This window comes from Apteryx mantelli, chromosome 2 (genome assembly GCF_036417845.1).
Source record: "Apteryx mantelli isolate bAptMan1 chromosome 2, bAptMan1.hap1, whole genome shotgun sequence".
NCBI classification, from domain to species: domain Eukaryota; kingdom Metazoa; phylum Chordata; class Aves; order Apterygiformes; family Apterygidae; genus Apteryx; species Apteryx mantelli.
The window spans coordinates 146,775,182-147,027,234 of NC_089979.1; the positions used below are offsets into that span (position 1 = coordinate 146,775,182).

A 252,053-nucleotide genomic window follows, 5' to 3' on the forward strand; every position below is an offset into this window, starting at 1 on the left:
GAGAAGTCATGGATATAGATGTAGTGCATCTACTTAAACATGGTAAAGCTTTGGTTGGAGCTCACGCCTTAGAAAGGACACTTGGCTTTGTTAGTGCTTCTGCTCAGATGGTGGCTTGTTTCTAAGTTGACCCACTAAGCCCATTAGTAGGATAATTTTACATTTAGATGAGTGGAGGACCTCTAGTTAACTTGACATCTGAGGTTAATCAATTCTTTCTTATTACTATAGGCATAATAGTATGATGCCTCTAATAACTATCATATGCTTAGACCTCTGGTCTTTCCAAAGTACAGTGATAATACTAGTTTTCATTCCTTTGTCACTTGGAAAGCACTTTACAAATGTAAACCCAAGAAGATAGACTGTGGTGGATGTGTCACCATTTCCCCCGCAGAGAGGGGAAAATGCATTAGGGCACACTTCCCTATAGCATATTTTTAGCAGAAGCAATATTTCTTAGTCCCTGAGAACAGTGCAGAATCTGGAAGGTGCTGTGCTCAGGGCAGTTGATCAGCTCTATACCCCAGGGCCTGAGAGCTCTGGCTCTCCCCAGTCAGCAGCAGTTTGCAGCATGGAGAAGCTGCAGTGCCATAGAGCCTGAAAGCTTGGCCCCCCTAGGAGCTGACCAAGAAGGACTTCAGAGCACTCTGAAGTTCAACAAATGCTCCTCAAAACAAAAGATACTGTTGCAAAACATCTCTGATCCAATGAATCAGTAGTTTGTATCTTTCAAGGTCTTTTTCTGAATTTTCCAATCAGCTTTAGCTGCAAAATTAGTCACAAAATTGGGCCCAGATTCTGAGCACTTTTAACTGAACTATTCACCATGCTCTTGAAGCCATAACCTTGCTGCTTATAATGTGTTTATCTGTACAACATCTTTGATAGGAGTTAAACTTCTGTCATTCCCCAGATGTGGAAGCTTAGAGCAATTAATGGCTGAACCAATAAAATGACCTAAGGCCAGGCTACACATTCAGAATTACAGCCTTGAGTTTTGCATTTATGCTCCATATGCATTGCATGGTGTTAATACAAGCCTAAAGTAATATCCACAGAAACCAAGGTGATGAATGGGAAGTTGCCTAAACCAGCAAATGAGAAATACTACTAGAAGTGTAACTTAGCTTTTGCTTTTTTAGGAATGTAAGGATTTTGTTCTGGGCTGCAGTAGCATGTTTATCTCTGAATGGCATTCACTACCTTGTAGAGTCCTCTCCTGAAGTTAGGGACCACTTTCAGCTCTTTCTTACAAAACACAGCTGGAAGAACTTCTATTTATCCGGATTGCTCAGCAGTACAAGCATTCACCCAAATGTATAAGCCAATGATATACAGTTCCTTTTTATCTGCAGGGACATGAATCTGCATCACCTTCCGATCTAAGAAAGTGCCCTGGTTGCCACCAGCCAATTGTCGTCTGCCCGGAGTGCTTGGTTATTGTCTGAGTTGTAATCCCAAACACCTCACTGCCAGCATATCTACTAGTCTTGTTTCATTAAGAATGATCACAGGCTTCATTCGGTAGCAAGGAAGGGCTTAGCCAGATTAATTGTCTGTAATTATTCCAACAAGCATATAAAGCACACGTGCCTGTGAAAAGACACTGCCACAGAAATGTGTCTCCAGGGCTAATACAAAGCTTGCATGGCTTCTCATTGCCCTATTTATGCAGTGATCAAAACAAGCGCATATTAGATTGCACATGATCTGGATGTCCACATTCTACCTCTATCATAGGCACTTAATCACTCCCTGCTTAATGAACATACTCCCGTTACTTGCTTTTGACAGGACTACATTTTTTTTACCATCTACCTAATCTTATTATCATATTCTTGTGTAAACAGTTCATCTATCAATCACACCTTCTACTTTGGTTAATGCTTTAGCAAACATTTCATATGAGTAAACACACTAATCAATACACTAGTGAGGCCTGTATTGGATTTGGCAAAGAGAATTCGTCAGTCTTTCCTTTGAAAGCTGTTCAGCTCCTCATGAAGCACTAAATATCAATTGGATGAGAATGAGCAGGAAAGTAAGTATGCATGACTCACTATCCAAGTGTCAGGTCATTCACTGATCTTGAAAACTTAATTTTCAATTGTTCCATTAGCATTTGTACTTGTGAAGACAAATTTCCTACAGAGGGCCTCTGGCATTGCATTAATACTCTCTCCCCTATTTATCCCCTACCACATTTTCCCAGTACCTCCAGTTCTCTCTTAACCCCTTTAACCCCAACTATTGTGAGCTCCCTTTTTTACCCCCCTAGCTACATGCTGCATGTTCTGACAGGCTGGTAAGTCCGTGTTTGCTGACTGGCCGGCTGGAGACATAACCAAATACATGGCTGTTGAGTTCACAGTAAAGCCTTTTCTAGAATGCTGCTTATTTAGGTCTCTACTATCCAGCTACTATTTTTTTGTTTATGAAACAACTAGAAAATATCTTATAAGACTGCCAGTTTTGTTCCCAATTTGATACTGGGTTTAGTATAGCAAATGTCTGAATTCTTTGGAGAAAAAGATGCACATAGACAGACTTGCCTTCTGCTCTTAGGAAACCAGGTTAAAATAAGTGGACATCACACAGGGAATTGAATGCAAGTTTGCAGAGACCAAGCTTGTCACTGCTGTGTCACTACGCCCGAGCAGCTCTATCATTTTGATGCCTGCTTCACTCACACTTTTTAGCTTCTCTTTGTGCTTAGTGACAGTGCATGGTTCTTTGACCCCTAGGTGCCATCTACCCACTTTGCAGTTCCATCTGCCAGTGAGGGCACAGCTCTAGGTGGAGGCGCCATTTAGCAGATCATACATTTCTATTTGCAACATAATGCCTTTCAGCTGCCTAACTTACTGCTCTAATTAAATCCTTATCTTTCTCCCTCCCACGGCAGTGAGATCTTCCATGAACTCAATGAACGTGTGAGGTTGATGTATACTCAGGATAGTATGATAGACCTGCCACTGCCGACATGGTGTTAAGAGGAGAGAAAAGTGACTCTCAGCACTCGTTCCTCACAGCCTGCTCCAGTCTCCACTGTGAGGAAAGGTGGAGGCAGCTAGGACTGAGATTTGCCTTCCGCTGCTCTTCCTTTCCTCCCGGTCTCCTCCAGCCACTGATGGTCACAGTGTGGGGGAACAGCAAGGGAAAGAGAATCTTACAGGCTGCCCTGGCTGTGGCTGTGCTATGTAGTTCTTCTAACCAGGGAAATGTGGTTTTACATTATTACTCTGTTTTTACCTTTTTCCCTCCAAGAAAAGCTGTCATAACAATCAACTTAAATGCAGAGTTAACATATGATCAAAATGATACAATAGCTACAGGTACCTACAAAGCCAGGGGTACACATCTTGGCACTGCTGCTAAAAATTTACCCATCATAAATTACAGCAATTAATTGTGATACCTGTTACACAATTATCTATTTCACCGATCTTTGCCTTATAGAAACAGACTTCTACTAGAATATGGCCTCTACTTTATTACCAAACATTTTAAACATTTATTTGTAAGTAATCCTTTATTATTATTGTTGTTGTTGTTATTATGAAGAGTAGTCAGTGCTATTCATTTTCATTAAACTTCATTTTAATCAGGACTGCAGAATAATTCTGTGGTTTTCGATTAGCAGCTGACATAATTACACTAAATACTTAATTCTGGTGCCTAGGACACTTATCTTAAGTAATTGTGGGAAGCTCAGACACCCCCTCCTTTGCTTTATGAACCTGCTGATAACTGTTTTTCAGCCAAATTTGCTCGTAAATTTAACTAACATTGGCTAATGTTTTGGATTGACCAGCAGCACAGTTTTTAGCAAATTGACCATATATCTTCTCCCTCTTTCAGTTCAAGTAACTATAGGCATAACAATCCCATTCTTCTATTATTTCTCATTTACTATACTTTCTTATAAAGTATAGCCCTACCACACAGGAAAGGCTTTTCAAAAATAATGTTGTAGACCTTTTAGTGCTTATTTTTCAAATCCCAGTCTTTGAGGTGCTTACTATTTGTATGTAATTGTCTCCTAAACTAGATAAAAATAAAGAATAAAAATCTATATATGTAGGAACATGCAGAAAAAGATTTGCACATAAAGGTGCAGGCCCTGGAAAGTGAAAAAACATGCATATTCATTATCTGTGCTTTGTCATTTACAGTGGAGATGTTTGTAGTCATGCAGATAATATAATGCAGACGTGCGGTATTCAGAACTACCACATTATCTATAAAATAGTAACGTGCACAGGCATAAAAACAAAAGTATTCAAGGTGGTGTTGCAATATAAAATCATAAATCTTATTAAACAGATTTTGTCTTCTTAATTGTATTGTACACTACAAATAACACATAGCAGTTTCTTAAAATATATTTTTTTAATTATCTATTTGTTTAATTGTTCCTGTTTGATATTGCTGCACAGTCATTTTAAAGCAAGTTAAAAGGTGTTTTAAATCACACCTTACCTTCCAAGACAGAAACATGGCTCAGTAACAGCTCCCTCCTTTAAGGACGTCCCCTTTAATAGTTCTGCAGTGGTATTTCTGTTGTGGTTCCTTACATAAAATGTTAGAGTACAGCAGTGGGTTACTTTGTTCCTGTTTTTTAAAGAATGGGTTTGATAATTTACTCTAATTTTAGACTTTGACTATTTTTGGCAAGAGTCAGTTGGATTAGATCAATTGAACCTTGTATCAGCAGCTTCATTCAACAGTCTTCATGAGCATAAATCCTCTGCTGGGTTTTCGTTTTTTCTAAAGAAACTCATTAACTCACTTAAAATTTGTATTGTATTGTATTTGTACCATTTACCAGAGTATTTGTAACATTTAAAGGTACACCAACCGCTAGTTAGTGTTGGATTTTTTTAATTTAATATTATACATTTCCATTCATCTTACAGTGTTCTTTAGTCTTTTTCTGCAGAAGTTCAATGATTTTGTAAAATTTGTTTGACATTATCGTAGAAGGCCATACTAAGACCAAGTACATTGTCCCAAAGTACAGTCCAGGAGTTTATCTGTATCAGAAAAATGTCAGAAAACATTTAATCTGTTCCAGTGTGAAACATGATTTTTCTCTCAGTGAAATCAACCTTTCTGACATACAGATTTCAACAAACTAGTGAGTTTAACAGCAGATTCCCTATACAGCTTAAGACTAAAGGTCAAATTACTGAAACTTGCCTCCTGTACATCACAGGTCACCCGATCATACCTAAATACTATTCACAAAGTCAGCAGGTAGGCCATCCTGGGGTAGGCCAATATATTGGTCTTCAGGAAACTATGTGTCAATAAGCTGTGTCACTGGTATCAGTCTCAATCAAAAAGCCACTAATGAACTTCATCCATTAAAACCACATACACATTTCTATTAAGTATATTTGTCAATTTTACTCCTGGCAAGGGTAAGGTTTAACCTGTCCTAGAGGATTCATTATCCCTAAGGACATGACGTAGTTCTAACAAGGCATAATTCTTCCCTCAAAAGGTGTGATCAGTGTTCAATATGATTTTATTTTTAAAGTGTGATTGCTCTTTTTGTTGTAATTTGGAGGGATAGATATTGTAGAACATTTTCTTAGGTGTGTCTTTTAATTATTTTGTTTGTTTCAGGTAAATTAAATGAAGTCTTGCAGATATAAAAAAGTCACATGCAGGACATGCCCAAATCACTGTTACTGATTACACTCAGCTAGACTGCACTCAGCAGGACTATCTGACTGCTCCCAGAGAGAGCATTTTGCTTTTACAGCCAGTTAGACAAAATGTGAGACAGCCTAACAAATACAGCTCTGTTATAGCTTTGTACCTGGAATGGACCACAGCAGCATCCCAGATAAGAAGCCAGAGAGCAGTAAAGTGAGACAGCCAAACAGAAGACAAAATCTCGAGACAAAAAACCCAGGAAGCAGGCTGAGCTAAGGGCCAGCTAAAGAGACTTTTCTGTTAGAAACATTCTACCACAGGAAGCCAACTGGGCTTAAACAAGGCATGTAGACTACTGTACGAGGCAGAGATGTGGCAGTCACAATGAAATTGGGAATGTTATGCTGTTATGAAAACACTTATGGAGCTGAGGCTGGGTGTGTTCAATCTAAAAATGCAGAAGTGTTATAAGAGTATCCATATTACACCTTTGTTTTTTAAAGACTCCCCATAGTGATGTTACTAAGATAGTATAGTGCTTACTAATGTTCAGAAAACAGGAGATGGGTGTCCCCATATCTCCTTAGTATCCAAGCAGTAAGTTAGAAGCATTCTCCTTTCTAACTAAGCGAATGTCTATGTTCTTAGAAAATGTTATTCAAATTAAGTAGACCATTCCCAATTTCACCATCTGTAGTGTTATGTTTGGATATTATATTAGACCTAGTTATGAAATTAGTAAAATGACTATACCTTTAATATTTCTTAAAATCTGACAGATGATAGGGTTTTCCCAGTGAACTTTAAGAAAGCTACAAAAGAGGAAATCAGTCTAAAACCAGGAATGTCCTAAGTAAGATGCAAGGCAGAAAAGCTCATCAAAAGACCTTAAAGTGTGATCTTATCCTCTGACATTTTGTGCAGTATTCTATTGCCTCTTCATAGGAAAACAGAAGGTAAGCAAATCTACGACCATCTGACTTAAAATGGTATAGGCAAAAAGTAGTAGCTTTTGTTTTGTCCCCTTCACTACCACCATCAACAAGAGAAATAAAAATAGGAGGCAAGAGCCACCCTAATCCTTTTTGGAAGCAAAAGGAACTTCATGTTAAGCTAATATAGCAAGATTTCAGTTTGAACTAAGAGGAGGCAAGTAGCAAGCTAGTTAAGCTGAAGCAGCCAACAAGAATCTCCATCGGTGCATTAGTTTTATTTGTTCTTTGCTTTATTCTGTTACTGGTAGTCTATTTTAAATACCCATGTTATTTTATATTTAAACCTTTTTTAATGATAAAACTGATTCTGGATGATCTGACACATAAGACTCTCCAGCTGCGTGAATGTGACAATCCTTAACATTGGGGCACTGGAACTCTTGAACATGCACCTAGATCTCAAATGAAATTGCTTCACTATCCACAAATGACCAGTGTGCCTCTACAAAGACTTCATGGGCCAATTTGAGAATATGAGATTAAAGGATGTGTCTGTGCAGGTAAATAGAAGTGGGATCTGCTAGTAGCAGCTCCAACCAGCTCTCCCCAAGACAAGTCCTAGGCAAAGCAAGCCCTAAGCAATGTGGATGTGAATCAGTTTGTGCACTTGACCTTGGACCCTGGCCTTCTTTTATGTAGCCGTGTAGACATAGTCGAAGGGATTAGGAGACAAGTGTCTTACAGGGATCCAACCAAGCAGGTGAGCTCTAGTGTATTAAACAGCATGATGGGAAATATGCTTTGCATTGTCTTACATTTTGCTATACAGTATATTTTGTAGCTATATCTCCAGGCAGTTCAGATCACTTGGTTCTCTGTACTGCTTGTTGTCTCCTGTATGGGGTTTTGAATAAACTTTATGAACTAGGATTGTATCATTCCTTGATTGTTAATATGGAAGCAGTTTGGCTTGGGCTCTTGAGCAAAAGTTTTCTCGGTCCACTGATCTGAAAACGTTTAATTTGACTATATGCTCTTTTATATCTTCCCTTATTAGAAATAGTAATTTTCTATTCTGCCAGCAGCTCAGTAGGGCATAAATGTCACCCAATTTGCTCCACATACAGATATTTCTCCTTTTTCCATGTTACGCTTTTCTTTCTCGATACTTGGAAGATTCTAAAATGCCATCTTACACCGAATTGTATTGGGTGGTGGTAGTTCACAGATTTCTCTCTTTCTTACCTATTACCAGATCATTTTGAGTTGTGTTTTATATCTTGCCATCTACTTCCTTTTTTGTTTGTTTTCTACATTTTCTTTTAATCAGGATGGGTTCTCAAACACTATAAGCTTTTTTTAAGTTTGTGGAATGATGGCTTTTTCAGCATCCGCTGAGGAATCTTCAGACAACTCCTAGATTTTGTTAAAACTGCCATTAACACTTTAATGTTGTCATTTATAATCAATTGTTGCAACAGTAACCTTAAGTAATTAACTTTGTTTTGAGTGACTCTTCCATAATACTTACGAAGTTAGAATTCTGATGAGGCCCATAGAAAATAGTAGTAGGTGAACAATACATTTCCCCTTACAGATCTGTCAGTGTTTCTCTGCTGTGATGTAAATTCCGCTTGCCTCTCCATTCCAGGTAATTCTCAGGAAATGAATCTGTCATTTTTTCTGGGCTGTGACAAAAATTGTTTCATGCTAGGAATCAGCATCATCCACACATCCCATGAACAACATTTTTTACATATGATATGAGAAACCACTGTAGTCAGAGCGACACTGAAGTTTGGGGAAGGAGCAAACTAATTCTAGTCAAAAGTCAATTAATATTTTTATGTCTTGTCTTATATGGAAGTTATATCTGTTTTACAAATGCTTAGGAAGTTGCCCATAAGTTGTCTAGGAAGGTGAAATATTTACTAAAAGTCTCATTAATTTTCATATAAATTCAATTTTAAAATAGATTTGAAGCCTGAAGATATTAAAACTCAATAAATACAATCACAGATGTGAACAAAGGACTCTGATCCTGTCATTGCTTCTAGATGTAGTTAAGTTTTAGTACCATGCTTGAGTACTTTATTCACTCAGGTTCTTATTCACAACATGCATTATTACAGAAAGTTCTTTAAAAAAGTTATCTATGTAAGTGGCTGTAGGACAGGGCAATTTTTTATCTATGTCTGCTTTTATTTTAATTTACCTGATACTTTCAAAGTTGCCTTGGGACAAAAATACATAACTCCCTAGAACTAATTAATAACAACTTTGTATCTTAACTCCTCTTATCAACTTCATATTGAATATTTTGTGTTTAAGTTTTATCTTAGCTAATTAACTTTTTATAATATTAAATGTAAAACTTTTTTTGCACATTTCTATAAAGCATTTGAATTTATATAGAAGAAAATTAAAAAAGCATTATGTTTCAAATATTAACAAAAGCAGTTTCACTGTACTGTGAAACACAGTTTCGCAGTAGATAATAGTTTATTTTCAGTACAACAGGAAATCATGTTTGTTTGCCAGAACTCTAAATTCATAAGAACTGTATTCACAGTAATTTTTTAAAGGCCTTACTTTAGGTGTATGATCATAATCAGATTTCAAAGTGTTATTTAATGATCTAAAGTCTCTTCAGTGTAGCAAGGAACAGGAATGTATTTCTCATAAACAGTGTTCTAGCTTGTCCAACTTAACTGGAATCCTGATGGTAAAGTCACATACTCAGCGTGGAATTTTATATAGACTTGATGAGATGTAGCAGTAAAAGGTGCAATGTTTGTATCCTAAAATTAAAGACAAAAAAAATGTGTAAAACCTTTTAGAACACCAAGATCCTTTGGAAAAGCCAATCATAGCACAAAAACTAAGGCATGGATAGGATCATACTTTGGAAGGGACCTCAGGTCTGTGCTAGATACTGCTGGTGCCTTTCTTCCATAAGGTGTTACAAATACATGAATCACAAATGAAGCAACTAAATTCAGAGAAAAAAGCTTGCTGATGCCACCCACTAGATGTCACTGTAAGGTCTGCATTGAAAGGTTTCTAAGGTGGCACAGAAGCATTATGCCTTCACCTCTACTTATCTGTATGGAATTTGTGCCAGAATTGGGGAAACAATCTTAAATATGATACAATAAAGGTTCATCTTAACTACAGAGACACATACAGTAGAGAATACATACCATCCCACAGTATGGTCCGGTGGGCGGATAGCTGGCATCTGGCCCATTGTAAAGGATCAGATAGTTGCTACTGCAATCCCCTGGGTCATCGATTCTGATGAAATCAAAGTTCACTGTAACAATCCGTCCCTTGGGTACAATAATGGTCCACACACAATCAGTGTTGTTCTGGTACGTTGCAGGGTAGCTGGGACTTGCAAATGAGCCAGTACTGCCATACAGTGTTCCTCCACATCCTAGAAATGAACACTGTTAATTAGCTCAAAAGCTCAAAACGTTCACAAGGTACTACACAATGTAGTATATCAGTACAGTATAAGTATTTGCCCTGAAAAACACTGAGTGACACTGCGAGCTGGAACAATGAAGGTGGATATACAAGCATTATTCCAAAAGGAGACAAAACTGAGGCTCCAGCTTTAATGCTCCAAGAGGAATAGACAAAGTACATTAGACCATCATTGACTATTAAAAAACCAAAATCCTGAAACTCCTTGGAGCAGGAACCAAAGTTTTAAGTCTGCCCTTTGCTCAGATGAGTGCCCAGCTAATCAGCTAGAGACAAATTCTCTTTGGCTGTTCTTTGGAATGAAGAGTAGTGAAGAATCATCATCTAATAGAAAAGAGCAGAGAACAGCTCAGACAAAATAACCACACTAAGTCAAAAGACAGGCCATCTATACGAAAATTAAATCTCCAACAGTGGGCAGAAGTAGATGCCCTGACAGAAAGGTAAGTATATAGCGTAAGAGTAAGCATGTGGAGATCATTGCCCAGATTACTCTTAGTCTCCAGCAATTTCCAGCTTCCAGAGATGACAGCTTTGTATTTAACAGTTTTTATCAAATTTGCCTTTCATGAATTTGTTCAGTTACCCCTTTAGTCTATGTAAATTTGTAGCATCCTATGGACAGGAGTTCCACAGCTTAACTGCATATTGTGTTAAGAACTGTTTCTTTCTGTTTGTTTTGAACTTGTCACCCCTTGGCTTTATCTGAAGACCTCTAGTTCTTCTATGGGAAAAGTCAATGAACAGTTGATCACTATTGACCATCCAAATAACACTCATAATTTTACAGAACTCAGTAGTTTCTTAACCAGATTAAAAAGTCTCAGCCTACATAGACATCCTTATATAGAAGCCATCACTCTTGCCTGAAAGTTTTCCAGTTATATTGGATTCTTTGTAAGAACAGCAGACCAGAACTGTGCACAGTATTCAATGTGTGGGTGAATCATGGATTTATACAGTGGCTATCTATTTTATTCTCTTTTGCTTTCCTAATAATTTCTAGCATCATATTTGCCTTTTGGACCGTTACTGAGCACTAAACTCCTGTTTTCATAGAACTGTCTATTTTATCCCCAAGATCTTGTTCCTGAGGGCTAATAATCAACTCAGAGCCCACATTTCTTTAGGTAGAGTCAGGATTGTCTTTTTTTCCCCTCCATGTTCTTCATTAACCCTTTTATCACCAAGCAACTCAATACTGTAAGGTTTTTCTGCAGTGCTTTTCAGCTGGCCATTAGCTTTCCTGTCTTCAATAACCTATTGTCACCAGCAAACTGTGTTACCCAACTATTCACTCTCATTTCATTGGCCATTTATGAATGTGTCTATTACATAGACACCACACAGCATTATAGTTAGGTTATTCTCCTGGGGCAAATTTCAGTCTTCCTTAGGCTTAGCAGTGCCTAGATCCCAGGGCCTATCTTGACTGGACTACTAAGGAAGTAGACTGAGTCACCACCATCACCACCACTCTGTCCATAGAAGCATAATAAGCAGATGGGAACCCAAGACAGATGTGCCAGATATTTTCTGTAGTCTAAATAGAAGAGGTAGATGCCCAGCTTAAGTGGCCTGAATGCCTTGATGATGCCTAAACTCAGCATTGGAGAGAGGGAGTTGGTTACATCAGGTAAATTGGATCTCACCCCACTAGTCTTCAGGGACAACTGCCCCTCTCCAGTGACTGAATATGGTGGACTAGGGTGCTTGAGAAGATTTTGAGTGTTCATGAGGCAGAGCCCAAACTGAGCAGACTGAATTCCACTTTTCAGTGTAATTCCTCTGTATACAATTGCTGGGTGGAATTACTTTGTTACAACCTTACCACTTGATGATGAGGTCCAGGTAATTTCATATCCATCATGAGCCACTGAAGTATCACTCTTGAAATGCAGGTAGACAATATGATTTTTAGGGAAGATGGGACTGGGCACAGTGTTTCCACAGAACCTGCCAAGTAGTGGTGATTGCCCATCACTCCCGTTTCTGACCTTCAAGGGATACAAGAAACACTGTCAACATTAAATACCTGTGCAAATTATACACCAGTACAATTATGCAGTGATACAAGCACAGCAAGAAGTGTGTATGGACTTGTGTGCATACTATGATTGTCATCTTAATACTTTTATTTTTCCTACTAGATACTGCCATGTAGAAGGAAAAAGAGATTTAACTAGTCTGAGCTTTGCAAGCAGTTGCACAGAACAAGCATCATCATGGTAGCTAAATTTACAGTGTACGTCTCCTGACTAATAAAAATTATTTGGTTACTTAGTGGCTAAGATGTGCTTTTGAATGTAAGTCCATGTTTTACTTCTCATAAGAAATGTTAATATTCCAGATGAGAAAATTAATACTTTACCCTATAGACTGCTCCTTTCCCTGGTCACATTAAGAGACAGATCATATTACATTAGCTCAGATTTAATCTGAATTTTTTCTGAGCTGTAATAATGATGATGTTCAGACCCATTTCCTGAGAGGGTAAGGAGGATAAGAAAGGAGAACAAAGTAATTATTCTGCCACAGCCATCTGATTTTTGTCATCTCACCAATGAATAGGGAAATCCTCAACAACCATGCAAAGAAGCAGTAAGAGTTGTACAGGAGTGTACACTTTTCCTTGACACCAAGTGGCTTGGCAGGTATCATGCACTTGTTACTGCAGCTTATTTATCTGCTCCTTTTTTAAGAAGAAAAATCAAGTAGATAGACTCTATTGCTGGAATGAAAGTACTGAAATTTATGGCTTACTGTTCATCCACAGATGTTAACATCAAATTAAAAGTATGCCAGCTTGCTCTGTAACTGCATCAACAAGAGCTAAGTGAAGATGAGTTAACTGATAATAAAACTACATATTCATTTGTTTTAGAATTGTGTATTCTTTAACCTCTTACTATAATATCTGAGCAGTTTCACTATAAAACCATAGCAATAAATTAGTTCCTAATGTCAATTCAACTTAACCTTGATCCAATCCTATTAATGTTCTTTGACTTCATCAGACTTTGACTCAGGCTCAGAAAGTATATATACTTGCTTGATACCTCTAAGAAGTCACGTGAACATTGGATGCTGTCCTGCAGACTGAAAGCATGGAAAAAGAGAGAAATTGTGTGATTCAGTGGAGCTCGTAGAACAATAGAACAATCTATATTGTTGGGGTGATGACCAGGCCAGCCAGGGCTCTTCAGATAACCAAATGACTGGTTATACTCTCTGCTGCAACCTTGAAAAAAAACAGAAACACATAAGCATTTCAGATCTCTGTATTGCTTTTTACTATACGGAGTCAGTAAAGGAAATGGTTGACGGATGTTTTAGACATTTCTTCAAGCTTACCTGTAGCTTGATAGGTAAATCTAACTCCATTGTTAATCATATATTCATCTGATTTGAAAGTCACAATGGCAGTGCGGTCATAAGAATAAAATTCAGGGACAGAAAAGGTTTCGGTGCCACAGAATCTATGGGCTGATCCTTGGCTGTGCTGGAATTCAATACATACCACAAGTTACTTTCATTTAGTGATCTAACATGGTTTTCTACTTATTAACTTCAGGTGAATAGATCTTTCAGAACTTTCTATACCAGTTATGCAGTCGCATTCTAAAGTTCTCATGGAAATCACTTATTAATGTCTCAACATCTTACATTCAATATGATGAGATGCAAGCCAAATGTAACAGTATTTTCATGCCAAAATAAGAAACAATGAAAGAAGGTTTAGAATAACATAATACAATGGACACAGACTTTTTTTTTTCCTGATGCCTTCTACAAACACTCTTCTTGGCATGAATATTCATTTTTATCATGGTTCTTGGATGGAAGCAAGTACAATCAGTTTATGAGAACCTGCTGTTGGGCCGTATTTTCTGAGTGTTTAAGTTTGGCAGCTCTATTACTTGGTGCAATGGTGAAAAATTGTGTAATACTCAGCAGGTCAAATTCAATGTATATAATGTGCTTCCATGAAGTCAATGTACCAGTTACACTCCTTAAGTGGGGCATAGTGCATAAAGCTTTGGATGTACCCCTTCATCCAGAATAATCAATGAATCTATTGCTAAGCAGTAGCCTTCTCCTCTCTTTGCAAAGTGTGAGGGGAGCTGGATGTGGGTAGCTGTGAATAAAGCATAGTAGCAACTGTAAATTTCCTACCATTGGTGAATCTTGGAGCTCTAGGTAATTCTGAGAGCAGTCTTGGTTAGAGTGGAGGTGGAAGGCCTCTACCACCAACCTGACTTGCTGCTGTGGAGGGGCATCAATGATCCACATACAGTGGGTAAATGGCGGATATTCATTTGGAAAGTTAGGTGATGTTGCAGTCAGGAAGGTGGAAGTTGCATTGTATGTTCCTCCGCATAGTCCTGTTTAAAATAGTAATAAATGCATCACAGAAGGAAAACCTTTCCAACTGGGGAAAAGGGCTTACCTATTAAACAAAGTTACACTGGACAGTATACTTTTGTATCTACCTGTAATTCTCTAGAGAAAAAAAAAAAAGTAGAAAACATTCTAATGCTATGTCTATGTATGTCATGAAATGCAGATTTGTTTGTTCTCTGTAACATCAGGATACATGTTAGCAGTCTATGATAGCATGTTCCTGTTTTGCACTCTGGTCTGATAACCCCCCTGCAGCCAGAGGAGACCAAAGAGAATCCCACCGGAGTCCAACAGTGCTGCTTTGAGCTTGCTTATATTGAGATGCTCTGTAGAGCTATGCTGAGGACTCTCTTCTCCCTTTCCTGGACCCTGTATCTATAATGAGTTTTGATGATTTAGTGTTTAGGTGTATATTTCTCCATAAGAGTCACAACAATGTGTTACATACGTATAATACATAAACATAAATCTATATATACTTACGATCCACTGTGGTGTAGGTAGCATTGAAACCCTCCCTTTCCACAGAATTATCTGTGATAAATTTCACAGTCAAGAAATTACTGGTAGATAGAAAAGGAGCTGGCACCATAGATCCACAGTACGTGCCAACTAAACTGGCATTTTCGTTATCTCCATCATATAGCTGAAGAGAGAAAAGCATATAACCCGCTAATATTTTTGGCACAAGAAACAAATAAATAGAAATCAAGTTCTCTGCCCCCCCCCCCCGACATTACAATTTCTCTTACTTGAAAGCACAGAAGGTGCTTTTGTGCTTTAACAGGATGTCGTTGATGACTACAATTCTTCACCGTCAAATTAACTAATTCTGGTGGATGGTGTAAATCTCATTATGGAACGTTCTGGTCTCATTTCAGCAAATCAATCAAAAATTTATTCTATTTTAATTTGGGGGTTCTGTTTTCTTTTATTTTTTATATGGAAGCTCAAACACTTTTCAATGGGAAAGGTTGTATTCATCAAAATGTAGAATTCATTGCTCTTTGCATTGAGCATCTCTAATGCTCAACTGGCTCTACTGGCTCTATAGCCATCTTCTGGATGGTTAAGATCTTTGTGGATCTTGTTTGGGAGCATTGTACTATATATCCTAGGTTTTATGTGCTCATCACCAGCAGAATAGCTTTCAGAGGTGAGCATTTAGCATCAAGATTTATTTATTCAAAATTTTAAAAATAAAAGTATTTTCAAGCAATTTGGTATGATAATGAAATCTTCAACTTTACTTCCTGAGTGCTTGACTTTTGTTTTTTGTCTATTCTGTGGATTAAATACTCATTTATATAGGCAGTCTGCGGACAAAAGCTTGTCCCCATAACAGTCAATGTCAAAATTCTGATTGGCTTCCAAAAAGGCAGGATTTCATCTGCAGTAGTAATCTAACCCACTGGACAATTATAATTATTTTCAGTAATTGAATTTCTTCATAAAGCCATTTTCTATTAATTAAGTTTTAACCTCATGGTTATGTTCTCATGGACATGTTGTTAAAATACATAGCTATCTTACTTTGACATAATCATATCGGCAAGTTCGAGCAGACTGTGCTTCAAGGGCAAATGAAGTGAAGGTGAGGTTGATCAGTTTGTTTTCAGGTGCAGTTATGATCCATATGCATTCCAGATTTTTCTCATATCTTCTGTTCATGTTGGAGACTGGAGAGCCAAAGCTATAAGCTGAATTTGTCAAGTAACCACCACAGCCATGCTGAGGTCCTGTTAAAGAAGCAGCTTTTTAAAAGCAATTCCTGGCATTTATGTAATCTTCAAATCTTTAATGTCAAGATAGCAGCTTTTTCTGCATTATAGAATATTACTACCCCATCTCACAAGGACTACTTGAATAATTAAAATGCTCACAACACAAACAGCTTTAGGTAGATAGGGATTACAATTAGATCTGATAGAATTAAGAAAGGCAAGAGCCAGAAAATACAGGATGAATGACTTACTCCACAAATCTCTGGCCTACTTTATTACCAGCTTTGAAGCTAAAACTCTTAGGACTGAAATGAATCCTGGGAAACAAAAATTGTGAAGGGTTAAGAGTGCATTTTTGATTGCTACTTCCTTAAAGAAACTTGATTAGTGGAGACTGGATGAGCAAGAAATTCTAGCCACCAGGCTCATGTTTTTTGTTGAATATGAAATCTGCATCTACTTCGAAAATGTAGCTGCAGATGTTTTTAAAAAAGAATGTAAGAAGACAGAGGACAGAAATTAAGTAGCAGAATAATGGTTAGAAAGTGTTTTAACATAATTCTTACCTACCACTAACAATACTTGGACAGTAGGGGGCACTGAGTTGTTAACTTTCAAAATCTGGTTAAAAATCGAGTGGCTTATTTTGGCAATACAACCTTGTTCCAGTGGCACTGAATTTGGCAGCCTCTATCTGGGATCCAGACTCATATTCACTGTTTCTGGCGGTGTTGAATTTTGTGGGAACTTACAAGTGAACAACCCGTCTGAAAAGCAGGCTACTTTTCATTTGGATTTCACGTATAGAGCTAAGTCCTTAGCTGTAGTTACTCATTGTGAAAATTTGAATCCTATAATGTTTTCAGTCACACTGAAATCAATGACTTTTGGACAAAACCAATTACTCAGAAGATCAGAACCCTCCTATTACATCTAATCACAAACAAGCAAAAAATACAAACTACCTGAAGGGATATTCTTTTCTTTTCTTTTTCTTTCTTTCTTTCTTTCTTTTTTTTCTTTTTCTTTTTTTTTTTTTTTGTAGTTTGATTTCCAGAAGTTGGACTGGGTTAGTAAAACTGACCACTTTTCAACTTTAGGCTCTTCCAGTCTCTATGGGGTTTCTTGACCAGTTATTTAACTCAGGAATTCAAATAAAGTATGGTTCATACTCTTGCTGTTGGCTGAATCTGATAAAGAGTGCTTGTAAACTGCACAGAGTGACGCAGTAACTGCAAGCAGGCTGTTGTCTCCCCAGTGAGTGCTTTTAGAAGAATTAGATAAGCAAAAGATGCTTCAGCTGTGGATAAGCAATAGGAACATAGTTTCAGAAGTTCATTTGCGTGTGTAAGACATGCCTTTCTGGCCAACATAAAATGACTTCACCTTGACACACTGGTGTATTTCCAGTCACAGAAAACTGGGCACTACTTAAGCTACAATATTACGAAAGATCACTCTGGAGTAATATCAGCATCCAAGTATCAGGATTGCATCAGTAACCATGGGTTGGAGACAGCCCAGTCCTGCAAGACTGTAATGGTTAAACCAGAGTGACTAAGAATAAGTATCATCCTGCTCTACTAACCAAAGCCAGAAAAACTCCACCCTAAAATGAAGTTTGTTTAAAACCAAAATCTTAATAACGTGGGATTTAAGCCTTTGCTATAGCTAGAAATGAGCAGAAGAAACTTATTACAGGAACAAAGTGAAAAAGTGAAGATTGTAGTCCAGTTTTGTGGGCTGTTCTAGTAATGAAATCAGAAACTTGGAGAAGTGTTAGTGTAATTCCAATGCTACTGCAGAAGCTGAAAACAACAGTGAGGGAAATGTAACCAATAAATTATGTTTTACAAATATCCTAGGAAGAAGGAAAATACCAGACAATTGCACTAAGAGGGCAATTTTGTTTTATTTTTCTCTAGGTTGACCCTTCTGCATGATTTATTCCAACCTCTTAAAGCAAGCTTCTTGGAGCTATTTCCTGCTCAGCATTTTGGACCTCATCCACACAACATACAGTTAAGTATAGAATTATTAAGCATAGATCATAGTCTCACCCTCCAGTCCTGCAATATTGAATCTCTAGCGATATATAGGTCAGACCATCTTACAAAGCTCCCTTTCCCCTTTTCATAGTTAGAGTTGCAAACACGCCAGTCAGAACATTGCAACAGGAATTGGAGCACTGCCACAAGCAATGCAACAGGAGAGGTTTCAGTGCTGGTTGGCTTGTCCTTTTTTTGGATAGCAAATGTCTGGGCCTTTGCAATAGTGCATTTCATTGCTAGCTGTGCAGCCATGAAGACAGCTCAGATAACAAAAAAATATAGATGTGGGCAAGCCGTGTGTGTAGAGCACATAATATGGACCTGACAGAGAGAGAAACAGGCCAAACCCTCATTATAAGAAAAATAATTCTGGCAAATATAGCCAATAATAGCATTTAAGGGGAGATAAATAAATAAAGGTATAATTTACAGTTAATAGATATGTGGTTTCATCATTAGCTTTCACAATGCTTAGCCTGCTCAGCCAGAGTTGAGTCAAATGGTTACAAGAGAGTACATAATAAATAACGGCTAGACTGGAAGCCAACCAAGATATCAAGTAGCCCTGCATCAAGCCAAATAAAGAGCAGCCCCTGCTGAAAAATCTATTCTTCTACCTTTGTATTTTTCAGTACTAATCACCATTACATCTGACTGCAGCCACTAAAAGTTACAGAACAGCAAACCCTGCAAGTCTACGGAAACTCCCACAAGTGAAGGAAGAACCAACTACTTAACAGAGGAGAACTCACTGTAATGGAGAAATATTATTGAGCTGCATTTCAGCCAGGATGCAATTCATTGTTTTAAAAATCATCACCATTCCTGAATAGAAGGCCATATAGTAGCTGTCCAGACTGCCATCATTGATATTCATTGTTGGATAACACAGCCAAAAAGATCATAGCTAAAATTTAGGCAGAATCTGGGACTGAGAATTCTGTTAGTTTGTAGAACAGCCTCATAAAAAAGATCATCATTTTAGATATTAAAAGCTAAGCTTGATAAAAATAATGAGAAATGTACTTTATAGAACAATCTTTGTGTGGGCAGGTGGATGGATTACATGGCTGACTGTTGTTTCTCTCTCTGGTTTCTTATTTGAAATAAAAATCGTAAGGTCATCATAAATCAGATTGTAATCGTGTCCTCCTGATAAACAGCTTGCCAGAGAGCACAAATTATCGGAAGAACTAGGGCACACACTGTCATCATTAATTGCTTTTGGTGAAAAGTATTAGCGAAACTAGAAGGCTGAAGGACCATTCAAAAGGGAAGGAATTGAAGGTTCCCTACAGCAAATAAAAATAATTACAGCAGAGAGCAAGCACATGTTTCTCTGCTAGAGTTACATCCTCTAGATATGAAACCAAGATGAAGATGAATCTTTGAAGCTGCTGCCTTTGAAGCACAGCCAGAGGTAAGGATCATTTATACAGGTATAGATGCAATGAAAGGGAGCCTACCAAATAGTTCTAAATCAATTGGAAACTGCTAAACTGATGGCATTTCAAAACACAACAAACTAATTTTGCTGTCGTTCTCTTCTTACTAAGTACAGCAAGCACTATAAATGTCTACCAAAAGACAGCACAGTTCAAAGAACTGTTCTAGCTCTGCTTAAACAGAGCCAAAAATCCTCTCCCATATTTCTGAACTACATTTGATTTCACCTAAAAGCATCCCTGGGAACTCTAGGTTTATGTCTGATCTGAATTAAAAATCAGAGAAAGCCAGGATTAACTCTGCCAAGATCAATGCCTCTTTCCTTAAAGGTCTTTAGAAATTCCAGTGCAGAGAAGTGGCTGGACCATGCTGTAATAATCTCATAGTTCTTTCAGATTGTGGCTTCACACAGTACAACTCAGAACTGTGTAGAGCTGGAGGGGAAATCATACTGTCATAATTTGTCTCACAGCCAATCCTGAAGGTTGGTTAACCTTCATAAGCTGAGATTTCGAGGTCAGTTCCAATGTTTGGTAGCCGCTGTATACACATCGTCACTCTGCACAGGCAGGACCCTGACCGCAATGCCAGTCCTGACAGCAGCGCCTGCAACATTTCATGGGAAGACTTCAAAAAGCACAGGGGTCTTTTCAGTCTTCAGCCTGGCCTTTAAGCAGAAAGGTATTTTGCCTGATCTGATGGCATGGCAATGGTGCTAGCAGGGACATGTAAGACTGCAAAGTGAAAATCTCCTGTGTCAGAAGGATATCACAAATGCAGCCAGAGGAAGTTCATACTCATAGGTTTTCTGGCTATTGGCTCATCCCAAATGCGACAGCCAAGACTGTCTCTCAGCCAAGCTCTCTGCCAAGCTTGTCCTATTTCTGCTAACTGTAATAGATGTTTCATCCTATTTATCTCCTTGATACTTGTCTAGGAGACAAAAGGCAGACGTGCAGTCTGGCCTCATTCTAATACTTTCCTCAGAAAAATTGTTAACTGCATTAACATATTTGTTGGCATTGTAGTTACCCAGGCCTTAGCAGATCTCTTTTCCAATGGCGAATAAGAAATGTCTGCATTGCAGTACAGATTTTCAACTGAGGAAGTTATTGACTTCAGTGAAGCTAAGGCAATTTATGCCAGCAGAGATTTTTACCCACAGTTGTGTGAAGTGCCTTTATTCTGAATATCTCAGCATCTTTTAACCATTTAATCACTATAAAGTTATGGTTAATCACTGTGTCTAAAAATAATTTTTCAGCTCCTCATTTTTCCAGATCAGTCAGAAATTTCATATTTAAAATGTCTACCTCTTTTCTTGTCTGTCCAAATCGAGTATGCTGAACATCTATTTATTTTACTTTAGGAGAAGAAATGTCATAGACATTAAATAACTGACATTTCTGAGAGGCATATGTACACTGTCCCTTAGTTCAACAGATGTATTTTTTCAGAAATATTGAAGAGATGTATTTTAACACTACAAATGCCTTCTAAATTTAATCAGATTCCAAGCTGATGCATGCTGGTATATATTTTTTAACCTATTAAAGTCACAAGACATTTACAAACAGTCTAGAAACTGTGAATATTTTATGAACAGATATTGCGAGTTTGTTAAGGATGCTGATATTTTTATAGACTATAATAAGATCAAGAAAAGCTATTATTAGCCATGATTGATTCATTGTTTTAATAGATTAAGCGAATCATGGTTAAGCCACAACAATGTAGTGAATCTGAAATGTGTAAAATATTTGGTAGAAAATAAAGTGGATCAAAAGCCTAAAGAAAGTTATGCAAGAACATATCTGAGTTTGAAGAAGTTTGCTTCCCAGCTTGACCCTCTCTGCAGAACCATGCTCCAAGCCCAGGCTGGATATCTTGATCTAACCTCTGGAAACTGATCCTAATGGGCTGTCAAATCTCTGCCAGGCACTGCTGCTCTTCTGAAGGCATGGAAAGACGCACTGAATTCAGCAAAAGTGCTCACATGCCATAGTTAAGGACACATGCTTCTAAGATTTTTTTGTTGGAGGAAGAAAAATTTCCAATAAATCTGAGTCGGCTGCACTAGAGTCTCTGTGTCCTTTTCCAACTGACAGGACATAACTGCTGTTGTCAGTACAGGTCACTGGTGCCACTGACAGCAGGCACTAAAATTACTGAAATTGTTTACATTAATCAGTGCAATGAAATACTGCTGGTGGTGTGAGAATTTAGTAATGACTCACAAAAGGAGACCTTACCCCTACCTATACAATAGAATGATCAAACTGATATTTTACAGCTTACACTGCCTGCCCTTTTGAATCTTGGGTTTTCAGTGATTCTGAACAATTCAAACAAAATCAGCAGAAACTGTGCATGCTGGTCACTGCTGAAAATCTGCATCTCAAAATCAAATCCAGTGAGCTAGGCTTTCGGTTCATAGTGCAGAACTGGACTTAGAACTATATTAGCCAAAATTTTGTCTTGACAAAATAAAATAGCATAAAAGTGCCATCAAAATTCTACTGGATCAATTTTTTAAGAGCACATTTTAATTTCATTAGGGGAGAGCATAACAGTAAACCTATTAGCGATAGACACTTAGTGTATTGTATTCCAAACAGGAAACAAGTAATTTAATACACATTTAATAGACTAAAAGAAGACAGATGCCTCTGGGTAATTTATCAGGTAAGTTACAGATCATTTTGTTAGGAAGGAAAGCACATAGATTATCATCTTTTTCTATAATATGCATACAGGATTATTTATATAAGTTTATTATTATTATTATATATTAATATACCTATTAATGTATTTTTAGTGTATCACATAAGACAACTCCTTTTCCAACTATTTTTCTTCTAAAGTCTATCCACTTGAGATTTTTTTCCTATGCAAAATGATTAATATTCAGAAATGCTCATTTGAATAAAAAGGACTGAGGGATCCTTGAGGGAAAAACTGGGCAAAATGAGAACAATGAGACTGAGAGCAGGCTCCCTGTCTCTCTCACAGAGGATGGGGTGTTTAAGGACTTTGCATTCCAGCAGCCTGACGGTTGCCCAGGCTTTTGGAGGCATTTCTTCTGCCTTAGAGCCTACAACGCTATTTTTTCTCGTTGTTGCTGCCCTGTTCTTCTTGCCTGTCTCTATCCATCTGTTTTCCCTTGTCTTGTGTTTAAATCATAAGCTCTTTTTGACAGCAGATTGTTGCTTCATTCTGTGTCTGTGTTGTGCCTAGCAAAGTGGAATTATGGCCCATGAGTTCCTGGGCCCCACAATAATGCAAAGAAAGTGATGATATTGGTATTAATACAGTGCACTGTACTGCTCTTTCACAAAGTATCAGTGTGAACTTTTGCACACTCACCAGGAGATAGTGCAAGAAAGGAGAGGGGAAAGAGCAGACTACAGTTTGAAGCCAAGCAGGATTTAGGACTGCAGAAAAAAAGCAGACAATCTTCCTGACCTTCTCCATCCCACCTCCCCTGCCAGGCCCTGCCAGGCCCAAATCTAGGTTTCAGCTTTGCCCATGTAGTGTGAGAAAAGCTCAGGAAGAGCTTCCTGACACAACCCATTTGTGTAACACTTTGCTTCTTGCAAATTCATGTGGCTTCCTAAAGCAGCCTTGATGAGCAGACCTGCCTTTCATAAAATCCTTAGACCCTTTCTCTGATCATTTAGAATGGGATATATTTTTCATAACTGAAACAACAGGGCTATGCACATGAGCACAGAGAGCTGCCAAGCAGAAATGATGTGCTGTTAGTAAGGTCACAGCTACATCTCCTAACAGGGGTTGCTGACTCTTTAAAAACAAACAAATAAACAAACAAACTCTTACACATCTTCTCAGCCTTGGTATCATGATCCCCAGAGGGCTCACAAATTGGGGTGAGAGGGCCACCCTACTGCTAGATGGGAACAGGCAAAAGCTCCATTTATCACTGAAGCACAAAGTCCCTGTTATCACAGCAGGGACAACAGAGGTAAATGCAGGTTGCATCCCTGCCAGCCAGGGTCAGCTGAAAATCTCAGGTCTCCTCTTGTTGCTGAGGAGCAGGAGAGCTTTGGCCAAGTCACAAGTTCAGACCTGCAGACCTCACTCTTCGGGGAGAGATCTTAGCTCTTCTTTCTTCACAGAGACATCTAATGTAATGAAATCTCTTAAGCTTCTATCGATTTATCTCTTCCCATCCTTTTATTGATTGCCTAGAGGAGCACACACTCGCTACGGTAAGGAGGTATAATTCTCATTTTACAGACTGAAAACGGAGGCAGAAAAAAGGTCAGCGGTAACTAAGGCAAGAGGAGGAGTCTTTCTTTCCATAAATCTAATGCTTGCAGCAGGCTGGGATCCCCCAGTCAGCTCAGTTCACCAGCTGAGCCTGAGAGCCTGTCCAGTGATTCCAAATATGAGGCCGATAAGTGTCCAAACTTAGCACCAGGGTTACTGCTCTGTTAGAAGCAGAGGTGGTCAGTGAATTTATAAGCCCTCAGAACTACACCAACAAGGGCCATATATTCCCCTGCATCAAATGCTCCATATCATAAATCAGTCATGACAAAGAATGTTGCTTGTGATACATGCATTCAGCAATATATTGCACAGCATATAGAGCAGCATGGTAAACAACATACTTCTAAGGAAATGCATTTCACAAAAAAGATGAAATATTGCTATACTGTCAAATTAATGTTTTTTGTACTTTCTGTTAGTTTGCCTTTTCTGTCTAGTGGGGGGAATCAATATTCTAGTAGGTACAGGATGAGTGCTGCTGAATTGCTTTAATTAAAACAGAGCATGTTTCTCTACACAAATTTCAGTGTTTTACTCTTAGACTGCCTGGTTACTGTAGATCTTGCTAGGCTTCTGTGAGTTTCCTACTCCATCTACTCTCTTCCCTCTCACCACACTCATCAGATTGACTCCCTGTTAATAATATTAAAAAGAGATGAACAACAGATAACCCTGGCTTTTGGCAGTATCCCTGAGAGAAGCCTAATCAGGAAAGAAATTGGAAGAGCTTGTGAAGAAAGGAAATAGTTTAGTTTAGTTTGCTACAAAAGAGTTTACTTTTTCTATTTGCTTCTTTCCAATACATAATCAGGGTCACTCACAACATTAAACAGAGTGCAATAATTACGTTATCCAGTTGTGCTTCCCCAGGGTAACTACAGAATAATGTACTCTTTGTCATCCAACAGAGAATGAGGTTTTTTGTTGCTCTACAGATCCATATTCCTTATCCAAGACATTTATCATTATTAATTGTCATCTGATTGTACTTGTACTCTTACAAAACCACATTGGTTTTATCTTTTGACAGACACGAGGGAGTTACTTTAAAGCACCATTTAGAACAACAAGCTTTTCGATCTTTGTGGTTTTATTCTCTTTCACTTGAAGAAGAATCTCAGACCTCATATTACAAAGATGTGTCACAAATTTTCCTGGCTGTATTGCTCAGAGAAGTCAAACTGCAGGACTGTGACTCATTTTTTCCTTTTATAATACACTTTTTTACTTTTTGGCCATTCTGCAGTAGCATGAGGCTGTCAGGATGCCTAAAGGCTGTGTGGTTTAGTCCCTGTGGCTTGCTTCCCACAGAGGAGAAAGACGACCTACCATTAAGCGTCTCACCACTGTGGACTCTTTGTCACACCCCACACCTCCAGCAGGGCCATCTTTTCCATCCTGCAACACCACTGCCCCTAAATAAGTCCTGCAACACCACAACCTCCCTCTCCTTAAGAGCCTGTGTCCCTCCAAAAATTAGCCTAAAAGATATTAAAGTTTATTTATAAAAGGCTTATCCTCACTCTGGGAAATAATCAGGCTTGGTACTGACTCGGAAGGCTTGGCTTGTTTTCTCTTGTGTGTTTAAGCAGGCTCTCTGGCAAGCTGTATAAGTAAAAATGAAGTCAGTGGCTAAAAAAGTTGACTATACGCCAACAGGAAGAGCAAGAGCTTGAGGAGTTCTTGATGATCTCACCCTGGAAACATGGATCCATGGCTGTGGGGGATCTCTGACAACTGATAGCTAACTGTTCAAAAACAGTGACAAATGAAGCAACATTACATTACTTGAAAGAACAGTCCACAAGAACGAACTTAAAGTTTGTTGTAGCAATTACTTAGAATGAAGCAAAAAAAGAGTTAATAATAGTAATGACCATGAGGTTCTGTGGGAATATTTTTCTTGGCAAAGACTACAGAACCAGTTATTTTCCTTATCTGTAAATACTTTCTCAAACTGTATCAAATGAGAAAGTCGCTGGCTAGGGGTGGGGAGGAGATTCAGTGACTCAGCAGAAGACTATGTTTGTCCTGCCACAAAGGCCTTTCATTCTGAACTATCTGAGTGCCAGCTTTGTAAACTGGACAATTACTTCTTTCTAGATCACAAAAACATTGAGTTAATTACACAAGAAACTAGTAGTGATGACATGAAATCAATGTACATGTAATAATTATTTGTTGCTTATCATTCCATAACAATTCAGATGTTATAAGAAGGTAAAAAAGTACCTTTCAACATAGATCTTAAAAACAGACTATTGGTTTAAACCTTTTTAGGGCAATAATGAAGCTTTGCCCCTGACTTCTGTGTTCATCAAAACAGATCTTACGGCCAACGCCTTCTCAGTGTGATCCCATTTATGTGGGGGCCAACTATCCAGACTGATCCCAGAAATCAGCAGAGACCAGCACAATGGTACCTGGGGGCAACCCCAATCTTAACTGATTTTAACAGTTTAGTTTTTAAAAAGGTGTGAGTGGACTGCACAGAAATGGAAATGGAGGATGGATGGGAGGGAAGCATCTACAGGACATCACCAACCCGTCACTACAGAAGGATGAGAGTTCTCAAGTTTTGCCAGATTTCCTCCAAAAGAGAGGACTTTGGGTGCTGCTAAGCCCTCAGTCACCCAAGAAACATCTGTGCCTTTGGAGAAACAGGAAAAGGTTAAGCAAAAAATAAAAGGGCCAGGGCTGGAATCCAGGGATCCCCTAATCCTAGTCTTTTGCTTAGTCCATTCAACAAACTAAGAAACCTTTTGCTTCCAGCACCACTGGTGAGTGAAGCTGTAACAGCCACTCACCAAAGGAAATTACTTCTCAACAGACACTTGGGGTTACCAATCTCATAATATTCTTACCTAAGGTCTCCCTGAAAGATGCTTTCCATCCCCTGGCTGCTCCAGAGAAGTCAGTCTTAAACACCAGGAACAAGTTATTGCTGGAGCTCTTGATATTCGGGGGCAGTTCTGACCCACAGAATTTCCCGAGGAGAGGAGCGTGGGTGCCTGAGCCATCGTATACAGCCACATAATCTTTGTAGCAGGAGGGAGACATTTCAAGCCAGAAGCTGTTGAATCTGTAGAATACACTTGCAGCATTAGAGTACAACATTTCCATTTTTATTCCAAAATTATGTATGTTTTTAATGCTTGAGGAAAGGTACAAGTAATAGCAATGGCCAAAGCCATACATAGACAGATACCGCAGACATTCCTGTTCAGGAAGACAAGCAAGCAGAGCTATAAATTGCATGACAAAACAACACAACCAACCAACCTTGAAGAAACTGGCCTCTCACAAGACAAGAGCTGTCAGCCCACCTCAGCTTTCTGTGAAGAAGCAGACCTCCCCTGTGCAAACATACCCTCCCTCACTTCTGCAAACTGCTAAGTCTGCAATTTCCTTGGGCATGTGATAGGCATACGAAATTCAGACTCAGACTGCAGACCAACTGTGTCTTCCATTTAGTTGGGGAATATTGCCTTTGTTCACAATCAGCGTATATCTGACAGAAGAATATATATATTTTTTAATTTCTCAGTGGCAACATTTTGTGGCAGCCAGATCTCTTTTTTAGGTAGGACAGCACACACACACAAGTATACATCTTCTGGGTGGATATTATTACCTGGGCTGTAAAGCGAGTACCAGCTTTCTAACAGAATTTCAGTTTTTCTTATATCAATTCACAAGAGCCTCATAACTCCTCAAAGGCTGACAGAATTTAACTAAGAGCAGAGTTGTATTTTTACAATTTCTTACTCCTCCTTCTAATTCAAGTGGGAAGCTACGATTATGGTGATGTTTTGCACATTACAAGTAACTGAGAGTAAGACATAAAGCAACCTCAGGTTGATGTGAATGGCTTCAGTGGCAATTTCTCATTTTATTTCAGCTTTCCCCTTGGAAAAGGAAAGTCAGAGAAAATTATTATTATTTTTGATTGGAATCAGAGACCTCCCTGTCCCCTTGGTGACAAGCTGAACTTAGATTACATACTTGAGGGCCATGACTTTGCCATTTCCAACTGTGAGGTGGTACGAGCAGTTCATGTTGTTGTGATAATCTACAACTGAATGGGCCGGACTGCTGATAATGCCAACAGAGCCATTGAAAATGCCACCGCATGCTGCAAGGGAAGCAGAAGGAAGAGTTATTAGTGTCTGAATGCCAGCTTTGTCCTATCTCTCATATTTCTTGCAGGAGATTGTTAGTCCTCTTTTAACCATGAGCAAAGGAAAACCCTTGATAAATTAGGAGCAATCTTCACAGCCATGCCTAGAAAGTTAATTGCAGAGATCTCTATGAAGCTGTGCTGTGCAAGGGAAGACTGGATGTCAGCATTGAAGTAACAGGTTGTCTGGTCCATACTAAACAGCACTGACTGTGTTTGTGCAGTAAAAGAGCCTGATTTTTTAATCAGCTGCAATAGGACCCTTGGGGAGCAGTGGAGTGAGGAGGGTGCCCCACACAGCAGGGTGAGTCAGAGGTACCCAGAGGAACTCTGTACCTGCTCTAGCTCACAGAGAGAAACCTGGCTGACAAGTGGGCAAAGAAATTCCCTCACTCAAACCCTTGCTCCATGATGTGTATGAAGATTTGTCACTGACACGAAAGCAGCCACACTTGCCCATGTAGCTCTACCCCTAACTTTTCTGACACAACTCTACACAGAGCCTCATCCTCCCTCTATGTCCTGGCAGAGCCGGGGCATTGCTGTTGGAGTAGTAACCTCCTGTTTGTTCTATGCAGCAGGGAAGGGGGAATCCCCAGGTGTCATTCACTCCAGGGACTATTCCCCCCTTGCCTCGTGCTGGGCCTCGCCAGAGCGGAGGGTGGCTGAGATGGAGGACAGCATACTTGCTCGCTGGCTGAGGAGCAATTTAAACCCTGCAGCTGGGAGCTAAGGGCACTGCTTGGCTTCTCAGGGTTGCACACCATGGGTGCTGATGAGGCCAGGATGTGGAATAATGTTTGTTCCCAGCTCCAGTGGCTGAGGGAACAGAAACTATTATAAAACCAACTCTAATCTCCATTGTTAACTTCAGTCCTTATTTTATAATCTTAACTTGGCAAAATGCTTCCCTGCATCCTGTTGATAAACAGCTGAAAGCCACACACAGCTCTTCATGTTTTAAAGGACATGCCATTGCCCAGGCCACCACCTTAACAAAGGCAGTCCCATATGGGGTGCTGCTGGGTGCAGAGCCCCTGGCTCCTCAGCCACAGGTCAGTCTGGCAGCCCGGATCACTGGCAGAGAAGGGACAGGAGCTGGGAGGATAAAGAAGCAGCATTATTCTACACTAGGAGCGGGAAGGCTTTTTCCTTTTTTTTCAAGCAAACAATACAACTACAGGGAAGAGGAATGTTAATTGCTAGAATCTGCTTTGATACAAACTAATAAGGCTGCAGTCATACTTCCCAAATGTCAGAAGTCACAAGTCTGATAGCAGCAACCAACTTGAGTGAGTTATGGAGGTCTTTTTCGTGAGTAACTGCACATTGTCATCTTTCAGTGCCATTCTCTGTCTTATCTGTATCAGGCCATTCATTTTACTTAAAGTATTTAACTTATGCTGTTTTGCTGTGGCTTTAAACATGAGGAATGTATTAAAGGAAAGCATAAAGTTAAGAACTCTGCAGGTAGAAAATGAAATAGCATTCAAAAATCAAAATACTGCCCCTACAAATTAAACCTAGAAAACATTACCATTTCATCTCTTGGGATTTTTATCTCCGTGCAGATGTAAATCTTAAACTCAGCCAGAAACTTCTTTTTCTAATACACATTTCCTCTTCAAAAAAAAAAAAAAAAAGGAAATCTCATGTAAATGACAAAATGTTTTGGTGAAAATTTTTCTTCAAAATGAAAAATATATCTAGATCCCAGTCTTTATTTATTTTAGAACCTACTGCATTAATACTTGGCACTGCAAAGGGATCATCAAACGGAGGTATATAGCTGAGGCCATTTAAAGGTTCATTTCTGGTTCCAGTGTTGTGTAATGTAGCTTTAGTATAACTGAGAAATAGGCCAGCCTCCTGCATATGATAAAATCTTTTAAATGAACTCAGTTAAATAAACTGGAGATGTTGCTCCGAAAAAGAGATTAAAAAAAAAAATGCCAAAAGGGGTTGCATTCCTTTGCTCCAACAAAGGGATGGAAAATGTTTCAGATTCTGAGTTGGTCCCATGGTCTTGACGCGAGGACAGTGAGATAACACACCAGTCAGTGACAGCACACACCGAACAGTCCCATGTCCTGGGTCTGAGCACTCTTTTGGGCAAGTGCAGAGGGAATATGAACCATCTACATCTATCTAAGGGATTCCCAAAGTAAGGTCCAACACTTCCTATGCTAAACTCCAGCCTGAGTATTGCCCACCACCTAAAGCACAGGATCTGGCTACTCACCAATTGCTCTGTATCTGGCCTGGAATCCAAAGCCTGCAATGTGGGAGTCGGTGTAGAAGTAGAGCAGCATTGGCCCAAAGACACTGACTGGGGCAGGGAGCTCATTGCCACAAAGTGTGATGACAGGGTGCGGGGTAACTCTGGTCCCACTGAAAATGCTTATTCCGTCATAAAGACAAATTCTGCTTAAGAGTGCCGGGGCTGTGTGGACATACAATGCAGAAATGTTAGCAGCATATTTTCAATGATGTGATTTATTGAGGTTCAAGCTTACGTAGACCTCATACAAAATAAGAATTAAATTTCATATTACTTTCCATTTCAGGGTCTCAGGGTTCCTCTTTTTTTACCTCTCACATATGTTGAGGAAGTAAATGTAGTTTTTAATATGTAGAAAAACTGAGACAGGAAAAGACAAAGAGTCGCTGTGTATAAGACATCAGATCATTCAACTCCTCCTGTGAGCTGGAAAAGGCTCCAGGCCTCCAGTGTTCTCCGGTATTTATAGCTGAGTGAGAATCATCTACGAGGACATGCGCAGACCTCCCAAAAGTATGGATTTCCACTGTAGATCAAAGCAACTGCACTTTTTGTACAGGCAACCAATGCCATGGGTGCTTTACTTTCCCATGATGTAGAAGTCAGTACTCAGTGTAGCGGATTTCATACGATTTAAGAGTGAGAATTTGGGAAAGTGAAAAAATAGTCCATATACTAATATGTATTGGAGCTCTCTTCTTTCTCTCTAAACTCCCTCAAATTTTCGAGCACCCAAACCCAGATTCCTCAGCTTGACTCACAAGACAAAAATTGTAAATTTAATCTGGCAGTTTGCCAGGGAAATACTGACACTGTGGCAGTCAGGGGAGATCTACTGGAGACGACAGAGCAATAGGTAAAGAAACTGATTTTCAGGAGCAATCTACTTTAGGGAACAAATCAGTACAGATAGAAGTGTGAGTGAAAAGCTGCCTATTCAGAAGCACCAAGAAACCTGGAAATGGAGAATGTAGCATCATGCTCCTTTTCTTTCCTCCATTAGTTTTTAGTTTCTCATGTGCAGTCAGCTTTCCGGAGGAGTGAGCCATCCTCTCTCTCTCTCTCTGCCTTACCATACTATCCTTCTAGCCGCCTCACCATTTTCAGCCAGATTTGACTGAGAGGAGAAGGTTCAAATGTATTAAGCTCCTATAAGTTTCATGAGAGGCCATGGCTGAGCTGGAGTCTCAGAAAAACGTCCCACTTGAAGGCCACACGGTACTTTCAGTACAAGGGTTCTACATTTGGGTAGGCAGGCGGCCAGCCCACAGACCTGCCGAGCTGCAGGCTGGGGATCACAGCACCCTGCGCAACCAGGTCCATGGGCAGTGCTGGTGGGACCCAGGGTGGTCTGAAGGATGTGTGGTGGGAGCTCGGAGCTCAGGTGTTACATGGGGCACAGGAGAGGCCAGGTGGGCCATGCAAGTAAGCTGGGTCAGTGCTCTCAGTGAGAAACACAGCACACACATCTACGGAAAAACAAGCCTCATTAGTTGTAATGTTTATAGAACAACCTGGTGAGGGTTTTTTCACCATTTACAAGCATAAATGAAGTGTCACATGTTTACAAGGTTAAGTTGTCTTGTTAGTGATCTATTAGCAGCAATGGGGTAGTTGCTTAAACTGCAAAGGATTAATCAGGAATTATCTAAGTTTAACAGGAGATGCTGGGCTGAATTTTGCAGAGGAGTGATTCCTGCAGATTGTCCAATCAAAACAAACTATTTCCTAGTGTTGTAGAAAACAGGATAACTCGCATCGAACAGGATGGCAAATAGGAATGGAGTGATAATTCTGTTTCACAGGAAGGACAGAGTGACCCCAGCAGCCAGATACATTTTTGATCATTTCTGGAGTTTCAATTTAAAAATTCTCTCTGCTCTCAATGAAGACAATGTATTCTAATGTGCTTTACAAATATGCTAAGAGTGGAATAGGGTACTAGTATGACTCTGATATGAGTTACTAAGATGAATGCAACCAGCCTCATCAGATAACTGATTAAATTGTTAATTATAAAATAGTTAATTAAAAATATTCTATATGTCCTACTCTAGTATGAGAATACTTGATAATGTGATAAAATTAAAAAACATGATCAGTGTTAAAACACATAGAACTGAAAAAAATGAAATGGAGACAAGTGCAGTTTAAAAATGGGAAAGATTTGAGAAAGCAACTTAGATCTCATTCTGAAAACACTTTGGAGAAAGGCATGAAGTGAAATGGATTTCTCAGCAAAGCAAAGGTCCACAACACCCATCACAAATTGTTGTTTTGCTTTGCAGCAGTGGAATGAATAAAATGGTTGATATAGGACTGTGACCAAAGGTTTCATCTCTGGCTTTGAACACTCCATAGTTTGGACCAATGTCACTTATGAATCCCTATGAATCCTGGCAGGACTGATCATTGTTTGACCTCTATTTTATTAACTTGTTCTCTCACTTACACCTTTTCTTAATTTCTTGCCATACTGAAATGCCTTATTCTCCACTCTCCCCTAGGTAATCCCCAGCCTCAGGTTCCTCTTCCCCATCTCCTCATGTCATACTTTCAGCCTCTAAACATGCTCAGCACATCATCAGCAATTCTTCTCAGTGATTCATTTCCCCTAATTCTATCTTAGATCCTTTCTAGCCCAATTTCTGCCCTTTGCACTGCAATGAAACAGCTTTCATGAGTCTCCAGAAGATCTTTTCTTAGCCAGATGTCAGACCCACATCATCTTGGAGCTACCAGGCACTTTCCACATAGCCAGCCCTGTTCTTCATAAAATCTTGTCTACTGAGAGCTTCCTTCTGGTATTAATGTATTCTCTCCTTCAATACATCTGTGAGGATTCAATGAAACACCTCCTCTCTTGTCTCTTTTTATCTCCCCATTTGCTCTGTATAATCTCATTTGCAAACACAGACTCAGCTGGCATTTCTACGCTGATGGCCAATGGACCTATTTCCCTCCCCTGGCCTCTTTCTCTTCAAACTAAAATCTTATTTCTATCTCCAAACAAAACCATTCAATAGGTGAGCTTCTCCCCTTCCCTGTCCCCAAGTCTTCCCTTGCATCTCCTTTCCTGACAAGCTCATGATTTTGCCTGCCCTCACTAGGTCCATGTGTATGATTTAGATCTCTCCAGGACTTCACATGCACCTAGATGTAAAAATTGTGAACTGTTTCTAATTATTATCTTTAAGATACAATCTTTCTTATTCTTCCACATAGCTATGACTCTCATCCAAGAAATACTAATTTTCCAACAGAGGTATTGTACCATTCGTACCTCTTGCCTTGACAATATTTAATTCCAAATACTGTTGCAGAGATCATTTTCTTGGCCTGACATTCTGAATGTGTCACCCTTCTTGGAACTGCTGCTTGTCTTTGCTTTCAAGGCCTTCTTTTATCTAGCTGCACTCTATTTATCATTTCTTGGTACCTCTCAGCATTGATACATTCACTCCTGCCTCCAAAGATCACATGATGAGAGCTTCAGTTGTCCTTATGTTATGTTTTTGAAACATGCCTTTTTTTTCTCTCCTTTCCATTGAGCAGGAATTTCTCAGTAACACCTTAAAACCAATTTCATTAATTTCCATAAAATCATTTCCTTGATGTGGTGCCTGCAAAAAACCTTGACTATATTTAGATCATTAATTGTCTGATTATTAATAACAGTGTATTCTTCCCAATTTTCTGCCTATAGCCATAGATTGTCCTTCATTTTTTTAGGGGGTAGAACCTGCCTTTTAGTTCTGTGTTCACAGAACTTAAAAGAACGAGGTTTTCGTTCACAACTGTAGCTTCTGGCCTTTACGGTAATACAAATAGTAATTACTAATGTAGGAGAAGTATTATGCAGTTATGTACTCCTGTACTATATATTAACAAATTCCATAGCAGAGGGGTCTATTTTGAAAGTCAGGAATTACAAGTCTTTTCTATTTATCCTCTTTCAAAATAGTCTATTGCAAAATGTGTCTTTTTTCTGAATTGCCTAGTAACCACTCAGAAAGCAGATACGGGAGACTCAAAAATGAGGCTGTGACCCTATCTCATATTGCAGAATTACAGTTGCATGTTCTAGAAAAAAAAGGAGAAATAAACAAGTTATTAAAACAAGGTTGACATGGTATCGATACAATGTGGTTGTTTTGTATGGAAAGGGTATAAATGCTACAGAAATATGAAAGTAGATATTGCAGGAGGCCCCCACCCATTTCCCCTTATTTTCCATGATTTGGAACTCAGAATTTATTGGATGTTACACTCCTATCTGGAGAGTATTACAGCCATGTAATGATATGCTACCATAGCTGTCCTATGGGTGTACTTGGAGGGAAGTTCATCTGAATAAAGATTGTGAACAAAAACCAGATGTGATTACCTATTTATTGGATACTAAGTCTGCTAAACATAGATAAGGTTTTTGGACTAATTCTAATATTTTAGCTTTGCCTAGACCTTTGATCCCCAGAGTAAGGAGAGATGTAGGACTATGTTTATCACTGCCACAGAAAGACTAAGAAAACAAATTCACCCCATTTGTTCAGTCCTTTATAAAATAACCAAACACAATATAGAAGTTACAGAAGCAAACTGCAACCTATGTAGTTTTACAAAACTATCTTTTTCACTTTAGTATAGGAGAAGATAAATCTGGATGATAAATCTAAACTAGATGTCTATTTTCAGATGGTCAAAGTCAGCCAAAAATGTCATTCCTACCTACCAGGAAACAGCCGATTTAGATTAAATTTTGATCATAAAAACAACAAATGCAGTTTCCTCCAGCTGTCTCTTGCTCTGCATTGTTACTTGCTACGTTTAATGCTTAATACATATTTAATATTTACTACATACATGTCATATTCATTTGATTCCAGATACTGGCATTATTTCATTGCTCTGGGTGAACTGCATCATTTGGAGGCATCCTTTACAATCAGAACAGCTGTCTCATCATGACTGAAAACATACTACTTGATAGCAGAAATCTGTGACTAACCAATCAAATCATTTTATTTTGTAGCAATGTGTCACTGCACCACAGCCAATTGCCTTGTGTCTTCTAATTTTCTGGAAAACGTATCCCAACCAGTTAAAAGTCAATGAGATATGTATGCCTTACAGGCATTATTTTAGATACTTCATTTTGTTACTAAACAACCATGAAAAAAGCAAATGGATTTCTTTTGAGAGAAAATAGGTAGTGAATTATGCTAACTGGACATGCATCTAAACTATAAATACCCAATCCAGAACATCTGTACCGGTATGTTTAAGAATTTAAAACGCCACACTCGGCAACAACCTAAGCAGGTGCAATGCTTCCTTGCCCATGGAATAGCTGGAAATGGCTCTAACAGATGCTGCCAAACACTGTCCTGCTTTTGCAAAAGAGCTATTGGACTTCATGATGAAAACCCTTAGGCACATGTGCTAAACAGATTCAGTGGGACTGCTGAACACATTTTCACATCTGCATGATAGTTTGCAAGATGTGTGGTTTCAGTCTTCTTTCCCATTTAAACACAGGTAATTTCTCTTTGCTACTGGGTTATATTTTAAGACTTTGTGAAGAATACATTAATAATCAGCTATGGGAGACTGTCATACTTCCTCTTTTATAACCAGATGTCCTTTAGCTCACATCCTAATTTCTTTTCTTTCATGTGACTAAGGACTTTGGTTTCTGTAGCCTGAGGAAGCCTGTAACAATAAAGGAGCAAACTGTCCTGCAAGAAACAGATCTACAAAAATATTAAAGGCATTCTATGTTTATTATGTCTGTATCACTTACCTCTTTGCTTTAATCTTTTGATAATAAAAACTTGAATCCATTTATAAAGTAACTGAATGCACAAACAGAATACAGAACAGTAATGTATGTATACATACAGATGTCAAAATAGGCCTAATTTGATTCAGCCTAATGTTTTGGTGCGTCTACTGATCCTGCAGAATAATAGTGTCTTCTATGTGAAGAAATCATGTAATTTCTGTGGTTTATATATATATATATATATATATATATATATTTTTTATTCTCAAAATAGTAGTTTGTACTAGGGGGGTGAACAAAAGTTTTCAGACAAAATCATAATCAAATCAAATTTTTGTCTCAGACCTAAATTAAGTTTGGAGCAGAATATTTTTGAAATCCAAAACAGTTTGAAAACTTAAAAAGACAAGAAGCCCAACTACTGACTTCGTGATTTGGTCTGAAAAAAAAAATCAAATTACCCAAACAGTTTGTACATACTGATTCCTCTGTGTTATCATGACACAGATCCATCCATAAAAATTTGATCTTATCAAAGTCAGGAAAGTTTGACCATTCACACCAATGAGACCAGGATATTATATTCAGTCTTTCCCGGCTAAATACTAGCAAACTTGAAAATCTTAAGAGGGACTTTTTTATTCATGGGTAAGGACAGGTAAACAACTTTTGTAGTTTTTCAGCTACTGTAGTCTTTCACCTAATTTCACAAAGCAGTTTCACAAATATTTTTTAGATGTTCTTACATCCTTGTATAACACCTAAGTATATTTATACTTTTATTTTATCAGTTAGGGAAATGGAAACACTGAAAAGCAAAACAGCTGGCCTGAGATCACAACATGAGTCAGTGACCAAAAAAAGAAAAAAAAGGCAGGAACAAACACCCAAATTGGTTGCGGTCAATCTTATACTCCAACCACCTGGCAGACTCCCCACTTAATCGCTGCAAGATACTCATCAACAGATGAGCTTTATCTTCTGCTCTTCTGGAACACTTCACTGACACAAAACTCAACTCCTGCAAATTAATGCTGTAAGAGTTTGTCTGTCAGAATGGACCAGCAAATTAAAGTATCAGTCATTTTCCATGCTATGAGACTTCTGTGTTTCCACATAAAAAGTTACACCTCATAGCACATACTGGAATTATGAAGAAGCAGTTACCTTCCAAGTGGAAAGTCTCAAACTCTAGGAGCACCAGTGACTGTGGTCCCTGATCGATGATGTAACTGCAGTTCAAGTTGTTGTCATACTGACTAGGGTAGTTAGGAGATACAATGAGACCTGTGGGGTCAGTGAAATTTACTCCACATCCTGCAAATGGAAATAAATAACACATGGTTATACTTCAAGTGGCAACATTATTCTGGTTTTGCAGTGACAAAGCCACTAATGTACACAAGCACCTCATCCCTCCTTAAGAGGTTGGTCAAATAGGTAAGGAGAGTAATACATAGCCTGAAAACAAAAGTGGGTCTTATACAAGCACACAGTAGTCCTTTTGGGAAACACAGGGCCTTCCTGCCTCAAGTCTCACACAGGATCTCGATGGGTCATGGCTAAGGCCGGGCTGTAGCCCCCAGCCCCACTGACTAGAAGGACACAGTACTACTATTCTTATGGTTTTGGAGCCTGCGCATTTCAAAGGCACTTAAGACGTACAAATGTAGCTCATTTGAAAATCCCCATGTTCGCCCAAGTGGTGGCATTCATGCTTCCTGCCTGACAGGCAGACGGAAACAGCCTGCAGCCAGACCATCTGCCTGCTACTTTGCCATATGCAGAGGGGCAGGGGAGGGTAGTCACCCCGCGTTTCTAAAGCAAACAGAATTGTTCATTTTCATGGAGCTCATTCTGATCCAAACAACTGGCATGTCTCTTGGGGTTTCTTTTTATTTTAAGCTATGGGCTTAAAATAAAAGAGAGCTGTACATAGTAATATGCTAGTATAAGATTAGGAACAGGCATATATAGCCTGTGGTTGCCTCCACTAAGAGGTTTACACTTCACTGTTAGTTGGTACTGGTAACAGTGCAGGCATCATAAATCAAAAGCAGCTTCAGTTCAGAATTCATTGTACTTCAGTAGTGTCTTATTTTAAGCATTTAATTTCCTGCTGTTTTAATCTGAGCCCAGAGAAGGGAAAGTGGTTTGCTTTGGCAGCATCCTACAAAAAGACCCCCAAAAATGACTGAAACTGAGCACCGTCTCCCACACTTCCAGTGGGTTTGACCCTCACAAAGCACATGTCATCATGAAGGAAATGGAGAGGTCATCCCAAGAAATGCCACTTGAGCCTCATAAAATGCAAATACAACAACAAAGCTAAGCAAAGGCCAGACCAGATGTTGAGGAGTCATTTCTCCTCCTGAGAGCAGTTTATGTGAAGGACTTGGGCTATCCCATACACAGGAGCAACTGCCACAGTTTCAGCATGTACTTTGAAAAAAGAATAGAGTTAAAAATTGCCAGACAAGGAACAGATCCTTTTTCCTTTGTCAAAAAGATTATAGCTTTAGCTTCCAAACAATTTAACTGAAGAAAAACAAACTCCTAAAATTTAAAGCCTGTTCATTTCTTTTCAGCACACTAAAAAGGCATTGGTGGCTAAGAATAGCTACAAAGTTATAGTTGCAAGGGGGTTTGGGCAAGTCCCAATGGTGGGGCACACAGCAGCTCCATTGCATTCAGTAAGGGAACTCTTGTGTTCGAAAGCCGGGCAGAGGCTTCAAGTGTCTTGCTGGATTGAAGTATGAATTGCTACACAGACAAATAAAGCTAATCTAAAAGGGACTACTAAAGCAGCCAACTGGCTTTAACATCACTTACTGCTTATGAAAGATGCAGAGAATCCTTGCCCAGGAGCATCCTGAGACTGAAATACTGCAGTTATCACATTGTTTGGAGCAACAACAGGGTCAGGAGCTGAACTTCCACATCCTCTGGTTAACAAAGCTGCTTCTTCATCCCCATTTCCTCTCCACACCTGACAGGCACAGATTAGAAATGGTTTAGTGCTTTCAAAGCCTACACAATTTGTGGCAACACATTATCAGGAATTATACATGCAATTAATTGTTCTTCCCATAGACTTAGGGTGGGATTCATCTCGCACTGAAACTTAGACATCTACATTGGAACTAATCAATCTTTGTTCACTTTAGAGTCAGTGGAGATAAAAAGACTTCTCCAAGGAGTGAGTCGCAGAATTACTTAGGTGGCCAGGGGCCTCTGAAGGGCACCTGGAGGTCATCTTGTCCAACTCTGCTGCAAGCAGGGCCAGTGTAAATCAGAACCAGGGAACTGGAGAGAAACATTTTGTGTGCATTATTGCCTACCTCCATTTTGTCTCTGCTAATTTATCTCCCTACACTCTATCCATATGAATACCTATGTATACAGTGAAATATTAAATGCAATCCTTATACTATTCATAAGTCCATAAAAACCCAAGCTATTATGCAAGGGTAATACAGAGCTCCATATTGGAAGGTCTAGATTCTTAATATCTAGTTTTGCTAATCAAAAATTATTCCTGTTATTATGTTGCATTCACTTGTTTAGCAGCAAGTATCAAATGATATAGGGAGTTAAAAAAATAGTTTTTCACAAAAAATTATAATAAGGAATATGGTATTTTTTATACTACTTCAACCGTATCAATAGCCAATTTGCAGTCAAGCAAACCACACATTCACAAAGCACATTCAGGTTTAACTTTAAGCAGGTATTTAGGTGAAAACCCATTCAAGTAATTACTTGAGCATGTACTTCAGGCTCACACTTTAAGCACTGAATTTCAGCACACATAAAATGAAACATATGAATGAGTGTTTGATGTTCCTCCATGCGTAAATCATTTCCAGAATAGGGATGTTTATTGCCAAGGACTTAAAACTTCTACTTTAGGAAAAAGTAAAAAAAGGACTTACTGTAATAATACATTTATTTTGCATCAGTGTGTTTAAACAGATTTTTTTACTGGTCTCTTATACCAAAAATACATAAGAAACAAAAAATATTTGTTTTTAAAAATAATATATTTAAAAGAAATCTGAGTGGAACTGGAACAACAATAGAAAACTGTGATTGCTCCAAGCAACCATCCTAAACAAAGGTTAGCCAAAGGTTAGTCTGTAAGTATAGGCATATGAATATGCTCATTCATCTGGCCAGGTGTTTGGGGCAGTGGATGCTCAAAGGATTAATATAAATAATCCATGGCCTGGCCAAGATTTTGCAAAGTCACTATTGATTTTGGATTCCTCTCTTTTTGGCTGCTCAGCTTGGAATACATGGGAGAAACTTACACCTGCTCAGCAGTTTCTCATATCCAGTGACCTTCACACATTTCACACTGGACACTCAGAAATGGAGGTGGACATCATCAATAACTTCAGATTTTTCTCTAAGGACTGAATCTCCAATTGACACAGTTTTGTCCATTTAAAACCAGCTGTGCACACAACATTTGGGACAGTTTAGAAATTTGAATTTAAAATACCTTTATTGGGTGGCAGTAAGATTTGTTATCTATTAGTGAAACTTTATTGCAACATATTACAGCAATTAATCAGAGGAGCAGCCTTTGAAAATACAAATTTGATAATTATTTTTTTCATAGCCTTTAAACACGAGCGCTCTTGAGGTTTGTAAGCTACTAGGTATAGATCAGTTGTACAGCTGCTCAAGTCTTCCTACATGTTGTTAATTATGTTTGCCCTTTATTGCAAGTGGGAGTTGTACTACTATGGAGAAAATGAACACAAAACCACTGAACATATGCCAAATGCCTGAGAAAAAAATTACACTGAAAAATTCAAAGCATGTCCACTCTGTTCTATTGCCTTGAAAACAAGTGGCTCTTGACAACCTATGAAGGATAAGAATGCTATCTTTGTTCTTTGAGATAAAAGAAGGATTAGTACAATTTGGACAGCTTATACACATTTATAAAGAAGTTTTGTAGAATTATAGTGTCACATTCATGGTTTTTTACTCATTGGAATAATTGAAAAGGCCTTTTCATTACAGTATATTTTCTCATTGTTTCCTGGTTCTGAACATATATGTACTTTTTTCATATTGTTCATTTTTGAGACATCATATAGGGTGAGGGGACCCTGCTCAACAGGTGGAGCCTCAAGTGCTGGCAAAATTTAAAAATATATACAAGCCAATTCTTGAAGCCTATAAAAAATGGACTGTAGTATACAAAGACTTTAGTTTATATTTCCTGGATTTTGTGTCTTAACAGTCCTAACAATGACATGATTGCAAAACAGGATTCTAGAATCATGACTACTTTAAGCTCTGCTCTGCTGATCTCAAACTAACATTTATTTTACCTTCACATAACTGCTCTGGCAGCTTCCATTGCTATCTGGGATCTGGAAGTTACTGTGAAAGTTCATCTCCAAATGTTTGCTCTCATGTGTAATGATGGTCCACGTGCATCTTGTGTTCATGGGAAAGTTTTGAGGCCAATGAGGAGATTTGATCGCACCATTATCTGAATGAATGATTCCACCACATCCTAGAGAGAGTAGCAACAGGTGAGAGATGCTCAAAATATTTCCTGCTGGTGCTCCCACAGTACTCAGCTTTGAATGGTCACTTGCCTCTGTGGCTGCAAGAGCGAGAGCACCCTAGCACCTGTTCAGCCTTCATTTACCCCTCTATTGCTTATTTTTCATTCTCACACCCCTGCAGCAAAGAGGTAGTTACACTTCAGAGGAGGTCTCTCTTTGTGCTTTGCTTTCTCTTCCTCACAAATTCCTTCTGCCTGCCAGTTTTGCTCTGGTCCATCTGTACGTTCCTGACAGTTAGGAGTGACCCTGCTCACATAGAGAAGGAAGGTCAGAAACACACCGATGAGGAGCTTCTCCCAAGACTGTGCGAGTTCCCTCCTACACACCACTGCAGGCACATCATGACTGACAGCCATTCAGAGAAATGCCCTGGGGACAAAACCTCATTCTATTGCCGTATCCCAGTTTTTCTCACTTTACAACATGAGAATATTGCAGTTCCACATGTGAATCTACTCAAGCTACATCTGTTGACCCAGGGCAAAATGATGACTTCCCCTCCAGCCCAGGCAGCCCTGTGAATGGCAGTATGGAGATGGCTAAATACATGCCTTTAAAAAATTGTTAACAGATTAAATTATAAAGGAGCATAGCTAGTCATGGCTCTATGTCAGCTCATGTTCCTATACATAGTTCAGATAAGTTGAAACATACTTGCAAATACACTGCCAACAATAACTTACTAGAGCTAGGCGTACAGCACTAACAATCTGGTATTACTTCAGAGATGATGTAGTAAGAGGATGAGTAAAGAAGAAAAAAAGCTATATAACATTCTACTTTTTTCCTCTTCAATGAAAAACATATATATCAGCTTTAAAAGGAAGATTTTATTTTTTTGTTCTTCCATGTAAGATAATAGCAATTCTGTTTAGAAGGATGTAAGACCAAATTTTGCTTGCACGTACAGAGTGTAAAGCCAGAGATTCTCAGTGGACAAATGTTTATGTAAGAAAGCAAGGGAAAGGAAACCAAGTGTTTAAAGAGAGAAATGTCCTTTCACAAAAAGGATATCGACTACACACATTGCATGTGTATGCTAATGCCTACCACACAAATGAAGGATTTTATGCACGAAATCCCAGTGACAACAGGAAAAAGTGTCAAAACCTGCTTAGATGACATAGATACTCCAGTATATATTCACACAAGCCTGAACTATTGATATACTCACACAAGCCTGAACTATTGATATACTATTTTATAAGGACACTCTGAAAGGGAAGTTACCACCCTTCAACTGAAGCATGACTGACCGTGTGAAAACCACTAGGTTTTTAACTAATGGAAATTCAATCTCCATCAGCCAGAAGGATTGCAGCTGTCAGTTACCTTATTTTTTTCATCTGAAGAGATGATACTTTCAACAGAGGGGAGGTAGCTCCTTAAAATTCACCAGTTCAATCATGTAAGTGTACTGCCTTCAAAAGTGTAACATCATCTCCATTGAAGTGGAAGGGTTTTAAGGCTGGTGAGTCAAACATGTTCTTTGAAAAGTTCTACCTGCCCCTCTGTTTTGAACCTGACTTCTTTCTGGTTTTAAATGTTTAAACAAATCAAATTGTGAAACAAACATTATTTGAGAAATGAAATGTCTCATAGCCTCTGACACTAGATACCGCTGCTGGGAGCATAATGAGCATGGTATCATTTTACAGACATCGAGAATCTGCCAGTAGGAGGCTTAAGAAGTAAATATCAGCCTAAATTTGTTTTCATTGTGTGAGATCAGAGGACACTGGTTTAATACTTGACTATTTCAGCCCTGGCTTCTCTGAGGAATGCTGAAGATGTTAACAGGTATTTCTTTTGTTCTGTAATGCAAACTTACCTAAAGAGAGGGAGCCCTGTTTCACATTGTGTCTGAAAAGTGCTAAATAGGCATGATGTACTGCTATGTTAGACCAAAGAAAAAACAAATATTTTTCTCTTACCTAGAGATTCTGCTGCCCATGTTGCATAAAAGCCACCTCCTTGCACTGAATGGTCAGAGTTAAAGATCACAACTAACTTGCTAGAACCAGACCGAATGGTCCCAGGCGATGTATTTCCACAATACTGTCCTATGACAGGAGACCCAGGAGAGCCACCATTCAGGATAGTAACAGAGTCCCACTTACAGAGTGCGTGACTTTCAAGGTGGAAGGCTATAAAAGTAAGCTGTAACACACAAAAGCAACATTCAGGACTTAACACTACTGGCAGAGGGGTTAGAGCAAGTCCAGCCAGATCCCACAGCCGTCCCACCACAAAGATTTCTGAACGTGCTCAGCTGTCTGACCTTCACTTCACCTTCACACTTTCCTGCAAATGCTGCTTGAAATCTCACTGTTATAAGTAACAGCAGCTACTTAGCATGAAGAGAGAAATGAAAGATAAACACACAGGTTCAAAAATGGTATTAATGGGAATTAACGGTATGTTTGAAGTTAAGTATGTGCTTCAGAAATGTCTCGGATGTGTGTTGGTGTTGAACCACTTTCCTGATCTTAAGGTTTCTGGTCTTGAAATCTTAAGTTGCACATTCGAATATGAACAGCTACTTAAGCAGAAAGCCTGGGATTTTTTTCTGCTATCATTTTGAATCAGAACATTTAATAGTTGCTGAAAATAATGCTGGTTTCCCTTCAACCTGAGAGAAACAGTTGCATGGCTGGTTCCTGCAGGCCTGGATACATCACATAAATAGACTGGGCTGGGCAGGCAGCTACTGCCACTCTCTCCCTCCCACACTGAACCTTTTTGTCCTTGGACTGATGCACACTGGTGGGATTTCCAGTTCAAAGGTTTAGATCTGCTGATCAAGTAGACTTCTGGATTTGCTGATGTTGCAGTATCGATGTACACTAATGACTGCCCGGCCCTCTTTCAATAAGGTATTATTGCTAGTTTCCAGAACTGGGATCTTTGTGGAAAAGTTTAGCAAATACTTCTCCCTGTAACTTTTGCATGTATTCATCTCCAAAAGAGCTCTGCCTGAGACAAAGAGCAAATACAGACAGATTTAGCTGAAATGGTTCAAGTCTGGAACTTTACCAGCAACCGAAACTGGCAGCTTATAATGGAAAAGGTTAGTCTGCCTTCACTGAGGGTACTACTGCTCAGTCTTCTTAGAAAAAAACTTTACTTACATATGATTAAGATTAGTTCTGGTATAAATAAATCTGTGGAATAAATAGAGATTTTGTGTTGTACTAAGATTTTCCTGTATTCCCTGAAAATGAGCAAGAACCTAGGTAGTGATCAAAATATCATGCAGTAGAATAGTTAGGACTGTGGGTTTGCGTTTATAAGAAGTATCTTTGTAGTTGTAAATGAGAAAAATATGATATGGAAATTAATGAAAAACACTAAATATGAAATTCTGCAGTGTGTTTTACAAAATTGCTTTTCATGTGTTTTTCCTGATCTAGACCTCAAATGTCACTGACTGGGCCTGTTCTCCAAAGGATCAGTCAGAGAATTCAACGAGTGAAGTTTATCACTGCTTGGTCATAAAGGTGCTTAAACTGGCCCCTTGGCATTTTGGCTAACATGAGTTATTTTAATTCCCTACACATAAAAAGTCATTGTTTTAAAGGAAAAATCAGTCTTAGAGTCTTAGGGAAAAGTTATGTCTTAGGGTCAAGTTTCATTAGAATCTTTCTGTCTTTTAAAAAAGCACAGTCTAGGTTGGTTGTATTATCTTTATATTTCCTCCTGTTCCTTACATAAGGGTGATGGTGAGATTTTTCATTTCTTCATATTTCCCATTTTCCAAATTGTTTAAAACCTTTCCCTCCAGACTCAAGGGATGTTATTCACAGCCAGCTGTATTCACAGGGCTCTACAGCATTGTGTTACTCACAGTGATGGTTTCACCTTCAGGGGCTTCCAACAGCCAGGAGCAGCGATTCAGGTTGCTGTAAGGCTCTGGGTAGTTAGGACTTGAGATAACTCCACTTTCACCTGACTGTATACCACCACAGACTGAAGAAAAAAAGATAACAGTTCCTTACATTTTAAAACTGAACACTCTAAGCAATTGACTGGAATATTATTGAGCTTGAAATAGTACTAAAACATATTTAAGTAGGACTGATACAGGTAAGGCTAATCAATTCACTTGGGAAAATCCAAAATTTAAAATGTTTTTCATTGATTAGTAAGTAAATAGATTCAGTGGCCTTGAAGTTTGTATTTATTCTGTCACTTAATACAGCTTTGCAAAACCTTTGCCAGCTGACACTTAGAGCTGCCTCTTCTACCTTATCTTCCATTTACTTACCTCAGATTCCTAACCAAACTGAAGCCATTCCTAGACCAACACAATCAAGTCAAAAAGTTGCTGATGTGTCTAGATAAGCACCAAGGCTAAATTCAGCTGTGACAGGAAGAACAGTTGTGCTGGCCCGTAAATGGCAAAGTGGTGTAATTTGCACTGATATGGCTCCAAGTGTGTTTCAAAATGAGTTCCAAGGTTCAAGCAGCAGAATGTGTCTCAGCCGTGCTAGCATTCTGGAGGCCTATTTGAAGTAACTCAGACTTGGCTTGTGTTACCTGTTATGTTCCTATTCCCAAGAGCAACCAGCTGTTCTGACTGTTGCACTGCATTGCAAAACTCAAATGCTGTTCAGAGAACGGGAACAGTGAGGCAGAAAATAAATCTGAAATTTCAATTGCTAGCATATGTTTGCCTGAAATGGATATAAATAGTGGTGGGCCCTGTGTAATTTTTGAGGACCTCTTTGAGAGCTGATCCCATAGTGTGAATTCCCAGTATCACCAGATAAATGGCAACATTCCCCAAAACTGCCTCAGCCACTGAGTCAATCAATCATGTCATTTACCTTCAAACATGTAATGGGCTGAGAATCCTTTATCTTCTGTGTTTTCATCACTTACAAAGTGTACCCAGATCCAGGGGGCAGCTATTACTAGTGGCACAGATGGCACAGCCTGGCCACAGAGTCTGGCTATTAGTTCTCCATCAGCATCCCCTGAGTAAAAAAAGAAAAAAAATAGATTTTTTGAATCCTAAAATAACTGCAGTAACTGAAAGGAATACATACAATATATGCAAATATAGTGAATAAACAAGGAACCATGCATTTAATTTTGTTTTGATTATAAAACAGGAAAGTATATATCGTACTTAATAACTGATTGTTTTATATATGTAGAATGCTGCAGTTCATTGGTGGGATCTAAGTCTCTAGAATCAAGGAGTTCTCAACAAAGCTGAATTAATGATCCTTTTAAAATCTTGGGCTCTTTATGCAATCCCACACACCTTTGTTTGGTATGACCCATCAGATGTGAAAATGTAGAGATTTATTTATAGAAGTTTGGAGGCAGAACAGTAGGAAGGGATGGCCCAAGGACCTGATCACATGGAAGTCTATTGAGCCTTCTGTTCATGACATCCTCATTAAAGTCAACAGGGATTTTGAGTTTTCTAACATGTAGGAATGTGCTTCATCCATGAACAAGCTTAGTCACTGCTGTATTAATAGTGGGCATCTCTCTTCCAGTGAGCTGAACATACAGTTGTGTATGACTAAAAAATGTCAACATGTGCTTGAATCCTTGAAACCTAAAAGGAGAGCATGACACAGGCAGTCACATGCCTATGACTTTGAACATTTGCTCATGTCAGCACAAGCTTTTACCTAGTCGTGTTGGTAAAAGTAATCATTTTCAGTTTTGTCTACTCAGGAGGAGAAGGAAAGCAAATGTAATGGTGTTCCTCAAAACATCCAGGCAACATCATTCTTAAATGTGCTTCTCTAATAACAACAGGATGCTGGTCTTAAATTTACGTTTCCTTTCAAAAGCAACTCCTAGCTTCAAGCAGAGGGGCAGGCTGTTCCCTCAAAGAAGGCAGCAGAGCAGGAGGGAGAAGCTTCGGGCTCTGGTCAAAGCCCTGTCACAGGTTACTCCAAGTAACATGGCTGAGTAGTTTCATCTTTCTGTCATATACAATGACACAGCCATCTTTTAAAATGCTTTGCGGTAGAGGGATAATAAAATTCTGTTAATGTAAATTACACAGAAAAATGGTGCAACCTGTCTTGCTGCTACATGTTAATAAGCACTAATGAAGATACTGATCTGTACTAGCAGAAGACATTCATGATAAATTACAGTTTAGGAAAAAATAGTAGTAATTAATTACTTTGATTATTAAAGTGTGAAGTATACTTTTCCTTTTTTGCAATTCCTATGGGGTGCCTGACTATATGACAGGAGTGACCAAGGTTACACAGTCTCTTTCTCCCAACAGTGTGAAAAAAGTCTAGACACCTATCACTGCTTTCATGGATGTCCAGTTGGCCATAGATGTAGACTATTGATAAGCAGAAGTGTTCTTACAATAAAGGGCCAATTCTTCTGTGAGATTTGGTTCAAACTGAAGGGAATGGTCTGAAAAAACAAAATCAAATATCCACAAAAGCCAAAGAACGGTCTCCTGAACCCAAGAGTAAGGCGCATATTTAACTGTAGTAATATGTACAGCTATACTAGCATGTACAAATTACATATATGTGGCTGATAATATAATAATTTAATGTTAAGCTTTACCCTATTAAACTTTAAATATTTGTTTTGTCTTTGTGGATTAAATATTCCTCAGTGAATACACAAAGTCTTTTCTGCCTTTTTATTTAATTTAACACTAGTATGTTGTATGGGCGACTCAAAAAAATTTTATACATCTCATCTTCGTTCGGGATCTCCTAGGTCACTACTACTGAACTGGACCTTTCCCCAAATTCACATCTGCTGTGTTGAAAGTCTCAAGCAGCATCTACTGGTGTTTAGTGACCTTCTGCACCATTTGCATCTCAGTGCTCACTAAACGCTACTTGTGAGCATATGCAGCAGAATTAGGGCATTCTGCTTTTGACATGAGACTGTTCTTGTGAAACTAAAGATCCATTAATATGGCCAAAATCAACATTACTATTTAGACAGCTCAACTATGTAGAGCAAAACAAGTACGTTTTTTCCCCTTTTCTCTGACTGTGGATTTCCTGGAGGCCTGAGGTTTACAGTGAAGTGAGCGTAGTGGGAATTGATGGGTAACTGACAAGATATATATTATTATTTCTTTTTCTCTGCTCTCTTTCTATTATTTCCCAGCTTCAGTGCCTACATGGGAAGGAATTCTTAGGCTATACAGCAACACGTGCTTTTGCTCTGGACAGAAAAAAACAATGCTATGTGACTAAGAGTTCTCATTTAAATGAATGCAAATAAGGATGTAACAGATTCCTGCCCTCAATCCCCCCACCTTTCAGAAACAATTTCCTAGTAAATTAGAGTCTGCTCTCTCTGGGACTCACAGATATAGCCTCTCAATGAAGAAGACAGCTGGAGCTTTCATACTACACTTGGCATTAGCTGAGCGATTTTCATATGACATTTCCAGTTGCTTGTTCTTGCAGATAGCTAAAGATTTTCAAATATACAGAAATATTACTGGTGCATTAGTGCTGTGATTGTTTTCCTCTTCAATGCTTTAGTCTATATTTTGTGATGCACTATCATGGGAAATACAGATTTTTTTTTGGAGAATCACCTTATACTATACAAAAGTGGTGGTATAAAGCTCAGAGCCTGTGAATAATTAAAGCATTCTTTATTTCACTCCAGCTGTCCCTGGAGGCATCTCAGGAGCAGGGAGAGAATGGGCTGTGGACCAAATGAATTGTTCTGATGGCTCCAACCTCTCCCTAACTACCATCTTTCAAGGAAGAGGAGGTAAAAATTCATGTCCGTTGTAAAGAGAGGGTCAGATATGCGTTGCAGCCACCAAAACAATTTATTCCCCACAGCTACCTCTCCATTCTTTCTTTCCCCCCACCAAAAGAAAAGTTGACTAGATTCATACATCCATTGCTACGGCAGTGGAATCTCACTCCTGGTCTAGGAAGCATCATGGAGGGTGAATGCTCTTTCAAATGTGCATGTCCTACAGTCAATGTTCATATACAGGAATAAGATTGGGCACCAACACAGTGACACAGCCAGAATATTGATAGGCGTAATCCATACCCCTGCTGAGCATACAAACCTATTCGTAACTCTAGGTAGTCATACTGGCAGTCCTGGTGATGTTCCAAGTGGAAATCCTCAAAGGAGATAAATATGGATGAATTGTAGTGGGAGGGGTTTTCAATGGTCCATTCACAGTTGAGGTTACTTGTGTAGTTCTTAACACCATCATAACCAGGAGAAGAGAAATTCCCACCTGCATATCCAATAAGGGTTCCACCACAAACTGCAGAAACAAAACATAATTTATTTTAAAATAGGAATAATTTTTGTATGAACAAAAATCCAGCCTCCATTTATTCTCATATGCTCAAGTCAGTGGATGTATGTAGGGATTAGATCAAAACTTGTTCCCTCTTCTTCCTTTTTTATAGTCTACTGCTGTATACAAAAGAATTTTTGTTTAGTGTCCTGAAAGTTATTGGGAGGTCTTTAAAAACACATGTGTAAAAAGCAGGAACAACAATTATTCCCAACATCAAATAAGATATTTCAGCAGCACCATCAATACGACAAGCATTATTTAGCTTTTTGATAAAATTGCACTGTACATCCTATTCAGCATTGCTCAGCCCTACCCATTACCTAATCCTAAACTCAAGGGAGGACGATTTCTCTGGCAACATACCCTCAAAAGCAATACACTGATACTACAGAGGATGTATGCGTGGGGGAAAATCAAGTTTGAAAGACACAAGGCTCTAATAATAAGGCTCTGCCAGCTGTCTCCTCTCTGGAGGCTGGGCTTGCAAAATAGGTTAGCTGCACTTTGACAAGCTTCAGTAAATTACTTACTGCCCTGAGTAATAAGGAAGCACTTGAATTATTCAAATTGTCTACGTCACTATGTCTTTTGGATCTCTTCATGAAATAAGCCCACTTCAGTACATCTTTCACTCAATACTAAGTAAGTAAAGACAATAAATCAGCAGTGGGAGTAAGGAGTATGATCCATAACAGAGGTTGTTTTTCCGTCCATTTGAAGTTCGATATAATAGGCACATGAAGTCTGTAACTCCCAGACACTCCACATTTTTTCAAGTCCTTTCAGCTAATTAAAGATATATCATCTGGTCCCATTCAAACACATATAACAGAAGAAAAGGCATCAGAGATTTGTTATTTGACTAGGTCATTTTTTGACATGCATCAGTATTTTAGTTATGAAACGACTCACCAAAGATCAATCATTTGAGGTTAATTCAAAAACAAATGGTACCTGCATCTTCACTAGATGTGTATGAGACACTGAAGCCTCTGGCTGTACCAGACATATCTGTCACCAAAACAACTTTCATTGTGTTTCCAGAGGATTTCACCTGAGTACCTGGATTTCTCTCACCACACAGCTTGGCCAGCCGGGGGGAATTCTGTCTGAGGCCATTGTAAATCTGTTGGGTCAAAATACACTCTTAGGAGATCAAAATACAATATTACAAGCATCTCCTGTATCATTGAAAAATGCTTCACATCTTTAATATGCTGTTCATTGCTGTCCCTTACAGACGATTAGTTCCCAAATCTATTCAAAACCTTGGGGAAAACTTCCATTGACTTGAATGGATGAGGCTCTAAAGTAAAACATCAAAAATACATTGTGCATTTTGGCAAAACATAAACATATTTCCTCTCTTTTTTTTTAAACAAAAATTGAAACATTCTTTTGGGGAAACTATACAGTATTTTATCCCAATATGTAAAGCTTGAATCACTCACTAATGCCTGATACCAATCATTTTCATTCCATTTCAGATGATCATCTTCATATACTTGTTAAGGCAAATATCAGCTTTATCAAAAAATGTATTGCAAAATATTCAGTGCCAATGGGCATTTTTTGATTAATTCAAACATTTCACTTTTTGATAATCCGAATGGATTTTGAGCAGCTTTTTTCATACAGCCGTTAGCCTAGGAGTTAATTCCCTTCCTTCTACTACTATCTTAGCAGCACAGGCAAAGCAGTAAAGGCATTTTCCACTGAGATTTGGAACAAGTAAGAGCACTGATGACACAAAAGCTAGCAGGACAGCTCTTTCTTTCAGCAGTCATTACTTCACTAATTGATAAAAATTCAGCTCCCATGGTCTGTCTAAAGCATCTGTGAAGGAAAATAGGTGAAGATCATCTAGCTACATATCACAAGGGAGAGCTACTTCTCTCACTTTCACATGTGTGCATGAGCTAACTTCTGATTATGTTAAAGCTAACTCATATGTTTGCACCACTAATCTCAGCAAATGGAAAACTAAATTAGGTCTGCTGGTAAGACTCAGGGTACAGATAATAGTGAACTCTGCCTAACTGGAAGAGAAAGAGGAGATGGATCCCTTGCTCCCACTTGTTTCAGCCTTTGCCTTAGTCTTCAGAACATCACACTTCACAGCATCATCTCCCATTTCTGCTGCTTTCATAAAGGAACCATATTTCTGAGGCTTTTGTGCGTCTGACCAGTTCCAGCTCTGTGTTTTGGGTTTGGGTTTGTTTTTTTTTTCCCCATTGGGGCCAAATTAACAACCTATCTGTTTAGAGGTGAAGGTGATGAAGAGATAGAAATTCCTGAATTTTCCCATCTTCCTTGCAGAATCTGTGAGGTACAACCCAGTACTAGCCATTTGTTGCAACTTCTGATAGTCTTCTTTTTTTAAATTATAACAGAATTAACAACCTCCAAAGTCAAGAGAGACTTGAAATTTGACTGATGGACTTTGTGTCCACAGGGAAGGGGTATCTAAAGCTTTCAAAGACCACAAAGCTTTTTTTCCACAATTGATAAAGAGCCAATTCAAATGACTTCTATAAGACACATATACAGGGAAATAAGCGATAAGGTTCTTTCTTTCATACACTCTGTGGGAATAGAAGGACAAAAAGGATTCAGGAAACCTGGAGGCTAAAGGCTGACAGAGAAGGACCTAACAATGTTAGAGCTGTATTTTGAGAACTCTGCAGCTCCTGTGCCAGAAATACCTGGATGCCCAAGAGAGACTGGGGGAGGTGGAGGTGCCCCTGCCCACAGTTAAATTTATGAAGTTGAAGTCTGATCCTTCAAATCCTACCCTGTGCCTGGCCCATGAATTCCAGAATGTCCATACTCTAAAACAAGCACATGAATTTAGGCAACCTAGAGAGCTAACTTTCTCTCATTATATCTGTTTTCTTTGGATGAAATTATGATTTGTCTTAAAACCAGATATAGACATATAAATGACATTTCAGCTGTATTATTTCTACCAATGCCACATAAAAGGATCAGGAACAGCATTTTCTGCCTTCACACCTGATACTCACAGCCACATAATCCGATGAGCACCTCCAGCGCTCCTCAGTTTTCATATCATTAATGGTTAGGGTGACACGTCGGCCTTCTTCCACTGTGATCCTCCATTCACATACTCGATTATGTGGGTATAGGTTGGGATAGTTGGGTGAAGTAAATGTTCCAACAGGAGCAGTCAAATCTCCACCACACTCTGAAATACCCAAATATTGCGACACCTCTGAGTATAGTATTGCTTATAGAGTTATAGCAAGAATACATTAACTATGCAAGAAAAAAAGAGAGCCCACGTAGTTGATTTGATATGCCTGTCTTGTCCATGTTTGTCTAAACAGCTGAGTTCCCACCAATCTTTGCCACTCAGCCACAGAAGTAGTTGTTACATTTGAATGTTAATTGACCATAGAAGCTCATTTTTGTCCAATTATTAATATTCTCTTCTCTGAGGGGCTCATGCCTTCATATGTCTTATACTTGGTTTCCTCTTAAAATACAGACATATAATTTAATGGAGTGCAGTGGGAGAGTTAGTCCTTTTCCTCACCTTCACAGACACCCGCAGAATGGTCTAATCTGTGTATCAACCTGTGTTAAATTTTTACTGATACAGCTTCTTTCCTGTAGTTGCGTAAGAGGGTCTTGGGTGTGGAATAACATGCCTTTGGAGTTTGTTTCCTCCTCCTCCTCTGTTATTTTATTGCAGAAGCACAGATGAAGGATAAGGAAGCTTCCAGCTGAGATTTTAAATGAGATGGAAGGAGTTCCACAGGGCTGGCAGGAGGTTCTTTGAAATCACTACTGAGAATTTCTTTCTTAAAAAGTAGCCAGATTTTGGTGGGAAACATGTTGCATGGGTACTCAGAAACATAAGAGAGAAGTGAGAAGCAGAACAAGGGCTATGTCCTTAGTCCTGATCAGGACAGAGCTCTTAAACTCATTGTGTTTGTCCTGTCTTCATCACTAATGCTAAACCTGGAAAGACCTTGTACTTGGAAAGGTAAAATCTCTGAGGAAAATAATCTGGTCTGCTAAACTGACTCTCTTATGTAAGTGTGCACTGTCTTGCAAGTCTACAGGTGGCTGGTGGAGATTCCTTTTTAGGTAAGGGAATTGCCCAAAGGAGGTGAGTAAACTCTGAGTTTTTACATCATCAGCTCCCTTTCCCCCACTTTTCTGCAAATCTTTTTGAGCAGGAGGTGCAGGGGAGAAGAATTCACTCCAAAATATTGGTTTTAGGCACTAGAGATTTAAGAATACCATCCACCACAGAGGTACAGAATAACATAATGAAAAATCACAGCATTTCTCTAAACCTTTCACCCTGACAAGAGGAATATGGGAGGGGTATTGCAGGGCATCCCTGGACTGACTGCTGGAAAGAAAAGATGTGGAAGAGTGGCTTCACTGTCTGAGACCTACTGTTGAGGGCAACATCCATTATAGCAGAAGACTGCTTGCCTCTCAAGCCTTCAGCTAACTAGTGGTCAGAGAGCTCTATCCATATTTAACCCAGACACAGATTTGAAGAGCAAATACACACCACTCCAAGAATAAGTGATCTATAATGTGTGCTGAACTTTAACAATTATGGTGTACAGTATGTGTTGCCTCCCTGATAGAAACTTATAATCTTATAAATCCAACCTTCAGCACTGGAATCAAAGTGCAGTCTGAATCCTTGGGCATTGACTGATCCATCAGTGACAAACTTGACATAAGCAAAACTGTCAGAGGTGTCCACAGCATCAGGGAGAGTATTACCACAGTACCTGCCCAATAAATTTCCTGCACAAGTCAAATACAGAAAGACAATTTTATATCAAAGATATTATTTGCATTTATATTGAAGGATCACTTTTCAATTTAACTAGGTAGACAGGAGTAAACAAGTAAAATCAAGTCATCACTGGGAAATGGAAGGGTTTTGTTTACATTGCTTTGCTTCAGCAAGCAAGGCAGACAGGAGCATTGTTCATTCAAAAGGCTCGCTTTATACACAATGGGGAACGCTTTCTGGAACCTCTTCAGAGGTTTCTTTAGCAGTGTGAAGGAAGGGAAGACAAACATTGAAACAGTTTTCTGACCAGAGGCATTGTATTCTCGGATCTCCACAAAATCGCTTGCACACTCAGAGGAGTTTTGAATATCTAGGCCTTCTACTCTGATGGTAAGATAGTGGCCCCTGGGTCCCTGCAGAAACCATTCACACAGCAGGTTATCTTCATAACGAAGGTTAGGATACCCCACACTTTCAATGGTGCCAGTTTGTCCCGTCAGTGTCCCACCACAGGGAGCTGCAAATGCAAGGACATTGCTTACTCTAAGGAAGGACCTCAGAGAGATGATCTTTCTTCTAAACAGGACGTTAAGCTATGACACAACTGACTTGTTTAGTAACTGAGGTAATACAGTGGGAAATTGCCTTCAGATTCCACATTCTCCCCCTAATTCAACCAGTCCTAGTTTGTTTTTTACCACACATACCCTTCCACTGTAAGCATCCCTTCCTCTCTGACCTGTCTGTCACTAATTTGAATAAATTCACAGATTTCAAGGCCTATATATAATTTCTACTAACATCCATATTTACCGGAAAATCCAGCTCTTCTTAAAAAGATATCAAACATGTCACAGTCAGTGTATGGAATTCTCTATTGGACAACTACAAAGAAATTTGGTCTGCTAAATACTGATCTAAATTTTTATGACTGACCAAATTTGACTGCTGGTTTGGGCCTGCAGCAATGGTTCAGATTCCTCTTCTCTTTCCTGCATTCCCTTCCTACTACCATACCACTCCTCATGATGCCTCAGTAAGAGACCACATCACAGTTCATTTATTTTCATTTCTTGCCCTCTGAAAATTCATTTCTTTGTGGTACCTACCAAACATAACTTCATAATACTAAGGCTTAGAGCAAATAATATTCCCTGGTGGAATACATTGGATTTCACAGGGTATTCTGTGTGTCTGCTAGCCATAATCTTTTCATGGCAATGATGACAGGTACATGCTTGCCTCGTACAGTTGTGTTCATACTGCCTACTCTAAGCAACTGGTGCTTTGTTCCAAGCTGACGGGCGTACAGTTGAGACAGTGAAAATCTTTTACAGATAAACGTAAACTGTGGCTCAGCATACGAACAATATTTTCTTGCAAGTGGCTTCCAATTTTCACCTTCAGAGATATAATAGCACAATATATTTGCTTATGTGTTTGAGGTCTAACACAGTCAACAAAATCCTGTGTTAAACAATATAGTTTAGTTCTTTGCCTTTGAAAAATTATCAGTCCTAGACTCTCTTATATGTGAGACACTAACATAATAGATGCTGTTCTTTTAAAATTATGAACATTATAAAAAGGTGAAGAGTACCATATTTCTTAATTTGATCAAAGACTATTTTTAATTTCATTTTAAATCTTTGCTAATCTTTTCCTGTTTTTTCAGCTTGAAAGCAAATAATTTTAAAGTATTTCTTTTCCCAGCTGACAGATAATGATTCTCACCCCTCATTCCTTTTCTGCTCCATTGTTGTGCTTCTCCTGTTTGTCTAGCAGCATTGTTAATATTGATTTACATTTACATAGAGAAGCTCTTAATTTATTCTTTTCTGCCAACTTTTGGCTTATCTTTGCATTCTCCTTCAGCTTTCTGCTCATGAAAGTGAGCCTAATTTTGCATACTGAAAACCAAATCATATTACCTGTCTTTGTCCACCTCAGCCTTTTTGCTAGTGTCCCTTTGTCCCTTGTCTTTGACAAGGGCTTACCCAGTCTTTGTTCCCACTACTGCAGATCTATTAGTATTTTCCTGTTCTGCTAAAATTTGCACCTCTTGCTAGGTGGAGTACATGCTGATGTTAACCCCTATGATGATTCCGATGCCTTAGCTCTAACAGTAATTGAAAGAGGCAAGTATCTGTCAGACCACCTCTTACAAATGATTTAAGACCCATTACAAAAGCCTGGGACTTGAGACCTAAATCTTTTCTAAAATTAGAGAAATTGATAAATGCAAGTGTTACCGATGGAGTATTTAGCATTGAATCCCACATGCATGGCACTGCTGTCCGACCTGAACCTCATATACATGACAGCTCCTGAGGATCTCTGCGAGCCTGGCATTGAACCTCCACACAGCTTGGCAAGGACAGGGGCGCTGGAGTCGGCACCATTGCGTAGCTCTAGGTAACTGAACGTACAGCTAGAAGAGGAGAGTTTTCTATTCAGTGTACAGCAGTAATGGCTTTAAAACATCTCAGCAATTATACAAACTCAGGAAGCTACAGTGAATTAGATCAGTTTCCATACAACGTGATGAGGACAGAATCAAGAAGTTCATAATCAGTGATAGTTTGTGATAGATATGTAAGTTTTGAATCAAAAGAGGTGCTATAAACATAGAGAAAGACTCATCCCAAACCCAGTCTATGGTCTGATCATACCTGCAACCAGACCTGGGGGTGTGAACAGTACTAATAAAGTAGTTGTAACAGTCTTTAACATGCACATCTCTGCTAGTGTTCAGATTCAGAAGATATTCCCTATTAAGCCTCTTTGCTGACTGCTGAATTAAGGAACAGCTATAAGACAGCTGAAGGGAATCAATATTCAAAACTGGGGGCCTACTTTGGTAGGCACAGAAAGGCCCAAAACATCTTAACCGGCAGCTCTGCCTACAGAATGATGAGCAGCCCCCAGAAGATCTCCAAGGAAGCCAGAGAGGAAGGACACCTTTGGGATCCTTCCTCCTACAGTGTTTTTTCTGTTTATAGCCTTGCAGGTGAGGGTTTGGCATGTACTGGTTCTACCCCAAATCGATGAAATTACCTCAACTGGAAACCAGGCCTTGTATTTATGCTTCAGGCAGGATGTGCAAAATAGGTAGACCCATTGCAAACCAGCAGGCAGGCAATGGAAGAGGAAGACAAATATTTTGTGGAGGTGACCCATTGGACTAAAGCCAGTTCAGAGCCACAATGGCTGAAAATCTAAATATGAAAGGACTACATGGCACGGATTTTACAGAAAGTACCTTCCTACCTCGGCTTTTCCTTCTCTGCCTGTTATATTGATCTCTGTCATACAATAAGAAGTCCTGTGAATATATACAAATGACTTGATAGCATCAGTAACCTCTCTCAAAAATTTCTTAGTCACTCTTGACTGTAAATCTGGAAGGGCACTCTGGGAGGAATTAGAGAAAGTAATAGGGAAAGAAGAATCAAAACAGAGTCTCTCAGGAAACACAGGCAAAATAATGTAGATGTATACTTCGGTGAAGGTTCAATGTAAAACTGATCTTCAAATTGCAGCTCTACCGCACGTCCATTAGGAGCAGTTATGGTCCAAACACAGTCAACACGTGGGGGATAATTGCTCGGATAGTTGGGGGAAGATGTATATCCACTGGGGTTGAAATCATTGATATAAATATTCCCTCCACAAGCTGGGAAAGAGAAGATTACCAATAAAAAACAACATGTTAAGGAAATGGGTGAGGTGTCAAAAATATGAGTCATCACTATATTCTAACACAGTTTCCTTTTGGTGTCATATAGTCATGTCAAAAACAAATGCTTTTTGTATTCTTACTATGGGAAAACATTTTAATGCAGTGTAGAAAGCTGAGCTTCTGTGCTCCTGTCTATTCAGTTCTCCTTCATTTCCACATGTTCAGATCCCTCAGTTAAACCACTATTAGTTCTTCCTTGGACTGCTTTTAAGCCCAGCAGGAAACATGCTTCTTGCCCCAGTCCCAAGGGCTAGAAAGCCAACAGGTCAGATCCATCAGTTCTTCTGTGAATCATTCCCTACTTCTGCTTTCCAAAAACTGAAATGTCTCTTTGAGACAATAATGAATCTGTGAGAAATGCCAGTCAGAGCAAACACAAGGATTTGTTCAGGTCCTTTATCCTACAAAAATATCTTTACTTTTGGCTAAAAGCTTTCAGAAAAAAAAAAGTAAAAAAGTTCTAACAATGCTGGTAAATACAGGGTTTTAGTCAGGCAGACTTTCTAAGCTGAAGTGGTAGAGATATTACTGTACAGCTTCACCCATTCCCTTCATGCATCCACTAGAGTAATGCTAACAATGATTCTTTGCAGCAACGGGGAAAAGCAGGCAGAAAACAAGCACTTACAAACTGAGTTGCACTGACAGGTTGCCTTTGCCATGTTTAGTTCACGTTTAGTCACTGTTTGAAGGAGGGCTCCCCGTGTCCCAAGTGGCATGTGTCATAAATACAGTAGAACAACTGCAAGTGCCAAGTTCCTGATTTATCCTGGAACCTGAGTCCCCACCTTTCAAAAATGTTAGCTCTGACAGGGAATGTTATTTTCTCAGTTGAGAGCACAGCTTGTGAGAAATGTTATCACTTTTCTAGATACGCTAGCCTGAATCATTCCTGATATAACTTAGCATTTGCACTGTGTATTGCATATTGAAAATCATGTTCTTGTTTTCAGCTTCTTTTCCTTTCCTGTATGAATTATGAATATCTCTTTCTAATGTCAGATCCTACCTCCCTCATAAAGCGCTCCCAATCAGATATTTTTTTACTTTAATACCTCCATTTTCCATGAGCTGGAGCTGTCTCTCTTTAAAGAGAAGAAAATGGAGAGTAGGATCAGAAGTCACACATTGAAATGGAAAACAAGACATTTTTCCAGACATTTGCTTTTACCAGGTTAGAGTCTCTCTGAGTTGGGATTTATAACAAGAAACAAACCACTCATTTAAGAGAACAAATTCAAAGTTATTTCTATTGAGTTGCAGATCTTGTGTTTATTACCTAGACTTACCTAGACTCTTAGCCTCATATTTCAGTTTGAATCCTTGACCCTCATTGCTGCTGTCAGAAATGAAGTGGACAAACAGCTGATTGTCTGAGGTATACATGGTAGAGATGGGGCTGCTTCCACAAAACCGTCCGTTCCCCAAAGGTGGGGCAGCAGCATCTAATCCATTCTTCAGCTGAAAGAAGAAAAATTGCTAAGGTCACTCAAGCACACAGCCCTGGAGTACGCACCTTGAGCATACGCTATCCCAGTGCTTCCAGCCCTGGGGGAAAACAATAACCTAGTGATTAATTAACACACAGTAATAAATAAGAGAGAGGCAGAGAAAGAATCTCTTTGGTGTTTCTTTTTGGTATTTCTCTTTGGTATTTCCACCTCCTGAGAAGCTGGGTTGTCTTACACTGAAATCTGTAAGATTCAGTAGCTTTAATAGCTTTGAGGATTTGGGGCCATACCCAATAACCTCACCTCTACATAATCCCCATGGTTGCAGGAAGCATCCTCTGTCTTCACCTGGAAAGGCTGTTCAAAATGGACAGCAATAATAAATCCAGAGGTTACCAGTACGTGCCAGGAACAATTCAGATTAGGAGAGTAGTCTTGAGGGTAGTTGGGGGATGTGATCACACCCCTGCCTGTATGCAAATAGCCTCCACAGCCTGAGAAAAAGGAGTTGAAGCCAAGAAGAAAACATTAGCATTAACTACTCAAATATTCATTCAAAAAAAAACCCTCTCCTAAAAGGAAGATGTGACAGATAAAAGTAAACATTGAAGCAAGTGTTTGAAGAGTTGAGGGACATGCAGCAATGCACACAATGAATGATCTGCCAAATACAAGGCAGCAGGTTGCAAAATGACACACACCAAACATCTTCACACTGAGACCTGGTTCTCAGACTTCAAAAAAAAAGTAAGCAGGCAGCTATGCCAAGGATCTCAATGGCATGAGCATATCTTTACAATATCTGAGTTCTTTGCTTCTAGCTATGGACCAAACCACCATCACCACCACAAGCTGCAAGTTGGAACAATCTCCTCTGGCTGCCCACTGTTTTCATTACACCTTCCTTGGTGCCTCCAGCCCATTCAGGAATATGTCACCTTCCCTGCGTACATGTGTGAGGAGTGCCATTGCAAACTGCTAACATCCCGGTTGAAACTTACAGAGTTCTCAGCATCCCTCTGTGTCTGGTTTGTGTCTGTGCTTCGAATCATTCATTTCCCTCTCTTAGCTGGGCATTCTTTCTCTTTCATCCCTCAGCTGAGCTGTTATAACCTTCTTTAGTACACACTATTCTTATTTACGGAAAGTGACTGGCCTAGTTGAATCATGCTTCATTGTGTTATATCTCTGGGCAAATGGCAAATTTTACCTTCACAGAGTCAGAGATTTATGAATGTGTATTTGTGAGATGTGAATAATTCATTCATGTGGTTAATTGGATAGATTGCAGGCAGCCATTAAAAATGCCATCAAGAGTCATTTCTTTCCTTACCCAGTAGTAAGCAGCAAGATAGACACTTACTGCAGGGAGAAGGGAAACCAGTCTTACTTTTGTAATAGGAGGCATTAAACCCAGCTCCAGTGACACTTGCATCTGACATGAAGTGGATGAACATCGTCTCTCCAGTTGATCTTATTGGCCCAGGAGGTTCTCGTCCACATATAGTAGCCAACACTGGAGAAAGACTAGTGTCTCCTGGGGTCAAAAGAAGAAATGTTAGTGTTAAAACCAAATAAATTCAAACCTGCCTGTCAGTCACTGTAGGTCTCACACTTTCAGGCAAGTGTTTTTCAAGATCTTTAAACCCTCCCAGACCAAGAAACATTTTCATAGACCATCAAATATTTCGCTAGACTTTAAGTGAACCAGCAGAAATTTTCAGAATATAAACAGAAAACTGCTTTAGAGCATGTTCCTTTTGCTCTTTAGATTACTTAAGCTCAATGGACAAGAGAATTTTAGATACTGGGACCTTGGCTATCTATTTCATGTTGTCAGAGCAGAGCAAGATTGACTTCTCACCATCTCGAATAATAAGTTGGTCATAGTTGCATGAGCTGTGAGATTCGATGTCTAAGGCCAGGATACTGAACTCTACAGTGGATCCAGGAGCTCTGATAAGCCATACACAGTCAGCAAAATTTCTGTAATTCATGGGCCAGCCCGGTGAGAAGAGGAATGAAGGTGTTTCTTCAGTTGTTACAGTCCCTCCGCATGCACCTGCCACGTAGAGGGAGACAAAATGAAAGCATCCACTTTTTAAACTGAACATTGCCCCATACATAATGTAAGCTGACAGTCCTATCATTAAGCACAATGGGCACATGATGATGTATATAGTCACAGGAATGCATTTCTTCAGGCATTGCTTGTATTTGAACTGAGAGTACAAAGTCTGAAACACCAGACCTACAAGGACTATAGTCCTTTGCTACCTGGTGTAGTAATGATGTGACCTATTTTACTGTGAGGAATATCTAGGATAGGCTCTAACAGGATCTAACACAGTTTAACAAAGGCAACAGAAAGGAAGGCTGCATACGTAACCATACAAAACAGGTACTGATCAGCTGATTAGCCGAGTTAAACAATCTAGATTCTCTTCAAACTGAAGTGCTTTCCTTTCTCCATTAGGATGTCACAGCTATCTGTTTAGGACCAGATGGAGTCCTTGACGGGTTATCTAGTGCTCTAATGCTCTCCCAGCACATAAACCCATAAAATACTGCTGCTATCCTGCAGAACCCCAGGGATCCTTAGTCCCTCTATCCCCACAAATCTGCCTTCAGATTTAGAAACAAGACATTTCACTATGTCCTATTTAGTCTTAACTTTCTCTTGCTTAACTTGCTCAGACAAAATCAATGATATAATAAGCACTTTCCCTTTCCTTTCAGGAGCTATTTCTCAAAGAGATATATGGTCATACTGAACATATTCTCTCTATTTATGGTGCAGTTTCATGAAAAATTTCAAACCACAAGGGCCAGTGATTTAAGAATGGTATTTCAAGAAAGATACTTTTTTCATTAAAGTTTATAAAAGGTTTAGCTTTCATGAAACACCAGTATAAAGAAAAATACCCTTCCATCGGACATAAAGTCTCATTTTCAAAACAGTGTAAAATAGTATATGTGAGTGTCCATAGAAATTGTTTAATACAACTATTAAAATGTTTAATTAAAATATCAGTGTCTCAATTAATAACTAGAGGTTCTTCTTGTGGGGGGATTGGTTTGCAGTTTTCTTAGGCGAAGCTCAGTACATCCCTCGGCATATCACTTTAAGCTGTGCACCCCACTAGAGACCAACCTCTAGCAATGGTGCGTGTAGCAGGAGAACCGTCCACGGCATGCCACTCCAAAAGAAAGCCCTTTCCGCTCACAGATGAATCTGACTGGAACTGGACTGTCAGAGAGCTGCCAGAGGCTGCGAAGGAAGCAGGGGCTGTGCCACAGTATGTTGCAATAGGACGCGAATGAATGCTGGGCCCGTCATAAACCTGCAAAGAGGAGGAGAGAGAAGCTGCCATTCCTCGCAGAGGAATCCTTCCTGTACCCAACAACATTTTGAGCAGAACAGTGTCCTCTTTAAAATGAGTGAGAAGGACATGGATCTTTCAGCAAATCCCAGTTAGAGACCAATCGCTCTTACAAAACACAGAGTAAAATTTCCATTGTATACTGTTAATTGTGAAGCTCTCTCAGAAGGATCTGGACAGAAGCCATCAAACTCAGCTCATTCCCTGTCACAGGGCTGCTCTTTGGGAACATTGACTGGCTTCTTGTGTGAAAAAAAGCCATTAATACAATCTTGTGCTTTGCTGAGGAGAAAACAATAAAATCTGTGGGAAAAGGGGATTAATTTTCTTGAAATTTTTCTTTTCCTTTTTTTTCCTGATGAACACACATATTTTATTATATTTATATTTTTATATATATATAAATATATATATAAATATTTATATATTATATTTATTATATATATCTAAATATATTAAATATATATATCTATTAAATAAATATGTAAGAAAATATTTTCATTTTATTTATTCACAAGCTAAATTCTTGGTTAGTTAAAAGGTGTTTCTCTTTTGCTGCCTTTCAAACCTATTTGTGTTCTTGTTCTCTTCCCCTGAAGAAAAGCATGTCCAGTAGAGAAAGCTAGGAAACAGAAAATGAACATTACGTTGAAGGTCTGGCCTCTGAGACAGGTTAAAGGACCTAGGCTGATTTACGCCCACTGAATATCTAGCTGATTTTAAAAACTGATCTTCCTCTCAGAGGGCTGGACAAAGAAAGCCAGACCGAGCTGAAAGAAAGAAGATGCTGTTAAATCTGACATGAGAGGAAAGAAGTTACATTTCCCTTTTGAACTAATATTTGGGTATTAGTGAATTAATGATGAATTACATTCAAATATATTGATCTAGTATTAAATTCTTGTTACCAAAGAAGATGAAACAAAAAGTTAATTATTGGATCAGCTGGTAGAAAACAAAGGAGAAGAGATTTACCTTATTTACCTAAGTAGTTATTTATATAAGGCTTACCTGTATCGCTCCATTTTGCTTAGCACCATGTTTATTATATTTTTAGCCTGAAAGAGGCTAGACTGAATCACGGGGGGGGGAGGGGATCAGCGCACAGTGGGGGTTTTGAAGCACATGTAGGCTTTTAAAATGGCCTTATTTCTAGAGGCATTGGGCTGATATTATCACTATTGTCCTCAACTGAACCAGTGCTGAGCAAAGTTCAATCTTTTATTTTGGTATCTGACTTGAAATTCTTGGATTTCAAAAATCATGATTGTACCATTGTGGATTTCTTTTCAATAAGTTTCAAACTTCCAGCTTGGAAATATCTGTTAGGGAGCCAAAGAGCATGTGACTCTTCCTCTAGCTAATAATTACAGAAAAGATAACATAGCAAAACCAATGACCCCCAACCCGATCTGTGGAAATTTTTCCTGCTCATCTTTTAAGTTGCTCCATTCATTATTTTTATCAAAGTTAATTAAAATAAAAGAACTTCTCACAATGAAATCACCTTTAATTTGTCATAATGGCATCTGTAATGATTTTCGATATCCATCTGCAGTATACGACCATGGATAACTTGTGAAGCATTTACACTTATCCGCCACTGGTAATTGGAATTGTGAGGGTAACTTCTGGGCCACTGTGGTGAAGCTATTTGTCCTCTATTTCCCACAATGTCATTTCCATACACTGAAAAACAAGAAAGAGACAATTTGCATAGATTAAATGAAGTATTGTGGCCCAGGCCTGGAATATAGCTCTCATTTCAGCCCATATGACTTAATTTACTCAGGGCACTTTCAGGCATAGACTTGTGTCTCAGGTAGTCCTAGGATGCACACCTAATTACTTCTTTGTGGTGGGGAATGAAGTGTATCCTCATCTGAAGGAAATTACACCTTCCAGCCATGTGGCTCTGCTTGTAGGAGAGATGCGAAGATCGCATGCATGGTTCAATTCCCCCCTCCCTCCACCTGCTTCATGCTCACTTGCTCCTGGGAAGCATTAAGTAAGAAAATGATTTTCTATGTTCTGAGGAAAAATGGTTTCGATGTGACTGAGCTATGACCTATCTAAAATTTCTTTTGAAAATGAGTAGCAAAAGTCACAAAGTAAGCAAAACGGTTGGAAGTTTAGCTGGCTTAATCAGAACTGCTGTGGATGTCTAGCCATGTCGTCAGCAGCCTGCTTCGTGCGGAAAGTCAGACTGAGTGTTTGCAATGGTCCCTGGCAGCTTTGGATCTAAGAACTGGCAGCATTTCCTTTCTTCTAATTCTGCTCCCTGATTAACGTCATCTAGATCCAAAACAGAATATGGACATAGTCCTACTTTAAAAGCAAAATGCAAATCTGAAAAATAAATGATTTATTCTTAATTTGTCAATTGCCTAATAAATTGCAACATAAACATTGAATATGATTGTATACTCACAAGTAGCACTAGCATCTGGTCAGATATTTCTAACTCTAAGGCTACTGGTAACCTTGAGTTACCATAGAAGTTTTTAGCATGTAGCTCTTATTTGTGTCTTCTTAGCTTAACGTTGCTAAAGGAGGAATCTGAAAACTAGGTGATCAACTGAGAAATGCATTTAGAAAACAGTCAGTGAAATAGAGAACACATTATATTTTGCCTAATCAATGGAATTTGTTTGCTTCTAGAAGGATAATGTGATTCATTTTGAATAAATGGTCTGTTATAATAATTAAAAAAGATAAAAGTTCATGTCTAATTCTTCTGATTACATTATACTTAATAGACTTATGTGCACATGACTTCTGTTCTGATATGTTTTAGAAAGAGTATCCCTTTAAAGTTTAGGCAGGTATTTTAGAAAATATTTTCAAGTGAAATCACAGCCTTGCTGATCTCAACAAGAATTTTCTAATACACTTTACAGGGCCTGATGTTCACTTTTTTGAATCCTTTTGCAAGTGTTACAGAAGAACAATAGTTTTCAATTAAATAGCATTTACTTACAGTGAGAGAATGTGACCCTGAAGCCACCACCAGTGCCCGAGCTATCTGAGACAAATTTAACCCACAGGACATGTCCAACAGTAGATGTATAATTTAAAGGCAAGGAGTCGCCACAGAATCGTCCTGCCAGCATGCCTGTTTCATTCCCTTCCCGAATCTCCAGGTAGTCCTTGGTGCAGCCGTTACTCTGTTCCACCTGAAATGCTCTGTTCAAAAGCAGTAGGAGAGCATCAGCAGACATGTGACCGAAGCGTACTTCAGTTTGCCCTGCCATGCCCCAAATGCCCCTGTGGCTGGTGTTAGGAAGATGGCAGCAACAAAGCCCCCCAGAACCCAGAAATCACTACTCCTTCGCTGGCAGTGCCGCCGATGCACAGCTCATTCCTTTCTGGCCCCTTACCTCGTGACAGAGCTTCAGTTTGAAAAGTTATGGTTTTTGAAGAGTTCTTAAACCCTTTTAAAGATGTGTTGGTTCTCCAACAACATCATTGAAACTTAAAAAGTTTCTGACATATAAAACAGATTTTTAATATAAGGCCAGGTTAGACTTTAGCATCTCTTGGGTGCAGAGAAAACTTTTAGCCTTACAAATCAGTCTGCAGCCCCCAACATGGGTGTATTATTTCATTACACTCTCTGATCAGAAAACAATTTCCAGGGGCCTAGATTCATTTGTAGCTAACACCTCAGAGCTCAAAAGCCCCTAAACAATTTCTCCAGAACTATGAAATATTACTGCTCCTTTGGCCTCTTCATATCTCATGTAACTGATTCCAAAAAATAATAGGAATTGCTATAAATTCTTCTAAACCAATGTTTACCTTAGAAAAGGAGTGGAATTTGGCAATCAGATAATAAGTTTTCAATTATTGCACTGACCTGAATGCTAAATAGATTACAAAAATCACTATCTTGTGATTTCTAAGTCAAGTTATTCTATGATGTGAAGTGTTTTGATTCAATCCAATATACTTTTCAGAAGTTGGCCATGAATATATAGTAAAAATTCCAGAAAGTGCCTCTAGTGCACTAATGCCTCAAATATTTGTGCTTTCTGATTTTCTGGTAACAACTCCTCCCCTTCCTTCAGTCCTGAACATAGCCATATATCTCCAGCATACAGACTGCCTTTGAAATAGTTCCAGCCACTCATCTGGACATACTTTAGAGTAATTTAAAGCTAACCCTCAATTTGCAAGACAGGCATTTTTGTTCAGACCGAGCTGAAGAAAATGAATATCTCATGCCAACAAAACTTTATAAAACCCCAATGTTAAACTAAATAAAATAAATACCTCTTTCTAACACAATGACTCCAGGTTTTCCAGTGTTTTTCAGCTTGCCTTTCAAGTATGTGTAACTGAAGAAAAAGAGCCTACATCAACTCGGTATCACTTTATATATCTGAATGTATGTTCTGTTGATAGTTTGTTTCATACTAGATCTCTGTTTTTGTTCTGAAAAGCTGTTATTCATTATTTTGTAGCAAATATTTTGGAAAATGTTTTCAGGCTGTAGTACTTAAGCTCTGTTTCAGTGAGTAAAGGAGGACTATAATGTCCTTTTTATTGTGTTAGTGAGTCAGTATGGGCTTAACAAATTGCACCTTATGCAGCTGGCATATTACTGGACGAATTTTCCTTTTATCCTGATTAACTGTAAAAGCAAGCTTCAGAATTACGTTGCTTTTCCTGCTGATCTCTGATCAGCTTTGCAAGGGGACAGTGCTCTCTTCCTTGGCACCAGCTACTGTTTGATGCTGGGAAACAGAGAAGCTCAGAAATCCACATCATGGTTAAACAACAACCTAACTACCCTGCTAAAGGACTTTGCATTGTTCTGTGGATCACTCATAACTTTCCTGTCTGAAGTCTTCAAAGGAAATTTTATTTGCTGTAGAGAAAACAAAATTCCTTGACGCACTCCCTTAGTCCCTGTTGTACCTCCACCACTATACCCGTTCTTGTCGTTGGAGTAACTCTGAAGACTTTGATATCAATTCTATAGCTACAGTCCATGGAGTATTTGGGCCCTTTATATTACTCAGCTGTATAATAAATAGTATGATGAACTTGACAGTAGGGAAATAATAGGAATTTCCTTTGAAAAAAAAAAAAAAGAAGTGAGGTAATGCTAAGTTTCTTCTTGTTTATAAGTGAGTGAGATCTGGCTTCTTCAGCATCCCATGTTGCTCGAACAAGAAACCACCTATTTATATAATGCTGTATGTGCCTTAACATAAGCAATGACTAAGAGAGAACACTGATTGCAAGCTGCCACCAGCCATTGCTGTGTTTTCCTTCAAAGTTATTCTAAGAGCATGTTTCAGCTTTATCATCTGGTAATTGCATTTCCTAATAATCACAGAGCATCCTTCCTTCGGCTCCGTTAAAGGGCTGAATAATAACCCCTGGCAATGCATTTACATGAAGGACAGCTGAAGCCGGTTGCCAGGGGAGCTGAGAATCTTCCAGACGCACTCGGTGTTGAGAGGGTACGGCTGGGGATAGCCAGGGCTGCTGAAAGCTCCTCTCTCCATGTGGAAAGTACCCCCGCAGGCTGCAATGAGAAGGAGACAGCAGAGGCTAGAGAAAGATAACAGAAAAAATATCTTGAGAGGGCCAGAGAATTTGCTAATCGGGGAAGCATTTCTCCTTATTCTTTAACTTAGTGATTGCCTTGCTGAGGTCTTGGCCAAAAGGAGAGGTAGGGCAATAGGGGAGTTTAAATGTGGCAATGTCAGAGAGCCAAAGAGATACAGCATCTGTTCCTTTTCTTAAAAATCAGAGGCATAGGCTAGCAACACCTGCTGTATGGACTTACATGATGATGACGCAGCATAGGTGGCATGGAAGCCCTTGGCGGTAATGTCGTTGTTGGAGAAGAAGTTCACCACCAAGGCATTACCAAAAGAAGTGACAGGATGTGGCATAGTAGTGCCACAGTAACGGCCTGAAAGAGAACAAGCCAGAGGGAAAAATGAAGCATTCAGCATATAATTACTATAGCTAACCTAACATTTGGGATTAGCTCCTGACAGCAGTCAGGAATAACATTTGTTGCTTTCAATTACAATTGTAAATTAAATATACATAAATATGAAATAGCCATTCCATTAGAGAACTCAGTTCTGGTGGCAATATATTTTTTTATCAGAGGAAGGATTTGAACCTGGACCTCCTGCACTGCAGGCACCCTAATTCCTGGCTATTCTGATGATGAAATCTTTTGCCTTCACTCTGTCCAGAAAATACAGCCTAATTAGAAAAAAAAATCCCAACAAATATATCTGCTAATACTTCTTGCTTCACTTCATTGGTTTCTAACAAAAAAAAAAAAAGTGACAAATAACAGACCAGTTCTCCTGCAATAGACTATAACATGGGGGTTAAGCATATTAAACATACTGCAGCAGAAAGGCATCCAACAGCAGAGAAAAAGATAGGTGCTAGTGCCCTGGTCCTCTTGCCTGGCATGAGAAACAGAGTGAAGGCCCAGGGCAGGAGACAAAGAACTGAAGTCTGCTCTCAGTTACAACCCATTTAAATAGGGTGTAACCCCACTCCTGTCAAGGGAGTATATAGGAATCCAGTGTAAGGGAGAGCAGAATCAGGCACAGATGTTCTCAATTTCCCAGGAGTGAATTCGAGGCAATGCTGGGGGTGTGAGGGGAGTCAGGATCAGCCTGTGGCCAGGGCTGCCTCGTGGTTTGCTGGCAGTTTAAACAATACTAAATTTTGCTGCTCTTTACACAAGGAGGTGATGGCTCTGGACAAAGAAGTGAGGAGAAAGCCATAGAAAAATCAGAAACAAGCAGAAAGTCAAGCTTTCAGGGGTTTGAGGAAAATTCATTTTCTGCTCCCAGAAACCTGCAGCTTTCTTCACCTGTGTATGGCGCTGACTCTGCTTATGGGTGAGGGTTACGATCTGTCCTCGTACAGTTACCCTGAAGAATGCCATTTAAACTGAATTGCTGTGACAGAGCCTTCTCCTTCCTCTCTCCTTCCCCCCATTTCCCACAGGGCCCTGCTGAGGAGGAGGGAAACAGGCCACAGGATCAGCTCCACACCGCAGGTCAGGAGGGATGTGCTCGGCGCCTTTGAGGACCACACTGTTCACACTGAGGATTTTTCCTCCGGCTGGGGTCTCCCTGGGCCAGCGCCGCCATGGGTACTCACAATGTCAGGGCAAGTCCATCAGGCAGGAGGACGCTCACGAAAAATGTTATTCTCCTGCTTACATTGTGTGTAGTCCTATGTAGCAAATAAACAGGGGAAGGCGCAATACCTCGAAGAGGAGCCTCGTAGTTATTCCCATCCAAAAGCTCTACAAAATCCGTCGTACAGTTTTGCCTGTTGTTTTCAATATCAAAGTCAGTGAATGAGAGTGTAACGTGGTTAACTGGTAAGAGAAAAGAGTGAAAGCTTGAAGGGAAGGATGGCATTTCACACATACATAATGACATGTAAACACACACTGGATTTCTTTTTTCCATATGCATTCTAGGATAGCAGAAGTACCATCTTTTCTTCTCTCCCCTGAAGTCAATCAGTTAAATAAATTAGTGTCTGTTATTGGATCATAAAGCATAAAATCTGAAATAATTTAATTTTTGATATGTGAAGTGAATTTGGTGGAAGTCCATTAATCCTTACTGTAAAAGTGCTGATAAATATCTTCATATTTCAGTACTTTATAGTTTAGGAGTGTAGGATTTAATGCATACACATGAACCTAAATTTCCAACATCTGAACAGCTTCATGTAAAATGTGTAAATGCAGTGTAAATGTGACCAAATACAGCATGGAAAATTTGCACACATTATAACTGAAAAACAAAACTTACTTCTATGCACCCATGACCTCCTGTCCCTTTGTGATCTAGACCACAGATCTGGACAAAATGTGAACTGACGCTGCCCTGCTCCAGGCTCAGAAAGAGCTGCATCTTTATTGTGTGGTAATGTTCCACATACATTAGTCGGACTGGTTAAAGGATCATTAACTACCCTCAGCTATATTCGTATGGAATTGGATTTTCCACGCCCTCAGACTGTAGCCTACAAGCCAAAAAAGAGGATTTCTGACTCAGGGTATTTTTGATTCTCATATTGCTTTAGCCTGTTCAATATGAACACCGCTGAATTCATGAATGGAAGAACAGAGGTTTTCTCAACACCAGTTCATGGTAATAGTTAGGCCCAGCTTTAGCGTGCCTACATGGCCCCACTAAGTTTTCTCTCACATTGACCAAGTCTGAATTTGACACAAACATTTTGTTTCTCCCTTGGCTATGATTAATTAGCTAGAACAAGCTGAAATCATGAACACGGGCCAGGCGCTGCGTTCAGCAGGGTGCCACTGACTGCCATTCAACCCTATAGCCTGCGGGTTCAGCCCTCTTTTGTGCACCAGGCCAGTCAATCACTTGCAGCTATCAGTGCAGGTCCTTGAGATATAAAATGAAAAGTAAAAACACAGTGGGTGGTGAGAGCAGAAGACTTGTTGGCCGTCTCAGTAAAAGTTGAACAAGAACTCTCTGCTGTGGTTTGCAATGACTACATCTACTTTATACGGCTATGTCCTGTTACGCTGTGTGGCTGGCACAAAAAAGCCATGTGTACCTGTAATACATGTAGTATGTAGTGGTCCTTGTGATATATGGAGGAAGCCTCTACTACTTCTTATCCAGGATTTTTTTGTTCTCTCACACTGATATAAATCAGGAGACAAGAGCTATGTATGAACTTTCAACCTAGATCCAGGAAGAGACTGTCCTTAAAAAAATTGTTGTATAGGTCAGGAACAGCTTTGATGATGTATTTTTCATCTATTTGTATAAGAACCTATGCTTAAAAATTGCTTATCTCCTAATTTTTGTTTTAGTGTTTTCCTTGGTATATTGTTTTTCATTTTATAACTTAGCAAAATAAACTTCTAAATGTGGTTGGAACATTCTATGATTTTAATAGCAATGGATAGATATCAGGCAAACAATAATTGGTCATTAGTCACTGGTAAAAATAAACATTTACTTTAAATGATGTTACCAGGATACTGTAACTCTTCCCAGTTGTACATATATTTTAGGAAATCTTATACACTGTAAAAGTAATACTGGATATCCAATGGAAGATGTTGGTGTTTTAACATCAATCATAAATCTGTCTAAAATTAGAGAGAAACATCTGAGGGTATAGCTATGTACATGAGACTAGTGTATTTATGTTCTTTTTAAATTCTATTTTAAATCAAAATATCTCCCTACCTTTTGTCACTACTTAATTGCAATTTTATTTATTTATGTTAACAGCGTACATCTGATACACCACAACTCTAGCCTGAAAAATCCAGGCCAAAATAAGCTCAGATGTATATATAGGTGTGTGTGTATATGCAAATGCATATATAATATTATATTAGATATTATGCATTATGTATTATATGTTATGCCTTATGTATCTATAAGATTTTCTGACAGATGATTCCAGCTTCACATACTATTCAACACCTAGTTTATAATTCCAACACTCAGGTCCCAGTAAATCAGCTAAGATGACAAAGTTGTAAACTTTGTTTTCCTCACTATGTCCTAAATCTTTCTACAGTAAAATTTGACTTAGGACAGATTAGGAGATTCATACTCTCTCGAGCTACCAGGATGCAGAACTTCCTAGAGAAATAAAGCAGGAATTTTGTATTGTTATTACAGAAAAAAAGGATGAGGATATTAGTCATCCAGCTAACTATAAAAGATGTTTTTACTTACATGGTTCCTGAGCCTGAATAATCCAGCTGCAGTTCTGATTGTTTGGGTATTTGGCAGGATACAGAGGAGAGGAAATTGCTGCCCCAACTGAATCTGACTCGATGAAACTTCCACATGCTTTAGAATGAAACACATATACACACACACACACACACACACACAAACACACATTTATATAAATAAAACACCTATCTTATATTCTGTAGTGAAAAGGAATGTATAAAACACAACACCCTGCAGCAATGTAAAATGAGGGTAAAATACATGACAAGAATTTGAGGGAAGTCAGAAAGACTTGGGAACAAACCTTGCCTCATACATAGCTTAAGAGAGCAATCTTGGGGCCAAAATAACTTGAGCTCAGGGTAGCCCAATCATACATCTGTTTCTCTGATCTTTTGCCTTTGTTGGCACTTAGGAAGGAAAGAACAGTGAGAAACCCTCCAGAACCTGCCTGTGCCCAAGGACTGTAGCACATGGCATTGGCATGATCCTCTTGGGAGCTGGATCAGCAAAACTGCAACTGTATGAAATGTTGCACATACTCAAAAGCTTAATCCACTGTGTAACTCTGGCTAACAGTGCTGAGCGCTTCAATGCTTAATTTCTAAGCATGCTGACTTTTCATAAACATCCAGCCACTTTATACGTAAGAGTGGGGAGTTAGGAACCAAAGTCTGGGATCCACGCATCATGCTGTGCTGCCATCCAGCAGGAAATGGGAATTACAGGGTCTTTCTCAGGGAGACAGAATCTGAGCTGCCTCCATCCCAGGCAGACTCGCCAGCTGCTTTTTGTGCACGGCCTGATCTGGTAGATGTGCTCTGAGAATATTTAGCAGGTTAGGCTGTCGTGTTTGGTATTCAGAAATGCCTAATTAGGCATCTAGCTAGGACCCCAGTAATTGGGGTTGTCAAGATTTGGGGTACTTTGGAAATTTTACTGACGAAAATTCCTTCTTTACAATTTTTCACAAAATTTTCAAAGAAAAAAAAGCTTTTGCTGGGAAAAGTGCTAACATCTAGTGAAAAGAATCCTAATAAAACAATGAGAGAAAGATTTTCTCCACAAAAACTAAACAGTTATATCTTGGGGGGGAAATGCTTTCAAAATTATTGTGAAAAAAAGAAAGAAAATCAACAATAATATGAAATTTCTTGAAAAATTCTGCCCAGCTGGAGCCATTTTTCATTAAAAAAGAAACCATGGAAAATATCAATCCACAAATTAGATTATTCATGTTTGGTGGGATTTGCTGGACTGAATCCATGTACTTCATAGATAAAGATATAAAATGCTAGGAGGAATAAGAGGCAGCTGACATGTCTGCTAGATGGCTTGCCATAGAGGGCATTTTTTTTTCCAGTCTAAAAATCTAAGATGATCCTGTGTTTTTAAATTCTTTAATCTATAATTTTACAAAATTCAGTCCTGCTAAAGATATACACTGATATGCTGCATGTATAGAAACAACACTTTCCATTATAAGCTGTGTTAAAAAATTGTACCTGATATAGACTAACTGGTGATTAGACAAACGTGTCTGTGTGAATGAAGAAACTACCTTCAGTAAAGCGAGCGCTGAAACCCCTGTGCTGGATGGTTGTATCAGAGCGCAGTCGGACATACATCACGTTCCTGGAGGTTCTGATCGGAGGAGGCTGTTGTGTCCCACAATGTTTTCCAAGAAGTGGTGCTTCACTACTGGGGCCATCATATACCTGCCACAAATGAGTGGAATGAACTACTGTATTTCAATAGAAGTATTAAGAAGACTTTTATTTCATTCCGTCTCCTGTTTTATACGCTTTGATCCTGATACAATCCTGGTATTAGCAGCGCAAACAAATTATGCATTGCCTGTTTTAATTCTGTGGCTATTTCCAAAGAATGCAGCCATTTGGGGCTGAAGCTACTGTGACCTTTATAGCAAAAAAGCATAATGTAACCCTTTTACTCTGTACATGTCTGGGATGGAAGCAACTCTACTTTAACAACTCAGATATCCCCATACATTTTGTTATTGTTTCCTGTTAATGGCTAAATATGAGTTCTTGGTAATTTTTATTCAGTTAGACTCTTAATCTTGCCTCAGTAAAGACTTCTATATCGGCTCTAACATGCCACTAGTGTATCAGTGGGACTATGACTGTGTATAAAAAGAGAAGACACTTGAGTCAGTGTTTTTACATGTATCTATCTAGTATTAAGCATCAGGGTCCATGTATCTATGCTTTATAATAGTTTTAGGGGGCTGAACTAGACACATATCTGAAGTGTCATTTATGCAGAGGGGAAAGAAGAGGGGAAAGAAATGTTCAGTATCATACAACACCAATTGTATGGCGCCTGCAGCAAGATACAGTTATGTATATGCATATGAATGCCTATATATTGCTAACTGTAGCTGAATACATGTAGCTGAATGTGAGTGAGTGTGCGTGTGTGTGTGTGCATTTTTTAGATATATACACACGCACACACAGACATATAGTTAAGTCTACCTAAATATACGCACACAATATAATTAGCTGAACAACCCAGAAGGGCTGCTTAAGAAACAATTTAATGGCATTTAACATTATCCTAAGTTGCAAAGCATAATGCACAAAAAGTCACTGAGCACAGTAAACAGATGGTTTTATAAGAACTTCACTTTAATCTTACCACAAATGCTTTTCTTCTCTTTTTCCTTCACAGCTGATAATTTTGTTTCCTTTCTTTTAGTTTCATAATCAGGAAGATAAGGCTAGCAAAGTTAAAATCAATGACTTTCTAGCCGAAGTGACATCAAAATTATAAAAAGAGAAACCTCAGAGGAGGGAAAATGGCATGGGCTCAGAGCGTCCCACCAAACTTTCCTAGCACTCAAGCAGACGTGATTTGCTGCTGCTGTGTTTGCAGCCATGGGCCACTCTCACGAGCCTTGTGCCTGGTTTCAGTGATTTGCACTGGAGCCATCGGCACAGTCATGTGACCCAGGGAGGAAGAGCCTTGGACTACTGGGCAGCAATGTGGAAGACCTGAATTCAGTTCCTGTCTCAGCATCAGCATCCTACATGACCATAGGCATGTCATTTAATATAACCTGTGACTCAGCTTCCTATTGTAAAATGGAGAAAAATAAGGGATAGTAAGAGGACTGGAAGATACTCAGGTGCTAGGAGGTAAAAAGCTAAATAAAACTGCACTTAGAACAAAATAATGCCATTGGGTTAAAGCAGATCTACTACTTAAGATTTTCTTCTTCTACTTTAAATGCCTCAGATTCTAGCAAGCCTGTGCAATGCAGTACTGATCAGTTAAAAATGTCTAACTAAACTGTGTAACACAATGCAATGTTTCTGCCTCTGCTATTCAAAGGCCTTTGAGTGCATTAGTGAGAAAAATATAACAGTAGCTGAAAAAGGGTGACCTGTCTCAAATAAACCTCCAAGCTGAGCAATAAAGCACAAAACTCCTGTTTAATCCACTGACATACTCTGCTTAGCCAATGCTGTTTTCATGAATTAAACATTTGTCCTTGGGCATATAACACTGGCTAGCTGTGTGGGACGTTGTGATGGAGTATTAAGTGTACTGCAATGTCTGGACAAATGAGCACCTGGTAAAGAGAACCATGATACCCATCCATTCAATCTTTTCTTCTGTCTTGGCATTCTGCCACGGTCAGCACTTTAATACAAACTGTGCAATGTTTATTTTTCCCCTGCACAAATATTCTGTACATTAATCAAGCTGCCTAGAGTTAAAAACCACAAACCGTGGCGTATGAAAAAAATAATGACTAACAAAATAACCCTTAGGAGTTAAGGCACTGACAGTCCCTAGACAGCAGTGAGAGGATTTTATCTGTGTGCTAGAACAGAGAATAAGCATTGTGTTGAGAGAGAGCGGAGAGAGCCTGACAGCAGTTAATGTAAACTGCTGGTTTTGATGGATTGGTGCCACTCAGCACAGCTGAGGATCTGACCGTTGACATGTGGATTGTTATGAACCTGTAGTAACTGAGCTGTCTCACTAGGGAAAACATTAAGGATGACTAACATGAGAGACTAAGTAGACATTTCATCCCAAGAGCTTTTTGGAATACAGAAGTCTTTCTGTGTTAATGCTGGGAGAAGAGCAGAGAGTCAGAAGAATGTTTTCTAAATCAAATATATTTACTGCTTCTAGGAGGCTCGTTTGAAGAAAAGTGGTGTCTCCTCTTTCAGAAAACTAGGAATGACTCTTAGCCTTTTTACTTGCTAAAAATCTGATTCATACACCAGCTCAGCATAAGTGTTACTGAGATGTTGTGGCATTTTAGGAGTTACGGCAGCTACAAGTTAAGCAGGCACAGTAGCACATAGGTATTTTCTGGCTACATCATTGTTACTCACCTGCTATTTATTAACTTAAATTATTTTGTAGGGAGGATTTCAGTCTTGAGTCTAGATAAGAAACCAAAATATTCCCTCACTAGTTCAGGGAATAGTTGTATCTCTTCATAGTGCCTTAAAGTGAATTTGAAAACATCTGAAAAATGCATTCCTGCATCTGTAATAAGTAAAGATGTATCTGCTCACAAGAATTTTTTTAAAAGCCAGATTTTCTTTTGCATTGTACATAGCAGCAATTTGCTCTTCCCCTCTCTTTACACAATGAACATAACTGAATGATTCATCTCCTTCTTGTTGAAATGAGAGGAGTACCTCAATTTGCAAAAGCACATGACAGAAAGAAGATAATTTTTGCTTTCTGAACATAAAAATCCCACATCCTAGCTGTCCTCTCTGGGAAGATTCTCTCTGCCAGCACCTGGAATAAAGTAAGTCATATCTCCACTCTAGCTCCCAGAGGTTTACATTTTCTGCATTCCTGTGTACTGCTTGTTATACTGCAGCAGGGAAGAAAAATAACATTTACTTAATCAAAGCCACTGAAGAGAATGAACTATTTCTCCCTCTCCTTTTCAGTGCCTTGTTCTACAAATGCTGCTCGCTGAGTCATGCCTTCATAGGCTCTCCAAACACTTGAAAGTCTTGCTGACCTTCACTCCTAATGTAACTTCAGATATAGTTCATTGGTTAAACACATGGGCAAAAAATACAGGAATTAGTGCACCTTCCATTTCTTTTCCTCTATTTTCCTTCAAAGAGACAAACTTGTTTGCTGTCAGACACACCCTCCAGATAGAAATAGTCTGGTACAAAAAAAGAAATTAAGTATTTATTGTTTATGTATGGTGACAGTGATACCAAAAAGTCTTCTTAAGATCTTATGCTTTCTGTAGACCAGAGAAAGTAAAGGCTGTAAATTCTCATTTAGCAGATGAAGAACTGAGGCACCATCTAAATTTAGGCACTCAACTGGGACATCCATCATCCGTGGAGAATGTGCTTTTTGGTTGCCTGGACTGCTCTTTGGAGGCCTTTCTTGCCTGCGCTGTGTCCATTGACTCTAGAGGGAACTCAGAGCAGTTACACCGTGGGTTACAGTTACATGCTTAAAATTAATTTGGCTGAACCTAGATCTGTGCTCAGGTTCACACAGGAAATCATTGAGCAGAACTGAAAAAGGCACTGGGCTTTTTGGAGGAGCAGTATAGCCAAGAAGTACCAGACCTGAGTGTTTTCCCTTCCTCCATTTTGTTCACAACTGTGGAATGGAAGACATTGCAGGAAAAAGTACATTTTCATGTGTTCCCAATGGAAAAGAATTTGCAGCAGAAATATTAAACAAAAACAAAAAACAAACTAAAACAGAAACCGGAGGAAGAAGCTCAACAAAGAACTGGCAAGTGATACTACAGCTACATGTGCCATCTCAAGTCATATCACAGGGAAAAATGAGTTGGTCTAGAAGGGGAAGGATGAAGGAAAAGGCCTTTGGTACACTCAGTGGTGGAGGGGAGCCCCAAGAGAATTCACAAAGCAAATAAAACCCATAAAGATAAGTAAAAAAATACAGAAACAAAAAAGGGTGGAACCATTGTATTACTCATACATAGTAGTTGTTCCTATATTAGAGAGAAAATAACAACCCACTAGCTTCCTTATCTACCCATATTTTCCATTTATGTTCCTCTGGATTGCAATTCCTAAGCCATTCCCAGTCATGCATATCCTTATAGATCCTCAGGCACTTTCTGTCCCCTCACTCTGTTCTTGTGCAAGGCATTTAGCAAGCCATGGAATGAGAGGAACACAAATCACATCCAGGTGTTGGAAACAAGTGGTTTTCAGCTTATTGACATACTAGGAAGAGAAAGAAACACCATCCAACCTTTTTGTTTTGTTGATCCCCCCACATTAGCACTGAAGAGCTATCCTCTACCTCACATACCACTCAGAGACCTTTGTTATCTCTTGGCTTCAAAACAGCATTCTCCCTCATCCGTTTTCAAATCACCCTGAAGGCAGGCAATGACTGATGCCCGCATTAAACTTAAATCTCCCTCCCGGTTCATATTGCTGCTTCAGTCATGTTTGCACAACTGGGGCTAATTGGCAACCTCTTCCTCCATCATCCTCCAAAAACCAAAAAAGCAGAAGCAAACAACAGATACTTGTATGGGAATAGAGGAAAAGAGGTGTCACTGTGCTGTGATGGTCCGCTAACTCCACCTTATGCAAAGAGCTCTGCCATAGCCATCTCCTCTGCCAGGTGAAGCACTGATCCCCTTTAATGAATAAAAACCTAGTGCCTGTATCTGGCCTATAAAAGTAATGGGAGTTGTGCCTATAGCTGCAGGGAGCTTATGGAGCTGAGTACTCCACAAAGCATTTAGACAGGTTTCACTGGCATCAGGTTTAAAATTGAAGCTTGGATTTCAGGTCTTTTCAGAATTTAGCCCCTAATTTGGGGACTTTTTTGCCCAGTACTGCTGTTTCAGATGGCCCATGCTTCTGCCAGGCAATCTGATGTTCTATTCCTGTATGATATCACAGAATACTCTCTTATTTTCCAGTAGATTTTCCATTTCAATAATTCCCCTAAGTGGATTTAAAAAAAATTAAACAAAAAACATAACCATGTTTCCCTGTGCTTCAGAACCAGAAAAAATGTTCACATCCACTGGACAAAGATGCTTTGTAGCCAAATGAAATCTTCAGTTCTGCTCAGCAAAATGAGGACATGTTTCCTTTTTACTGATTCAGTACAAAAAAGCTTTACGAGGTAATGCTGTTAAAAGTGATGCTGTTTTCAAAAGAGTCTCTGTTCCTGCCAACAAGAGTTCTCTGTGAATGACGATTTATCAAGGAGAGGAGGGCTGGATTTTGGGCTAGAGCCACTGTGCTTTATCCACCTTGTACCAATCACACATGCCTTTGTACTGAGTGAAGTGCAATCTGACATCAAAGGTCAGGATTTCATGTTCCTGCTACTACAGGGCCAAGTGTGGGACATGGAGAGCTCTTCGTTGTCGTACGCTGATTGAGCAGCAATCTGAATTTCCGTGAGATCAACAAAAGCTCACAAACTGATAGCAATGTGAAGCTTTTAAGAGGGCAGACTCTCTAATGAAGCAATTAAACAGCCAGCTGAGGAGCACCTGAGTACACAGTGCACACAGAATGAAAGCCAGCAAACCCAAACTCCTTCTGGGCATGGACCTCCCTCTCTCCTGAGTTTTGTAACCGAGTGTGGGCAACCCATTACAGATGTGGGCAGTCTGTCTTATGGGTTGGAACAAGCTGTGGTAACCTGCACCGTAGTTCAGATGAAAAAGGGTGTCATAATAACAGCCATCGATATACAGGGCTGTCCCTTCAGTACTACTGATAACTCACACCACCAAAAAGAAAAACACACTGACAGGATGCCGCATGCTCCACTCTCAACAAAAGATCCTTACACATATAAATGTACACATATAAGGATCATGGTAGAATGGACAAATGCATTTGTGAAGCCTGCTCCAGTGGTGGAGCAAAGGGAGCTAGATCATAATTCTTTAGCTTTAAATTTAAGCCTTAGATTGTCAATGAATAAATACAGAACATGACTATGCAACAAACAGCCTGAAGCCAGCTGCAGCCTAGGTTGCACAGTGAACTTCCTCTTTTGCAAGCATTTTGCCAGACTCATTAAGGAAACTTTTGAAATTTCTATTTTTACTTACTGCAACACTGTCATAGTTACACGAGTTGTGATCTTCAATGTCAAAATCCGTGAAGTTCAGTAGGACTCTGTGACTGTAGTCAACTTGGATAACCCAAGAACAGTCTGTGTTGTTATTATAAGGCTCAGGATAGTTTGGAGAATGGATTTCACCACTGGTAGCTTGGAAAATACCACCACAGCCTGAAAAGGATATGATCAGTTTTAACCATAATAGCTCATTTATCCTTAGCAAGATTCTATCTTTACTTTTAAACTGAAGGAACATCACCTCCATCTTTGTATTGTCTACATTAAACCTGTGTAAAATGAGCACTCCATCTGTTTAAGTGTCTTTTCTACAGCCAAAATCACTGTAAAATGACTACCACGAAAGTATAACATTATCATATTTGCTGAATATGCAACAACAATGCTTGTGAGTTTCTTTCTAGCCCCAGGTTGGTAGGAAATGACCTACAGGCTGAAGTATTAGGACTGGTATTTCTCTATCCTACATACTATAAAAACAATTAAAAATATAATTCATATGAATGCCACAGACCTTTTATACTTAGGTGACTGGCTAACCTAGTACACTGAGAAAGCAATGATTAGGCCCAGCTGAGCGTAGGGGTGAGAAAAAGATTTTGGAAAATATGAGGACAGCTGGGAGCTCCATTTTCTCATGAGCAATACAGCGATTACAAGCCTCAAGATTTTACTTCTCTTTCTATATAGTTGAGGGCTTCCTGACGACTCCAGTTCACCCCCAGCTATTTCTGACCAGAACAGCTCCAGCGCTCATGAACATCTGAATAGCCCAGAATGATGGATCCTGTGCGGGTAACACCAGGACTTTCAATGGGACTAACACAAACAAACGGACTTTTATGTGATGCAAAGAGATGAAGTGGGGTGAGAGAAAGACACAGGGACTGCTGGAGATGGAGACAGCCTGCTGGAAGGATAAAAACTACACTGCTATTAGGCTCCGGTGAGAGGGTATTTTAGAGGCGAGAGGGGGAGTTGAAGTACAACAGGCAAGATAAAGGGATGAGAAAGCTTCAGGGGGGCTAAGTAGTTTGGAAAAAATAAGCCAGCAAATCTTGGAAGGGGATTAATTCAAAGGACTATTGTAAACTGTCTTTTTATTCAAAGAAATCTTGTGCCTTTCTCATAAAACTTGTGAGAATGGAGAAGTTTGAACCCTGACAGACCAATGAATCAGTGTATTTAATCAAGTGAAACTGCAAGAATTAAAGTCTGCCTCTTCTCACTTTTCATTGCAATTATGTACTGGTAATTAGACTTTTCATAAGAACTCCCATGTAGAAACATGTGGTGGGGTGCTTTAAACATTTCTCTTCTTTCACTGATTACCAGTAAGACTTTGAACAAATAATCACATGGGGGACGGATGAACCTTGTGTAGTTCAAGGATTTACTAATCACTCCAAATATTTTTGCAGTTCACTGAGTTCTCCAAGCTAAGCCACGTTCTCAGTATTTTTCACTTTATAATTTAAAACCAGAAGCATCATTCAGTTAATTAAAGGCTGTATGTGTGCGTGTGCGTGAGAAATCACTGGCATACACTCCAGTTCTCCCCCAGCTATTTCTGACCAGAACAGCTCCATGTCTTAATTCATTACGTATAGAAGAAACAGGTAGACTGTAACAATACATATAAATAGACTTAAATATACGCCAGTTAGATGATTTCTTTCTCACTGTTTTCCTCTGTGTGTTTTTCAGCATTTCTCTTAGTGGAACCAAATCCAGTAACATCCTAATTCTCCTTAGCTTTCAATCTTATACTGCTTGACTACTTTACATGTTTGCATGGCTGATCCTCAATTCTTCTCAGACTTCCTGAATTTCTCATGGCATTAATCGGCACACTCACCACCTGGTTTTTCATGCCAGGAGGCATTGAAACCTTTCCCAGTCACTGCTGCATCTGTCTTGAAATGGACAACAACTGCATTGCCTGTGGTGGAGACTCGCAGTGGGTTCTGCGCTGATCTTGAAATACACAGCTGGGCTAGTCTAGGAGAAAGAAAATCAGGTCCACCATAGACCTAGAAATAGAAGAACACTGTCAGTCAGAGGTTTTCAAAGACACCATCTGCTATAGTAGAATACATCAGAACTGCTTCGACAGGAGAAAAAAAATCTCATGTAAATATTGAAAGTGATTCCACATTTTTAAGCGTAAGGTAGCTAGTAAAGTTATCTTCTCTGAAGGTTTGCTTGGTGTCTGAAACACCTGGAACAAGTATGCAATTCTAGATGATTTCAAAACAGCTTTGCATTAAACAAGAATTTTCTGCTTTGGAGACTTTGCCACGTTCTTCCTCGATCCCTCCTGGGTTAGCATCTTCTTTCTGTGAGGATATAAAAGTACATCTTTTGTGTGCTTGTGCAAACAAACTATCTCTTTGCTGGAACTTATGCTGCTGTTTTGTGCCTTTATGTTTAAAAGCACAGTTAAGATTGATCTTTTTTTAATTGGAACCAGATTTGATCATTCTCTCTGATAAAATAAAACACTTTGCAATTCCCGTAACTTCAATGGCAGAATCAGGATCCAAACTATGGGATTTGGGCCAAGGAAGTAAACGATATTCTAACACCCTACAGAAACAAGGATATGTATCAGACTATGCCACAGAAAATAAGTTTCAGCTTTTCAGAGTTAGTATTTCTTTTCAGAAGAGTGTTCCTCAGATAGCTACAAGCCAGAAAAACACCAGTCTCTTAAGCATCATCGACAATGTTGTGTACTTTAAAACGCAGTATTAAACCCATTCAAGTGAATTAGATTGTTTGGCTGGAGCCTTGTAATTCTGTTTCTTGTTTTCCGAATGGGATGTGGGATAATAGTTTGCACCCATTTGTAACTGGTGGACCTGGCTCATCTTCATTAGTCTGGCCTTTTACAGTCAACGGAGACACACATGCTTAGAACAGTTTTCAAAACCAGGAATGATTTTGGTGCCTGGTTCCTCAGTGATCAAATTTTCTTGGCTTCTTGTGTGTTAATGAAATGCTGCCCGATGTTTTGGTCTCCTGCCTCCCATTGGGATCTCTCTGGTGAGACAGCAGCTCCAAAAGTCAGCTTGACAGTAAGCTCAAATGGGAATACTGTTGATGGAGGCACTGAATGAAGAGTGTGCTACTGCCCTTCTAGCAATAGTTAGAACAGTAACAGCCATTCTCACCTGTATCAGCACACATTGTATATACATCCTGAAGCTAAACTAGAGGATGACAAGTTCTAACAACAAAACCAGGGACTAGAAAGATGGGGCAACAATTCCTATCAAGATTTTTCACCAACAGCATCCCAGATTTGTTCCAATATTTTTCTAGTCTGGTAAACATCAAAAAGGTCAGAAAAAGCAATCTGTACATCTTTCTCAGAAAGTGGCAGCACCACAAGAACCAGTCTGCTCTATGGCCCTTTTACCTCTGATCATGTGAGACAAGGGCAAACAAAATATTTTAATAAGCTCTACCTGACACTTGCTAACTTCAGAAGAAGTTTGAGTTCAGTCCAAGCTAAATATCTGAGCAAGTCTTATAAATAGCTGAACTAGTTCCACCACCTCCAGAGACAAGCGTAGTGCATTGCTACATAATCTGATTGACTGTGTGCTCACTTAATGTTCACAGTGCCTGACCCTGCTCTGCCAATAGAGGTACAGGCAAAAGAACTTTTTTTTTTAAAACAGAAAAAATATTCAGTGATTCCAGAGGAATGTGGCACCTCAGAAGCTGAAGATCCTGTCCCCAGAAGCAACAAGAAATGAATTGTTCTATAAACATGATGCTCTGTAAGATGTTCAGAGGATTCCCTTTTATTTTAGTGGCTGATTTGGCACGCTTAATTATTTTATTTAATTTTGACTGAGACCAGCACTATTATGCTTTCTACAGGGAGGCTGCATGAATTGAATGCATAATGGCTCCTCTGCCAAATCAGTCATCTCAAGGCATTCAGGAGAAGTCAGAAGGGATGAAATTGCAGCTCAAATTCTGACTTCATTCTGTAATGAAGCAGCCACAGTGCTGGGAAGAAGTATGTTTGTCCGCTGGAAGCTCAGCGTCTTCAGCAAATGCTTGGCTGCTTGCGAGGCCCAACAACAGCTGCATTTGTCAGAAGTCTGTTCAAAATGTGAATTTTAAAATGTGTTTGTGGTATATCTCCCTGAGTCAGAGCCACAGCGTGGGACCCAGTGGGAACACATGCTCTTAATCATCTAAACCTGCCCAATGAAGCTATGTGGCAAAGGAAACAGCAGGAGTATTCAGCTCTGATATGCATCATGGACTGGCCTCTCACATCATCCCCAGTGCTCCCCGGGGCCATCTGCACACCATGGGCAAGGGGAGGCAGCCCAGCTCTAACATAAGGCCTGCTGATTTCTGTACTATTACCTCAGGAATTAAATTGGTCCAAGCTGAACACATACAGTTAGAGCTGGACTGTCAAAAGAAAATTAAGGATGGGAAAGAAATATTGATGGGAAGCTGAGTTTTGTGGGTTTCCTTTACATTGTTAGCTGTTTGGCAATGGCCTTTTGCACAGTTTCAAAACCAAAAGCACTAGTCAAAGCCATGCTCTTTACAGTTAGGAGTGTATTTTCTTTTCTCCTTTAGGTCAGTTCAGCTAATCAGATGCTTTCACAAGGGCTGGAACAAAACAGGCCAGAGCGTTTCCATGACAAAAAACAATAAAAATGTTACTTTTGGCTCCAAAGCGGAAAACCAATAGTTACCACATGAAAAAAGGAGAGGGAAAAGAGAATGGATGGAAAGAATGAATTCCAGGGAGTGGTTCACAAAGAGTCACAGGATGTCCGAGCTGCAGAGAGATAAAAATACAAATAAAAACATTTAGTCTGATCTGAGCACCTGATCCAGAGATGAAATAATGTTGGATGGAATAGCGGGGATGGAGGACACTGCCATAAAGTCCATGGTTTTAATCTGTTCTTACCATTTGCTTCTGCTCCGTTAGCTCCATTTATTGTTACCAGTCAGCATTCCAGAGTTATGAGCAACAGAAAGTTGTTTTCATGTGGTTGGTCCACCCTCATGACACAGATTTCTGGGAATAAAACTGATCCCTGTTCAGATATAACTGCCAGCAAAGAGAGAGCCTGACTTTGACAGAGAAACAAGAATTACGGTAATATTTGACGTCTCTTTATATTTAAACAAGAAGACCAAAGCATCTGATAAAGGTTTGGAAGTGCAACAGATTGACAGGGTTTCTTTCTTTTCAGCTCACAGCTACATCTTGCTGTGGCAACACATATCTACAGTTTACTAAAATCTGGTCACTGTTAAAGAAGAGAAATCATAATTTAACAAAGCTGGCATGGTCATTTTTCTCTATGCATGTATTTTCAGAGAAGCCATTTTTTAAATATATTTAACTCTTTCATTATGTCCAAAATGATGGCCTCTATTTCCATAAAACATTTATAGAAAACATCTTTAAAAACAACTTTAAAAAATTGCTTCTGGATGTTTGTAAAAGGTGTGGAATCTGATGGGGAAGAGAGAAAGACTGCAACGGCATCATAATAGACACAAGAGGGGGGATAAAAGGGGAACCTATCAAACACTTGAGCATGCAGAAGCCATGGGGAGAACCTGAAGATTCCATGCACAACATTTTTGCTTAACTATTATTGGAAAGTCTTAGTGAAACATATGGCAGGTCCACGATATCAACATGAAAATGATAGTTTGTTTGAGAGGCATTGTCAAAGGAAAGGGAAGGGAGGTGCTTGCGTTTTATAAGAATGAATACGCTTCAGAAAGATATGCAAGAGAGAAATATTCAAGAAACTGGTAAAGATAAAAAGGAAGACAGCAACAAAGTTGGTGTGATGGGAAAGATCTGTTAGAAATTTCCTACAACTCTCTGCAAGGTGGAAGAAAGGTGTTTCTAAGCAAAAAGTAAAAGCAACCAGGTGAGCAAACTTGGTGATTACTAAGAAATTTTTATTATAAGATAACATATTTTGGAAGAACAATAGGAAAGGACACAGAAATTCGTTGCAATGTTCTGAAAAAGGTTTCTTGTTTCAGAGAGTGAAGAGAGTTAACTAGACAGGGAGTCTGGACAAACAGCAGGGTGCAGAGCTACTTTAGTTCTGATTTTGACTTCTTATTAAAACTGGAAAGTTATTTGGCTTGAAAGAAAACAGGAAGTGGTAGAACTCACTATTCTAAGATAAGGAAAAAGTGAAATCAGAGGAATAACTATGAGAAAAAGAAGACTTCAATAACCCAAGGAATTGGTAGACAGGATAGTCTTGGGGAGGTAACACGAGGGTGAAAGGAGTTTGGGAAATCCAGCAATCATTGAAACTGACTATGTCAAAGGCACACCAGGAACCTCTTTTTTTCCTAGCAATTTATCAAATGTGTGTGTGTGTGTGTGTGTGTGTGCATGGTTTTCAGGTTGGACTATGTAGACAAGTACAGCAAATAAGACCGCAAGGTACAGCAGCTCCTGAAAATAGTTAACCACATTCTATTTTCCCCCCGAAATCTGAATCATCTTTTGTTCTGTGCAGACTATATCAATGATGCTGCGAATGCGTAATTTCTAACAAAAACAAGGAAATATATATGTGGCAAATTACAAAAAGCTCTACCAAATGCTTGCAGTTTGGCAGGGAGAGTTGTGCACTGCCAGACAGAACCTTTGATCTTGCACTAAGACATGAACTGATCTTCCCCAATAGCTTGATTTGTATTAGTTTATCTATCAGCAGATCAGAGACAGGTGCTGGAAGCTGGGTGAGCCAAGATTGGGTGATGAGTAACCAAGAGGCATAGCAATCTTGAGGAAAAGGAAGAGCAGTGGTCAATAGCCACACTGAGGGCAGGAAGGCAGGGAAGTTCAAACTGCAAGGTGGGCATCTGCGCTGATGAATGAGCACGGATGGAAAGAAGTAAAGCAGCAACTGGTTAGAAGGGGTAAAGAAAGAAAACTGGAAACCTAAGGCAAATACCTTACTGAGGGACACAGAACAGCAAGCTGTAGGATCCTCTTAAGCAACTTCTTTAAGCAATTTCTGACAGGCAGCCCATTCATTAGGCTTTTAGGTTGCTCCCCCCCACACTAATCAAAAAGTTGTTAAGCAAATGTTTGCCAGCCATCTGTATTGCTACTGAATCCTGATAGCTCCTGGGTGACCAGGTGTAGGCATCATCCTTGCACTATTCAACCACAGCTGAATTGGACTTTGTAGCTGTTTAATTGATTTTTCTGGGCAACAGAGGCATGACTGAAGCTTACAGGCAGATAAGCTTCAGTGCAGCCATTTAGGCATAAACAGCAATGAAGCTGCAACACAGCTGACTTCATCAATATCCAGACCAGCCAACGCGGGTGACTTATGCACAGGCATAGGTGTCAGCAGTGACACACGGGCACACTTGCCACTGCTACTGAAGGAGAGTTTATGGAGCAACTTCCTTACATCCAGATCCCACAGAAGCCTCAAAGCTAGTAGGATACTCGTGTTCACCTGATCAAGACTTCAGTTTCATTGCTCAGCTAGGAAAACCTGTTTTAAAGCCAAAAGGCTGGAGTTAAGTCATACATCTCTTCTACTTGTACAAATGCTTCACAATCATTGGTCTGGCCACTGGATACTTAAGAGTTGCTTTGGGATGCAGGGTAAGTCTCCCATCAGGAACATTGCTGTTGAGCGTGCACTAAGAACCCTAGGCTGGAGAAATCAAGGCTACTAAGGTAAGAAAGGAAGCAAAGAGGATGAGCACATGCTGGATGGATAGCTGTCTGGCTGTATGCCAGCCATACTTCCTATTCCTTGGGAGAACAGAAGGCCCCAGCACAGTGGTACAATCTCTCTTAATGAATCTTTTATTTTTAGTCCATTATGAGAACATTAAAAATTCACACAGGTAATAACAACAAAAGACCCAACAACTCTAACTCCATTAGTGATCTAGTATGTCTCTGGTGAGAGCCATCTAGAAAATCTATCCTTCCAAATAATTTCTTTCTGAAACTACTTTCTAGTGCTTTTTCCTGCACTGGAAGTCTATTCAAATCTGTTAGCTGGGAATTGGTCACCTGGCTGATTCCCAACATGAGCACCAAGATGGCTTATATAAGAGGACCAGGCACTCTTCCAGGCCTCTTAAAGGTCAATAAACCCTTAGAGAGGTTGCTTTTCTCCTTGTCCAACCACCCTAATCTACTTAGGACACTGCAACACTGCCTCTTCTTTTATTCTTTTTTCCAAGAACAAAGGTTCTTCACAGTTTTTAGGATCCAGGGTTATAAACCTCCCCACTTCCTTGGAAGGTCCTACACAAGGTCCCATTTTAGCTGTCCTCCCAGCGATCACAATTTTCCTTTAGCTTTGGGAAATTTTATCTCCATGGTACAGTACCCTACACTCGGTTCTTTGGAAAGGGTGGGCTTTTTAAGACTTCAAGTTCTTCGGAATAGCTTTGTCTCATGTTATGGAGTGTGTAGTGCCTAGCTTCATTATTGATTAAGGTGTACAAATACCAAAGCCATAAACACAAAAATTAATGAGTGCTGTGGTTTCTGCAACAACATCTGTGAAATGTAACTTTAACCATAGCAGAAATGGGTAATTGCAGTAGACTGTTTGTTCTGCTCCTGCAGTTCTTGGGATAATCTGCTTCAGACAAAAATGCAGATAACTCGTACATCTTTGAGGGCTATATCTACCTCCAAAGGCCTAAATCTTACCTCCAAAACATCGTAGTTGCAGTTTGGGTGATACTCAATGTCGAATTCCTGGATGGTGAGTTGAATGCTGCTACCGGGTGCTGTGCGAATGTACCAGATGCATTCCCTATTGCTCGGGTACCTGTTGGGGTAGCCAGGGCTGTTAAATGATCCAGAAGGGCCAGAGAGTTCTCCTCCACAACCTGACAACACAGGAAAGCAGCCTGTCAGCAAGAGGCTCTGGAAAACCTCCCCGACAACCATAGAACACAGACAGGCATCAGCACCTACATTGTGCACAAATGCGTACACTGTGTACAATGGGTTTGAGGGTCCTCTCTGTCAGAGGGAACGAAGGTCTTGCAGGGAGGAGAGACCCAGAAACTGCAGGCTGGAGCTGCTGGCACTGCCCATGCAATAAGCACTTCACCCCCTGCTTTGTCAGGCTTCTCACTGAACCTCAGAATCTGCTTTGACAGCTGAAGAAACTGAGGCACAGAGTGAATAGTTGACATTTTCACATGGGCCTCTAACTTGGTTTGACTGGTTCTAGAAAACTGAATCAGATCCATCCTCAGCTGCTCCTGACCTCAGCTAATACAAAATTAAGCTGTGATGGGGAGGGTTTCCTATTGTTGTAAAAATGCCATTTTCCATTGCTTTACAAATCATAAAATTAAAAAGACAATACAATTTCCCTCAGCCCACTGAACATGACTACAGGCTGCCAAGTCACAGTGGACGAACTGGCCTTCTGACATTTCATGGGTTTAATATTATTACATGACAGCTCTGTTTCAGCTGTGGCTTTGGGGAGTACAAGTCTCTGGGGCTGAAGCTGTTCTACCCCTCACCTCTGCACCATTTAATTCATCAGCTTTGGCTGCAGCTCTCTCTTCCAAAACAAAAGTGTACCATCTTGATTATAAGTGCTACAGAGCCATAGCTAGGAGCAGAAAAAAGATGGGCTCAGGCTGCAGTTTCACCATTGCTTTATGCAGGTATAAGTGGCAACTGCTGCCCTCGCTTCCTTTGGTTGGGTTCCCAGCGAGATCCTCTCCCTGGTCCATCCTCTGGGTGCTGGTGTCAGCGGGAACTGTGCACCAGTGAGGGTGCTCCTCCAGCCCTTCCTGGTGTCAGGGTAGACTCAGGTCGGCTACGTTCATCGTGAAACCACACCTTTAGAGAAGTAAGTGGGGTGGCTGTTTACCTGTCACGTGCAGAAAGCAAGGGAATTATCTGTCTGATCTGATTTTATGTGTGTGTCTCCCTGTCTTGCAGCAGCAGCATTTTCTCTCTCTGAGCATTACAAGCCCTCAAGTGCTTCATTCAGGCTCTAGCTAATCTTTTGCTAACGTAGCTTTTGTGGGGTCACTCAGGTCACCCTTATAATGAAAGCCCACACTCCATCAAGCTCTTTGGATTAATCTCCAAAAGGAAGATTATGTCACATAGCAAAAAAGCCTCAAAATATTTAATTAAGCCACCTAATCAAGCTCTTTGGATTCATCTCCAAAGGGAAGATTTTGCCACATCACAAAAAAGCCTCAAAATAGTTATAATAATAATAAAGCCACCTAACAACCAACAAGCTATGTATTTCCAGAAGCAAATATTGCAATATGTCAGAAAAGCGATAGCATCTTTACCAAAACTGTTATTTATAGGAAATATTTTATAACATTAAAAAAACCTACCCCTCTGACCTGCTCAACCAATCCACACAGATGTGTGAAACCCTCCTAAACTGTACTAAATCTATGCATAATTTGCAACTGGAATCAGGTATCTTAGGCCATTGCTCTCCTTAATGCATTTCTTTCTTCATCAATTTGTAAATTAAGATCTTCAATTAAATGTAAATACTTTCCTCAATGCCTTCTCTGAAAAAATCATGGTGGCTAAAAGGCAGCTGCTAAACACCAACAGCATTTGCCGTCATCTCTACCATGGGGTCTTTCAGCTCCCCACTGAAAACTTGAATTGTGCTCTCCCACCGTTGGCTCTGATGCCTTACAGGGCTGTGAAATACAAATCTGTGAAAGGAAATAGTAGCAGGTCTGAAAGGGAGCAAGGCAATAAGAAGCTGTTCTAAACTAAAAAAGAGTCATCTAAAAGCAGACATGAGGAAGATGTCTCCAGCCATGCCAGCTCTGTGACATGCATCTCTGACTCCATCACCCTGTACTCATGGGAAAACTGCCACAAAAACATGAAAATTCCCACAGTTGGACAATAGTTAGCTATAACCCTAGAAATCCTTTCCATGGCTGAGCTTGACCTCACAGGTGAACTGCCACAGTCTCAGTCCTGTTCTCCCCTTTCCCCAGGGATCACCTCCACCTTGCAGCGCATGATGCTCCATAACCATAAGGTTTGCCTGGCAGACACAGGGTATGTTATCAAGTTACAGACGTCTCAGTCGGTAGTAAAAGCAGCCTTTAAGTGTATTTGAAGCCAATCCTGCCTTCAATCCCTCCAGAGAGATAAGCACAATGGAAAAAGGTGCTGCACTTGCTTCCTCAGCGCCTGCCAGCACCGGTGGATACCTGTTAACCCGCGTAACGTTTGCTATCCAGGAACCTTTCAGCAGAGACACAGAGAAAAAGAAGGTTTCAGTGTAACCCACCACCACATTTTTTTCCCTGTACTCCCACCAGAAGATGGTCAAATTTTTCTTAAAAGAAAACAGGTTGTTGGGTTTTTTTTCAATTGGAAAAAAAAAAGGGGGGAGGGGGAGACCTACAGCTGAGTTTGCAGTGTGAGTTATTCTATTTCTTTTTCCTCTGCAGCAGGAATGACATGGCCACTGAGGGCAGATTTCGGGAGGGGAAAGATTTCTCAACAAACAGACTTACATGGCCCGGCTCCTGAGGGGGTGGGATGGGGAGGCAGGGGAGTTTCGGCAGTCGAGAACAAAGCCAACTGCTATTTATCTCAGCCTGAAGAAAGCTGGGAACATTTTAAAACTAAACAGGCAGTTATGACTCAGCTTCTCCTACCAAGAGTTTCCTGATAGCCACAAAGACATGTTTTTTATTTAAACCCAAAATGGCTCAGAGGAGTGGAAAGCTTGTGTGCTGCTCTTTGAGACACAGACCTTTCTCTCTCTGCAGCCCTTGCAGGTAGTATTCAAACTACTCATGCTTTCTCTCAAGAGTGGTTTATATTTTCTCTGAGCTCAACTGATATTTCCTGGATGAGGTATGTGAAGCACATAAATATCAAACTATTGTTAATGCGCCATTTATTTTCTTCCAACTGCAAAATGTTCCCAGAAACACAGTATTTTTAAAAGAAGCAATTCTTTTCAAGTGCTCCAGTAAAACGGAGGTAAAGTTTAGAATGTAATTTCCAAAAATAGTAGCTTGCCTAATTTATTAAGATACTGAAATCGGAAAAGCTTAAATGATGAAGTAATCAGCTCAGCTAATTAAACTTCTTCCATCTCTGGCTTTACCCAAACCTTCTCACAATGTTTACAATTGTCTGCAAACATCAGATTAGATTTTGCTTCTATTCAAATATTCTTTTTTTGCTGTCTTTTGCAACACAGGGAAAAAAATTTGTTCTTTAGGGGCAACTAAAAATGAGGAAGCAGATCATACAAATTGCTGCATGACGTCAGGTCCCACTGAAACAACAGTGAATCTGAGACGGCTCTGTACCTAGTGAAACACCTTTAGAAGTTTTCCACAGCGCAGAAGTACGTGGTCTTGCTGTATCGGGGCAGCTTCCCAGACAGCTGCAGTGTGGAAAAGTTTCCCGTGGCTGAACTGCGTATGGCGTATGCTCAGTTTGAGCAGACCTCCTTGAAGTTGTTTTAGAAACTTCAACTTTACAGCTAAACTGAGAAAAAAGGGGCGGGCAGGGATATTGCTTCAGTAGTGTAAAGGTCTTGGAGTTCCCTTGAAAAGTGCTTAAAAAAACTACCTAATGTAGTGTTAGTTGCTAGGAAATCAGGCAACAAATAGAAAGCTCAGGAAACATATTTGGTGGCTTTGCTTTCCTCTGGTTAAAATCTTAGTAGTCACTGAAGATTGTACAAGGGATGATTTATAGACGTCTTTCCGTATTACTGCCTGTCTGGCTAGCAGATGGTGTTCATTAACTGAAGAAGAATCTCTACTCTCATAAATAATTACAGATGAACACTGAAGTAGTAATCTGTGGAAACCTCAGGATTTTTGCAAGGTTTTCAGATTTATTCAGGGGTATGTTTTATCCACACACTAGAAACTACCTTCCATACAGCTTAAAGTGAATTGGCACTGTTCATGTAAAATCAGAGTTAGGGAAATGAAAGGATTCACGGTTGTTCCATTTGTTGTGCTCGTACTGAAACATTTTGGTCAACGTTAACTGACTGTAGCTGTAAGGAGCATGTTGCAAGAACATTTGCCTTTACACCACTAATAGTGCATGAAGCATAACTTGGATTTGATTCTGAAATTTTTTGTTCTCTGGTGTAGATTTAGTTCAGAGAATAAGCTCCCCCAAAGCAGTGGGGTAATTTTTGTGATGAGGGGTTACACAGGAGAGTAAAAATTAAAGTGAGAAACGTTTTTCCCCCTTCTGACTTTGTTAACCCCTTCTACAGCTTTGATTATTATTGTTTCATCAGCCTCTTGAATTCTGGTCATTTTCCTCAGTGGATTCCAGTCAGATACCAGTAAGATGGATATTAAATGAAAAAAAGACTACTGGGACCCAGACACCTAAACCCAAATGCAGGTATTCAAGCAGGAGTTGAATCCTCTGAGAACTTGACTGGTCACAGCTCCCTTATCAGCTGCAGAGGTTCAGTGTTTGAAAAAAAAAGATCAGGACATTTTTTAGCTCTCAGACACTGATCAAACTGTTCAGCCGCAAGCACTTTAAGAAAATTTTGGCCTTTATTCTTAGATATTAGCTTATAGTTTTTTTCAGCTTGCTGAGGAAACAGAAATTAGTTCACCTTCACCTCTCGTAGAGAAAATGTCCATGTTTTTCAATAGTCAGACTGCAATTCAAAAAGCCAACTCTGAAGACACGCTACACCCCCAACTCCTAACAACTGCTCAGGACTTCAAAAGTTCCAGCCCTGTGCACTTCAGATGTAATGTGACAAAAAGACAGTGAAAACAAACGGTCATTTTTGAAAACTGAATTCATGGTGACTTGTCCAAGGCTGCACAAGAAATCAGCAGCAGAGTGAGGCTTCAGGCTTAGGAAATCCTTTGTCCCAGCTCCCTGAATGACCTGCGGTGCTATATTCTCTCCAGCAATCCTAATGGATGCCTAGCATTTATCAGCAATGAATGATTTCTCCATCTTAAAGTAATATCCACTTCCATTATGCACCTCTGAAGGACTAAGAAACTTTTTTCACTTTTTTTCTGGCATACATGCTTAAAAAAACAGTCTTTGGTAATTGTACAGCTTGTAACATTTTTCATCTTCTGAAAATATGGACCCAGAATAATGAAAACCTCTCTGCTCGTGAACCAAGTGTGCTTTCTGCACTCCCTGCCCATCAATCATGGCTCCCCAGGGAAATCCAACAGAAAGAAGATGATGGTGAAGGAGAACAGCAATGCTTTGGGGCAACATTATTCTTTTCGCAGCAGTGTGCTTTGCTTCTTTTTTAAAGGGGAAATTAATATGTGTCACAGAATACCAGGCACAATTCTGACTATGCTGAGAGGAGCAAACTGAATTTGTAAGCTGTATTCCCAATCATGCAGCCTAACGACTAAGCTTCCATTGAAATGCAGAGATGTATATTTAAAACTGCCAACTCCTGCATGCACATTGCTTAATAAGGTAAGTGACAGGTCTAGGAAATATGTGTCTTCTCAGATAGTGACAGTTGTCACTAGTGTAATTTTGCACTGAGAGACCTTTGGCCTTTTGGTCTCCTGATATTTTTTTTCTTTTTTTTAAGAAGCACTTCAATTGGCATGCCATCTTTGCAACATCCAGGCTGTTACCAAGAGTTTGTTCTTTCTTAAAGGGCCACTATATTATCAAAAATATCTTTGTCTGTAGTAAACTTCCTAATAAACAATAGAAGTGCAATGAGCACCTTGCAGGCTCAAGCTTTCCTCTGGTAAATAAGACTTTTGAGGCCCTGGCTGCAGAAGAAAACATTAGTGATTTAACCAAATCAAATTTAAATCTAGACTAATCAATGAAAGCCCCTTAGGTGGACACTGTTATTGCAGAACCAAAACCACTTTTAAATTGTATTCTTTGCACTATTGCTTTCTATCCAAGTTAAAATGATATAAGACACTTTTAAGCAGAAATAACAGCATTCTCCCAAGATGAGTTATCAAAACTTTTTCTGGGAAAGCCTGAAGACTGGGTTTTCACTGGGAAATTTATACACAGCTCAGCAACAGAGCAGATCAGGTGCAAATGTTTCGATTCAAAACACTTCAGATTGTGCCCTGTGTGGCAGCCGGGGCTCCACGTGTCAGTTATCAATGAGGTGAGCTTTTGGCTGCTTCTGGTCGTCTCGTAACTTCTAGCAAAGCTTCCACAAAGAATGTCTGAAGTGAATTGTATCAGATACATGGTGGCAAATCTAAGCACAGCTCTCTTTTTATCACCAAAGTGAATGTCCTTGACAAATATCTCAAAGATGCTCCACAACTGCCAGTTAAGGTGAAGATGTATAGCCTGAGAAATAGTTCACAGGAGTTTGAACTCTAGAGTGCACACAGTTGTCAGTTGAGCAGAAGTAAAATCACTTCTCTCAGCAATATATATAGCTTGTTATTTTCGTGTCAGGTGAGATGTTAACAGACCCAGGCTTGGATTCCCTTAGAGATCTGCTCAGGGAAGAGGGGACTTGAATGCTTCACTCAGAAATACCCAGCTCAAAGCCTGCATCTCCTGCTGAGTTCCCCTATACTAGGGGAATTCCTCAGCTGAGCTCTTTTTGTGCATTTAAAAGACTTTCAGAAGGGCAAAGCGAATATGGGACACCAACCACAGCAACAGGTCTAATTTTATCCAGCCTAGGGCAACGGTATATACCCACAAAATGTAACCACCACGAGTAGGAGGGACACCCATATTTGTGCGTGACAAATCGAGAAAAAAAAGGAAGTGCTTGCAAAATACAGAAGAAAGACGGCTGTGGTCAGCTGGGGAGGAATTTGCACTCATGTTACAGGCAGGCAGGAGCTGCAGCTGTGAGGCGCAGAGCCAGCAGTGACATTCCCCAGGAGCCAGCCTTATCTGCACCCACAGACCCTGCTCTGCCGCTCGGACACAGCCCCACATTAGCAATACAGACGCCATGGGGTGTTAGGCTGAAGTCTAGTGTCCAGGAGCTAACAGAGGGGCAGCGCTGACTGACAGAGAAGCACATGCGTCAGTGCTGAAAGGAGTGCAGGGGTGGGAGAGAGTCAGAGAGTCCAGGAAATGTTGGGGGCGGGGGGGAAAGGGGAGGGAAGGTGCAAGAGTGCTTGCCAAGCAGGCAGATTTCGGAAATCTTTCAGAGCTTTAGAAAAGCAAGTTAACCCAGAACCGTGGCTACTGTATGGAGCTGATGTCATCTGGCTCCATGCATAAAAGCCTCCACTTTTTCTTCTTTTATGCAGCCCCGGGATGACATCACCTCGAAGCACAAAAACCTACCTTTGTGCTGTAGCACTTCCCCTGCTGGCTCCTGCCACACATCTCACTCTTCCCGCATATGCCCCTCTTTTGCCCAGAAATGCTCCCTGACCTCCGCTGAATGCAAAACACCACTGTGTATTTGGAGAGAGCCCTTTGGGAACCCGTGAACGCCGGCAGTTTGCGGCGGTGCGGAGGAGCTCCTATTCAAACAGTGTGTAGCAAGCTGTACACCTCAGCAACCCACAGTAGGGCCTCCGCAGCCGATTTCAGCTGCTTCACAATGCTGTCAAAGCTGAATGGTGTGAACTGATTACACAGACATGGCAACTGTGGCTATTTAATTATTTTCAAGGTCGGATCCTCTTTGACAGGATGTACAATGGCATACTATTTAATCTTGTTACAGTGCAATATTGCCATTAATAAGCAGAGTGAAAAAGTTGCATTTGTAGCCTTAATTCAGAAGGAACTGCAGGCATAGTTCTCAGTTGTACAGTCATTAACAGATCTGTTTATAGCTGGCATGCATGCTTGCCTATTTAATGAGGCCTGTGACAGTCTTCGTGACATGCAAGCACAAGAGAAAAAACACCCGAAGCACATCTTGGCCAATGTTATTTCACACAGAGAAAGGAGGGAGAGAGGAGGGGGGTTGGAAGTGAATACACTGCCCAAGAAAGCAAGGACCACAAAAACAACTAGAGAAAAGTTTGCACAGAAAACAGAGGTCTACAGGAATTGTGGGCAAAATGAGGGTTGAGTGTCTCCCTTTAGAAAGCCCAAGGCACCCACGGTTCCCCTGTAACTGAGTACATCTCCTTTTCAGCACAGAAATTCTGCAGATGCCCCTCATCACTGTGCCAAAGGAAACTACTCCTGCAGGTGAAAGGATATTTTGTGAACAGTGCTCAGCTAGCCTGTGAACTTTTTAGGTGTGTGTGTGCGTGGACATATCCACTGGAAAAGTCTTTGAGGAATTATGAGGAAATGTGATGTACTCAGAGCTATAATGAGTTATTTCTATTTAGCTCTAGCTGCGACATAACCTGGGACTCCACTATAAGTTCAGAGAAGAAGGAAACATACTTTCCCAGAGAAAATCTGGTTAGCTTACCATTAACATGCCACAGCATCTGGAACCCACTTCTAGCATTCAGTCCATCAGAGTGAAACACCACATGGAGGCTGGTTCCCGTGGTGTTCCCTGCCAGGGGAAGAGACTGTCCACAGAAGGTGCCTATCAAGTTGGACTGTGCATCAGGCCCATCATAGAGCTGAAAAGAAACAAAAAATATCCCAGTGAATAAAAAGCAGGTCCCTGATTCTGAAGGTTTTGTAAAGGATGTCAAAGAAAAAGTTGTAAGACTTCTCACACTGGCCACCTTTCCACAGCAAAATGAGCTATGGGAAGCATGGTGAGATTTGGAGGAAATGATGACCAAATGTAACTGCAATATGTCTTTAAACCTGGCTGCACATTGTGTACAGAAGGAAGGTTTTACTGTTTCTGTTTTGGTGTGTATTGGGAGTTGCTGGGGAAGAAGATAAAAGGCAAACAGCAATGAACTGAAATAGAAAGAAAAAGAGGATGTCATGGGTCCAATTTGACCATGCATCTAACACATGATAATTGCCTCCAAACCCCTTGGTGATAACTCAGATTGCATCTTCATTTCTTTAGGACCACACTTAGGTGATTTCGGACTGACCAAACTTGTGTTAGAGAAAACAAAGCAGTCAGCATCATGAGAGGCTCCCAAAGTTGTGAGAACAAACTGAAAACAAAGCAAAGTGAATCCTCAAAAACTATAAGGCAAACTTCTCATGTTTTTATTTATTGGCCTATCTTATGACAGTGTCCTGATTTGGAGGAGTGGCCTGTATCATGATTTCTGAATTTTTGTACTTAGAATTGATCTCATATTTTGTGCGACAGTATTTGGACAGTCAAGGTGTTGACAGATGTAGCCAGCCTGAAAATCTTTCTATTCCCTAACACGGATGAGAAAGCTACCATCCCACTCTTAAAGCATCACCACTCTAAAAAAAGGAACAAATAAAATGATAAGGAAATATTGCTGGATTATAAATCTTGAAGTCCGAAGTTAGTCATATATTCATATTTAAATGAGAACACTAAATACATATTTTGACTGGGTAATAGTGGATGCTCAGAGCTTTTGAATCTCCTTACATTAGTTGTCTCTGAACAGGTTTAAAGGGTGTTTCAAATCCTAGTTTTGTGACTTGTTTCAAATGCAGTAAATCACACTGAATATGCATCTATGCTCTTCATAAAATATCCCAATACTCAGTATCTTTTTTTTTTTTTTTTGGGGGGGGGGAGAGATGTATGATTTTTGCGTACCTGGTAAAAATCAGACATTTTAGCTAAACTGCATTTGACTTACAATATCAGATTGCCGGATATTGTAGGTTTGCTTTATTATTTCTACTTTTGTTACTATGATTCTCAAAGTTTAGAAAAACAGCAACCCTCATGCTTTTTTATCACTTTGCCCCAGGTCATCTGATCTGCTGCCTCACAGAGCGTATCTTTCTAACACAATCCAGCAAACTTCTGGCACAGAAACCCTGTCTGAACATTGTGAATTTTTGGCATGTTCACTTTCAGAATCTCAACAGAAACTTTTCTCTGTTCTAAAGCCATCACCAAAAATTCTCTCCATGCAAAGAATCAAATCTATGATCTCTAGAAAACAGCCAAGGTTTATTTATCTTTGCTCTCCATTCAAAGCTCTTTTCCAAATACCTCTGATTCCACTAAGAATTCTCCTACACTAAACACCCATAGTATGGAAGTATGATATTACAGAAAATATTGATTAACCATCCTAGCTACAAATTTTTGCATGTGTTTTCTAGCAGACTCATACACGGTAATGAATGAATAATTAAGCCCTCAGCTTTTCTATTCAAGCGGTTGGTCCTGCAGAACTTTCAGAAAACCTGTTGTTGATTTAAGATGTAGTTGGGGGCAAGAAAGCTACTCAAGTGGTTTCAAATCCTCAAGTAGTCAGTCCAGTTTGTACATCTTAAAAGAAGAAAAAAATCTGATGTAGTTCAAACAGAAGTTATGGGCCAGTTGCAGGAATAATTCTATGGCAATATTTTATGGCCTATTTTGCGGCTGGTGACTCTGAATCTCTGAAGTTTTAAATCCTCTAATTCCATGAAATGCCCAGAGCATAAGGAGTGTATTGGAACAGGAGGACGATCACTCCATTTGTATAATTTCCCTAGGTGAAATCAGAAAAGCTTGAAAGTTTCCAATTCCATACCCATCACTGGTTGCTCTAGAAAAGCCTTGACTTGACGTGCGATAATAAACATGAAGTTATGGTGAGGGTTAGATGTTAAGCAGGTTGACATCCCTCTGTAATCTTTCCAAAAGTACAGCCTGAAGTACTGCCCCGTGGGCAGATGAGGTGTCCCCTGCTCAGCATCACAGCTGTGACCTTCCCAGCCAGCCTGAAAGCTTTACACATTTGCTCATGGCTTACATTCAGCAAAATGAAATAAAGTCAGCTCCAATTAGATTTGTTAATAGTACTACTTCCTGCAACAGCTTTGTGGTATATACTACTCCTATTTCTGTGGCTTCAAGCCATGGAAATCTTACACCAGAAAAATGTGAATGGGGAAGAGTGAATCAATGTGGAGACCATGAATCCGTGCTCTGCATGAAGTGCAAACTGTATGTTAAGACATATTCAACCATTAACTGTTAGGTTTAGTGATTACAGATCAAAAAAACTGAGGAACCTTGGACTAAATCATACCCAGAAACTTTCAAATCAAAACAAAAAAATAAGCTTCATGAATCTTCTGTAATTTTGATTCATCAGGGAAGAGTTATTTTTATCTAAGACAGCGAACGTCACATTTCTATGTAATTTCCCCTGAAAGCAGTCCGTCAGTTTTTCAAGATACAAATAACAGTTACTATAGCAATCACTTCATGCAGTATTGCCCTGTTGCTCTGGGTTCAGACTGGAGTTTCACAGGAAATTCAAGAGCTTGGCCAGCTGTAACTCATTGAGAGAGGCAGGCCTACAGCAGCTAGAATTACAATTTTTTTCAAGCTGTCTTTCACTTAGAAATGAAGGGAACAGCTGTGTGTCTTCACAGAGCATTTTGAACTTCTAAAAACACATTTCGCTCTCATGTAAATATGGGCAAGTGAAACTGAAGCTGAATGCAGACCTCATGAACCACAGTTTCTCTTCTGATCTCTGGGATACGTTTCTCATTTAAGGGCTTGCTTTGTCAGCTGGGTTATCCTAAACTGCTGAAAATTGAGGGAAAGTTTTTCCCAAAGCAACATCAGGCAAGGTATTCCCTTTGCCTGCACAAGACAATTGAATTTTGGGGTAGTTTATTAGCCACTCCAGGGCCATACTGACTCTAAGAAGTGGGAATTTTTTTATTCTGTTCTGTTCTTTCCAGGACTCTTTCCCAGCTCTTCTTTGAGCAGAATGTGCTTGCTCCCTTTCTGTGTAGATATTCATTTTGTAATTTATTCATTTGTTCAGAACTTTTAGTATCCATCAGAAATTCTAAGGGCTTCATAATGATTTTGGCAGGTAATGCTATGGGCAAAAAATGCTAACAGCTACGGTACATTTTAAGATCCTTAGCATGGCAAAAAACAAACAAAAAACCCTCCACCCTCTTTAACTGAAACAGCTTCATATGAGGGGAGGCCCCTTCCCTATGGTGGATATTGACAATTCCTATTTTATTATCATTAATTCTATTATCAGTTACCATTATTTCATTATACAGTTATCAGTAATTACACCAATTACTATCTCAATTTGAATTTTGATACAAATATTTGTAGTCTGAAAAGCCTTATTATAGAGAACTGCAGCAAAAGCCCCCGCCTGTAAATGAGGTGCTCAGGAACAGAGGTTCTGCCCGGGCTCAGATTAGGGTGCCCGCAAGTGTCCCACCCAGCACTGGAGGGCTCTAGGGACTTCCTCCAGCAGATACTCTGACATGTAACAGCATCCCTTTCCTAGCAGCAGTGGGAAACCTGACACAGGTTTGTTTTCACTGATCTAAACACTAGAGCCAGTGATTACAGGTTTCTGAGCAGCTCTTCCTGAACGAGTACTTTTCTGAAAAGAAAGTATTGAGAGCACCACAGCAAATCCGTTACCAGAAATCATGCAAAACCCAGGCAACATACAGGCATACCTTGTTCTATTGCGCTTCACTTTATTGCGCTTCGCAGATACTGCATTTTTTACAAACTGAAGGTTTGTGGCAACCCTGAGTCAAGCAAGTCTATCAGTGCCATTTTTCCAACAGCATGTTCTCACTTTGTGTCTCTGTGTCACATTTTGGTAATTCTCGCAATATTTCAAACTTTTTCATTATTATTATATCTGTTATGGCAATTTGTGATCAGTGAGCTTTGATGTTACTATTGTAATTGTTTTGGGGCGCCACGAACCGTGCCCATATAAGATGGGCAAACTTAATCGATAAATGTAGTGTGTGTTGTGACTGCTCCACCAACTGGCTGTTCCCCCGTTTCTTTCCCTCTCCTCGGGCCTCCCTATTCCCTGAGACACAACAATGTTGAAATTAAGCCAGTTAATAACCCTACAATGGCCTCTAAGTGTTCAAGTGAAAGGAAGAGTCACACGTCTCTAAATCATTATGGAAGAGCAAAGAAAGTGGTTTCTTAAGATGGAATCTACTCCTGGTGAAGATGCTGTGAACATCGTTGAAACAACAACAAAGGATTTAGAATATGACATAAACTTAGTTGATAAAGCAGCGGCAGGGTTTGAGAGGATTGACTCCAATTCTGAAAGAAGTCCTATTGTGGGTAAAATGCTATCAAACAGCATTGCATGCTACAGAGAAATTCTTCGTGAAAGGAAAAGTCAATCAATGCAGCAAACTTCATTGCTGTCTTATTTTAAGAACTTGCCACGGCCACCCCAACCTTCAGCAACCACCCTGATCAGTCAGCAGCCATCAACATCGAGGCAAGACCCTCCATCAGCAAAAAGATTACAACTCACTGAAGGCTCAGATGATGGTTAGCATTTTTTAGCAATAAAGTAATTTTTAATTAATGTATGTCCATTGTTTTTTTAGGCATAATGTTATTGCACACTTAATAGACTACAATATAGTGTAAACATAAATTTTATATGCACTGGGAAACCAAAAAATTTGTGCGACTCGCTTTATTGCGATATTTGCTTTATTGCAGTGGTCTGGCACCAAACCTGCAATATCTCCGAGGTATGCCTGTAATCATCATCCAAATAACGGAATGAACTCCAGAGTGAAATCAACATTATTTGTTACATCAGGAATTAACTCAGATAAAAATAATCCATTTCCAAGCAACACATTTCCTTCTAGAAGAAATAGGGTGTAATCTTAAGAACCTGCAGGTCTCTCAGCAAGAAAAAAAATAATAATAATAATGCTCCAGGATGTGGCACTTTGCGCCAGCTTAGCACCACAGCAACACAGTTTTCACAGAAACAAAGGCAGCTTAACAGTTTTGGTGATACACTGTGTATAAGCCTTGTTATTTCTGCACAAACAGGAGAGCAAAGGAGGTTATGTCTGTACTCGCATGATAGGAAGGGTTTGCAGTCACTCATAGAAAAAAGCCTGCCTGACAACTCTTTCTAAATGAGGTTTTAATATGATTATTTAAATATTTTTATGACCTAGAAGACCCCTTGCTCTGACCACCACCAGGTTTTCCAGTGAAACAAGGTAAATTTCAGGATCTACATTTAGGAGCTAATCCAAAGGTGCCACAGCCAGAGGTGCCTGAAGACCGGGCTGCGGTGCTGTGGCTTGAGCACAGATGGACCTTCTGTATTGTTGCTACTTCTCTGCACACAGCTACCACCTCACAGCCGCGTTCACAAACTTCCTCCTCTTTACCAAGGACATGAAGGTAATATCCCTCAGTAGTTTGGTCTCCCCCTCCCGTTTTCCCCTCCTACCTTCTCCTTCCTTTTCTTTAATGTATCCATGCATTCCCCTACCTTGCAGTCTGCCCCTTGGAGCTTCTGCCAAAAGGGGAGCGACCCTCTTTCCCAACAGCCATGCATGCGGATGTGCGCCCACACCTGTCTGTGTGGGTGTGTGCCCACACCTGTACGTGGCCCACCTGGGAGCCCGGTGCAGGCAGCACCTGGCGAGGAGGCAGAGAGTGGCAGTAACATTCCCATTAGCCAGCTGAGCATTACAGAAACAGCAGAGCAGGGCACAGAACAGGCACGACAGTGGGTGACTTCACCATTTCTTTCTGTGCATTGGAAAACCAGAACTGTGGGCTGCCTTCTTGTCTCCACACAATGACACATTTCTTTTGCTAATTTAACCATTTTCTTCTATAGTACAGTAGAAGTTGAAATCATGCGTCGCTAGACATATATCATACCAGATAATCTCTCTGGGATTTATCTAACATATGGAAATGTATACATGTCTAGTTTTTAATAAGAAGAATTGTATCTGAGTCTATGTTTTGTCTTGTAACCTGAGCCTGAAATACTCAGAGCCCTTTGAAAGTGTGAAGCGAAATTAAATTGCACATTGGACCTCAGTGACATATTTTTAAAAGAAATTTTTCTCTCTTACATTACTTAGTTTATTACCTTCTCAAAGAAAAGAACAAGAATTTCTAACAGATTTCTAGCAAATCTGCTCATCCTTATTTTTCTAGGAAAGGTACATTTCTGTAACGACATGAAAATAATCTTTCTTTAGCAAGGCTATGAATTTATTATACATCTAGGAAATACAGGTTGTATCTTTGAATAAAACTTTAAAATTGTTTAAGATGCAGCAGTAGGAAACAACTGCTGTGTAAGAAAGGAGTGCCTAGGAGGCATTTACCTTATCAATCAAGTCCAAGCCTGCAATCACAATCGTATTTGTTCAGCACAATATTTTAAATCCTCAGGCCTGTATTAGGCAGTCCAGCGGGGGAATGGAGGGGCCGCGTCAGCACTGAAAAGCCCGGGCCAGCTGTGTGCCGTGACTTGTGTGCATGGCTCAGTGCTGCTCCCCATGGCTTCGCCAGCCAGGACCCATTGGGCCACCGGCACCAGCAACACCCACATGGCACTGTCAGAGGCCACCAAGGGCAGGATCCGCTTTGCAGATGCCCCCACTCGAGCAAGTCTGCATCCTGGAGAGCTATGGCCACTGGGGAGGGGCGCAGCTTGGTCTTGGCAAATGAAGATGGGAAAAAAAGGAAATGTTCCTGCCTATTAAGCTTTCAAGAAAACAAAACTGCCTGCCCATGGGAACAGCAGAGATGGGAGGGACAAGACCTCCATCAGAGTCTGGTGTGGTGGTCTCCAACTCTTTTGAAGGCCTCCCTTTGAGGAGGGAAAGCTTTGCCTGGTTCGGCTGGGATTTCTCCACCTCTCCGTGTCGTGGTGCTTGTGCTGAGTGGGATAAGTCCCTTCATTGCACAGATAGCTCCACATATGCTGGCCAAGCTTTCCAGCACAATTTTGCAAGACAGAGGATGAACAGAGGAGAGAAGAATCCCAGTTGCAACCAGATGATTCCCAAATTCCCTTTCCCTAGCGAGGGGCATGCACACTACCATCCACTTCATACACTCGTGTTTCACAGTCACATCATTGTACAGTGCTTTTTCCTGAAGGTACAGGCAAAGTCACATTGCTCTGAGCTGGCAGACTGAGGCAAACGCGGACTGCCTGGTGCTCTGACTCATTTGTGTGTCCGAGAGCAGAGCCTCTGCTGCTTGCCTGAGTCAGTTGTGCTACTTGTCATCTGAGGTTTCTGCAGGGATCGTGCAACCCTTTCACCATCGACAAATTTAATGCTATCTTGCGGGTTATTTCCTGTGCTTCTAAGCACACGAAAAGAAGCAAAATCTGCTTCTAAGAACCTTTCAGATAGCAAAACCAAAGTGCACTTCGATTCTGGCAATGCAGGCAAATGGGAAAACAGAAAATCTTTCTGAGCCCTGAGTCAGTCTTCCCTAGGGTGGCATCTCCTTGGTCTGACACTTTCCTCTTCCAAAGCATCCAGTTCACTCACTGAAAATCTGTGCAAGAGCTATGATTTCCCTGTGTACCACTGGTGAGGCCTGCCACAGAAACCCAAGGAGAATTATCACTTTTATCCTTACAGTCCTACTCTGAAGAACTTCTTGTGGAGGCCTGTAAACCCCTAAAGGAATTCAAGGATGGGCTGGCATGCTGCCAGATTGCATGGTAATGCATTAATGGATACCACTGCCGTCTGGCCAACAGCCTGTAATTTGATGTCTGTGTGCAGAACCTGGATGGGTATATTTAATATATCATCTGCTTCCCCAGGGTGATGTACTAGCGGTGACATTTTGCAAATCAATGCATGGCCATAAGCAAAGTCATTCTCTGTGCTTGGAGAATTCCTGCAGCACTTTAAAAAAGCACAGACATATATAGAATGTAATAATGTTAATCTCCTAATATAGTTTAATCACATTTACTAGTTACAAGCACAGAAGACAGCAAAACTAGAAACAGGGAAAGCTTTTTTTTTCTATGATAAGCTAATAAAAAAGAGGATCACCAGCCGAGGGTAAGCAACAATTTGCTAATGCATTATTCCCAGAGGGAGAAAAAGGATATTATGGCACATCCCTGGAATGCTACTGTGGTTAAAAAAAAAAAAAAAAGCACATATCCTGTTACCACCAGAAGGAAATGAAACAATACTCAAGAGCAGATGCCATATGAATTATTGTACTCATTTGATAACATCCATATATAAGAGTGCAATGATATTTTAACCACCATGAACCTAATTGCTGAAAGACTCTGGACTACTTAAGTATATTGGTAGTAAGCAAGCAAGGAAGTGATTTATTCCAAAGAGTAATTCTGCCCTGCGCTGGAGCAGAAAGAAAGCCACTGTGGTTGCTGACTGCAGATCAGGCCATCAGTTGCGTCCATAAAATGTGCTTCCGCATTATCCGCATATATTAGAATGTCATTTCTTACAACTGTATTTCCATCCTTGCCACTAGACATTAGTCATACACACTCCACAGGCCAAAGGGTGCGAGACTCAGACAGAGAGTTCTGAAGCTTGTCTTGCTGCACAGCAACATCTTACTGTCTGCTTACCAGGCCAGTGGCATCTTGCAAAGGAGTAGGCAAGGTCTTCCCTGTGCATGTGAAAAGCAAACGCTAAACACACTGGATTTCAAGGGAAGATTATGCTTTGTGAGTAGAATAACATAGAGGGAGCTTTTTGCTGAAGGACAGAAAGATTAGTTGTTTTCAAATAATATTTTTCTTGGATAAAAAAGGAGTAAATTTCAATCCTACTGCAAGATTCTAATCATAAGGGCAATAACATGATGTTCTCTTTACTTATAAAATAGCTTTGCCTCTGCAGAGACTATGCTCTGTCACACTAAATAAGAAGACAATTCATCACTAAAGATGGGAAGTTAAATATATGCTTATTCAGCTAACAACTTGGTGACCTTAGAGGAAGAAATAACATTTCTACGTCTCTGTCTGCAGTATCTCACTGACTACAGTCTGATGATTCCTCTAGAAAGACTAATGGTATGTTATGAAGCCAAGCCACAGCACACAATATAATCTAAAGACCATCCAATCTATTACAGTTAGTGCAGCATCACTTGGAAACAGTCTGCTATTCGATATGCCTCGTATCATATCGTTACAACTTCTGCATATGTCTTTATCACAAGCAATCAATCTCATATTCTTGAAACTGCTGAAACTGCAAAATGTCAGGCATCCTGTGAGTGTTACTAGCAATGAGCCAACATCCTCTGACAGACCATGAAACCCTACACACTGCTCATTTGTTGAGAAAGTGCTCACATGAGATTCATGCTAGAGACTGCCTTGATAAAAATCTGCAGTTTTGCCTCCCTCCCGCATTGCCCCTGCTCCGTTATTGGCACCTATGCACAATGGCATAAAATTGCCACCAAGTCAGAAGAGTAGGGCTTTCTCCTTCCTACTTGGCCCAGGTATAAACAGCTGCATGCGCTGCAAAACGATGGAGATGCAGGGCCTGCCCAGGTCAGACTAAGTCGGAGTCACTCAGGGCTCCCGGCCGGGGAAAAATGCTGCGCACCCCGAGTACACCAGCCAGACGCTGCAAAGGGCAGACTGGCTCGTAAGAAGCATCCCGTGATCAAAGGAGAAAAAGAAATAGGTAAGGCAACATATGGCTGACTTCTCATTATACAGTTGTGATTGCATTTCGATCTGGGACAGCCACACATTGCACTTGCCCTGAGTACTCTTTGGGCATCTGAATATCTTGTTCAAAATCCTGTATTTGAAACAGGCTATTTGCTCTAAGTGACGATAGTATCACTGGTAACTGACAACCACTAGGAATACCTGTTTGTAGGAATTTCTGGTTTTGTCATTATTCTACATGTTTAAATTCTGACTCATATGTGAACTAAGCCAGGGAGCAAATAGCAAAGCTGAATATTTTCTGTATGTATCAGACTGAATTAGTCATAAGGCAAAGTACACTTCTCATATACTGAATGTGGGTTTGAGTTGGAAGCAGAAGTCATAATTAAACACAAAAGTCAAGAACAGGCCCTTTTCCAGTGTGGAGATTGGGCACAAACCCGCAATGCCTGGGCCAGGTCCAGCAGTACATACGAATGCAGCTTGCCCACTTTCGTTCTCCCCACCCTACCACAGACACCACGCTTTTCCCTTCAGAATTCAGAAAGGTTTCCAGAAAATCAGAGTTCTAGTTTGAGGCATTTATAATGTTGTAAAAATATTTCCACGTGCATCAAATCTCTCTCTCCGCTCACTTTCAAAAGCAGCCCTCTTCTTCATTTTGTTCTGCAACTATGTCATTTCTTGATTGTACTCCGGGCTCAGCTAGGTCAGGTCTCTGCCGTAACACCTCCGTAGCATTTCAAATGACACCTTGTCTTTCTCTACCACATACCTCTTTCCCTTACTCCCTCTCTTACCTCCACTGTGATCATCAGCTAATCCCACCTAACCGCTAACCCTTTTCCTTCCCATCCCCAGCAAGCAGCAGCAAACATTGCCACCAAACCTACCTGTCCTGGTCGCCCTGGAGCGCCAGGGCAGGGAGAGAGCAAGAGGGGCAGGGGTGGGAGAGCACCGAACCCCGAGGGGATGGGAAGAGCGGGGACCTGAAAGCCCCAGTGGACGAGAGTGCCTGCTCCACCCTGCCTGTGACAGCAGCACCAGCGGCTGCCCAGTGCCACGGAGCCACATGGAAACGGCCTGAGCAGCAACTTCCCATTTCCTCCAAGAAAACGGTGAAGGGCTCTGGCACATGGCCCCTGCACCACCCACTCGGACTACAGTGAACATGACTATACCTCTGTTTTCTCAGTATTATACTCAGCCAGGGCATCAGAGCTTTCCCTTCTTAGGCCTCTTTGCCATAAAAGAATCTCAAAATTAGCATGTGGCAAAAAAGTAATTTTATCTCAGCTGAACAGCTGTGCCTTTTTTTTTATTATCAACTTTTTTCCCATTTTGCAGTGGAGTCAGATTCCACATGGATTTCAGACAGAAAAGTCCCAAATATCTTCAGTCTGCTTAGAAAGTGAACTGCAGACTTGTTCCAGATGATTCCCCCTCTCCCCTACACCACTGGGCACTCCACACCCTTGCCAAGATGTTCTCCTTTCGCAAGACACAGGGTGGAAGCAGACACTATTCAGTTCCCTGGCTGGTTCAACCTTGTTCTCTTTTTTTACACTATGGCACATATTTGTGCAGCATGCAACAACAAAACGAGGACATCTTTTCCAAGTGGTATTTCTTAATGGCATTTGGAGAAAGACTTTCAAGTAATGTGACATGAATCGCAAATTAAAGCCGCCTTAACACACTTCCATGACTCTGTTTTTCCTTGCATTTTCCTCTTTATACCTCTTTCAGTCTGTATTTTCTTTGTTTGGAAGCAAGGAGAAACTGTTAAAACAAAGAGTGCAAGTACTTTGCTGCTCCCCCTCTCCTCCCTCCCTCCCTCCCTGTGATATGTTTTATTTCTGTTCTTCTAAGTGCTTTGGACCAGGTCCTTGCCTCTGGCATTATTCCTCCATCCTTGACTTAGATCTAGAATAAAGTCTTCTGGCAAGTCCCTTGCTCCTTACTGGCTGGCTACTGGGTGCAAGGCCCCTGCCCTTCAAGGATCAAGGGCTTAGGAGTCTTGGGACTAGCACTGGCCTCTCCATTTGGCTCCAATGTTTCCTTTTCAGCCTCCTCACAAAAACGAACCAGGGTTTAAGCAACTTCTGTTAGTTCTCAATACAATGCTCCCTTGTTTATTTTCTTTGCATGTCTATTCTTTCTTTCTATTCCTGGCCCCAGCAGAAGAAAGCTGGAAGGACACCACTTTTGCCAGTTTATTACCCATTTTTGAGCTGTGAACGCCGGCATGATAAGGAGGTAGAGGGAGCAAAGGAGGACATCAAGAGGGAACATGTAGCCCAACACCAGGCCTACTGCTCCACTTTCTGCAAGACTGGCCCCAGAGTAAGTAAGTATGTCCAAAAATATGGGCACTATTCCACAGCCCTCTCCTTGGCTGTAAGTAGCTATGATACTGCCCTAAATTTCAAATCCTCTTGTGCAAAACCTAAGTAGAGCACAGGGGTTGTGTGCTGGCATCCTGTACAGAGGTGAGGTTTGAAGGATGGATTAATTCAACAAAACAGCAAAATGGTAGGCAGAAGCTTATAACCCTCAGCACAGCAGTGATCATGACTGCACTGTACTTCCCACTGTGAAAACTGGAAAACTGAGAGAAAGTGTCTTTTAGTTGTCCTAGAATTAAAATTTTTGAGGAAAGAAAAATAAAAGATATTTGGCTTTAGGTTGACTGGATTATTTAATTTGGCTAAAAGTGTCTCATTTTGTTTGTGGGTAAGTTCAATGTCCCTTAAATCCCTTTAAAGAAGCAGATTAATTATGAAAATGAAAATATCAACAGGAGACACAGCAATGCTCCATTAAAAAATAGTAGAAATAAACATTTTAAAGTTTCTAAACATTCCCTGCTACTTTTCAGGTAAAAATCAAGAACAAAACAATTGGCCTCACTGCCTTGGTAACTTTGAAACTGAATTTCTCCCACTTACTTACTAATCTTAGGATTTATTCTGCTTCTACCTAAATAAGGCTTCTTTACATGCAGTTGGAGTCATGTCATCTAATTTCAACCATAAAAGCCAGTACAGCTGATCTAAGGTGGTATTTAGGCTCTCTGTAGCAAATCTAGGCACCTGCAAAGTGATTCATCCTCCCTATTGTAGGCACCTGTCTTCAGGTGGGATGAATCGCTCACTGGCAATGCTTACCTCCCTACTGACTGCAGAGGAAAGAGGGACAAATCATTTGGACTAAACACTTGACTTTTAATGGCTATGCTTAGATAAGATGAATTCTCCCTTCTGCTTTCTCATTGTTTTTCTTTCCTCAGAAAGAAATGATTCTTTTTGTGTCTAGAATCTGGATACATACCTTCAGGTAGTCAAGGTCACAGTCAGATCCACTTTCTAAATCAAAGGCTGTGAAGCTATAATTGAGTGTGTTCCCCTTCGTAGTTTGGATGGTCCAGTTGCAATGTTCATTTAAAGGGTAATTATTTGGGTAATTTAAACTTTCCAAGATGCCATGGCTACGATTAACAGTCAGTACTTCATGGCAAACTGAAAAAAAAAGATGATAATAAATTATATTTGTGCAGTGCATCTTATCCCAGGATCTCAAAAAAATACTAATTAAAGCTACTGATACCATTACAAGATAAGAAATATTTATATTCATAGATTATAGAAATCAGGCAGAAAGAGACTTGCAACATGTCGAAGGATACATTGCACATGTTGCAAGTAAAATCCAGACTTTCTGAAACTTAATCTTTCAGTTTTAATATATCCTTCTTTTCTGACCCTTACAGACTCATCAGCCAGTTGTTTTTTTATTGTAGTACATACAATTTTTTCCTGTTTTCTTAAATTTCTTTAATTTTAAATACACAGCTATTCTTGAAACATGTTTTCTTTTTTTTTTTTGCAATTAATAATAGAAATGTGGTGTATGACCTACCTTCCTCCATCATTTTTAGAACAATTTACAGGGTGTGTGGGGGCTCAACAAAGATTGCCTACTGGATAAGAAAAAAATAAATAATCCCCAGCTAAAACAATAAATGGAAAGTATACTGCTTATATTGGATGTTCTAGCTCCAGGAATTGAAAGTGAGCATGAAATTCTTTAAGAAGGAGCCATGGTTTTCCTTGTGAGTCATCCAGTAAAGTCCTAGCAGAGGAACTGGACATTCACCTGGGATAATGAGAGCTTTCCTTAAACTGCAGACAAAATCAAAAAGAAACTACACTAGATAAAGGGTGAAGCAACAACTATGGCACTAGGTCAGTGATTCTCATTTTCCTGAGTCTGACTTTCATTAAAGACAGAAAATGCCAATATGGGTAATTCCTCGCCCGAAGATGGCATGCAGGGTGTACCAGGGAGCAGACCAGACTAATGCACAGAGAAGTGGGCAGGAGGCAGAGAGCAGGCCAGGCTGTTGTCTTGTACAGCAAATCTGCAGTGTTTGAGCAGCAGAAATAGCTGAGATTCACTTGCAAACCCCTTCTGTTGTCACTAGGGATAATACTCCTACCTCCTGCACATTTTTTGGATTCTTTCCAAATCATTTACAGAGCAGCAAGGTCTGTGTTTTTAGGAGTTCAAAATGCCCAAAATACATTTGAGGGTCAGGGTCAGGTGAAGTGGGGCTTGTTTGCAGAGCTACACTGAAGCATACAACTATTTGAAAAGACAGGATGAAGAGAATGAAATGGATTTTGAAGAATGCAAGATGGGCAAAAGCTGTTACCCCCTGCTATCAGGATTTTATTAGAAACATACCAGGCACAAAGGTGCCTTTAAACATTAATCTAATAACATGTTTTCCTTTGCAATGTTTTCCAAATCATCATCACCTTGTTCATATACACATAAATGCATCTGACATCTAAACATCCTTATTTTACACCATTACCTCCTACATATTTTTAGCCTTTGGGCAAGCCACTGAAAGTTTTCTCTGGGGCATGTGCATCTTCAGGAATTAAATATGAATGTAAAGTGCCGATCACACATTATCTGATAGCTCAGGCTCTATATCTGAGTGGTTTGTAAGTGCTCTTTTTGTCTAATTAATGAATGGAAAAAAAAAACCTTCTAATATATTGTCTTGACTTTGCAGTATGAAAAGTACATGGTAGATGAATCTGTGATTCCTTTAAGTAATGAGGGAGTCAAAGCTTAATGCCCCTTCACCCTTCTAAGTACTGTATGTGCCATGTGTGCATGAATAGTTTTTTCATTATCCATTTACTGTTGTTCAAACCTAAGGGGAACTTACGGTCTACAAACCTACAGCAATCTCTATCAATTGGGCTTGTCATCTTTAGAGTACCCAAATATGCTTGCAATTCAACTTGTATGTGGTGAAATTCCATACCTTTCAAAGCATATCTAATCTAACTAGTATATGTTACAGCGAAAATAAACACTGGGATGATATTAAAAATGTCTGAGAATAAAAAAAAACTTTAATTCTTCATGTATCTTCTTGTATTTTTTGCCAAATTTCATCATTCCAATGTTTCTGGGGCAGAACTATTTTACAAAAAAATGCGTGCAAGAAAAATGTGACCTTTACCACAAGATATTAAAAATGAAACTATTTGGAGTGTTCCAAGTAGGCTAAAAGCTACCAAGCATCTGCAATGAGCCATGGTAGCTGAGGGTAAATCCCTGATCCGTTGCCATCTGGCCTCACAGCAGCTAGAAGAGCAGAGGACCCTTCTCTGTCTGCCTTCACTAAGAAAAAGTCAGGAGTCTGGGTCAGTGGAAGAGCAGGAGGAGTCCAATCTACCCTGTTATGGGCCTTCAATACCAGTTACTCTGGGTAAATCTGGAGTCGAAAGTGCTACTGATGCAAGTAATAGCAGCAGAGCCACCTCTCAGCTTTCTTCTAGGGAGGAAATGACCTCCATCACAGGTATCTCCTCTGGGCACTGGTAATTTTTAGGTCTCTGTGCTCTGTGACTGAAGCAGATTAAAGTATCTGGCTCAATAATATGTTGTATACATTGTCTTCTGAGTGTGAATAAATAAGATCGTGGGCTGCAAGAAGTAGTTTCAGGAACAAGCTGCATTGTAGAAACATATTCTTCTCATCTTGTTTTACTTACTTACCCTGTTTGTATCTAGCAAAAAACCCTCCACCTCGCAAACTGCTATCTGTCCTTAGTTTCACGTACATGCTGTCTCCACTGGAGCGGATGAGTTGTGGTATCTGATTCCCACAGAATTTACCTAGCTGCTTGGCATTGCTGCTGTTACCATCAAATACCTTCAGATTAAAAAAAAAAGAGAAAGGAGTGGAGAATTTCACAGGAAGACAAATGTGTCAGTTCCCACAAAAAATATAATCTCGGTGATTCTGCTTGTTACAGAATTTGAGAAACTAGAACTGTTTCAACTTCGACAGTACAATCGTGAATAACTACTGAATTTCATAAAGCTGGTGGCACTACAAATCCAAGCAATTTCTCCCTGCCAAAATGTGTGCTTAGAGATTTTTTCCCACTAGGTGCACAAGAGGTTAAATAGTATTTCTGTTCAGAGGAAGCCTGACAGGCATTTCAGAAACAAGCAAATCAGTGGAACAACAGGAAGCCAGTTATCAAATACTGGCAGATTTTGAGGGTCTTACTCACCAAAAGGGGGAAAGACTGCACTCCATTTCAACTCTGATACAAATATTCAGATTATTTACGCAGCAATTTGAATATGGAATTTGGGATTAACAATAGGGTTGTTGTCCCTATTGTGCCCTTTTTCTTGTAGTTTACAAAAACAGCATACTATAAAGCCTTGATCTAAAACAAAGCAAAGTTAATAGACAGATTCTTGCTTCAGTGGCCTTTGGATCTTGCCGTAAATGTTTTTCTTACCTGTGTGCACCCATACAGACACTGCTGCCTTACCCTTCACTGCTCTCTGATACAAAGGTAGCAATTCAGCATGGAGCTTTCCTATTCTGGGTCTGCTCATGTGTGAACACTGGAAGACCAGGACCATGTGTCTTTCTCTCTACCTTTACATTCATTATACTCTACTTAGCTGCTGGCTATGGAGCAAAGAGTCATAGTGTACATACTGTAAGGTAATCGAAGTCACACTTTGGGTGATATTCTAGATGGAACTGTTCAAACTGGATTTCGAATGGGGTCCCTCGGTTCCCCCTCAGCAACCAGTAGCACTCTGAGTTGTGGTAGTATGGCATAGGGTAGTTGGGAGACATAAAGATGCCAGACGTTGTTGTCAAAGTCCCACCACAACCTGAAAAGGGCAAAGAAACCATACCAGCATTTAACACCCAGACATTCCAGAAAAATAATACAAGGAATAGACAGAAATACTTTGTCCTGCAACTGGACCTTTAGCTAGAAATATTTAATCTAATTTGAAGACTGTTCCTGTAATGTAGATATTCTTCAAAGAGAAACCTTACTAAACCTCTCCATTGCATCCTTGGTTACCACTAATTTCCTAAACACAAGAGAAAGTTCGTGTTACAATATATCTAGAAAATGGTATATCCTCCCCATGGAGAAAAGAAATCCCATAGATCAAGAAATATGTATCCTTGATCTAAGAAATGTGAATATATGATGCTATGTAATTAGCAGAGAGATTTTAGGAGATGGGAGGCAGAAAAGATGCAGTGAAAAGGAAGAGAAATTAAATAGAAACAAAAGATCAAAAATGAGATGTGTAAAATGGTTTTATATTTGATGCGCTCATTTTACCTGCTGATGTACCATCCCAGTGTGCTGAAAATCCCTTTCTTGTGCCAAACACATCACTTACAAACTTTATCCACAGCTTGTTACCATGAGAGATTATAACAGGAGGCAGATCTGCACCACAGTATTTTCCAAGAGGGGGGGAAGTTTCATAACCTCCATCTCTAGAATGAAAGAGAGGAAAAACCTTGAGTCAAAGAGGGAGAGCAAGAGTAATGTTAATAAAGCATAAATTTGGGGATTCTTCCAGGCCTGGGGAGAACTAATCCTGGCTCCTCATCTTCCACAGAAATACAGCTACTAAATACTGGAGGGGTCTTGCCGCTTGCAGTAAGAGGCCCTACTCTCCATAACTGCATGCTGGGTATGTCCAGTCGGTTCCTCTCATCAGCCTGTCCTGAGCCTGTCAATGCACTGAGAGACTCAAGAAGCATCTCAAGGACACGAGATGCTGCAGAGGCAGGACCTTACAGCGCATCCTTCTCTGTCTTCTGCAAGGTAGCAATCATGGCTGGAACCAAAGGTAAGCTTCTAATATGAAATAAAAGAGTTTGCCCACTTCTCACTGTTTAGCCAGGCCCAAAAACAGATGAGCTGACCTTTTCCTTTCTCTTAAAAAATAAAGTGTTTATTTGCCATGATACTAATAGCAACTCACATCTCAAAACTGATATGAAGCACATCTTGAATGATTTTCTTGGCCTTTACAAATATCTCTAGAGCCAATTATTTCCAGTCTTTCGATTAAGGAGTAGCAATATTTCCTAATTCTGTAGGCAGGACACACATCCAGTGTTCTGTTATGCTACCTACGCACATCTCATGGGAGAAAAAAAGATGGTGCCAACCTGGTTATCAATTGCTCTACAATCTTAGGACAAGCACTTTCATATTATAAATATCGTACAGTTTATTAGGATAATAATAAATATATTTCTATTTATATTTAGGTGTCATCTTAATATGATGTTTGTTAAGTAGACAGTAAGACTTTCAGCTGTATTTTCACAGGCTTATACCTGCTTTTGAGAGAAATTTCTAGTTAGGCCACACCACTCTTGAAGGCCTTTTTCTTGCCATCTTCCTGGCTTAAACTGCTCCCTGAGACTTACTGTCTCAGGTTACTAGCAGCTGAGGAACTGTGCCAGAACCCCCTCTCGCTTGCGTCCCAGCCTCTGCAGCTGTGGTCAGATCAACAGTTTTCTTAGTTGACTGAATGCAACTTATTACAGGACACCTCAGGACAAGAAACCAAAGTGGCACCTCATCTGAGGCTTATGTGCCTACCCCATTTAAGGGTATCAGGTTTGAGGAAACAACTTGTGAAAATCCAGTCATGCCAACAGAACTGTGCTGAGCTACATTTAGTAAGGATCTGGCCCCATATCCAAAAACCTAATTAATGTCACTGAGCTCTTCACAGGAACAACAGGGTTAAAGCTGTGCAATAACTGAGTGCTTTCAGTTCCTGAGTGAAAAAGAAAACAGTTATAACTCAGGTCAACCCTGAATTAATGTTTTAATTGTTTAAAATAAAGTTAGATTAAATATAACCCCAGGTTGTTTTGAATGAAAAAGATGAAACAGTTAGAAAATATTGAAGTTTTTCATAACTTTCTCCAGTTTGCATGTACAGCTGAAAACAACCAGCTAATTCAGCAGGAATTCAGTATCACAATCCAACCTATACTGCAACATCAGCAAAAGATTTTTGTTTTGTTCTAAAAAACAGTACCAAGCTCTAAGAGGGACCTTAAAGAGGAATAAACCATACAGAGTATCTGGTACAATGTTCAGGATAACATCATGCCATGTTTTATCATCGCACTCATAGAGGTCATGGAAACTAATGGTACACTCAGAGACAAAAACACAGTAGTTCCGGAGATATGGTTCACCTGAGAGCTGGCTCATGAGGAGAAAAACTGAGTGCACTGGCACTCCAAAGTGTAAATCCCATACAACGACACGCCACAGAAAGGAATCGTACTTGGCACGGCTATATTGTAAGCATGCAGCTAATCTTCCTACAAATATTGCTTTCTACCTCTTGTATTTGTCTCTGTCCTGTAAAATTTACTACATATCACTGTGCCAATTGCCTAAATTTAATGATGATGCCAGCGTAGCAAATATCACAGATTATTTACATGTTCCTAGTGCTGCATCACAGAAGAGCTGCTGTTTAAAGACTATCAACCTAAAATACACAGAATACATCACAAAGCGAACAATCAAACTCTTTGTGTCTGCACTAAGTAACACAATCAGAGCCAGGACATGGGAAGGCTCTGATTTTGTCTACACAAAATGCACTCACTCCCAGAACCGCAATTTGCCAGGTAGGAAAGGGGAAAAAGGAACAGAACGGCAGGAGAAAAAGGTGGCATTTAACGTTCTCTGATAGACCCTTTGTCCACATTGCCAGCACAGGGGTATAGTTAAAACTACAGCTTCTGCACATGCCTAAGTGGATTTGGCCAACTTCCGTGATTATCAGTAATAAGGACAAGAGAAATAATTAGACTTGCCTGATTTCTATATAATCTTCTGTACAGCGTTTATTCCCCTCCAAGGCGAAGTCAGTGAAGCGCAGCACAATTTGTCTGTTTATTCCCACTGTGATGCCATATATGCACTCTGTCCGGACAGGGTAGTTACTGGGATAGTTTGGAGATGTTAGCATGCCAGTTCCACTACTGTATTGGTGTGAGCACACTTTGAAAAGAAAAGAAACACGTACATGGTTACTTGAAGATTCAGTATATTCACTGCAAACAAAGCCATGCTCCAGAGAGGTTTGCTGGTTGTGAATGAGTTTAATATGCATGCTAAACTGGCAGGAAACCTAATTTTCCAACAGACAGAGAAGCAAACATCCTGCACTCCTGTGATTTGTAACTCATCTTGAACACATCCTACAGCTGATTGTCATCACTGTATACCAAAAACAGAATCCAGATTTTGTACAGAGTTTCTTATTTTTTAGTTGATTTGTCTAGCTTTTACCAGAACACTATGCCTGTAATAAATACGCAATGTAAGAGTAGTTGCAGCTACCTGAGTTGGCTGTGACCTAAAACTCAGGTAAGCAGAAAAAGGAAACTGAAAAGGATGTCTTGATCAACACAAGAGGCAGGATTCCTGATTTCTTCAAAGCAGTGGTGGTGGAAACTGAATGCACTCTTTAGCTATAAGGAGATGCTGTGTTGTTCTCAGGCATTCCCCACAATCAAACCCAGGAGATGAGGATTTTATATCTAAATTTCTTTTCCTGTTTTCTAGGCTATAAGGGACAGTCAGCTGAAAAACAGTATAATCCCTGGACTTTGAGGACAAAGCAGTTCTACTTGAAGTCTTATACTAAAATCAGTTACATCAGTTCTGTGACCACCAAAGAAGCATCTTGACATTATGAGCTAGAAGGAAGAAAATAGAGTAGAGTAAGACAGAAACTGAGAAAAAACTAAAAAGAAGCTCTTCTGAAAGCACAGTCATGCAGACTCGGAATAAAAATATCTTCTATAAAATGCTACTTGAACACAAGACTTATTTTGGAGAGAACTATCTTCATATGTTAGCTGATCTCAGGCCAAATGACCTTCATAACCTGGCTGTAAAAAGGGCAAGTTGAAATATGAGCCATATGAGACGTTTCCATTAGAAACAGGGAATCTTGATGCCACTGTACAAAGTAATGGTGAAACATTACCTGGAAAAATGTGCATAACCCTGGTCACTGATATTCTGGAGATCAAATTAGCACAAGTACTGAGAGAGATTGTAGAAATGGTGGGGAATTAGGAGATCATCATGCAAGACAGAATAAAAGAGTTGGCTTGTTTAGTTTAGCAAATGAAGGACAGGAGGGAATACAGCTACCCTTACATAGGAAGCAGGAAGGAAGGAAGAGGAGACAGAGTTAAACACCAAGAAGCATGAAGAACAATAAAACTAGAGCACTCTCTAATTATAGTGCAAGCTCCAAAGTTTAGAAACTGTCCATGAATACAGATACACTGAAATTAGGAGAAAGTTTTAGGAAGTGAAATTCTAGAGCAATCTTCCAACCCTTGTAACAGGGGCAAAAAGGGCAAAAGAAACACCTATTTTTAAGATATTGTTTAATTAATTTGATTAAAAGGAAGATTACATGATAAAGGTCTTTGCAAAAAAAAAAGGGATAAAGTTGTGGGCTGGATTTGATGACTCGGGGGGTTCATTCTGGTCCTCAGTTCCCTTATATCAGATCCTACAGGTTGCAAATACAAGAAATGAATGTAGATTTCTTAAAGACTTTCTATCAAATAGGCAAGGTTACACTACTTACAAAGTATGATTGAGAGAGTGAGCAGAATACTATGCTTGACTTCAGATTTACTTAAACTGGCTCATGCAGACTCTGAAACCTATTCTCTAACATCCCACAGCTGCAGTGTAATGACATTCATGCATAATACTTTAATATGCATAATAATTTAGGGGAAAGGGATGAAATCACAGCTTAGACCCTCCATATTTAAGGCTGGTCACAGAATCACAGAATCACTGAGGTTGGAAGGGACCTCTGGAGATCATCTAGTCCAACCCCCCTGCTCAAGCAGGGTCACCTAGAGCATATTGCACAGGATTGCATCCAGGCGCATTTTGAATATCTCCAGAGAAGGAGACTCCACCACCTCTCGGGGCAACCTGTTCCAGTGCTCTGTCACCCTCACAGTGAAAAAGTTTTTCCTCATGTTAAGATGGAAGTGTCTGTGTTTCAGTTTGTGCCCATTGCCTCGCGTCCTGTCGCTCGGCACCACTGAAAAGAGTCTGGCCCCATCCTCTCGACACCCTCCCTTCAGATACTTGTACACATTGATAAGATCTCCTCTCAGCCTTCTCTTCTCCAAGCTAAACAGGCCCAGCTCTCGCAGCCTTTCCTCATAAGAGAGATGCTCCAGTCCCCTAATCATCTTTGTGGCCCTTCGCTGGACTTGCTCCAGTAGTGCCACATCCCTCTTGTACTGGGGAGCCCAGAACTGGACGCAGTACTCTAGATGTGGCCTCACCAGGGCTGAGTAGAGGGGGAGAATCACCTCCCTCGACCTGCTGGCAACACTCTTTCTGATGCAGCCCAGGATACCATTGGCCTTCTTGGCCACAAGGGCACATTGCTGCCTCATACTTAACTTGGTGTCCACCAGCACTCCCAGGTCCTTCTCAGCAGAGCTGCTTTCCAGCAGGTCAACCCCCAACCTGTACTGCTGCATGGGGTTATTCCTCCCCAGGTGCAGGACCCTGCACTTCCCTTTGTTGAATTTCATGAGGTTCCTCTCTGCCCACCTCTCCAGCCTGTCCAAGTCTCTTTGAATGGCAGCACAGCCCTCTGGCGTATCGGCCACTCCTCCCAGTTTTGTATCGTCAGCAAACTTGCTGAGGGTGCACTCTGTGCCTTCATCCAGGTCATTGATGAAGAAGTTGAACAAGACTGGACCCAGGACTGACCCCTGGGGGACACCGCTAGCTACAGGCCTCCAACTAGACTCTGTGCCACTGAGCACAACTCTCTGAGCTCTGCCATTCAGCCAGTTCTCAATCCACCTCACTGTCCATTCATCTAACCCACACTTCCTGAGCTTGTCTATGAGGATGCTATGGGAGACAGTGTCAAAAGCCTTGCTGAAGTCTAGGTAGACAACATCCACTGCTCTCCCCTCATCTACCCAGCCAGTCATTCCATCATAGAAGGCTATCAGATTGGTTAGGCATGATTTCCCCTTGGTGAAGCCATGCTGACTACTCCTGATCACCTTCTTTTCCTCCACATGCGTGGAGATGGTCATTTCCATGGCTGTTCCCTACCGATTCTGAGTTTAACTACTAAAACACTTCTATTAGTGTCAAAAATAAACGGTAAAAAGGGGTGATTTCTGAAAAAAATAATCTTTTTTTCCTGTCATTCTTTGTCACCTGAAAGGTCTTGTCTTTTGTTAGAAATATTTTCTGTGAGGCGGGGACCCCCCCAAGCTAGATACCAGACTCATGTTCCTAATTCATCACAAGGACAACACAGAAACATGACACAGAAACAGGACAATAGTTTTCTGCTATGGGCAGTACATTGTTAATTAACAAATCAAAAGTTTTCATGCACAACTTTACCTAAAATCATGATCTATTAATTTCTTTATCTATAATTTCAGTCATTGGTGTGTTTTATTATAAATATGCTCAAATATATGCATATAAAAATCATGTTAGTCATGGGCACCTTAAAAACCTTACATTGCCTTATAAATCCTTATTATGCCCTTGCTGTGCTACCAACTCCCATGATGTTTCATTATATGTAGGGTTTATCATCAAAACTCAGATCCTGAAGTGATACGATTTCTTGAGAACTCTGCATGTAGGATTAGAAATGTGACTTAAAATGTGACCCAAATTTATCCTAAAGGCTCATCACGCAGAAAATGATTAAAAATTAAAATGAAAATGTATATATATATTAGTTTACTGATTTTTAACTTATTATTACCTCCTGACTTTCGAAGGGTGAGTGCTTGACTCATGAACATTTAATACTAGGAAGGGTAGCAATACTGCTTTCTTATTCACACAGAGGCTGAGACCATTAATATTAGCCTTCAGCCTGGAGAATATTAAAATTGATGTGCTAGATAAGGGCCCTTAGGGTACAATTAGCAACAGGAAAGCCAATTTATTTTTATCAGCTTTTAAGAACAATTTCCACAGAACTGTCCAGGTTGTCTCCCTCACCAAAGTTTGCTTTCCTGGCAGTAATCCATATAAAACTCAAATCCAAAGTGTGCTGCTTTAAACTGAATGCTGTGTGCTGCTCCACACTTTGCATAACAATCTTCTTTATGAACTAAGAAGAGAAATACAGCAGGTGGAAAAATGACTGTCAGCAACATCAGACCTCTGGCTACAGTGAAATAAATCCAGTTGCAGACTGAGCATACCCTGCTGTAATGATTAGGAAAAGCATAAACACATCCAAGGCACCCACATTTTGTGTCAACCAACTCAGTTCTGGTAACTGGATTCATTCCTGTTATTCTACATTTAGCAAGAGAGCTGGCATTCATCTTTTGTACTCAGCTCACTAACACAGCATATGAGGGTTGGCTATATGGGGATGTGCTTGTGCAGTGATAGTTCCTTCAGAGAAAAGTATCAGCAAAGCTGGCAAGAAAAAGAACTTTGGATCCTTTGCCAAAGCTCAGAATGCGGTCTAACTCCATAAGGTGATTGCTATATGCCTGGAAAAAAATATTAATTCAGTTTATTTTGAAGACACTTCATGAAAAGAAGAAGACGGCAATTGTCCAGAACAATCACACATCTTGCTTTGCCCGTGTGTGAGGTTTTTAAAGCTATTCAGTCTGCTTTCTGATTTTGGTACTGAGCGTGTTTGCTCTTCTGAAAAAAAAAAGCCATAAATGGCAGTAATCACTGTAATATGGCCAACAGGGGAGAAAAATGCCAGCTTTTGTACCACTCACTCATTCAGTCATGCATAGCACAGAAAATTCTATCCGTGTTTTATCCCCATAAAGAGATATTCATCGGTTGCCACAATTCTAATTAATCAAAAATAAGAGAAAGCTATAGTGTCATATGTAAAATGTTAGTTTTCTTTCGACCTTACTCTGCCAAAGGAAAACTCAGACCCATAACTATTAGCCCTTTATGTAACATTAGGCATGTTTAGAAAAAAAGGAAGAAACTATCACATAAAGTATGACCCTCTCCACAGGCAATGGAAAAGCACATCTGCACTTCAGGGCCTTCTGTTACTACTGCTGGCGGACACTGACCAAGAGGGCACACAAAGGTCCTTTGTAGAGTGTTTCAGACCCAAACTCCTTAGAAATACTAGCTACAGCTTGTACTCAGCTATCGAGAAGAAAGACATGCACAACTATATATTGCCTGCAGTTGCACTCGGGGACCATTTTTTAAGTCCACGGGTTCACAAATGCTTTTTTTTCCTTCATTCTTCTCAAACGCTGACTTCTCCAGTCAGTCATTGTCAGTTAAAATACATCACAAAACTGAGCTATCTAAAATCAAGTTACCCCTCATGATTAATCATGTCATTCACAATTCAGGATGATAAAGATGAAAAATTTTAAATTTCACCAAAGTCAGAGAAAGACCAGAAATAAAAATTTCATCAGGAATGCAATCTGCTAAAAACCTCATTAAGGCTGACTGTCCTTAGCAGAAGGGATGAAATGTAGTCTTTTTAATGAAAAAAAAACAAAGCAAAAAAATAAATTCCCAATTATTTGTAAAGAAGTCAGGGACAATAAAATACATATACTGACTCTAGCCCTAATCCTGTTGAAGAAGTATGGCCTGGATCTTTCAAGATGCTGAGCAGCACTTCCAGTCAAGATTGAGCCCTTTCAAAGATTTGTCAACGATTTCACACGGGTTCTTTGTGGTTCAGTCAGCCAAGATGGGCAAAGGAAAACCCCCAAATCTATCATAATGCTTATATATCTGTTGTGTCATTCAGCAATATGATGTTGGTCTAGCCCTGGACTCTAGGACTCTAGCTATTCAAACAATAGCTTGGTTTCCAGGTGACTTTCTCCTTGAAAGACAGAAAGACGGCCAAGAAATATGGTTGGCCTGCATCCCAAGTATACACAGTTCAAGTGGGCAATATACATTTTAAACAACTGAGTATCATGTGGACATGTTTGACTGGATGATTTCCATTCATATTCCTGCCATTTGAGCTATTCACAGCCACTAGCTGGCAGACTGCTAAAATAATTGTTTGTGCCTCGTGGACCATTGCCATGGCTGTATCCCCTGGCTTTCAATTTACTTTTTTGACCAGGGAATAAAGCCTTGCTATTATTTTCAGGCCACTCTTCAACTAATAAATATATCAGAGATAAACTGTACTAACACAAATATTGTTTGCTTAAAATATATGGGTAAGAAAAGTAGCTTCATTTTACATAAAGGCTTTTTTTTTCACTCCTGCTTACTCTCTTTTCTGTGAGAATGTTGTCCATCTTCTCAATAGTTCATTCTCTGTAAAATAACTCCAGGCAAAGGCCTATTGAAACATCTAATATGAACCAGAACAGCTTTGACCAGTTCTGATATTGGTTACACTTTAGCTGGCTAAGAAAACATAGCTCAAAATATGAAGGATTCTTGCTGCACAGGAATCATTATTAGAACCATATTTTTCTTAGCAGAAAATGAAAATAGGCAGCAGATGTAACACAAAAATAATCCATAGCTTATCATAGATATGATTATGTTCAGCAATTTGCTACCTTAGTGTAACTGGATATATATAAAACTAAATTTGATATAATTTCAGAGGAGTGGGAAGTTGCTTCTTACAGCAAAGTCCACATACACGTGTTCTCCTTCTCTCAGGCCATTGCAGCTTCAAAACACTTTATTCTTAATCAAAACTGAATGTTAGCAATCCAGTATTTATGACAATTTTGTAGTACTACTATGTTTACGCAGGGACAAAAAGAAACAAATCTCTGTAAAGAAAACGGATCTTAGTTTCAACTTCTCTATAAGGTTATTATTTTCAGTTTCAGTAATTACTGCTACTTTGCCATACTTATGCAAACTGTAGTGGTTGATATGAAAAAAAAAAACACATTTATTCTAGACAGCATAGTTCTGAGTCTGAGTGAGAATAAATTGAGAATTAGCTCTTTTGTAATACTTTTGAATATAGTGCCGGCTTAGCTGAAGAATAGTAAAGATATGTGTATTGCCTATGGGGAAAGAGACATATTAGCCCCCAAATTGTATCTGTTGCTTAAAGTTTGGATGAAGAAATTATGTAGTTCTTATTTTATATAAACATTTTATGTAGTTTCTAGCTATTAAAATTATTGAAGAGAAGACAGCCTTGCATTTTTAAAGCATACTTTGAAATCATTCCAGGGATGGTGTTGATATGGTTAAAACCTTGCATGATGCCTATGGCAGTGCTTTGGACAAAAGATGAGAAAAGCCAGTCTCTGTGGTGTTAGTGAAGGAGGGGGATGTGGAAGAGAGGAGGCAGAGTAAAGAAGCTGACCAGAAAATGTTGTGAGATAACTAACAAAACCAGAGAAGCTGACAGGGTTGCACAGGGACAGAATACAGGTTAATGCTGAGCAGAGAACTTGTTGGTCTTGATAAACTGTGAGAAGAGCTGCTACAGGAATTGTTAGGAAGGAATGACCTTTACCCAAGAAATATTAATTTAAGGTAAGGTAAAGGACAAAATACCACATTAACAAGCAACAAAATCACTTTTACAGAAGTTATGGCTGGCACCTGCAAAAACAGACCAACAAAATATCTTTTTTACAAGGCTGATAATTGCACAATTTCTCATTAGCAAGAACTCAGAGTTTTCAAACTACAGTCTTTCTTGGAAAGATTTTTAAAAGTAGAATTTATTTTTGGCCTATTATTTTCTAACAAAGAGAAGATTCCTCTTTGGAATATGTTTCATTAAATCTTAATTGTTTTTACTGACTTTCTGGTTTCATGCCAGATAACACAAGTATGAATGAAGGCAGCTGAGAAAAAGGATTATTTGCATTTATAAGTTATCTGGTGGTGAATAAAAACACACTGGCAAAATCTGTACTGGTCTCGCCTACACACATGCCTGAGAGATGAAATAACAGCCAAATTGTCCAGGCTGACATTAGGAAAGTAGTTATTTTTCACAAGATAGAAATTAGAAATTTTGCTGTTTTTAGATAAGCTGGAGAAACTAAATAAAAAATAAAAAATAATAAAAAAAAAAACCTAAAGATACTAAGGGCAAAAAAATGAGCAGCCATTGGTAATCTCTAGCTATATAGATGAATACCATGAATTTCTGGTATTCATCTAATAAAGTCTTCATAGCCTGCCCATGCACACACAAAACAAACCAGCTAGAAATTGCTTAGTGATGGATAAACAATAACCCAGGTACAGATGTGTTCTCACTTGTACTTTTTTTTATTGTCCAATTCCCTCTCTTCTGTGGTTGAATTTTGCTAGGCGGAATCTGTCCCTCTGCCCATGGGAGGCCTCTTCTACTGCAGATGCAGGTTTAGCAGTGAAGAGATCAATAGCAGACCCATGTCTATTGGGTCTATGGAACTGGCACATACAGACTTTCACCAAAAGGCTGCTGGTTCAAATGCAGCTCAGTTAGTGCTAACAAATGTCTCAGTGCTGGAGACGTGCAAACACTGGAAAGGGTTTGATGGGTTCAGCAGAGTTTGAAAACACAGATGCGCCTGCCCTGGAGAACCTTCAAATTAATTAGAATTCCGAGTAATTGCTCAGTTTTTCTCTGGTTGAAAGATCTGAGGGAATGAATGGTCATTCTTCCCTTCAACAATTGTTCTCCTACTGATATATGCCTTCGCCTCTTAAAAGGAGATACATAAGGAACAAATTTAAGGCATAACAGGAAGCTTGAACTCTGCTGGAGTCAGAAAAGTTGCATGCAGTCTTAATGAAAAAAAATGGTTTGTGCTCTCAGGTTATTTTCGTGCTTTTTTAAATTTCATCCTATGTGAAGTTTTTTTGTCCATCATCAATATTGTGACTAAACTCATTTTTACAGTAAGTTGTTCAGGATTGCTTCACTTCCTAGATCACACATATTTAGCTCAGAACAGGCAAAGCAAATTCAGGAAATACTTTTCCTAAATACTTCATGCAGTTCTGCCATTCAACTCTTCTAGCTTTCTAAAGAAAGCGGTAGTGTTGCTTACAGAAATTGTTTTCTGCTTTGGTCATATTTCCCAGGCAGGAAAAGGCTTTGTAAATCAAGTAGCTATAATTAAGAAGGGGTAGAAGAGGCACTAGGCAGTCTTCTGCTAACACAGAAAATAATGTTTCTCTTTCTTATAGTGCTTATTCACAGTGACAGCTGAAAACATTTAATTTGCATAATGAACATACTGACATATTACCTTTTGATGCATTCAGGGAGATGTAATTAGCTGAGAAGCCCTCAGAGGCAATGCTGTGATCAGTCACAAAGTACAACGTCATCATGTTGCCACCACTCGTGAGCGATGGTGGAATTGATCTTCCACAGTACCTGCAGCAAAAAAATGCCCCAAACTTAGGCAATGCTTCATGAAGCATCTATTTTACTGGAAGAAGATTCAGCTTTCCTGAGAAGTTTGAACAGTTGCACACACACAAATGCCTCCTTTAAGTGGTACAGATCCCAGCCATATACCCTGTATCATGGGACTAAATACTACACTACATACACAAGGATGTACATGTATCTTGCATGGCAAAGTCAGAGGATAAGCTGTGCATCCAGTAGTCAAATTCCTATTGAAATTTTCTAATGCAAAAAGTCCATGCTGTATCTACAACGTATTCCACTTTTTGAGCAGGAGTCAGAGTGGCTGGCAAAAGACTGCAAAATACTCTCCATTATAGCATGACAGTCATTTGCTCCTTATTTTCCAAAATACTGGCATGTTAGCCAAATACTTAACAGTCTGCAGCTGCGGCTGCAGCTAGACCCTCTGAGTCCAAGTAGTTTAGATGTTCTTGAGTTCTAAGACGGCGAGAAACCCCTGTGTATACCCCACTTGGTGAGGGGGAAAGAAAGAAAAGATTGTTCAGCCTTTTCTTCCCTGGTATAAAATCACATATCAGGAGAAAATGAAAACAAGCCATTTAAGACAAAGACTTCAGTTTAGTTTTTGCTGAAACTCAAATCTACAATCTTCCAAGTAATCTTTCTTTCACTTCCACAAGTGTTTCAAATCATGTCTTTTCCTAGGCACAGACATATTAATGCTTTTGAACCTATTCCCATAATTTAAAATGCAAAAGGCGCTGGACAATGGCAGCTATTGAAACCAGTCCTTAAAAAAGCTGTTCTTTTGACACAAGTTAGTTTCTCCCAATATAATATTTACTAAATGTGGTTCTTATTCCAAGGTCAAAGAAATAAGTTGCCTTTACTAGGCTAGGCAGAAGCATTGCTGCTATTATTTCAGTAATGCAAAGAAATTAATTTATATACAAAATTTAAGGAAGCAAATTGGATGGAGAGATCTACAGAACAGTGCACACTCTACAATGAATCAGCTATGTAGGCTAGTGGACATATTCACCTTCCCAATTTTTGCACAGTGCTGTTGTCATATATTTCAAGATAATCCTTTCTGCAACTATAATCAAATGCCAAGTTAAATGAAGTGAATGTCAGGCGGATAAGGTAGCCGGGCTGAATGTTGATAGTCCAGGTACAGCTAATACCATGCGGGTAGACAGCTGGATGACCAGGGCTTGTAATAGTTCCTTCTGGTCCAGTGAGAGCCTCCCCACATACTGCAGAGATTTAAAACATCAGGTTAAATGAAATATTTATTCAGGAATAAGGCACTTTTAAAATCAGTTACTTTTCTTTCTGAAATTTTGTAGTCTTTTTTCCCTTGATGCATACTACACAGTGACTCTTTCAGAATTTATCTCCCATTACACCTTTGTAAAACTTGATGGGCCAGTGATTTCAGTGTATAAAAAAAACTTGAAAAGTCACACATGCACACAAAATCCTTACCTGTATCTAATGGCCAGTACTCAGCTCTGAAGCCAAGGTTGGTAAGAGAGGAAGCTCTGAATTTGACATAGAGATAGTTCCATGTAGACTGCACTCGAGATGGTACAGCTGTACCGCAGTATTTCTCCAGAAGAGGAGAGTCTGTGCTGTTGCCATTTCTGACCTGAAGAACAGTGTATTTAAAATATCCCATACAGATTTCTATTGTATTAAAGTAGTAAGTATAAATGAATTCATAAGAACAATATAAAAGAGGTCCTTAGCAAGTCAAATCCTACCCTCTGTTCAGCATGGTTTGTACTACAGGCACATACAATGCAGCCTCATGACTGTGGGAGAAGGGCTCTCCCAGCTGAAGGGCATTCAGATGGAGAAAAGCTGAGATCTTATACCCTCAACAGTAAGTGGCACACGGACCTCCAAAACCAGGCCTATCTATTCAAAGACATCTGATACTCATCACTGATGTCTCTGATTATCAAAATGATGATACTATCTTTGGTGAATCAAAAAAGGTGTGGGCTCCTCTGGTGAAGCTGGGAAAGGTTTTATAAGTGCTGTAAAACAGGTACTTATCTGTCAAACTGTGCATGCACTTGCAATTCTGATTTGGTGAAGATGAGCATGAGAAGGAGCATACAGATATGAATCTCTCTGAGTAAATCATAGTATATGTGTATTATTCTTTACCTCAACATAGTCCGAGTCACAAGTGGTTGTATTTCGAATGTCAAAGTTGATGAAGTTAAGAATCACCACTTTGCCATCTGGCTGGGAGATGATCCACTCACAGGTCTTCAGGTGAGAGGATGCCCTGGGGTAATAAGGTGAATGGATAGTACCTGCTCCAGACAGGGAGCCTCCACAGGCTGCAAACAGACACCAAGAGGCAATAGTTGTGATGAATGGTTTCAAGAAAAGAATACTGTGACGTCTATCAAATATCACTATGAAGTTAGAAGAAAACCACTCCTACAAGCCTATAGTCTCACAGCATCTACTATGGATCATCCAGGTAGGACTAAGAATGGATTTGAGAGAACATATTGCTGTTACAGTTGCATAATTTGATTTGAGAGAACATATTGCTGTTACAGTTGCATAAATATGTATATCTGAGCATGGAAGACCAAGGTAATTCTGTCCATGAAAACTTATGGATTTGGTTCATTTGTTTCAGAGAACTAGATATATTTGTTGGTGAATAAGAACTGAAAGAAAGGAATAATGAATGTAAACAGATTTAGGCAGAGTTATGGTTATAGTGCTATATCATCTGTGGTATGTTAGTGGTAAGTGATTTATCATTAGTAAAAGCAATAGTGAATATATTTTCAAATATGGTAGAAGTGCCTACAGCAGACATCATCTTAGCATTTCTAAAAATGGCAATAAATAAACAAATTGACTCTTTTTTTTTCTTTTGAAGTTTGTCTTAAGCCCACTGTACATATATCATAGCATAGAAATGACTGAAAGTGTCCAAGTTACAGATCAGTTCACTGGGCAAGTCACCAGTTTCTCTTACCAACTTGATAAACAGCCCTGAAGCTAGCCCTTTGCACAGAAGCATCAGACTTGAACTTAATCCAGAGACTGTTGCTGGTAGAAGTGATTGGAGATATAAATGTACCATGACAGAATTTATTAATAAGAGGAGACATCTCACTGTCACCATCTCGAACCTAAAAAAGAAAAGATTGTTCAGCCTTCTTCATTAAAAAGAAAAACAAAGAAATATCTCGGATCATAAAAGTGGTGGAACGTGATATCTGGATAAAACTATAATCTCACAAGAACTGCTAAATAACAAAAAAGTGACTAATTATTTAGTAGAGGGCCAAAAGGCCATTACAGTAATTGGCACAGGCACTTCATTTATGAGACCTCAAAGGAAGAACTGCATGATACCAGCATAGAAGACCCTCTCCCCACTTTTCAAGGATATTATGGTGCAACAGAACATTATCTCTCTGAATCACAGCTTTAGCACAATTTGGGGCATGTGCTTCCAAAGTGTCTCTTTTGGTTTCAAAGGGACAGGTAAGGTGCTCACTGGTGAAAAGCTATGAAATTTTTGCCAGGATTGTGTGATTTCCTTGCTTTGGCCTTGAAGTTTCCACTAATCTTTTACTGGCACTTCCCCAGAAGGAGCACACGTTGCATCACACCCATATGACGGCTCACTAACAGGAGGTGTGACTCTAAGTCCCCAAGGCAGTAAAAACACAGCTATACTGATACCTTTTCATTATTTTATCTGAAAGGTCCAATATGTGATAATGACAGTGAAACAACAGGAGGGAATCACTTCCAGCTTTTACCTTCTGCACTGCCACTGGACTTGTCAGACAGTAACCAACTTGCTAATCAAAGGAGAAATGTATGTTGAGCATTTTCCCAGGAGCTGATTATAGATGCTGAAGATCAAGGAGACTAGGAGGGAGAGAGATATCTGCATTGCCTAACATCAGGCCCTGAACCCACAGCCAGGGGGTAAGAGTAGGTGCATCCCGAAGGCGAGGCAGAGCGCTTTCAGGGCTGAGGCACTGCTGGGTGAGGAGCTCCGAACACCCTCCGAGGTGCCCATCTCAGGCCAATAGGGAAGCCAAATGCTCCCAAAGGTTCTCCTGAAAAGAAAATGGCTCTTTTTTTCTGCTGTAAAACTGGCTACGGCTGGAGCTGCTCTTAGTTGCACCTACATGCAATCAACCCCAAACAATCGTTCCAGTGAAATCATTGCAAGGCCAGGAACAGCCAGGATTTCCCGATTGCCACATCCTCTGTCCTCCTCAGCTGTATTCACCCCGGTGGGCTGGGAGAGCCTGTGGCAGGGCCATGGCTGGTGTGGTGAGAGGCAGGGGCTGGCCTGCTCGCTCTCTTTGGCAAGCTCTTGCTGGTGAGATGGCTTTCTGACTCTCTAACAGACATCTGTTATTTCCCAGGGGCCTGAGTTTAAGGTGAGAGTTACTCTGGATTTATGGTGGAGTCACTAAGATCAGAATTTTTTGGCCCGAAAGATTTAGAAAATCTTTAGACAGTAGTGAAAGTTTCCAAAACTACAGTTCACAAGAGTTTACATTTTTTCTTCATCTGATTTTCCCTACATTTGTGATTTATAAAGTCCAGGCAGTAGTGATAAAAAAAACAGGCTCCCTAAACCATTTGAATTAATGGCTGCGATTGCCATTTGGAAGGAGGGCAAGGAAAGGACCTGGCTTGGCTAGCACCTTACCTCTGCAGCACTGTGCCACAGCTGTGCTGAAACAGCAGCTTTGCTGTGTCTGCTTCCCTCCTGCAGACCCCTGGCCCCAGGCTGCTCCTGCCTTGCTGCGAGACTAACCATCCCTCCCGGAGCCAGCGGGCGAGCTGCGCCTGGCTGCCGTGGAAACGCTGCAGGTTTCCTGGCATAACCGGGGCTGGGAATATTCTGCATCTTTTCAAAGTGACAAAACAATTCCCTGAAAGTGATTTTTAAGGTAACTTAAGCAACCAAAAGCTATCTCCCTAGTTAAACTTTACTATAAAACCCAGGAAGACAATATTTTAGAGCACACGAGCAGTATGAAAAGCACACGGGGAAAATCAAGCCTTGATACAGACAGAGCATATTGCTTTAGTCTTACTGCGTGTTCCCAGGTCCGAAAATGCCAGCCCTATTTCTCTGCCCTGGATGGAGCAGATCCAAGCGAGCGGGTAAGAAGAAGAGGAGGATGGGAGAAAGACGGAAAGAAATACAGGGAAACCGAACTGCTTGTGACTGATCAGCAAACAACAAGGTAAATGCCTTGCTGAATTAACACCAACTGATTGTATTCAACAGCAATGGTTTTGTTTCTCTGGCTGCTGTGAATTTAGCTGCTTTTCTGCCAGCAATTAGGCAAGAGGAGTGCCAGGCCAAACAAACAAAAGCTGTCTGTTTTCATTAAACACACTTCCCCTCTCATTTCAGAAATTAATTACACTTCATTCCAACCAAAGTCTCTGAATTAGAGGACGAGGGAAGGGAACGATGTTAATACAATAACAAATCTTTTAAAAACAGTTTAACTAAACTGAGCTCACAGGAACCTATTCCTAGTTAGGTCAAAAAAGATTCAAAACAAAACAAAACCCACACTACCATTGTAACTGTGCAGCCCTATAATGCAGTATTGCCATTGCTAGTAACAGGCCATAAGCTTAAATTCTGTACTGAATTTGCCAGGCCTCAGGCCTGAGACTCATCAGACTTGCTCTGTTTGAACTTTTCTTGACCTGCCTGCAGCTTTCCTTTACTTGGTTTAGCTGCAACAGCAGTTCTGCTAATTGACCAGGTGTCTAAGGCTAATTTGTTTTACTTCTGCTTATCTGTGTATGGTGCAACCACAGTTTTCTAGCGCCAGCAGTAGCAAGCAGCTGTTCTGTGCAGCAGGAGGCACAAACTGGTGCGGTTAGAGGGGCCCAGGCCCAGTTCGCAGCAGAGGCTGCGGGAGCGGGGGCCCTGGACGCACGCGGGAGAGCAGGCGTGGGGCTGCAATGGAGGGGCACCGGCTCTGCACCGAGACCCATGGCCGTTCATATCCTCCCCGGCCCGCGCGGCGCCCTCGCGTAGCTCGCCCGGGGTCAGTTAAAGAAGTGCAGACCTGGAGCTGCACAAGCCTGGTCTTAGGAGGAACAAAGAGAACAAAGAAATAGCTTCTAGCATGCATAAAAGGCACCATATAGAGTAAATTCAAGTGTAAAATGGAGCTGAAGACCAATGAAGAAAGAGCAAGGTGTAAAAGCGTGTTAGTAAACATATAAAAAAGGACCTCAGGTGGATCCTAGACAACATCAACATCATATTCCTCCCAGCGAAGGACTCCAGGGGCTGAGGACTCACAGTGTTACCCTCTCCAGGAGCCCCAAAGGACTGACTTTAGGAGCCAGAGGAGCAAGGGAAGGGTGAGCACAACTCCAGGAAAAAGAGATAGAAGCTAAGAGGTGTGTTACAATTTTAATTGTATTTTTATTATTACTTTTTCTGTATAGAAGTATTCTAGCTGTACTATTATTCCTTCTTTTTCTGTAATAATTAGATCTAGACTAATAATGATTCTTGAATTAGAATCTTTTCAATTATACTAACAATAAATTCTTATAATCTCTGTGTGTATATATATGTATACATATACATATATAAGCTGTGCTTCCTTTTTGCCCATAAACAAGATTTTGGGCATAACACCATGACTCCAGAAAATGCTACACAGTAGCTGTGGTATTAGTTATATTTTGCTTGCATTGGGTATGCATTCACCAAAGGTTTAAATTCCATATTAATCAAGTACAGCTGATTGAGGATTAGTGTAATGATAGACTGATTTTCTTTTTCTGTCATCTTTGATTCAGTCTGAATGCAGTGTCCTGCTCTTTCAGACTCTGTGCCTTTTGGACCCTACTAAATTGGTATTCTCACTCCCTTGATTAATGTCTATTTTTGCAGTGAGGCAGAAATTATGCTGCATAGTTTTGTACACATATGTAATCAACCTTTCATATCAGTTGCTTATGAAAAGTCACCTCAATATAATTCGATGAACAACCAGTGTGACTCTCCAGCTCCATGTGGGTGAAGTTGAGGTATATTTTTTCATCCTCTGGTTGTCTGATAATGTAGATACATTGTCGGTTGTTAATATAAGGGTTAGGCCAGAAAGGGGACATGATAACCCCTTCGCTATCTGTGTAATTTCCTCCACAATTTGTATCTGCTATATTAAGAAAAAAGAAAATTAGTTGAGATATTCACAAGTATCATAAGTCTTTCAGTTTAGGCTGCCTCTGTACAATAGCTGCAAATCAAAGAGGCTTCCTGTATTATTAAATTGCAGGTGTTTATCACATCCATTCATGTCTTGTTGGCTATATCATGGAAATGTCCCAGTCCAAAGTTTAATGCTGAATTTAACTTACCAGGTGATGTCGTATAGACGATGTGAAAGCCTTTATCAGTAGTTGAGTCATCAGAGTGAAAGTGAACCCATGCATACGGGCCAGTGGTTTGGAGCGGGGGTGGAGAGCCAGTGCTACAGTATTTACCGAGGGCTGGGTCTTGTGGAAGGAGACCATCTCGAATCTAACAAAATGATAAATCAGCATTTAGGATTAATAGATATATACCAACTGTGGACAGTACCAACATTTTTAAAATTATCTTAAGGGGCCCCAGGAGATATTGTGGATGGTGAGTGGAGGGAAAGCTGATAGAAAATTTCCCCCAAACACACAGGGAGCAAGAAACAGACCCACTGGCAGAACTGTGATGGTGATCCTAGGAGAGATCATTAAGGTTTTTGTGAGAGGGAAAGAAAATATCAGGAGATCTACTACTATACTGTTTTCCTGAAATCATCCTCTGCAGTGCCCAATTTTGAAGAACATCCTATTCTAAACCATTTTCTCGTTTCTATAATTGGGCATTTGTGAATTCCATAACGGTCAATTTGTACTTGAGAAAAACCCCAAAGCTCACGATGGTGGTATAATAAGAGCCTATTAATCTTAGATCCATTTCTCTAATAGTTTTCCTTTGGCTGATGAATTCTCTGTGGGTAGCCATTCAACTAGGAGTTTGGGGACTGGACTTTGTAAGAAAGGGAAAGCTTCCCAACAGGTATTTGGCCTGAATCCCATCCTCTTTAGTGGCAAGACTTCCACTGACTTCAGTGGAGCAATATTCATCCACTTTCTGTTGTTCTGCCTGTGTCTGAGTGTGCCTCCATGACTGGAATAAGTAAGTACAAATGAACATTTCAACACAGGATTTAATTTTCAAACGTTCCTCTTCTGTACATAGAAAAAAGTTTTGAAATATCTTGTTCTGCAATTACATTGCCATAAAATGTCATCATAATTCACAAAGAAGCTTTACCTCTAGGTGGTCATAGCTGCAATTTTCATGGTGTTCTAGGCTTAGTGTGCCAAAAGCAAATGTGACGAGGAGGCCGGGATTGGTTGAGATGGTCCAGAAACAGTCTCTGTTAATAGGATAGTTACCTGGGTATCCTGGAGAGCTAATTGAGCCATAAGTATCTGTCAGTTCACCACCACATTCTAAACGAAAAGAAATACCACACAACACAGTTTTTAATACTTCATGTCAAGTCAAAAGTTGAACTGTCCTTTAGTGTCAAAATTAGGTAGCAATTTAGGAGCCAGAGTAAATTCAGAAAAAACAATCAAACAAACAAAGAAGTTACTTCTTTCTTTAAATTTTATAATTAATTCTACAACTCAGTAATAAAAGCAAATCCCCAAATATTTCCTAATCTGCACAGCAAAAGAAAAATTCTTTCATAGTTATAATGGAAATATCAGTAGGAGAATGATCAAAACCATTTAATTTAGAAATGCCCGGTGTTTTGGATTAGATTTACAAAATTAATCAGAATTTCTATACTTTATAAACCTAGTCTCTATGTTTTGCCCTCGCATAAGACCGTTCTCATTTAAAAAAAAAATACTTTTAATTGCAGGAAAGGCTATTTTATGTACTTAGAGTAAAAGAAAATCCCTCTCCATGAACAGTTGGGTAATGTTAGGGGAGACTTGTGTATTATACCTAAGGCATAGCTAGTTTAGTCACATCTATACCTCTCCCTCTCTGTTTTCTGTCTTTCAGAAGATCTGCTTTCACTTTTCAGTATCTTCATTCATCTACCTGTAATCACCCATCTTATAACATCAATTGAAAGAGAAAAAAAAGAAAGAATAACTTTAAAAGAGCACTTCAATGCACATGGAAATTGAGAAACGGTTTCCCCCCTGAGTTTTCTATACTTTCTCTATGGTTCCTTCAAGACAGAACTCAAATCGTGCACATTTTTGTTTCTAGACAATATAGAGTGCATTAAAGTGAATTTCATATTGCACAAGATGATTTGGGGTTTATCTCAAGAAATGTGCTGTCAAGCCTCCTGGGAGAAACACATATGTGGTGCTGTCAAGAATTAGGGCATTAAACTACAGTAAATCATACCAAAAATCTCACAGATCATTTAAAATCAAATTCCAAGTAATCTGATACTATCGTGTGTGAAAGCATAGTGTATCCTCTTGAGCACCTTGTAAACTGTAAAAGGCAAAAAAAAGTGTAACTTGCCTGCTCAAAATACCAGTTACTTCTGAGAGAAAAGAGGATTAATTAAAAGAACAATAACTCCAGGAATGCATGCACTTTGGGGGATTCCTCACAAGAAGCATAAAGCAGCCTTAAAAGCTAAGGTAAGATACCAGCAGAAAATTATTCAAGCAGAGGCCTAAAGTCGGAGTTTTAACATCTAAAAATAACACAAGTTAACATTTCAACCTCACTCATTAGTAAAATACTGTCCTACTGCTACTGATTTTTCCTAATGAGGAAAATAAATCATTCATTTTGCTCCACAGCAGTGAACATGCTAAATTACCTGAGATTACATCAAACTTACCAGGATCCTGAGATTCCCACTGAACGGTGAAACCTCCAGCCGTAATGGTGTGGTCTGAATAGAACCAAAAATACAGGGAGTGGTGGGAACTGGAAAGCTCTGCAGGAGGCGAGGAGCCACAGTATTTCCCCAGCATGTGTGCTGATGCTGACGCCCCATCATGGATTTGAAGGAAGTCGGAGTTGCAATCATTACTTGCCTCCAGTTGGAAGAATGGGAAACTAATATGCAGAATCTAACAGGAAGTAGCAAAATATGAAATCAGTCTTTTTCTGTCTGCTGAAATACTCTTTATGCAGTAACTCTGCACAAAACAGGTATACTTGTTCATATAGTTGTGAGCATCCACAAACTTTGGAGCCATTACCTGAAAAGATCCAGGATAGAAGAAGATATTACAGAATCTCAAAGGTCAAAACACAAGAAAGTAGGAAAGATTTTGGACTGGGGACTTGTCTGGAAAGAACATTCTTCCTATAAATTAATAATTATTACCATTTGCCTGTGTGTGCTATATACTACAGTGTGAAAGGCTTGAAATAGAGAATCAAATATTTTATTCGGGGTTTCCCATGGTGTTTTCTCATGTGAGATAGTTAAAATTTCTCAACCTTTCCATGGTTGAAATATTGTCACAGGAATTAAAAATGAAATGATTTTTTTGTGCATATCAATTTTGTGTCTTATAAACCCACTCTAGACAAATAGTGGCATACACAGCTTTACATAAGTTCAGATCCCCCACTGATGTGCTCAAATATAGCTCTGCTGAAGACATTGATGGCTCTCAGACTTCAAGCGGAGGATCTGTCACATGCATATAATGCTGTGTCAACCACTAACAGTTTATACAGTATGTATTACAGCATATAATGCGTATAAACCACCAGCGGTTTATAGAACTACTTAATTCATTCCCTTGCAATGTCAAAAATAGATCAAACATTTAGATCCCAAGTAAGAAGTCCCATGCTAAAGGGTGAATAACATGTTTTATAGTTGTTAGTTATAACCCAAGTAGAAATGTTAATTGCAAATCAGCATCAAAATATACATTTGAGTATAACATTTAAAAATTAATCCTTAAAAAAATCAAATACTTTTCATTGCACAAAGTCATTGACTATATGAATTCAGCATTCTGCCTTGCAGGGGCTCAGAAATCAGAAACAGAAAATTGCTCTGGAGGTCACAACCCATGAACCAACTGCACAGTGTTTCTCATGCAGCCATTCACAGTCTAAAGCTGTGTAAGACACGGCTTCTATAGGTGGTGGTAGGTGATGTCAACTCTCACAAATTTATTAGAAATCTCCAGTCACTTGGTGTGTTTTCTTAAGGTCTTATTTTTGGAGGCAGTGATTGTAGGAATAAATAAATTCTAACCTTCAGCAAAAAAGCTTGAAAAACTTGAAAACAGGACCCAGGCAAATTCTTAGGCTAAGGAATCTGAAGGCTCATAAGAACTTAAAACTTATTCTTTTTGCAAAGTTCTTTATTCCGAGGGGGTTGGATCGTGATATTGGAATATGTGGCATGAGGACAGCTGTGTTTGCTCCAGTGAGCTGAGGGGTCCCACAGAGTGAGGGTTTCTTTAACCTGAGCTCTATTTTACCTTGTTGGGATTCGTTCGAATAACCCAAGCGCAGCTGACTCTATTATCATACCACTGGCTGCTTGGGTTGTTAGGGTAACTGAAAGTCCCTCTGGAGCCCGAAAGGTATCCTCCACAAACTGCAGGAAGAGAGATTAAATTAAATTAATTAATTAGTGCTATCACTATATAGACTGAAATAAAACCAAACTTTCTAACATAGCTTTGGCTTGCTAAACATTTAAAACAAGGGTGAAAGATACTTTTATAAAGGACTCTTCTTAGGATTTCCTCTAAAGTGGAATGACACCAAAGGAAAAATGAGCAAAATTACTCTTTCAGGGAAAAGTAGTTCCTGGAAGAAGAATAAAGATTTTTCAAGTGGAATATGTGAATTCTGTCAAAATTCTGACAAAAGATTTTCTGTCTCAGGAAGATGTCAATAAAGTAGTTTGTTTCCAGAAAGCTAGCTCTAAATTGAAATATTCCAATTTTTCACCTACACTGAAATAATATTTTGAACCTAACATAATATAAAGTTGTCTTTATCAAGAGTGGTGTATCATAGCAGTTATTCTTCAAATGTTTCATAGTCCTATTTATCCTTTAGGATCAGATTTCTGGGCCCGACAACATTGCTTCTGATATACCCTGGTCTCTTCTCTCACTGAGCCATCTGATGAATGGGAGCTGTGGAGTGGGAATCCTAAACTGCTAGGGAAAAATATGGCTGTAAAGTGCCCAAAATACAATGAAGATACAGACATAAAACAAGCAGCTGCAGTTTAACACTCAACAGATGCTAATGAAATATTCAGTTCTCCTCAGCAATCTGAAATGAAATATTTGGGCTCGGGGAATGGTAAAAAATATAATTTTGTTTGAAATGTCGACCCAAAATACCTCACCATTTCTGAATCAGATTCAGAACTATCATGTCATAAAATTTATTTTTTCCCCTTGATTAGGAACTAAAACAAAGGTTGATACATTAAAATTTCTCACTGGACAGAAACTGGCTTTCTATCCTTTCTCTTATGAATAGTTAAAAAATTACTTTTTCCACATATATATGCTTAATAATAAAAAATTATTGATTAGAAATTAGAAGAAAATAGGAAGGAACCTGAAATAGCTGTAAAACAGAACAGATTTCACAGTGGCTTGATGAAAGGTATATTCTGTATTCTGTGCAAAATTAATAATGTGCTTTCTTCACAGCAACCTGCAATAAATACGAGCCATCTGACAGATGGATGCCACAGGGACACCCACTGGAATGCTATCCTGACCTTGTTTAATTAAAATTTGTGACAAAAAAAAAAACAAAAAAAACCAAAAAAGCAAGCAAACAAAAAAATGATGTTGAGAAATAATGCTAAAGGCAGGACCTTGTAGTCACTTTATAAAACTCCAAGTCCCCCAGCTTCACAGGTAACATTTCTTTCATTACATTTCTGTTTGTAAACCTTTTCTGGCTTTTCACGTCAACAAAAAATGTCAGGACCTTTCAGCTTTGCAATGAACAGAAGAAACAGTATGCCCAAAACAGAAATAATATTGTATTCTCCTGTAAATCTGCTCTCCTATCAAATCATCTCTCCCATTTGGCTTAGTGTTGAAACATTCAGGATTTGGAAGATCGCTTCTTGGGAACAGAAATCTGATTTTAGGATGTCTGGGTCTAGTGAAGGCCTTCAACCTGGCCTCGGTGTCAGGCTCTTACTGTTCAACAAGGGCACTTTGACCAAACTCTGTCCCCGGGGACTTTGGATCGGGACCTGTGCTCCACTACTCTAAGTTTTCCATTCCGACCCGGTGCCGACCCACGTGGAGCACGGGCTCGCGGGAGCCTGGTGCCCGTCTCCGCAGCGGAGGACTCCCCGCCGTACCGTGCTGGGCATGCTGGCACTGCGGCCCCGTCCAGGCACTGGTGCACTCACACGAGTACCCGCCGACCCCATCGGTGCAGCTCCCCCCATTCTGGCACGGGTTGCTAGCACACTCATCGATATTCTCTGTGCAGTTAGGGCCCATCCAGCCCCCATTGCACACACAGAAATATCCGGAAATCATTGCCTGCAGGTATAAACAAATGCAATAAACTCAGCAAACATGCATCATCTAAAGGAATCAGAAAGACTGTTGTTTATTTGTTTTATGTGGAGATTTCAGAGCAAAGAAATAAATCATTTGGCATTTAATGGTCTTGATGGTAATTGGTGAATACTAAAATAAACCCAAAGCTTAACCAGATTATGTAGCTCTGCTTTTTCTATTAAGTTATTTCTTTGCAGAGCCATTTCAAATTACTTTTTAAAAAGTCAGAATCTGTATTTATTTAGCCATTCATAAAACTGTTTGCTTGGCTTTGAAATGATCACCCTAGAAACAAATCAATCCGATTATCTAAACTTTACAAATAACAAGCCAAGATAACAGTAGTTTATAAATCATTTTGAGCCTGTTCTCTGGGAAGTCTACATTTCAGTTACATTGGCTGGTACTTGCCTTCTCACCCCGAGGGATATTAAACAGGAACATTTTCATTGCCTTCTCTGTTATTACTTATTCTGTATTTCTCTTTTTCCTTCCTTACATTTTCTTTTGTCTCAACCTTTACTACTTCTCCTTATAAGCAAGTCTTTCCATATCTCTAATTGTTCTAATTTCTTATGTCCTCTTTCCTTATATTTCTTATTTTTTTACAGGAAAAGCAGAACATGGTATTTCAAGGTATGTGCTAACAATCCCACCTTTGATGCCATAAAATCAATGTATGATATTCCCTACTCTTTCCTTTCCCATTCTGTGTTCACACCCTCTGGGTCCTGAACAGACATTTTCACTATGATGGAAAAGTCTTTTTTCTGTATATTTAATTTATGGCTAGAATGGTGCTTTAGAAGATAAAAAGGTGCCTTCTGATCTGGATTGCCTGATATTTAATTAACATTACATCTGTCATTATGCTGGCCAAATATAGTTTTTCTGTTCCTCTATTTAATTATATACTTCTGTAGTCCCATTACTGGAGTATCTGACTACCTCATTATCTTTAAGTAGTAGTGTTGTGGTCATGACAGTCTAAGGTTGTGTGTTAGGAAACGTTTGCGGGAAGCGGTCATATCTTTTATTAGACTGACTGATATAGTCAGAAAAAGCAGATGAGTCCTGGGCACAGAAGACTCCTTCAATATCTGAGAGGAAAGACAATAGGTGCCTATGGAAGAGAGGATGAGGGGTGCTGGTGAGGGGTGGAGTGGGGAGGAGGAGATCATCTCCATTCACACAGAAGGTGGGAGAAGGGGGAGATGATGTATAATATGCCCCACTTTCCCCCTGCCTTACAGGATCATCAAAAGAGGATATCTGCAGACAAATGTCGACAAACAGGATGAGACTCTACTGGAACAACAAATTTAACATTTGCTAACGTATCTCCAAAACCATCGTAATAAATATCCTCCACGATAGAATTATCAAAATCCCCAGGTCAGCAGTGTGGACTTCCCTGGACGCAGCACACCTATTCAGGGAGACAAGCCTTCACAGAGTCTATGGGGACAAACTAAACAGTCGCTATGCATGAGAATGAATTCACACCACCAATCAGTGCAGGAAAGAAATGCTCAGCCACCAGTGGGAATACAACCAGTTCCCATGAAGCCACCCCTCTGTGTCCATATACACAGCCTGAGACTCAAGCAGGACTCTCAGAAGATGAACAGAAAAACAGAAAGATGAAAAGAAGAACAGAAACACATAACTGTACTAGATCTGGGGGTCATCAGACATGTTGGTTTTATTACTGTGGGTAACTCCTCCATGGTCCAAGGTGGTAAATTGCTTCCCTGTCCCACCAGGGACAGCCATTCATCAGCTCTCCCTACCAGCATCCTGCCGCTGCCCTGGGGTCCCGGCTACCTCTCCAGCTCATTAGTGGCAGCCTGCTCATTAGTGCCTAAGATTGCTACCTCTACTCCAGACATGAAGAAATGCCTTGTGTGCCCAGAAACTCCAGAAACTCCTCTAATTTCACCAGATATGTTGGTTGATTCCTTGTTCCCCACTGACCTTGCCTCATTATCTTTGATGTGTCTGCACTCAGATTTCAGTTCCACCAGTGTCCTTGGTGTTAGTGGTTATATCCACATCACATTGTCTCCAACTATGAAGGGTCCAGCACTTACCAAACACTGCCCATTTGCGCAAGGGTTTTGCAGCTGACAGATATCACTGAGAGGGGAGCACCCGTTTGGCCCATATCCACTCCCAGTGTACCCAAGCGTGCAGGAACAAAATGGCATTGCCCCTTGGGAGATGAGACAAAAGAGATACAGTAACTATTTTAGTCCTTGTTACAATGACAATGCCAACCTTGTCAGTGAAGGTCCTTCACATTTTGAAGCAGAGCCTTTATATAATTTTAAGTTATTTTTTCTTTTGGTACCTTCCCCAGTCAGTGTCCAGTTTGACCATGAAAAGATCGCTAGCGTTGCTTTGCTGTGGGTACCTGAGAGCCCAAGGTTAGCTTTGCAGGAAGTGGTGGAAGCAGTTAAAGGGTATTTGCGAAATGGAGAAGAATGGTAAAGGCAGCTGAAACTGCAAAACCACATAGAAGGGAAATGGTGAAAATCTCCACATCTATGTGAGGGAATCTGCAGTTCCCAGATGGTGGAGCCTGAATGTGTTGCTGTCAGTGTCTATGCAAAGGCCTGCCAGTTTTAGCTGGCCTGCCTGTACTTTCCCTTGGGTAAGGCAAAACTGACTGTGGAGAAGGGGCTGCAATATAAATATGTTGCTACAAAGTGGGTACAGTCTAATCAAACCCTCTTCAAGATTCACACTGATATTACTTACAGTCCTTAAGAAGGCACCATACCTGGACCAGGGGTACAAGCTGCCAAAGGATGGCACCCTCCATTACTTATTGAGCAGATATCAACCTGGGTACATGTTTGTCCATCTCCCTCATAACCTGTTCAGAGTAAAATCTTAGTTAGTCTGTAAAAAACCATGTTCTCTGAGATCAACAGCAAAACAATCATATGGTGAGAAACACACTGGTGTATGGTGTGAAATCAGTCTTCTACAGTTAAAAAGTCAGGATAACCACTGGAGTAAAATGTGGCATATTTATTGTGGTTCCTACACTGCAGGAGTGAATTCTGATCTTAACTGAATCCTTACTCCATTTTAGAAAAGCAGTGTATTATATATTATATCTGTGTGTGTGTGTATAAAATACATTGATACTACCAAATACAGGTGAGGTCAGGGTGAGGCCGTAGGAGCTCAGGTGTCAGCCGCAGTGTGCTGCCTGCCCTGGGCTCCGGCACCCAGCCGTGTCGGCACAGCAGGATGGCTGCAGCAGCCAGGGCTGCCGGCAGCTCTCAAACATGGAGCCGCTCTGCTGCGGGGCTCACCAGGACCCTGGCACTGCAGCACTGCTCCTCAGGGCCTGGGCCAGAGTCCACCCCACAGCTCTGCTGAGGCCACACATCCGGCGTGGTGACAGCCCTTCAGCGCTCAGCGCTCAGTACTTTCACGAGCTGCAGTCTATTGCCATTTAAAGTAGAGGAGGTCAATTAGAAACACTTTTTTTTGCTAGTATTTCTACCATTGATAGCATGCATCTCACAAAGCATTTTAATCAATAAACCACAAATTATATAGACATAAATTGCCACTTCCACTGTTCTATCTGCACTGCAGTGGAAATGCTGCTTCCTTAGGCAGCATTCAGAGAGAGACTCTGGGTCCTATATTATAGTATTGCTTTGAGCCTATGGTACTTTTTTATGTAAAAACAAACTACAACTTCTTAACTATACCATGAAACATAGGCTCAAATGTGCTGAATCTACATCTTTTAAGCAAGGCCGTGATTTTATCAACATAAATCCCATTATTTTACCTGGTGGACAGAGTCCACAGTGGAAGGATCCCATTGTGTTGATACATTGAACCATTGGTGCTGTTGAGCAGCCTCCATTATTATTTTCACATTCATCAATGTCTTGGCAACTGTAGCCATTTCCTTGCCATCCTAAAAAGAAGCACAAGAGAGACATTAACAGGGAAAATGCCTGACTTTTTCCTTTTCTTCTTTGACCATATCTTTCTTAGCATAGAAAGATACTACTTTTGAATTTCACTTCAATAACACAAGTGAATAAGAACTGTTCCTCTCCTAACTGATGCAAATTAAAGCTGGTCTAGAAAACAGGTTACAAACACAATAGGGAGGAGGTGTGTGAGAGAACCCTTTATTTTAACTGTATTCTGGATATTCCAGGACCAAACACACTTTTACCTAAAGATAAGGCAATTCTGACTTAGCACATGCATGTACAATTTGCAGCAAAGGCTCATTCTAACTCTGACTAAATACTTCAAATCCTCATATTCACCTCTTACAGACGCTACCTACCTGACTCAGGAAGATTAGTCATAGATTTTAAGGCTTGAAGGGTCTATTAAAGTGTTAGTTATGCCTTAGGGCAGTGGGTATACAGACATGGAGGTAGCCCTAAACATAGTGAGTAGGATTCATCCTACCTACCCCCAATCTAGTCATCCTACGCTCCCATTAAAGTCAGTGGAAAGAAATGTACGCTTTAAGAATGCAGTTTGTCGGGCCTATTAAGATGTTCACCTTGGGATGGGATAAGTCACGTGCTAGACCCCACTGCCTATGTTAGCTAGATAAGACACAACCTGTTGACATTTATTCTCTAGAGTACAGACCAAAGCATCTTATCCAGTTACTCCACGTGGATCTGGAGTCTGTGCTTATGAAATACAAGCAGGACTGCCTGCTGCCACCTGCCCCTGAGCGAGGACATGGAAGAACACGCTACCTGCGGGGCAGGGCCCACACGTGTAGGAGCCAGGCGTGTTGTGGCACTGCACGGACGGATTCTGCGAGCATGGGCGGTTTGGGAGGCTGCATTCGTCCACATCGGCACTGCAGGCAGGGCTGCCCAGAGGCGACATCCAGCCCGCATCACAGACACAGCGGTACTTGGGCTGCCATGGCAAACATCATGTTATGTGTTTAAGATGGTTAGAAAAATGACCAAGAAAAAGGCCAGAGGAAGCTTTTTTTTTTTTAATGTCTTCTGAATGATAGCTAATTGCAGGAAAGCTTTCAGAGCACTACATGATTTGCACATTCTGTTTTTAAGTTGTTTTCTCAGAGTATTTCTTCCTCTGAATTAAACTATTTAGATTATGGCAGGAACAACAGGCTGATTCATTATATTCATAAAAGAAACCTGTAATTTACCTCAAATCTTTCAGAGAAGAATGAACAGCACTTATAAACTGTACCTAAAAATAATTTAAAAATTATCAACTTGCTTTGTATCCAGGGTAAGGAGATCAGTGTAAGCAACCTGAAATCAGTCTGGCTGTTTTCTTTTAAGCGAATCGTTCAGTAATCTGTGTAATGTGTGGAGCTGATAAATTACAAATCTACATTTTCTTTGAGAGCAACAATTTTATCTCTCGTAAACTTCACTAATGGCCAGATTTCAGCATTTATCTAACTTTGCTGTAATTAAAGCTAATGGGAGTTTTATTATCGACTGTCATAGGAGCAGAGTCAACACTGAACCTTTTTGAAAAGCTTTTCCCACAAAAATGGGAAGAAAACAGGAAGTGATGAATTGTGACGACTTTAACAAATTGATCGAAGGAATGATTTTATATCAGAGCACCAAGAACATGTGTGGTGTGCCTGGGCTGGGACATGGGTGTATAGAAGCATTAAGGAACGCAGGGCCTGCTGGGGTAGTTTTGGAGGGCTGCTCTGAGTGGAAAGAGCCAAAGCTGACATCTTCACACATCTCTTTGCAGTAAACACCCTGTACCCAGATTTTTTCCCCAAAAGAATTAGCTGGTTTGCTCCAGAGGGCCATTCAAGAGTGCACTAGCATCCACCCAGTGCAGACACCTGGAGAGCCCAGGCCCGAACCCAAACAGAGACTGAGTCAAAGTGAGAGTGCAGAGCACCAAACGCAAGCAGCAGCTGCACAGCAGCTGTGTAATGTTGGTGGCTGCCAGGCCACTAGTAATAATGTTCCATAGTTCATGATGTTTGTCCTTCTCAATCATTTAGATAATAAAAATATTGTAGCAACTTAGTACTGAAAACCCCAAATAATGAACACAAACAATATTATGTTTCTAATAAGACTTTGAATATTCAAAGAACATTCCAAAGCCCCCTATGGATTTAATAGTAGATCTGATGCTGTGACAATACCTCTAACAAGACACAAGGCATTTGCAGTTCTTTCTGCTGTCCTTAGGACAACAGAGAGGTTAGGTTATTTTGTACGGTGGTACTTCTTGCTGTCTTTCAGCAATGGTGTTTGCTACATAGCTTTGTGGTGCTCAGCATTATTCATTGCTTCTCCTTGCTGTGCTGTATGATGAGCCGTATACATTGTTCCTTACCATGTTAGGCTGATCTCTCTCTGCATCTACACAGATGCCATGCTCACAGAGTGTCTCAGATCTTCCCTGGCAGTCATCGAATTTTGAGGCACAGTGAGGCCCGTAGGTTTCTGGAGTACAGGAGCAGCTAATGGTGAAAGCAGACAGGAAAATCAAAATGCTGTCTACATACATAGCACAGGTCCCATACTGCCATAGTACTGCCTACTCTTTATTTATGTGCTGATCCTCATAAAATCCCTGTGTGAGTAGCAATACTGACAATCCCCATTAATAACGATGCACAGAGGTAAGGCTCTGTTCAGCAGAGACTGAGGAATCACACAGGACTCGTGCACAGCTCTGAGTATCTGCCACGTAGGGGAATCCACAGCCCTGTGTTACATTCGTAAGTGCAGATCCAGAAAAAGGGAAATATCTAACATGATACTTAGGGAGAATGGGAACCTGGAATTCCCAATGTAAGTCAGAGAGCACCTAAACTTTGCATTTTAGTTTATGATCCTCAAATGACACCAGCTGCCTCTAGTGATACACAGAAATGCCTTGGCATCAGTAGGACTGGTGCTTATCTCATATCTAAGATTATTCAACACCTATAACCTAAGAACATCCCCACTCATCTCTCCAAAGTGACTCAAGCCAGTTGCCATTCCCAGCACACCCCACCAAAGCAGGGCTCAGTGCAAACTACAGAAGCCACCAAAGGAGAAAGCGGTGTTGCCTTTTCCTCCTCCAGCAGCTTTGCTGCTGCAGGGCATTCATCTGGGAGATCGCACAGCTGGGTCCCTTCCTCCTCTGCACGTGTGGCTGGGCAGGCTCTGCTGCCTGCTGTGGGATTGGGGCACCCTCGCACTCCCACCTCTGCAAGTGGCAGCTGCCAGTCAAGTTTTTGGATGAGTGTGGCAGGGAAGAGGAGGCATTTGGGGCTGGGGAGGTAGGGAGAACAAACTCATGGGCTGAAGGGATACGTCCTGCAGGAGGGACTTGGCCTGCAGGCTGCCAGCTGAAATGTGTTGTTATTTTTAGGGCACACCTTATTCACAGCATTGTACATACACAGTGAAGCTTCTGAGCCATCAAGTAACATTTCCCTTTTCTCTGGCCCTTTGTTTCCACATGGACCAAATCTGAGGCTCTCTCAAATGTAACAAATTGAATGGGAGAAAACCCTATGGAAAGCCTCCTATCAGTTAGCTAGCTTGGTATTAAAATGAAAGTGAGATATTTATCTGGAAGCAAGTATGTGCTGAGGTATCTGCTCTTTACAGAGACATATGGTAATTACACACCCCTGTTGAATTGCTGTTAAGCTGGCTAAAGAAAAATACTCTGTAAAAGTATTTATCTGTAGAATTTGAATCAGAGTATTCCAGTGCAGCTGATCTGGACCTTGGAGCAGTTTATTAATAAGCCATCAGTATTTCTGCTGGCTGTCACATGTACAGCTGAAAAATCAGTTTGATAAGCCAATTGCAGGCTACTAAACACTGCTCACATGGCAAGCAACCCCCATGAACTTAGGCTTGAAAAAAAACACAACAGTTTAATGCTTAACTGTGGTCTGCAGGACTGGGAAACAGCATGTTTATTATTATTAGAGTCTGTAGATATGCCAACACCATCTCCCAGATGCAGCAGTTCAACCTGGACAAGCAGAGTGGCAACAGGTCAGGGAACCAGATCACCTTTGTATGTTCAAAGTACACTTCAGAGCTTCTTGTTCAACTCCAAAGGACAGACCAAGGCAATTAAAGTGGTTCCTAAGGAGGAGGAAAACGGCACTCTCTCCCACCTAGTCTGGTAAAGATTAATCTATTACCCACTTGAAACTGCTTAGAGAACAGCTTCATAAGGCAGATTGTCCCCCAAGGAGTTTTCGCCAAATTGCAGCTGCAGCTTAGCACTGCCCTGGTTCTCTCCTATCGCTAAAGTTATGTCACGCTGAGGCCCCCGTTATCCTGAGCACGACACAGAAGTCTGATGGACATGGGGACTTTTGCAAGCTTTGGTCCAAATGATGCAATGTCCTATTAAGGTCCTGATTCTGGAAAGCATTTAAATACCTGCTCTTTTTCCTCATGCTTCAGTGCTTTCCTGAGTTAGAGCTTAAGGCATGCAGGGAGTGAAGACTGCAGTATCCTCCATTTGACTGTCTTTTGATTCACTGCTGCTCCTGGCCTTCAGTTACCTCTGAGTGCTCTAGAAAGCTAAAAAGCACCATTTTACTCACATGCAGTCCATACTAATTTTGAGGAATCATGACTATACTAACACAATGGCAACACTTGTGAGAAAGTTTTGCTTTCTCAGACCTTAATTTAGTCATGCACCTATATGCCACATTACTGAGCCCAGTAAGAAACAACAAGTAAAGATAGGTTGCTTTGTGCGTAGTTTCCTTGACAAATGTCTGTGTTGGCTACAGCTGCAAGCATGCTAGAAACCTCCTTTAAAATCAAAGAAAAGCTGACAAGAAGCATCATGCATTAAGAAACATCTCAGCAGGCTCTGTGTTAATGCTGAAATGTGAGGAGCACTGTATGAGAATTTCCCTCTTACGAGGTTCTTATAAGAACTGACAAAGCATTATAAGCCAGTGTTATGCCAAGCAAATATTTGTGGGGGCTAAGATTTTCATGCTGAAACTGAGGACAAAACGCTTTGCAGAAAGCGGTGGCATGCTATCCAGCCTGCTTGTTCCCATTGCACAGGGAGAGCTTTGTATTATATCAGAAAGTTATTTATTTACCAGATTATTTGCCACTATGGAAAATAAGATGCAGAACATTCAGGCCAGTGTGCCCTGTAAACAAGAGCATGTCCCCCCAAAAAGCTGAATAAGGACTGCGCTGAGGATGGGCATAGCCAGAGCAGGATAGGCCCCAGGGACCTCATGTCCCTGGGGGCCCGTACATGGACACCCCAAGCATCCCCCATCGCCAGCCAGCTGCAGGCAGCGTTTCTCCTTTCTTCCTGACAGCATGGGGTACTGTTTGCTCTGCTACAGTCTCAGCAGCGCCTGTATTTTTGGAGGGGGTGAAGGCATTTTGTAGAGTTACATGGTGTGCTGGGAATGCCACTGAGCAAGAGTGCCCGTATTTTCAGTAGGTTTCCAGCAACTGAAAGCCTTTGCCAGGGACAAAGCTCCGCTCCTGCTCACCTCCACCATCTCCTCGCTGCCATCTGTCTCAAGGGCTAGGTGATAACGGAGAGATGATAATCCTGCTGTGGGTCAGCACAGTGGGGTGTGCTGGTTAGAGGCCAGCATGCTGCATCTCACCTCCTTGTCCACAATGCTGGCTCAGTAGCTCTCCATTAAGGTGGAGACCAAGATCACCTGGGCCAGGCTCCAATTTGCAGCCTCCATTCCCAGCATGGATATCTAATAAACCTAGTCCTTTCTGCTCTTTTTTGTGTTGCCTCTCAGAGGCAAATGTTTCAGAGAGCGTTCTGTGTCTGGTAGGGTTGGGTGTACAAGGTATTAAGAATTTTGTGCTCTAAGACTGAAAGGGATCACAGTGCATCAATATTAGATAAATATTGTGCCTAGAACTTGTACTGCAGATGCAATAGTCGGTATAAATATAGCAGAGTATTTTAGATAGGATTTTTATGTATAGTTTTGAAAAGTTACCTATAGCTGCCTGGTGTGTTCACACATGTAGCTCCATTCTGGCAGCCTAATGCTGTTCCAGCATAAATCTGGCATTCATTAACATCCACTGAACAGAGCAGGCCCTAAGACGAAATGGAAAACCAGTTTATTTTCCAAATAACTGAGAAATGAAGCAAACCATGAAGCTAATGTTTAATATCATTTCCAAAGATATATAAACCATGGGCTGCTATCAACACAGTTTCCCTTATAAAACATTAAAACAAAACTCTATTGTTCAGCTGTGTTTGTGACCCTAGGTATCAGTCAAACGAGGGATAAAATATTTCAGATGTTTGTAGAAAGCATATGGACATCATAGTACTATCATCCCCTGTACTTTCCAACTTCCTAGCAAATGGCTCAGAAAACTTTCTGGCAAACTGCTTTTTTAGAAGATGCTGTTTTATTAAAACCGAAAGCACAGCAATTTTGACCCAAATTTTGCTGGGACAACTTTCAGGTTGAGCGCATTTGAGAGAAAGATAGAACTTTTCAATCTCCAAATGCATGCTCAAGCACCATTAAGGCCTTTGCCATTAAAGTCTTTGAATTTCAAAAACTCAGAACGGGATTGATTACTTACACCCACATTTGTTTTATTTCTTGAATAAACAGCCTACCTTTCCCCCATTCTTTCTATATCTTCGCATAAGATCAAGAGCAAGTTGCAGTTCAGTTCATTCTGCTCAGCAAAAGGGAAAGACAAATTTTCTGTTGTGGAAACTGCTACAACATCACTGACTTCACGGAACACCCAGGTTTAACAGTGCAAGGCCTGGCCACTGGTTTGAGCTTGGGTTTTTTGATATATTGATATTTTTGAGAAGAAAATGTGCTGCACTTAAACCAAATGATGAGTCTGATACAGCTACTTTGCTGTTCAATATGTCTCACTTGGTCCTGAGCAATCTTAAAAAGATACGCTTTGCCACAATTGCACTAAGCCAGGATTAAGCTTACAGTCAAAATACATATTGTGTATTCAAGGAAGCTAAAGACTCACCTGCCAGTTGCTGGGACAGAGGCAAAAGAAACCATCCAGCAAGGTTACGCAGGTCCCTGAGTTCTGACAGGGGTTGCTACTGCACGCTTTCCTTCGGATAGTCTGAAACCCAGGTAAAGAGCAGGAAATGAGGTTCCTTGAGGTTATGTAGGGTTTCATTAGCATTGATTTCCACGACAAAACTTTTCTTTCTTTTTTCATTTTTTCATTTTTCTTTTTTGCTGTTTGTTTTTTGCTTTCATTTTCTTTTTTAGCCAGGTGGGTTTGCAAAGGTTTTGACCTGTTTTGCTCATATCTGCACAAAATAATGATTAATATGATTCACTTTACACAGGATGGCCAACTGCAAACACTGCGAAGAGGAAAGCTCTGTAAGAAGTAACCATTAATAGAGACAGTTCCTCAATGGCAGAGTGTTTGTGGTTCTAGATGCAGGATTATCTTGTCTTCTTGATTTCCTGTACTGGCAGCTGTAGCTGTGCTTTTGTCACAAGCTCAGCTGAAAAGGAGATATTTCCAGTACAATGAAAAAATCCAGTTTTAATTCTCAAGTCTTCATCTTGACAGATCAGTGAGGGAAAAATTTATTTTTTCTTAGTATCTGGCTGTTATTCTTGATTCTGCAACTGTTTTTCCTTTAAGGAATGCAGGCTCCTACACAGTTTATATTTTGTAGGAAGGCATTTCACCTCCTCTATAAATCTTGACTTTTTTTTAACCTCCTGTTACCACAAAAAGTTTTCCTGAGTAATGCATGAGAGGAAAGAAATCATTTACCTATTTAATCATTGTAACTTTACTTTATTTACTAGGGGTTGGGTTTTTCTTTTTTGATCTTTAGTTTGTTTCCCAGTTACTCACCTGCTCTAAGCTTTGAAGTTTGATGTCAAGATTCACAACCTGCAACAGAAATGCAAATTACATTGTGCTTGGCATTATAGTGACCATAGAGATATGTGCTGACCTGACGGGGTGCTGGAATGATGGTTGCCAATAGGCTAACAAAGTATTTTCTTTTGAGAAAATACAATAGCTGGTATGTCAAACCAGGTGCCAACAGGGTTCAAATCAGTCCCCATTCACTGGGATTTCAGTATGTTAGGCTCTTTGGAAAATCACAGCTTAAATATGTCCGAGTTTGGCTACAAAAACAAAGACAGTCTTGTGAAGATGTATTCAAGTGCTTAAGAATGTGAATATTCCAACAGGATTACTCAGGCGCGCTTGGGCACACAAAGCCTGCTGTTTGAGACAAGTACACTGAAAGCCAAAAAAAAATGTTCACCATATCTCAGTGGGTTGTAACTACAAATAGCAAGTTAAAACTGAATCAGTGAAAATGATGGATATATATTAGGACGGTTTCTCTAAAGGGAGGTCTGTTAGGCTTTAAGGAAATTGTGGCAACACTATAACAGAAGGCACTGGCAACCAAGTCAGGCAAAGGATTCAGAGTCCTGTTGGAGAAATATCTTCAGTAGCAGGGAACAGAATGAACTACCTCACAGGTCTTTTCTTTACACTGCTAACTTCTATAGCCCACTTCACCTATGGAAGGGATTATCTATGTAACACATATAAGAATATACGTGGTCCATTTCCTGAATTTAGCGGGAGTTCACTTCCATAAATATTTGAGGATAGAGATGCTGACAGTGAACAACAGAACAATCCTGGTACCTGGAAATTAAGCAAATTACAGGAATATTTCCATTGTCTCCAGAGATATTGAATCAGGCCATGCACATGAGCTGATAGAGATTGTGCTCCAGTTCTCTGAACTGAAATGAATACTGAAAATGAATACTGAAATGAATACTGAAATACTGAAATGAATCAGGTCAATATGTTAACCTGAGGAATGGAAAAATCAGACCTTTAATGGAGCATACATGAGACTCACCTTGGAATTCAGCAAAGCAACCTGATGTGACACGTTCTGAGAGGCACCAATGCCTTTTTTAAGTTCTTGAATATCAACAGCATTTTGTCTCACCTAAATTTAAAAAAGAGAGCGAGATGATGTGACACAAGCTTTGCTTTCTCGAAAGATTAGAAAAGTTTGATTCTTGCTGAACTTTACTATCATAAAGTCCACTTACATACAGAGAGCTCTGTTCCATACACAGTTTACTCTTTTAATTACTTTATGTAATATGATCACTTTATGAGTCTTTAATAGCTTGAGTTCATATTAGAGTGCTGACAAAGATAATATAAAGTAAAAATCATAAAAGCCACATCAAAGTTGTTAAGTTGCTAAGACAATTTTTAAAGAAAATTAAACTGTTAATGTACAAGACTGAAAATGAAAACATATTAAGGAAAAGTAACTATATCACCTGACTAAAAAGCTCTGCAATGTCTTCTTCATTAATTTTTATTTTCCCCAGTGGTCCAGTTCTAAATTCAATATTTTTGCTGGAGCCAGTATGGAACACTAAGTTACCCTGCTCAGAGGACAAACGAGGCCTGTTGTAGTATGGAAAAAAAAAAAAAAAAGGATCGTTTAGCTACATATATCTGTCAAGGAGTATGGAAAAAAAATACGCATTTAAGCCATTCTGTTCCCATTAATAGCACTTAAAACCCACCATAGAGCAAATCTGTTTGCAATTGACACCAGTAATAGTACTTACTGTTCATCATAAATGTTTCTTTTCTGCCTCTCTTTTTCATAGTGGTTTGATTCACAGCTCAACCCAGAGATTAATAATAATGCAATTAAAAGCCCAGGAACAGAAGCAGGCCAAAGCATTGCTCTCCACCCACAGCCCCGAGTTTGAAGTGAAACCTCCCGTGCTGAACTGTACTTTTGAGAGCCCAGGTGCCCTTTGCTCTCACACAGCTCTTTATTCACAAGGCGCCCATTCTGCTGTCTTGCCTTGTATGGGTAAACTTTATCTCAGGTATCTTAAAGATTTACAGTATGCAAATAACCTAGACATTAAACACATTATTCATTTTCCCCCTTTGTTTTCAAGAGCTTTGAAAGATAATTCATCAAAATCTACTTGTATTTAATCATTGTCTCTCTGGCCTTTGTGCAGCAGAGCACCCCCCTGTCTCAGAGCACCTTGTAATCTGCAGCTGGCGACTGTGGGGACAGCTCACTACGCCTGCGTCCCACACCACACGGGTGAAGGAAGCTATTGTTTGGCAGCAATAAAAGACTTTGATTATTACCCCCAAAATTATATATAAAAACTGGAGTGGTAGGCAAGGAATATTTGTATTGAAGGAGAGGCTTCCAGCCAGTAATTCATTGGACAGATGACACAAACAAGCTAGCAATACCACACAGCATCCCATGAATTGCAACAGCCAAATACAATTTTAACCAAATATGGTTGCTCTGACTTGAGAATGACTCAATCTCCAGATGCTGAGGAGATGATCACACAGCAAGTGGACTGCTTATTGTTTGACAGGGGTAGGCCATATTCATTGCACACACTAGGGCTCCCAAATTCAGGGCTAGCCACAGACAATGCAGAAGATCAAACAAGAATTAGCATAAGGCTCCAAGTTAATTGAAAAATGCAAATTCATATGTTCTGAAAGCCAATGTTTGGATCTTGATCCCATTTTCCTCTACCCTTCAGGAGCACCCCTCCACCTTCTCAAAAGAAGAGTCCGTATCAGGACACTTCCAATTTCCTGTCATGGCCGCTGCTCCCTCATGCACTGCCCCTGCGGTGCCATGCCTGGAAGAGTGCTTCCCAAGTAGCCTCTGCATGAGACAAGGTAACAGAGCTCCAAGCTGTGGCCTCCCCCAGAAACAGCTTACATGCGTGTTGAAGAGAGGGCAGGCTGGCAGTAGCCCCAGTCATAAATGTCAGTCAGCCCCTGGGGCTACTTGTGCCTAAGACTCAGTCTGCTGCTGCGGGCAGCTGTGGCAGGGTCCATGTCCTATTCTTCGTCAGGAATTCTCTACTCACCCATCAGACCTTGACCTTCTCTTTCTTCCACTCTGACTACAGTTCCCAATTTTCCCACTGGACCACAGACTCCATGTTCGCTTGTGTCCACTACTATGTGTCAGGGTCTCTGCAGTCTCATTCTCCACCTAGAAAGTCAGCTTTATGTGACAATTCCTGCTACTCCATCTTTTGCTTTTGCCAGAGTTCCTGTATTCCCCCAAAAAAGGTCTCGCTGTGCTTTCCTTTCCTCTCTTACAGATGTTTTGTGTATCTTCTTTTCCACCTTCATGCTAGGAGCTACCTGAATGCTCAGTCCCACCACTATTCATTTCTTTCCTTTCTGTTTAATGGATAACTCCTTCAGGTTGCTCACATTTCAGAACTCTGCTGAGAAGAGCAGAGAAGAAACAGTTGTAGCTGCCATTGCTAGAAGGTAATGGTAGTCACCATTCACTGATCCTGTAACCCACAGACTGTTGTAGAGGTAGCCAAGCCTTCTGCACTTGCTATCCTTACCCAGCCTTCCTTTCTGCTCCAGTTTGCACTTGTGGTTTTCCACTTTTCATCTGACAGGGAAGTTCTGCCTGCAGATATCTGGGACATGCCTTGAAGCTGGGGTGTTGAATGAATTCTACAGCTTTCACAGACAGAAATGCTATGAGGTCAAAGCCTTCCTGCAATCTGAGAACTGATCGCATGCACAGCAGCATCCCACCACTACCACTGTTTTCTCTGGTTTGCATGAGAAACTAGCTTCTATTACTTTATTATCTATGTTTTTAAAACCTGTCTCATAATTCAGTACAGTGATGGTCTGCTGACAGTGTTCCTTGTGCTCAAGCAGACTGTGATGCAGAACTCAACAGTTAGTGCTGTTGCCTAGAGATCTGGAAGGGCAGGGGGGAAGCTTCCCCTGAAGCCACAGGGCACAGTCCTTCCCATATGCCTCCACCCACTGGTGCTGTAGCAGCAGCTCAGTTCTCTGGCTGGCAGCAATATCCCCTGCTCTGCAGCGGCCTGTGACCTCCAGGATATTGAGTCCACCAGGTATTGCTGCCTGACTGGAGAGGAGAATGAGCAGGAAATCCCATGTGCTATCTTTCACCACCATAAGGGATGGTGTTTACAAGAAAATAGAGTTGCACACTCAGTTGGTGAAAACTTTCATTCCATTCAATCCAAATGAGCTATGATATTTCACACCAACTGAGGATCTGTCCCCACACATTTTTTATCACGTATTCCTCTCTTTGTTCTGAAACCTCTGTTCCAGAACAGGAGAGCATAGATGAATTACTGATGTCTCTGGTCAATGGGACACCTTCTGCATCTGCATATACTTGTATTGTCCATGCCCATTAATATTCTTCATGTCTGTATTGATATCTATCTGGGTTTGTTTTGCTTTTTGTCAGTCTATTCAGTTTTTATAACTGTGTTGCTGTCAACTTGAAGAAGCTACAGGCTAACTATACCTGCAGTTCCTAGCAGACTGATTGAATGTATGCATACTTTAAGGACTGACTTTCACAAAGTCCCTCACATTGACAGTTTTTGGCCTGGACTTTGGTTGTGATCCAAAAAAAATCCTTCCTTTTTTGTATTCATTTCTTCTGTATACTGAGTATGCATTGACCCTCTCTGCTGCCTATAAGTCTTTGAATGAAGCTCTTCTTTCCAGCTAACTAACTCCAGCAATAGAGATTGGGGAGAATGTTGCTAAACCAAGGAGGAAGAAGAAAGAACTCTTTTTACCTTCTTTCCATGCAGGTTTTAGAGCTTAGAAAACAATTGACCTGAAGGCCAAGCGAATCTGATTTTGCACTGGTTATAGGATGGAAAGAGAGCTCTGGGCATCTATCTAAACCATGCATGGAACAGTATTTTCTATTTTATTAGTCCTTTGAGATTTTACTTAACTTACCGCTCTGTTCTTAATGAATGCACCTCAGGATGGCCAAGCTGTGAAGTCTATAAACCATTTTAAAGAGAAAAGTAGGTGCACACCTTTTAATTTTACTGAAATACACTGGATTAAGACATCATTTCTGGAGGAACAGAATGGAAATCCTGTAAATATCTGGCATAAGAATAGCGGTTGTTCATTCTAACAAGGAGAGCTGGCATGAACACTTCCTCCTGAGGCAGATCATTCCATTACCTCACCAACATTATAGCTGAGGAAACATCTCTGAAGAGAATAGGTTGTTCACAGATTTGGCAGGAAGTAACAGAGCATTTGTCTCCATCTAATTCTGGTTGAAGTTCATCCTGTACTAGCAGTGACTGCAATTTACCACCATCTTATGATTCTGTATGGGGCCATGTGAAATGAAATGGTGGTCTCTGCATCTCTAGCAATACATGCCCACAGTGCAAGACATCGCTGTAGCAGACCTATCGTTGAATTCAGATTATGGCCAGAATTCAACATGCATTGATTGCACCTAGAAAGTCAACTCGGACACAGAAAAAACACAAGTCTATGCCAGTGCTTCATTTTTTAATGGAAGTGCAACTGTTAGTGTGGATTCCAAACCTAGCTAATTTTTAAGAGTAAAAACTAACATGTAACCCTTTACTTTGTTTTATATATGTAAAAAAGATCTCTGCTATTCAATGTTATGACTCAAATATGTGCAAATAATTAAAGACTCAGTCATGTTGCTAGTTTGTTCCCAAGTAGTGCATATTTACCTGAGTTTCCCCTTGGTTGAGGTCACATCTCCCAGTATTTCCATCTTCACTTCCCTGGATTCTCTTTCATCCTTTCTCTTTTGAATAATATTCCAATGTTCAAAAGTGACACACCACAGTCATATAAAGAAGTATTGCTACCTACATGACTGAAATGTGCAAATTGCTGGTGTAAACAATGCTTAGTATTGAATCCATTGCTTTCAGTGTGTTCCCTGCAGCTCTGAGAGGACTGAACACTAAACTGAAATTGGGCCATAGATGGAGGATTACACCACAGTTTACCTCAGCTGAAATGGGGGTGATTCTGTGAAAAACCTATCATTGGAATGGTTAGTTCTCTGGTGAAGAGGTAGGTGCCCAAAGACATCAAAGGTCGAAAGTAGTTTTAGATGGTTTTGTCCGATTTAGGCACTTAAGTAATTCCACTTAACATCAAATGGAAGTATTAAAATCCCTTCCTGAATGTGTAATAATTCCAATATGAAATTTGGTAGTGGAACAGGCAGCTTTTTCTAACGCCTCCCTCCAACTTGTTCCTTTTTCTGTCCTTTACCTATAACCATTCATCACCACTTCCTCCTTCTGTGTGTCTAGAAAGTTTTATGGCTGCAGCACCTTCCTCTGCAAGGCTCTATTTCCCATGACACTCTTTATGGATTTCTTTTACTTCTCAGCATTCTGCCTTTTTGTACCTGCTTAAGATTTTGCTCCTTCAACACAACTACTAGGTAATGAAGTTAATAATTTGTCTGATGATGAAGTTAAACCAACTGGCCAGAAAATCTAAGTTTTCACTTTTTAATTGTAAATAATAAAGAGATGGCTTTTGGTTTAGTTAGCTGGAATTTATCTATTATCCTAATTCACCCTTGACTTCTTTACCACAGTGGAGGCATTTATAATATATAGGTTTTTTTCTTTAGCCAGAAGACTTACATTTTGGTTGCTCTGTCTTTCTGATTTTACTTCCTATGTGTGCTGCTTTTACAAACTATCAGTTTGATGCCTCCTGTTTTCCATTCTGTTTCATTCTTTTTTGAAATTAGGTTCATGATAAAGTTTCCAGTCAGTAACATTGGCTACATTCTTTCCTATTGATTATTCCAGTCCTTTCAGCATATTCGAATTGTTTTAACGTATGCTGGAGTTATTTTTAGAGACTGCCATTTGCATAGTTGCCCTTCTCCACTGATAACCCTAAAGCTATTAATGGACCTGGCTGCACAACCTCTCTCAAATTTGTTCTGTTCTGTTCACTTTATTGAAAAGCTTAGATCTGAGCTGTACACTGCAAGCGCATGAATCATTTGCCATGTATTGATATTGTGATCACAAATATCAGCATTCTGTCACAATACAAATATAAGAAAGTAAGAGTAGTCATACTGGGTTACAAGATCTGTCTAGGTCAGTATGCTGTCTGGAACAGTAGCCAAAGCAGATGGTCAGGGAAGGAAGGGTACACAAAAGAGCAAGCACATACAATACCTCTCCTAAATATTCTCTTGGCCTCCATCTATCTGTAGCTTGTGGACTTCTTCAGCCAGAATTCTACCTATTCAGTACTCCTCAAAGGATTTTTCTTCCATGAACTCATCCAGTCTTCTCCCAAACTCTTCCCATGCTTCACCTTACAAAGCATGCGTAATGAATAATGCCCTATCATAAGTAAGATAGATATACAGTTGAAATGCAATGCAGAAATATTAATTCTGGGTAAAATCCCATTTTTATTAAGTGTAACATTTATAAACAAAATGGAATTAAGTATTTTTTTTTTTAAGTATATACAGGGCAAACATAAGAACTCATCAAACCTACTTATTACTCTTCAGTTGTGAGAACATATGTTTGAACCATCAATGGGTTTTGCTTCCAAATGCCAGGTTGTACCTTACTTTAAAATTGTGGTAGAGTTGCATCAGCCCAGTGCATGGACCAAGGCGCAAAACAATCATGTGCTCAATGAAGATGGGATTTCAGGATGTATTCCTGTGTTTAGAGAGAGAGCAACTCCCAAATGGAGGAGCTTTTAGGGACTTCTTTGTGGCAGTTCTCTGAGATTTAGTAACAGCCCTCTGTGAAGGGTGCCCAACCTGAGCACCCACTCAGAGAATCCCTGAAATTCCTTCCAACAGCCCTGTCTCACTAGAAGTGGTGTATTCCAGTAAATTTTAGCCCCTCCAACTCTGCTTCTTGCTTCATCAGATCTCCATGAAAAGACGTTTTGTCCATGTACTGGGACATGTGCTTCCTCCCACTGTCAAAAAGAGCATGGCTGTCTGGTGATCGAATGTCATATATTTCTTTTTCTCAACCCCAGTAATCAAATAAACATAAAAATAACACAAATCTCTTCATGGTATTCACAATAACATTTAAATTGACAAGTTATCAGTATTCATTGTTTAGTTTTCCATGCTCTCTTGGATATCAGTTACTTATTCAAGCAAGCTGCTACTAATTGAGCATATGTTTCCATTAATGAAGCTTATAACACCAGAACACCCATGTCTGCACAGGCAAAAACAAGGACACTCACTGGAATTCATTTTTGGCTACATGCCTAGTTTCTTATACTCTGGCATTATTCTTCCTAGGATACTTCCTTAACCACTTCTACTTTATACACTATATATATTTATTAATATAGTGTATTCTTTAAACACCATACAGAAAAAAAACCACAGAGCACGTAAGTGGTTTCAAGTATCTAAGAGGCAAAATATACTAAATTTCTAATGCATTTTCACTTTATAAAAATTTATAAAAGAAGAGAAATACAATTCAGTATTTACACAAAGTCAATGGAACATTAAACTTCAGTGTGAATAGCAAGCAAATAGAACAGAGAAAACACAGGGTGACCTGAGAATTAATAGTACGTCCCTGAGATGCAACAAATACTTGAATTTTCTATTTGTTTTAGAAATTTGCTACAATTGCTACCACAGAATACAGTCATCAAAATATTGGACCGTTTAGATTTCAGTTCAACCATCACTACTGAGATCTCTCTTCAGAGAACACAATGGACATATCCATGACAAAATTTTAGACATATGACAGTATTACTACAGAGCAATGTTTTTTCAGCTTGTACTACACAGATTCCTGGCAATCCTTATACTCCTTCTAAGGAGCTGAGCAAAGGTGAGACAAGCCTACTAGCAGGAGCCTTACGTTCACTATGTGGAAGGACGTACCTCCACTGGAAAATATTAAGTTCATCTTCCAAAAAAGATTCAAAACCACTGCTTTAAACAAAAGATATTTCAATAACTTCACTGTTACATAGGTTTCTTCATCAGTATAGGGAAATCCTGGATTAACTCAGATAAAAACAAGCTTATGTAGGTAAAACATTCTCTAAGGCAATTGCCACACTCTACAAGTGACTGCATAAATATGACACCCCTAAATATGACATCTTTTTCCTCAATGGAGATTCTTAAGCTTGGGGGAATTTGTCCATATCATTTCACTCAGATAAGAAGATATATTTCACATGTGTAGAATAACTGAGCTGTGAAAGCAAAAATCATATTCTAGATATCTCCTCCCAATTCCAGAGCTGTCCTCCAGATTTCACTCATTTACCTTTCAGCTGCTCTTGTAATCACATTTCATTGCTGTTAAAATGCTTAAGGTGAAGTTGCAAAGTACTGCACAGATGTGGGCTGCAAAGCACTTATTATTAGGAGACTGCTTGAGAAAAGGGAAGCAACATGATCATCAAGTGAGGTCAAGCAGGTGCAATTCAGCAGAGCTCCGTAAACAAGTCTATTAATGACAAATAGATGGGATAGGAAGCAGTTCACTCAATTTAGCTGCACTGGTTTTCCAGGACTAGTAGGGGTAAAATACACAAAGATGTATTTACAACTCTGAAATCTATCCTTTCAAAATATTATCTGCTTTGGAAACAGATCTGATTAGTAAACAAATTTCAGTCTTCGCAGTCATATTAAATTAAAAAATCATTGACAACATGTAACAGACTGTATTGCTATATCATAGTTTTACATGCAGCTAGGTAACTTTCAAATTACACTTTAATACAGCTTGCTTATGAATGGCATACAAACCATTAAAATATCATTTAAACACTAAAGAATTTTGTACATAAATTATGATTTCCTTTGTTTCAGTTTGACTGTTTAGATCACTTTAGAGAGGAACAGATCCTCCCATTAGCATGTATCTCCAAGAACAAGACTATGTAGCCACTGGTTATTGATCTGCTGACAAATTCAAATAATAACCACCATGTAAACAGACAACAAACTGTAGTTCATAACATAGTCCAAAACACACTTGCTCTTTGCAAAGTGTAGTAGTAGGTATAACCTAAAATTATTACTCTTTTTTGCTATTACACTGCTACAAGAAACTGTGTAAAGAGAAGCTCCAGAACTCATCTTACTCTAAGATAAAACAGCCCAGTCCAGAGCTCTTTCAGGAGAATCTACTTCCATTTCTCTTTTGTAGATGGAACACCCCAAGGGGTCAAAATGCTCCTGGAGAACAAGACAGGCTGAAGTAGCTCAGCCCAAGCTTTTCCTGATTTAATAGTCCAGAAGCAGCATGCACATTAAGACTGAAGAAGAAATAAACAAGAAGTCAGCATAAGATAAAGTACAGTATAAGGTGATACCTACCACATTCATTTCCTCTTTCAGGAGGACTACAGCAGAACAGAATAGCTGAGGTATCTCTATAGCACCTCTGTTCTCTAGTCTTTAGTAGCTACTGCGTTATCAAGCCTGGATGCAATACACCATAACTGTGACTAGGTCTTTCCCACAGAAAAATCAGTCTTTTTCCAGGTTGGTGGCTTTGACAACTTGCTGTTTTGGTGCACAGGAACTATGATCAATCTGAGAAATCCTCCAGTCATGTGACATACCAGTTCTCTGTTGGTTGTTTACTAAGTATCATCTCGCCTTTTCCTCTCTCAACCTGGCTTTTCTCTAGATACCAGTATGGCGTTATCTGTACCAAAAGTAACAAACTAAACACATACTTCTTCAGAAGACATTCTGTTTTTCCATAATTTTCTCTGCTGCTACAGGACCCTGAACTTACAAGACCTGATGATAAACAAATTTTTTAGTCCAGCTCTATGAGATGGTGTACACGTGTTGCACTCTGAGTGGCCATAGGCAGTGGCCTCATCCCAACATTCACTCCTTACCCTAGCAGTAGTCTCAAGTTTTGTCTTAGAAAACAACCATATAGTTTTTCTCCAGTTCTCATGCCATAAAAACCCTTCCTTGGCTAGACACGGAGTTTTAAAATCTTTTTATGTCTTGTATTGTGTAGGGCTTTGGTAAGGACCAGTGATCTCATCCTGCATAATTTAAGACAGAACAGAAACAGCCAAGTTATTGTCAGAGTTGTGATAACCTTGAAATATTTTTATTCAGTTGCCCTGAAACAAACTCCTCCAGACAGACACAGCTGGGTTCCAGAAACCTACAAATATCTAGAGAGGATCAGACAAACATAAACTAAGGATGATACTGTGTCTCCTTAAAATTCATATACAAAATACTGCATTTAATAGTTTCATTAGCTACAAAAACGCATCAGAATTTCAGATTACATACAGTAAATCTTTTAAGAATGGATCACGTATATTTACAGATGAAGAAGACATGTTACATGTAGAACTTGGTCTCTGCACTTAATTAAAACAGCCTTGAAGTTTACAGCCTTTTTTATACTGCATTGAGAAGATAGTTTTAAGATAAAATACAAAAGTTTTACCCATTTTCATTGAGGAATGTGTAAATGCTCCTATTTTTCATTTTGCAAACTAAGAAGAACATTTAAATAAAGCAATTAATTTCTGGAAACATCCATTTAAGTAAAACATTTGTACAGTGCAAATCCACCATAAATACAATACAATATTAAAAATACATGAGAACTGTTCAGTAAAATACCTGGACAGATATTTTTGTTAGCTATGATTTTTGTTCAGCTGCTATCAGCTTTCTCTTAAAGATAAAAGTATTTTCTGTCATCAGTCATACTCATCAGATTCAGGTTCCAAATTATCCAAGTAGAAAGGAGATCAATTTTGCCACCACGTGTACATTGAGGCTGTTTCCCAAAAGACGGTAGCATTGCTTTATTGTTACTTTGTCAGGGAAGCCTAAAACAGAAACACATAGTTCAGTGCCATTAGTCTGGGTTTGTTCCTAGCTTTTGGTCTACTGCTGTTTTTAATGAACAATTCTTAATACAGTTATCATAGACTGCAGCTTATGTATAGGTTTCCCCCACACACTCTCCCCTAAAATTCACGAAGTCACAAAAATAATTCCCAACCAGTTCACTGGATTTGGACTGGTTATTCCATTAGCAGTACAGCCATTTCTAAGATTTAACAAGTAGCTTTCAAACACTGCCTTACTCTGTAACTAATGCTAATCTAGCTTCTCTTCATATAGCTCAAAAAGTCCAGTGTTCTTGGTGAAGGGCAACCATCTCAGGGAGGGGTAGCAGTACCTAAAACACTGCACAACCGCTACTCTACAGACTATCAGCAGAAGATCCAAAGAGGAATGTGGCCATCGGCAGAAAGAAAATACACAGATTCTGCAGCTGTACTGAACTGCTTCTCTTGACAACCTTTTTATTTTACTTCTAATCTGAGCTCCTCTCACCAGTTAAGGCAAATCAAACCAGTCTGACAGCACAATACACCACCAGTACAAACTGGGCTGTGAGCAAGGCTTACTGCAGTGAGTGATCAAGCAGCTGAACAATTTTCCATGTAATTTAACACTGACCCTGTGGAATGCGCTCAGAAATATAGACAGCATCAAAAATGTCCTTCACATTAGAAGAGCAAGGACTGGCAGAAAGAAAGGAGGCCCAGAAGGTTCAGGTGTAGTAAAAGGTCTGCACTGTGTATTGAATGCACAATCAGAGGTGAGAGAGGTGCTGAGAATCAAGTTACCACAACCAGCTGGTCAACTATAACTGTCCTGGCTCACACTCTCAGCTCACTCTAGCTGTGAGCTAAAGTGCATTTGCTTTAACTTGAGTGAAAGATGAACAGCAGCAGTGATTCAACTGTTCATGTCATTTGCTAAGCTGCTGAAACTCGATCACATTCAATTATTTGATCGTACCCTAAGAAAAAACACCTAACTTTGACCCTGAGGTCATCAGCACCCAGATTAGCTTTGAAGCATACACATGATGAGCATGCAATAGTGATATACATGTTCTGAAGTTTTCACAGCACATCAGTGAAACCCTCTTCCAGAGAGGGCTCCGGAGAGAACGTGGCTGGACAGCAGCCGAGCCAAGGGTGGGAAGCTGAGGAGGAGGTGTCTGGGAGGAGTTGTTCCATCCTTCTCTGCCAGTTATTAATGCCTTGAACGTGGACTACTTTGGTAAACACATCTTTTGCCAGTTCCAACCATTCTGCCCAGCTTCCTGGCACTCAAATTTGGGCACCCATTCTTCTCTCTTTGGTACAATCACTTAAATTCCCACACAAACTTCCTCAGTTGAAGTTTTCACTTAAGCCACTGGATAAGGCTCTGAATTTACAAATTTTAAAAGAGTATATAAAAATGATCGTGCATTTATACACAAACACATACACATTTATAGCCCAATAAGCATATCTAAACAGTGAAAATTCCAGAGTTGCTCCTACCGCCTCTTGGCAGCTGTAAGCCTGGATTTATTTTCAGGACTCACTGTTTCCTTTATGCCAAGCCCCCTCCATCTGCCTGTTAACATTATCTTGCGCTTCCTCTCTTCTTGGCTCAAGAGTAGGCTACATCAGGACGACAGATTTAACAACTCATAGTACATGGGTACAAGCTGCACAGTTCTGAACTCTCTCCATATCATTTAGGTCATACATGCTACTTGACGATGTTGCCGTCTAGCAATGCCCACTACCAAAGAGTGCTGGCTTTCCACTAGGCTGCTGTTTGTTTCTCAGTAACATACATACATTACTAATAGGAAAAATGGAAAAGGAACATCATCCTGATGTCACTCTAATGAAAACAAGTCACAGCCGCAAGAATCATGTGTTCACTTTTAACAATATTGCTGTGGGACCCATGATAATGACTGAGGAAAATGACTGAAGCATTTCATTGACCTACAGTGCAATTACTATTTCTACACTCAGATGTTAAAAGCACAAATAAATCTGTTAATGTTAAGAAAGAACAATGACTGTAACTCTGGATCTCCTGTGTAGGAAGGGGTTACAGTACAGATCCATTTAAACACAACTGTGTTTCTTTTGTTAATTGTAGCTGTAGCTCGCAACAGCATCTGCTTCCCAACATTCTCTTCACTTAAGGCTTATTTTCAGCTTACAGTTTTCTCATTCTTTAGTTTTTTGGGCCAACACATTCGCAGTGGGTATATCTTAAGGATTTTCGTTAAAAATTTCAGCCCAAATGGTGCTGTCACTACAGAATATAAGAGTAGAGAAATTATAGCACATTTTCCTTTGAAAACTCCACATTTCACAACAATGACTTGAAATTTAACATGGGAGAAATGCTGTCAGGAATACACGCTTTGCTGTAGCTGTAAATATAGCAAGTTACAAGCCTTTGGAAAAAAACATACCTTGCAAATACTCAGAAGAAACTCAGATTATAGCAGCTAAATTCCCAAGAGATTCTAATCACCTAGAGGTGAGTAACACTCCCTGCAAGCACACACTGGGAAACTTCTAGATTCAAACACAGAGGAAAGAAATGTCAGGCTTGTGACTCAGTGTACTGGGAAAGACTTACTCTGCATATGAATCAGGAGTATATGACAGGGGAAACTGCTGGATGAGAAAGGCTGGTTTCATTTGCTGTGGAAGTTGGAAGTGTAGTATAGCAAAGCAGGAAACTGCAAGAATTGTGAAGAAGGTCTCACTATTAAGGCAGAAGGGTACTGCCCTTTCAGAATTGGAATCTGTCCCTGACACTACTGCACAGTTCCTAGGTGATAGAAGACAACTTCGTTAAATGAGAGCTTCATAGATGGTGACTGGAAGCTCCTCATATTTAGAAGCTTGACTTGTTGTGAGAGTTCAGTTCTTTTTTGTGTAAGAATTGAATCTTGACTTATTGTGAGAGTTCAGTTCTTTTTCATATAAGTATTGAAGCTCACAACTGCCCCTGAAGATGAGCTCTGAGCAGAGGAAGCATTGTATCATTCCAGCCACTCTGAAATAGTAATGGTCAGGCTTCACAAGCTGGTCACCCTAAATTAATCGTGTCTTCCAAACATAAATTTCTCCTTGCCTCAGTTCTCCCTCTGTAAAATGTAAGTAGCATTAACCCTACCACATGGCTCATTGGTATTGTAAAGACAGATTTAATGTCTGGAAAACACCAGCTATTATAATAAACACCATATTTAAAAAAGAAATGGACAATTCTGTGTTCAAAAGGCAGCCTGGTAGCATGATAAACTTCTTTTAATAACACAGAGGATGCATGTTGAATGATGAGAAAACCACACACTGAACAGTAATTCAATATGCAGCCCTGTTTAGCTTGTTAGCCTTCTTTACGTTAGCCTAAGTCAATATGGAAGAGAGCTGTGCTAAGACAAAGGCTGTCTGCAAAAAGAAGTCTATTAAAGAAGGCAGGCTACGAAAAAAACTGCATACGGGCATGTAACTCAACGTAGCACACACTACAAATACTGTTATACAAGCAAGCTTAGTTCTGGCTACTCTGAATGTTTGACTTAGCAACCTTGATACTGTTCTTTAAATGTAATAATTTGTAATGTAAATGAGAAAACAAAATAAAACCGCAAAAGAAAAATATATACAAACTATTAGTCCTCTTCAAAACTCTAAGTCACAGAGGAATTCAAAGGAAAATGTAACAAATTACTCAAGGTCACTGACATCTGATTCTATGGAGGCTGGTATTGCTGAGAAATAATCAATTAAGCTCACAGGATGGCAGCAGGCCAGGCTCCTTAGCAGGTAGTAACATCTATGCTTTCTTGCCTTTCTTTATTTATAGAAGGGGAAGAAGAATTCTGGTGAATTTGTTGCGGACTTAATTCTAGCTGACCTGTATGCAGTGTAATGGTATTGCATAGTCTTGCTCCTTGACTCACTCTCCTCCACAAAAATAGTTAGAAAATTAAGTACCTCACCTTATTAGACCAACAACTAGTATTGCCTTTTCTAGAAAATAGAGGCCTTAACAAATCATTAACTGAAGAGTTTGGCTACTCCTGAACAAAGACGCATCTGTATCTTGTGAAATTCCCTCTCTGTCAGCAGCTGCAAATGTGTAGAAGAGAAAAAGTAAGCAGTTCAGACACTGAGAACCAATAACAGACCTCCTAAATCAGCAGGATATGTTGACTTACTACAGTTGTTGGTAATCCTGTCTGTTGCGTAAATAGTTTCAACTTTAAACAAAGGTCTTCCTTCATTGCCATTCAGTAATACAGCATTTCTCATTCCAAAACTTTTTTTCTAATTTATGAAAGTAAACTTAACCACAGAGATTAGTTTTTATAAACTGTGAAAAAACTAATGGAAATTCAGAGAAATGTTAGCCAAGTAATAAGAACTAATCATTAAAATAAAGCGGTATGAAAACAACTGCAGAACAAAAAGCATGGATTACTCCCCATCAAAAAAATAAGTCGGCATTTCATAAAAACGAAGTAGAAATAGGCACTTTGCAAGCACATACCAAATTCTGGAGGGAATCCATGGAGATTTGCTATTTCTCTTGGGGTAAAGTACCTCAGTTTTAATGTTGACAGTTTCATAAGCTTCTCTTCTTCTGGCATCATCTCAATGCATTTAAACACTGATTCAAGCTATGAAAAATATCCAAAACAACAAATAGATATCATTGATGCAAACACAGCATGTAAAATTATGCTGTAAAACTCACATCATAACAGATTATCTCTTTGATTATCACAGTGCCAAAGATAATAGCATGTTTTGTTTGAAATTATGATTGGTGTTATATTTTTTCAGCCAACATCTCAACACATGCATTTACAAGAAAGAAACCAATGTTGCGATGTGGGAATCCATCATTTCTTCCTTCAGTTACAAGCCATACCAATACTCAATGAGGCAATCAAAGAACTACAAACATTCGTTAATGACAGAATAAGAAGAATGACTCAATAGCCTGACCATCTACAAAAATTACGCTGTATGGATGCAGCTGTTTTAATACATTCGCACTGAGATTATTCTGAATTCCAATGTTGCATTCCTCATATGCCTAGAAATGCCATGTAATACTAGTAAATGGCACAGAAGTGCAGGAGAATATGCTTGTGTACAGAATATACTTTGTGAAAAATATCTTTGAATAATGATTCACCCATATATATATATATATATATATATATATATATTTTTTTTTTACCTTTCCCAATGTCCAAAGACCACTTTTAATAGAAAATACTTTTTCTATTCAAACATTTTAAACATTTGACATGCCTGCTGGATCATCAGTGTACAAAATAAGGCTGGAGAATCGCAACACGGTAACCTAAGTTATCCACAGAATTAGTCCATTTTAACATTTTCACATACTCCTGTGAAGTCTCTGCGTGACACTATGGCTAATAAAATAATAGCAATTTGTATTCTCCCCAGATAGAGGCACACCTATAATCTTGATTTAAATAAACTGTTGTTTGGGAACTCAGCTGCCATAAAATGTAGCTTTAAAAGCATTTTTGTTATAATAAATTCAGAATAGCAAAGCAGAAGACAGATGAAACAAGGTTTAAAACAAATCATTCTCATATGTTAGTCTAGACATTCTTACCTGTATATCTACTGCTGTCTGAAGAACTGAGCCTGTGCCTTCTACATAGTGTCCATACCTTAACAAGAACAATAAAAATCTTAAGTGAAAATCTTCATTGGACTTCAAAATCCTGACAACTGCAAAGATGCAGGGAGCTTAATGAAGTTCATTTGCTGTGATAAAACAAAAGTCTTTGTTATTAACAATGCTAAACCTGGAAGTGCAGTTCAGTCTTTGAACATAATCCCTGGGGATGAGTCTGCAATCAGTGCATAAGGGTTTATCCAAGCTAATGCCTTATACAAGGCAACTGGCCAAGGAATTCAAGCAAAGCATCGTCAGAAAGGGCCATCTACATTACACTCACCGATTTTATACTGCTAAAGGCAAAACGGTCCTAGATGTTCAAACTGACTCTCCATATTTAGAGGAGGACAGGACCATTAGTGTGAGCCTACAGGTTTTATATCATTCCATTAGGAACAAAGCAATTCAGTCAGATTTAACTTTTGGTTGTTTGCAGATTTTCCAGAAAAGGAAGGAAAGGGAGATTGGTCAGGCTTCTGTGCAGAGCAGCTAGCAAGAAAAAAGAAATCTGACTAAATAGTAAGTAAACTGACATTATAAAACCGTCTGATAGCTTTTTTAGATCCTTTGTGGTTGATTACATAACTACATGTTTACTCTATAGTCTCTCCAAGGCTATCATTTAAATTTAATTATGTACTTGCTGGGCTTTCAGAAACATGTTCTGCTGATCTAAACAACAATAGCATATGAATGTCCTGAACTGAAAGAGACTGAGACAGGGAAAGAGACAGTTTTTGCACAGTGGAAGAACTTCAGAACATCTGCATCAGATGGCAGTGCTTTGCACCTACCATTAACAGATACTATTCCCTATTTTTCTCTTCATATCTGTAGACAGCTGTCAAGGGTCTTTTAATTCATTTGGGGCTCATTCTACACCAACACATTTGGTACAATTTTTCTTTCAAGCTTTTCTAACCCCACAATGAAGAAATGAATATTCTCCCTTTAGTAGAGATGCAAAGACCCACCAGGGCTCAAGCTTGAGAATTTCTTCTCCAGTTAGAAAAGTTTATGAGTAGTTCTTCCGATATCAGTGAGACCAACTCACATTTTTTAAATAAAGCATATGCAAATCTTATTTAGCATCAGAAAAAAAGGGCCTAAACACTAATACAGTTTAAAAACCACATGAAATTGAACTGTGTTGTAAATACATAATATTTAATTGGTTAGATGCATTCTGAAAATTCCCTAATACCAGGTTTTACAATGTAACACATGGGGCAGTGAGGAATTTTCATATTCTTCTTACAGTATCTGATCTTGTATTTCAGATTAATGTATCTGAAGCAAAATAAATAAATGAGGATAAATTTCAAACTAGTATTTTATTCCCTTTACTGGGGAAAAAGGGAACTTTTCCCTGGGATCCATGTTATATAAAATGTTCCACTCTAAATAACTGGCACTAGAGTATGGAACCGCCCACAAAAAATTCCATTTGGTGTAGAAAGATAATGTAACACAGTTAAAAATGAAGATCACCATACTAACGTTTTTATAAATAAATAGTGGGAGTGTTTTGGGTTTTTTTTACATAAATATGGGCAGATATCCAGTGTTAACTGGATTTTAATTAATTATTATTGCAGCTGCTGACTTCAGAAAAAATTAATATTCCTAACAGATTCAGAACGTAATGAAATATGGGAAGTTTTGCCAAAGTAAGAAATGATCCATTGATTTTTGGATATTTCATTACCAGTTATAATAAAGAAAGAAATTGCAGTCTTTTAAATTTTTACCTGACTCAAGATTTTTTTTCTTTATTTCTGCAAGCTTTTAAAAAAATTCTTAGTTTCACATACGTAATATATCATTTCTAGATACACTGTGTCCTGCATTATGTCCAATAAAAAGATGATTTCCACAATGTTATAGTTTCTGTAACTAATTTTACACTGTTTTAGAAGGTATTGCTTCTCTGGTCAACAGCTCATCAAGAATTTACAAGCAGATCCAGTAGAATCATATCTGAAGAAACACTTTTCATTTGCTCTGTTTGTTAAAGTGGCCAGTTGCCTCTCTCACAACTTCAGCCACCACAAACGATGCTCCTAAGAGAAACTGTGGCATCTGTATTCTCAAGGAACTCAGCAACCCTATGCAAATTGTCTTGGTGTCTATGGTCAGAAGGGATCACAAGGTCACCTGCTTGATCCCCCACATATCACAGGCCATTGCATTTTGCCCTATGCTGCACCAAAGCATTTCAATCCTCAGAAAACGTACTGGTATGATACAGGCAGAAAACAGAAGGGTCATACACTATACGTGCTTGAGGCTCCTGAAATAGCAACAGCAATGGATGCAACATACCCACATTATCCTTAGCACACGAACCTTACTGGAAATCTCTGAAGACCAGTCACAAGTGAGGAAAAAAAAACGTTCCTCATTCTCGGTGCTGGTGATCAGCATGACTCGCGTAAGTAAGACACCACACAGACATCTCAGCAAAGGGATTCTCTGTACTACTCAGAGTACTGCTCTGCTCCGTTCAGGGTCTGTTTCCCAAACGTGCCTCAGGGAAAGATAAAAACAACTCCTAGAATAGATCCAGCAGCAACTTATTCTTGGTCTGAGAAACTGACTTGGATGAAGCCTGAAATGTAATTATAATCAGTCTGTAATGCAGAGCTGTAAATGATACGACCACATTGAGGATCATGTTGGCAATCTTCCTTCCAAAAGGCTCATAAAAAAGGGAACAAAGACAGTAGCTCAGATTCTTACATTCTGAGCCAAGAAGAACTACTGCAAGTATCTGGCCTGAGTCCTTCTAAATCAGCATAAGGATAACAGTCACGTTCAAGGCCAGATTTCCCACCACTATATACAAAGACTTCCTATTTCCAACTCAGGAGTCTCTTTCAGTGTGGATTTGATAAACATGACCACAAAATATCATGACGTATTCGAGTGGAACCACAAGTGGACAATTTATTTTTGATGACACGTATGACAAATATATGAGCTACACAAGGGATCATTCTGGCCTAAGGTTTTTATTTGACTATTTTAGTTAAGAAATAGATCCTACAAGATGCTGACTCCCCCACAACTCAAAACAGTGAGTGCAGAAAAGGCTGATGTTAATCAGAGCTGGGGGAAGGAAGGGCTTTCCTGCTCCAGAAATTTTGAAATTTTGATTTTTTCCTCAGCCTTTATATCATCAAAATGTTGAAATTGCAAAATCTATGGGAATTCTGTCTGCCATTTTAATTTCTACTAATAAAAGAAAACAACCTGTTGTAATTAACTTTAAGTCCTCAACTAAAAGCCATTTTGTTGAAACTTCTTGAGAATTCCAAAAAATTGTCTAAATTGAAAAATTCACCGATATCAACATTTCCTACAAACTTCCAGGCTCCAACTGGCATTCTGCAATACGAATGCATTTAGCTGAAAAGCTCCTGACCCTTGATCTCAGACAGTCAGCTTTAAAATTCCGATGTACAAATGAGACAACTACGAGACATAAAAGCACTGGATGTTTTGCCCCAACAAATATGATTTGCAATGCAGACACCTAACCGGTTTTATGACAGATGGCCCATCCACAGCTGTTCCGACCTACAAAGCTGAAAAATCCAAGAAATCAATAAAATGCACAGTGGAGACAGTTTTAATGAGGAATGGATCTGTCATATGTAACACTTATAACTTCAGTGAGCAATATAAAGAAATTCATTAATGAATCAGTACTACACCAATCTACTGGAACCATATTTCCGCAGGGGTAATTAAGCTTCTGTGAAGGTCAACAACAAATGGCACTGTCTTTTGTGAATGCTTTTTTGGAGTGGGCATATGATGTTCTGCCAGACAGATTCTCATGCTGGCATTCTAGTGGATGAGGAAGCACGCTAGATTAGAGAAATTTTTTTTTTTCAGAGGGGCCTGTCTTTCTGAAGAAAAGGCTCTCCTTGTTTTTAAAGTATGCAAGTAAAAACACAAGTTTCAGAACAGGATTCAGCAATAGATTTTCTTTGTAACTTACCCTTTTGTGAAGCATGTGGATCTCCGGCAGGTGGGTTTAACAATGTCTAACAAAAAAGCATAGCGCAATAAGGACTTTGGTGGTAACAAATACTGACTCATTTCTTCATTATCCTCTTCCAGGAAATCCTTCAGCATTTGAATAGAGGAATCATTGTCCTGACTATGCTTCCTTTCCATTTCTTCTGCTGTTTCAAGCTTAAAAAGAAAGGCCCCTTTTGGTACGTTCTTCTTGCTGCTGCAATCAGGACCAATGCTTGAATCCAAATTCTTCTCTTTAGAAAGCAAGGAAGAACTAGCTTCAGCCAGTTTGTCAGCAACTTTGTCCTTGATTAAGTCTTTTAGATCTTGATCTGGGAACCTTGTCAATATCTAAGTAGCAACAAATTGTGAGAAAAATTAAAGAACTGCGTTTGATACTGCAATAAACAACTCAACTGCAGAATCTGCAATAAGAATTCCTTCAGAGATGCTCAGAATAAAGCAAGTAACTCTATTACTTTTATGAAGATTTCAAAAGATCTTGGCATCAAGATTTGCTGATGATTGCAATGATTGAAAATAATCACTCTTACAAAAAGACATTTCCAAGGTTGTGAAAAAGGCAGCAAAATGCATTGTTTTCTAGCCTGCTAATGGCCTCCAAAAACTTCCCCAAATTGCTTTAAGCTATCTAAGCCACTGGCAGGCATTTCAGTCCTTAGAAGACACAGCATCCATGGCAAAAAAAAAAAAAAAAAAAAAAGGCAGATTATAACTTTTCTGTTAATACCCCTTATCCCTCTAGCCATTCTCCCCCACACCACTAAACTGAAAATTTAACCCTCAATCTTCATAAAACAAAGCCAGTTCAACTAGTAGAAATCAGACTCACCTCACCAAGAGCTTGAAAGGAAAATGGTGTTGGGTGAAGCTTTGCAATTAGAAAATATCGCAGCCTAGAATTAGGAATGCCAAGCTGTAAGCAAAATCCACAAGCCTTTAGTTCATGTGATAAAAAGAACAGAAGTGATCTATATTGTCATAAAAATTATATACCATTATTTACAGTAATAAAACTGCCACACTAATATATCTTGCCATTTTGAACCTATCAAAATTAATTGATAATATCTAAGCCCTTGTACTGAACCCATGAATGTAACTTCCATGACTAAGGATCCTCAAGCAAACAAACAAGCAAATATTTGTTTCTTCATGGTTTTGTCTTTCTCTGTAAATGAACAGAAATGTAAACAAACTTTTTATGTGAGGTAAGAAGAAAAATGACATTATCATCACAATTTCTTGGGACAGACACTAACTGTTTTCAACAAAAAAGCAAAAAGGTGTTTCATTGCCATATTAAACATGGAACTATATAAAACATCTAACAACGAAACAAATGTACCACAACTGATTTTCAATCTACTCTTTATAAGCTTCTCTCAAATAGATATAGCACTCCATCAAATCCATTTAGTCTTACACAATCTGAACTCTCCCTTAATTCTTTTTGCAGTTGCCAGGGAAGCATACAAACAGAGCCCCTCCTCCCACAGATAACACAGTCGGGTTTTCTGCGTTGGAAAAATCATGGGCATCAGCACTTCTGAAGTCATGAGGCTCCTGTTGGGAAAGCTACCTTCCTGGTCATACTGTAAATTCATGCCTATTTAAAAAATAACAATCGTAGCAAAGCAATACGGGATTGGGACCTCAACAGTAACCAGCAGCATGATTATGGCAATATCAGAAGCCATGCCAGATGGCTCTCTTATTCAGAAGACTATCTTCAGTACTGGGCATTGCTCTGCTTTCCAATACAGTAAATCATTTTCAAATGTCCCTAGGCTCAGTACAGTTTGAAAAGTTAAAATGATATTAGTACTCACACAGGTTGGAGACAAGAGAAATTCTTGATATTTAAATCCACATGTTTCTAGTGTTTGCAAAAGTTCATTTCTGGCAGTGAGAAGAATCAAAAAGCAATTACTCCTCTCATAAGCACTTATATACCCTTTAGGCCCTTTTTCATCCTAAATAAAAACACATGAAATGCAATACCTTAAGTACTAAGACATTCATCAGATTCACTGAAAGAACCAGAGAATTACAGATATGAAGTCATCCATTTCTGCGTCTGAGGAGACAACTTCCTATGTTCATATGGTGTTACTGTAGCCAAGAATGGCTAACACACATTCACAGGTATCCCATAACTACTTTGGAGGAAACACCCCTTCAAAAAATAACCCATCTCTAGAAGAGTACTTACAGTGCGTCAGCAAGGAAAATAACCAGAGAGCAAGACATTCTCTACATTGTGAACTATAAAATAAGAGATTAAAACCGCTACAGGTAGCCCACTACTTCCCTCTGTTCAATGTACTTGGCATCAGCCAAGCCTAATAAAAGTGGTAATTCAAAGAATGACAAAAATTGGTAGCTTTGATAATAAAAGTGAGGCAGGACTGTACTCTATAAACAAGGGGAAATCCACTGAAATGAAAGCCTGCCTAGTAAGACTTGGCTTTACTATTCTACGCAGACTGTAGCAAGCTACAACTATATAAAAACTAAGAGCTATGACCTGTACCTGACTCTGACAGGTGTCATAAGGGAAAGCAAGAATTTTGTCTGCTGCGTTTTCTGAGCTACACATTGTTTCAAACACTGGCCAGCAAAGCAAATCTCAGGGAATCTTAGGGACTACAGCAGTAGTTTGAATCTCCAGTGTGTGTTCACAGAGGCCATGCACACTTTAACCAGCTAGAGAGCTGGACATGCCTCCCAGCTGCCCATCATACTCATTAAGGAGCGCAATGATACGCAGGCTGGCCCCTCTCTTGGTACTTTAAGGAGTGCTGAGAAGAGATCCTACTCCAAACTTCCTCCAAGAAGTGAAAAAGGGAACTACAACCCCCTCTCTCCTGCTTTGCCCACAAGTGAGGAGAATGCTCCTGCTGTCATTAGCTAACCTTATCGCCAGCTTTCCTCTTTTGTATTTCAAACAAAAGTTATATACCGTTTTCATACCATCTCTCTGGACCATTTGATGCCAACACTGAACCAGTTATAATCTAATCAACAAAGGTACTGAACAAAGCCAGTACAATCCACTCTTATCTCAACACAAGAGATCAGGAGTTCCTGTCATGCACAAAAACCCCAAAGCCTAAGTGCTACACACACTATTATTTTCTTTGAAAATGAAAACTCTCCCTTTCTAAAAGACACAAGATCATGGAAGATGAACAACGGAGTTAACTTGTTCAAGTTATAACATATTTTATCTTAGCTGCTTAGAGAAATAATCTTTCAGCCAGTTCCTTTTAAATCCTGAGATTTTCATTCCTAAATTTAAAAAAGTATTTTTAACCCATGGCTGTTCACTGTCCCCATCTCACCCTATACTTTCTTAACTTAAATTCTAGCAAATAAAAATCCTGCTTTCACCTCTTAAAGAAAATGTCCTTTATTAAAAACTAATAATAACTAATAAAATAAGTTAGACTTTACCTTGCAGAAGAAGATTCAAATCCTTTAACATTTTCTAAGAGTATGTATTTCGGAAGCTTCTGGAGCCTACAAGAAGAAAAACAGACCAGAGGAGCTAGGTGTAAACTACATTATGTATTACCAGACAGATTTGTTTAGCTGTAAGAAAGATAAAAATATTTCCATGCCATGTTAGTGGCAAATGGCAATCCTTAACAAACATACCTTAGTTTTAAAGGTTGCCAAGATCAAGCAATGCCCAACCTTATTAGAAATGTGGACTGTTGGTAACTCAAAAAAAAAAAATCAAACTGCTTTTGATGCTTTTTTGATGCAAATTTCAGAGAGAGTAGTTAATACCCTATCTCTACCACATGCACGTATTTTTGAAAATGTTTACCACTGTTCATTTCCTAAAGCATAATATTATTACTCAAAAGACTGAGTTTGCAATAGGCAAGATAATTGTCAGGGGGAAAAATATCACCATTCATCCACGGAACAGGAAAAAAAATTTTTTTTAAGTGCATAAACCTGAAATCAATGTCAAAATATGACATCAACTTTAGTAATGTAATATCAGAATCAGTATTCATTTAATTGCTTTGTTTTGAGAAATAATACATTTTCAGAGCTCAAACTGCAGATATTCTCAATTTTATATAATTAACTTTTTCATTTTGAGGGGAGAGGGGAAGGAGGCTCCTGAGGTTTAGCAGCATCAGTGCAGAAATCTGGAAATAGGTTCATTCCAGAATCAGCATATTAAATCTCTGGAGAAAGGAACATGCCAAAACTGTGCCAGGGACCATTCTAACAATTTAAAAGCAGAGATGATTCAGATTCAAGTGTTTAGGAATATTCTCTGTACTGATTAATATTCTAGTAAGGCTAACAGAGACATAGTCTGTGTGCCACACATGGGATCTAAAAACACTGTATGGGAACAGAATACTAATGCTGCCAGAAAGAGGCATTACCGCCTTAAATAAAGTCAGTAAGTGACTTCAGACTTGCACTAATGTAAATCACAGCAGAATTTATTTTATCACATTCTTAATTTCCATCAATTAAAGAAATTCACAAGAAGAATTAAAGAACCAAAGCATTTCACAAGAAATTGGGAAATGTACAAGATACAAAGTAAAATGTAAAAATACTAAAAATAAGAGTGAACTGGAAAAGGAAGAAGCAGCCAGACTCCCTGTAGAAGAATGGAGAATATACCTGTTGGTATGCTTACCCCCAAACAACATCACCATCACCTGCTATGAAGCTTATTTCTAAAGTAAGGAATCCAGAGCATAGGCTGAAATGCAAGAGCTGGTACAGAATCAACAGGTGACAAGGAAAATAATCACTGCACAAAGAGGATGTGTTAAGTCCTTGGCAGGTTTTAACATTATGTCTGTAAAACTGGCAAACTTTGATGTTTTAGCATTAGATTTCACTGGGTTATGGCTTGGGCACAATAAACAGATAGTATCCAGACCATTTGGGTCAGACTTTATATTCACTGGCTGGAGGCATCAAAGGGCTTCCCAAGCATTCCCAGGCCCTGAACTTGTCCTCTCCTTGCCTTTAATGTTATCCTTCTCAGGCTATCTTTGAGACTCATTTAAGCTACATTTCATTATAAAGGCTGAACATAAGGTAGGAACACCCAAGGGATGGGAAATTATTTTATAGTTTCCACAAATTGTATGCATGCCGCTCCAATTTAGAACGTGAAGTGATAATTCCTATATTCAGAATTTCCCTTTTTTGGTCTGAAATACTCCACAGTCAATGTCTGGCAAAGATGTCATTTCCAAAACATACACAAACACTATCTCAGTAAAACATAAATCCATTGGAACTGGGAAACCGCAGAAACCACCATCTTGAACATATTGCAGCCTGCTTACAGAAACTGTTTCTTCACAGAAACGACCTGCCCAAAGGAGATAAGGGATGTCAGGAGTGCCTCATGGGGTGCTGAGATAAAGCGTCACAGACGAGCCCAGCTCCTCTGCATCGTCATGATGAAGAACGCATGCCCTGCAGTGTCTAAAGCTTTGGTTTCGAGAAGGGAAAGCTTCGGCCCTTTATCCAGCTAAGCCCACAGCAACCAGGAAGCACCATTTCCACATTAGTGCACAAGAGTGTCCCCAAAACAGCCATCCTCTTAACTGTGCCTCGGCTTAATGGAGAGGAATACTGAGGTCAGGATTCCCTTAAGGATAAGGAAGATGCTAATATTCTGACAAATGATTAACTTACAGACTATCTGCTGTTTTTAATTTAACATTCTGAAAGGTCAGTCAGAAGGTGTGAGCTATGTTCCTTGTTCAAACAAAAATATCCTTTGCAGCTTCTGGAAAGCTACCTATCTCCCTATTTTTTCTGTCTCTAACAAAAAAGGGGGAGTAATAATAATCTTTCTTTATATCTATTATTTGTCTAATTCATTGGGCTATAGAATCTAGTAAAATGGATTTCTTGTGTTCTCCGCCACAGATTTCTTGGGTCATCTCAGTCAAATCACTCACTTGTGTCTATGTTCTCCATCTCTTATTGACAAGCGAAAGGAGGGCGTCCAACTAATGCTGCTGGCTGCAGCAAAGCTGTTTCTGGAAGGAGGGTGAAGACCCTCCTCTCCTAGTGCTAACAGCAGTTTGAGAGGAAGTCTGTTGATGGTACTGGTTTCTTTCTGTGCAAAAAGAATTTGTAGGGGGGAAAAAAAAAAACATGAGGCAGCAAGACCTCTCTTCCTCCTCCTCCAACTCTGAGAGTAAGATTAACTGACAAAGGATACATGGATAGCAGCTGTTTCAGTCTCCAGCATGAGGACTGACAGAATGGAAATGTCTGGTGGACTGTAACTGATGCAAATTCCCAGGCTAATGCCAATTGGTGCCCAATGGACATCTCAGTCCAGGAGCAGAGATTTCTGCATGTCAGTCTCAACGAGCAATCACTTGCTCCACTCCCCAAGAAAGGGTGCTCACAGTGCTATGTATCTCTTCCCAAAAGAGACTGCAAGCATTACTTGGAGCTGATTTTTAACACTCTCAATAAGAACAATTTAGGTGAGCGATGAAGACTTTGTTTGGATTCACTATTTCAAAAGGGACTGCATGAATAATACCAATGATTATGGCTATTTTATTATGAACTGGAGCTTCTGGCAGACAAAAATGGTAGATGAACACAAAGAGAAGAGCACTGTTCAGACAGTTCAGTCCTATTTGAAATTTTTAATATTACTACTCGAGCGATTGTACTACAGAAAATACACAATCTGCCCCAAGATATCTAGAAGCAGCACCAAAGAGACAGAATAGAAACTCAGAAAGAAGGGAAGGAAAAGGAAGATGTATTGCATTTTGGAGTCAATAAGAGATTTAATCAAACCCTTTCAAATGTTACCTATTCAAAGATGACTAAATATTGAATCAAAGCATTTTACTTGACATTTCTAACTATTTTCATGTTTCCATGATGCTCATTAGCAGAATGTTTATTACCTACTCCTGCTTCTAAATAAAGTCAGTGGAAGTTTTATGTTGAACTGAATATAACTGAAAATAAACAATATCCAACCTTTTTCATTTATTCACAGTTTAAACAGATATACAATAAAAAGAAAACCACACAAGGAAGACATATACAATAATTACATGATAATGGTGTTAGTAAAAGACAAGTTACATATGATCATGTGCAAATAAATGATTAACACCATATTACTAGTATAGAAGTTAATTTATACCTTGGGAGAATATCAAGGATATAGAGAAAACTCTTTGTCCGTGGATCAGATACATCACCTTGCAGACCAGTTCTGAGAAAGAATACAGAAACACCTGTGTGTTACTTGGAGTAGACCGTTATCTGACTTTCATTTTTCTACAGAATGCTGATGCTTTTTACTTTGAGTTTTGAAAGGGGTTCTGCATAGGCATCATGTCCAGATAGGAGGACCTGCTCACGGGAGCAGCGTCCTAAGGAGTGCTCTAAGAAATGAAAGTCTGCCCTGAAATCCATCAGCTCAAATTGAGGTTAGAATTGACAGCATTCAGTAATGAAACTCACTCGCCAGTCTGCAAAGTGCTGAGTGTTCTGGTCTTATCCAGCAAAACCCTTGATGCTTCTGAATGCACACGAAAACTCACTGAAGTCCCTGGGAATACCCAGCTATTTTACATTGAATATATTTGATGATTTCTATGAATTAAAGCCTTACTACCCAAATTTTGCAGGATTTAGCCCTTTGTGAATAACTTTGCTTACGTGACCAAATTCATAACACTAAGCTGGGCAGCTCATGTGACTTAGTTACTTCAGGCCTGTGTTCCTCTAACTTATATTTGTATCAGGTCTTAAAAAGAATAAAGCCCTGGTAGAAGAGTACTGGCATGTCTCTAAATTGATTACTCAAGCACAGTTTTCTTCTCATCATATTAGGAAAAAAAATGAAGGAGGGACTCCTATATACATCACGTTTCACACAAACACATTTTTAAAGATCAGCATCTCTTCAGAGGGATTTCTTATGATCTTACAGTATTCCTGTGAGTTACACTTTTTCACACAAGCAGTTCCACCAGCATCTACAGAACTCTTCATGAAGCTGCTACTCTGCATGATCTACTGATCTATTAGGGATCACTGCTGTCAAAACATATGACCTTAAAACTTATCTGGGAAATAAGAACCCAGTAAGGTCAGTTCTTAATCAGCAAAGATGTCTCCATCATCCACAAAATTATTTCAAAGTCATGATATATATAAAATTTAGAAAACATAACCTATGTGTATATCCAGACTCTGATCCTCTTAATCTAGGCTAAAATAGGAATATTCTTCAGAATTAACTATTTGTACACATGTGCAATTTTCAATGTACAAATAAGAACACACTCCATTCTTAGTCACATATAAAACTGAGGAATTCCAATTCTCCTTCTGGAGTTATCCCAGTGAAAGATCAGGTTGATAATTAAAGGGAAAGAAAGCACACATAAAGGGAAAAATCTTTGAATTTTACTGGTAGAGAAGCAATACTAAGTATAAATTAGAGGCTGTGATAAGCTTAATTCATTTTAATTGACTTAAAATATGCATTAAAAAAGGACGATCATTAATTAAAATTCAAATTGTTACATTTCTTCCACTTCAGTAAACCTCATGGTCAATAGGGCCACAACATTCTTACTTGTAAAGACAAAGATACAGAGATGAACCGCATAGTTTCACTCTTGAAAACAGTTCCACTCTAACATGTTGTAACCACAGCACTTTTCTCCAAAGGTGCTATACCTACCTTGTAAATGGCTGACAGGGAGGACTCATCAAAATCATATCAAAAGATAATCTGTCAAATTCTTTCAGTGTTATGCCCTGAATAAGGGGGGAAAGAAAAGAAATTTGGGGGTTGTAAATTGTACTATACTTCTAATTCTTCTTTAAAACCAAATTATCCCATTACTTCCACTATATGATCCATCTAGTAAAAAAATCCTTAATCTCCCATTTGACTTAATACCTTCATTCTTCCCTAACGCTTGGCAAACCACAGAATGCAGATATGCATTAACTACTTTGACAATGAATCAAAACCACTGATCGTTTCAGTATCCATACACAATCTTGTTTTATCTAATCACTCTTTCAGAAAAGAGGTGGTAGTTCGTGGTTCTTTCAAAAGATCACATCAAAATATTGACTAGTGATTTCTCCCCATCCATCTGCCGAATAAAGTGTCATTATTCAGGCATTAAGTCTTTTTACCTCAAAAATTATTAAAATACCAAAAACAGGTGAAAAAACGTTAGATCTTCTCAAACGACAAAACATCTGAACAGAAAAATGGCTCAAGTGTTAAGCTGATCCGAAAAAAGCATGATAATTTTTTATACAGGTCCAAATTGTGGGTCTTTGATCAAAGACCGAATAAAAGGGCTTTGCTGAGGAGATCTTCATGAAAGCTGAGGAGACTTCCCCACCCAGACCATGTAAATGCAGATAAGCCTCAAAACAGCATCACAGCTCCTAGGCTACCATACCAAATAATGCCATGACGCACTCTTTCAGTCAGTGCTTTTGGTCCGATCTGTCCCTCTATGAATCCAACAACCAAGAAGTTATCCTCAGCATTGTATCCTATTTCTACCCCAGCTACAGCAAAGCAATGCAGAGATTAAGCATTTACACACCTGGAAAGTACTTAAAATCTAAATAAGTGAAAACATAAGATTTTTTTCAGAAGACCTTAAAAGAACAGAGCCTCAAACAAATTCTCTTTTAATATGAATGAAGATACAGTTGTTTTTGTTTTGCAGTCTTTGTGTGCAGGTTTTCTGTGAACTGACTTGTGAAGCAAAATTGTGGTAATTTTATTGTGAGCTTTGGCAAAAAGAAACAGGACTTTTTCACAACAGTATACGGAGGTTGCAGACAAATTTTAGAAAAACACATTACATACGAAATAAATTCAGGGTATTTTTCCTAACTTTATGGTAAGATTTATTTCCCACTGGAAAATAAAGAAAACACACACACACACGCATACATATATTTTAAAGGAATAGATTAAAATTGTTTGCTTAGTGGTAGTTTTGAGATATCAGAAACATTTAGATAATAATCCATGACCTGTAATTCACCATGAACACAATAAATAACACACAGAAAATTATGTATATGGTATGTGTTATGTCTTATGTAACAGTTAACCTTAGACAGATGGATTTTAACTCTTAAACTTTTCATGGAACATTGTAGTGAACTCCTATGTACTCATTAGAGTAAAAATCTCACAAAGCAATGCAAAAGCATTTCTGTTCAAAAAAGAAAGAATAAGGTCTGTGGTACAAACTAATTATAGATATAAAAGTTCCTCTATCTTAAAGTTTAAGCAACACCAGAGGGTCACATATTAAGGGGCCAATAGGAGATGAGAAAGCTAATGATCAAGTAACTACGAGCTAGACAAAGAAATCACTCCTTTACATGTTTAGGTATTTCTGCTATATCTATATAGCAAAATGTAACATAACTGTCCACAGAAACAAGACAAAAGCTGCTATTTTTTTTTTAATACATTTAAAGGTCTTACTGACTGCAATCTGCTCTTATCTGTTATAATGACATATAGGTGACTGTTACTAAGCTATCTTCAGTTAGTCTGTTATTACTAAGTGCTGAATAAGCAGCTAACCTTTAGCCACCTACTTAATTCTTACTTAAGCTGGTATCTTAAAAGAAATTCAGTATCTTTTACTGTCATGTCGTAAAACCGTAAAAGGAGATTATAAAGTATGCAGTAACTTATAACTGCACCAAGGAAAACCATGACTAGATTGCCGCTCTAATGGGTTATTAAAATAGGGGCCAATTTTACCAAGTTCTTTTTCAAATAATTTGGACAAGGGACAGAATTACTAAAACATTTGATCTTCCAAGTCCACAAAAAATGCAAGATTGTCCCATCCAGTATATTTTCCTGTGCTTTACTGAGATCAACTATAATTGCAGAAGGAAGGCATGCCTCCTACTGATTTAATTAAATTCTTTTTAAATACATGAAAATATTTTTTTAATCTAAAAACATGATTTTCGTCATTCCTTTAGAGCTGATAAGCATTCTTCTTGACATTCACATAACCTCTCCTGATGCAGTAATCAAGATTTTCAGGAGAAGATCCCAGTGTGAATATGCCTCTACCTCAAAAAGCAGCCACAGTGCAAGAAATCAAAGTTACTGTAAGGCTGCTATCTTCCTAATGCCATAAATTATGTATTTTGTTTCTCCTTGTTACTAATGCAGTAAGCAGCTGAAGAGACAACTTACTTCTAGAGATGCCAGACTAGAGGAGAAAAAACATTCATTACTCACCTCAATTGTTTTTGCCCATAATGGTGTGCTGGGAAAGTTGTGTTTATAAATCTCATTGGCAAGAGTGTTCACATCAACAGCGGCAACAACTTCTGCAGACATGCAGCTATCTAAAATTAAAAGAGGAATTTGAAAACTGTAGCTTTGCTTTACCACTCTAGAAAAATGAGCTCTTTCGGCCGCATTACAGCTATATTCAAAAATAAAACAGAAATTACATGATCAAACTCTGATGTGCTGCCTTTAAAACTTTGTATGAAATACATAACACATTACTAATTGTATGGTCAATACTTCTCTTCCTTATATATCCAAAATGGGAAGCTAACTGTGCACGTCTGAATTTGTATACTGGCACACACAAACTCTAAACAGGGTGTATTTCCACAGTATTCCCACCCGCACGCAGCTCATCTCTGCGACAACAGAGTTCCTTAGCTAGAGGAATGGGGCCTGAGTCAACCCGCCAAGCCCAGCAGCAACTGATTGAGATTCTCAGCCACTAATGAAAACTTATTCCATAGAAGCCAAATGTGTTATTTTAGAAGCATGCTATTTCTCATTTTAAGAAAACAGCACCAATAAATTTGGGTTCCAGGTATGTATGCTGTTGCACTAAAACTTTCAGAAATTACCTGAAAACAGTTTGTGCTTATATTCCAATAAAACTTGGGCCCTGAACCTAAACACTGCTTGCTTTGGGTTCAAGGTCCCAAAACTACTAAGTATGTTGAAGGACAACATCTGGCAGCTCCTGTCTTTTGATAGCAAAGGAAGTATTTCTGATTTCTTGGGTGCACTAATGAAAAAGAGTAACAAATCTACTAACAGCTAAAATCCTAAAAGAAAAAAAAACTAAAAAGGATTTAAGTCAGTGATAATTAGTTTATACAGTAACAGAAAAATAGATACTATAGAAACATAAAACATAAAAATAATGTTGTTTAGTTTACTCATGGCACCACGCCATTCATTATTACTAACGATAGTACCTTCATTGAGGTCACTGTTATAACCACAGGCAGAAAACAGTGAACATACTTCCTGTGCTAGACAAGGCCAACTTCAACACCAGGATGTCTACACTAACATCACCATTAAAAAGCCCCAGTTTAAACACAAGCAATTTTTGTAAGCCAAAACAAACAAGACAAATGGCCATATACCTTTGAGTGTCTCAGAACATCTTCAAGTGACACATTAACAAAGGACCTCACTAGCAGTCTTACAAATTACTGCTAGCTGACTAATCATTTACAGTTTGAGAGGATGAAAAACCAAGTACAATGTCCCAAAGGATTTAATTTTGAGTGATGTAGTTAACATCCATTTACCATTTTGACCATTCATGTTTTCAAGCCTATCTTGTTCAAACAAAGATGAAAGAGAAATTTGAGTATCTGAAAGATATTTTAGCAAAGATCAACCTAGTTCTCCTGTGTTTGCTTGGTGCAATACAGGGCAAAAAGAATACAAGTTTTACAAGAAAAAAATTACAGATGACCACCAATTAAAGGTCTACATAAACACCATAAACACCCAAGTTACCATCTTGAAATTCTGACCATAAGTTTTAACTGAAGTTATTAAACATAGGTATATCCATAATGACAACAGAATGACTACACCTGAGATTACAGAACAGGTATGTTAACACTGACATCTAGTGTGAAAAGAACGTCAGCTTAGCAGGTCGACTATCTAAATTTACAAGCGTATTCAAGAATCCATACTTTCCTTTCATCTTCCTAAAACAAACCTGTAACACTTACGTAATGAAAACAAATTTCAAGTACTGTTTAAGAGACTGCCTTTTTCATTTACTCTTTCAGTTTTTAAGACATGCAGCTCTGACAGGCAGATCCCTACCATGGGGTCCAGACACTGTAGAAAAAGAATTAAAAAAAAAATCAAGAATCTGAAACTATTATCTAAAGTAACATAGAGTTTAAAAATTACAATTGGAAAAGCAGACACTGCGCTTTCCCTCACAACTCATGATTCAGATGTCCATCCATTTTACTACCATCACTCCAATCTCTTCCTCCATATATACAAGAAAAAAGAAAGATCAGGGATTTGCATCAGAGGACTTTCATAGGCCTGAATGTCTGGAAATACTGAAAGAGAGCACATAACTAATAGTTTATTGAAACCCTTGCAATACAACTTTCAACCTAAACCACTAAACCTAAACTGTTAATGTGCACTGAAAAGAGACAACAACTTTTCCCAAACTCTTCCATCCAACATCCTCTCTTCCTAATTCACAGACCTGGTATGTTTTCAAAGCTTCTCCTCCTTCTGAGAGAACAGCTGTGGGTACTGGGGAGCTCCAGACTCCTTCTGAAAGCTGACCAAGCATATTTTTGTGGAAATACCCTGGAAAAGCGTGAGGGAGCTGGAGTAGACAAGCAGACCTAGCCCACCAAGCCTAACAAAGAAAAGCTGGTGTAAATTTCACACACTAGGAAAGGGAAAGTTATGTAAAGAACGCTTCTCTTGACCTTTCAGTAGTTTTGTTGTTACCTCTGATAACAATCCTGCTATGGCAATTATATTTCTTCATTATTTAAAAATAACTGAATGAACTGAAGAATCAAGACTATCTTTAACTTTCCCCCCAAATTGGCATAAAAACAACTTAGAAATATGTAAATGCCCCCAAACTTCTGACTTAGCGAGATGTTAAATGTACTCTCCCAAAAAACTTACTACAACTTCAATAAAGAAACGAACATGGCTCTGGAGACATCTGGAAAATGAGTAAGTCCAATTTTCAAAACATGCCACTTTAAGAGAACTACAACTATGTACAAAACAATTTAATTTTAGGCAGACTAAAGAAAACAGACATATTTTTCAAGTGAAACTGATTAGCTGCCGGGATATTTGATTTGCAATATTTCTCATCACCAAAGTTTTTGAACCATGACAACATATTTCTAAAAGATATGCTAGTGCTCAAAAGGAAGTTACAAACATGACGGGGAAGTTACGGAGGGAGGTCTGACAGCCTATTTTTAGGCAGACTAAATCATAATGCTCTCTCTTGGTTGGTATCAGGTGAATTCAAAAGTGTGTCACTCTAATAGAAAGGTACTGATTTTGCACTTGAGTCTTAAAAACTCTAGGATCCACATAGCAGAAACTCTGTAACTGCTAATTAAATTGCATAAAGAAGCAGCAATTAAACCTTGGTCCCCAATTCTCTACTCTGTTGTATGTACAATGCTTGCAAGCCATTTCAGCCATGCAATATTTACTTGAGTGAAAGGGGTACTACTGTAATGATCTGAAAGGTGCAACATTCGCAACAAAAAGAAGATAGGATGCATGTGCTAGCTTCCAGTTTCAAAAAAGCAAACCCAAAGGGTATCATCTTGAAACCTTGAAAATAAAATTTCTGACACCAGCATATCTGTCCTTTTCCACTTCAGAAGCATTGATTCCCTTGTCATGTGTTTCTACCAGACCTTAAATTAACATAGATCTGTTTATATTCACCACTGTACTTTTGTACTAGAATCATCAGTGTCAACACAGCACATGAAATACATTGCATTACAACAAGGGCACAGCTTGGCAGATCTCAGTGTATTGGGAAATCACAGCCAAAACAATTATCTGTTCTAACAGGTATATGGAAACAGATGGAAAAGGGAAAAGGGAAAATTAGCCACATATTGTGCCAGTTCAGTTTCCTTTTAAAATAGGCAGCAAAGATTTCATTTGAGTTGTCAGCTCTGGGCTGCAGTGATTAGGCTGTCCATGACTACAGTCAACACTGTTATCAGTAAACTTGATACTGGTTTCCTGCAGGATACTTAGCAATTTTTTTCCCTGCTCTGTTCATACACAATTTGTGCATGCTCAGCAGTATAAACCATGTAAATTTATATTTTAAAAGTATTCTATAATAAAGAATTTAGCTGTAAAAACTTGCTCAAATAAGTAATACCTCCATTTTGCATTGTGCTGAAATTCATAGCTGCTTGCCAGTGTTGCCTCCTACCGAATACAGCTATGCTCATTGTTAGTACGCACATCAGTTTATTACGACGCACAGTTCAGTGAGATGATCAAATAAAACGAACAACAACAAACAGAAGACAGGCTACAAAAGACTCAAACTCTCACTCTTTAAAATTTAAATGCAACAGTTAAACAGGAAAACTATCACTAAATTTATCACTGCAAAATCACAATACTTTAAAAAACCTGTCTGTTCCTATTTTATGCACAAAGGGGTTTGAGTGGGGCTTTTCTGGGGGTGTGGGGGGAGCAGGAAATGTTTTGGTTTTGTGACCTGGCAGACTATAAATGCTTGTGGCAGAGACCTGGTATATACTTTTCATGGGAAAACTGCCTAAATTAATAGGCCATGTTAAGTTTGTTTTGGTTTGGGATGAGGAAGAGCAGGCTGTTTATTTGATGGAAAGTTGCTATGGAAAAGAATTTGTGGTCATGGATTTTCTAAAAAAAAAAAGAAAAGAAAATTGCATTTTTCAATGCAGATACTCTGTACTTTATATAGAGGCAAACCCTATGTAATCTTGTAGGTTTAGACATATGTGATCTAAACATCTATCTTTATATAGCTTCCAATATTTGGAGTGCAGGGTGGAAAGAAGGGAAGAGACGCACTCCCACCTCTTAGCTGCCTCAATCTTTCAAGCATGTGAATATGAACAGACTCACTGGCCTGACAGAAATATTCACCTGCTTATATTTACAATTACGCATACACGTAAACAAAGTCAGCCCGAAACATGGAATATAGAGTAAAAGAACAAACTACAAGTCTAAAAGTTGAAACTTCTGCATCTTAATCTCAGGTTTGTCAGGATTCCTCTTCTGAAGTTAATCAAGCTCAGTTTTCTAAATTAAATTTTGTTTTTGTCATTAAACTTAATATATCATTAAAAAGGAGTCAAATTCTAAAACTAGAAATTCTGCACATGCTGAATTATCTACAGGTAACCAGCACTGAGCTAGACAACCCCTAGAATTTTTTATTTTTGAGTTTTGGATTAATATCTACATTTAGGAAAAACCCTCTTTCCATTGTCAAAAAGAACCTGATTCAGCAATGCGCGAACACCCTCCCCATACCATTAAGAGAAAGGCTGGGATATAGATCTCTGTGAATTTTCTATAATTCAGTTATTTCCTAGCGGAGACATAAAGCTAAACCTTAAGCTTGTAAGATTACAATCTCAAAAACAAACATATACTCCTTGATGACAAATCCATTCCACTTTAATGACAACTACCAAAACCAGAAACTTCCTCATCCTGCAAATTCAAATACATGCAATCCTGAAATTAATTTTCTGAAAGCTCACAGCCGAAAAGGACACCTAGGCAGCAAAGGCAGCATCAGATTTCCTAGAAAATACCTACAGCCAACTGGAAAAACTGACAATTTCACAGAAAAATACAAAGTTGGACCAGCTCTGCTAAATATAACTTGGGTGTTAATGTGGACAGGAACAAACACTGACACTTAGCTTGCCAGAACTGTAGAATCCCTTTCATAGAATAAATATATTTTCTGGAAGGCTGCCACTGAAGGATTCTATACTTTCTTTTCTAAAATTCTGTATTATCTTTTCTTGGATGTATACATTTATTAGAAACCACATTAAGAGAATGAAGTACAACATATAATCTTCATCTCTCATGCAACTGGTTTATGAAGCACTGATGAAATAGGGGATTCTCTTGCAAACTTTGTATATATATAAAAAGCCTCTACAATATTTCTATACTTAATTTAAATGGAAGATGCTAAACAATCTGTCATTTGCTAAATGACATCCAAAAAACTGTATCACAGACATTTTCAAGTACCATGGTATCATGTATATACACAGGTCTAAAACATGTGAGAAACCCTATTATTATATACAAAAAGTACTTACAAAGAAACATTTACTTTTCCGATTTAATTACCACATGAAAGCAAACATTTAAATCTCCCTTGCCTTCACTTTGTTTCTTTATAAACTTCTTACAAAAACTGAATCCAGATGATTAAAAGACTTAAAAAGAGAAAACAGGAGGGATCAAAATGCCTGACTGTATCAGTATTCCTGAATGCAATTCATCTCAAAACCAGTGTTATATAATGACCTGCCATTAAATATTTAATTCAGTGCAAATAATATAAAACCCTTTTGTTCCAATTGCCTGGTTATTAGTTTTAACAACATTAAAAATAAGATTTTCATCTAGAAGTGTAAAATTTGCACTTTTTAGAGTCATGGAAATAGGGCAATGCAATGCCTACGGGCTGAGTTTCGTGTTTCTTGTCACACAGTTCTCAGAAAAATAAGCAGCCAGATTCAAAATAAGTTAAGCCAACTGTGATGCTGTGTTGTATCAATTTGATGCACAAATTTAAATTGGTATTTAACACTTTAGTACTATCCAGGGTTATTTATGCAAATAAGAATGTAAGTCTCCTATGAACAGTCCCTCCACCTGCCTTGACTGGTACCACTACAAAAGAATCTCAGCCTTACTAGTAATATTTATTGCAATTTCTTCCTTCAAATATAAGCCCAGAAGAACAGAAAGGTAAATTACAACCATGCAATGACCGTGACACAATTGTTTGACAACTTCAGAAACAGAAAGTTTGGGAAAGAAATCTGCCATTTCTGGGAAGTAATTTGAGTATGTTGGATACTCCTTCACCCTCCATACTGTGCAAGATATAAAGGTGGGATACGCACCCAAGCCTTCTCACGCACAGCAGCTATCTGTTGTGGCATTGTTCAATCAGTGTATCTTTCAGATACAAGTTTACAATATTCTGATGATCTCCTCAGGCCACATTCAAAATATGCCTCAATCTTTTAAGTATTCTGCTGTGCTCTATCGTAAACAGTGTTCTTTTAGCTGGAGATTGATAGCCACAGGATATCACATGTGACATTAAAATTTCTTAATTACCACAGAGCATTCACAAGATGTCTATTATTATGTTAAGAACTGAGCCAGATAACATTTGGCAATGTTCTGTTCCACACATACAAACACCAACACACGACAAATAGCTGCATGCAGGACTACAGTGGGGGCTGTTTCAGGAATCAGTTCACTTTCTATGGAAATCATGTATAACATAGCTCCTTATTACATTAACAGCAAGACTACCAGAAAACAAAACATAACTAGTGTATCATTGTTACAGCTATATACACTATATACAACATATAACACTCTCTTTTCATTCCATAAAGACTCCAAAATCTACAACTCTTTACAGAGATATATTTTGCTCTTACTATTCTAAGGATATCTCTAGAAATAAGGAAAATACATTCCTAAAACAGGTGGTTAGGATTACTTGCAATTACCATTTAGGTAAATTTTGGTATGTTGAACATTTTTACATATTTTTTTATACATACATATGTGTGCGTGTGTCTGTATTATATATAATATGTATATTGTATATATTGTATATTATGTATTATTATATTATATATATTGTATATATAATACACAAAAATATATAGCAGAAAAAATGCCACACTACAAATTGAGAGTATGCTTTAAATGAATGATAATAAATAGATTCTACTCTGTAAGCATAATCTCTCAATAATAAACAGTTCACTGGAAAAATAACAAGATGAGTTTTGACTTGATGTTTCAAGAAAATGCTCTCTGTTGTGCAGTATAACAGAAGGACTGTCAAAGCTTATGAAGACTTAAGTATCTGAAAGACTGTAGTTAAGATTAAAATTATTACGGTGGTTCTCATAAATTATACAGATTTGTGCTGAAATTGGTACTTAGAACAATAACACAGCTCAGTGTACTTTACAGAGGAGATCAATAGCCCTAACAATTTTTTATTTGGGGAAGCCAAGTCATGGAGAGTCCATAAGACTGGCGGAAGGTCACCCAGGCCATAGTTTAACAATTCAGCAAATTCAGCTCTAGGGTTCCCAGTACCAGATCAAAAAAATCTAGTGTGAACTCACTATACCTGTTCATTTTCAGGAAATGGTATAAACTAACCTCATGCTGCCAGGCTTACGTGGGATCACATATGAACTGTTCACCTAACGTTGTGCCACCAAGTCTGCATGAACGCCTAGGGAAAACTGGCTAATCTGACCAACCATCGCACCGTGTGCCTGCATGATCCCCACCCCATTTGTACCTGGCTGATTCAGCAGCACAAGCGCAGCCTTGCAGGGACCAGCTGCACTAGCCAAGCAGGGCTGCGGATCCCTAATTCCCGCGCCATGATGCTCCTGGGCACCTGGTGCTGCCCAGCAGGCCGCGTGTCCCTTTGGGATTACAGACGCAGGCCACTAACACAAACACACTGCCAGCCAAAAAAACAGCTGCTAATCCCTTCACATCGCCCCCATCCCTCCATTTCTGGGGCGCACAGCGGCGGCAGCCCCCTAACATCAGGCCGGGCCTGTGAGACCGCCTTCCCCCTGGCTCCTTTCAACACCAACTCCACCGCTATAGCACCATCTTCGCGCCTCTGACCTGCTTCCGTGGCTGGGGAGGAGGGAATGGGGGCTCCCTCCCAGCCCTGAGCTCCCTCCCACACGGTGCTTGTGCAAGACGGGGAAGGGGCGACATGAACGGGCGGGCAGAGGGTGAAGGAGAGCAGAGGGGCCATCTTAGCCCGCCCTAGCGAGAAGATGGCGCCTCCGCAGCCCTCCGGGTCGGGGTCCTGGCGAGAAGATGGCGCCCCCAGCCCCCGAGGGCCGAGGTCGGGCTGCGGCGGCGGCAGCGAGCTCTGAAGGAGGCGCTGGCGGCGGAGACTGGCCGGTACCTTTCAGGGCTTGGTGCATCCCCCCGATGCCGCTGTAGAGCTCCAGCACCCGGAGCGGCGCCATTCTGCAGCAGCCGGCGCCACGGCCCGCCCCTGCCGGTGCCTCCCCGCGCGCCGCCCGCCCGTTCCGCCGCTCTTTCGTTCCTACCTGCCCGCCCCCCCCCCCCCCCCTCCTCCTCCTCCTCCTCCTCCTCCTCCTCCTCCTTCCTCTCCTCTCAAGCTCCGTGGGAATGGCCTCCGCGACTCAGCAGGAGAGGCTTCGCCTTCCCTCCGCAGGGCTGACAGCCGAAGGCGGGCTCAGATGGGGCGGCTCGGTACCGGCCGCTGCCTGCCGTACCCCCCCCCCCCCGCAGGAGCAGACTAGTTTGGCATTGCTAATCGCTTATTAACCCCCAAGCGGGGCTTTGGCCCCAGGGATGAAACCATCCGCTGGCGCTGGCATGGCCGGTGCCGCTGCCCCCGAGAAGCTCCGGCAGCGGCAGTGAGGCTGATGGCGGCCGGCCCCAGCATTCGTCGAAGTGGGGTGGGCAAGGCTGGCCTGGGCGCCCGGCTTGCTGGAAAGTCCCGCGCCGCTGCGAAAATCCCCTGGGGGTTTGTCCTCCCCTCCCGGCCAGCAGCAAAAATCCTCTTGGGGTTCATCCTCCCCTCCTGGCCAGCAGCATCAGATGGGAACAGCACCAAACCCCTGGCCCTTGCCCTTCCTCGCACCCTGCATGGCCGCAGGGGTGTCCTGCATGTGCGCGGGGAAGTGGAGACCTCGCTCTGCAATGTGTTGATACTGGAAAAGGTGGAATAATGGCACCATGCGAGCACAGGGCGGAGGGAGACACGAATCAAACAAAGCTGTGCTGCTGCCAAGTGCCTCCCCAAGATTGGGGGGGGGGGGGAAGCTGCGAAGCTCGTGGACATTTGCAGAAGGCCTCATCACTTGTGCCCCTGGCCTCGCTGCTCCTGAAATGGCCCAGGCGAAGGCGATGTGCCTCGCCGGGCGCGGGGGATGCGGGCCCGCGGCGGGACCTGCACGCCCACTGAGCTGTGTGCTGCTCTGCTGCTCAGCTGAGCATCAGTGCTAATGGCACTTGACAGTTTTATGGGCCCAAGCATTTCTTTTTTGCAGTGGTGATTTTAGCGTGCATTCATTTCAAAGCCTGCACTGCTGGTAGAACAGGAAGGAAGGAAATAACTGATGAAACTGTTCTAAATCGTCTTAACACTGTGAAATTGCTTTTGCTAAATAAAAAAGGAAGAGATGACTCAAAGACCTTGTTCCACTGAAAAGCAGTTAATTTATAACAACAAATGTCAGACAGATGCCTATATATATATATATATATATGTAAAACAAAGACTAAATGTCCTGCACACTATTATGTGGTTTACCTAGCTCACACAAGTAAAGATACTCCTCTGCGCCTCTGTTTGCAGATTTAGATCCTAAAGTGTGAAGATCAAAACTGTAAGAAAAATCTGAACCCATTTCTCTAATAATTTCCTAAGTTAGTCATGTTTTTGGGGAGCTTCCTAGAAACCTGTCAGGTGGATTTGAGGAATGTTTAATTTTCCTTAGAACCTGCCTGATACAGCCTGTGATAGCAACTTCTACCTCTTTTGGTTGAGATACTCCTACCTCCTACCTGCCTTTTGGTGGAAGAAGAATTTTTAACTAAAAGTGGAGGATGAAAAAGAGAGATTGCTGCTACCTGTCAACAAAGTTCTACAGAAGGACTCATCAGCTGTGGAAAATAGGAGAAGTAGAAAGAAAATGCAAGTTAAGAATATTGGGCCTTGCCAGTTTTTTTGTAACAGTTGTCATTCACCTATGGATCTTCCTCCTCAGAGTCTTGGGCTGTTGCTTTATTTGATAGCCATGAAAATAAGCATGTGACTAAAAAAAAGAAGTCCTCCATCTACTTATAGAATTTGTGAAAGGAAGTGCAGCAGCTGAAGTACCAAAGAGGAGAGCAGTGCGCAAGCGGTGAGGCAGGTAGTCCTCCACACAGACTGCTGAGGGACAACTGGCAAAGGTGGCTGAATCACATGAAATAACAGAACAGAGAAGATATGCTGGTTGGAGAATGGGACAAAGACAGTGAGGAAGACTGGAAGAAGATGGTTCAAGATGATCAAGGTGGCTATGATGAGCAAGGTTGTTGCCAGCTAAGAAGATACACTCAGGTAGGACCCCTTCAAAACACAGATACAAGGTGAAGGTAAAGAAAAAGGCAGCTTTTAGACTAAATGCATTTCTACTGAAGGTAGTAAAGCTGATGAATAAATCTGAGCTCCTTATATATGTTAGCAATCTACACATCACAGCAAAGCTAGATACTGTGATGAGTGGTAGCTGTAGACAGCCAGTAGCAGTTCACGTACGTGGAGCTGCCCAGAACCTGGAGCAATTAAGCTACAGAGGAAAAATCTTTCCTTATATCAGAAGGGGAGATACAGCCAAGCTTTGTCATTCCTAATTTCCATGCCTCCAAAGTATTCTTGCCATTCCCCCTGGGAAAGTTAGAGGTTGGTGGAGGAGGCAGCAGAGACCTCTTTGCCACGCTGATGATGGTGGAACATTCCCTGCTCAGGGGAAATTCTCCACCTACTTCCTCCACCAGACACCCTCTGCCTAGCAAACTGGAGAGTCTGATCAACACACCTCTGCTATAGAAACAAAAAGTTCATAAGCTAGTTTGGGATTTTATTGGTTTCTTCTTGCAGAGAATGGGAAACACCAAAATTTCCCTGGTGCTCATTTTTAATAACTTCCCAGTAGTCAATTTTAAAATTCTGTAACACTGCATCTACCCTAACGTGGTTTTTGTTATTAATTGACAGCAGTGAAAAGGACCAGAATGAAAACAGGGAATCTGGAAACAATTACTCTTAGAGCTCTTCCCTTTATAAATGTAAAGTCAGCACAATAATGGCCATACACTTGGGACCAGACCTTACGTTATAGCACTTTAGGCGTGCTGTTTATTTCAGAGATTTGGACAATAGCCAAAAAGTGCCAAGATCAGTGATCACTCATACTTTTCTTCCTACAAAAAAGATGTGTGATTCCACAGAGAGGGTGTGCCCTGTGAAAGTGGCTGTCCATATTTAACTTAGAAAAACTTGATAACTCATGCTTACAAAAGAAAGCGTTACCACTGCCACGGGACAGCCTGAAGAGTTGCTCACCCTTGGTCTTGTGACAGGGGAGCAGCCACATGCCTGCAACATTTCTCAACTGGATCTCGCTGACATATTGAAATCTGGATATTATTACAGCTCCTCCTTTCTCCGCACATATAGGATGGATAGGATTCTTATAAATCTCAGTCAGCATTTCACTTGATTCACAGATGAGACTCATAACAGAGTCCAAGTCCAATGTCCATTAATCAGTCCCATTCTACTCTTAGTAAAGATATATGTAAAATTCTTTCAGATTTCAGGGGAAGAATTTTGTTTTAAGACCCTTCCGATTTGGCCTTCTGGCCTTCAATTCTGTAGCTCTGAACAACTTAATATTTTTTAGAACACAGCTGTAGACTGTTTCACATATCAGTTATGCCTCAATAATATAATTTAAATAAAAATATTTGAATTTAAATTATTTTAAATAAAAATTGATACACTTTTATAAAAACTTAGTTTATTCTAAATGAGCACATCTATAGAATTATAATAATGTATTCATGAAATATCTATTTTCTTGACTTTTATGTTATATACATTTATAGTAGAATAGATTTTAAGCAACTTCATCATTTAATGACATTTTTAAAGTCATTGACAGAAGCATATGATGTCAGCATTTTCATTCAGACAGCTTTTGAAAACTGCCTCCTAGCAACTGACAACATTTCCTCAGTTTAGAAGTTTCCAAAGTTTGCCCACATCTGTGATGACTGGTATGATACAGGTAATCATGCTAGATCTGAAAACTGTTGCCCTGCTAACCAATAAACACATCCAGTGAAATAGATGTATGTGGTAAGAGGAACATACAAAAGAAACCACTGCAGTATTCTCTCTTAAAATGCTTTAGAATTGCTAAAAATGCTACAAAAATCAGTGCTGCAAAATAACATCGGATAAACACGCAAAAACTATTGCCTGAAGATTTTGCATTTTACTTTGCAACTGAAAGGTAAAATTACAGACTGTGACTACACTGGGTACACGCTTGTCCTCAAAGTGAGAAGAAAAGATTGTCACTGTTGTGTCTATGTAAGTCACACTAGCACCAAATGCATACAATACACACTGAACGTTTTATAGGCATCTCAGCCCTTCTGCACTTACACTTAGCTCTTCGCCCCCAAATCCCTCCCTCCTGTCCCATCTGCATCAAAACAGGGACTCACAGGCCAGGAAGGCCTGTCTGCACCTGTCCATGAGCAGAACATCGCCATTCGGCAGTGGTTGTCACAGGAGTTTATTGGTGACACAAGACTGTAGCAGTATAAATTGCTTCAAGCTTCCTTTGAATGTAACTCCTCAAAGTAAGGCTATATAGTGGAAGCTCGTAGTGGAAGCTGTAACTATGCAGTGTTTGTGAGCATTGCCTCTGTATTCAAAAACTGAGTGAAAAGAAGAAAAACCATCTTTCTGCCAATATAGCAAATGCATAAAAGTGCATTTAAAGTGATCATCCAAAATTTTAATATAAGCAAATACTAATGTTGATAGCTGAAAGCAAATGAGACTAGTTCTGTCCAAATGTCCAGTATAACCTACTGAATACTAAATGTAGATCAGAAGAAGTATACAGACTTCTCAACTGTCCAGAAAGAAGCTCATGTTCTGGGTCAGAAATCAGTATGGCTAGGAAAGAATGTGAGGTATCTGCATGTCATACCCTTGCTATGTAATCAGTGAATTGAAAAAATTTCACACTGTGCATGTCTAGCATGAATTATTGTTTCCATAACCATTGCCCCGGTATGTTATTACTTAAAACTGAAAACTTTTTGCAGTTTATCAAAATTGAGCTGTACTGGATTTAATGTTTCGGGAAAAATTTGTCAAACTTGGTTTCTGCTGAAGCAATGCAAAGTAAAGTTAGCTCTCAGCCACTGAAGTGGCATTTCTGGGAACCTGCTGGGCCATGCCAGTTTAGCTAATGAAGTCTACGATTTTCACTCATAATCCCATGCGTCTGTAAGACTAGAAATGAAACCCACATCAAACCAGGTTTGCTAGCCTCTCCCAACCCATTTCTAAGAACTCTGTACGGGGGAAGTTTTTGTAACTGAAATTATTTGGAAGAGTCATCAAACACAAACATTTTTAACCTTTCTCTTTTCAAATATATTGAGCTTTCCATTTCAGGATTTTATTTTCAGGTTCTGGAGCTATGTGTATACTCTGTAGGCAATCAGGAATAAAAAGACATTGTTTCTCTAATTAAGTCTTCTCTTTTATGATATGCTTTCAATAAATCTAGGCTGTTTGTTATGTTTGGCTTGCAGTGCTAACGCTGGCTGGATGAGGAGCATATGTTTACATAATGTTACTGACTTTCTTGTTGTACTTACACATTCCAGTGTTTGACCAAAAAATAAAGGATAAAAAAGGATGGTAAGCAATGACATAAATATAAATCCTCCACTGGAATGAACAAAACCAATTCTGAGCTCTATAAGGCCTTAGCCCACTGAAGTCAGCTGAAAGACTCCCTTCTATTGCAATGAGCGTGTTTTGAATCAGACCCTTCAAGGGTCACAGGAAACCAGTGACAGCAGGCACGTAGCCAGGAGTTTGTAAAAGGGTGGGGGATCTGTGCAAGCCATTCGGGCAGGATGAGGTAATGTGTGGGAGATCCCAGCTCCCTTGCAGGGGCAAGAGGAAATGTCATGGTGTTTGCTGATCTCTCAGGGGGACAGGAGATGAGAGAAAAGAGAAAGAACAGCGCAGATGGCAAGCCTGGATGTGTCTCTTAACTTTCTGCTTAAGGCAGGAGTTTTAATCTCCAGCCTTCCCACATTATACTTATAGTATATAGGGTACAGAGCAACAAACTGAGAAAGGCTTGTTACTATATGTTGGCAATGGTCATGCCTTTTGCTCACAAGCCCATATAGTATCACCCAAAGTCTATGTTTAGCATGGACTTGTCTTTTAAGGAGTTTAGCCCAAACTTCATTATCTCAGTCAGTCCCATGTGATGAGTTTAATCTTTGACTAAGACTGTGGCTGGCACAGGAAATGAGATATCTCGTGCTGGTCACCATGGCAGTAGGCTTTCAGTGGTAGGGTGTTTCCTCCAAAGAGAAAGAAAGTCTAATGCAGGCACAGCAGAGGTGTAACTGTGCCCAAGAAGCTGAGCACTTGGTGCCCAGGCAGTATTGAGGTGCCTTCTACTCTGATTATATTGCTGGCACTTTGCAAACTAGTTACTTTTAAGCTATTTTAAAGCTATTTGGTATCACTTATAAACTACAGTTACAGGAGTGATTGCAGTGTAAATATGCTTTCTCACTTTGAATGTGTCTACAGATGTCTCTCAAGCATATCAATACACTAAAGCCTGGGCTGGGAAATAGCCCTTTTCTACCAGAAAGTCCCCTAGAAAACCTTCTAGAAAAACAGTGATTTAAAGAATTTGTGGGATTGTGTAAGGATAAGCTGAAATGAGGGATAAATTGACAAGTTATCCTGCAAAAGATCCAAACTAAAAAAAAAAAAGTGTAATTTTTGGCTGCTCGGTTTGTCTGGCTCTCCTCTTCCTCCCCCCCCCCCCCCATATTAAGTATTGCCTCAATTGAGAAAAAAAAGCTTTGGGTTTTCCTAAAGTTAGAACAAACCTTTTTAGAAAAACAGCTGTGAATTTAAAATGTTATTTTTGCTGAGACAGTCAGGAGAGAGCATCCCCAATAGCTGTAACTTAAATGGGTCAAGAAAGTATAAAATAGTTCTTCGTAAAGAAGAAAATCTTTTTGCACAAGGTGTGTGCCAATAGTATTGGCAGTGCCAATATTCAGCTGTAGGGAGTTGGGCAGATTTACGACTCCAGCAAATAACATATTTCACATAATTCATAAGAGAAATACAACAGGAAAATATTGGAATTGTCTATCAGGAACCCTGCATGGCAGCTGAGGATGACTTCATTGCAGTAACAGTGCCAAGTCAGATGTAGCACTCATCTCACATGGTATAGGACACAATTGTTAAAAAATCAGAAAACAAACAGAATTAAACTCAAGTAATTAATTAATCTACAATGTGCATAAATCCCATTGCCAGTACCAGACTAAGCATCACATTACGGTGCGATAGTATTATGTCCTTGAGATAATTCACTTGCAGATGTATCTCAAAGCTCCTCCTGATACCACAGAAATAGATATTTTAGGAATACAAATGCAGATCAAAGGTATTATTACCATATTCAGAGTAATCTGTTCCCCAGGCTTTGAAAGATCCTGTCATCTGACCTGTATGTTGCTTCATTATCTAGGAGGCCACTTCATTAGCCAGGAAGTTTTTTCACCCTGATGTGCTTCAGACGTGGAAACTTCCACACTGGGGAGGCAATAGGAAATGCCCACTCCATGTTGAAGAAGAAGCCACAAATATTGGCAAAAGCCTAAGAATCAACATAACTGTAAAGCAGTTATAAATTTCCTGAATAGGTGCCAGGTCCTTCCTCCTCTCATCCTACACAAGCATAAACTCTCTCCCACCCAATTACCATATACAAGAGCCAAATCCTCAAGGAAAATGGCAGCTAGATAGTGAGTTTGTGTTTGTAAGAAGGATACCTTTTCACCTGAAAAAATATGGACTAGTTGGCTCTTCTAGATATTTGCTGTTTTCCTTCTCCAGCCATATGCATCATCTGCTCTACATGAATTTAATAAATTTTCCACTCCAGACTCTTCCCCACAATATTTTTATCATCTTGAATCTGGAACATCTTCCCTTCTCAATGTCACCTGTGATAAAGAACTGGACAGAGTATATGCATGCTTGAATATCAGACATAAAGCAGGCCTGTATAAGCAGCTCTTCATCTTAACAACTCAGTCTTCTCAGGTTAGGGGTGTGTGAGCCACCTCCTCTTCCTTTTTGTAAGTTGCCAAGTAGTCCCAGAATGCCTAACACAATGTACACTCAGTTTATGAGATTCATCAGAACCAGGGATTTGGCGCGTGAACTTGGACTGAGGAACCTGCAGAAAACTTGGCCCTCAGCTAGTCCTGTTCTGCATGTCCTGGACATCTCAAAGGAAGAACTGAACAATCGTTGCATGTAATTAATAATTCCACTACTGTGTCCTGCCTCTTCCTCAGAAAGAACATCATCGTTTCCTGGTATATCATGGAAAGAAAACATTATACTGTTTATGCTTTGTGTAAATGATGGAACTGGGGGAGAGAGAAGAATGAAATCACTCCCCAGATTTAATTGTTTTTAGCTAGATTTAATTGTTTTCATAAGCAGTTTGCTTATGAAAAAGATTGTCCAAAAAGAAGCAGTAAGCGTCTAACTGACAGTGTTCATTAATGGCATACTCTAATCATTTCTTGTAGCTTTATTCCAATAGAGAGGATGGATGTATGGATGACTCAATACCTTTGAAAAAGTTTGTAATATCAAATTTAAAACAGCAAGCACAGGCAGATTGATTTACATCAGTATTTGAGAGTGAACCATTAAGTAAGAGTGTTAATAATCTCTGTCTTCCCTGTATTTTCTCCTGGATGTCTTGATTTTTCTTCAACTTTTAGATGCATAAAATGAAACTCATCTTTTCTCCTCAAACCTTTCTCTTGTGTGCTCCTATACGTTACCTATATACAGTTTCAACACATGTCCAAGTAGTTATTGAATCCTAATTTTGTTTTTTACTCTAGGATTTAGGAAAAATCCCTTTCACCTAAAAACACTTTATGTCCTATATCTTCTCTTGCCTCCATTTTTCCCATATCAATACTCTGTAGCTCAACCAAAATGCAACATTCACAGTCACATTCCTTATTTTTCCACGCAGCCCATGTGATTCCAGTCTTTAATTTTTTCCACTACTGAATTAATTTTCAGTACCTTTTCTTCCCTCTCAACAAGTTCCATAACACAGCCCCAATTATGCCATGTTCATTTATTCTGATATCTTCCTCACTCTGCCACTTCTATCACCCTTTTCACTGCCATCATTCCTCAAGTTTGTGCTGTGTTTTCTTCTATACGTGCCTCTACATGGCCATCCAAATACTTATCTTCTTATTCCTACCCAATAAATCTCTTCTAAAAATCCAGTTATTCTAAGTAAAAATGACTTCCAGGCCTATAAAAGTTAATCAGGTCAAATTAACAGCATCACCACTCTCAGGTACATTTAAAATCCTCGTGCCTTTCTCCTGTTATTTTGCTCTTCAAGTGAGAGTTTTACTTGATTCATCTTTGTCATAATGCAACCCTCAAGCAGCTAGGAAGGCCAAGAGCTGAAATGTCAAATTATTCTATTTTTGGACTCCCAATTCATGACTGGGGTACTTGGCACTTTCTGATAATTAGTTCTGCTTAAAGAGTCCCAGGTTGAGCATCTAGGCTCAAAGCATGCCAAACCTCTAGTCAGTTTGGAAAACCTGTCCCAGCTATTGCTAAACATGCTGTTGACATTCAACAGTTAGTCCTCCTGCTCTTAAATGAAGTGAGACAGATAGAGTATACAGGTTGTCTTCCTTTTTTTTCCTTTTTTTTCAGGGGCTGGATTAAAATAATGCTATAGCTATGACAGAGCTGGAAAACTTCTCTTTCTCTCCTCTGTTTTGCTAAAATGGTGCATACTGTTTGAGACAACCATAGGGCTCAGGCAGTGCATTCTACTAGCTTTGAAAATGATTACCCAGTTTGGTAAAACAGGGGCAGATGGATACAGAAAACATCTTACTCTGGCAACTAGAAACCGTAGTAGAGAGGAACTTCATGCACAACAGTAATAATTTTGCAAAGGTAAGCCATGCAATTGGGTGGCATGAGTCACATTCAAAAACACTTCCCTAGTGATGAAAGCCCCAGCAGTTTCATATACTTCTAATTACATTAAAATATAATATTGCAGAGAGACTTGGTTAGTTTTGAGTATATAATCTAGTCATTTCCTTGAAAAAATCAGTAGCTAGTCACACCACTTAGATATGTTTTGTAACAATGGCAACTACCCCAGGCAACATAATTTTAAAAATAAATTTCAAAAAAGAATTTGTCAGTTTCTTTCTTAAGTCCTTAGTTAGTCAAGGGGATTATTCACAAGGGAAGACTTAAGTGTCTGAGCATTTAGGTGTTCTGCAGCCTTGTGGTGTTCACACACCCAAAGCAGCTCTCTGAGGCAATGTGCAGGGAGAACTGCTCGCTGGGTCCAGAAAGAACAGCTCTTGCCGGGACTCTGGGGAAGTTAACCCCAGCCGACTTGTACAAAATGCTACACTGAGGCTACAGTGAACACACCCCATCTTGGGGACTCCTAGTCACGCTTAGCTCCCAGTTATAGTGAGGTACCTGCTGCTGATGATTTACAACCAGAATCCTTTTTTTCCTTTTCTCTTTTTTTTTGAAACAGGAGCCTAAGACCTTTCTGTTTTCAAAACCATAGAAGACTTCATCTTTTTAAACCACAACTGAAGGAAGAAGTGCTCTTTTTCACTGGTAGTTACAGAATTCACGCAAGTAATAGGTTCCAGCACTTGGTGTGCCTGCATATTATGGTGATTCCCTGTATAGCTTGCTGTAGGACATTCAGGGTAGCAATCTAAGTCTTTCATATCCTCATGTGCAAATTGGTCCATTTTGCTTGGAGTTTACTCAATATTCCTGGGGCCACGGGAAATGTGAAGAAATGCCTCCATAGCCCAATGCATTCCAGTCCATTCTCTGAAAAGGATTTAAGGTTGCTTTATGGTACTGACAGCAACAGTGATTGCATTTGCATAGCAGGATATTTTTCCTGGATGCTTAATATTTATGGGTCATTTTATATGTCGTGAGAAAAAATGAGCATTTCATATTTTAAGGGAGAAACTTTATTAAAGAGCACAAATCTGATTAATGAAAGTATTCAAATCTGTTTAGCTGAAGTCTGTAAAAATGGGAAAGCACTTTCAGTATTTGGGCTAACTTATTCTAGTTTCCTACTGCTTAAATAAAATAGCAAATCAAAAAATATGAATGCCATTATTTTTGGAGATGTGTTCAGACCTACACATATATGTGCAAGAAAGTCTGAAAAATTCTGAGTTGCATGAGGACTTTCCCAATTTTAGTACAACAGGTATCAAAGCATTTTAGGTGTCTATATCTTCCTCCTGTTTCACACTCCTGTTCACTCCCTTATTCACTGTTAATGAGAGTTACACAGCAATCCACTATTTTTTGTTACACTTATTCAGCCTTATTCCTTATTTCAGTCTTGGCTCTGAACCAATGCATCAATTCCCTGGTGAAAAGGCAGAAAATACCAAAATAAATTAGCAGTGAGAACTGAAAGGCTCACATTAAAAATACCTGTTTCTTTTTTTAAGTGTGCCAGTGGCTTAGCTCTGATCTGCCTCTACAGAAACACAGGTGAGAGTGATACAGCTGGCCTGCTGGAGTACTGGAATTACAAATGGACGCATCACAAGAAACAGTGCAGATGATCCTTTACTAGTTCGTGAATAATCCTCAGCACGGTGTTTAGTGATGTGCTATTCGCTGTGTATCCTTTACATAAGAAGTAATCAGGATCCTGACCAGTCATGGTCTCTGAAAATCCCATAGCACTTTCCTTAAAATCAGGCAGATTACTGTGGTTTCAATTAAAACAACTACACTCTGCAAGATTTTTATGGTTACACTTAGATGCAGTATTTCTTGACCAGTACTGTGGATATCTTTTTGCATTTCAAGAAGACAGCAGTTCTTGTTCCTCTTTGGGGGTTGGGATGCAAATGTGGGTTACATTTATTACAGCCTTGCAAGAAATTTAGAACTTTCTCCACTTATGTATCTGTGTAAGTGCCAACCAGCAAAAGGCACTTACAGTTTTATTGTAATCCTGGCAATTGACAGTATCATAACATTTCTAGGAAAATTTCATAGTGAGAAACAGCAGTGAGGCAGGTGGCCAAGAGTACATATGGCAGAAGTGACATAAACATATGGAAATTACATTTGAAACATGGGGGAGGGGAGTTACATTTATTTGCTAAAACAAACACCTCCCTGAATTTTAGGGGCAAAGCAGTTTCTGAGTGAAGGATGACTGTTGCATGTATGTGCCATAAAGAGATTTTATGGAGTATAAATAAATTGTCTTCTGTTAGGAAAAACAGAGGGTTGATTGGGCAGAGTGCACCTTCAAAAAACCAACAATCTGTTAAAACTACCAGCACTTCTAAGTAAAGCATCTTTAATCTATGAGGCTGTTTGGTATGTGCTGCTTTACTTTTTTGCCTGCTCATACAAGGAGTGTGTACTTTTGTGCCAGGATTCACAAAGGCTTATAACTCAAACTTGATGGCTTAAATAAAGAGCTCTCAGAGGGCTGGAGAGCCCGGCAGAGGCCAGGCTGGGATGGCGGTACAGTCAGCCCCAGGAATGCTGTGTGACCTCGGCCTCCTATTCAAGGAGTGAATGAAATGAGCTGTAGTCCAGGACTCATGCTGCAAGCACTTCAGTAGCTCAACCTTGTCAGCTTCGTTTGCTTGACTAAGCTTCAGTGAACAAAGCAAATTAAAACCTCAAGGACCTACGTTTGGATACTAACTACATTCCTGTACTTCTGGTTGCCTTTCAGAATCAAACTAAAGCACAATCTGCTTTACCAAAAACAAGAAAAAAAATCCTTAAAAAAGCATTTGGTTTCCGATTCTTCCTCATAAGGTACAATACCTGACATATGCAGGCTGACTTTACTGTGAATTGGGATGTGAGAATTACCTTCCTCTGTGCCCAGTGTTTGTTTTCAGGTTTATCAGAATTTTCAGTGGGCATATTTGCTTCTGCAGGATTGCAAGTTAAAAAGAATTAAAAATTAGTGGTAGTTTTGCATCCCATAGATGCTGAAGTAATACATTATAGATATTTCTATATTGTATTGGTCACTTTCCTCAGCAAAGAATAAGACATCACTTAGCTGATGTGTCAGTGCAGGATAGCTCCCTAGAATATACACTTTTGTGCTTTGGCCAGGCAAGTTTCAAAGTCTCTAAATGACAGGGATTCTGTCATTTCCCTTAGAAGACTTCTACATTCATACAGAAATCAATCTTAGGGAGTTTTTTTTACTGCTATGCAGCCTAAGTTTTTCTCTGCCAAATTTCATGCCATTCCTATTGCCCTATACTTTCTACATCATCCTTCTTTGCCACTAGCATTTTGATAGTAAAATTGCTCTTGAAACCCTGGGATTTTTGTCTGGCATTTGAAGCCACAGACAGAGGATACTTCCAGACCATGATTAATGAATTGTCCTTTTACTGGGTGCTTTCCTAAGAATGACAGAATCACACAGAATGGTTGAGGTTGGAAGGGACCTCTGGAGATCATCTAGTCCAACCCCCCTGCTCAAGCACGGTCACCTAGAGCACATCGCGCCTGGATGCAATCCTGTGCATTTTGAATATCTCCAGAGAAGGAGACTCCACCACCTCTCTGGGCAACCTCTTCCAGTGCTCTGTCACCCTCACAGTGAAAAAGTTTTTCCTTATGTTCAGATGGAACTGTCTGTGTTTCAGTTTGTGCCTGTTGCCTCACGTCCTGTCGCTCGGCACCACTGAAAAGAGTCTGGTCCCATCCTCTCAACACCCTCCCTTCAGATACTTGTACACGTTGATAAGATCTCCTCTCAGCCTTCTCTTCTCCAAGCTAAACAGGCCCAGCTCTCTCAGCCTTTCCTCATAAGAGAGATGCTCCAGTCCCCTAATCATCTTTGTAGCCCTTCGCTGGACTTGCTCCAGTAGTGCCATGTCTCTCTTAAAGATTCTAAGATTCTGATTTTGTGCCTACTAAAATCAATGCCAACATCTATTGGGTACAATACTTGCAGAATCAAACCTTGGTTAAATTCAGGCCTGCCACTATCCTAGTTATGAGGATTGCATCCAAGAGCAGGAGCAAGATCTTGATTGCAGCTATTCCGATAATGTACTGCCTACACTAAAAAACTACTTACTGCCTGAGTCCATTGTTAAAATAATGACAGAACTAAGTATGCCTCTTCACTTAGCCATGTAAATGCTCGCCCAGATAAAGGGAAACACATGGACCCTGGAAATGTGTTTTCAACACAGATGTAGAACCAACACTGCTGGAAACCTGAGACTGCTGTGATAGGAGGCAGCTAATGACAAAAGAAGACACAGGCATTTTATTTCTCTGCCTGTTTATTTTGGACATTTGGCAGCCCTTTGCGAATAGTTAATAACACTTTTCCCGATCACATTCGCCTTCAGAAAACTAAGAAGAAAAAAAAAAAAAGGAAGAAAGAAGTTCCTCAAGAGATAGATAGATGATACTGATAGTTTTTAAAAAGAATGGCCCTGGGTTATTTGAAGTATTTTGTCTGTGGCGTAACATTAAAACTGGCAATTCTCCTTTCAAGCCACTGCGCTCAGTCTGTGAGGGAGCGTACCAAACTCTAGGGTTAGCCCAGTGCTCGTTTTCGCTACGCCAGGCACCTCCGCGGGCGCGCAGCGCCGGGCCGGGCCGCGTGGCGTGCGGACCGCGGCGGGGCCGCCCCGGCGCCGGGTCCCCGCCGCGCCCCGGAGGCGGCCTGGGCCCCCCGCCTCAACGGCCGTTCCCGCCTCAGCGGCCGCCCCGCCTGCCTCAACAGCCGTTCCCGCCCCAACGGCCGCCGCCCCGCAGCCACCGGCCGCGGGGACCGCCGCGGCCCCACCGGGACCGAGGCGCGGGGAGGTCCGCCGGCCCGCGGGGCTCAGCCGGGAGCGGCGGAGGGATGCTCCGGGCTGCCTGCGGGGAGGGGAAGAGCCGGAGGAGCGCCCGGCCGCCTCCCCCCGCGCCCTGCCGCTCTTTCTCCCGGCCGGCCGTCACTTTTTCCCCACCCGGGCGGCCCCAGCCCCCTGCTGCCGCCGCACCGCGGCCAGCCCCTTCCCCCGGGGCCCTGAGCCACGCCTCCCGCCAGCCTTTGTGTCCGCGCCGGGCCGGGCCGGGCCGGCTGGAAAGCCCCGTTCCCCCCCGGCCCCGGCCCCCTCCCCGCGGGGCGAGGCGAGGCGGTGGCGGGCGGCGCGGCCATTGGCGGCGGGCGGAGGGCGGTGGGGGGGGCGGGCCCGGCAGGGGGCGCGGCGCCCCATAAGTAGGGCCCGGGGCGGCGTCGCTCCCTCTTCTCCGCTCGATACCCGCTGCCGCGCAGCCCTGCTCCGCTCCCGGATTACAAAGCCCGCGCCGCCGACGCCATGAGCATCACCACCAAGAACTCCTCGTACCGCCGGATGTTCGGCGGGGGCAGCCGCCCCAGCACCGGCACTCGCTACGTCAGCTCCACCACCCGCTACTCGCTGGGCAGCGCCCTGCGCCCCAGCAGCGCCCGCTACGTGTCCGCCTCGCCCGGCGGCATGTACGCCACCAAGGCGACGTCGGTGCGGCTGCGGAGCAGCATGCCGCCCATGCGGCTCCACGACTCGGTGGACTTCTCGCTGGCGGACGCCATCAACACCGAGTTCAAGGCGAACCGCACCAACGAGAAGGTGGAGCTGCAGGAGCTCAACGACCGCTTCGCCAACTACATCGACAAGGTGCGCTTCCTGGAGCAGCAGAACAAGATCCTGCTGGCCGAGCTGGAGCAGCTCAAGGGCAAGGGCACGTCCCGCCTGGGCGACCTCTACGAGGAGGAGATGCGGGAGCTGCGCCGGCAGGTCGACCAGCTCACCAACGACAAGGCCCGGGTGGAGGTGGAGCGGGACAACCTCGCCGACGACATCATGCGGCTGAGGGAGAAGTGAGTGGGGAGGGGGGAAAGGGGGGCGGCCTCTCCTCGGGGCCGGGGCGGCGGAGCGGGTTGGGCGCGCCCGCGGCCTCGCCCCGCGGTCCCGGCTGCCCCCGGGCGGGCCAGGGCGGTGCCGCAGCCCCGGGGGGCGCCCGGGCGGGTGGGCGGCGACGCTGCGCGCCCCTCACCGGCCTCTCTCCGCTCGCAGGTTGCAGGAGGAGATGCTGCAGCGGGAGGAGGCCGAGAACACCCTGCAGTCCTTCCGACAGGTTGGTCGCCGCCCGCGCGGGGCCCGCAGGGGCGGGGCGGGGGGGGCCGCCTAGCGGCGGCGGCGACGGACCCCGTCCCGGCTGCGGCGGGCGCCCCCCCGGCGGGAGCTGCGCCACGGCCGCCCGCCGCCGCCGGGGAGCCGGTGTCTCATAGCGCTCGCACCCCTCTGGGGCACTTAACAAACAAGGCTTCCACGTGTGTTTTAAGCGCGCTCGAATCAAGAAGCTCCCTCTCCTGAAACACTGTATCCGAGAGAAAGCGCTGAGGTAGCGGGTGGGGTGGGAGAGCGGGACTTGGAGTTGTGCTTTCCTTGCACGAAGGAATGCCATCAGTTCTCATGCACAGTCTCCTTGTTTTCTTTAGGTTGATGCCGCAGTCTAAGGGGGAGGGCAAAAGCTATTGTCTTGCTTTATCCAAGTCTAGCCTATTTTACAAAAGGGCTCCGATGTGGAATCACTTTCTGATCCAATAAAAGTGAAAGGGAGCCATCTGTTCGCTTGGCTGAAGGGTATTAATGGTTTCTATGGGATTCACCGTGGAATGCAGATACAGGCATTATGGCAAGTGTGGTGGCAGCAGATTGAAATAATAGGACTCTTTGTGTCTGAGGGGAGGGGGTAGTGGGCTGCATTCTTACTAAATGGGTAATGATGTAAGCATATTTCTAGAGAAAAGTCTGTCATGTACATGGTCCTTATACAAAACAGAACTTTTTTTATGAATCACATCACTGCGCTACTAGAAAAGTTTCAAAGTTACTCTTTTGTATTGGTGTTCTCTGAGGAGAAGTAAACCATTTGTCCCTTGGTGAGGTCACAGCAGTCAAGTTTTTCTCCTCTTGGTATCCGTTGAGAATGTAGAATTTAATCCTATGCGAACAAAGATGTTAACATAGGAAACCAGTTGCTTTAGAGTTTAGTCTGTGTAGGAAGTTACGATGTTATCCAGATCAGGTAAAGCTGCATGATAACTAGAACTAACTCTTCAAACAGGGTTGAAAAAGCCCTAAAGTCAGGTTTCTGTTTGTTCATAAACAGGTTTCAGCTTGGCTTAAGCCTTGTTTGGACTAGGAGATATTTAGGAATGTGCCTTCTCAAAACAAGATCTCTTCCTTAACCTGCTGGTGTGAAACAGCATTGCTAGAATTCTTCCCAGCTGAAGGTGACTGCCCCTTATCTCCAGACAGCTGGGCTCAGATCTGACTTGGTCACAAAGCTGTTAGTAGACATTAGTAGATGCCACCATTCAGGAAGTCATCGCTTGATTGTCAATATTTTCTTGGGCAATGCTTTCAGCTACAGTATATTTATAGTCTCTAAATGAGAGCAGGTGTCTTAATGAGATAACATGTAGAAACTAAGACACTGACTCTTCATTTAGAGTCTGGGAATTTAGTCTCTGTTAGTATTCTGGGAACAGAAGTTTGAAAAAGAAGAATTCAAGGTATTGCCTTAATTTAATCTTCAGAATTTTTTTGAATACTAAGCTAGTGTAAACTCAAAGTTCTGTGCAGAAACATTTGACCTTTGCTTTACAGAATCTAATCTAGTTAGATTTTTTTGATGAATTCAGCTGAAGGATCCTTTGACTTAAGGCTGGCTTAAGAGATGTTGCATACTTAACTGCTCCACTTCAAGGCATGACTACCTCTATTTCAAACTGCTTAAACTTTTTATAGACTTAGACTCAAGGCTTTTAAATGAACTTGGTTTTGTACATATCCCACAACATTTGTTATCCAGTTAATGCCTATGCTTTAAGAAGGGTTATTCAGAACTTCAGCCCCCAGCAGATCTGTATGTGCAGTACAGCTAGGTGAACTATATCAGTTTAACCTCTAAGAAATAGCACATGTGTAAAAATTGCAAATCTTTGTGGAAACATTACACTAAATCCACATATGACCGAACTAGTGTTTTTAATTTGAACAATAGTAATATCTAACTTACGATAAAAGGGTAGACTAAGCATGCAGGTTTTGAAAACTAAATATGTTTAATACAAGTATTGTCCTTTTGGTAAGTGAAATTAAATTCATGCCAAGCTGAAGTTAAAACATCCTCTTTTACTTGCCACTGTAAAAAGGGAACAGCTTTTTATTAAAACATTATATTTTGCAATAGAATGATGTATACATGTATTCAGAATGTTTCAGGAGGTGGCTTGATGCTACATGAGAATGGTAAAGTAACTTTGACTTGGTGGAGCAGTTACACAGTTTAGCATTTTAAAATGAAGTAAACAAGTATTTGAACTTGAACATATATTTCCAAAAGGGACCTGCTTTAGAAATACTGTTTAACTGAATTTTAATTTGACTTAAGTCTTCTCCTGAACAAGAGATGCATGTGGTCTTGCTCACATCCTGAGGGGTAGACAAAATAAAATAAACCTAAAGGTTCAATGAGGTTTTTCCTTTGGGACAAAACAGGCATCTGAATTAGGAGTGTTATTTATTGCAGCCTTGCCAGCTACTCTGGCAGTAAGGAATAGATCCTGAGCCTATGACAAGACTTACAGGCTTATTTCTGGCTAACATGAGGTTTGTCTGAAAAAAACAAGTACATTCAACTTTGTAAACTAACTTGGTGAAAAAATAAAATCAATGTGTAGTCTATTTGCAGGTATCTACATGACTTGAACCTTGTTTGCTCATGATGTGTAGCTCATTTGTTTACATGGTTCTCCCTACATCTAGGAAATAGGGAGGGAAGAATCTGTGTATCACTAACTTAATGATAATATATGGAATAAATATACACCATATATTCACAGTTCCTTCAATTTAAGATGCTTTTCATTTATTCTAAGCTGCTAAAAATTCTGTAGCTATTGAATTTTTCTGAAAAAAATCAGTCTTCAATATTCAGGTGTCTGCAGTATGCATTGTAAACTCTTTTGATATCTAAACATGTAAACATGTTAGGTCATAGTTGTATAACTTTCTTCCAGAGTGATCTTCAAGTTTTTGGGGAGAAGAACAAATTAAGGAATTTTTTCTCTGATTTGAAAATCAGAGCCAAGATGAACTGTGGGTGTACAACTGGAGTTGATAGGAAGGATATAAAATAACACATCATCAAAGGAATGTTCTTCTGGAGAAAGGGTACTGGAGAACTTGTCTGGAGCAAGACCTTTAGCTCAGGGTAGGAGTAATCCACAGAATGGTGTTTTAGGAGTCTAAGGTTTCTATTTCAAAGGTGCTGTAGTGAGAACTGATTAAGAACACTTGTGCTTTGGGCAAATCCAAAATGGCTTAAAAGCAAGCTGTGAAAACCTGATACTTAAGTTAATACAATGTAAACATAAGAATGCAGCTGTACATGTAACCAGAGGCAAGGAGCATTCTTCCGCTGTGCAAATTGTTTTACTTGCAGTTTTAAAGTACAACAAGTTACCAATGAATGTTTAGTCTTAAGTTATGTTTTGAACTAATTCAAGCTGCTGCCCTGCAACATTCATGGCCTATCTTCTTTTGTGCCTTAAATGAATTTTTGCTGTTGATTAAGACTATCTCATTCCAGCAAAAGGTGGAGTCTTTGCCAGTTAATGTGAGGGTGTAGGCAATGATGACTAACTAAATTCAGTTTTATGCTCATACCTTCTTTTTCTCAAGAGATCTGTCAAACCACTTGGAGTAGTAAATGCTGCAGTTCATATACATACCTCATTAGCTTTAACAGTATGTTTCAAGCTATGGTCTGTGGACCCAAGGGGCTCTGTGGATGATTGCTAAGGAGTCAGTAGAAGATAAACAAGAACTTAAGCTCACTGTTAGGCATGTGGGCGCATGGGTGGTGCTTTTAACCCTACTGGAAAAAATTGAAGTCTGCAAATGGAAAAATTCCAAGCTGTAACTCAGTATTTTCCATATAGTCAAGCTAAGAGCTCAGCACTAGCTTGTGACCCAAATATGTACTTTACCTTTGGGCAGGATTTATACCCACCCTGATCTGTGTACTCTTGGTCATGTCCAGCAATACCTTAGTGAAGTTGAAATAATCTATATAATGCTGTATATTCCCTAAAACCACAGTATAGGTGTATATACTGATCTCTGAGGTTGGGGTAGAAAGGAGGAGGTGGCAAAAAAAGAATTTTCACAGGTAATTGATTTCAAATCAGCTTGCTATGAAGCTTAGAGGTAGCATCAGTTTGTACACTACTGAACTTGCTGTAACAGATTTCTCTATATCAGTTTTGTAAGACTGCTAATCAGTCTTTTATCTCTGATTAGGATGTTGACAATGCCTCTCTGGCACGTCTTGATCTGGAGCGCAAAGTTGAGTCCCTGCAAGAAGAGATTGTGTTCTTGAAGAAGCTTCATGATGAGGTAAGCTGAATACGGAGGTCTGTGATCAGGTGCTGACTGTCCAGTGAGCAAGTAAACTCCTCAGTGATCAGCACCCAGAGTGCTGATCTGTCTGCATCCTGTATATTGTCATGATAATGCTGACTGTCCACCTCTCTCTAAGGAAATCCGAGAATTGCAGGCCCAACTCCAGGAACAGCACATCCAAATTGATATGGATGTTTCTAAGCCTGATCTTACTGCTGCCCTGCGTGATGTTCGCCAACAGTATGAAAGCGTTGCTGCTAAGAATCTTCAGGAAGCTGAAGAATGGTACAAGTCCAAAGTAAGTAAAATCTGTTGTAGGATTGTTCAGATTCAGCAGACACTCAAATTAACTGTAGACAACAGTCTTGCTGTGATACGCAGTGTACCTGGGTAGCTCTGTCTCTGTAGCTGGCACTAATGTAGCCATGGAACAAGGTTATCCTTACACTTATAATCTGGGAAGATCACAGCTGTAGATGTTAGTTTATGCCATAGCACAGCTTTAAAGTAATGGGTTCTTACTTGAAATCTTTCATACTGTAGCTAAAAGCACCTGTTGGTATGAGGTGTTAGAAAAAGGAATGAATGAATAAGTGAAAAAATGATGAAAAGACAGGAATCGTACAGGGTGGGGAAACAATGTTAAAGGTTAAACTATGAATTCCACTTTAACAATAACACAGGAATAGAAAGGCATTTTGAGTGTAATGTTAATGTTTAAACATTTCAGATGTTAGGACTTCCTTGTAATGGCCTCAACTGCCTCCAAATGCAGTGTCTCAAACAAGTTTGTTGTGCTGTTTTTTGAAGTATTATGCTAACTAAACTGGGGATTTCAACAGTTTGCAGATCTCTCTGAAGCTGCTAATAGGAACAACGATGCCCTGCGCCAGGCCAAACAAGAAGCTAATGAATACCGCAGACAGATTCAATCTCTCACCTGCGAAGTTGATGCTCTTAAAGGAAGCGTAAGTAAAAGACAGTTGCTGGGGCCATTTCTCTTTGCAGCTTAAAGCACTTTACAGTAGTTCAAGTGCTGACATAGATGTGAGAGGAGCTGATCTGCCATGTAAGACCAGTAGCATATTGATACTGTTTGAAAAGGATGTTACAGGGTCCATTAGTCTGTGCGTACTACTGTGCCCTGGTCAGATTGATATGCTGAGATAGTCTTAGCTAAGGTACGAATAATAAAGAATGTGTTCATTCCCTTGCTAATATTCAGTTTATGTAACACTTTCTGGAAGTGTTTATGGCTTGTCTCTCAGATACAGTTGAAGTTGTACACACATGGGGGGTGGGGGGGAGATGTACTTGAGGGAGGAGCAGAAAGGAGGTGTGTATCTTGCTGTTGCTAGAGTCTGGCTGCCTTAAAGGCTGACTTGAAATAGATTTAATTATGCATAGTACGCCTACAAATCCAGTCACTGAGGATTGTCTGCATGCTTGTGTGCTGCATGTGTCTTAGGAATTGCCTCACCACCTGATAGAATGAATAAGCAGCACATTTCTGATCAGATAGCAAAACAAAGCATCTTGACTTTGCAAGGGAAGTATTGGGGGGGGTGATGAATTTGAGTCATTTCTGGGTGTTTTCAAAAAGGACACATTTCAAAAAAAGGAAGTTGAGTAATATTCAAGGGCCTTGAAGGGGGGAAGAGTGGCTGAACTGCAGCAACACTTTACTTGGTGGTTCTCTTGCAGAATGAATCCCTGGAGCGCCAAATGCGTGAAATGGAGGAGAATTTTGCTGTTGAAGCTGCTAACTACCAAGACACTATTGGCCGTCTGCAGGATGAGATTCAAAACATGAAGGAAGAAATGGCTCGCCATCTTCGTGAGTACCAGGACCTGCTGAATGTAAAGATGGCTCTTGATATTGAGATTGCCACCTACAGAAAACTGCTGGAGGGAGAAGAGAGCAGGTAAAAATCACATGCAGATTCACTTCTCTAAATAGTAATTGCTAGGAAAAACTCTATAGCCATGGCTGACTTCATCTACTCCTTTTTCCTTCAGGATTAACATGCCTATTCCAACCTTTGCTTCTCTGAACCTGAGAGGTAAGCAGTTTCAGTTACTTCAGTTCAGGCAGCTGTTCTGACATTAGCAAAAGGGTTCTGGATAGTTCCTTTTACTTTGGTATTTGAACTTGTATAAATGCAGTTGTGCATGAATGTTATTCTTAACTATATTATTTAACCTTGGATGGGAGGAGGTACTTTGTTCCTAGGCACAAATGTTGGTAAATAGTAGCACACAGCAAGTGATTTTTTTTCTTTTCTGTTTTATATTTTTTTCTTACATGCCTGTTCAAGATGCTTGAAGGGGACTAGGGAAAAAATAGGGAAGGCTAGTTGATTCTTTAAAGAGCAGGACACTTCTTGTATACTAAATTGGGATTCTGAAAGTGGATGCTAAAAGCTGTTATTCCTCACTTTCTGAGGAGTCTCTTCATCTAGACTATTACTAATAGACTTTCTTCTACAGAAACCAACATTGAGTCTCAGCCAATGGTTGACACTCACTCAAAGAGGACACTCCTAATTAAGACTGTTGAAACTAGAGATGGACAGGTTGGTAACTTTAGTCTTATTTCTGTCACAATTGGTTACCTTATACTGTAACTTTGTATACCAGACAGTGCAGCCTGTATATGACTAAGTATTGAGCAGAGCAGCATCTAGCAGTTGGAGCTGTGTGGCTGAACATGCCAGTGATAGCAGTTAGACATCTATGGAAATGATCACAAAAATATGATGGTTAAAAATAGTGGCTGATAGTTACTTTTTTAAACAGTATTGAAAACTTGCTAGATTATCTGAGCTTAAAGATATTTCTCAAATCATCAGAGGAAAAACATGAGGCAGTAAATAGAGGTATTTATCTGGGGAAGATATTCTTTAAGTTTTATTGACTTAAAGACTTTCTGCACACCACTAACCAATTAGAACTTCTCACTCATAAATGACAATTGATACCCATTTGTTCAGACTTCTGAGCTACTTGGTCTACCTCCAGATAGCAACTTTGTTACCACTTAAACTTAATGCAAATGCCTCTTTTTCAACAGGTTATTAATGAAACTTCCCAGCATCATGATGACTTGGAGTAAAACTGAAGTGATGATGAATAATTAATGCAGGAGATCTTCTTACCAGCAAGATTTAAAAAGTCCATGTCTTAAAGGAAGAAACAGCTTTCAAGTGCCTTTCTGCAGTTTTCCCATGAGCGCAAGATTATTCTGCTAAGAAATAGGTCTTAGATCTTGCAAACTGACTCTCCCTGAAGGATTAGTTTACAGCAGAGTCTAGTTTACAAATAGCAATATCTTGTGCTGCAATACTGTTTTTTAAGTATCTGAATCTAATAAAACTGCTTTTTCCAGCACAGTATGAGCAACCTGTCGCTACTTCAAATAAATCTTTGGAAAATGGCTCTTGATGTGTTCTAATTTGTTACTTGATGACTTTCTGCAAAGCCATGGCAACTTTAAGCTGGAAGTACTATACAGTTGACAGCTCCAGTACAGGTGCATGGGATGTTCTTGGGTTTTTCAGTTTAACTAGACAAACCAGCTGTTTCTTACCCATTTATTAGTTAGGGTTTGGATCCAATTAAAATGGACTATAACTGGCAGATGCATAATGTCTTATGATATTTCTTATCAGTTGAATGAAATGCTTCAAGTTAAAACTGGTTTCAATATGCTAGTCACAGCTAATAAGAGCTAAAAATAGTCAAAATATCTTAACTAGGCTGTGTAAAACATAGCGGTTAAATATCTGAATAGGGTTCATGCAAGCCATTATCTGAGACCATCTATTTGTGATGTGGAGCTCTGACTTTATGCATAGACTTCAGCTGCCAGGAAAGGGCTTGTTTGTATTACAAAAGCTTCAGGTGGAGTGAGGGTTAGGAGAGGTGTATTTCAAGACAAAGCATGGGAAGAATAACTTGCCCAGAGAGGGCATGACTTGCTTCCAGCGCTTAAACCTCTTCAAGACAAGAAAGCTGTAATGCTCTTTTGCAGCAAGATGCTTGAACTAGAATAGGGTCAAAACCTCAGTACAGCTCTCATGCAAAAGTAGCTACTCTGTTGTTCTGCATCACTTCCATAAAGTCTGCTTCCCATAAGCCTTCAGTCAGATGTGGTTTTGATGGGGTGATCAAAGGGGGATTGGAGTCATTCAGGGAGTATGAATTGCATTCAGTGCTTATTCAAGGTAATGGTAGTAGTTTAGTGTTGTACAGACATTTCACAAGCCAAGGTGCCAAAGAGGAGCATTTAACTTTGCCAGGGACTGGGATTTGCTGAAACCGTGAGATACAGATGTCCCACAGCCTTGAGGTAGGTGATGGTGTGACTGGAGTTTACAGCTTTGAACTCTTCTGGTTGTTCTTCAGAGCAGGAGTGTCTTAACTTTTAAAATACGTGTGGTGATGCTGTCCCTACCCTACTTTTCTCTAGTAAGTGTTCACAGAGGATTTCAAACTCTTGCTCCTGCCTCCCAGAAGACTGTAATGGGCTGGATGGGGCTATTTTCTTCCCCATTCTATTGCACTTAGGTTGATGTTCAGAGGAATACAAAATTTGCTAGGCTGGGACCTGTGGCTGTCCAGCTTGGTGCTTAGGTTGTGCAGCTGAGAGAAAAGTCCTACAGATAGCCCTGTATTTATTCTGGAGACTCTTTCATGCAAAAGTTCCAGAAGTGACTCAAGAGCATGCCTGGACACATGCCTCAGTCACTGTTTACTGCAAAGTGGAACAGAGTCAACCTGGTCCACCAGTTAGCAAGTAGGATGTGCTCATTGAAAAAAATGGGAGAGTGAACTCAGACCCTCTCATGCTGTGGAAGTTACTGAAATCAGGTTTTCTACTACCTGCTCAACAGCTGGAAAAGTGCAAATGAGCGGCATGGGAGGTACTTGCTATGATGGTGACAGCTTTGGGTGGGTGCAATAGCTAATTTTGAACACCTACTAGACACAGGTATCTACAGCCTTTCAGGAGCAGGGATAAGAAATACATGAGTGGAATAAGGTGCTTACATCATGCCCATTGCACCTTTAGACACTAAAGTCCTTTTGTGGATCTGGGTACTGAAAGGGTTAAGACAACATTTAACGTCATTTCTTGCAGGTGAAGCACTGTGGGAGCACTGGGCACTGGTATCCAGCCGTAGAGGGGCAGGGAGAGCCAGCTCTGCCTGGGGTCAGCGGGGACCATCAGTGGCTCTGGGCTGCTGCGCAGAGCACATTCTGAAATGCAGGTCTGTTGCCGGAGGTTACCTGAATTGTGATATTCTGTTTCAGATGCTGGTTCTCTCTCTGCTTCCAGCTACCTGTCTCATTGCTTTTCTGTGTCTTTGATTTCTTCAGCAGCAAGATGAAAAGAAGTGACTGTACCAGCCACTGACAGGAAAGCAAAGGAGTTATTCCTGGCTCTTCTGTGTTTAGGGTTACTCACAGTGTAGAGAAGTATGTGGCTGAGCTTTCAATCCTAGGAATAAATAAATAAATAAATAAATAAGAATAAAACCTAGTTGCCAAGGGGATAGAAAGATTGCAGGAAACCATTATAAAGCCTGTGCTGGCTGGCTATTCTCATGGCAGGAAGGCGAGCAGATGATGGCTGTATAAACTTCTTACTGTTTGATCTAGGTGCACCGGGCTTATACTCATATATAACTGCTGTAAGCTTAGTGCTGAGCCAGCAACTAACCTCCAAACTATATTTCACACCATAAAAACTTGAGCAGGCAACAGTACTGAGCTGGGCAGCCGCCAGTGGAGACTGTGCACTTGTTCTACCCTCTAACCAGCACCATGAAGCTGCTGGTGTTGGCTACACAGCCGCACTGAAAGGTTTGGTTTCCTCCCTTGCTGAGTGACTGTCGCAAACAAAAGTCACCGGGTCCCTGTATGGGAAGTAATGGAGGTCGCCGCTAAAGGCAACACTGCTTTTCTCTGTAAATGTTGATTTCTAACAAGAACTTTTGACACCACATACTTTTCATTTAACCAGGCAAAACTGATAGAGAATTTCTCCCGAGTTACTTCTGTTACATCACGGAATGTCTTACGCAGTGACTATCTCCAAAATGGGTGAGCTGTACTCACAGTAAATAGCAGTAATCCTCAAGATAATTTGAAGGCTCCTTGTATTTTATTTTGCTTCATACAGCCAGAGGCTTTCCTTTCCTTTTTTTTCTTTTAAATAATTTGCAAAACATGGAAACTGTTAGCAAAGTCCCCACTTTCCAAGCCCCTGGGGATATATGTACCTAGTGCTTTTCTTATGCTGTCCAGTTCTTCTGTTGTAATCCACTATCATAAAGCAAATATACTTTTAAAAGCGTTACTAAATTTATGAAGACTTTTTTACTATTACCAGGAAAGAAACATTACCTTTTTCACAGAAAGTCTGAGTTCCACCAGCCAGTCTCATGCAGACCTCTTCTGCCTCAGTTTCTCCACCTGGAAAGTTGCACTATCACATCCCTGATGGATGCAAAGTACTCTGAGATCATTCTATGAAGGGTGCTAATATAAGTGATATGCAATGCAGAATAATAATATTAAAGATCACAGCAATTTGCTCCTCCCTGATCTTGTGAGATTCCCTTTTTTTTTTTTTTTTTTGAGAAAAAGAAAAGTATTTTGGAATTGAATGTATTTTTGCCTCACAAGCAGCAGTTATAGCTCTGGCCTAACCAAAGGCTCTTGTTTCCTCTCTTCCTTCCTCTGTTACAGCAATTAGAGCGCAGCTAACAGAGGCAGCGAACAGACGCAGCAGTTTGCGCAGCAGTTCGCGCAGAAGGGTGCGCGAAGGGACCTTCGTTTCTGTTCCCTGTGGTGTACATTTCCTCAAGTATGGTTGTGACACGCCGCACAGCGCGTTCCCCAGTGGCTGTTGGAGTTGCTGTGTCAGAGGCTTGGACCCAGACCGACCCTCTGACAGCAGATGCAGCTCTCCAGGTCTCAGGCTGCAGGGAGTGCTTGGGGCCTCTCTGGGAGGCCTGGGCTGGCAGTCGGCTCTCCTGCAGGAGGTGTGCTGCTGTTGATGAGTTGTGTCGTCAGGTAAGGGAGTTATGGGAGGAGGTCAGTAGGCTGCGCAGCATCCGAGAAGCGGAGCAAGAGATAGACAGGGTATTCTTGGAGACTGTGCAGCTTCGGGAGTCCCAACCCCCCACGGCAGTGGAGTTGCCAGAGGGCTCTGTGTCGTGTGAAACGGTACATCATAACACCATAGAAGAAGGCTGGAAACTGGTCACTGCTCGTGGGAGGAGAAAGGCTCCTACTCCTCCCGAAGACTTGCAGCTGAAGAACAGGTTTAGTGCCCTCCAGGATGAGGAGGGGATGGGCATGGCAGCAAGGGAAGTACCTGGGACAACAGACCCTGTGCCTTGCCGGAACGCCCGGAAGAAGCGGCGGGTGATTGTTGTGGGGGACTCCCTGCTGCAGGGGACGGAGGCATCTATCTGCCGACCTGACCTCTTGTCTAGAGAGGTTTGTGGCCTGCCGGGGGCTCGTGTGAGAGATGTCATGCAAAGACTGCCAAGGCTTGTCCATGCTTCGGACTATTACCCACTGCTGCTCTTCCATGTGGGTGCTAATGACACCAAGGGCAAACTGGAGACCATCAAGCAGGATTTCAGAGCTCTGGGGATGGTGGTCAAGGGTCTGGGAGCCCAGGTCATCTTCTCCTCAATCCTGCCAGTGAGGGGGATGGATGAGAGGAGGAGGAGACGGACTTTCCAAGTTAACGACTGGCTGCGCCGCTGGTGTTGGCAACAGGGTTTTGGTTTCTACGACCATGGGACCCTGTTTGAAGATCGACAACTGATGGCGAGAGATGGGATCCACCTCACGAGGTGGGGCACGCGGGTCTTTGCCAACAGGTTGGCCAACCTGGTAAGGAGGGCTTTAAACTAGGAAAGACGGGGGAAGGGGAGAGTTATAGCGCCAGGGTAGTTGGCAAAAGACTGCTCAAGTCGGGATGCCTCCAGCAGGTGAATGCAGCCAGGGAAGTGCGCATGGGATGTGGCTATGGAGGATCCTCTTTTACCCCTCCTGGGAAACCTGCATGCTCGATCACCTCTCTGAAATGCCTGTACACCAATGCACGCAGCATGGGGAACAAACAGGAAGAACTAGAGATGTGTGTGCGGTCGCAGGGCCATGATCTCATTCCCATTACAGAGACATGGTGGGATAGCTCGCATGACTGGAGTGCTGTCATGGATGGCTACGTGCTTTTTAGGAAAGACAGACCAGGTAAGCGAGGTGGTGGAGTTGCTCTTTATGTGAGAGAGCAACTGGAATGTATTGAGCTGTGCCTAGGGGTGGATGAAGAGCGAGTCGAGAGCTTATGGGGAAGGATTAAAGGGCAGGCTAGCATGGGTGACACTGTTGTGGGTGTTTACTACAGGCCACCTGATCAGGAAGAGGAAGTCGATGAGGCCTTCTACAGACAGCTGGAAGTAGCCTCATGATCCCAGGCCCTGGTTCTCATGGGGGACTTCAGCCACCCCGATATCTGCTGGAAAGACAACACAGCTAGGCACAAACAGTCCTGGAGGTTCCTGCAGAGCATTGGTGACAACTTTTTGACACAGGTGGTGGAGGAGCCAACAAGGAGAGGTGTGCTGCTGGACCTCATACTAACAAACAAAGAAGGACTGGTGGAAGATGTGAAGGTCGGGGGCAGCCTTGGCTGCAGTGACCATGAGATGGTGGAGTTCAGGATCCTGCGAGGAGGAAGCAGGGCACTAAGTAGGATCGCAACCCTAGACTTTAGGAGAGCAAACTTTGGCCTCTTCAGGGACCTACTTGGAGGAATCCCATGGGTTACAGCCCTAGAAGGAAGGGGTGTTCAAGAGAGCTGGTTAATATTCAATCATCACCTCCTCCAGGCTCAAGAGCGGTGCATCCCTATGAGTAGGAAGTCAAGCAAAGGAGGTAGGAGACCTGCATGGATGAGCAAGGAGCTCCTGGCAAAACTCAACCAGAAGAAGGAAGTATACAGAAAGTGGAAAGGGAGACAGGCCACTTGGGAGGAATATAGGAACATTGTCAGAGTATGCAGGGATGTGACGAGGAAGGCTAAGGCCCATTTGGAATTAAATCTGGCGAGAGATGTCAAGGACAGCAAGAAGGGCTTCTTCAAATACATCAGTAGGAAGAGGAAGACTAGGGAAAATGTGGGCCCTTTGCTGAACGGGGTGGGTGCCCTGGTGACAAAGGATGCAGAGAAGGCAGAGTTACTGAATGCCTTCTTTGCTTCAGTCTTTACTGCTCAGGCCAGCCCTCAGGAACCCCAGACCCTGGAGGCAAGAGAGAAAGTCTGGAGAAAGGAAGACTTTCCCTTGGTGGAGGAGGAGTGGGTTAGAGATCATTTAAGCAAACTTGACACCCACAAATCCATGGGCCCTGATGGGATGCACCCACGAGTGCTGAGGGAGCTGGCAGATGTCATTGCTAAGCCACTCTCCATCATCTTTGAAAGGTCATGGAGAACAGGAGAGGTGCCTGAGGACTGGAAAAAAGCCAGCGTCACCCCAGTCTTCAAAAAGGGCAAGGAGGAGGACCCAGGGAACTAAAGGCCAGTCAGCCTCACCTGCATCCCTGGAAAGGTGATGGAGCAGCTCATCCTGGAGGCCATCTCCAAGCACGTGGAGGAAAAGAAGGTGATCAGGAGTAGTCAGCATGGCTTCACCAAGGGGAAATCATGCCTAACCAATCTGATAGCCTTCTATGATGGAAGGACTGGCTGGGTAGATGAGGGGAGAGCAGTGGATGTTGTCTACCTTGACTTCAGCAAGGCTTTCGACACTGTCTCCCATAACATCCTCATAGACAAGCTCAGGAAGTGTGGGCTAGATGAGTGGACAGTGAGGTGGATTGAGAACTGGCTGAATGGCAGAGCTCAGAGGGTTGTCATCAGCGGCGCAGAGTCTAGTTGGAGGCCTGTAGCTAGCGGTGTCCCCCAGGGGTCAGTACTGGGTCCAGTCTTGTTCAACTTCTTCATCAATGACCTGGATGAAGGGACAGAGTGCACCCTCAGCAAGTTTGCTGATGATACAAAACTGAGAGGAGTGGCCGATACACCAGGGGGCTGTGCTGCCATTCAGAGAGACCTGGACAGGCCGGAGAGGTGGGCGGAGAGGAACCTCATGAAGTTCAACAAAGGCAAGTGCAGGGTCCTGCACCTAGGGAGGAATAACCCCATGCACCAGTACAGGTTGGGGGTTGACCTGCTGGAAAGCAGCTCTGTGGAGAAGGACCTGGGAGTGCTGGTGGACAACAAGTTAAGCATGAGGCAGCAATGTGCCCTTGTGGCCAAGAAGGCCAATGGTCTCCTGGGGTGCATCAGGAAGAGTGTTGCCAGCAGGTCGAGGGAGGTGATTCTCCCCCTCTACTCAGCCCTGGTGAGGCCACATCTGGAGTACTGCGTCCAGTTCTGGGCTCCCCAGTACAAGAGGGATGTGGCACTACTGGAGCAAGTCCAGCAAAGGGCTACAAAGAGGATTAGGGGACTGGAGCATCTCTCTTATGAGGAAAGGCTGAGAGAGCTGGGCCTGTTTAGCTTGGAGAAGAGAAGACTGAGGGGGAATCTTATCAATGCGTACAAATATCTGAAGGGAGAGTGTAGAGAGGATGGGGCCAGACTCTTTTCAGTGGTGCCCAGTGACAGGAGAAGAGGCAACGGGCACAAACTGAAACACAGACACTTCCATCTGAACATGAGGAAGAACTTCTTCACTGTGAGGGTGGCAGAGCACTGGAAGAGGTTGCCCAGAGAGGTGGTGGAGTCTCCTTCTCTGGAGATATTCAAAACACGCCTGGACGCGATCCTGTGCAATGTGCTCTAGGTGACCCTGCTTGAGCAGGGGGATTGGACTAGATGATCTCCAGAGGTCCCTTCCAACCTCAGCGATTCTGTGAAATTCTGTGAATTAACTCTATACCTCTGTGGGGCTATTACTTCTATAAATGACACCGGTACTTTCACTACTGGAATACGGTGTTCAGTGGCAATATCCATAATTTTTCAAAATGATTGAAAAAAGAAGCTAAAAGAAACAGCCACAGGATTGCTCTGAGGTCCTGAAAGTTTGCTTTAGCTGTGAAAAAGAACTTGGGACACCTTGGAAGAGGCCCGAAGGCCTGAAAGCTGTAAGCCCAAGTTATTGGCAGTGTGTAGCATTGCTGGGCTTCCCATTGCAGTGCTGCACCCTTACGCACCGAGCTGCTGTCAGGCATCAGGGATCCTTGTGCAAAGCCACAATGCACCCAAAGAGGAGATCTTCCAAATCCCATTTGCAGGAAACTGCTCAAACTAGCCAGCTGTGAAAGCTCCAAAATGGGAGCTGGCCAAAGCGCCCCACACCGTGGGGGACATGGTTGCCCATTTCTGTTGGTGATTAGAGCACATAAAGGGCTCAGGCTCAAAGTCCCATTTGCAGCAGCAAGATCCCACACATAGCAGGAGTCAGCTAGTGTGGGGTATAGGGCACTGTGGGATTGGTACGTTCTCCCATTAGTGAATTTAAAAATACCCCCTAGACCAGAGGCAGCAACTCTAAGTCACTCTGGTCACCCACCGAGCCTGGAGAAAATTGTGGCTGACGTCCCTGTCACAGGGATTTCAGAGGCAGTCCCCAGGGGGACACACTTCGTGGAGACCACAGCTGGGTTCACATATCCACATATGGAAAGGGAGATGCCCAGAGGATACAAATTCCCACACATGGAGAGGGCATGGGCAACTGCATGGCTGTACAGGGCATCTCCCTCATGACCTAATGGCAGCTAAGTGCCTCAGAGATTTTATTTCTAAATCCTTCCACAGGGGAGGGGAAGGGAAGTATGGATATTGCTGAAACTTTTTAAGCCATTTGTTTAAGCTGTAACAGACATTTGCTTGAGTGCAGTCACACATGCTGAGTTAGGAAGTGCCAGAAATAAAAATACATCTTCAGGCTTCATTTGGTCCTTTTGTGCTCGTGCATAACGCTACAGATTTTCAGTGCAAATTCATGGACCTCATCTCATTCAGGGCACATACCAGATAGCACTTCAGGAACTACCACTCACTACTTGAGTATTTTCAGACCTCTTCCATGTATGTTCCCCCAGCTTATTATCTACTTTAACAAGTCTGAATTTTTAATTGCCTCTAGGGTATTCTCTGCTGCTTTTCATCCCTCTTCACAACAGCCCTGTGAGATGTGGGATATTATCAGCCCCGTTCCATACATGGGGCCATGAAACACTATGAGAAATTAAGCTCAAAAGTGTAAGCTTCTGTCAGGGGTCCAATGCGAGGTCACTTAGCAATGTGTACTTTTAAAGCACTTTTACTGATTTCAGGTCCTGGTACTTTCAAAATCCTTGGATCTCAGATCAAGCCCCCACAAAATGAGCAGAGGGGAAAGCTGCTCAGGGTCTTCAGACCACAGCAGCCAGGCTCATTGCTGCAGAACGGGGAAGTTCACTGGCGCTGAATCTCTGCACAGCACTGTGTAGCGGTTTTCATACAAATTCACCAGCCTGACGTTTTCCGTCCACTTCTTTTTCAGAGATGTATTACAGCTGTCTCCCTGTGGTGGGTAGCATGAACTGCAAGGGGAAGAGCATCTGTAAGGAGCATTGGTCCTGTCTGATGGTCCTTTACTGTAATGCTCTGTACAGGATGAGATGGCCACAATTCGAAGAGACTCAGCTTTCTCCATGAAGAATTGCTCAGCAGTTATTCTCTACCACTAGCTGTGATTCTGAAGTCCTGGAAGATGTCTCAGATTTGGCAAACACCAAATAAAAGCACAGTCAGGATGAAGTAGTGGATAAATTCCTGCATTTAGCAGAGATTCAACGGGGTGAGTGTGTCTCTGCAGTTGGATGGAGGCTGTGTGTGAGGGCTGAGAAGGATCCAAGTTCAAAGTCCATCCTCTACCTAATTTGGAGTAGGGTTTCAAGTCCAGATCTTCCAAATTAAGACAGTCTGTAGACTTTATGCAGGTTCAAGAAGTTTGCAGCCTATGAAAGTGTTGTTCTTTTGTACAATAAGCTTTATTATACATGGTAAAGTAAAATGAATGATACGGAGTGATTTTGCTGGCTGGAGCGCTCCACATGCAGAGACCAGGTTTCCAGCCCCCACCCTACTTAGTCTTTAGATGCTGCAAAAATATCTTGGCTCATGCTTTGTTTCAAATAATGCCATCATATTTTTAAAGCTTGTTTTGTAAATTTGGGATGGAAATTGCAAAAGTACTTTCTGCTTTGACAGCTCTCTTTTGATGATGCTTGCTGGAGCGCACTACAATTTTGCTGCCCCTGCCTCCTCTGTCAGAGGCTAATGCTCTGCAGCAGGGCAGCTGGAGAAACGCACGCCTGTACTTCACTCCTGCCATTCACAACACAAAGCACTTTCCCTGCTGCTTTAAGCTAAAAATACTGGCCTGTGAAGTAGGATGGTTTTGAAGAGGTGAATTCTTCTATCGGTGGGATATGCTTCTATCCATGCTGAAGGAGGAAGCAGTCTCCTGCAGCAGGACATGTGAGGCCATCAACATATACAGTCAATCCAGCAAGAATTGTCAGGGCATTTCTGTCGGAGTATTTAGTGTTCACTACATCAGGAGGCTTTACCTTTGAGTTCAGCGGGAGTAGCAAGCATTTGGATGGCTATGTCTGACAGGCGCCACACAGGCGAGCGTGGGACTCCGGATGGTGCAGCCCCTAGAAGAGGGGTTTGCTCTGGGGTGCTCCCAAAGAGTTAATTAACCCCAGGTGCACCTCAGCTGGAGCCACCACACTGTGGGGTTGCTGCAGCCTGGGGACGCACCCTCCACCGACCCCATGACTGACCAGTCCTAGCAAAGGCAAAGTGACAGGCAGACCCACACCGTAGACATCTCGGTGCTGTGGAGCCATTCCCCGCAGAACAACCTGTTGATGGGCGCGTTGTTACCCACCGAGCAGGGCTGTGGGCTGAGCACCAGGTCACCTGCTGATGTGCACCCTGCCACTGACTAGAGCCAAGCGGCTTTTGTGTGACTGTGCGCTGGCACTGTTCTGACTGCGTATAAAAGGGAGTAAGCAAGCCACATACCTGGGTGTGGACTTGGACCAACCATCAGCTGGCCTGCAGAACCAAGGATCCATGCGTCAGCAGGGATGCTGTGGAGCCAGGAGAGAATTCGGGAGGAAAGGAGGGGGGGCACCAAGGAGAAACAGTCCGCGGCAGACAAAGCACACCATCCCTTTGCAATATGAGTAACAAACTAGCTGGTGAAGGCCAGAAAGTTTTATCCAGTTGCACGGCCGAGGAGGGAGCGATATGAAAGCATCATGGTCCGCCCCGACCGCAAAGGGTTGCATACCAAAAAATCTGCTGATCACGGACTAAGTGTTGACCTATAGTGTCTCTAGCCTCATTATCCCTGATTACCATATTAAAAACATGCCCTTTGCTGCATAACGATATGTAAATAAGGGGGCATACCCCCAACAACTGCGCAAATGGCAATCTGGCCAATGAAGTATGACTGCTGCACTTCCACATCCCACCTCAGCAACTATAAAAGAGAGGACAGCCCACTAAAGTTTTTGGAAGGGAAGAAAACTGAACCCCTGAACTGTTCACTGGAGATTGCTGATGAACGAGCCTCCTTCCTCCCTCCCCAAACAGGGACACCTCTTTGATAAGATTTGCGCCTCCAACAACGTCAGACGTTACCCAGGGAAATATATTATTATTGAAAGTGCTTAACTGTTAGTTTGAGCTCAAAGAAAGGAAAGCTGTTGCAGCAAGTGCATTTATCAACGGCAATTCCGAACCTGTTGTATCTGCCGCTTTAATAAAATCTACAGCTTTGTGAAACTGACTCGGAAAGTCCTTGAACGAGGGGCTCTGGCAGGTGTGGGATAATGGTCTGTGATTATCTGTGATCCTCCCCGCTGTGGGGTGAACAGTGGATTCAAAGGGTGATTTGCGGTCTGATGCCCATGCTGGTGAGGGGTGAGGCAACGCCCAGGGCGAGGCGGAGGTCTCACCACTCGACATTGCTTCACACAAAACGGCACCTGGGGCAAGGCAGGAGTCTTGCAGCCTGGTGTTGTTGATAGGGGCAAAAGAAAAAAAAGGCCAGCAGCCATTGACACCCTCTGCTGAGCTCCACGAGGACCAAACATCCCACAGTGTTTGACTCAGCCCCACCTCACCAAGAGTATAAATTCAGCGCATAAACGATCCTCCGTTTCGAGGACGAGAACACCAACCTACGGACAGGTCGACAGGCCTGGACCTCTCTCCTCCCCAAAACAGGGACGCCTTTTGGGTAAGGTTTGTGCCTCTGACACCGTCGGACATTACCCCGGGAAAAATACCATTGTTGAAAGCGCTTAATTATCAGTTTGAGCTCAGAAAAAGTAGAATTGGTTGCAGTAAGTGCACTTATCACCGGTAATCCTGAACCTGTTGATCTGTCGCTTTAATAAATTGTTTATTTTGATCAACTTTGCGAACCTGACTCAGTGAAAGCCCTTCTGAGGAGGGCTCTGGCAGGCAAAGTTGATTACCCCTTTCCCTCCCTTCATGCGACAGTAACAGCAGGCAAACCTTAATTACCAAGGTAAGGAAGGGCCTTTCTTCCCTCCCTTCATGTGACAGATGCCTGTGATGTCAATGGCATGGCATGGTGAGGAGAAACTGGGGAAAACTATGCCGGAAGGGTGGCCTATAAAGGGCAAGAGCGGTCGTTGTACTGTGCACCCATGATTGAACTGTAGAGCTCTGATATATATATATATATATATATATTTTTTTTTTTCAGTTCTGTTATACTTCTAGCTTTGCTATACTGTTAGCTTTGTTATAACCTCTTAGCTCTAATAAATTCTCACACTTGACAAATGATGATCTCTCGAGTTCAGTGCAGCTAATCCCAGAATCCGAAAGAATCCCAGGCACCCCTCTAGTGGCGCGTCACAACATCTGTAGTGTTTCCTTAAGTAAGAATATCTAATATTTTCTTGCTGATTCATTGGTATATGGAAGCTCTAGCTTGCAGTTGATCCTCAGCATTTCACCCCCTCTTCAGTCTTTGGCAAATATCAGAATCAGACTGCTGTGACATCTACTATGTGCTGGAAGGGACAAGGTTAAAACCCCAGTACATGTTGTTCTAGAGACCTAAGAGGGGAAGATGCTGAGCATCTACCATGGCTGTTCATTTCAGTAGAAGCTCTAGGAATTTTCTTAGCATCTGCAAACTCCAGGTCTGTAATTAGTCAAGCAGACCATGAGATGTTACTGTTCCAGTACTTATAGGCTGCCACAAGCAGCTTTTGGCATGAAAGTGGGTTATTCCAAACCAATTTGCATATGCTCACTGTTTATACCTCAGTGTAGCATTTTTCTCCATCAAATCACAGACTTGATGAGCTTGGAAGGGACCTCTGCAGTCCAAACCCCCTGCTCAAGCACAGTCAGCTAGGGCAGGTTGCCCAAGTTCCTCAGGACCATGTCCAGTCGGGTTTTGAATATTTCCAGGTTGGAGAGCCCACATCCTCTATGGGCAGCCTGTTTCAGTGTTTGACCACCTTCAGTTTTTGCTTATGCTTAAATGGAATTTCCCGTGTTTCAGTTTGTGCCCATTGCCTCTTGTCCTGCCACTGGGCACCACTGAGAAGAGTCTGGCTCCATCTTCTTTACTCCTCTCATCAGGTATTTATACACATTGCTGAGATCCTCCTGAGCCTTCTCTTCTCCAGGCTGAACAGTCCTGGCTCTCTCAATCTGTCCTCATATGACAGATGCTCCTACCCCTTAATCATCTTCATGGCCCTTTGGTTGGATTCACTCCACTATGTCCATGTCTCTCTCATATTGGGGGCTCCAGCACAGAACACAGCACTTCAGATGTGGTCTCACCAGGGCTGAGCAGAAGAGAAGGATCACTTCTGTTGAAAAGCTTAGTTTCATTATTGAATTACACTGCCAGGTCAGGAAAAGGATCCACAGAAAGTGGTGAAAGGGCAAATGGGAGGGTAGGTAAAGGCCAGAGCTCTAAAACAACTTCTGAATGGCCATAATGGATCCGACCAATCTAGTCTCCTATAGTGGTTGCTGAGGGAAAGGGTATAAGAAACAAGGCTCTGATCCCTGGAATATCCTTTCAGTTTCCAGCAAACAGACTTTTTGAGCCAGTAGCTTCATTCAGATGATTCATGATCTTGTCTGATTTATTTTTGAACACTTTTATATTTTTGGCTTCTAATATCCTGTGTTTCATAATTTGATAGTGTACCAGGGAAAACACTTTCTTTTGATTATTTTATCCTCATTGTCTGATCATTTTATTGACTTTCCAGTAGTTCTTGTGTTATGAAACACAGTAAATTATCATTGTGCATTCACCCTCTCCATGCCATCCCTCATTTGACAGATTCTATACTATCTCTCCGTAAGCATCTCTGCATGTTTCCAACCTTTTTAGTGTCTTCTCATCCAGAAGCCATCCTATAACCCTAATAATTCTCATCAGTCTTCTCTGTACCTTTTTTAGTTCTACTATAATCTATTTAAAACAAGGTGACTGAGACATCACGTAGCTTTCAAGAAATGTGTGCATCAGGGCAACATGAAGCAACATAATGAGAACTCCTGTTTTGTTCTCAGTTACTTTCAAAGTAACAACATCCCAGCTACTTTTTTTGATCACCAGTTGGTAACCGGCTGATGTTTACAGAAAGTTATCCACAGTGACTCAAGGATCTATTTCCTAAGGGCTAATAGCTAATTCAAAGCTTCAGCTACACACTCGGTGTTAATTTTTCCCCATACTTTGCAGTCCTTGACATTAAATTTTCATCCACTCTTTGATTGCCCAGTCATTCAGGACTGCAATATCCTCCTGCAACTTTGAGCTCAGCGTTAATATAGGCTGTCTTGAATAACTCCATATCAACTGAAAACTTTGTCAACTTCCTATTCATTCTTTTCTACGTCACTGAAGAATATATTGAATGGCACCCTGCTGTGCACAAATACTTGTGAGAGCCCAGTGACAACGTCCTTCCACAGTGAAGGCTGTTCATTATTTCTGTCTTCTGCTTCCTACTTTCTAACTGCCAATAGGGCGCACCTTCCCTTTGCATTCCTTAGGACTCTGCAGTGATGGTTTTTCAAAAGCGTCTGACAAAGTCTTCCATTTGCACCACTGTTACTCTCAAAGCTTGTTAAAGCCGATAGACAGTTCTACTAGATTCATGAGGTTTGACTTCCTTAGGAAAAAGTGCATGTGGCATCCTACCCAGTATATCTGTCCTTACAGTTTCTTCTGGTATTGGGAGGTAAAAATGTTAGATTTATTGGCCTATAGATTTCAGCATCACCCCTGGAGCCCTCTTTAGAGTCTGAAGTTATATTTGCCATTGACTATTCCTCTGACACCAGATGCATTGTAACTAGCAAATTAGCAATTTTGTGCTGAGTTACTTTAGAAGCATTTGATGGTTGCCATCCCGTCCTTTTCTTGCCAGTCGATGTATTGATTTGTTCCAAAACCTCTTCAGTTTGAGATTATTCCTCATCTGTCACATGGGGCTCCCTGACCTTATTCTTAATGAGCTGCATGCATGTAACTGTTTTCCTATGGCCTTATCTGTGTTGAGTAATCCTCCTGCCTCTTGGCTGTCTCCCCCGAAGCTGCACTGGATTTCTGACAGGCTTCCTGCTTTGGATGTGTTTGAAAAAAAGTTTTTATTAGCAACTTCCTTCTCAAACCAGTATGTGATCCATCTTAGTGGAGCTTTGCTTTCATTTGCCAGCATTTATGTCCTTTTCTATTTTTCTCATTTGGGCATGACTTTTTCTATCAACATACTGTTCCTTTCCTTCCTTTCTAATTTTGCTGGGTTTTCTTTTTTTTTCTTTTTAAGAGGATTTTCTGCAAGATAATAGGCATTTCTTCTCAGTGTTTAAAATGGTATTTTAAAAGGTCTGTTGTGGCTTATCATTTTCTTTTAGCTTCAACTTTTTTTTTTTTTTTCTTAAACTGGTGTCCACATTTGAAGAAAGTTCCCTTCTTGACTGAGTGGTCTTCCAGGGCACTTCTCCTTCCTGGCAGGACACTGAATATCAGTACATGCAACTGTTCCCTCCTCCTCACCACTAACATCTCCAGTTTCCACACAGGCTATAAATTACTCGTCTCTCTCCTTCCTTTACAGGATACATACTTATAACTTCTCTCCTTTAATCCATAAGTACTTAACCACATTTTCCTTCAGATACTCCAAGTTTAGCTAGATACATAGGAGTTGTGCTAATTGCTTTGAACTTCATAGCATCTATTTCAGACATGAAAAAGAGCTTTCAGGCGAAAGCTTGTCCATTTATTTCCCCAACCATATTAGCCAGACTAATAAAACATATAACCTCTACCCACAAACCTTGTCGCATGCTGTTACCCAGTGGCTGTCACGACACCGTGTAAGCCAGCGGCAGCCGGGGCTGGTGGCAGTGGGGGCTCCCCACGGTGGGCGGCAGGGCTGGGCCTCACCACCAGGGTCCGTCCCACCGCCCCAAGGGAGCAGGGCACTGGGGGCAGCTGGGGCAGCCCAGCCCTGGCATTGGGCACCATCGTGGGGATGGGGATGGGCCGAGGCCGGGCCAGGTGGATGCCCACGGGTCGGAGCCAGGGTTGGGGTGTGGGTCGGGGGGCCGGGGCCGTGGCGGGGCTGCAGCCAGCACCGCTGTGGTGCAGCAGGGCAGTGACTGACGGCCCTGGGCTAGGCTGAAATGGGGCTGGGGCTGGCAGGGAGGGAGGCTCCAGGGCGGTGGGCAGGGACAGGCAGGGCTGGCGGTACCTGGCAGTGGCTTTTCTGTCGTTGCTTCGAGACAGACTCAAGATTGACGGACTGTGACTGAAAACTTAGTGTCTCCACCATTTAACTGGTCTCCGTGGCAGTAACTTAAGTCTCCTACTATTAGCGCATTTTTAGTGTCTGGCACCAGCATGACCTACTCTGTCCACCCTCTGTAATTTGTATCCTGGTGTTTCAGGGGGAACTGATTCTCTTCCTCCTTTCAGATGCCTCCTGTGTCAATAGCCTCATTTAAAACCAAGTTTTCTAGTGCAGCCACCTTAGTTTTCAGGCTTTCATACAGAAATGTTTACGTATTGTGTTTCAGTCTGGTTGCTTATTTTTATGCCTTTTTTTTTTTTTTAATTGAACTGTGCACTCTGTCCTGTTCTTTTCTCTAGGACACAGAATTTTTCCTGGATATAGAGAATTCAGGCTTCATTTTTTGCTGAACTAAATTGTTCCCTCTCAGGAAAAGTAGAGCACAACACACACCAGTCTTGTTCCTGTATAGATCATATAGGCTCAGCCTCTGCCCAGTAAGTTTCATGGGTTTCAAGCCCTTCTCTAGATGCTCTCACACCTTGCTCAAATCTCCATATTCTCAACACTTAATGTAACTACAAAAATCCGTATCTACTGCTCCACACAATAACCTTTACATATGAATCCTGGAGTAACTGAGGTTGGAACGGGCCTCAGGAGGCCTTCAGTGCCTGCCCCCCACTCAGAGCAGGGCTGCCTCCACACTGAATCAGGTTCCCTCGGGCAAGCGCATCCTTGGAAAACTAAGACCTGACTCAACATCTGCATTTCACACCTGCATCTCACATTCAGACCTCCACTGACTTGAAAGTTTCCAGCAACAAAGCAAAGAGACAGAAATTGAGCTTGCTCTGGCCAGGCTTCATGTGAACCACTGAGCAATGCCACCTCAAACGAATGAGCCTAACAGCTACATACACAGTTGTCTCTCGGCAGCAGCACCATGCTATTGCCCATGGTATGCCCAGCTAGCATCAAATATTTGGGAGAGCTCATGACAGTGTTTCTCATGGTCTGCTCTGTGGTTGAGGCCAGGATTTATACAAAGCACCCTTTCCTCAGCTTGTTTAGCTGAGGATGCAGGACCCTCTCTGTAGGCCATAAAACCATCCAACCCTTTTGCATCACTTTTGGAAGAAGCTCAAGAAGTATCAAGGCTTGGCACAAGACTCCCTCCAGAAGTGTGAGAGACAAGAGAGAGAGGTTATATGGGCTGTACTTAGGGGACACATGGTGGATAATGTGGCAGCTAGCTATGGCATGGGGAGAAGCAAGGGAGACGTCCCAGAGGTACCCCTCTCCTGAGGCAGGACCCCTACAACACACTCCAGAGTCCTGTGCATCATGGTGAGGCAGCAGCTGCAGGTAAATTCCATATCCTACGGCACCCAGTGGGCAGGTGCCTCACCAACTGTTTCATGTTTTAAGATATCCTAGACTTTTTCTGTCCATCCCTTGCTCACGATGGTTGTCACACTGCTGCAGTCCTAGCTTCCAAGCTGGCTGGTACTTCTAAGCAAAACAACAGGCATCACAGGCTTCTCACAATAGATCCATCCTTTATATTCCATATCATCAGCCTCCAATTAGAGAGTTGCACTTTGCTACTTTGCACTTTGAGATATGTTAACATTAAGGTAAGGTATTATGTGGATAAAAGCCTACATGAATAAATTCTGCAGGATTTATTAGCCTGCAGTCTGACCTGAGCCTGCTAGAGCCATTAAGGGGGTGAGAAGGAAACAGCAGCAGTCTGAGCAGAGGAGGTAGAAGTGCCATACATCCTAGAAAAGACTGGTATAGGCTTGGATATAAAAAGCTCAGAAAACCGCTATCTTTTATTAGGTTTATACATGAGACAAAGCAAAGTACTTGGCTGGCCTTCTACCTTTGTTTAATTTCCTTTCCTTTCCACATACACAAAGCAATTTCAAATAGAGGATTTGCTTTTCATCTCTCAAATATTATTTCTGCTCATCGAAGAAGCCCTTCCCCAAATGCATCATATATCACTGGGGACCTGCTCCACACTCCAAATGTTTTTTTCATGTAATAAATACTTGACATTTAGAAAAATCGCTTCTAAATTTACACAGTGCAGTGCTCACAGTTTGAGATTACCCTCTAAACACCCTGAAGTGCCAGGCGCATAAATAAATATCTTTGCAAATAGATTCTCATTTATTAGTTTTGCAAGTATATTTTCACTTCTTGGAGTTGGATGATTACTGCAGGAAGAAAAAAGACCAACTTTGGTTTAAATTAAACAGTAAAGAAGTGCAGGAGAAAGGCTGATCAAAAATATTAAATCCTCTCCTTGTTCTTTTGATTTATTTTCCCTTTTTTCAGTGCCATTGTTATGAAACTTGAACTATACATCTAAACTGTATATGTGTAGTTTATGTCACAGTCCAATCAAAACACAGATCAAGTGTGAAATGATCACAGCAGCAAGAGACAAACTGGGATTTTTAGAGAGGAAAAGTTGTCTGTCTGTCTGCAGTTCCTCCACAGTCTCCATCACAGAGAACATAAGCAGATCTCAGGTTGTAGTGTGTTTACTCTCGTAACACCGCTGGGAGAGGATCAAGTGCTGTCTTCCCCATTTTGAAGCGGGAGTAACAGAGGACTAAGTGCATGGCCATAGATAAATCAAGAGACTGCTCACCACTTCCACTGCATGGAGATTGAAAATAAAAGATCCCTGCAAAAACATCCTTCCATCTGAACTGCAAAGGCCTGCCTCATTTCCAGGGTGTGTGTGGAAAGGAAAGACAGAAAAGACTCCTCAGGGCCAGATATTGGTCAGCAGCGCTTCTCATTGAGCGAAAGAATGGCGGAGGTTCGAGGTGCCCATGCTGCAGAGAGGCTGGACTACTGATGCAGGTAGCAGCGCCATGCAAGGATGCCACGTTAATCAGTGAGAAAGGCAATCCTTCCCTCTACTTCAGCTGTCAAAAAATTTAGCCTCTTGTTCAAGTTTGCTCTTTGCTGTCAGCAGAGATATATTAGCATCCTGATGGATGAAGGGCCTGTTTCTGTCCACTGACTACTGAAGAAGGCTTGGTTAACCTAGACTGTTGACCTTTCAGATAGCAGATGCCCTTGGCCAGTCTCCCCTGTTGGGACAAGCTGAGCCCTAGTGGCCAAAAACACAAGGGAGCCAGGGATGGTTGGAGCACAGGCTCCAGAGAGGGCTTCAGCTCAGGAACTGCCTTGTGTTTTGCCCTGTAGAGTCTGAATCACATGATGGCCTTGTTAATTACAGTTTTTTTGATATTGTTTTGTTTTGGATGTAGCAAAACATTGTTTCCTGACCAAACCGGCACCTTAGTCAAAGCAAAGTGGTTTTTCACTCCCTCTGGCAAATGACAGTGAAATGAAGCTGTGTGGAACAGCTTGAGCATGGAGATTCTCGTTAGCACAGAATCATTACTGCTTACCTCTTTCCCTGAGCATGGATAAACAGATTCATGGAATTTGCTCAATCAAGCTTCATGATACCTTCTCCATTAATGTTGTGCTATACTGAGAACTGGCTATTACTTACCTTTTGGTTCTTTGACAAAAATCTAAACCATGACTCTCAAAGCCTCTCAGACTGTTCTCTCATGGTTACTTAATGTTTTGCTAATGAATTTATCCCACTGAAGCACTGTCCATCCCTAAGTGAAAGCAATTTTACTTGCACTGCTAGATTGAATAGCTAAGCTAAAGTCAAAGCACAATAGGATTAAACTACTTTTAATGTATCTATTCAGGGCTGTACACCAGGTCAGCTACATAAATCCCAATTCTGATTTGAACAGTGAACATTTTATAGAGAAAAAGAGCTTTTACATTCTTATTAATTTCTCATGACTATGAAAATTTTTTTAGAAACCAAATAAATTAAGTTCTCCACTATGTTTGTTATTCACAAAGAATACAGCTGAACAGGTGGAGCTTCTTTCAGAGAATCCTTATCAACTTGATCTCATTATATCCAATCCTTCAGGGATGTCACAGTCTGCTACCCAGCTACCATTTCCCTGGTCATGAAGTCTAATGATACGGGTCTAATGATCAGGCCATAGACAAGTCTATGACTTCCTATAAATAGGGTAGATTATTGCTCAGTCTAGACTTGCACTGCACTTCACTAACACTGTGGACCTTAGGGTGGAACATGTAACTATAGAGGTTATAGCCAAGCTAGTCACCCTAAGCTCCCTTTATAATCAGTGGAGTCTAGGTTATGATTCATCTCATCCTACAGCAGATGCCTAAAACAGGTCAGATGGATTATGCTCCATTTCTCTTCATAGACTATAAAGGGAACCTATGGTGATGAGTTTGATTTCAACATCTGCATTTAGTCATATCAAGACCACCTTTAGTGTCAAAATGCTCGGACTGCAGCTCAATGCTAGACTACACAGCACTGAACTTCCACTCTGGGACACATCCCCCTCTCCTCTCTTCTTTCCCTGGCCTAAGGTCACTTTGCAGTGATCTTTCATCTCAGCTGATCTCTTGCTGTCTGGCTTTTGAAATTAATATCCTCAGCAAATCATTCAGCTCCTGCAGAGCATATACAACACAATCAGTATAATTATTTCACATCACAACTCAGTTGTCACTTCACTTTAATGGACTGCAAGTAAGATGAACTTGAAAAGTGCTCTAAGTTAATGTTCTTAAGTGTTTCTATTTTAGACTCTCATGAAAGATGTTAAATATATTCAGAAAAAGAGACTTCATCCTGGAAATTATTATCCATATTATAGCATAGTGAATAGGGCCAACAGAGTTCAGAGCTCTATGATTAAGGCATCATCAAAAACCATTTTATGTAGGATAGGAATGATGAGACTCCATAAGTGTAGGTGTTCATGATATAGGCATTTATATATGAAGTACTCACTCTGACCATCAAGTAGCAGCCTGTCACTATGGAACATGGAGCTTAGCCTACAAATCATCTGACCCTAAATCAGAGACCTCAGGTGATGAGATGAATCATAGGCTTTTCCCTCCCACTGCCTAGCTCAGCTTTATAGCAAAGTGACATGCCCAAGGCCAGGCAGTAGACCAGTGTCAGAGCTGCTTGATGGGCCTCCCATTCTGGCCCATCCAGTAATTCAAATTTTCTAGCTTTTCTAAAGGAAGTTATTTTACACCAGCATTTGATGAAGAACAATTTAGCTTATTAGAGTGTGTTCAGTGTCAGATTACCATAATCTCCCATTTCAGATCTCTTCCTGTACCACTTCATGTGAATAAACCCACCCCTCCATACTTCCATCATAACATTTTTCTACTATGTATCATAAACAAGAATGTCCAGACTATCCTAAATCTTGTCTCATATACTCCTAATCCAGTGCCTCAGAGAACATTTTTATCTTCTCTGGAACCAGCTTTGAACCTTTTACTGAGAATGTAACAAATCTGTATTTTGGAAACTGGAACTGGCTCACTTAAAATCCAGCTAGGATAAGAGTCGTATGGTCCTCTTTCATAGCATACTCCAGTTTTGGGTCACTCACCAAGGCAGTGCACCATCCAGCTCAATTCCTTCCTCCACTACAGGTGATTCAGACCTCAGATAATTCTACCTCTCTGGAAATGGTCTTAGGAGTCCATAACAGCCCTGCTGCTGAAGCTGTGCCAGGGCTCTGTTCAACTGGAGAGACAGCACTGGACTGCAGTCCACTCCCATGTTCATGTCTAGGCTCACAGCAGTGTTTCTGTAATGTATATTGTTCAGGGTGAAATATCAGTTTTAGAGATGCAGTTCAAACAGAGGAACCAATACTGAGCTTTTTACTCAGGCAAAACTCAACACATAGCACAAGAGCAATTATATTTTTTATAAAGGAGATTAAAAGCTAAACAAAAACTGCCCTTGCAAATTTGGAGTTACACAAGCAGCACAGCTTTTAGAATTCAGTCAGATTATTTTTGTCCTTAAAGTTTCTCAGAATACCTGATAAAGTAATTTAGAAGATGAAAGTTATTCCACTTTTAATGTTTCTATCTTTTTCCCAGCCCATCCAGCATTTCTTCCTCCAGTGACAGTGGCAGGATGTGAGCTTCTGGACTAATTCATCTTTGCTTCTCTGTGCTGCAGAAAACAGACAGCAGCTTAAATTCAGTCCTTGCTGGGCTCTCTATACTTTCACCTACATGATAAAAGAGTTTCAGCTGCATTTATATGCTTATGAGCTAATGCTTTCATTATGGTATCTCCATTAACCAGATAGTTCCATCTATCAGTCTGTGCAGGCTCCGAGACCTTAACACTCTTGTTCACTATCAATTGGCTCTGGCCACAGATTAAGGATGGAAGAGGCAAGCTACAGCTTACGCACCTCAAAAAACACAGATGCACATGCATCTCAAAAAACAGGCATACTTGGATACTAGAACATAGGCATACTGGGATCCTTGAGGAGGAGGCAATCTCTGCTCTCTTTTTTAAATGCTCAATGTCCTCTTCAGCCCATATGAGTATTTTCCCAGCCACTGGCTGTGAGGTAGCCACGACCCAAATTCCACCAGCCCACTGACATAGCTTTCAGCTTGAGGACTAGACTTTGTCCATTCTTGCCTTACACCTAACCCAATGGACTGCTATTGCCCTTATACTGCAACAACTTCACATGCCACTTCTTGCCTAACACTACTTTGGGGAAGGAGAAAAACCTAAGCTAGTCTTGGCCAATCTTGCTGCTCCCAGCAAAATTCCTTCATAAATTCTCCTAAGCCCAGTGAGCAACTGCCCCGATAACAGGAGTGTCTTCTTCCTGGCAGATGTCTCGCTGTTGGAGCATGCGATTGCTGCTTGCTGTGATCTGGAGTCACTGTGACAGGTGAACGCAGAGGTATAGCCATTTCCCTCCCTTTCTCCTCTGGCCCAGTCAGCTTTTTTCAGACAGTTCCCCTGCTCAGCATGGGATGAGGAAGAGGCAATGTTTTGTCCAGGACAGCTCTCACTTAGTCTGTACATGGACCAAGCAATCCTATCACTTGCACTCTCATAATCACCAGGCGGTGGTCTTCTTTCCACCTGAAGTTCAAGCAATAGCAAACAGCAGGATGTTGTTTAGCTGAAGGTGAATTTAAACAAGGAGCAAGGGCAGAAACTTGTCTAAGTCAAAAAAATCGTTTTATAGATTCCGAAGAAATAGAAAAGTCTGTAGGGAAACTAGCTCAGAGACTTTAAACTGTTTCTGAGGAGACTGAGATATCTCCTGCCCTCCACATCCCAGGTTAACAGTCCATCAGTTTTCATTTGCAGTAACTGAACGTTTTCAAAGACACGTTTACATACCTGACCAACTGCCATTCATATTTCCAAATATTTGGCACTGATTTGACACCAGCGCAGCTAACAGCATGTCCCTTGTGGCTTTCTGTTGCCAAACTAGTGTCTGATATCTCATAATTTTGTGTCAAATATCTCATGTTAAAGGGCATCTCATCAGCTAAATATTTGAGCTGGCTAAGCTCATTCTAAAGTACTCTCCTTTCACTGCAGAAATGCATTTCTGCTTTAGAAAAAACACAGATTATGAGGACATACTTGCATCTGTATTACTCACATAAGCAATTCCAGCTGTTCGCATAGCAAAATAATCCCTTTGGTTTTGATCATCTATAAAACACTGACACATTATGGGAAGGAAAGAGGCCACAGCCATCCATATCTTCATCTTTGGGCAGAAGGCATTTGGCGGTCTACAAGGTCAAATAAAACCTTTCACTCCTAGTCCCCTGTTCTGATTGCAATAAAATTTGGCAATTGAGTTCAGACCCTAGAGGGCTTTAAAGGATAACAGTCCACACACAAAACAACTGCATGTACATATTTGACCTGGTTTGATGAGACAGTCAGATTCTCTTTGGAGAAGTCACGGTAAGTAGCACAGAAACTATATGGCCTTCTCTTGCCCAAAAGTAAAAGGTAAATCCACTGAGGGAAAATGTCTTCTCTGAAACTTGTCCATTCAAAATTCATCCATGTCAAGTATCTGTGTGTATACGTGTCATACAACCAAAACCTACATTAAGAAAAAAACAAGCAAGCAAGCCACTAAAACATGCCTAGAGGTCTATTAGATATGTCCACTACGTGCACTCATGGTCAGCATTACGTGTGAACAACTTTCATATCCAATGGTTTCACATTTTCAGTTACTCACGGTTTTCAAAGTTTTAGTTACTTTCAGAGAATTTTTCAAATTTCATAGCTATTTTTAAAGAAAAACTATAACAATTTTTGTTTGATGTTTGTTTAGTTCCTTTTCTTGTTTGCTTTTCTTTAATCTGTATGCTGAAATAAGAAATAAAATTATTCCAAGTCATTAGAAATAACAAAAAAGATGGTTAACTGTGTTGCCACACAAGAATGGAAAAGATTGCAAATGATATGAAGGTATTATTTAAGGAATATATATTTATAAAAGCACCACCATACAAAATACCCAGCTTGTTTTATCCTCATACATTTTTAATGAAGTGTCCATATATATACCAATAGTTGATAACACTGCCATAGAGGAATCAGTCTAACGCATTTTTTGTAGTGCTATACCTCAAAAGGTATATTTGTAATTGTTATGTCTCAGAAATTCAAAAAGAAAAAAGCTCACAACTATGTCTAGTAAGTCTTTATTTCCAAACAGAAATTGCAAAAATATTCTATTACAGAACAGGTAACAAGTGCAGAATTCTAAGTATGCCTTATAACAGTGAAACCATTGCCTCCTTGACAAAAAATCATTAGGCACTTAAAAACATGAAAACAAAGTATAAATTAAATCAGCTAACAGATGACTCAACGACACAACGTTATATTCATTTTCTATAATAAAAGCACACACACTGTTGAGGGGCATCCCATGCCTCCTCCTAAATCCTGCAAAAAGACACTTCTATGCTACACTGCACACATCCTAATCATGTGAGAACAGAGAATATCAAGTCTATATCTGAAAACATAAACAGGTTCAGTGCTGAGAGAATTTAAGAGAACCTTTTTGTAAGTAACAGTTGCAGAGCCTATGCTAGCAGCTTCATACAGAGGTTGGTGTGGATGGAATTCAACTCTACCAGTTCCAAGGATGATTAAGCTCTGCTTGCACATTTGTTTCAAAAAGAATGGAACAGAAATGAATGCAAACAATACAGACTTTAAGAGACAATGAAACCTCTGGACAAAAGCTATTGTGGAAACTTTGTGAAATCACATTCTGACACATGGAACAATCTTTGAAAAGAAAAAACATGCACTTTGGAAATGCCATGTTGGGAACCCCTCTATTTACCTATCTCCTTACGTGTGTTTCGTGAGCTAAAACAGAAGCAGAGGTGGTCTCTTAGAACTGCCTTAGAGAAGTAAATCTAAGAGGAAGTGTTCAAACGCCTAGTGAAAATTTCCTTCTAGAAGTCCGTAAGATACCCTTAAAAATCAGAGTTTGGGTTGTATCATTGTTTTTTTAGGTGACATTATGTAACTTCCCTCTCAGCTTACCCTGGTAGAATAAAATATAATGAATATTTTAAAATAATTTTAATTAGATACTTGATGAAAGGAACATGAAGAATCTTAATATAAAGGCTACATAAGAAGCTACTATATAAAATGTGCATATAAAGTGTGCATAAATTTCAGCTTTTGTACTCCAGTTTCACAAGATTTTAAAAATGGTTCTGTAACATAAGAATTAACAGAAAATATAGTAAGAAGAAGTAGAAAGAGGCATTTTTAGGGAATCAACTCACAGCTTACCCAAGAGCTGAGAAGCCTAGCAGGCTGTTGAACTACAGACTTGCTGTGAAGAATCTCTTCTTGTCAGAGACTAAAGCAAATAGTGAAGAATTTAAAACTAGTAATCTTGTCTTAGAAGAGAATATCCTGTCACAGTCATTAGCATTATTCATTCTGATATCCTCTTGCCAGGATACCATGAATTAATGGTGGGATCATTAAATACCTCCATCACTCAGTTTCCTGAGTTTTCTCCCTCACTGGAGAAAAAACGGATAAAAAAAGAAAAGACAAAATGATACTATGGTGCTGCAACAAACACTTACGTGGCATACTGTATTGCCAAAGCTACATCAGAACTTAACACAAGGGACAGATTTGACTGCTTATTTGCTAGCAATGGAAGGATACTATTCCTTCTGGTATTTAACCTCAGGAGTAAAAACCAGTTCTCGCAGTTCTGGTACTTGCAATAAAGAAGCACAGCTGGACTATGTTCATCCTTAAAGTCAGCATTTGCCATCACCTGCCACTGAAAGGTAGTTTCTGCTCGCACACAGAGTGATGTCAGCTTCGTAAATTATCGTGCCTCACAGTAATAAGCTTAGTTAATGTATGAACACATTAACTGACACTGGCCTATAGCAAATTCAAACTAATGCAATCTTTTGGGTTGAACTCTTGCCATATTACTTGAGTTTGCTACACATGTAAACTGACAGACTGCTACCCTAACTCAGTTGATGTATGGTAACCTCGTAACCCAGAGTAATTTCAACTGTGTCAGAATTCATAGAACAGGAAGGAATTCTGAAATGTTACTTTATGAAAGGAGACCACTAAATACAGTAATAGTTCCTTTGTTTAATGGCATGCTGTAGATCTTTTCATACTCCACTTGAGCATTATTATAATTTAGAGCTAATTAAGAAATACTTAATATGTACCTCATTAAATCTGGAACAAAGCTTAATAAATATAAATTTCCTGACTTATTGTACTCTGTAGCTGAAAGACTCAAAGGAGTTCTCCATAATATCCTGAGAGGAAATCAGTAGCCTTTGAAACTCAGCTGTCCAGAAGTTCAGAGGAGGATGACTGTCCTACCTAAAATGAAAGAATTTGAAATCAAGAGAGCCAGGTTTTATATGGTAAATATACATCCCTTTGGCAACATTCTTGGCTCGCAGCTCTGTAGATGAAAGAGACCAGCCGAAGCTGAAGTACTGGAAGAGGAAGGATTACCTGGCTGTGAATATTTCAAGCTAATATATTTAACTAACAAACTCACATGTAAGAAGTCTACTGCTTCAGAATATTACAGTATGCAACAAGTGGGCATCAAATGTTTGAAATAAAGCTGCTTCTGAATAAAGCACTCTACAGAATATTCCTTAGGCTTATTCTTACACACACTTGTGAACACAAGTGGACATGTACTTTACAGACCTGAGAAGTCCCTGGAGGCACTACTGAACAGGCATCGAGGTTATTACTCCACACACTCTTCACATCAGAACAAGTGATAGAACAGAGAAAAATCTCCAGGTCAAATATGTTTTTTAAACCTAGATTGCCATATCAGGCCATAGTTCCACGAAGGGTTCTTGCACCAAGGGTTCTTGAAGAGTCAAGGTTTCAGTGATTAATTAACCCAGACCAATCAACAAATCCAAATATCTGCATCAGATAAAATCAAATAACATGCAACAATGATAATTTTTTTCTGTTAGTTTGGGGAGCCCACAGAAGGTACTAGGTCACCTAGGTCATTTAGTTTCTTCTCCTGACTCACACAAGATAGAGAATTTCATTTCTATCTTGTGTGATAGAGAATTTCATCTTGAGTAAAGTATGGCAATACATCTGAAATATCACTAGTGTATAATGGACAGAGAAGCAAAATGATATTAACTGGTCTCAAAACTGCCAGAGCTTGTGCAGCTCTGCTCTCTGCAGATTTTGTTTTAGATTCTGGGATTAGCAGAGACTGAAAGCACAGGCATGCTGAATAACTTGCAAGTTTATGCAAGTTTATTATCAGTGAACGAGAAAGAGTATTTCCAGTCAAAGTCTTTATTTATGGTTGTCATTTCTGAACCTGAAGATGGTGGACATCTTGTTCAAATGACTCTAAGGGAAAAGAGAAAGGGGATCAATAACCAAATAGTGCAGGTACCTAGTGTGCTTAAGTACCTTCTGTTACTACTCGGGAGAGATGGGCTGCGCATCAGCATGAAAACAGCTGCCATGCTGAGAACCGCCCTTGCAGGAGCCTGTGTCTCCCCACTGCCTGTGGAGGCCCTGGCGACATTACCTTCCTGGCATGAGTGAGGCTTCAGGGGACGGCTGAGCCTGCCCAACAGCCATCTGACAGCAAAGGGGTCCTGCTGTGTCCCCACACTCCCATGGCCTCACCCTCTCCTCTGCTCTGACTCTGAAATTCCCCGGGCTCTCCTGGCCCAGGCCAGCTCCCTCGTTTTACTGCCGGGTTAGTTTGCTGCTGTGTGTGCTGGTGTGCCGAAATGGCTCAGGGTGCAATCGGGCAAGGGCCAGAGAAGGCGCAAATGAAGGGGTGGAGGGCAAGGACGGTACCACACTGTGTAACCAGCCCTTACAGCTTAACTCGCTGTGAAGCTGCAGCCCAAATTAAGCATCTCAGGCAATGTGAGTATCCCACCATGCTGCTGTCCTTGAGACTGTAAACAAAGCAATTTTAAGTGTGCTTTACTACACTGCAAGCATGGCGGTGTTTGATTCATAGCTATACAAATTCACTAACAGACACTAAACAGACCTACACAATGCCCCACACTGGGAGCAGAAGTAGCCAACTCTAGACAGCAGTGGGTCCTAAAGGAAAATGCAACATTAATGATTCAGAGGAGAAAAAAGAATAAAAGCAGACAAGAAGGCTTTAATCTAACAGTGCTGTGAACCAGTCATCTGCAAGGACACTGTCAGCCTCTGCAAAGGTACAGTGGAACTATTAGCACATTGTCAGTGTTTCTATCTTTAGAAAACTATTTAATCTCAGCATTCACTCCACACTGCATGACAGCACGGGAGGCCCACGAACTCTAAAAATGATTATTCTTCATATTAAGTAAGGGGAAGCGAAAAGCTCTTCCTAACCTTTGGTCAAGAATACTTAATCAAAAACGCACTTGGCTTGGTCTTGCAAAAGCATTACAAACATTTCAAGGCCCTAGTACAAAATTCATTTATTCTCCAATAACCTAGCAGAGATGTAAAATAAACCAGAAATAATTTATTCAGCTATCAGAGAAAATATGCTTTACCACAGTGACTGTAATTCAGCAAGCCTTGATCAAGCTAGCTGTACCGTGTCACACAGAAACGCTGCTGTTAGCATGCCCAGCCCAGCACAAATTAACAAGAACGAGTTACCAAGCACACAGCAGCAGTAATTATAATAAAACCAAGTACAAGATCTGCACTCCTGCAAAGTGAAGTGGATGCAACTGACATAACTCCATGGCTGGAGCAAGAGCCCAGAAAGCTACATTAAAAATAGGTTCTTAATCTAAAGTCTAAGAAAGCATATTTTTATACTGTGAGGAGTTTTGACTATTTGTAGGAAAGGGTAGGAAAGGTTAACAATTTATCCCCGCATTTCTTGTCAGTCCTGTGCTCCACATAAATCATGGAGAGCTTTAAGAGCATAAGGATCAGGTCTTCAGGTCAATGGCAAGTTTAAATTTTTCTGAAACATAGCATTAAAAAGTCAGAGTGTTTGTTCATGTCACAGAGTTTTCCATTTGCTCTCATTTTTGACTGACATATCAAACTCCTTTAGTTAAGACCCCTTCTTATCAAGGAAACTAGAATAGGTTTTTTCTTTTCAGCTAAACTTCTCTAAAACATATAAAGCATATAAACTTTCTTGCTACTAATATATGTGTGCTATAAGTAACATAGCTGCACAGAAATAGTCCAGACATGCAGTAACTTCAGCTCTTTATGGTGTGACACAGTGCACTCTATACGTTTATTCACCGAGATAATGCAATATGGTACTATCAATGCCCTTTGCAAACAGTTGCTATCCACTGCAAGTGAATTTCATTTTCTCCTCTCCGCATCTGCTACTTACACAAGACCAAGTTCTGCCACTGCACTCATGCTGAGTAGTTCATCAAATTTAATCTGAGCAATGATCAATACCCTTTGCATCACCTCCAAGTACATGCAAAACACTTGTGACTGTTCTAAATACAATGCAAGATCTTCTCAGTCTCTAAAATATCTATGAATTTATTGGTGACAAGTAATTGGAGAGGCAAATTAATTGGAGGCAAACCATGTAGCTAGTCCAAAGGCAACAGTCTGCATGGCATGTGTTTGTGCAGTATGTAGTATCTTGGCTACATGGCTGAGTGGTCTTGTCACACTGGGCACTGTTTCTACTGCTATGCAAAGCCCAGGAAGAGTCTAGGGCTCTTAAAAGATTGGTCTGGGGTCTACTTTAACTGTCCAGTTGCAGTTACAATACCTGTACTACTAACCCAAAATGAAGCTGTGACAGGTGCTTCTTACACCTTATATGAATACTGTATGCTGTGCAGTGACAGGTGTTAAGCAGAAAATCTCAAGGAAAATGGACCTCTTAACTGGACACAAAGTCTACACTAACAAATTAAATGTGACAAAAAATATTCTCAGGGATGGAGGCCAGCTGGTTCATCTATGTTAGCAAACCCCTTCTTGCCTCCAAAACAGAATGGTAGTTTTGACTCCAAAACCACTTAATGCGAATGGTGCCTGGGCAGGTTAATTCCCAAACTCTGCTGCACATTGTCTGGGGGGGCTATGGGCATGGGTCTAACACCTGCCAGGAACCTCCTGATAGTTTAAGAATATGGACGAGCACATGCCAGTGCCTAGGAGCACTGTTGGGCACCGTTTAACTGAGTAATACAGAGACAGTCCAAGTCTCTGGGACATACCTCCATGGGACAACATGAAAGCAGTTCAGATTTTGCTGAGTCAGCTGTAGGAAGGAATTAAAAAGGCAACTGGAAATTTCTGGGAAATATTAATTCACCTGGTAGTGGGCAAATTCATCAGCCTTTACTTCCCAGACTATTCGCATATAAATAAAATGAAAATCATGTGGCATTAATATCTCTCTAGGCTGAGCTCAAGAAGGTAGAGCTAGCCAGGACAGAACAAAATAAATGGCTGGGGGAGGGAATGATAAATATTTATGGAGACCTTTATGTCACAAGCCCACTGAGGTAATGTGCCATGAGCTGAAGAAAACACAGTGAGAAGGAAGAAATGCTACACAGTCACAATTATCTCATCGCACTATATTAGTCTAAAGCTGGAATAAGTTATAGTCCCTGCCTGAACGCAGTTGTGTCTTTGCCTGGATGAAGCATGAGGTGCTTCTCCTCAACCCGGGAGTCTGTGTTTGCATCACCCAAAGGACAAGCACATCACTTCACACAGCTTCCAGCTACAAACACTCAGGGACAGTCTACATTAATGACTTATTGTGCAGCAGGGGCTCTTTTTGGTGCAAATTTGTCTTGGATTTATAATTGGGGTGTGGCAGTAGGCACTCACGTGCACAACGTCCTTTCCCTCCTGGCGGAACCAAGGCTGACATCATGCTGCAGGCGATCCTCCTCACCACTCC

The 252,053-nt window shown here is 40.5% G+C and overlaps 3 protein-coding genes across 5 annotated transcripts; 1 reads left to right on the top strand and 2 right to left on the bottom strand.

Annotated features, from left to right (window-relative positions):
* Nucleotides 1–9,042: 9,042 nt before the first annotated feature.
* Nucleotides 9,043–164,532, bottom strand: CUBN (cubilin). Its single transcript, XM_013941561.2, has 68 exons — nt 164,410–164,532; nt 156,109–156,165; nt 155,812–155,941; nt 155,373–155,465; nt 154,331–154,369; nt 153,470–153,571; nt 152,443–152,546; nt 148,806–148,932; nt 147,203–147,371; nt 146,257–146,388; nt 145,222–145,317; nt 144,530–144,651; nt 142,229–142,415; nt 140,358–140,476; nt 138,743–138,977; nt 137,185–137,366; nt 136,227–136,389; nt 135,834–136,024; nt 131,818–131,974; nt 130,980–131,158; nt 130,290–130,452; nt 129,841–130,057; nt 128,668–128,798; nt 119,218–119,404; nt 116,690–116,850; nt 116,038–116,219; nt 115,071–115,227; nt 112,317–112,504; nt 98,858–99,017; nt 90,151–90,332; nt 83,275–83,449; nt 81,388–81,569; nt 74,845–75,001; nt 73,281–73,397; nt 70,799–70,912; nt 69,335–69,463; nt 68,938–69,070; nt 66,512–66,717; nt 65,039–65,220; nt 63,303–63,492; nt 62,013–62,210; nt 61,539–61,685; nt 60,452–60,642; nt 59,987–60,158; nt 58,457–58,631; nt 57,208–57,386; nt 55,263–55,472; nt 54,823–54,963; nt 53,190–53,371; nt 51,118–51,289; nt 49,918–50,124; nt 46,688–46,837; nt 45,706–45,827; nt 43,793–44,018; nt 41,616–41,803; nt 39,097–39,253; nt 37,432–37,581; nt 30,441–30,641; nt 28,024–28,153; nt 26,883–27,100; nt 16,035–16,240; nt 14,985–15,147; nt 14,274–14,482; nt 13,452–13,599; nt 13,157–13,338; nt 11,929–12,094; nt 9,809–10,044; nt 9,043–9,406 (listed from the first exon to the last, which is right to left on the bottom strand). The coding sequence occupies exons 1-68, from the start codon at nt 164,511–164,513 to the stop codon at nt 9,299–9,301; spliced, it is 10,935 nt and encodes a 3,644-aa protein (XP_013797015.2). The 5' UTR covers nt 164,514–164,532; the 3' UTR covers nt 9,043–9,298.
* A 959-nt stretch (nt 164,533–165,491) lies between these two features.
* TRDMT1 (tRNA aspartic acid methyltransferase 1) lies at nt 165,492–196,262 on the bottom strand. 3 transcript variants are annotated; one of them, XM_067291761.1, is made up of 12 exons: nt 195,886–196,026; nt 187,360–187,469; nt 184,786–184,862; nt 183,232–183,303; nt 179,499–179,564; nt 177,872–177,941; nt 176,872–176,955; nt 175,999–176,369; nt 171,921–171,978; nt 170,814–170,943; nt 170,263–170,392; nt 166,186–166,255 (listed from the first exon to the last, which is right to left on the bottom strand). In XM_067291761.1, exons 1-11 carry the CDS (start codon nt 196,019–196,021, stop codon nt 170,310–170,312), a joined length of 1,257 nt encoding a protein of 418 aa, XP_067147862.1. In that variant the 5' UTR covers nt 196,022–196,026; the 3' UTR covers nt 166,186–166,255; nt 170,263–170,309. The 3 variants fall into 3 exon arrangements, with proteins under 3 accessions (XP_013797013.1, XP_067147861.1, XP_067147862.1); XM_013941559.2 differs by lacking the exons at nt 170,263–170,392; nt 195,886–196,026 and adding an exon at nt 196,178–196,262 and having other exon boundaries at nt 165,492–166,255; XM_067291760.1 differs by lacking the exon at nt 170,263–170,392 and having other exon boundaries at nt 165,492–166,255.
* A 15,216-nt stretch (nt 196,263–211,478) lies between these two features.
* Nucleotides 211,479–220,138, top strand: VIM (vimentin). Its single transcript, XM_067291763.1, has 9 exons — nt 211,479–212,105; nt 212,302–212,362; nt 216,601–216,696; nt 216,839–217,000; nt 217,545–217,670; nt 218,407–218,627; nt 218,722–218,765; nt 219,193–219,278; nt 219,776–220,138. The coding sequence occupies exons 1-9, from the start codon at nt 211,564–211,566 to the stop codon at nt 219,815–219,817; spliced, it is 1,380 nt and encodes a 459-aa protein (XP_067147864.1). The 5' UTR covers nt 211,479–211,563; the 3' UTR covers nt 219,818–220,138.
* Nucleotides 220,139–252,053: the final 31,915 nt, after the last annotated feature.

Bases quoted from the DNA above. Each gene is read 5' to 3' on its own strand.
- CUBN (XM_013941561.2), bottom strand. From the start codon at position 164,513: ATGAGTTCTGGAGCTTCTCTTTACACAGTTTCTTGTAGCAGTGTAATA. The intron at 60,159-60,451 runs GTGAGGTTATTG...TTCTTCTTTCAG, and splicing joins ACCATGGGGATTATGTAGAG to CTGAAGAATGGATTAGATGC. The intron at 9,407-9,808 runs GTATGTATTCTC...CTTTAATTTTAG, and splicing joins CCGGACCATACTGTGGGATG to GATACAAACATTGCACCTTT.
- TRDMT1 (XM_067291760.1), bottom strand. From the start codon at position 196,021: ATGGCCCCTCTGCTCTCCTTCACCCTCTGCCCGCCCGTTCATGTCGCC. The intron at 176,956-177,871 runs GTGAGTACTAAT...TTTTGCTTACAG, and splicing joins TTCTCTTGTCTCCAACCTGT to CTTGGCATTCCTAATTCTAG. The intron at 171,979-175,998 runs GTAAGTTACAAA...GTTCTTGTTAAG, and splicing joins TCCACATGCTTCACAAAAGG to GTATGGACACTATGTAGAAG.
- VIM (XM_067291763.1), top strand. From the start codon at position 211,564: ATGAGCATCACCACCAAGAACTCCTCGTACCGCCGGATGTTCGGCGGG. The intron at 218,628-218,721 runs GTAAAAATCACA...TTTTTCCTTCAG, and splicing joins CTGGAGGGAGAAGAGAGCAG to GATTAACATGCCTATTCCAA. The intron at 219,279-219,775 runs GTTGGTAACTTT...CTTTTTCAACAG, and splicing joins TTGAAACTAGAGATGGACAG to GTTATTAATGAAACTTCCCA.